Raw genomic sequence first — 288,358 nt, forward strand, 5'->3', positions numbered from 1 at the left:
GGACTTTCTTTGAAACTGTTGTACAAATCAAACCACATTGGCCCTTTTTGTGCCTGTTTTTGAGGACATTGAACAGTCCCACAACTGCTGCAACAATCCCATAAAAATTAATGGCCATAATTTTTTTGTCCTTTTTTTTCTTAAAAAACCAAAAGAGATCAACACCCCCCCTCAGAACACCCCCCCCCAATTCCCCTTTGGCCATTTTTGTAGACCTCCAAGAAACCAATGTCAGGCTAAATAGATGTGACATAACTCAGCAGATTTTCCGGAGCCCTAATTGAATTATAAGCCATTACTTTACAGCTGCATGTTCCAAAGCCTGCATATTCCCTGCCTGGCAGAGAGTGATTTACTGGTGTAGCCGGGCACGGTGGGCAGGGTCGGTGGGCAGGGTGGGCTGTGGACCTTCCAGCGATCGCTCCAGGTTACGGTGGACAAGCCACCTCCAAGATGTGCAGGTTGGTGCTGCTGAGCGTCTGAGGACAGATTGCAGAGCCGTAACCAAATGCCCTCACGCGTTGATTTAAGTGAAACAGAGGGGGGAACTAGTGACACACGAATGGCCATTTTAGTCTCCATCCTAAGATAAATCAGTTATCTGTTTTTTCTCAGTGTGCAGGCAATGGCAGTTTATGAAGCAGCTGTCTGAAAGGAAATTTACTGGACAATTAAAAGTGCTGACTTTCAAGCAGTGCTCTCGAGGTGGAGTCTAAAATTATTGGGTGTGAAATGCAAATAGATTTAACAGTGTTACTGCTATTTATATGACGTTCACCCATTCCCAGCTATTTTTCCCTCCCTTTTTTTTCCTCTGATTTTAAATGGTCCCAACTTTCACAGTTTTTAACAATCGTCTCAGACACATGCAGTAAAACCTGAAGCATGCTCCAAGGCTGAACAAACCCAGATCAGTGGTGTGTGCAGCAGGGCAGGGTGGGTGAAAGTAAATTCTATCCCAAACCCCTAACAAAATATTAATTTAGAAATAAGCCGGTAATTACATTCAGCTTTGGGTCTGCCCCACAATCCTCTGAGGCGGTTCTTATTCAATAAGATTTTGGCCAGTACCCAACAAACCTCCTACTTGAATAATCACAAATTGACCAACCTAGCTGCTCTTGGGCTTTTGGAAAACCTTCCCTGAGGAGGGATGTGGGAAAGCCGCAGCGTGGCGGTGGGTCAGGCTCCAGAGAAATCTTGTTCCCATGGGTGTTCCCATGGAACAACCATTTCCCCAGGCGCTCCCCTGAGGTTCAGCATGATCTATCAGAGCTAGGATGGAGTTTTTACGAGGTTTTATTCCCTGCCTGCTACATTACATTAATGACCAAAACAGTCCATGGCTTAATTAAAGATTAACTGTTAAGATCGGTAAACCAAGATTGTCTCAAGGTTGGCCAGGCAAGAAGTACGAAGGGATGAAAAACAGTAGGAGAAGCAAAAAGTGAAGCAAACCCTCTGGAGCCTCCAGCACTGTGCAGAATTAGGAGTTTCATGCCTTTTGGGTCATCTGACTTCTTAGTCCAACTGAGGGCAGGTATCTATTGTTCCTGCCTACGTCCTCCTGGATCTCACTTCGTAAAGGGTACCAATGAAATGCTTGCTACGGAGAGGGATTTTCTGTTACTCGTAATGGACCTCTTGTACCCGTAATATCTGGTGTTGCAAGATTCACCACTGCTGGGGAGAAATATTTGCTTCTCAGACATTTTAGGCTGTTGTGTGAGCTCCACTGTACCAAAACAACTCTAGTCTCAACTTAGTTTGGAGCCAACTCTACACATTCAGCGTTTAGTGCTTGTGACCTTCATTAACTTCTGTGAAGAGGATCAACAACCTCCCCTACCAGACTCTTCCATCCCTATCTTGTCTGTGAAATAATACTTGTTACTGTTTAAAAATTACCACAGATGAATTCATAAATCATGTTTGTGGGTGAAGTATCTGCTTGTTAGCATTTTCAGATAGGCACATACATCCATACATCCACCCCTCCATCTCTCATGCCACCACCGTGACCTCAGTTCTGCACAATTATCTGTAATAAATAGATGTGCCTGCACCAGAGTCCATAAAATACTCACCCTTTCACTCCCCTGTCCTATGGAGAACTCTACTCATTTTGTTGGATTTCTTTTCGATGTCTTTCTTCAAATGCAGCCCTAGTGAGAGAGTTTTAGCAAATAAGTGATTAAGCAAAACCATAAATTTGATTTGTCTTGATTTAGTCTCACCAATGGTCTCACCACCATCTCTCCTTTGCTAGAGATCCCCCAGCTATGGAGAGGACATGAAATACTCTTCCCAGTATCACAGATACAACATACCTGAACCAAAAGCAAGATGCAAGAAATACACCATATCTGTCTTTCTGCTCTTCTCTTCTGTCTCTCTCTATTATGTTACCATCAACCCTGTTGAGGTGCCTGTAGTCAGTTATGTCATGGCCCCACATATTGTCTCAAGATCAACACCTACTTGCCACGGTTAAGGTGGGTGTCAGTCACCCCCCCAAGGCTGGGACTGGGGTCCAGAGCTGAGGGACTGGTACAACCTTCAGTAGGTCTCTCTCCTACTCCTGCAATCCCCTCCAGAGTGAATCTGACCCACAACCCTCTGTTTGCAGCTGCAGTTGTAGAGACCCATTCAGCCTTTCCTCCATTTGTCCTTCTACAGAAATTAAACCTGATGTGGGGAAAGCGGAGCAGTGCCTTGAATGTGAATGCCTTTCCCTTCACCCTCCTGTTACAGAGCTCATGTTCCTGTAACTCACCCATCAAGACAAACCCTTCAAGATCCTTCCCTGCAATCCAATAAATAATAATAATAACCATTCTACCAACTCATATTTCTGCAAGCTGGCACTGATTTATTTTTTTGGCTCTTGCATCTGAAATAACTGAAAATATTCAATGGGATAATGAAAAATCTCACTTTTAATTCTGAAGTGAAGTTTGCCAACCTGGAAGGTCTTTAGTAATGGTTTTCTGATGAACATACATTCACTGGGTCTCCGCTCGGCAACTGCATTTTGATTAAACCCCTCTATATCTGTATATCATATAAGCAAATGTAATTATAATCAGCTGGGGGGGCTGAACAATACAAATTCGGGGTTTCACTCAAATAGCTTTGACTTAGAAGAAATTCTGCACCTAATACAAATAAATAGGACAGTTCAGTGAAAACTGTGCCCATGCCAAGGGCATTTTACTCCTGGTGCGGAGCAGAGCAGGAGTGCTCACAAGCATTTTTACTGTACTTTTGTCTGGGGTTTCCCAGCTGGAAATGTCTGTGCTTGCACTGTATAGCTTGCAGGCAATGAGTCTGGCTCCTCCAAGAAGCACCACAACCACTCCTCCTCCTTCTCTCTATGGGTTGGCTGTAACCGACGTGTGTTTGTGTTATGTGACTCTTCTGCACAGGAGCTATCACCAGCCTTAAAGACGCTGCACTGAAGGTCTGGTCTCCCTGGCCAGAGAGAAGAGGGCATGTCCAGGGAAATCTGGCTGGAGGCAGTGACCTCTCCAGCCAGAATTAGGGATTACATTAAAAGCTTCCTGCAGGCACTGCAATACCTAGACATACCGGTATCTCCTCCCATGTGTCAGGCACCGCTGGGTGCAATTCCCGAAACTCAGGCTCCCCCAGGCCAGTGCAAGCCGGGCAGGGGTGGCCACAGCTCTGTTTTACAGATGTGCAGCCACAGGAGCCACGTGCCTGAATCTCATGATCCATAGGTAAGTCTATACACCTTTCATCAAGTGCTGTACGTGATGAGAAGGACTCTTTAAGGGTGGGTCCAGCTGCATTGGGATGTGGTGAAAATTACATCAACAGGGACTAGGCAGAGCAGACAGCGTTAAGAGCCGTGCTCTTGTTTTCAAGTGCGCTCTTAGCCTCCATTGACCCTACGCAACTAACAGCTATTTGCCGTTACGCAGAAATGTGACAACCCCAAACCTTTTGTGGTATGTCCCAAACAGGGCTGCAGTTCCCAGGTCCCCAGATAAGTGGGGCGGAACCTGAAGAATGGTTGAAATTACAGAATGGTCAGCAGAAATAAATGCCAAGTCTGGAGTTCCTCCTGTACACCATGGTACCTCTGGCTTCATTCCCACCGGCTCCTGTGGCGGTACAAAGACAGTGCAAATGAAAAGAGAGCTGGGCTCCTGATAAATACACATATACATAAATGTACATATATAAATATATCTGTATTTTATTATTTTGCTATGAAACAGTGGCCTTCAATTCTTTGTCTGTCTTCCCTATCCTCCCATCCAGCAAGACTAGACCGTAACATATTCCATATTGGCTTGTTGGGGAAAGAAAAAAAAAAAAAAAGGTCTTTGCTTTATCTTTTTTTGTTTTTCATTTCCCAGGAAGAAACATTTGCAAAATGGTTTTGTCCAACATTGCATGTTTGGTCTCCATGTTTTTTTCTATTAACCAGAACAAATTAATACAAACCTCAGGTCATGGTCCAAATAGTGAAGAAAGCAAAAGAAAGGAAGAACAGCGCAGAGCTAAAGGGTTCCCTAGAGCCTGTGATTTCATATCTGCTGAAATGTCAAAAGTATGGGTCTGTACCATGGGGTGGAGACAGACACACTTTAGGATGGGCTTGTAGACTCAGAGGCGATGTCTAGGTGGGATTTCATGATGAACAGAAAAAATGGCAGGACCAAAGGACAGGAAATATTTCAAACAAGAAAATACAAACAACATTTTTAGGAAGAAATTAGGACTGAGGGGTCTGGAGAGAAAGGAAATAATGCATAAGGTTGTGTTTGATCTTTCTGGATCAGCATTTAATAGGAAGAAGCCCGGGCACTGTTCTCCAATCTAAGGTATGGGCCGTACTTCAACATTGAAAACACACAGGAAAGCAGACACCTCCTGATCTCTGACCTATTTGTTTAGTAAGTTGGGATCAAGTTCAAGCAAGAGCTACACATGCTTCTATAAGGAAAGTGATTTAAATGTCAGCACTGAGCTAGCTGACCTTCTTACCAAATGTGACCGTTGGACCAAATGAAGTCCAACTGCCACATCTGGAATGAAACAGCTGGCAACCAAGCGGGAGTGGAAGGGAGAGCAGGATGGCTAAAAACTCTTCCATAAGGCTATTTCATTTCAACAGTGTAAAAAGATTTTATTTCAAATGTCATGTTGATTCATTTCATTTTGATTTTTATATTAAAACACTAATTGTATTATATATAAATGTTGACATTCTATGAATATATTAATACATTAATATTGTGGTATAATATAACAATCAATACAAAATGAATGGAAATGACAGTGGACATACCAGATGTGTGAGCCCTCTCTAAAATGCAACTTCTCATGGGCCCGAACTTTTTCAGAATTTCTTTCCACCTCCTATTTCATCTGTTTCTTCCACATTGGATCAGCACAAACTGTCTCACAGAGATCTGCAAGGAAGAAGAAGCTTGTAGGTTGGCTTCTAGCGATTGCACAGCCCATACGGGTTCCCACTTGTCCTCACATACCCTGGGGTGGAAGACCTTTGGACAGAAGACCTGTGTGCTCAGTCTTGTTTTAAATGTGTGGCCCTTTTTCACATCCTCTTTCTCTCATTTTTGGCTCCAGGTTGATGGGGTCCCTTCCTCCATGTCCCCTCCAGCCCATCGTGCCCAGCGCAGCACTTTGAGCCCAAAGGTCCACATTCACTCTTCTGCTGATGACACTGAGAGGAGCAGGAGACGGTGCAACTGTGCAGGTATTGGTTATGAGAAGCAGAAAAGTTTTAACCCGAAGCAAAATTCAATAAATCTGCAAAAAGCTTTGATTTTTGACTGAACTCCTTCTGGCAACAGCTACTGCCTTTGCACATGATTTATGACAGAACGTTGCTGTAGTTAAGTACCCACTAACACTCATTTTCTGCGAGCATCTAGAGCTGTTTTGAAAGAGGGTCCCCTCCATCACATGGAAAATATAGTTTCATTTTTCCTTGATTTTTAAACAGAACTAAAAAGTAAAAAAAAATGTTTGGGCCTCTTGGTTTTTGGAAAACAAAAACTTTTTTTAAAAAGTTGAATCCTTAAAGTCTGTTGCCAAAACCCCAAAGCTTTTGGATTTTTGTCCAAAAAATAATACAATTGGTTTTTGAGGTATTCTTTTGGCAAGAAAGCAACATTTTGAGGCGAGCAGATGCTTTCTGTAGGAAAATGTCATCTTGTCAAAAGCACAGTCTTCCTTCTCAAAGGACGTTTATGCCAGAAAGCATTTGATCAGCTCTGTTAGCATCCCTTATCCTCTTCCAGGGATAAGCGACATGGTGACTGCTTTTTAAAAAGATGAGCCTTCCAAGTATAGTTACTGAGGAATCATGAATTTCTGATCGTATCAGGGCTTGGTACATAGGATTACAAAAGGAGCCAGTCTTATATTCCAGACCATAGGATCCACCTACAGTATGGCGTGCAATTGCTGTTAATAAAGTGACTCCATACTTAAAGGCAATTCCTCTGTTGTATAAATATATATTTCCTCGGCGGGACATTGTGGTTACTTTAAGAAGCTGGAAGACATCAGAGCATCACGTTCCAAGCTTGGCATTGAACGAGAAGCCACCAGAATTAAATCAAAGTGCTTCTTTCTGGCAGGCGAAGCAAGTGTAATGAAAATTCCAGCCTTGATCCTCTGCCAGTGGTAGGCAGCAAATTGAGTGCATGCCTACCACTCCCAAACTGAAGTCCCTCAGTCTTGCCTGGGATACCAACTACCAGAAGTACAAAAGATGAAAACAGTCTGCCAGACACAGCAAACCAAAGTGCTCTGTTCATTAAGAGGAGCTTATTACTTTCTTCCAGCTCCACCCATGAGCAAATCCGTCCTGCTCGATCTTGTTGGGACTAATGAAGGGAGGCTGACTGCTCATGGTGAACTTGGTATTCCAGGAAAGCTTCTGAGGTGTCTCCTTCACCCACCAGGACCTGCCCTGACTCCCTCGAGAACATGCACGTTCTTTCCAACTGCAAGGTACACGATCACTGCAGTGATAAAGGGAATATCCATTGAGGTTGGCTGGAGAACCAAGGAGAAATGTCATCAGGAGGAGAGGAGACCGGGTTTGGGGAGGAAGCAGGTTCACCAGACTGGGTTGCTTTCTCTCAGTCTCAAAGATCTGAGTAATATCAATTATTAAGAGGAAGTGAAGCTGCCTTTCTTCAGAGTGAAAATACCTTAACGGTGGTATGGGGCACACACACTGCAGCTGGTGCTGTGGGGCCGCGGCTGCGCTGGCTCAGGCAGCTCCCCCTCCACTGATGACACAGGGAGCCACGGTCCAACCACTCCAGACAGAAAAGGAGCCTGAAATGTCCGCCTGGCCCCCCAAACCAGATGGGAATTAAGTGAGGAATTTGTGTTTGCAAGCAATATTCAGATCACCTGCCTTTTGATGCTGGCACGCTGAGATTTCCCACCTCACCCACGAGTCCGCTCCTCTTACCCTCTGTCTGCGTGGAAAACATCTCCATGCACACCGACATTGCACGGTGCTTGTCCCACCACCTGCTCCCGTGTTGGCCACCTCGGCCCCGAGCCTGGCCCGAGCTGTCTGACGGGAGAGAGGCGAAGACAAAATCTTTACTTAGCTGGAGAGAATCATACTTTGCCTTCTTACACCTTGTGCCTCCAGAGCAGCTCCGCTGAGGCTACAGAATTGCTCCAAATCAATAGAAATGAGGCTAAAAAGCAAGCTTTTCCTGCTGGCCTGATGTAGTTGCAGTTAAAAGCTTGGGAATATTGCTACAGTACCGGATCCGGGGGGGCAAGACGAGGGTTTTTGAAAAGGCTAAGTCCTATTTTCTTAGGGGCTGCAGTGAGAATAAGGTTAGATCAACACTGAGTGCTTTTGAAGGTGCCATCCTGCGCTGAACAAGAAAGTGAGGCTTTGAAAATACTGAACAAAAAAGGGACCTTTGAGATTTTTATTTGAAAATTGTAAGAACTGCGTATCCCGTTTAGTGAACACCCCTTTAGAAAACACCAGCAGCTGTCTTTATCTATACATTTATTTCAAGAAACGTGGCCATTTAATAATTAATGTCTATAAGTGGCTAGCTATGAAAATGCAAAATGAAATATTAAATAGAGTCGGTACCAAGTGGGAGGACTTCCGAAAAGGAACGAATGAGAGCCATGCCATTCACTATTCCCAGGGAGCAGCCCCAAGGATCTAGAGCAGAATGAATCCAGGTGGATGAATATGAACTGCTTTGTAGCAGAAGAGAAGGTGGGTCACCGATATTATTGTTGGGAGCCCCGGCCCTTCACAAAGTGGGACATAGAGAAGCCAAATCACTCCCAGCAGCTGCTGCCTGGCTTCCTTTGCCAAATTTAGCCCAAATTTTGACCAGACACATGCAGAGCACCTTCTGGGCCTCAAATCGGTGCGGTCTGTGGCAGAATATGAATAGTGAAGGGCGCAGCTCGTGGAGATAACAGCACAGGCTGAGATGCATGTTTAACCTCCCTCCCCATCCTTTTGTAAGCTCCTGATCCACTTCTGATAGAGAGGATGCTCTGGAGTTTCCTGAGAGTAATCGGCCTTAAGTCAGAGCGAGCCATTTCTGTTATCACTGCTGGCCAGAGCCAAGCTTATTAATTGTCTCAAGACTAACAAAAACTGGGTAGGATGTTGACACAGATATCAGGAGTATTTAGTGTAATAAACAGCTTGGAAGTAAAATTAAACCTTACCCTCCAGAGCTCAAACAAATCACTGTTAGAAACCAAGCTGAAATTACTGCGGGTTACAGATAACCATGTTTCTGCTTTCGCTAGGAATTTTACAACTTTTTCTGGCAGAAGCAGCAGTTTTGGGAAGACTAATTTGTTCAGGTTTTCCTGGACATTTCTTCTCAGAGATTTGGGGGGGGTTACCTGCGTTTCTGGTTTTCCAGGATTCCTGATTGGAGCAGATGTGCAGCGTTTCCAGCCGGGCTGGTGACTAGCAAGGCATGTGCAAACCCAGCAAACAGTGTGTTTGTGGTAGATCCAACACTTCTGGTAAGCGCTGGCCTCACCACAAGTGTATCACAGCAGTGCCGGCTGCGCGTCAGCCTCCAGAAAGGCTGGACACGAGCCCCATGGCTCACATCTGTCTAGGAAACCCTCCGCAAACATACAGCAGTGCCGGGTACTGGCAGTCAGATGTAAGATGCTGGGCTTGATGGCTCTGCTCCCTTGCCTCCGAGGAGGATAGGCACTGCCAGCAGAGAACCCCAGCAGATGGGTGCTACAGTGCTGCATGCGAGGAGAAGCCTGCAAAACACGACTCTCAGGTAGGATGCAGCCATTTCCAGCAGGCAGCAGGAGCTGATCAAAACATAGGATTTTCAGGGAGAAGTAAAAGACATTGCATGGACCATGAGTAGAAGAAGGAATCAACTCTGGGCCTGGGGCAACTCTCCCTCAGTTGGGTTTTATAGTCCAATTCTGCACATCACAAAGTGGTTCTGTGGAAGTAAGAAGAGACCCTGGAATCCCGTTGCGTAACATGGGGCCAAATTTTCAGCTAGCTGAAATGTCCATAAGCCCAACCCAGCAAATTTACAATCAGCTCAGATATGTCCTGTTCAGCCTGAAAACGAGAACCTCCTCCATATGTTTGCCCTCCAACTCCTCACAACGAAGGAAAGCATGAAGACTCTGAATCATCCCCAGCCAACTGTATATTCGTTATTTTCTGTATTTATTTCCAACTCCAGGATTAAGAAAATGACTCCAGTATTATGACATGCATACAATTAAATGTATCATTTTCCCATCAACTGCCTGGCTGTGCCAAGCCGGGCAGCTCGGATCCCATCACCATATGGAATGCATCTCTGCCTGCACAAGAGTCGAACGTGACAATTAGAAACGGGCTGGGTTTTCCCCCCGCCCCCGTAAGCAACAAAGCACTCTGGAAGCATTTAGTGGGGCTGAGAGGACTTCACTGTATCAGCAGAGCAAAGGGTATTTATCAGCCCTTTCAACTGGGACTTGAACTGTGAGCTTTAACTGACAGCCCCCCCGGGAGGTGATGTGGACAGACCCATGTGGAGGCTGTTGCCCAAGTCTTCCTGTCCTAAGCAGGACCAATGGCCCTGTGAGCTCCTAGGATGCTGCTTAGGGATCTCCCTCACCCTCAGTATCTCCCCTTCAGCCACATCCTGGCGGAAAATGTTACACAAAACGATCCACAATTCGAGAAATTATGGAGTAGTCAGTCCCCACGGCCGTTTGGCTGAGACTTTCGTAGACACCTATCAAAGATGAGGTGAATCCTGATTCTTTCAAAGATACATGAGAGCTCCATTTCAAAGCAATGTAATCTACCTTTCCCCAAAAACCATTTGAAAGTACCAGTCTTTGCTCCCTATCCCCTCTGCTAAAACAGAAGGCGTTCTCCAGTAAAACAGCACCATGAAGGTCTAGCTGCAAAGCAAGTGCTTGGCACAGTGCAGAAGAGCACAAAAAGGCTGTTCCTTTCCCGGAGTTACTGCAGATCCTGCTCGTCTTAGGCCCATCTTCCAGCAGATGTTCTCTGGAGAAAAGCGGGCTCTGCTCTGCGGGGCAGACTGTGTTGCTAAGGCTGAGCAAATAACAGTTGCTTTCACAAACATGGACATGACAGAGGAATTAACCTGAGCTGCTCTGCACTTGCTGAACCAGATCTGACCTTCTCTTTTGCAACCTCCTGAGATGACCATGATCTTATTCATGTTCCCGCTGCTGCTGAGGTTAGGTTACACCCTTGGTTCTGGACTCTGTTTTAAGTCTCCCATGAATAACAGTGTCAGATCTTCACAGAGCTATCTCAGGAATGTGGCCAGGCTGATCTCCATGCTTACTCAAGGTGACGTTGATTCATTCTCCCTCTCACTGGCCAGATTACATTATGAGCGTGTACTTCATAACATCCTCACTCATCCACCACCACCACTCTGCTCCCATCCCTGACCTCCACCGTTGTCAGCCCCCCACTCTGGGATTTAGGGTTTTCTCATCAACAGAACATGCAACCAGAGGCACTTTGAGCTTGGGAGCAGGCTGAGAGATTACATTTAGAGAAGCATTAGAGGTCAGGTTTTCAACGGAGGTCCTGTCCCTATACTCCAATCATTTCATGCTCACACACCAATGCAGAAACCTCCAGGGAAGGCAAAAGAGTTGGGGATGGGAGGACCATCCCCAGATTCAGACCCCAAGGTCCAGCCAAAGGGGAGGAATTCCATCTTGAGTGATTTGCAAGAAACTGCTTTCATATCCAAACCCCTCATATGGGGCAGCAGCCTACTGCCTGTTCATGGCCTGGACCCACAGCACCTCGTGAGTATCTGTGCTCAAGGCAACGCTGAAAAAGAGACATTTCTTAACCGCAGAGGTGATCTATTTATAATATGTGGCTGAAAGGTGTTTAGGCGAAGGACTAGGGTTTGTGAAACGCATCCAGGTCTTTTTGTTTTTTCCAGGCTTCTGGGGCGAGCTTTAATAAAGGATTCAGATTTGGAAAAAGAAAAAAAGCAAGAAATAAAAAGACATCTGGAGAGCTGAACAAGGCCCTTTCCTCGGGCTGACCTAGTTACAGCGTTTGGGGAGAGCATTGCAATCCTGTTCAACAGGAGGAACAAGCAGCCGAGGGCTGAATTCAGCCTCGGCGTAAACAAACGCAGCTCTCACCACGTGAGCCCTGCACGTTTCCACCGGGTCTCCATCTGACCACGATCACCGGGAGCTGCAAACACCCTGTCCAGCACAGAAGCGGCAGCCCGGAGCGAGCGCCAGGGGAGCCCGGACACAGCGTCCCCATGGCTGAAGGAGGGCGGCTCGCCCCAGCGCAGCCCCGCGGCTCCGTGCGCGGTGCCTGTGCGCAAACAACAGGGAGGACAAAGAGGCAGCGCCTCTGCCAAGGGAAACGGCAGCCACGGCAGCCGTACCACCTCCCCGCGTGCTCCACATGTGGCCGCGGAGATGCAAGTCTTGCGGCAGTGACACGCCGCACCGCAGCCTGAGCTCAAGCCAAGCCATGTCCTGCTCCCTCCTGCATGCCCGGCTTTCGCTGTTGGTGTCCCTCACCACGGGGCAAAGGAGGTCTTGCATGAAGCTCACAGCAGCACGTGGGTGGAAGGGAGGGCAAGACTGGCCATATGAAGCTCCTGCCATTGCACCATCGCTTGCTGGGGGCAAGGGCTGCCAGGCTCTGCAAAAGACTCTGCAAACCCGAGGGAGTGTTGGTTTGACTCTTTGGTGCAGTAAAGGTTCATGCTTGGAGATATTTCTTGGGTTTTTTTGCCTAGGCACTGAATGGACAAAGCAGAGCAGTTAAGGCCCATATCTGCGGATGTGGGTGTATGAATGCGAGATCTGAGTTCATGCCAAAAGCCACCTTCTTACAGCTTGGGTTAGGGGAACCTAAGATAGAAGGACACAAACACCACCTTCATTATATAGCACTGGTCAAGGAAATCAACCATCTTCAACCTGGCTCAGAGAAGCAATTCTAGCTCTCAACAAAACTCCTTTTAGCGTGGAGCAGGAAAAACACCAAAAAAACTTGGAAATTAACTGAAACTCTAGTTCACTGCCTGTATTGTCCCAAATGCTGACAAAGGGGCCTACCTACCAGGGTGGGTACCCAAATAATTGCTGAAATATTGGCATGTTTCCCAAAAATCAAACCTATTTTTCAAGTTTAAAAAATAGGAAGTAAAAGTGGTGACCATGGGACTTTCTTTGCAGGTTGAAGTCCATCCACAGGCTGCCCTGGGAGAGCTGGGGCAAAGTGCAGGTTTGATTAGACATTGCCAAACAACACTGCTGGGATTTTCTGATAATTGACTTTATCTCTTTCAACTTGCTGCTAATAACCTTTTACCAAGACCAATTTCACTTTAAAAACTTGCTATTTACAGTAAAAGATGTCATCCTGAATGTTTTCTGAGATCTGGCTTTTGTTCACGTAAGATCACACCTTCCTTCTAAAAGGCAACCTTTTGTAAAGCAAGTTGCTCAAGGTATTTTGGCACGAAGCCTTCCAGTTGTGAACAGGAGGGTAACACAGGCAACACAGAGGCGAGATAAACAAAAAGGCTGTTGCTGTTTTGGAAACATGGGTTTAAATTAGTGTTTTGGCCATCGTGCTGGTTCAGAGATGAGCTGTGCAGCTCTTGCCCAATGCAGAACAAACGGGGAAAATTACCTCTGATAAAAAGGGGTCAGAGGCATGAATTTCTCAACTGAAAAAAAAAAGTTAAAGAGAAGAAGTCAGGGTGAAGCTGCTGGACTCTCAGGAAGGGGTCAAAGAGGAGGAAGCTAGTTAGTCACAGACAAAACAAGCCCCAACATCTCTATCAGTGAGGCCTTGGTGAGATACCATGTACTGTAAACACCACCTCCCAGGTCAGTGTCCTTCAATTCATGACCAGGAGAATTTGTACTGTTAATTTTTCTGCAAGAGATGTGCACTCTGGACTGACGAGAAACCCAGTGTTTGCTGTAACAGCTTCCCCTTCCCGATAAGAGCTGCCCTTGGGACAGTCCGGTTGGTCTCTTAACCAACCAGAACTCCCGGTAGTCCTCATTGGCATCCCAATAAGCAATTTATTTCCTATTAGGTCTTAAGACAGTTCACAATATGCCAGCAGACTGCAGCACACTGTGCTAGACCAAAGCCACGTATCTATTAGTATCTTCACCCCCTCTTCCCCTCACAAAACTTGTTCAATTTTTCTTCATTATAAGCACAGAAAAGCCTGTGTAAAGTAAAGTAAAGGCTGAGGAGCAAAGGCAAGACTTCTTTTCACATCTGAACACTGAAATATCTCATGCTCCTTCAGGGATCTTGGCATTCTCCAAACCTCGTCTAGGTCTGGTGCTGTTTGGGACTCGCTTTGCAGTGGGTCCCAAATACCTTGCAATTTCAAGCAAAGAAAGAAAAAAACACAAAAAGACCAGCTCCTCGTTGCTGCAAAACAGAACCAGATTCTTTCTTTTTTGACAAAACCTCATCAATGTGGATGAATAAAGTAAGTTTGGGAAGAAAATGTGTGGCCTGCTGATAAGAAGATTTGGGGGTTTTTTATTTAAACAAACCAACAAGGCTGGATTGAAACTTTCCAGCCTTCTCTTTTTTCCTTTGTTGCTCAACTTAAACTGCCTGCACACAGTTTGGACCCCTCCAGTCTGAAAAGCCACAGATGGCTTGCTAAATGTAGCTTAGAGCTGTGCCCAAGCCCCTCTTCCCCCATTACTGCTGTCCCATGTTTATCTGTTTATGCTGTGGGGAGCCAGCAGTACCCTATGGACCTTAAATATGCCTGCGGGGCTGCTGCTGGTGTCTTGAGCGAGGCCTCGTGCTGAGTGAACTCATACCTTTGTCACGACCGTCATGGCGCGGCAGCACCCTGCTGCAGGTTCCCTTCTCCCTGCTGCAACCCCAGGGATGGACCCAGATGACCGCTCACTCCGCCAGCCAGCCGGTGTCCCTGGCTGTGGGCTGGGCAGAACCCACTTGGCCTTCTGCTTCCAAGAGGACCATTGAAGACAAACCCCCCAGCTGCAGCATAGAGCTGTGGGGTCTTCATGGTGGAGCCTGGAGCTGGTGGCTGTGATTGACTTTAGTCTGCACCCACCATAGGTTCTGAGGAATGGGTGTCCGCACCCATCGCAAGCCCAAGCACGCGAAGACAAGAACAAGACAAGGGGGTGGCAGGTGTCTAACATGCCCAAGACTTTTTGCAGGCATCCAGTCCCTTTCTTCTACTGCCTGTGAGCGTGGTGTCCACTATCCAAACCCCCCTGGGAACCCATGGGAGCCCCCGGGTGCTGAGAGCCAGCGCCACCCACGAGGCAGCTGTACCAGGTGGTACGGCCACGGCTTTTTTGCGGGTGACTGAGGAAGGAAGGTCCTTTTTTGTTGGCGATGAACAGGCAGTTTGTCCTTGCTCAGTACAGAACGTGCCTCCCGCTGCCCCATGTCACGTGCGCCAGCAGGGGTGGCACAGTCCGCCCGAAGCCTGATAAAGGCGCGCTGTGCAGCCCAAACAAAGATAACTCTGGGGGCATCGGGTCAGAAAAGGCTGGTTTTTTCCCTTCAGGGTGAGCCCCTGGAGAAGAGGAGCCAGACTCATTTCAGGCCAAGTGGGAACTTGCAAAAAGAGCCTTTCTCCATGCCTGCTGGGATGCTAAAAGCTTATAGCAACTTCCCCCAAAACAAAAAGCAGCGATGAGTGAAAGCGCATAGAATTGAGTGTTCCAGGCGGCAGAGCACCCACTGGTAGGAAGTGAATCAGCGTTGATCAAAGGGAAAGGGTAAGCCTTGAACGATGCAAAAGCCAGTCCCGCTGTTCCTCCCCAGCAGCCAGAACAGGTCGCACCGGGAGTCAGCTGGGAACTTTCTACTGGAGTTGTTTTTTTCTGATAGAAAATAACATTTCTACAAAGATAAACTATGTCATGAGAAACGCTCTTTTTTTTTTCCCCAACCAAATTGAATTTTTCATCTGGCAAATCAAAATGAAACATTTCCTTTTGGACTAGTTTAAACCAAAAAGGAACGTTTCATTTTGTTGAAATTACCTGAAACATTCTATTTTAAAATGGGGCTCTAAAAAAATCCAGCTCCGTTTCCCTGTTAACATATTAACCACTGGAAAGTTCCTTCTCCCACCTGCTCCTCTTTGTCACCTAGGACTGATCCCCCTGAAAAACTACTTCTCCCATCAAATCCGCCTCCCACCAGCACCAGTACCATGCTCCTGGGGAGCCGTTTCACCCCACCAGACCCCCGGCGCAGCAGATTTCTGAACAAAGATCTCCACAGCTCAGCGCAGCGCAGCAGAAAATGTGACCCGCGCTTACAGTATCTTCCATCCCCCAAGCTATCTTTTCAGCTGTATCTAATGTTCCTTTAAAAAGTCTTTCGGCTCCATTAATAATCTAAACAGATACCGAGGGTCTAATTAGCAGGCTAATTGGAGAGCAGAGTTAGGCATGTATTGAGGCAAGAACTGCAGAGAATATTTCGCCAGTGGGAAGGAGTGAAGAGGAAACACTCGTTTGCACCGCAGGACTTGTTTTTGTCACTGATTTATAGGCAAGGTGTCAGCCACCCAAATGGTATACCCTTGGTATAAAGCCGTATCTGCCCACAACGAGAAATAGCCAGGCTGAGGAACACCTAACCCCTCGGCTTCACCAAGGAGGGTTTTATACCTGCATACATTAATTTCACATCCCACCCACTCTTTAAAACAACTTTCCAAACAGCTTTCCAATTTCTATGGCACTGGGAGGGGGGGGTTAATTTTATAAGAGTTTCCAGAAGTTTCAATTTTGTCATGTGTGTGTCACACAAATGTATAGCACAGGAAATAGCTGAATTTCAACACCTAAAATTAAAAATTTTCCAGGGCAGCGTTCCCCTTAGCAGCCTGAAGGAAAACATCCTCTTGTTTCACTCCTAGGGGTTAGCATTAGGTGAGAAATCCTACTGGAGACTGCGAGGTCCTCATAGCCTGCATCTCCTGTGGCGTTAAGGGCTCTCTTTGCCACTATAAACTCATGCCCGCACATGGACGTACCCCCATCTCTACAAGTAAATAATTTGAATTAAACACCGGTTTCTCGGCCTGGGAGTTTGAAATTATTACTGTTCTGCAAATGCATTTGGGGCTTTACTAATACCTAAGTCTGCTCAAAAATCAGAATTTACGTTTCACCGCCCGCTTTGGTCAGTTCAGCCTCAAGTCGCACCCGTACGGGTAACGACGCCTCCTGCTTCGTGTCCTCTTGGAGCCGGGCGCCCTGCTCAGGCCGTGCCGCTCTCCCACCAGCAAAGCCAAGGCACGTCCTCAGGGATGTATTCCAGGTCGGGGGGGCGGCTCTCGGGCAATAAACGTGAATTACTCTTGAACTGAAATTTTTCCATTCCGTTTGAGAAACGAAATGTTTCACTAAACCCCCAGTGAAAGATGCTGGTATGTTTCTCCTGATGGGAATTTGTTTTTTAATCAAAGTTCTGATTCTGTGGGAAGCACATTTTTTTTTTCCTGCTGAAAACCCTTCAGCAGCAAAATCCTTGGCAAGCTTTGCTGCTGGCTATTATATCAAGGCCACGTTTGACTGATTTTAAAAGATGCCACAGACTTGGGAACGCCACATGGCATTCACGGCACCACGCGTGCTCCAGCGCTGTGGCAAGGCTGACAAGCGCGTGTGAGCCTGCTGCGAAAATCCATCGCTTTATTTAATGAGTTCTCTGCCAGACCATGTTCGCTCCTGCTCAGAGACGTGTATGACTGGCGGTGGACGCGCTCAAGGGCTTAAAGGATAATAGACGTAAGTAGCACAACGCATCTTCATTGTGCAGTCGAGCATATGCCAGCAAAAAAAGATATATGTATTTTACAAACGAAAGGCATGGGTTTTGCACAAAAAGAGTCTCCGTGTTGCAGAGAGTCCAGGTGTTCATAGGTCCACAGCTCCCCTGGATCATTTTTGGCTTTGCTGGGCAGTGTCAGTCTTCACTGGGGTGCAGAAACACCTACGAGTTTTGCCGGCCCCTTCCGCCGCTCGTCTGAATTCCGTATCGTGGGCTTCAGGCGGTGCCGGTGCGCGCTCCCAGGTAGGATTTCTGCTGATTCCTCCCACTTACAAAGACGGCGAAGACGGCTGTGCGCAGAGCACTTTGACACGTCTGCCGCTAGTCCCTGGTCTCAGGGAGCTGAGAACTGCCCGGCTGTACATACTGTTGTGACATTTTCCAGCCCTTTCTAAATAAATCCCATCTTTTCTTGTTTTCAGAAGTCATTCCTTGCTGCCCTAGGAGACATTCCCCTTTCCCACATTAGGGGATGGGACAAGTTTTCTTCTGCAAAGCAGAAGCCCTTTCCAGCACTTCCCAGCTTTGCAAGGAAGCCCCGCACCCCTGCCCGAGCTCTCAGGGGGGTGGCCGTCCTTTGGTGGCTTCGGTCCCTCTTCTCACACAAGCCATTTGCTCCTTAGTGCCTGGTGGTCCTGCAGATTTTCAGTGTCTGTTCTGGATGGTATTAACTGGGCAGAACATCATGAAAAGAGACAGATGCTTTGGTTTAAAAGAAAAGAAAAAAGAAAAATAAAGAAAAGAAAAAAGAAAAATAAAGAAAAGAAAAAAGAAAAATCAGTGCCTAAAGAAGAGATTTGCCTTTGCCCTGTAACATTCCCAGGCCGTGCAGGGGGGAACACCCCGGGCTTCTGGGCCAAAGGATGAAAACAGACCAAGAAGGAATGTAACCTAGGAACCGACTACCCGCTAAATTCTCTATAAACGATAACACCCTGAAGCATTCCTCCTGGCTGTAAAGCTCAACTCCTTTATCTTTGAGTGCATCGACGCCTCTGCTCAGTCCTGCAGTCGCTGCACGTGCGGTTTAGCCACGCTTTTCCTGCCAGCACAAAGCCCCAAGAGCAATTAAGGACCAACCGGGGTTGGCAGTTGTCAGTAACGTGCAGCCCAGCCCTGGAAACAGCAACGTGGGCAGACGCAGAGGTGCAGAGGAGAGAGCTCTGCACCTGCGGACTTCAGAGAGCTGGGCTGCGCTTCACGGCTGCGCCCGCGCGCCGGTGGCAGCTCAGGCCTGCCGATCCTGGCCCGAAGAGAGCCAGCCCCTAACTTCCCAGGCAGGGAAACCCACCCCACGTGCGAGCAGGGGGGGCTCAGCCGAAAAAGTCACTTGGCTCTGTCCCGGCCACGAAGGGTTGGTGGCCGTTCCCGCGGGCAGCGCAGACAGAGCCGGTTCGTTAACCCACCCAGACGGTGGTCGCTCCGCCAAAGCAAAGTCAGCGAAGCCAAAGGCTTCGCCTCGTATCAGACAGTAGGTTTTAACTAAAAATGCCCGACCACTGTAGCTAATGAACCGTCTCCAGATTCCTTTTTGCATCCCTTTGCGATTAATCTGAGCGCATGGCTTACACAATGGCTTCTAGCGAGAGCAGGCTGGCTTGGTACAACCATTACTTTCCCTTTCCTACCCCTGAGACCTTCACATGCCAGAAGTCAGGTTTGGAGCAAATCCCCAGTGCAAAGGCAGCCCCACGTTTATCTGTAGCTCCTGCAACTGACTCTACGTTGGTCTCCATTTTTTTCTGATTTCCTGTATATATTAAACGCGCAGCAGCTCTTGGGATTGTGTAATAATGGCCCGAGAAGCAAAACTGTGCAATGGCAGTAACATTCGGCCCAAACACATTTGTCATCCGCTTCTCAGGCGTTCAATGGCCTTGCGATGCTGTTAACTACCACGTGGCCCTTCGCTTCCCCCCAAGACGTTCATCACCTGGAGCCGGAGGGACACGCGGTGAACCGGCAGGCAGCAGTTCTGCGCCGGCTGGAAGGGCGCAGAGCTGGCCGGGAGCTTTGCACGGCCGCCTGGGCAGCAAAACCTCCCAGGGAACAAGTCCTGCGAAGGGCTTGGAGAAACGCCCCGACGCTCACGAGCCAGCCCTCATGTGATTTCTGTTGTGGGTTTACACCAGGTCTAATATACGCAGGTTACACCGGGCCACCGAGTTGCCACCAAGTGGGGGTTGCCAGACCTCAGCAGAGACCAGGGATTCGGAGAGGTGCCGAGGGGCTTGCAGAGAGGTTTTTGAAAAGGCCGAAGCTGTTGAGGTCTCAGCTGCCTTCCTTGCGCGGGCACTTCTGGAAATCCCCCTTAGCGCTTAATTAGCGCAGGAACAACACGCCGGCGCTTGGCAGGAGGGAAACCTTCCTCTGGCGGCTCATGAGACCCCCAGGTAACACCTCCGCCAGCACAAAGTCGGCCCCCTCAGTCAGCACAACCACCCGCCGTCTGCGTTCGGGATGGTAGCCGTCAAGGCGTCGGCTCTGACCGCGTAAAGAGAGAGGGAGCCAGGAGCATCAGGGCAGCGGGGTGCCTCTGCACGCCCGCAGCGCCACAGCTCCCGGCTGGGTTCGTAAAGCAGACCCCACTTCGGCTCAGTTCAGACCCGAAGCTCCTCCGGTTGACAGGTCCCGTGTCCAGCAGGACACCCGACGTCCCAGCTGGACTGCGATGAGTCTCGAAGGCGCAGGCACGAAACGCTCGGATGAGCGTTGCAATTCCCAGCACCACATTTACAAACAGCTGATCTGCAAGGGAAAAGCGAGACGTGAAGCCACCAAAGCTTCATCCGCTCCTCTCCCAGCAGCAAATCTCCATTGCTGGTAGGCGACAGGGGCCAGCGGTTCCCTCCTGCACGGCGGCTGGGGCGATCCCCGTGCAGCCGAGGGTGGGATGCACACGCGCTGTTATTCTCAGTAATAAGATGCCTGTCAACATATAAACCAATTAGGTGCAGCTTTTGTGTTCATAATAAGGCTGGCCAAAATGCTTTCTATGAGCAAGTGCTTTCAAGTGAAAAATAGCTTCTGAAAGAATCTGACAGTTTGCACATGAGGTTTCAGTTTGCTCAGGGTTTGGTTTTTTTTGTTTTTTTTTTTTTTTGAGTTTTTCTTTTTTTTAATTCAAGTAATGAAAATTCTCACATTGTTTCAAACCAAGAAACTGTGCCTTGGTTTTCAACAATCCTTCCCTCACACACACACACTCAGTTGCTTTTAGCTTTTTTTTTCCCCTTTCCTTTTTTTTTTTTTTAAATCACAGGAGAAAGATGGGAAAAAAGGGAACAAAAGAAAAACATGTTTGAGAGGAACACGCTGGCAACAATCATTTTCTGCATTTTAATCAAATTCGCTTCTTTCAAACCAATGTTTGCGTGTGCTTCCAGGTACTACCAAGCAAGGTCCCCATTTTGGGGTGGGAAGCATTTATCATTCCAGTGTCAGTTTTCAAATCACCCGTTATCCACTGGCCTTTACCTTAAGGAAAAACCCTGAATTCTTGCTGAAAGCAGGGATGAGGAAATGTAGGCACCCTTGTACTCTGCCTGTGCCTACAGATGCCCCCACAACTCTTTTTCTCCCAGGTGGAAAAGCTGAAGAACAGCAAGTTAGTCCCGTACATCACACAACTTCTCAGAGGACGACACGAACAGCTCCCCTTTAGTCTAAATAGAGGCATCAACCAAGTTTTGCGTTCGGGGTTCAAGCATAGGATGCTGTACTCAGGCTGTGTGATTTATATTAATAAAAACCCAAAGATGCTCCCGGAAATAAGGACCCAGCGGTGCTGGCTCAGCTCCCCTCTACAGAAAGGTCCCGGAGAGCAGCTTTCGCCTCGCGACAGCCGCGCGGCTGCAAAGCCCAACCGCTCTTCGTTAGGGGCAAGATGAGGGTTACCAACACGAAGAGCCATTGTCGCCTCCCTCTAGCGGTTACTCCGCTCCCCGGACCCTCGGCACGGGGGCTGCGCCAGCGCAGCTTTCGGGGAAGGATCACCCGCGGAGCAGCCGCAGAGGAAGAGGAGCTTGCGACCAGGCGCCGGTGCAGGGCCCCGATTTGGAGACCAGACACTCGCGGCGTTTCCACCCGGCTGCCTGAGCGCCGGAGCTCCCCTCCTCCCCCAGGCGGCCCCAAGCCCTCCTGCAGCACCTCGGCAGAGCCGCGGGGCCCCGTTCGCTGGCAGCGGAGCACACCTGGGCGCGGCCCCGGCGCTTTCTGGGCCGGCCGGGTGCCTGCGGCTACTGCGCGATGCTCGGGGACGGGGTCAAAGATGACCTTGAGAAAAATCTGTGCTTTTTACCAGGTGGCCAGGGACCACAGGAGAGCTATTCCGTAACCGAAGGCAAAAGCCAAACTCGCCGGCACCTGCAACGGCCGCTCAGTAGATTCGTAAGTTGCAGGGCCGCGTTTGCCACGGAAAGCGGTTTTGGTTTAGAGAGGGGTCAGCTGAAGGCCTCACACGTGCCCCGCGGCCGTGCTCCGCTCGCCGGCCTGCTGGCATGGCCGGAGGGGTTTCATTCCCCCTTGCAGAAAGAAAAACTGGGGGGAGGGAGATATGAAACCTACCCAAACGTGTAAAGGAAAGGAAAACCCTCCTGCCACGAGAAACAGCCAGCCCGGCCGCCTGTGCAAAAGCCATTTCCAGAACAAGCGGAATCCAGCTCCGGCCCCGCGCAACGACAGCGAGGAGGTACCGGCACCGCGGCCCGGGAAGGCGAGAGGAGGGAGAGGACGGTGTTTGGAGCCAGCTAAACCTTCGGGTGGAAGGCACCCGTAGGCCTGCAGCTCGCATGGCAAAGCAGCCCAGTGCCTGCAGCCGTGGCCTCCCGAAGCAGAGGCAGCCTGACAAGCGTCATTCCGGCTGCGAATTCGGGGTATCCCTCTGCGCGGGACCAGCAAGGCGCAACGAGACACAGCGGTTCTTGCTCAGGCTCATCTCAGCAAGGTTTTTTGCTTCTGCGTGAAGGAAGAAGCAAGTGGAGGAGAGGGGCCAAGGGGCTGAGAGCGATATGTACCTGTGGATGTGAACACAGATTTCAATTAAATATATATATATAAAAAAAGGATCAGTAAAGGTCTGTACAGCATGAATGATCTGGGGAATTATTCCCAAGGGCTGCTTTGAAATCCAGAGTGTTGTATTTTGAAATGGACACAGACCTTGGTGGGAAGTGGGGGAGCAGACAGTAATGGTTTAATAGGCTGTGGAATGGCTATTAAAAAAAAAAAAAGAAAGGGGAAAAAAGAAAAAGCAGATGGCAACCCCTTCGCAGGAGCCGTAAAATTTCATGGTGTATTTTCTATCCATGGCTTCACTGTAATTCAAGCCTTGGGGGCCAACTTTCTCTGGCAGTGGTTACTGAGGGGCCTTGGAGGGCGGCAGTAACAAAGGGTGGACACTTCTTGGGCCCACTGACCAAACACTCCCTCTGGGGCTGGAACAGGAAATAAAAAAGCAAATCATTTCAGAGGAACACCTAGGAGACTTCCCAAATGCAGCCTGAAAGCAGCAGGTCGGAGCCCCGGAAATGAAATCGGGAAAACCCAAAAAGGTCCTAGGAAATAGAAATGGAAAAGGAGGCTCTTCGCATCTGCAGACAGAAAACAAAGCTCGAAGGAGATCTACTGTCCCTTCACACAGCCCTCATTTTGCACGAAAAACCATTTTAGTTTCCAAAGCCATGTCCTGCCTGGGCCATCGGGCTCTTGGGAAGGACACACGGTCAAGCCAGGACCGTATCTGTCTCACAGGCAAACCTCTTAAACCTCCACCTTTTGCTAGCAACCATGCTTAAACACCACCCCATGATCCAGGTACCTGACTCTAAATTTGACCTAAACCAGGTCTGACTCAAGACTGCACCTGGATTTGACTTTGGCTTATTATCATGTAAGATTTGAACCAAGACCCCAGATATGAATGCAAATAAAACAGACTATAAAGGTTAAGACGTATGTTTTTCAGTTCCATCTGCAGTTCTTAGCAGCATCCTTCAGTAATAGTTGAGGCCAATTCTGGTGGTGTTTCAAGTAAAGTCCACCCTCTGTGCCACCACTTTTGTGTTTGACACCATGTAACACAGCACTATGCAGAGGGAGCACCCAGTAAACACCAGTACAGTCAACCTGGCCCCCCATTCACTCATTCGTCATCTCTTGCAGGTACAGGAGAGCATCACCAAACCCAAAAATGCAACACACCTTATGCTATATCCTCCTCTCCGTCTACCCAGCGCATGGTCATTTGGGATGTGAAAACAACACAAGAGATTAAATGCTAATCTGTCCATGATATATAGATGTTAATCTGTCCATGATATATAAATAAAACAGAGCAATTACTATGCTGGAAGAAAAAAAGGGGAGGAATTATTTTAATTTGATCTATCTTGCAAATACATTTTGACACTGTAGTTCAAGGATTAAGCATCTCACACCCATTAGAGATAAAACGCAATAATTAGAAATTAATGCAATGAAAACTCAATTTTTCTCCCACCTGTTTCCCACTGGAACAATTGCTCTGTGGAACGTAAGGAGAGAAAGGAAAGGAAAAAAAAAAAGCCTTAAGAAGTTGTGTGCTTCAGTTCCATTTATTCTAATTATTCCAAGATTTGTCTGTAATAGGTTTGGAAAACTATGTGTTTCAAAATTATATCAAAACAAATTGGAAGATGAGAAATATTTTCTCAAGTGTTTTTTTTTTTGTTGTTGTTTTTTTTAAAAGCTTCACTTATAAACTCACCACTAGCGAACAGTACTCAGGCAGAAACATTTCCAGGATCTTCACACGGACACTTAGACCCTTTGGTGAAATGTGCATATGCGGGTTTTAAAATTTCTTTTTTTTTTTTTTGGCAAATAATGCAAAGCTTATAGTTAATGACAATCCGACTCAGCGGCTGCAAGCGGCCGGCGCTCCACAAAAAAGGAGGAGTTAAGACCCGAGAGCCGGAGAGCCCAGCGGCAGTGCCGGTGCCATGGCTGCCGGCCGCCCAGTCAATATAGCGCTGTCAGGCCTTCCGCCTGGGGGCCGAGTTTTGCTGTTGCTCCTCAAGCCTTTTGTTGGGGATGAAAATAACAGAAACCTGGGGATTTTGGCGATAACACAGCTGGGAGCGGGGAGCGAGGCGGTGAGCCCTGCGCCTGCGCGAGGCATTAGAGCAGCTGGAGGTGGAGTGAGCGAAGGAAGCTGGTGCTCTCCGTTAGGAGTCCAACTTTTCAAAGCACTCGGAGCCTAAAACGGGAAGCAGAAAAAAAAAAAAAAAGGCTTTTTCATATCATTTTGCTGGTGACACAGGATGAAATGACCCATTTTCTCATTGAGGCACAGAGCAGGAGGAAGGGGAGAAGCGAAGGGGGGTTTCCCCCTCCCTGTGCAGCACTGAGATCCCTTGAACTGAAACCCAGAGATGTCATTGCTCAGGAAATTACTTATTTCAGCTGTTTCATTAGGAAGATCGTGCAGGTGTGTATCATTTGCAGGGGACTGAAGGTCTTTTTTTGCCATTTCTGAGCTATCAAGGTCCGCAAGAAAGGGACAAGTGGGATTCCCACCGCCGGGAGCCAGCACCATCCTGCCTGACCATGGTTTTGGAGTGGATTCTGCCTGTGTGCACAAGCCAGTGTCACCGTTTCCCACTGATGAGTAATTCCTCAGGAAGGTTAAAGAAAAGTCAAGGTTTTCATTAGGGGCTCAGGCCACTTAATTGGTCTATTCTGAGAAATGCAATAATATTTACGGAAAGGCCAGGCAGATAAAGGAAAAAATAAACAAGGTCAGCAGCGTCCGTGTGAAACATGGCCATCAACATGTGGCTGGAAAACCGCTACTGCCGCTGCCAGAAAGGGGATGGCTGACCTCGACCCACTTGCTGTAGTTTGCAACTGGGGGAAAGTCGCTGCTTGCTGTGACTCCAGAATTTGGCTTAGGGATGAGACCACTTGTGTCGAGTCAACGTGAGCTCTCCAGCCACCCGGGGGCACAGCCTGGACCGCGCATCGCAGATGGTGCCCCGGCGCTCCTTGCCCTGGTTGGATGGGCAGGAGTGGAAGTAAGCCAAGAGAATATGTGTCTCCTCTAAACTTGGATTTGATAAAATAAAAACATAAAAAGCATTGAAAGTACGGCCAGGAAAAGAAAGCAAGCAAAGCCCCAAGTTTTTTTTTTTTCTAGCAGCTTTGTTCTCCCCTGCCTATTTAATTTGTTTCCCACTTCACCTTCTTTATGAAAGGAAATTTTCCACCAAAAGATGTAAAAAACTGTGGCTATTATTAGACATTTTCCATAACATACGAGGAAATACAAAATCTGGCAATAGACCAGACGGCAGCATCTTGTCTCCGTCTTCAATGATACTTGCCCTGTTGTCACCAACATTTTAGGGTTATCCCAGCTCTTTCCGGGAGAGCCTTCCCTGGTAGCAGCCCAGAAGAGCCCTGCAGTCCACGGGACATTCCTCTGACACAGGGCACCCGGGAGGATGAAATGTGAAATGCTCAAAAACAGACCAAAGGAAGCATTTCTAATGTGAGTAATTATCCTGTGGCGCTTCCTGCCATGCGATACAAGAGAAGCAAATAATGCAGAATAATTCCTCAAAGAGTCGGTTACCGAGTTGAATAACAGCATCAGCTGCAGTTTTGCTGCCTAGGTCTAGTATTATGAAGGCTCCTGGTCCTTGTGCTTCAAACTAATCCCCTGCTGGGATTAGAAAAGCAAACAATATCTCAGCATCAGTGGGATTCGCAGCTTCAGGTGACGAGGAGGGCTCAAGCATTGCTTCTGGAGGCTGGCTGGTGGAGGAGGTAAAGCATTAGTTTTGCTTCCTCCTTTTCCCGTGGAGCATTTTTTTTTTTGCTTTCCCCTTCAGTGTAGAAGAAGCCTTCCTCTACTGGGGATGCCTCTCCTTTGCTTAAAGCCAACCGCTTAAAAAATACCGAGCACCTCAAAAGCGTGAGGAGCTGGCACTTCGCTGGACAAGCCAACATGGGTGATGGGAGAGTCCCGATCGCGCCTGCTCTTTGGGTGCTGAACTCCTCTGCCCCGGCCCGCCGTGTAGGGCGCGTTTTCCCAGGGCCGGCCAGCCCCGCTCGCGGGTGCGATGCATGGTGACGCCCTGCCCGAGCCCGCGGGTGCCGCGGCTCCCGCGCTCGGCTTGGCTCGCATGCCTCCCCCCGGAGCGGGCACCGGCACCGCTGGCTTGCACCGTCGTTAAGAAGCAGCTATTTCGTGTCCTTACACCGTAACCTCGATGCTGCTACATGAGTAAACTATGAAGTTACACATTAGGTCGTAACATTTCAGGCCCTGTGATGAACAAAAGTGCCTTTGTGAACATGCAGGTTACTGAATAACCCCCTCCGTTCCCGTAAAAAGCAGCAAGCGGGATCGAGCTTTTGTCTTCTTTTTAAACCAGATCTGGTTTACACACAAGTCAGGATCTTCAGGCTCCTTTTTGCGCCTCCACTGCCTTCCTCTCAGCCATCCTCAGAGCAGAAGTTCAGTGGGACCGAGCCGTAAAACAGCTTTTGGGTCCCATGACAAAGGGGTCCGAGATCTTGCTGTGTAGCGCAGGAACTATAGTTATATAGTTATGAGTTATATAGATATATATATAGATACATATATAGCTATATGTAACTTATAAGTTATATATAGCTATATGTATTTAACTATGTAAGTTATATAGTTATAGCTATATACCCCTGAAATACCTAAGCCCACCCATCTTTAGGTGCATTACACCTTCTCCATGTTGCCCTGGGGGCTAATGGGAAAAACAAGTCAGGGTTTTGGTTTTTGTTTTTTTGCAAAAAACAGCAGAGCCATCATGGGTGGCGGGGCGGGGAGAGAGGGAGGGAGGGAGAAAATACAACCCATGTATACACGTAGTTATGCTGCAGCTCATCTACTGGCACGAGATACCCTAGTTAACAACCTCAAGGTCGAAACTTGACCTTCTTCCAGCCCACGGCGGTGGGACAGATTCAATGATACGGATGATATCGGGGCACCGCGTGGCTGTTGACTGAGCCAGCAGCGCGGTGGGAGGATATACGTAACACCTTAGCCCTTTCCTGTCCTTCACCAGCCACCGAGCACATCACTGTTTTGGGGCTTGACGTGACTATTTATCTCAAGAACGTTCCTCAACCACCTGAAAACCCGCTGGAGAGGAGCCAGAACTGCCGTAGGTACCAGCCTCTGGACCCTGCCCAGCAGGCCTTCACCGAGCACATCCGAACGCTCCTCGTTTTCCTGCTGCTTTCCCATCTGCCATCTCCTCTGGGCTACCTCCTACCCAGTTTTCTCCATCTCTGCAATAGTCGTATTTTTTTAGGGGTTAGCCATAACGGAGGGGCCGGTGGGCAGCCAGCACTGGAGCCCTCCGCCCCATTATCGGCTCTTGCTCCAGGTGCACATTTTCTGCAGCCCGTGCCTTAAAACCGAGCGTGGTGGGGAGCCCTGGAACTGGCAGGAGCTACCTGAGCTCCAGTTGTATCTCCCTGAAACGGGATTATCATCCCTGATTCAGGGATACTGAAATGACACGCAGCTCCCTGCTCATGTGCTGAACCGAACCGTTATCGCTCTCTAAGGAGCCCTTCTTCCGCACGGGGCCGGCCGGGTCCTCTCCCTTCTGCTGAGCTCTCCCACTTTCCTACTGGAAACGTCGCCTGCACCGAGCCCTGGGAACTCGAAAGCAAGAGCTCTGTGCTTTTTGACCCTCGTTTCCTCTTGTGAGCCGAAGAGAGCGATTCTCTCGCGACCAGACTTCCCAGCCCTCGCACTTGAAGGAGCATTAATGTTTCTGTAACTCTAATTACGTTACTCACATGTAAACCGACTGGCATTTCCCACCGTCTGCAACGGGGCCCGCGCTGGGTGATGCCGGGCTGCTCGGGCTGCAAGACCCAGAGGCGCTTCTGCCATCAAAGACTCACCCAAAATCACAGCGGAGGCAGGAGCGAAGTCAGCACAAGAGCTCACATGTCACGATTCCCAAACTAGCACCCCAACCACTGGATAATGCACTTAAAAGCACCTCTATAAATAAACCGAGGCCTTATATAAACCCAATTAGAATACACTGGCAAATTATTCAAGGAGGCTGGCAGACACATACTTTACTTCAGGTGTCAGCCACAGGAGAGTATTATGGGTTTCGCATTACAGGGAATGCATTGTGACTTTGAGTTATATTGCACTTAGCCTGTAAGTGAAACAATAACAGCTTGGTCTATGGAGATAACACCCCAGATCAGCTCCCTACAATAAATTAGTGAAACATTCCACTCCCCAGCACTGCAGTCTCACACCTCTAAATATCAACACAAACTCCAAGGGTTTGATGGAAAAAATGGTGTTAAGTCTCATGGTGTTTGAGGAATTTCCCAATATGCACTAAATTAACTTTCTGGCTGCATTAAACAAGAGTGGTAGAAAACAGTCCCATCTGAGACAGATGCAGGGCGAGAGATCCAAGCAGCTGTTTTGCACATGAAATCAGATTGAGATTAACACTTACCCTTGGAGTTTTTGCTCTGGGGCTAAAATACAGCTTCGTGGACCCCCCTGTTTAAAAATACCTTGAGTTTCTTCAGGGGATTAGGGTGAACTGGGAATTTGAGATATCCAGACCGTGAAAAGTCAAAGAATAAAAATCTATCTCTCCAAAAACAAAATCATTGACTTACATTCATCCCTTTTGTTTCCTCTAGCTTGACATTTTAAGGATTTGGCGCAAATCATGAAAGACTAGTTCATCAGATTCAACTGGAGAAAGCCACTCATTACTGCACTTCACTGTTGCAAGAGGACCGAGGCAGACACAAAACATGATTAAGGGTAGAAGTGAAGTTTTGTGCAAAGAAGTGATGTCTCTTGGTGTGGTAAACAGGTGGAAGGAAGCAGGAAGGCTTTCATGGGTACAACCCATGGAGGGCTTCCCCATGCTTTTTTTTCCCATTTGCTGGTACTTACATAAACTCAAAACCCTGGAGAAGAGAAGGAACAGTCCGGGTGCTGACCAGTCTGAATAAAATTGATCAGATCCCCTGGATACCGGCCTCTCTTTACCCCTTCCCTGGTTAAACGTGAGCCTGAGCACTGCAGCAGGCAGCCGGGGCAGCCCCCGCGGCCCAGCAGCACATCCCAGAGGATTCAGCTCATTTAGGCCACTCGGCAGATAACACGCGCTTGTTTTCGGAAAGGCAAAGCAATCTGTCCGTAAGGATTTCTCACGCTTCATATGCCAGCCCTGGCCAGGGAAATACAACATTAACTACATCAAAAGAAATTGTTGAATGAATAAATTATAAAAGCATTCAGGGTACCTATCTGGGGTATTATTTCACACGCTGGTGCCGAGCAGGTTAAAGGAGCATGTTTTTGCTGCTATTGCGTTCCCGGCTCTGTTTGCCAAGGACTCGGCATCACTGTGAAAGTGAGACTATGGACACGAGCTCCCTGCTGGCGCCACGGGACCGGACGCAGCTTTTGCTACTGTCACCTTGCCTCTGAGCGCGGCCCCTCGGAGGCAGGCAGCGCAACCGCTGATCTCACGCGGCACAAGCGGAAGGAGAGCCCTCCAGACAGAGCCAGACACAAGCCCCTTGAAACGAGTCCTCAAACTGCAATTGCACAGACCCGCCCTGCCCGCTGAGCCCCATCCTGCTCCGCTCTGCAGCCCCACGGCGCAACGTGAAGGTCTTGCTCGGGCAGCATCCATCGCCCGGAGGCACGCGGCTCTTCGCACAAAGCCGTTCGAGCGCTTACGGACCGCTTCATGTCGAAGGATTCCAAAGAGTTTTGCAAATATTGTACAATTAAGCCGTGCAACCCTCATGTGGATGGGCTGAGTGTTATTCATCATACTTTCTTGGCTGTGGAAAGAGAGGCAGAGAGTCATTAAGTGATTTATCTAATATCACACAGAAATCCTACAAGAGAATGAGGATTATCACCCAGATCTCTGCATTAGCAGCCTTTTTATATGCAATTTGTTCCTGATCAAAACCATACAGTCCACTTCAGGGCTTTGCTCACGGCAAGATTTCTAACCACGCAGAGTTTATACAGTTGCAATTTTTTCTAATGGGGAAGCAAGGAGAAAAAAAAAAAAAAAAGAAAGAAAGAAAGAAAGAAAGAAAGAAAGAAGGCGCTAACTACCATTTCAACCAGCAAGCGTAGTCAATGTTTGCGCCTTTGCGCTAAGAACAGTCATCGATGGACTTCCAAACCAAAGTTTCCTAAATAGCATAGGGAGGAGTACCCAAAAGTTCAGGAGCTAATCCCAGAGTTACCTCCTTCGCAGGCACCCGAGCTCCGTTCACAGAGCAGCAGGGTGAAAGCCCGACTCCATAAAAGTTATGGGATTGCTGCCATTCCCACTGGTGGGGCCAGGGTCTCACTCGAGGCGGTTAGTGGGTGAATGCTGTTGCCTTTGGCATGATAGACCTCCCTGGGTCACTGTAAATTATTACAAAATTGTATTAATTTTGGCCTTTTACCCAAAGAAATAAAAGCCTGTTCGGGACTAAAGCCTACCCACACGTAGACAGGCTACAAGCTTCAACCAGGAGAGAAAAAAAGGCAGCTCAGAGCCAGAGGCGAAAATGGGAATCTGCTGCTGCCTTGCATCAAATTCAGACTTCTCATCACAAAAGATTTTAATTTGGCCCCTGCTGTACAACCACAGTCCCTGTTAGGTCGATCTCCCCAGGCAAGGCAGTAAATTACGTGTCCCCGCATCTGGCCCCTCCAGTCTCCTGTCCATATGTTAACTCTCAGTGCTGGTTAACAGGGCTTGGTGAACCCCAGCTCTTGCCCTGAACATCCCCCAGCTCCCCCCAGCCGGCTTTGTGGGTGATTTCAAGGTATATCATCACAGCTACCTCCCAGAGGTGTTATTTGCCATCTGGAGCTGGGCAAGCATTTCAAATGAATGCATTATCCATCAAAAAGCACACTTTTCTGCAAATTCAAATTATTTAAATTTTAAATACACCTTGGTTGCAAAAAAAAAAAATCATCCATAAGATAAAATTATTGGTGTTTTCAAAGCAAGATACTTTAGTTTTACTTTGAAACGATGTCCTTATTTTTGAAATGAGAACAAGCTTCATCTCTAGAAAGAATTTGAAAGACTTAAAAACTTAAAGCCAACAGAATAGTTTCTGACTGACTCAGGACCAGATGGTCAAATGGAAAAACAAAAACCCCAAATCAACCCCATCGCCTTCATTTCCCTCTTTCCGTGCCCAAAAAGTTTCAAACTGTTCTGATCCAGCTTCAGCCAGTCCCACTAAAAACAAAACCCAGTGAGATCAGGGGGCACGGACAGTGGTGCAGTGCGTGCAAGGCTGCGCAAACATCCAGTTTCCATCAGAAACCCCCAGAAACCAGCTCCCCAGTCCCCCCTCGCTGTGGATCAGACCCGGCGTGTACGAGGGGACTCAACCAAGATCCCCTCAAATCCCGTTTCTTCCTTCGTGGAGCCCCACGGTTATTACATGAACAGCATGTAATTGCTCCCGTGTCCTTCTCTCTGTTTGGTCCAAAATACATTTGGCTCGGAGTTTTTTGGGGGACCCCAGGATTTTACTCTGAGCTAATTTACTTCTGCTGCAATGAACACAACCACTGTCCAAGGGGCTGATATTTATTCTAAAAGCCTTTCTGGCCCATTAGCCCTGATGCTGACCACCCTCCCTGCTTTTCCACCTCTAAACCCAAGCTTTGTAAGGGCCTGCAGATGTGCTAACATCTGGACTTCCCCAAAAGCCACTGTGGATCCTGCAAAAGCCAAGACCCTTGAACCAGCACCCCGGGCAAACCTTGCCTAGCACTCAGCAGATCACTGCAGGAGGCTGCTCAAGGACGAGGAGTGTAAGTGTATGGCAACTTCAGCTTGAGACTTTTTTTTTGTGTGTGTGTGCTTTGAAAATGTGTCTACAAAATGAAATCATTTTGACTCCAGGCTGTTTACAGCTGTCACATCTGAAACGGATTTTGCCACTTTGGTGTCAGAAGGCTGGGTCTGCAAAAAAAAAAAAAAAAGACATAACATCAAAATCCCTAATGATAAGAAGGCAGATCGTTTGTAAATTGAGCCGTAGTGTCTTTGGTTGTGTGACATTAATTTAATTCTCTTGCTGCCATGCTTAGACAGAAACACTCCCTACCTAGCTAGTGATCATAGAAAAAAACATAATAAGCATATAACAAGAATCCCCAGAAACAAATAATGCTGGGCTTTTGAAGGGATTGTGCTTTGGAGTATTTGCATTTCAATGGGGTGGAAAGCATCGTTCCTCAGCTGTGCATTGCCAAACTCTCTGGAACACCCTTTTCTTTCTGTTTGATTAATCATTTCATGCTCAGAGTCTTTTAAAATACTGCTACTTCTAACAAGGAGATAAATGTGCATCTCTTCAGATAAATGATGAACCTTAAGGCTCTCCTCCGTTTTGCTCTTTTCCTCTTCTAGCTACTTCAACTCCTAAACCTGCAAATACGCAGCACAGATTTTCTGGCTGTGTAAGAACAGGTAGTGGATTTAAAAGACTAAAGCAATGCTGCAGGTTCCCCTGCTGCAGCTAGGGCTGAGAAATTACAAAAGCCAATCTAATAAAAAGGTAAATTTTTCCAAGGGTGCAGCACGGTTAAAAATTGGCCAATTAAAGTTCTGATTCAATATAAAACCTGAATGTTTCCAAATGTATAAAACAGTTGACACCAGCATGACATCTGCCCTTTGCCTGCAGCTCTCCATATGGAAAAGAGATCTACCTGCCGTCTCTGTGCTGCTCTGGAGCAAAGGAGTTTGGGCTGAGCTAAACGAGATTTGCCAGCAAAGTCTTTGCCCCTCGCACAGGTCCTAAATTGCAGACCTGCATTTTGCTTCTCCAACACTCCTAAAGATGCTTTATAACATGTAAAAATACTCTATCAGCTCAAACTGTCTTGCCCTGGGTGGTCATCTGTCTCCAACAGTGGCAGCAGGAGAGGCTTATTTTAGAGAGGGCACGTGAGCCTGGCCACTTTCTGCAGTTCCTTCCCTTTGTACCTATGAAGCATCCACAGCCGCTGAATGTGGGATCCTAATGTCACATCCCTGCCCGGGCATTTTAGTGACCATTTAATAAGCTGCTGTGCATAACTTTTCAAAATTCCCCTTTGAACCCGCTGACTCGCCACCTTCATCATTTTGCAAACCTCTCCCATACTGCGTCTCTGCTTTCTCGTCTCCGCTTTCTCGTCTCCAAACTGAGGAGTCACTGCCACAGAAAGCAGCTTTTCCATCCCTGTGTTAGTGCAATACTTTCTCCAGCTATACCATGGTCTTCACAGGATAGATTTTTACTTCATTACGGGACCAGGTATAATAAATGAGACATGTCAATGCAATTTTGGCAAGTCTGCAGCAAAGGGGACCCAGCACCACAAGAGCTATGCTGGTACACCCTCAGTGCAGAGAGCAAGGAACTCAAGGAGACCGGCTCAGGTCCCAAATGCAGTAAAGTTTCCTTAACCCAACACAGCTCTTGCACGTGAAGGAGCCACTTTTCCCAGCACCATGAAGTCCTCCAGACACAGGACAATCCTCCTGCTATCATATTCTTTCCAATCCCAGAGGCAGTTTTGTCCCGCTCATTGATCCCAGCCCTGTGCTGCACTGCACAAGGTGGACATGCCCACCACGAATGCCGGAGCATCCAGTACTTCTCCCCTCAAAGAGAGGAAAGGCGCAGTGGCACACACAACAGGCAGCTTTAAAGCTGACTGACTTTTTTTTTTGAACCTCAAGAGAAGCTGGAACTTGGCTCAAATTTAATTTTAAGTGATCCCTCCTCATTCCTAGGTCTCACATACATCAACGTCACAGGCAGCAGGTAATACATTATATAGGTATTCCACGAGTTGACTACACACTCAAGAAGTATGAAATACTTTTTGTGATCCACTTATGTATATACACAGCTATTGATCAGCAAAAGGGTAGGCTTCACAGAAAAAAAAAATCCAAAGCTCTATTAAATGTCAAGTGTGAAAGTAGTCTTGAAAACAAAGAAAAGAAAAATATCAGCTTAAGAGGAGAAATGGCATAAATACACCAAACTGCAAACCAAAACTAATGCTTTGGCCTGGCAGAGGGGGAAGGAACCCAGCCTGTGTTTCTGGAGAGCTGAACCCTTCATCTCTGCTACGTGCTGTTTTAATGACCTCCACACTTTGTGAAAAAGGCTATTCTCGCTCTTCTATTAACCAGATTAACTCATGAGTCTGCACAAATATTCTTTTGTGAAGCCCACAGGAACTGCTGACGTTTCTCAAGAAGCCCTCGGGGATTTCAAATTCCCGTCCGTGTGGGGGGGAATTGCAGCAGCACGTGAGCAGTGCCACCCCGGCCTGCAAGTCACCAGGGAGCTGTGCAGAGGAAAAAAATCTGTAGGAAGAAGAGGTCTTTTAACAGAAACACCATGAAGCAAACCGCTACTCCCTCCCATTCCCTTCACCAGCAGTCTCCCTGCAGGTCTTCACCGTGCTGGGTAGGTGAGACAAGAGGAATACGTGCATCACCCTTGCATGTAATACCTTTACATTAAGAGGATCCTAGGTCTGTCCTGGCTGAGCAGAATCTCCTGGAGCCCGCCCTGGTACCTCCAAGCATAAGGTACATTTCTTTGAGTTTTCTTAGTCCAGTTGAAGACAGCAGTTGTTTCAAAGTCTCACACTTGGAAGGGAACAAGAGAAGACACATGGCAGAGGTTAGCCCTACGGCATAACAGCTGCACAGGAGGTGCTCGGGCACAGGTATGGTACGGCACCGAGAACTTCCCCGGGATGAGACCTTGCTGCCTGGAGGATGAGGAGAAAGAAAAAATGAATGTATTTCTCCACCCTGGCCCTCTTCTGTAGCTTGTCCCATGGGAACAGATTTATTTTTGTCCTCCTTGGAGAAGGGAACGTGAGAAACAGGTCCACCTTGATGCTCTTTGTCTTGGACAGACAAAGAGTTGGTACACCAAAGGCAGCATGCATCTCCTTTGTTTTTAATGAAACCATTGACTCAGCTCCCGAAAGATACGTAAGAATTTCAGTTTATTTTTAAAATGCATAACTCAAGCCAAAACCGTTTCTCCCTTCGCTGTTGTTGCTTTGATCTTGGCTGAAATGTATTCCAAGAATAACATCTAATGGAGGGCAATGGAGATCCATCTTGGGAGTAAAGCCCAACCCAAAGGAAAGCAGTATCTCTTTACAAGTGTGCATTGACCATCCCTTTTCAAAGATACCCGATTACTTGAGCAAGGATCAGTGCTAGAAGCCACGATCCTCACCTGCACACTAGCTGTGAGCTGCAAGGAAGTTAGATAACCAGAGCTGAAACTCTGAATAAAACAGACACAGCCTTGCAGAGCACGCAAGGCTTTTATGGCTGAAGAACTGCTACAGTATGTAATCACAACTGTATCGCAGCCCAGTATTATTTTCATAACAAGCCTGTTTTATAGCATTTTACATCCAGGTAAGCTCTAAAGGGCTATTTCTCACAGAGTAGCTATATCTCACTCTCAGGGAAACCTCTTCTGTTTAACATCCACGCTGCAGGTTAATAAATGCCATAGTGTCATTTCCTCTGCTTGCTGGTTTTAGCAAATGTTAAAGGGCAACCGCATCGTAGCAGAAACCAAGTGTAGAACAGGGAAACAGCAGGCACCAATAATCTCAGAAAAGTTTTACATCCTTCACCAAAATTCTTCTAGGTTTACTTCATATTCATGCTTATTTTGAAGAAACGCTCTGATTTATTATCACTGTCCAATCCCATGTTGTACTGAACACCAGCAAGTTGCTGATGGAAACAACTAGATGTAGATATCCCTCATTTTTGAGACCCCAGACCATCAGATAGCCTCCCCCTTTTCTGAAATTGTACAATAAATGGAGCAGAAAAGTGAGTTTAGTTCAAAGTTTGTGAGAGAGATTCACAGGTCCATCTGGCATTTCTTTTTAGAAAGAAAAACAAACAAAACCCCCTTAAACTACTACTACAGTAGTATTAAAAAAAGACAGACTGAAACGCTTTATTAACCATAATTCTCAGGTTACTGTGAGATTTATATCAGGAACACCTGGACCAGCCTTTCTCCCATGTCCTGCACTTCAGTCAAAATAGTAGTATTATCAGTAAAAAAAAAAAAAAACAACATAACAGGCTTTAAGAAGCCATTGTGTCCAAGCCAATGCGCTGTGTTTAACAGGAATAATAATTGTGTCAAATAAGTGTGCAGTGCAATCAGGTTTTTGGAGTGAAAAGGGCAGAGGGGTTATCGAAATTGTACTTTTGCCTGAAGTATTTTAGGATGAGTGTATTTGGGTGACAAATCACTGCCTAAAACCAGACCAGTCCTCCACTCTGCAGTAGACGGTAGGAGTGAGCAAACGTGGGATCAGCCCACACCTCTCACCATAGCTGAGCCCACACATCCATGCACGCACCACAAAGGCCTCCATCCTTTCGTGGGAGGACTCTGCATTTCTGGAAGTGTTGCTATACAAGACAGACTCTTTCATTCATGGTTTGGAAACAGAATCCAAACAGGCAATTCTAATCACTCAGCTGCACAACCTGCTCCCACGAAAAAAGCCCCAAACTAGAGCCATGCCTGTCAAGGATCAAAACCCGTGTCGCTACCAGCATCTGCTGAAAGTTTTTAACCAGGATTTCAGCTAGGAGATGGGCGGTGGTTGAACGGTAGCTCGCCAGTCAGCAGAAAAGGGAAAGAGATGAGGCTCCACGGTGGTAAATCGTCCCTGAAGAAAAAGGAAAAGCAAGGACATCCCATGAGATTGCTCCACCCCCGCACCTTCTTGATCTTTCACCGCGGCTACGGGAAAGCATCACCAAGACAAATGGGTGCAACATGATCTTCCACAAGGAACCGTTTTCTGCCGATTTTCCATCTCGTATCCGTTCTTGCGGGCTGCGCATGGGCTGCCGCGCTGAGGAGAGGCCAGTGATGGATGCTGCCCTGACCTAACAGCAGCATGGCCTCCAGGCCTTGACCCATGCAGGTTCCAATTAGCCAAAATTAGTCAGCTGTGGCCAGGGTTTGTCTGTCTTTAAACACCTAACTGTGTGAAAGCAACAGTCCCTTTCTCCAAGTTGCCCACTCAACCCTTTGTGGTCCTACATCCTTCCCCAGGGAGCCTCCTTCAGTTTTGTTTCTCCCCTTCATGAGCCATGCCAATCATTAAAGAGTCTTAGCAGCCCCATTATCATCCTGGGTGATTCTTAACTCATTAGGCTTTAAAGTTGTTGGACTGCAGAAGAAAAAAAAACCCACAACACACCAAACCAAGCAAATGCTTAAGCACGATAAAAGGATGTTAATGTTTTACCCCACCAACAATGACCGAATCTGTAGGACAATTATTATGGATATTTCCATGGGTTTAGTGTTACTTTTTCCTGACATGAGGTCCTCTGCGTGGCAACTAATTAAAAATGAAGGAGTTTAATCTGCAGCCAATCTCAGAAGTTGATTTGAATTATCCCACTGTGAACTTTCAAACATGGAAGCACGCTTGCTTGCACCGACGGGATCCGATATCCTGCCTTCGCAATGGACTTCTTACATTTTGGCAGGCTGCACGCCTATGGTTGTGCCAGACTGCAGCATTAATAATTCACTACCTGATCTGATCTTTTGGCATGAAACACAAGCTTAGAAGACACTAAGTGCTGCTTGGATTCCCCTCCTCTGCCATTCTCCTATTGTGCCTTTAGATTGTGCTTAATCTCATGGGAATTTAGTATTAAAGTAACACAAAACGTCAGGTCTTAGGAGGTCAAAACCACACCTACTGCTGAAGAGTGAGTTTACCTTTAAAATTAACATTTTTATTTTTGTTGGAATCTCTGCATCAGAAAGAGATGAAATGTGTTTATCTTAGGATGCAGGGGAGGACAGCAGAAATTTTAGATTCCTAACGAACGGCATATTAGCACTTTTCCCCTGCTTGCGTGAAAAGGCAGATTACCTGCAAAGATGAGAGGACATTTGCCTTCTCGAGGGGAAGGACACCATTTCCTAGTAAGATTTGCAAGTTTTTCCTCTGCATTGCAACAGAAGGAAAACCTCTTCTAAGAGACAAAACTACACCAAAACATTTTTATATGGTTGAAAATAATCCGGGACATTTCACCAGTGCCAGGTAACAGTCAGCCCCAGAGAGAGTTGCACTAGCTCAAACAAGGAGATGTGGACCAGGTACTCCTGGAAGCTTTCTGCTCTGGCAAAGCTGCTGTTACCCAAGTCCTCAACACCCCGAACGATTTAAAAGCTTTGGCAAGCGACAAACATTTGGTCCCAACCCCCTCTTCTCAGCGGTTGGTTTTTGGTTTAAGTAAAAAAAATGAAACAAAAACCACACACCCACCAAAAAAACCCAGAAAGCCTAGTAAGATAACCTCAATCTTCACAAAACTTTTTCTTTCAGAGGGTTTTGTAGAACATGCAGCTTTTCATGGAGTCCTCCGTGCTTTCTATTTAATTGTTGCATCCCACAAGCTATTACAAGGAAGGGAAAACACTTTGCTTTCTGTTCCAAAATAGACTGTGCTGCTATTTTGCACATATCCACAGTTCTGGTTCTGTTATCGCGCTGACACTTAGAGATCCCAAATAAAGTCAATGCCTTTGTCTGTCGGCCTTTGTACAGTCAAGAGACAGTCCTTGCCCCAAAGACCTTAAAATATAAATAGATAAGGCAGACAAAGGGAGAAAGAAAGGGAACATTTCTATCGTTGTCACAGATAGGAAACGAGAAGATAAAATGGTTTGCTGGAGGTCAGTGACACAGAGCTTGGGAAAGAACACTCTCAAGTCTCTGTCAAACATCTTTAACCACGAAGCTGTCCAAAAAACCTCTGTATTTCCTCCAGCATTTCATATGGGTCCCTGCAGAGATGCCTAGAAAAGGGAGCTGTGAGGAATCATTGCAGGCTTTCAGAGATGCTTAGTTTTCAAGAACAACTTCTGAAAGGGGATCTGGAGGAAACAAGAGAAGTTTGACCAAAACCAAGTCCAAAAGTCCCAAGTCTGGACTTGGCTGCTCAGAACACACAAATCTCAGAAGAAAGCAGGCAGGGCTGGCCCAGCCCCAGAGCTGCTCCTCAGTGTCCATGTCAGCAGAGAAAAATAGGGTGCTGTGGTCAAGAATTCACCCTGCAAGCAATAAGGGCAAGAAAAATCAGGTAGCAGCTGGAGGCGGGAAGGGGGTATGTTACAGCCTAAGTTGATCTGCCTTCAGTGTGTCAATGACAGCACAAGGTCACGCAGAAGATGCCTAGTTCCATTCCACATGCCCCAGAAAGACTGATTATACTAAAAAGACAGTGGGACCTGTCTTGGGCAGAATCAAAAGAACTGAAGGACTAAGTTCACCACGGCCCTTTTCACTTTTATAGATGGTTGGTGTGGGGAGGAAAGCAGAGGAATTTGCACTTCAGCCTCATTTAGCGGCTGGCGTATGCCCCGTCATCTGAGATTTCCCGCCCGTTATTCATTTTTCTCCTTCTGTCGTGACAGACGTCAGAGAAGGCGCTCTCCCTTACAAGCTTTACGTCGCGACATACCTGGCGCTGTGATGAACTGTGCGCTGCGTGGTGGCTCTTACCCCTGCCGACGGCACGCCAAGCCGGTAATGTCAGAAGTCTCATGTTGAAAGAGAGTTTAAGAGTCTGTTTGGTTAACCCAGGTTAAGTTCTGCAGTTTCTCTCCGCTTTCCCTGCCTTCCCTCAAGCATAACTGGTCACAGGAATTTACAGGGGTTTTGGGTGGGTTTTTTTCTTTTTTGAAGCCTTTTTCTTCACACAGGGCTGCTGGCGTTAGACGGATCACAGCAGGGACATTTACTGTAGCATACAAATAAACTAAAATAGTGCTGAAAAACTAAGTTGCATCTGAACCACCGGCAGCTTTCGGTACAGGATTTGTGCTCAGCATTGTTGCAGGACGACCTGCTCTGACCCGAGTAAAGCGGCTTCATTTTGGAGATAGAGTGCACGTGAGCGTCCTGGTCCCCACAGTCACAAGAAGAGCTGGTCCCAACTCAGCTCTGGGCTGCTCCCAGGCCCATAACAAGCGGCGCGGGGATTTCTCACAGCCTGGGCGAGCGTAAGAGCAAAACTCATGTTTGCATCAAGCTGTGTCTGCTAGGCCACCGCGTCCAGCTGAAGGACAGAGGTTGCCTTTGCAACGTCAGCCTGGGACAGAACTAATTCCCAGGTGCCATAACTGCTTCACCCCCCAGAGGGAAGAACAAAAGCAGTTATGCCCACCCTGTAAAGCAGGCATAAGCTCTCCAGCAGAAAACAAGTCCCACCTGCAATATGGGGGACAGGCACTAGGACAGCAATGCCCCGACTTGTAATGGGGTCTTTAATTGCTCCTATACCCCAAGCAACCAGAAAAGCCCATATTTTACCCAAACCACCCACTCAGTCCTATAATCTGTGACCCACCTTAGCCTTGCCATCTAAGTTCCACTTTGAAAACCAACAAAGATCCCTCTTCTGCCGCTTCCTAGCACACAGACCTTCCTCTTAAAGGCCGAGCACAGACTGCTGCTGTAGCCGCTGCGGCCGTCCAGAGCTTCTGCTGATGTTTAAAGAAAGCTTGAATTGCTCCTGGATGGGACGCTCTGGCTCACAGTTGTCTTTGCTGCCGGCTGCCCCATGGCTGTAGCTCTGCCAGTTTATGCAGCCCTGGTGGGTTTGGGCTCGGCTCTTCCAGAGCCACTGCAGAGCTACAGGGATCCTCCGCTTCCCAGAGGGAAGGACCCTTCCTGAAATGCATGGGGCCAGACCCAGCCAAGACTGAGAAATAAAAGAGTTAAGAGAAACAAGCACATAGCAGAGATCAGAAACACAGCACGCCTAAACAGGATTGATGACATGTTGCATACCATCCATTCGTCCATTCTTATCCCAACTCCTGGAATACTTTGTTGTCTTTTTTTCCCCTTCCTCACAGCTATTAATCTCTCCTCCACACTTCCCACAGACAAATAATGTCTTCCCATTCCCTCCTCACATTTTTCTCCCCAAACACCCGCAGCCTGCTGAGCAGGGCGGGGAGCAGACGCCCCCACTAATTGGAATGGTCATGGAGATAGTTCGTCTCACAAGAGCAGTGCCCGCAGGGCGGCGGGGATGCCCCGGCCTGCCTGCAGACCCACACCTGTCCGTTGTCACAGCTGGGCTGCCAGACCTGGAATCTAATCCCAGGAGGGCTGGGGAGGGAGGTTATTTTATCTTCAGAGAAAGGCAAACAGGATGGGCACTCATCGATCTTGAGAAAGAAACATTAGCCAAATCAAACACACGCCGGGGACTGAAGCAACAGGATGTCCATGATGTAATGCTTGGGTTCACCTTGGCATCTCCTTTTACAATACAGACAGACTTGGAGAGAAAATGGAGAAGCGTGAGCACAGGACAAAGAAAACTTGCAGAGAAGGTTGACCAAACCTCTTCTTAAATCAGTGCTGCCTCCCCACAAAGAGAAAGTGGGTTCAGACTTAACTCCTGGCAACCATCACTCACAGCACTGTTAGACCCGTGAACCTACCACCATCTATCCAGTATGTCCACCCAATGTGGGTCTCCACCTATCACGAGTATTGTCTTCTACTGCTTTGAGCAATTCGGCCAGCCACCAGAATGCCTTTGTAGGGCCCCCTGCTAAGAGGTTTTCCTCTTATTTATTCTGTGGCAGTGCCCCTCGTGAGGTGGGGATCTGACTGGGAGAAGAGCCCACATGTCTCCAGCTGCAGCCAGCCACGGCTCAGCATGAGCCGAGACAAAGGCGCCTTGGCAGGAGATAGGAACAGTGGGACACTGACTTCCCTCCACATAACACATGATTTTGTGCTCGAACGGATGCAAGGACTCCTGCAGAGAAGCTCCTGCTGGCAAACTTACCTTTATCCAAGATTATGATACCGTATTTTTAGTTATTGGCTCAGACCCTCTCAATTCTGGCCAAAGAGCACGTAGGAGGCAAACCAGAAAAGTGGTTGTAACCACCCTCACGCTGTCCCTTTCTGGAGCCAGCTGACACTCATCCCAGATCACCGAGTTCGGTCAGAGTAGCGCTAGAATGACACTGGGACAGTGAGAAACAAACAGCTCCAGGCTCAGCCAAAAGGCCATCTACCGGGGTCTAAGTTGCTTTGCCCTTAAAAATGTACTTTAGGTAGGCACAGCACAAAATAACCTTTCAACACTGGTCTTGGCCTCCAGAGCCCGAATCTCACAACACGAGGTAGCTGGCACGCTTGAGCCAAGGAAACTGCTGTGACTGCAAGCACCACCATGCAGAGGTCTGCTGTGTGGATCCTCACGCACAGCCCGGTGGTCTCCATTGGGATTACACTGATCTGGATCCATTTCTGTCACCGGTGAAGGTTTACACTCTCTCTACACCTTCACGAAACCAGTCCCCCGACAAAACAGAATCCAAAAGACCCATCGCTCCTCTGCAAAACCTCGCTGCCAAGGGGCAAACGCAGAAACCTCCTATGAGCACAGTCAAAAGCAAAGCTCTGAAGTCTAGGTCATGCCAGCCCTCTGGCAGGAGCTCCAGCATTTTGAAGTCTCCGGTGCTTCCCAGGTCTAACTGGCACAGGTGGTACCAGGAGGAACCGTGGTCCTTCCCCTGCAGCCAGTTTTTCTCGCCAGAGAAATGAGAAGAACAGAAACATAATTAAAAAGCATCGGGGAAAACTTAATGGAAAGTCTGCAAAATGGGTGGTGGCTCTGTTTGAGCTGAAAGTCAAAGTTCTGTTTGATCTATTCATTTACCAGAGCTAGTTCAGAGAACTAACTACTGGCATGGACCTCAAAAGTTTATTTCCTTGCCAGTATTCCCAGGCCTGCATTACCTCCCTTAACAATAACACTATAAAATTAGACCTTCGTTAATGCCGAGTTGCACTGTAATTCACAAAAGAGAGCAAACAGACCTAATCTGACCATCCGGGCATTGATTAAAACGAACACCCCTGAGAACACGGTAATAGAGATTCGACACTTCCAGTGCTTGCCGTTAGAGACCTGGCTTTCTGTAACGATTTGCCTCGTTAAGCCAGGCACCAGGGACCTGCCGTCCCCAGCCAGATGCTTCCCGACACTCGAAACGGTTGCGAGTGGGAGGCAGCACGCATCCCACGGAGGTTTCCCTTTAACCAGCCTACCTCCTGTTTCTGGCTAAGAACTTTCAACAACACACTTTTAATGCCAAAACACAACGTTTTTCAGCTGATAGGAGTTCTGCACATTTCCAATGGGAAATGAGACTTTGTTTTAGAGGGCTTTTGCTGGAAGAACGCATTCAGTAAGTGGGGGTGTGTGTGAGGAGGGGGTGTCTTCCCATTCCCCACCCTTCCTGAAGAAACAGTTCTTATTTCCTTTGGAAGCTTTCATTCTTTCAGTAGAATATAATTTGGTTTTAAGCTGGTAGTTTTAGTTGTTTTGGCTGAAGTGGCATATTGTTACCTCTGGGGCTTTAACAGTTTAATTCTACTCTTTTGAAAAAATATTAGAGAAACTTACTTAAATAGGAGCCTTTATCAGAAAAGACCATTAAAAGTTTTGGAGAAACTTTTGTCTAATTAAGAATTGCTCTTAAATAACACTGTAGTCCTGCTCAGATTTAACTTCTCCCTGTTTATTTTATTTACATGCTGCACCACAGTCTCTAGCAGGAAATTTGAGTAAATCCCAACCTCAGAGATATTAACAGCCCTTTCTTGCACATACTACCAGAGATTTGTGATCGTTGGGTTTGACTTAGCAAACCTTTTACATGGAAAAGTCTTCAAAAATCTCTGTTCAGGATCGGTGCCTTGTAAATTTGCATTATCACAATGATAACTGTTCAGGTTTGTACTGAAAGTGGAAAGTGTACCTAAGCAGTTATTGAGAAATATTATTTAAAAAGAAAGGAAAAAAAAAAAAAGGAAAAAGAGATTTATGGGAGTATCTCTGATTTTTAAAAAAAAAATATTTAAAGGAGGCCAAATTTTCTCTTTCAAGGTCTACAGAAGGTAAACAATTGACACAAAAGATTCCCACCACAGAGACACCTCATAATGAATTTCCATTTCTGACCAGCTCTAGAAGCCATTCAAGCCTTGCAGCATCAAGAGAAGCTGTTCCAAATAGGCAACCCTGCATCCCAGAGCGTCTGAAGACCACTGCTTCCCAGGCTCAGTGAGCAACCACGTGAGGCTGGCTTAGCTTAGCACAGGAAGGAGAGGGGGAAAAAGCTTTTCCTTTGGTACCTTTGTTTTCTCGTGGCCTGGCAGGGGCGGATCAAAAAACCAGAAATCAACCTACTGATCCGGCAGCAGCCGCCCTGGCACTTCATTCACGTACCACGGTGGAGCCAGCCCAAGTGCTGCGCCAGAGGGAAAAAGCCGGGAGTCATCCCGCCCGTGTCTTTCCCCTCGGCGCGCGAAGCCCGCTGCCAGCGGCACCGCTCGCCTCTGGGGCGCACCGTGGGGCTGTTGTAAGCTGGGCTCAGGGCTGAGGGGAGAAGGCTCCGAGGTTTGATGTCCAGGAGGTCTCAACTTTTCCCTAGTGTGGAAAAGCCCGGTTTAGATTCCCAGCTAAAAAACCAAACCAACCCATCACTATGCCTAGCAAAAGCAGTGCTTCTGACCCCTTTCCGACCTCCATGGCTCTGGAGGGAAGCAAGATATCAAATGCAACGGAGACTTCTTTCACAATGGCCTGTTTCCACCCAAAACCAGACCCTCCATTAGAAGCCCTGGCATATCATCAGGTCCTGTGGGGACTACAAAGACTCCTATTCAGATATAGGTCTGAAGAGCATCCAAATTTTGGAGGGCTGCAAAGGCTTTAGTGAGGCTCAGCATGCTGCCCTCTTCCCCCTTGACAGCTCCACAGAAGACACCCAAGGGGCCTGAGCAATGCAGAAGGTCCGTTGACTGCCACCCACCTCCCAGTAGTGCAAAACGGTCCTTCTGCACGGAGGAACACAGGCTGGCCAGACCACACAGCACTGGCCCGTGAGAACGGCGCACGTTCACACGAGACCCTGTGCCCCGTGGTCCTGCCCCAGGCTATCGCCCGCTGACTGCTCTGGGAGAGGGAAGGCAAAGAGCTCGCAACGGCCGATAATGTTTATTTATCCCTCACCAACTTCTGCTCGAAATGCTCAATCCCTCAGCCGTACAAAGAAATCAGTTTTGGTGCAAATCTGAGTCTTCCTCTGAGAAACACCCCCACCTTAACCTCCCCCTCCCTGGGGCCTTTAGACCCTCCTTTTGTAGGGCCAGGACCCCTCTTACCCCCGGCACTTCTGCAAGGTCCGGCTGCTCAGAGCTCCTTACGCCATTCTTACCTCCACCGATGCCATGAATTGCTGGTTCTCCCTCTTATAAGGGCCCAGAAGACACTTACCTGGAACTATTATTCAAGGTGGGCTGCTGAAGGGGCTTGGAGGCTCCCGAAGCCAGCCCCAGGACACAGCACTGCTTGTTTTGGAGAGAAGGCCCACTGCAAATCCCCTCCGGGCTGGGAAGTGCAGGAGGAGAGGTGGGTAAGGAGGAAAAGCCCTCGAGCTGGCTGGGCCATCTCAGCGGGGCATCAGCAAGCTGGTCTGTGCGAAGGCTGCAAAAATCAAACCCAGCCCCTCTGGCAGGTGGGTTTTAGGGAATGTAATCACTGGTGGAAATGGGAACACCTGCTGAGAAGGGCTAGGTGCTGCTCTTGGGATGGGCGACAAATCCCCAAGCCCCGTGAAGCCCGCTGGTTGCCGCATCCCAGCCTTTGCCGGTGCCGCAGCCGTGCCCGTACTGACGTGCCTCCGTGCCGCCCTGCATGCGGCGGTAGCTTTTTCCCTCGGACAGCAGAGGCATCAGGCAGAAGCCCTGCAGAAAGAGATGGTGTGCTAATTTCTTCACCTCGCCCTTTGTTTTCGCTCTTCCGCAGTTATTGCAGCGCTGAGAAGTGCTCTGGGGTTACGTGTTCCTAGCAATCCCCCCGATGGTAACCCGGATGGGCTACGGCTCCATGCTGAAGCAGGTGAAGGGGGCTGTGGCATGTCTCAACCAGCAGCAATTTTCCCAATATCAGGCTGATCCCCCTCCACTTGTGCCCTCTAACAGTGAAGTAGCTGTTTTATTAAAAAAATGTTGTAAGACTGACATTCAAAACCTCCAAAACTGAACGAAATGCCGCTGCCCGCCACGCCGACCTCTACCAGGGCTGGCAGCAACCCACCCTGCGACAGCAAGGGGGAAGTTTTGCTTGTACACATTTATTTACCCAACTAACATCCATGCTGCTGCCGTGATGAGCGGAATTTTCCCCTCTCCAGCAGCTGCCAATCCCCCCCGCCCCCGGCATTAGCACTTGCGGCTGCGCGGGAGCAAGGGAATACGTGTGGAAAACTAAACGCCTGCAGCAGGAGGGTTGGACTTTGGCGGGGTCTGCCGCAAGGTCCAGCTCGCGCCCGGGCTCCGCAGAGGGAGGCAGCGGGTGCGCGGGCCCCGGCAGCAGCAGGGGGTCGGGCAGCCGTGGACGGGGCTCGAAGCCGTACCCCTGCCCCGGCGGGCGCGAGGACGCGGCCAGCTGAGGTACCTACCTCAGCCCCGTCTTCCCCGGCCGGCTCCTCGGTGGCGTCGAGCAGGGGGGAAGAAATCTCCACACAGCATTTCTGTCTCTCTCGTGAGCGTTTTTCACCTGAGCCTCTTTTGCGATGTAGAACATCTCACTGTCCCAAGAAAGTGTCTCTTTTTCTCTCTCTGACAATGCTCCTCGAAAGCCCTCAAGGCTGCCACTTTTCTGGGCTTTGGTTTTGTTCCCTTTCTTTTCCCACTGGCCCTCTGTCCTGCCCTGCAGATGAGTGATCTGTTCTCCCCTCTACCTTCCCCATTTGCCTCTGAAAAGGGGAGATGGGAAGAGAAAAGCAAAAAAAAAAAAATTATTATTAAAATCGAATTTCAGGAAAAATTTCAGCCAGTTTCCTTTTCCTAGTGTTATTCCTGCTGAAAACATTAGGAGTTGTTTTTTATCATTATTTTTCCTATTGCAAGTTAATTTTCAGCCAGCTCTACTTAAGCTTGTTATAGATGTAAGGTGGAACTAAGGCCAGGGTTGGTAAAAAAAAAACACCTTTTTTATTTTTAAAAATCTCCATTGAATATCTATTTTCAAAACCAATCGTCGCGCTCATGAACAAGCAGTGCTTTGCAATCTCTTCACTCTGCTACACGTCTATGATTTTTTTATTAACTGCATTTACATTTCTGTTCACCTGTTTCAGGATTCTCTTTATTTGGGCTCCTGGCAGGGGCCGAGTTTCTCTCACACGCACAAGCCCCAGCCCACAGCCATCCCGCTGACCACAGCCAGGCTCTTGGTCTTCGAGAGAGCTGCAAATACTTCCCTAAGCAGCTCAACTCACCTGCTCCAAGCCAGAGGAAGCCTGTCAGATTTATTCTGGCCAGAAGAAATCCTGTAAGGAGGTGGGGCAGCGGGAGGATGCAGGGAAAGGCGTTTTCAGGCCAGCCCAGGGTGCCCAGGCTGCTCGGGAAGAGGCTCGTGAGCTTCTGGGCTGCCGGCGGAGCACCGGCCCTCGAGTGCTGCCGGTGCTCTAACCTGGAGCGCTGGGGGTATTTGAGATTTCAATTATTTATGTGTTCATGCTGTGGGTTAATGCTGACTGACACTAAAACACTGCCTAGATTTAGCTTCATAAAATTTTTATCCCCACTATGAAGTGCAAGTCTTTCTCCAATTTCATTTAAAGGAAAGAGAGTATTGAAAAGCCTACTGAGGAATTCATGAGCAACTAGCTACAACCTCACTTTTCCTGCTAGACAAATCCTGGGACTTCATTACCATGGTAACATATCATAATTTTAATTCCCTTCCTGATTGCTGCTGCACAGAGACCAATACATCTGCTTGCTTTCCTCGGAGCCTGCCATCCACTTTGAGGCGGGTGTAAGGCGCATGGCACTTGCTTCCTGGGACTCATGAGGGATCCAGGGACAGATGCTGTGTCCTTTTTTTTGGGTGAAACACCCAGAAAAGGTCAAGAAAATTCAGCAAACCTGATCCAGGCAGTGCTTCTGGTGCCATGAGCTTTCAGCATCTCAAATGTTCAGGCATAGCCCAGGGCAGCGGGAGCCCCGGAAAGAGCAAGTTTCGCGTCCTTCGAGAGGTTTTACGTATTATAGCAAGAATGAAAACAGATGAGGGTTGTCTGTGAAGACACGGTGTCTCCAGTGATCATGAGTCCCTGCTTCAAGGTTTGTCTTATTTTAGCAATTATCACACTCAGAGGCATTTACAGGATTATAATCACTCTTTGCCTTACGGTAGCAGACTGCGGGCATTGGAGACGCCTTTCTCACTTCGTCCACTGTACCTGCAGGAACGCAGCGTCGTCGCTGAGAAAGGCAAAGCTGTCTTTGCTAGACCTTCGCTGCAGCATGCGGTGCCCTTCTCACCCCCAGACTTGTCCGGGGCTGAGCTCCACAGGGGTCCCCGCTGGGTGCACCCCAGCGAGGATGGAGGGAGCGGGTGTCTCTGCGATAGGTGTTTCTGGGGAAATTAGACCTCCCGTTGGCAGAAAGTTCTGTATTTTTTTTTTCCTCCTCAAAACCCCCGCGTTCGACAAAGTCTGCTGGGAATTTCCAGCAGTGACAAGGCAGCTCTGTGCATCCCTAACTCACCCATGACAAAACAGCCAGCAGCAGAGGCACGCCCGCAGCTGAGCCTTCGGCCTCGGCAGCGCCCATCACTGAGAGGTGCCGACAGAAAGGGCCTTCTGGGCCTCGGACCTGCCCTCTAAACTCACTTAAACTGCATTGGACACACGTATATCTATTTATTATGTGCGTATATATATCAAAGATTTATTATATCTATGTATTTATAACGCACAATTTGGTTGCAGACATCTGGAGAGTCACAACTCATTTAAACACAGAGATTCACCTTTCTTTAAGGGCAGGAATGAACGCTCCATTGAAAAGAGCAGATTCAAATCTGAGTGGTCTGTACGTAGCTGCAAGCCAGCCTTTTCCGCCACCTCCAAAGATCCAGCCCTTCCTCTTGCTGAAGGGTTAAAAATTCTGAACAGAAACCACAGCGTTTTCCTTCTTTCCCAGCTTTTTTATTTAGTTACCCTTTCATTATTGTTTTCCTTCATCTAAAATAAAAGTAATCTAAGTAATTATAATCATAAAATGGATGTGAGGAAAACGGGTACTGCGGGGTTTATAAAATACAAATTTCCCTTTTCTGGGAAATATGGTCTCTCCTGCACTTAAACCTTTCAAGCTCTGCCCAGGCTCCGAAGGTGGCACGAACCCCACAAGGCTTGTAAGGCCCAGGGAGGCAATCGGTGCCGCACCGCTAAGCGCCTGCCTCAATTTACGCGCGCGCTGCTCCAGCGCTGCCTTGCGCGGGGCTGCCGTCCCGCGCGGGAGCGGGGAGGGATCGCTGCCGAGCTTCGGTTAATAAACGTCTAATAGGTGAGTTTGGTAACGCTGGGCACGCACAGAAACCTCTTTGGTGGGGGCGAATTGTGCAGCGCAGCTGGACTCGCCCAAGCCTCAGCGATGGCCACCGGGCTGTCCCCGACCCGTGTTAGGTAGCCCACACCCAAGCAGCGATCAGCTCCTCAGCCAGCAAAGGACCCTGCTCGGTTTGGGGGTTTTTTCTTTCTTTTCTTTTTTTAAACTCTTTTCTGAAAATGGCCCAAGAAAAACCTTCCTTGATGTTCACTAAGCAGTTATTGGCAAACTTTCACTGATGTGAAAACAAGGAATCTTTCTTAAAGGTTGAGCGTATCCAAATTGCTCCAGCCCATCAAGTTCTCTTTTCTTTTTTACTATTCCTTTATTTATTTTTTAACTGATAACTGCTCTCTGCATTTAAGTCAGGCAGAAAGGGGGAATTCCACTTTGATTTAGGAAAGGAAAACACCAGCTATTAGCCTGAGACATCATGTAACACCCATTAGAAATTAACTTTTATTTCCAAATTACTAGAAAATACTCGGAGAATGGCAGGTCTGAACACTGGGTCCCCCAACTCCAGAGAAGCTCCTCGCTCCCCTCTGTGGTGGCAGGTAAGCAGCTCACAGCCTGGCTGTATGTTAAAAAAATACATTTCTTCTTTCCCAGCCTGTTTTCCCCCTTAGCACTGGGGTTTGGGCTGCGTGGGAGACAGCAGCGCTTTCAGATGAGGTATCCCAGATCCTCCTCGGTGTCTGCAGTGGACCGCAGTACATTCCAAATAATTAATGGTTATTCAGGTGTACGGACCAAAACTTTCCCTGCAAACCCTTCCAGAGCGGTTATTTTGCCCAACAGAATCAATCAAGAATTTTTGAGAAGACTCTGCTCCACAGCTGCTCCTCAGACACTGGCATCCTCAGCGGCAGGAGGGAAATTCTCGTTGCTTTAAAGAAACCCGGCTCATTTTGAGAAGTCTCACAGCTTGCGGACCGAAGAACTCCTAACCACAAAAACCTTCAGCTCTGCTCTCTGGCGTAGCCTCACCGTGCAGCCGTCAGCATTTCCCCACGCCCGCGCCAAGGGACGTCACAGCGTGCGTGAGGGACGCCCGGTGCGCGCACGCACACACAGACACAGGCGCAAGCCTGCGGGAGGGCATCTGAATCTGGTGCCGGATTTTGGAGGCATCCCTGCAGCTGAAACGTCACCAAGGCTTGGGGAAGCTGCTTCCCCCCGTTGTCTTACATTCTCGGCAGCTTTGGTTTAGCGGCAGGAGGGCAGGCTGATGAGAAGGGCGAGGGCTCGGTGTCAGTCACGGGAAGGGACGTCTAACCCACAGGGCTCCTTGTCTTCAGCAAAGTGGGGATGGCTGTGCTGCTGCTTCGTAGCCTGGCTGTGTGGTCTGGGCACACTGCTGAGGAGAGGGATCTTCCTGAGGATCCTCACTGATGCTCAAGAGATGAAGGTGCAAGTCTGAGCTGTCACCACCGTCTCCGGCAGTCAGAGCAGAGAAACAGCCACTGCCAGAAGACGGTACAGTTCACACTAAAGTAGACGTCCAAGGCAGAAAAATTTTCCTCCTACTTTATGCACAGAAAGCTGTGATTTAGAGTCTACATGTACAGAAGACTTCCACTGAAGCAGCAGGTGAGACAAGTCCCACCTTGGCCTTACTCTACCTGAGCTCACCTGCTGGGAAAACCCTGCAGGCTCTTCGACATGAGTGGCTTCATCCCGGCTCTCTGGGTGAGCATCAATGTGGTCTCAGGCAGGACAAGTGGCCTCATTGCAGGTGACAGCAGGATCCTTTCAGGAAAGTATGCAACCCTCTGGCAGGGCGAGGAAGAAGATAAGACACAGAGATGTGTCCGAGTCAACCACAGCAATGTCTGACCTCCACGGGTTGATGGGCCTTTGCTAAAGGGATCAGTGATCTGATTTTCTCCTCGGGTTTTCTTCCCAGGTTGACCCAAATCCACAGCCGAGCGCAGGACTTACTCCTGCACACACTTGTTTAGACCCTGGTGAAACTCAGGGGAGGCAGATATACCAACAGCAGCCCCGTGCAACAATGTACATTTTTATGCTAAGCACATTTTTTTTTTTAGGTGCTGATTTTTTGGCAACATGACAGCAAAGTTAATCAGACCTCTCATTTCTCTAACCAGCTTTAAAGGATTTGTAATATTATACTCACTTATTGGAGAGCAAAAGGAAATTGTTTGTCTGATTATGGATCTGTTATTTATTGTACATTAAGAGCATGATCACCTAATGCAGTCAACAGCAGGATATTTTATCCCAGCTTTAGTGAGGTGGGGGTGGAAATCTGCTATCCCGTCCTACCAAGTGACATAAACCTACTCTGATCTCAGAAGCCACCTCCCGAATACTAAAGAGCTGGGACATAATGGCTTTTAAAGAATATAGTTTCCAATTAGATCATTGGTTTCAAACACAGGGTGTACTAAATTAGTAACATTTGGTGGTAAATTTCTTTGAAGTTCTCATTAATCTAGGTCTTGGATTTGAACTTCTCTTGGCCATGTTCCTTATAGAATTTGGATCCCAGTTATGTCAAAACAACTGATTAGCCCCTCAGTTTGAAGGCAGGGGGATTAGGTAGGGCGGGTGTTAGATTTCATGAAAGGCCTATTTACCTAGTCGTTTAGCATGACCAAATGGGAGGGCAGCCAACAGGGGCGACGTGTTGGAAAAATTCCAGCGTTCCTGGCTCATTAGGGATCTCCACAGCAAATGGTAGCGTTGCATTTATGATAACAGCCACTGTTCAGATTCAGCTGCCTACTGGGTCCAGACAAGGGCTGAGGACTTCCCTTGACCTGTAGTGGCTCTTCTGCACAATCAGGCTGCCTACCTCTTCAGCTCTTGTTAAATCAGTGGAAAGGAAGAAGGACTTTCAAGGAACACCTTCAGGTGGTGCCACTTCTTCTTCATGAATGACCTAAAGCAAACTTTCCCAAAATCAATTGAACTCTTTCCATCTGTTCCAACATACTCAAAACCCGGCTTCTAAAATAGCTCAGAATCACCAAGACCAAGAACTGTTAAGGAACTCAATGGGATGCTCTCATATAGCCTCTCTCTAAAGAAACAATAAGTTTAATTCATGAATTAATGAACCATAGCCCCAAGGAGAAAATACACGGTGAGTCATGGCAGCAGTGAAGCTTGAGAAGTTCTCAATAGGATACGCTACGGTGAATCAAACCTGCAGCACACTCATGTCCACGGTGCACATCTCCTTCCTGAGGCTCCAATTAGTCAAAGAACAAAGAAATACACCAGGAGGCCTTTCCTGGAGATCACAGCCCGGCATCAGAGACCTGACAGGCAGAAGACTCAAAACTTTCATGAAGGAAAGTGCTCCGTCTTACTGAAGCGTGAAACGACTGAGAGCAGATTGAGAGACAGGCTACTGTCAGTCCTCAGGGGACATCTCATTCTCAAGCCAAGACAGAGTGCCAGCCCCGGAGGGTGCAAGGCCAACGTTATTTTTACAGGTCAGGTGGGTGCACACAGGCTTGGCACAGCTTCAAGCCCCTTGTCATCTCTCACAGTTACCGCTTACTTCCATGGTACCAGAATGGGCAGAGACAGCATTTCTGGGTGGTAAAGCTGCGTGGGACATGAGCCAGCCTTCGCGCAGCTCGGCTGCTCTCAGCAGCACCCTGTGAGCAGCGCTGCTCCTCCTTGTGCTCGCAAAACCGTCCTGGTCATGGAAACGACTAGGCTGTTTGGCAGCTGAAATGCATTAGGAAACTGCAACTGGGGCAGCGGTGGCAACGCTGGGTAAGGAACTCAGAAGACACCAGTAGAGTGCTCAGCCACGATAACATGGTATAAAAATAAGTTAAACTCATCTTTTCCTTGAAAGGAAGAAAAAAGCAATCTTGGGGTTGTGCTTTCATTTGAGGAAATGATTGGGTCAGCTCTTATTTTACAAAAAACTCTTGCTTCCATCTCTAGACAACCTAAGCACTGCATCAGTGACCAGAAAGTCCTCTCGTACACCAGAAGTCAGTGAATGCATACAGACCTTGTTCTCCCCAGCCCTAACGAACTCATTCAACTTTCAGAATGGATTCAGCCTTATTGGTTTTAGTGGGAACTCTTTTAACATTAATAATGTTTGTACATATGCAGAGGTGTTTGTAGGATCATGGCCGCACAATTAATATAGAACTGACTTTAATAAACCTAATTAGGGTCATTCCCCAACGGTGTGAAAAGTATGCTGATACTTACTGGCTGGGGAGGGAGAAATCACAAGTCTGATCGTCCACGTGTTACTTTCCCACAAGTTGATGACCTCAGGGTAGGACTTCAGAAATCTCTCCTATAAAACCGGAGCTACAGAAAATCGAGTTGGCTGCATTTAGATGGAGCCATGGAAAATACTTTTTTTTTTTTTTAGTCAGTACGTTTTGGCTCAGAACCATTTCTTCCAGTTAGGAGCTTGGTAATGTCCCTCACATAATGATCTCAAAGCATGGAAAAAATAACCAAGAGGAGGAGAAAGACTGTGTAAAAGCCCTTTTGGAAGGACTCTATTCTAAAGAAGGGGAGCTTTTTATGGTGTTTAATAAAAGTTACACTGGCAAAAAGAGAAGTCTGTTGTGGTGCTGGTTGTCTTGCCTTCTTCAGAAAGGCAAGGATGTGAATGTAACCTGCAGCTGAAGGTTTTGTGGTGGCACAAAACCAGTTAATTTACCTGCTGGCTTTGTGGCCTTGTTTCACTGCTGTTTATGAAGTTCTTCTCAACAGAGTAGTGTCGTTTCCTCCACTTGTCCTCATCTCTGTAGTTCATAGGACCTGTCCCCAAAACCAACCAACTCAAGTCCACAAGAGGCTGTGGGCTTTCCAGCACTGTCTACCTTGACCCCAGCACCTGGGTCCTTCCCATGTGGCCAAATCTTCAGCAAGTCCAAAGACCTTGATCTGTCCCTGAGCTGTCAAAGGAGAGGCTAACAGTGATTTGAAGGCTGGATGGTATCTGTGCACCTCAGGGAAGGGTGAAGGCGGAGAGGTGTCCTTTCCACGGTGGACCGTGACCCTCCCTGACCCACGGACACTGCCGGTGCTTCCAGCAGGAGCACGGTTGGAGAGAGCAGGCAGCAAACGCGTGCTCTGCGGCAGGGAAGGCTGGCTTTTTCCAGGGAAAAACACTTCCTCTGCTTCATGTCCAGTTAAAAATCATTCGGTGGCCTACAACAGCTTCTCGTCTGGCATATCGCGGAACCACTATTTCAGCACAATTTACAGCCTTTCGGGGAAGGGAGAACTGGGTTATTTAGTAACTTCCCTGCTCGCCCTGAGGAAGGTCAGATCCTTTTGTTCCCTGCCAGAACGGTGAAAGCCGTAAACTACAGGAGGGAGAGTGTGTTGGGTGCTTGTACCTACAGCGCGGTGCACCTGGGTACCCTGCAAACAGCCGTGCGGAGGTCACGTACGGAGGAGCAGACTATTATGGGGTGGCTGCATCAGGGCACGGCACGCAGCAGCAGTGCTGGAGGGCAGCGCATGAGCCCAGTACTGCAACACAGAGTACACGGATTAGATGCGTTTTACCGAGATTTGGATGAAGTCTGCCGCTTAAAACCAAGCGTTCAGTGGACGCCAGGAGGGGCTGATCCCCATTAATTTCCCCTTACTGGCGTTTTTCCTGTTAGGAAGATGGAAAATAGCAAAGCAAGCTTCGTATTTTTCTGCCCCACAGCTGCTGGCACCTCTAAGGCGCGGTGTGGTACCCAGATCCGCTCCCAGGCTGGGTTGTCAGCACCTTCCTCCCCTCGCGGGGTATCGTAATGCTCGTATGGGCTTATATCCTGGTAAAAAAAAAAACACAACAAGGCTCAGGCAGGAGTAAGACTAACTTGCCAAGGAACTTCCCCCCCAAGAGAATATTTGTGAATACATTTTAAAATAATAAGTATTTGTAAGGGGAAAAAAGTTAGCAGCATTATTTCTATGCTGCCTTGTGTCCAAAGTTTGGTGGATATTTAGTTTTTGTTATTTTCAGACACCTCAGGCAGGCTCGCATGACACAGACACTGCAGCCTCCATCTAGGCGGAGAAGCCATCTGAACATGCAGATAATTGTTGCCCTAAATTTTCCCACGAACCTCACTGAATTTCCAACCAGGGGTTGGGGGATAAAGTTTAAAAAAATCCTCAGGGCTCAGAAAATTCACAAGCAAGAGAAGGAAACATCTTCCATTGTTGCTACACATTTTGTTAACATTTCATTTCACACAGAATCAATACAACCCAAACTGTTTCTGCCAAAACCACAAAGGAACAATGTCCAGGGGCTGCAGCCTACCCAGAGATGTTTTTTATCACCCCACCAAGGTATAAAACAAACACTTTTCTTCTGCCTCCCTATTTGTTCTGAACAGTATTTGCCCAAGAAGAGATGAAACTTATCTCCAGGAAGTTTGCAGAGGAAAGATAGTGGATGAAAAGAGACTCAAGAAAAGCATTTTGACTAGTCCAGGCAAAGATGGCAAAGCGGTAGCTCCCAACATCATCTTCATCTCATCTTGCTTGCTCAGCCTGACAATCAAAATCTGATTTTGCAGTCCTAACAGTTCTCTGCAGTTTAAACAAGGCATCAGTAATGGCGTGTGATCTTCAAGGTCACTTTCTGGAGAGCTGTCTTCAGCCCGGTGGTCACTAGCTATTTAGGAATAAAAATGACAATTTCACTAAAGCACATTACATCCTGGAAGTATAATACACTTCAGCAAGTGCAATGGAAAAGATCCGATGCGGGATCCGGCTTGGAATACATTAGCTTTTGTGTGTCTAAAGCAGGTTTCTGGGATCCGGAAACATTCCCGTGTAACCCTCAAAGGAGGAGTGGCCCCCCTTCATTTACCTCCAGGTACATAGATTTATAATTATAGTCTGTTTAAAAAAGCCATCTCTTGCTGTTGTATCTGGATACATCAGCCTATTTGGAGTGTTTTTCCTTGGAGGTTCTTTACCTTACAAAAAAGAATTCCTCTCTGCCACAGACAGGGAAATATTACGTTCTGCACATAAAAAACTCCTTTAACCTATCATGCAATTTCCATTACTTCTTTTCCCATGCTCTTATCTGAAGAGAATCTTTTTCTTCCTCCATTCAGCAACTAGCTCTGGTCTGCTTTAGCCAGTAGTTGCCTGGGGCGTCACAGTAATTCCTGTGATGATTAACCAATGTCACCAAGGCCAGGCTGTGACATCACAGAATGAGCAGGTTCATTTTGGGAACAGATGGATTTATTTATTCAGATTTAACCAATGCTGGCAAAAGCCACACGGTATGTATTTGCCAAACCCTCAGGAAGGATTTTCTCACCTCGTAGTGCAATAAAAGACAAACCGAGGTTGGGGAAAAGGGAGAACTTCTGGCAATGCACATTCAAGTCAACCTGAAGTGAATGCTTGGAGAAGATGGTGGTCTTACGTATGACGAAAAGAAGGCCCTATGGATGGGTGGTGGTGTAGATCCGTGGGTTCACTGGAACATGGCACCGAGGACTGTGTCACCGACTTGAATGGAGCGGGGCAGAACCAGCCCTGGAGCAGGGTGAGCAGCACCCAGGCTCCCAGGGAGGCTCACGCTGGCTGCAGAGAAACCCGTTCACAAGTGTCTGAGCGGCATTCAGATTCTCGGGGCTTGCATTTATTAACATGACAGTTTCTTGTTTAAGATGAAAGCAGCAGGAGAATCTTTCAAATGAGCTTGTAAATAGGATTATTTTTTTTTCCCTAGTAGAATGACAGCTTTTGTATGTTAAGTGTATTCCTTCTAGCTACAGTGCACATGCAAAGAATTCTTGAGCAGCATAATGCCACAAGCATGCGGGCTGCTAACTTGGAAAAGAAACCCCCCAAAACAAAGTCTAACATCAAGGACAGACCCCTAAACCTGAGATAGTTATCGTTAACAGTTCTCAGTCTTGCGAAGACCTGCATTTCACTCAGCGCTTCTTGGAGTTGAACAGAAGGGAACCACTGGTCCTCTTAGTGTCCATCAGAGGTGTGCACCTCCGTGGGAACACAGTGGCTAACTTTAAAGTTTCAAAAGGGTTTTAGCTGTTCATTTTTGGAGACAGTGGTCAGGACCACAATGTCGACTGGACTGGACTGTCCTGCAGGCATTTGTTCCCATAGTGAGGGCTGGAAGGACGTAACAGCCCCACCATAAGACCTCACTGCTTTTCAGCAGTAGGAAACCTCTGAGGTTTCCCAGTCATTTCCAAAAAAAGGATCTGTCATTTTTCAAAAAAAGATATCATCACAGCTGGAAACATCACAGCTACTCCCTCCAAAACCGTGCATTAGAACTTTAGCCAGCCTCACCAGAACTTTACCAGTTTACACCTGAAACAACCTCAGGAATGGCAAAAGTGGTGTGGAGGGAAGAGGCTAGGCCTTAAACGTGATCTCCTGGTCCACCGTCTCCCAGTGACATCCATCACTGCCCAGCTGCTGGCAGAGCTGCGCCGTTGGGAACTCCAGGATTAGCCGCCCACACACCACAGGGTGCCCCAGTCCTCTTTTGGGGCTGAGCCACGCTCTCTCATATCACGATATCACATATCACGAGTGCCACGTGCAGGGCCACGTCTCCCTCTGCTGACACCGTTATACACACTGGCCCATGAGCCTGTTCGTGTCACTGGGCTATTTTTTGTGTGTGTGTAGCAACAGATATCTGCCTTGTGAGGTGCTGGGATCTTGGCTTCATCCTCCAAGGAGTGAGAGTTCGAAGGTGACCCACAGGCTGCCCATGCTCGTGTTGCAGGTTGCAGCACCCTAGCTCATGCAAGGTCACCTTGCCAATAAAGCCCTGTGTTTTGCGTTTAATTGAGGCGGCAGCTCACAGAGCTGGCGTACATTACGTACCATGATGCATTTACTGGAAAAATCTTGAAACTTTCATGAAACTCCAAACACTGAAAAATAATTGCCAAGGCCATGTGCTTGCAACTTGATATCCCTGCCTTGCTTCTCAGAGTGGCTACAAAATTCAAATGAAGTCTTCAAGTCTGCCAACATTTTTTGATCAGGCACACTACATCAGAGCATAACCCTCTGGCAGGAAAAGCCTGAACAATGCCACCTTTACATTAATTTTGAAATTAAGTCACTTTATTTATCAGGATCTGACCTCTCCTTCACATGACCCCCAGGGAGAACGGTGGAGCCACTGCCTTGACATACCAACGTTGCTGGCGGTGGAAGAGATCAAGAAGAGGCATCCTTGTTCAGGCAGGTCTCAGGAGGAAGAGAGGAGAAATGCTCTGCCGCCTTAACGACAGCAGGAGGCCAGGGCTCTGCCTCCAAAGAAGAGCTTGCTGGTGCTGCAGTGTCCTGGCACAGCCCGCTGAATCCAGCCTTGGTCACTCCCAGATTCATGCCTGGTCCTCACACCCATCTGTACCGCACCTTTGCTCCCCATCCCCAGCCTTGGCCTCCCTTCTGAAGCAACTCCGGGCGGCGGGGTTATTTGCTCCAGCAAGCGGGAATGCAATGCTTCACATCAAAATATGTCGTTTTCCCCTAGGACTTCTCCAAAGCCATTAGCAGAGGTCTGAATAAGCCCAGCTCCCCATTAGCGGTGAGACCACCCATGTCCTCCTAGCTGGGCAGAGGAGCACCGAGGCACCTACGGGACATCGGGGAGAAGCGCAGCGAACACCAGTGGCAGTAACCACTGTGGCTGAGAGACCGAGGGACGTGTAGGATGTGCTATGGCGGTTACCTACGTCCAGCCATACTCTGCCAGCCTAAACGCCACTGAAATCTAACATCAAGTGTTTCCTATTGACTGGCCTTAAACCTTGAGAGACAGCTGACCAGCAGGAAACACATGGTTCAGGCATGTCACAATGATTTAGACTATCTTAAAATGTCCCTAAATCTTTGTGTATTGCCCAATTTTATGGTGTCAACTGCCCCGGCACTTCGAAAGATTCAAACATCCCAAGGCTGGGAACAGGACCAATTTGCTGAGAGCTCACAGACATGAGATTAAAACCTAAAACATTAAGAGCCTTCTGGGGTTTGGGTTTCCCCCCACTTCCTCTCTTGCTGGAATCAGGAAGTGCAAAGAAGCAACTGTGAAAATAAAACTTAGTTTCTTTTCAGAAAGTTACTTGAACTTTTTGAACCTTATGTTTCATTCCCATTTAGGGCAAAGATCCAAGATAGTTATTCCTGTACTTAAACCAGGTTCAGTCATCCTTAGTAATTAAGGGCACTAGATCAAAAATTAAATTTATTGTACCAGTAACACAACCACAATGGATCTTCATAAAATTTAACCACATATAGAAGTGGGTTGCCTGAGCTCTGCCATTCAAGCAGGTTTTATTGCATTTATTTATAGAATCATGAAAAATAAATTAAGAATGGGATGACCCTTTGTCTACCTAGAGGCCCAGAAAAGATGTTTGCCTCTGATACAGTTTGAAAATTAGCATTTTATAGGGCCCGGGATGCTGCCTGACACACAAAATACTTTAAAATTCTGTAAATAATGTAAGTAAATTAACAAGAGATAGTGACTGCAATGAATAAAACATAAGTTAAGTACCTTTCCGTTTCCTCTGAAGCCTAGAGGAAAAAAAGTGACTAGATTCTGCTCTTCGGGGGAAAAAAATTGCAAGTACTTGTAGTGTTGGTAGGAGAATACACAGATAATCTAGAGAAACACTGAAAAGTCAGTCTGAAGCATCTTCAATTCAGCTATGAGAAAAGCCAGGCTTCTGTGGCAAAGGCAAGTCCCTTGAGTTGAGTTTTAGCCTCATCTTGGGCAGTCCACCACACACCAAGTGCTCAGGAAGATCATCAGGGATGAGTCTTCACCCCTTCCTTGTTACCCCTGCTCCCCCTTCAGCACCCCACCAGGCTCCTTAGAGGAGGTTGCTCCTAGGGAGGCTGAGCACAGCTCAGGGGGCTTCCTCCTTCCAGCATGGGCTTCTGAGCCCCAGCACAATGTCTTCTGCTGTCTCCAAAGCAAGTCAGAGCTCAGAGAGCCAGGGAAGAGCAGGGAATTCCAAGTTCGGTGCTTCTTGATCTGCTGTAAGGCATGTGACTGTAGCTGACATGATTCAGGCTGATGAGCATGACCATCACCAGCCCCAAACCACTTCCCACATTAGCACAGGGCTTTCCCTGCTTCGTTAAGTCCACCTGAGAGCCTGGACATACCAGAGCAGTCCTAGCATGGCTCTGTCTGCAAGGTAACATGTGGCTACCACGTAGACTTATCTGGGGACAAAGGTGAGCTTGGACCTCTCTTAGCACTGACTGATGGGGTTGCCCGCTGGCTTGCACAGCCCCCCTACGTCCTTTTAAAGAGACAAACTTCCATGAGCATTTGGTATGACTTAGGACAAGAAAATTAGTTGCCCATCTGTGAAACAAAGCACACGTCCCAAAGGAGAGCTATGAGGTCAAGTGCATTACAGTTGGTGAGGCGTTTGGTTGACACAACCTGTATTTTTACATTAACACTTTGGATCTGGCCTTGAAGCCCTAACCTGACAGCCCTGGCTGAGGCAGAGCGGGGATCTTGCAGCAGCATGCCGGCTCAGAGGCGCGAGCCTTATCAGATGGGCTGGAAGTATGTCAGCAAGAGCCTCTCCCAGGATGTTTTGGCTTGTGATCCGAGATGAACACCTGGAAGCCAAGAGCAGCCTGGAATAGATTAAATGAATTGGCCAGACTTTCTCATCTTGTTAACAAGCTGCAGGCTTCGTTTGTGTTTTGGGCAGGGATTCAGAGTGGTTCTTTATTTGATTCAAACCAGATAGCCCATCACAAATCCAAAACTCCTGCTCGTATCAGCATCACCCAGATACTGTCCCTGCAGCAAAAGGACTTTGTGACAAAGGCATCTCTGACAAAATCAAACAGCACACACACACACACGCAGACTAGGGTTTTGCTGCAGATAAAAGCTAGCAGAATATTCCGCTTAGTCTCTTCTTTTCCACCTCTCATCCTCTTTTCTCAGTCCTCTACTTCTAGTTTCACTACCGCAGATCACAGAAGGATTCAAACCACAGCAGCTTCCAAACCCTGCATCAGAAAGTTCAGCAGCAACCTCGACAAGGACAAACACTAACAATATCTCCTTGGAGAACCTTAACCACCACCACACCATGTGCCATGGCCAGGATGCGGCTGGTGCATTGTGTCCCACCACCCCAGACAACAGCTTCTATTATTTTTCCTCCTGAACAGCAATGTTCTTATCTCATATTTATGGAAGTGACGCAGAGGTCCTGCAGAGATCAGGTTTCTGTAGCCATCTCATGCCTTCAGGAGGTGCATCAAAGACGAGTACACTCAGATGACACCAGCAATCACACGCACACCCTGCCAGAGCACTCCGCTGTCACCCACCATCCCTGTTTCACCCAGCACTCACAAAAACTTTCTCGCAGGGAACATGATTTCCCATAAGTCACAAATAGATTTAAATTTAGTTGGGTGGCAATATTCAACCAAGAAAAGCATAATGTGGGTGAGGAACCAAGACGGCAACACCACAGGCATGAGAAAAGGTCTCTCTCTATGCTGCTCCTAGACCAAGTGGTTTCATGACCAGGGAAGCCTCAACCTGACTGTTTGCATTTGCAGGTAGCAAATAAGAGCAAAACACTTCAAGAGAAAGGCAGCTTCTTCTCTTGCCCCTGCTCCTGCCAAGGACCCAACATCTCATCGATCATCTCCACGTGGTTCGTGCTGACAGTATGAAAACACTCTCCAAGCAGGCATTAAACTGCCAGCATGAATTACCAAATCAAGAAAATGGAAGGATTTTATCAAGTACCATTACTGCCAGATCTGCCTGTGCGTAAAGCCTTACAGCGAGCATATAAATCATTGAGTTAAACTGCATGGAGTGGGGCAAACGGCCCTGCTGCTAGAAAAGAGCTTGGCTCACAGATGAGTGAGGAAGCCCTCTCGAGTCTCCGCACAGCCAGCTTGAAGCAGGAAAAAATTGGTTTCTACCCCAGACTCTGTCATTTATTCATTTTATGATCTTGGGCAAGGTACAAGCCCCATTTTTGCCTTAGTTTCCCTAATTTAAAGTGGAAGTGAGCCCAGCCAGCTTCTGAAAACTGCTTTAATACTCATGGAGAAAAAAACAACCAACCAAAAAAAGAACAACTACCAAAACCAAGCAAAGGTCTTACAGACTCACCAGTATAAGGAGCCAATCACTATTTTTTTCCGTTGTAATAGCAGAAATCTACAATAAAGAGATTACATGAGTACAGGCACCCATAGCTGGTAATAGGAACCACACAAGAGGTGCAGATTTTCCGTTTCAATGACTTTTGGTCACCACTTAGGGGCTTTTCTTTCAGAGGATACCAGGATTTGAAGTTCATTCTTTTACAAGCAGACAGAATGGGTTTGTTGTTGTTAAAACCATTTTCCATTGAAAGCTGCCCAAATCATTTGCCTTCTCTACCCCACTTCCTATTCCCCTGCCCTTCTATATCAATGTTATCAATTTAGATCCAGCTTTGTTTAACTGTTTTTGAGAGCCAGGGAGAGAATTTTGTCTGTGCCAGAATTCCCCCATCTATCAACCTTTTTGGAAAGAAAAGTCCAATTTTCTTTCGGGTCAGGACAGCCCCCAGCTCACTGTGCCAGGAAACTTCCTGAGCTCTTGGGTTCGTTTTCGCATCTCAGTGCTCAGGAGGGTATCGGTACCCAGGGAAGCCCCTGCCTTGCTGACGGCGCATTTCTGGAAGACGGAGGGTCCCAGGGAACCTCGGACACTATAGCGTGTAGGGGTGGGTGGCTGGGGCAGTGCTTTAGGGGAAGTTGCACTTAAATCCAAATCCGACCTGGCTCTCCTGGGCTCAGGGCTCGCTTGGCTACTGGCTGGACAGCCCAGGGTTAGCTGCCTGCACACATGCCGCCGCTCTAAGGGAAGCAGAGCTGGAGGGGGCTGCTCAGCAAGGTGATCAGTAATTTGCTATTCTTGCGGCACGACCAGCCCGATTTACACCGGGAGTCGCTCCCGGAGGAGACCTCGGCTTCAGACGCATCTGTGGAGCACCCGGTGCTGCCAAAGGGACTGCAGGAACCGTGCTGCGAGGCACGACGTACAAGGCGGTGCATGGGAGAGAATTAATCAGTTGGCTCCGAAGAAGAAATTCTCCTTGCTAGGGAAGGAAACAGCTTTGCCTGCACGATGAAAAATTTAAGAAGCTCTGGCCTGGCAGTTTCCTCCTGGGGAGAGTTAAAGCAGCAGCCTGAAGAGAGAGACAGACCTTTCCCCTTACGTACAAACTGCAGATACGCTGTGCCACCTCAGCGAGCTTCCTAAACAAATTGCCCTCCTTGCTCTCCTCAAACCCAGGGAGGTGTTCATCCCTTCTTCTCCCCAGAAGAGAAGCAACTGAAAGAGGAAGAAACCTCGCCTCCTCAGTTAATACTCTGCCGAGACTGAGCTCTCAGAGCTGCACCGCCCCGGCCCGAGCCAGTCCCAGCATCTCCCTCATGCAGCATTAGCATCTCTTACTCCGATTTTGTAGGGAAGAGACTAAATTTGGGCTTTTACTAGGCTTGGCATCCTTCTCTGTAAGCCAGCCGGCTCCCTGACCGAGGGGACAGTGGCCGTATTCGCCCATCGCGCCTGTCCCTCCTCCACAGGAGACCCCGAGACTCCTCGGGACACGGACGAGGTTGGGGAGGGAACGCTGCCCGAGGGTCCCTGGGGAGCTCCGGCACCGGCCCTGCTCCGTTAACCACGGCTAAGACCCCGAGAAACTCAACGGGGGCTTCCGCACACAGAACGCGGAACAAGCGGGGCTTTACGCAAACATCTGCGCCCCGGACACCCGCCAGGCCAAAAAAACACAAAGCCACAAGCTTTCCATTTTGTTCTTTTATTATCCACCTTAAAAAAATAAAACGAAACACTGGTCAGCCGCAGGATTCCTCTTTTTATGGAGACCATCCCGCCACGCTACTGCTCCACAAGGACGTTATTAATGCCATTTACAGCTCGGCTAATAACCGAGCCGCGGCCGCTCTGGAGGCGAGAGCTCCGGAGGAGCCGTTCCAAAGGTGATCCCAGCAAAACCTAATTCTGCCTGGCCGCATGCTGGCAAGGCCGACGCGGCAATCGTCTGCGTCCTGGCTGTAAAATCAAATTAAATTAAAGATCCCACTTCACCGAGGGCCTAATACTAATTTGTGTAACATTTCCATTAAACAATGCTGCCTACAGAAAACGTACACTAAAGCACTTTGACAATTTAACAGGGAACATTCCAATAGGAAACATTATTAGATTTTCCTATTAAGCTGCTCAGGGCACACACTTGCTTAATAGACGTTAATTACATTAGCAAGGCTGCAAATTCAGTCCTGGTGGAACCTAAGTGGCTTTTGCAAAATTGACTCAGTCCTGGAATTTCTGTAGGGACAAAAAGTAAAAAAAAACCCCCAAACATACACACAAAAAACCAAAAAACAGAACACATAGAAAATTGGAACCAAGCCACCATGTCACCACTTTTTCAGCAGTGGCTGTAAAACGCTTTAATGTACCAGCACATTTTACTTCCACATTTCCAGAGTGGAATATTCACTAATTTCACAGCTTGGCAAAATAATTGGAGACAGCTTATGATATTTGATTAATGTTTTTTTTTTTTTTTGCCACTGGAAAGAATGGTTGAAAGAGCAAAAAGGCCGAGTATTTCAGTTCAGTGTTTTTGTGCAGCCACTAAAAGTATTTCATATTTCTTCAGCATGTGCTTGTCTCCTATTATGTTCAATGGGGATTTAAATACACACTTTGAGTTAACAAGGCATATAATGATTAGCTTAAATCAAGATCTAATTACAGAAGATTGTTGACAAATGATTTCAGACAACATGTAAATGCAAGCCAAACAGTATTTTGCTTGCACCCAACAGAATTACTCTTTTAGAGATAATTAGCTTTGGCCTAGATGTATCATAGCTAACATTTGGGCTACGCTTCCACAGACAGCTAACCTCAGCCGCTTTCTGGAGGTATCCCTGGTTTTCTGCTGACTGCTGAGGCAGCCTAAGCATGGGTTTGGGACTCCACAGCTATATAAAATTGCTTCTGGCCCAGTCCTTAAGATTTTGGAGCTACAATTCCTCTTTCTGTTGTACTGTCTGCCCTTACGTTCTAGCTCTTTTTCACTAGTAAAAGGCAAGAGCCTTCAAAAGCTCTGTGACAGCCTAAAAAACGATTCCCACTTGCAGGGATGGGAAGAGTAAGTCATCTGCCAAGGCCAGGGGCAGAACTGGGCTGAAAGGGTCTCCCCGGGACCCCCAGCCCTGCCACCGTGTGCACACGGACTTGCAGACCCCTCGGGATCCCGGCTCGGGGCGTTGTGCGGAATCCGCAGTGAAGGTTTTCTGATGTTGTGGCTCTTCATACGTGCGAGCACAGGAAGGGCACTTACGGATGCGATGCGATCTCCTAAATCTTAATTCGGCATACCGTACCTTAAATTGAATAATCAGCTGATGACTCAGGGCCCCGAAACCACCTTTCCATTCATTTAAATGTTCCAGTATTAAGAATACTAAATACAGTAGGCGCTTTAAACATATCCAAAACCTTATCCTAATCCCTTCCCTCACTCAGAGCTTATATTATTGCTGAGATGTGTTGCATTAGTAATTGAGGAAAAATGTATAGGAAGATTAGGCCTGAAGACAGGTTTCTGGAGAAGTGGGGGGTTACGGAGCTCATCACAGTAGCACAGGAAGGTGACGGACCCACCTGAGCCGTATTTGTTAGTGCCGTGCTGGAGGAACACCAGCTCTATTCCCCCCAGGCTTCAATGTTGTCGCTCGTGGCTGCTGGGTTATAACCTCAGTGGAGTTTTACCAGGCTCAAGAGGGGGAAATCAACCCTGAAGTTCCTATTCATTTCCATTTCTACAGTGCTTGGGAACCGAAGCATGCTTCTTGCAGAGGACTCTCTGGGTGCTGGGATGCAGTTTCCCATCAAGGTGACACAACGTGTGACAGCTTTCTTCCAAAAACAGGGACCACACTGTGGGTGAGCATCCTGAAAGAGCATTCACGTTCCCTCATAGACTGGTGAACTTCCATAGCTCATTACTTTGAATTAAATCTAGCACAGGTACACCTCTTGGCCTGACTCACCCCCACGCGTAGAGTAGATGGAGCTGCCCGGCCCCTCTTGCCTCTCCTCTCATCAGTTTGGCAAAACAAAGACCTGCATTTCCCCCAAATGCCCATCTCTAAGACTCATAACTTCCAGAGCTGCCTGTCTCAGCAGCAAAGAGAGACCAGCTCTCCCAAGGCTCTCACAGTCCCGCTCCGCTCATGGGCTGTAACCCAGGTCTTCCAAGGTATGAAGGTGTCTCATTTTGACCTCTGCCAAAGAGAAACCAGCAGGGATAAACACCTGAGGAGGAATTTGATGCCCAGTTACTGCTCTCTGTGCCGTGCCACTTTGCTGCAGAACGACCCCATGCCCGGCGAGGATGGACTCATGGTATCGATTCCCCAAGGGACTGCAGAGGTAGGACCAGCTGGGCTGCAAGGAGATGGGTGAAAGTGGAAAACCATGGAGGAGAAGGGGAAGGTATCTCATCGTGGCATTACTGGGTAGGCCCTAGGTTTGACGCAGCTTTAGGTAGTTCTCTGCTCAGCTCCGTGGAGCTTGCCCTGACCCTTCACCAAGAGCGGGCGAAGGGCTCCAGCTCCCTTTCCACCCCCTCGGGGCAGGTACACATCTACACCTTTTGGAGCACACCAGAGAGGAACAGCCATTTCCCCTCAACCCACCAAGGAGTGGTGGGTTGAGGGAAACAAGAAAACGCTTGTCTCGACATAAGGTTTCTGACAGCTTTTAAGCAGGAAGACACAAACTGAAAGCCACGCATTAGCAACCCACATTGCTCATGTTCTATCATTTTGGCTAAAGTGTCATTTAGAGTAATTGGCCTTCTTCAGAGACCAAATACTACTTATGTACCCTCTCTTAAAACTACGGGCAACCAATGACATCTCCAGTGTGAAGTCTTTCGGGCTCAAAACATCTAATTAAGTACATAATATCAGTACAACTTCTGCTCTGCTCCAGGAGCTGTCAACACACAGGACTACCCTTTTTTTCAATTTTTATCATGAAATTCATTATATTTGGCATTTCTCTTAAGTCCCTTACACAAGGACACACACTATTATATATGCAACTTTCAACTCTGTAATTTAACTCTATTTCTAACATTAATGATTCAAGTAAAAAAAAAAAAAAAAAGGACTCTAGAAATCATGACCCAAGTGTAACTGAGGCCTCAGAAGCAGAAGCTAATTCAAAGCAAAACAGACACCCCCCTCCGCTGCCATCATGCCCTCATTTCCAACGGCAAAGTGAGAGTCAGAATCACTCGAGGTATTAGTCAGCTCAAGCGACGTGTCAGGAACAAAGCTCCGGCTGCAGCTAATCCACTGAAAGCAGCACTAAACCCCCAAAAGCACAGAGGGAACCTCGTACCATCTCCTATGTCCCGCTGGAACAGCCCAAGAGACCTAGCTTGGCTGGACAAGACAACTTCGTTTCTTCGCAAAACCAAAGCTTTCCTCCAAAGAGGCTGCATGAGCGTCGTTGTGCCAGGTGTTTTACCCCTTGCCCCAAAAACAAGCATTACGCAGGAAACACGCAGCCCCGGGCAAGCTGCGGGACCAGCAAGTCGAAGGACGGGAAAGGAGAGTGAACCAGATGGGAGAAAAGGGGGTTTTTAGGCTGAGCCCTGTGAATGCTGCCTTTCTGGCAAGTTTTCCCAAGCAGCTTTCTGCCATGGGGAAGCACCCTTGGTTTCAAGCGGCCGATCGCAGCAGGGGCGGCGGGGGGCAGCTGCAGAAAGGACAAGCTCAACAGCAAAGTGCTCTGCTCAGCCCAGGGGAAGCCCCCGGCCCGTGCAGTCGGGAGGCAGCTGTGGGAGCCAGGGAAGGGAAATTCTAGCCCGAAGGGGATATTCGGTTTAGGACAGCAGATTTGTTTCCCGCCCCCAGCTGCAACCCGGACGCTGTTTTTCACATTGCAAGATGTATTCAGCTCTGCTCACGGCGTGCACAGAACAGGGACGTACGACTGACAGCTATGGGCCTCCTTCAGTAGGCAGTTCCACAATTCTGAAGGCACGGAAGGCACAGCTAAGTCTACTTCTAGGAATAAGAGGCTAAAACTGAAAAGAACTGCTGCTTCACCTCAAGAAAAGCCTTTGCGTCTACTCATACCTGGGGTCTAGGTAGGAGAATCTACTTCTCCAAAGCAAAAGCTCTCCTCCTGTAGATCATGCAGGTTCAGAGCCCACATCTGGTCATCTTAGGGGCTGCTCTCCCCCAAAGCCCCAGTAACATCAGCCAGCGCCATCTGAAACTGCGTTATCACTGTGAAAACACACCTCTGCTTTCTTTTTTATTACAAACCTTCTGAAATCTGCTACACCTTTGGTCTCTTCCTGGGAATAGCTCTGATCAGCATTTGTTTGGGTGTTTATGCTGTTCGCTTGCCAAGCAGAAATTCTGGTGCCTTTTCACTATTCAGCACCCCACAAAAACATGGGAGCATATCATAACTTTCAGGAACAATCTCTAGACAGAAGCTGTTTGCTAATCCGCGTGCACAACATACTCACCCACCAGTTTTTTCCAGCAGGTCTAGGATTTCAAGATGATGATCCTTGGGATGTTGATGACCTGCCTTGTCATTCCCTCTGCTTTCAGGCAGGGCAGTACCAGGGAACAGCAAGCCCACGCGCTCGCCGTCCCAGCGCACAACGACCATTAGCATCCGCGTGCTTACCTTCATCCGAGAGCTGAACTTGGCTGACCTCCTTGGCTGGTGAGATCACAGCCCAGCGAGGTATGGCTGCAGGCCAGCGAGAAAACAGACTTCTACTACAGACGCCACTCATCGATGCTTTATTCCCGTTTATTATTTATCTAATACACACTCTAGATCAATTAGGGTTCTGTTATCGTGAGCTCTGTACTAACATTTTTATAACCAAGGTCTGCCTAAGAATAACTGCTTAAGAAATTGAGAGGCTCCCTTGCCCAGGGATGGTCACATCCCCTCGGTAGGGATGACTCCCAGTAGTTTGGTGCAAGAGGAAGATGATAGTCTCAGTGACGTTTTTTCCACCCCCCTCCTCCCGTCTTGCTCTGCATTTAGGAAGTTTCTTATCCTGTGATAAGAAACACTTCAAAAGTCTTTTGGACCAGCAGCTCAGGGCCTTCTCCAGGCTGATGGCATCTTCCCCAAGGCAGAGCCCGCCGGGAGGTCAGCGCGAGTCCAGTCTTCAGGATCAAGAGAAGCTGATGAATAAATTAAGTGCCCGAGCACTAGCTTTGCTGGCACACCACATGGTAGCTCCAATCAGCCACAAGACACTTCAACTATTTTGCAGCAGAAAACAACTGTTTCTAACCCAGCCTTGCCACCTTTATGCTGAAGGTTTCACAAACAAGTTTTCTTCAATTGCAATTGAGGGAGATGGGAGGAAACAATCAAGAAAAGATGAAAAAAAAAGATTGTACACTTTTAACATCACAAAAGCACCTAACACGACAGTGCAAAGATTGATCATGTGAATATAAAAGCAATTGGGGGCAAAAAGGGGAAAAGAAAAAAAGTCACCCCATGGGGGCAGGGAAGCCATTGTTGGGAGCTCTATTCTTGGGGAAAAGGCAGGGCCAGAGACTAAATTATCCTAAAAAAAAAAAGAAAGAAGAAAAATATGTTGAATGGGCTGTGGTCTTCTGACCAAGAGAGAAATGATTGCAACCAGAACAGCTCTCAAGTTACTGCTGTTTTGCTGCAGGGAAGAACCCCCTTGTCCATTGTATCAGATCCACCCTGGGCCAAGAGATCAGCCATATGGTTATTTTGGTCCAGATTCACCCCAATCCCATCAGATCCCCAATTCAGGAATACAATTGACCTGGGTCCCCTCGACCCTCACTAGCCAGAGCAAGGCACTGGCACTCATCTACGCCGTTTCGGTTTGCTGGGGAGGTCTAGGCTGGGGGATATGATGGGCATTTTATTCTCCCCATGCTCCAGGGCAGTACAGGATCATATCCAGCCCCAACATAATGAGCAGCAGCTTCCTAACAATCCTCAGCAGAAACCAAAAGTCATTACAGGTGCACCCCAGACCCCTTTCCTGCATTGCATTGCGGGGGCGAGGGGAGCAGCCTGCGCAAACGCAGCCAGGGAGGTATTATCAAATGACATTTTCCTTTATCTAGTGATAATTGATGATCAGGTCATTAGAACAGAGATTAATGCCACAGGATCACAGAAGATGGTCTAGAAGAGACCTGGAGGTCATCTAAATCTATCCAACCACCCCACAAAAGGTTCATTTCTGACAGATATTTGACCCCTTTGAAATAAGGGGGAAGCTTCTGACCAATATTTTAAACAAAAACTTTCTTTGGCTGACTACAAAATACTTCATTCCTTTCTCTCATATATAAAAAGCCTCTAAAGGCACTTTTTTCAGGTATTTTCAAAACAGAATAAAACTTTTTAATGTGCTGATGAAAAGAGGGACTTCTGAACTTCTAAATTGTTTCTAGCAAAATAATTCATCTTGGGGCAACAAAAACTCCAGGGGGGCATTTTTTTTTTCTTTCTTGTTTTTAAGCTTTGTGATCTGCCAAAAAATTCAAGCTGTTTTCATTTAAGAAATTGTTTTGAATTGCCAGCAAAAAGAAATAATTCTTATTTGCACAGATCCGAGGACCATTCACCTAGGACCAAGGATACGAGTCGGTTAGGGGATGTACTGTGGCACCAGTGAAGCAGTAAGGACACTCGAGGGGTTTGCTCAGAAGAGTTTTGGTGCAATAACCTCTTTTTTGCACACTTTTCCTGCACCTTGTTTCCACTTCAGTTCCTCCCTGTGGCAAACCAGGAGGCAGGTATGCCTGTTGGGGGGGAGGGAAGAGGGGGCTAATGGACCTTCATGAAGTACTTCGCCGAACTTGACTGAAAGGTGCCATCTAAGCGTGCCGCTCGGGGATGATGGATGTGGAAGTGTAATGCAGTGTTTCCCTCCCATAATTACAATTTCATCATGTAATAATAATAGGTAGTGATTGATCGTGACCCTTCACCGCTGCAGGATGTTGGTCGTTAGGAAGAACTGATTGATCGCTGGAGCTGCCATTTGGCCATGTGGAGCCCTTCCACCGCCTTTTAGAAGGGGACTAAAAGTCTATTTAAATAAATAAAACTTTTAAAGATGCCTGATCACTCTCAGGAGATACTTAGCCCCTTCCCACCATCATCATGTCAGCCAGCAGAGCAGGAGGTTGCCAGAGAGCTGCCTCAGAAAGCGTCATTTGGGTGCTGTAAGCCTACAGAGATCCTTTCTCGCCATAGTCACCCACCAGCCAGCGATACACGGAGATGGAGGTCAGCAGGGACCCCCCCTCAGGCCCCAGAGGGACTGTTTCAGCTGATGGCTCTGGCACGGGGACAGACCTTCTGCTCTCTGATCCCTTGGGAGAGCAGAGGTCCAGTCCCCAGATGGGATTGGTGTCTGCTTTAATGCTGCAAACAAGAACTGGGGGCTGAGGGCCAGGAACTCACTTTTAAACCCAACCCTCTCCTGGGCTGCCCCCAAAGCCGCGTGGCCAGCAGGGCGAGGGAGGGGGTTCTGCGTTCTGCCCCTCTGCCCCGCTCTGGGGAGACCCCCCTGCAGTGCTGCGTCCAGCTCTGGAGCCCTCGGCACAGGAGAGATATGGACCTGCTGGAGCGGGGCCAGAGGAGGCCCCAGCAACGCTCCGAGGGCTGGAACAGCTCTGCTGGGAGGACAGGCTGGGAGAGCTGGGGGGGCTCAGCCTGGAGCAGAGAAGGCTCCGGGGAGACCTTCCTGCAGCTGCCAGGGCTGAGAGGGGCTGAGGAGAAAGATGGGGACAGACTTTTTAGCAGGGCCTGTAGCGACAGGACAAGGGGTAACGGTTTTAAACTAAAGAGGGGAGATTCAGACTAGATTTAAGGGAGACATTTTTGACCATGAGGGTGGTGAAGCCCTGGCCCAGGTTGCCCAGAGAGGTGGGAGATGCCCCATCCCTGGACACATCCCAGGTCAGGCTGGACGGGGCTCTGAGCAACCTGCTCTGGTTGCAGATGTCCCTGCTCATGGCAGGGGGGGGCTGGGATGGTGTTGGAGTAGGTGACATTTAAAGGTCCCTTCCAACCCAAACTATTCTATGATTGCAAGTTCTGCCACTGCCTTTCTGCACGTCCTTGGGTAAATCACTGCACCCCTTTCTACTTGTAGAGTAGGGATGAAACTTCTTGTGTCTGAGCAGCACAGCCGTCGGGGACAAGGACTGACCGTTACACAGGGATGCTGCCCTCCCAGCCTGATGGGGCTTGGTGTGGCCAAAGACCTCTTGGGACTTCCTGTAAGAGCCACAAGTACCTCATGCTCAAGGCTACATGCCTTTCCGTCCCCTTGAGAAACCCGGCAGCTTCCCAGGTGACTTTAAGCACTGCTCAATGACGGTGCATTAACACACAGAGAGATCTGCTGTCTGACAGCCACACAGTGCCTGCGCTCTGCGAGCATCTGCCAGAAGTGTTGTCAGGCAACTAACCGCCTGTAATTGAGCTCTCAGAAGTATCTGCCCTGAGGTGAGCTGCAGAGAAATTTTACAAATGAAGATAATAGATGTTTATGTCACACACACGCAACGAGCAGCAGTGAGCTAAGATCGCTCACTTGATAAATCCACCTTCAGCAGCGGCGGCAACAGCTTCGTCCGCAGCTGAATTCGGGTCTCCCTGGCAGCGTTCGATGCCTCAGCAAGAAGAGGGAGGCTGATTGTTGCCCTCATTGAGCCACGCCTGGAGCTGGTCATGGTAACCCATGTAACACCACCTTTATCCCACGGATATTCATAAACTTCTCCAGATTTCCAGACAGCATTCATTATCTGCGGGCTTTCACCAGCACATCCGGAGAAACAGGGCCAGCCACATTGCTAACATTAATCAATTTGGCTCCCTTGAAGTCAACACGGCTATGCCAACTTGCCCTTGACAAGAATTAGTCAATCTTTTCTAACACATAAGCTCTTCCTGAACTTACTGTTTGTTCCCAGGACACATCATTATTTACACTTTTAAATAGGAGAGTGGAGGTGGTGAACAGCAAGAGACACACATGCATCCAGCTGTAGTACCCAAGTGCTGCAGCAGAATTAACAAAGCCGTCAGGGTAAGCTAACGCAGAACCGGGGGCTCTGCTTTCAGGATGGAAAGAAAAGAGGCATGCAGGCAGGGTAAGGAGCTTGCCAAAAACCAAAACCAAACCCAAAACACCCCCACACAACAAACCCACCATCCAAACAATCCAGGAACATAAACCAAGCCTCTCAAAAGGCAGGAATTTTTTTTCATGCTTTTAGATGATCTCCTAACAGGGTTGTAGACCTGTTAAGAATCTCAGAAATTGCCCAAGTAGCTGGGGTCTAAATGTTTGAAGTAACATTTTCTGAAATAATTACTCCTGAAGCCCAGACGCCAACTAGGCATCTAACTAACTGCCAGCAGTGCCAGTGCAAGCAAATCACATTTATATTTTGAAGCTAGAGGCCATAGGAACTTAGTTCCCATCAGCTTTCCATAAGAAAATGAAAGCCAAGAACCCAAGTTGCCTTTGAAAATGGGACTGTACAGAATTGGAAAAGCACCTCATAAATCTTTTAGAGTGCCTGTGAGACACCAAGAAACATCCAGAAGACCGACTCTCCCACTATTACCCTTCCTTGAGAAGGACAGAAAGTGAAATCGAGTCCCTGAAATGGTCAGAACTTCTGAATGTGACCTTTTCCATCTGCAACAACCTCTTGGTTTGGTCATCTGTGTGGACCCAGACAGGGACCATTGGCTTCATCTTGAAGAGAGCCACACATGAGCACATGGATTAATCCTTTCACAGGCAGCTATTTGCAGGCTCTGACACAAATGGCAACACCAACACAGACGCTCAGGAAGTATTTCATATGCTCCCCTTCCACAGGTAGTCCAGTCCTCACGACCCAAGTCCCAGCACATCGACCCCCTTACTCCAAGAGGTCCTGTGCAAGACCCCTCACCCTGCACTCCCCATACCACTGTGCCGTTTGAACTGCATCCCTCTGACTGTCTGGAGACTGTTATTCACTGTTGATACATAAATACTGTATATTTTCCAGCACAACACTTGAACTGAGTTGCCAAGCACGCTCTCAAACAAAGCAATATAAAGCAAATATACACAGAGGAAGCGTAATGAGATCGCTGCACCGTTACCCCTCCAGGGATGAATAAAGCTAGCCCGACACATGGCATAGGAATCTCCCAAGGACTGACCGCGGGCTGTCACTGTACAGCCGTATCACTTCATGCAGCTCTGGCCAGGTCCAGGTAGATGGAAGAAGAGTCAAACTCCACCAGTACCACAGGGCTGCTCAGGATGGAGCGGGAGGAAAGTACCGGACTGCCCAGGTGTTTGCTGCTGTCTTTTGAAGACTTGTACTTAGCCTAGAAGCCCTGTAGATCCCACTGGATGCTGTAAGCCCTGCAGATCCACCAAAGTCCCTTGGGCAACCTCAGCTGCAGCCTGCTAAGTGAGGCTGACTTACACCAAATTGAGGATCTGGCCCTCCACATTGGAATTTAATGCAAAGACCTGAAAAAAATTAATATGGTTTTATTCTGTGATGATCACAAATTGTCCATGTCTCAGAGTCACCTGAGCAGCCCACACTGCAGATGGAGATGCAACACACCTACAGCCACACGTGGCTTTTGGGTAGGTATCTGCTAAATTCAACACTGTGCTTCAGCAGGGCTGCCCTCCCCAGGCTTTCTTGGTGCTGCTGGGCCCCAGGAGATCTGGAGTCCCCCCAGCAGAGCTGTGTTAGTATTTGGCTTGGAATTTAATCGCAAGAATGAGGGGGAAAAAATAAATAAAGCCAAGCGTAGTCTGACAGTTCCGCTGTCAATTCGGTTTTCGTCCATCACCGAACAGCAAGTACCATGGGTTCGGACACCAGTACAGCCCAGTGGCTCCAGCACATCGCCATACCTACCTGACAGACCTTCACCTGCAAGTCTGCTCAGGTATCAGGTGGGACATCGGGCTTTCACCTGCCTTCCTCCTGCAGAAGCGCATCCAGCTGCCTGGGCCCTTGCTCTGATCCCCGCTGCCCCGTCTGGCTGCCGTATGCTGGGTCACAATTAGCAAAAAAAGCGTTAGTACCATGCCATTTTCCAAAAAGTTGTTTTCTTAGTTTTTAACTGCATGGAAGTTGCTGCAAAGCAGTTTTCCACAGGTGAAGTGGATTTTCCATAGGAAATAATGAAAATTTCAGGGGCGGGGGGGAAGCAGGGGGAGTGAGTCAAAAAACTCCTTTGGGTTTTAGGGGAGTTTTGCTTGTCAGGAGTTTTGTTTTTCAAGGTTTAGGAGGATGGGAGAAGGAAGACATAGGAGAGAGCAGCTCTGCATCTCCTACAGCAGGTTGTAAACAGCATGGTTCTCCTTTTCCCACTGAGGTTTGGGACTCTGGATCTAGACCAGGATGGCCAGAGCCTTCCCCAGTTCTCAGCAGCGAGATGTCATGCTCTGACTATAGTCCACCAGCTTTATGGGCTGCAACCACATGAATGCGATTCACCTGCTCACTTTCCCCCTCTTCTTTCCTGAGCTCAGCTTCGGGAATTCAACACTGGAGCCTGGCGTGTCATCCAGGAGAGCACAGGTGGGAGAGGAAGACCCTGGTAAATCCAAGCCTGCTGTAACCACACTCCCCTTGAAAGCTGCTCATGAAGCACTAGGGAAACCGACCTGTAGGCGACTTCTCTTACCCCAAACCAGCCAGAAGCGCAATTTCACTCCTGATGAGAGTTTGAAGAGCTGTGACGAGTCAGCCATATCCAACTTAAATTATGCATTTATTGTCTCGGTGTGCACGACCCACTGGGTTTCAGAAATACTCTTGCATATAAAGTACTTCTAAGCAACTCCAACCCACGCAAAGGGCCCAGAAAGACAATACTTGTGACATCCCTATACAGCCCGACCATACTCGCTTCCCATATCGCCCTTGGGCGATCTGCTGGCCGCCCGCAGCTTCCTCCCTGGCTCACCCTTTGGAGGCAGGGAACCTCCGCCAGCTGCGGCTCTGCCCGCCTAGCTCTTCCCTGCCGGCTTTCCTGGCTGCGCGCTCCCTCCTGCTTTGCCCAAGGAGGTGTTGGAGCAGCTCTAGCTGTCTGCCCAGGTCATCTGCCAGCCAGGTTACCTTGCAGCAACCCGTGCTGGCTGGAAACCGCGGTTCCTCCCACGGGAGATGCAGTAGGATCGCTCTTGGTGACTGTGGGTAGCCGGCTCTGCTTCTGCAGCAGTTGGAAACAAAGGAATCTTCTGGAGGTTCAGGCCAGTATATGTGAAACGGCCAGTACTTGGATGCCTTTCCAAATTACCTGAGTTTCTTTGATCTGCAGCTGGGACTGGAAGTTTCATAAGAAGGGGTATTTGCTACTCTCTCACGGTTCAAGATCTGCCTCGTCTGGAGAAAGGACTCCAACGCGCTGCTAGAGCCAACCCAGGCAGAGCACGGAGCTCTGAATTACAGGATCACCCCTGTTCCCCTGCCAGCAGCAGAAAAGAAAGCTCCAGGAGCAGGGAACTGGAGGCGAATCTATCTGGGGTCAGAGATGAGATACTGGATGGAAACGACATGTCTGATCCAGTCCTGTATGGGAGCATCCGAAGAGCTTGCTCCAGGCACCTGGAAAAGAGCTAAACTTCAGATAACAAATCTTCAGTGAAAAAGGAGGTGTGACCCAAAATAGCAAAGCAGGAAAACTAACACTTCCGTTAAGCAGGACACACGTGCCTGGGACAGAGCCGCAGATGATAGGTGGAAGAATCAAATTTAAAACCTCTGCAACAGCCTGCATCTATGGTAAGACCCAGGGATGCTGCGAGGAACAGCAAAGCCGGTGCTGTTCTGTGAAAAGCACTTGACAAAATTCCTCGAGAACTGCAGGAAAAGCCTCTTTTTGTTAGAGTAAAAGACCACACCAGAACCTGTATACCCAACTTGGTACTAGGAGAAAGGACACGGGTGGCCTCAGGGAGCAAGGACAAGCTGAGGTCCTGAGGAAGACCTGGGGCAGAGCCTACCAGGGTCCCTGGGGAGGGAGGCTGGAGTTGTGCCATGAAACCCAAGCTAGGCTCCCTGCCTCCTTTCAAGGGTGATGCAGAATTATCTAGGGATGCTGCTCTTATTAAAAAGAAAAAAATTCTCTTTGCTGCAATGCCAAAGAGTTATATAAAAATAATTCATGGCCAGATTAATGAGAGAGAGAAAGTCATTAGAAATCAAAAATGAGATAATTCTGCTGTAGATGTGAGTGATGGTGAGAAATAAATTATATTTGGCTGACGTTACTTAATTAGTTGGAAACATGGTGCTTTCTTAAATTTTCTTTGGTGAAGCTTTTAAGCTTTTGATACATAAATTCCCAGCTAAATAACCTAGATGTCAAAGCAGCCAGTTGCATCCTCTCTGCCAAGCCATTTTTTGAGCGTATTATTTTAACACGTCATTCGTTCACTCGGGATTTTGGTTGCTACCAGGGCATGGCGTGTATCTTCTGGCAGGAGCCCAATGTCAGGATCAGACTTTGCTCCCGAGGACAGCTGGTACCATCTTCCTCCCTACCAGCTCCTGGTGGGATGGGAAAAGATCAAGCCAAGACAAATGGTGATGCCTTCATTGCTGCAAGCAACTTGAATAACCAGTAACACTTAGCACTGCTGCAGTGCTTCTCATCAAGCACCTGAGAAAACTTAATGAACATGAATTAAGCTTCCCAATTATAGCTGACTGTATAAATAGTTGCAAATAATATTCCTGGAGGATGCTCTTTGGATTTTAACTGAATTGTTACAATGGCTGATTCTTGCAATCCTGTTTGTAAGCTCCTTCTCAGAGGGAGGGGGAAAACTGTGGAGAAGCTAAAACCTAAAAATCCTGCAGGACTGAACCATGGTCTGCTGGAAAATAAGAATCGGCAGCAGTAAACAGAGCCAACAGCTTCGTGAGAAGAGTTTAGAAGCAACGAGGTCAACCAGCCTGCTGTGTCTGTGGTACCAGTTGCTCCTTCCCAGTGAATTAGGGTGTAGGACCCTGCAGTGATCTGGAATAGGTGTTTGAATTAAATTCATCTGCAAATGGGGAAATCCTGATTGACAGGAAGCTCTGAGGACTTGCAATGGCCATGAGGCTTTATCCCAGCTGAAGGTACCAACACTAACATTTGACACAGGAATTCCTCTCTCTAATAAAGAGGCCATTATACAAGGTGCTGAACACTTACCTTGCACAGAAATGTTTGAATGATTTATAACTAATTAGTCAGTATTATTACCTTTTTAAATATATGCATTAGGAAAAGAGTTAACACCGTGGTTCTTAACCACAGAGAGAAGTTGGAGGATAATAAAATTTAGCTTTAAATAAAGCTACTAACCGACAGCTCTAATGGCTAAGTAAGATTTTTGAAGGGGTGAAAAAATAACAAAAACTCTGACAGAAGAAACAAAGCAACTCCTATTACAGGATCGTGGTGGCTAGGGAACTGGGACCGCCAGCACCACAAACTCTCAGCCATCCCTAAACCAGTCCCAAGGAAGAAAGGCGCTCATATAATAGTGACTTCTTCCTTAAACCAGGCCCCGGTAAAAACTTTCTCGAGCCTCAAGGTTGTTTTAAATGCAATATTTTGGCCCAAAAGCCAATAAACATGGAGCTCCCTACAAAACCCACTGTCTTTTTCAATGGCTTTATTAGCATGGACTCAACTCCAAGATTTACCAGCACTTTTTTGCCTTCATAGATCCTGCCCAGATCTTTCCCTAGTGCTTACAGGCTGCCCCAGCTCTTTCCTCCATCCTTTTAACCTTCCCTCACCCTCCTCAAAGAGGTCTCCACATCCCCCTGGTGCCACATGGACACGCTCACAGCGGCAGCCCTTTCCCTTTCCGATGAATGCCTCCCTGCTCTGTGCTTTCTCATCCCTGACGTCTGCACCTTTGCAAGGTGACACCTTTCTGGGACGTTACCTCAGCACGAGGCCTCAAGCACCTTCACTAAAGTGCCGCATGTGTTTGCACAGCCTGGAGACCTGGTTGATTTTTAGATTAAAGCAATAGCTCATCACCTTCCTTCCACCAGCTTGGGGAAAAAGCAAATCCACCTTGGTTACCACCATCCTTGGGAGCAACTTTTCAATAGCTGCCTCAGCCTCACCTATCTCTTCATCAAACCATTCTCCTTCTTCAAGGGTTTCCTCCTTCAGCAGAGTTCCCCAGAGCTACCAGAGGACCCTTCAGCCCATCTCCTTCAGGGCAAATGCTTCTCTGCATTCAGAATGTGATCCCATAGACTGCACTGACACCCTTACTCTTACCTTCTAGAGGCTCTTGCCAAAACAGCATCTGAGAATGGGGCCCAGCCCAAACTGGGGAAACAGTCCCCAGTATCCACAAGCCCAGGTGCAACTGGGAATAGCCTACAGGGAGATGCAGAAACCAGGGCAGATGATACTGAACTCCATAAAGACTTACCTTCCCTTTACTCCTCTAGCACCAGTCCCCCTGTGAAGGAGAAGCACCACACTCTTTCCATCCCAGAACTGAGTGGCGCTTATGAGATACAAGAACGAGGGACAGCACTCTACGAGCTGCTGCAAAACCAGGTGGAGCTGTGGCCTGGGGTGCCTACAGGACTGGCATCTGCTGGGGCAGTAGTGGAGGAGCACCTGGTTTTGAATGCAACCAAGGTGAGGCGAGAATGAGGCAACGAGTTGCTCAACTCCATCAAGCTGAGGTTGGCTCTCAGCACATGCAGCTGTGCCACTCAACAAAAGGTACATGGGAATTTTGAAGTAAAATCGATGTATCTATGTTTTTAAAATGAGGCACCTATAGAGTTTAAGCATTGCCAGAGTTTGGGAGCAGTTAATTACAATCCTGACAAGCTGCAGGTTTCCAGGTTGAACTCCTCCTAAATCGCCATGTTAAATCTTGTGCTTACTTTTGACTCCTTTTTCTAGGTGGTCTCTGAAAAATGGGCAATCTGAAAGACTCCCATCAATTACTCTGCACCAGATGCACGACTTCCTAAGAAAAATTAAATTATTTTAATTCAGTTTAGTTAAGTGGCAATTGCTACATTACATAAATCTGTAACTCTCTTTAGGCGCTCCTTTGTATAGCACGGATCCGGGACTCTTCTGAATTTAATAAGAATGAATTTTTATATCTTAAAGTGCTGAGTGTGTAGGGAGCAACAGCAACTGCTGGCCCCAGAGGTTTGGCAATGCTTTTGAAAAGAAACTTGGCACCGGCAAGTTTCCCCACCACCGGCTATAAAGGGCTGGATTCGTCCTCCAGCATCCCTACGCAGGAGGATGGTTTCACCAACCACCAAGACCGTCCTCAGCTGGGCTGAGGGCGATCCCTCCGGTCTCCTTCCCTGAAATAGTGTTTGATGAAGGTACGTTCCTTGGGACAGATAAACCCCCGCACAACCCGACGGAGCGGGACACGCACGCATTGGCCACCCGGCCAGGCCACCGGCTCCCAAACACGGCCCCGTGCTGGACGGGGGCTCGTGTGCGTGGTTAAAAACCGGCGCTGCGGGGCTGTGCCCCGGGGCCAGCACAGCTGCACGGGCATTAGTGGGGTGGACATGCGAGCGCGGGGGGCAGCACCACCAAGCCCACCTGGGGACGGCCCCTCCGCCTCCACAGCACCGAACGGATACAGCCGTCTCCATCGCTTGGTAAAATATAGCTTTTATTTGTTCATACAAATAGTATGAATTATCAGAATTTCATTTTCCTAGAAACATCTTTCTCTGTGTAAAATTAATTTGTGTTGTACATACCACAAAATACTCGGTTTACAGCTTTTTTCAGATCTTTTTTGTGGGGTTTTTTTGTTTGTTTTTCTCTCCATTTTGTTCTTTTTCTTACAAATTGGCTACTCTATAGTACCATGTTACAGACAACACCTCACTAATACCTGTACTGCACTTCTGAATACAGGACTGAATGAAACTCAGCCATAAATTAATGTTACAATGTGGAAGAAAAAAAAAAAAAAAGAACTTCTAATCACACCTCCAAGCTTAACTTCAAAAAAAGGTGCTTTTTTAAAAAATGATGACAATAGCACTGATTCCAGTATTAGCAACCAGATGTACACCACGGGGAATTCACCTTCATTGTCGTATTTGTTAGGTAAGGTCTTTGTATTAAAAGTCTAGTGCAGACTCCTTTATGAAGGATATTGAGCCAAGGCTAACAATTTGCTTAAGGTTAGAAGAGTTATTATTCTACTCTCCAACAAGATTGCTTCATGAGAGCACTTTGCAGCAGGGGTTGATTATACAAATTAAGCCCACACTCTGCTGTATAGCTGAGGAAGGCATTGGGATATTAAAAACTCGTTTCCAAGAAAGCAAGAAGGAAGACATAGGGGATGCAAAATATTCCGGCATTCACAAGCAGGCACGCACACGTGCTCCGGAGGGAACCAGACGGAAGGAAGCCACGTCAACGCAGGATCCCGGAGGCTCTTGCCACGCAGCGGAAACCGCCCGGGGAAGGGGCACAGTCCCGGCTGAGAGCTTGCCCAAAGGCCAACTGGAGAGTCTAGCTTCTTTCCATACGTTGCATGAGCTGGCTAGTAGGAAGACTGAGGTTTTGAGAACCCAAAATCACTCTTTTCCACCAGGGAGTATTTTCTTCTCCCGCCCACCCCTCACCCCCCTGCAGCCCCTTCCCTCGGTCACCCGACAGCCACGGGGTTTGTGATAAAGCAGACACGCTCGTGCGTTCATCACCTGTCCTGGCAGTGGGGAACAGAGTCGGGGACCTGGCTGGAGCAGAAGCCAAAGACCCCAAACATCCATAGATCCAACCACCGCCTGAGGTTTGCAGCTGCATTTTGCAGGACGGGGGTCACGCGTGCGGTCTGTCAGCCTGCGCAGCCCACCCACGCTCAGCTGTGACCCCTGGAAGGGGGAACTGTGTCGGCTAGAAATGGCTCAGGGCAAAAAGGAGAGGATTTGCCCAATTTTCCCTTTCTGTAGGATGATGTGCTTGGAGGCACACCCCAGGGAGGGATTTGCATCCTGCTGAAGACAGGTTTGCTCGGCAGCTCAGTCCTGACGTTACGCTTAGCATCGCCTTTCCTTGAGGACCTCCCAGTGCGCTGCACCCACGTGCGAACCCACAGACGCCTCGTCGGCACTGACAGGGGTGCGAGTCCCAAATCCCTTCGGAGGTGCACCGCCGCTGAGCCAAGCCACGAGCCCTGAGGTTCAAAGCGCTGAAAGGCCGCGCTTTACCTGCAGATCCCTGCAGCGGATCCCGGAGCGGGTCTGCTCTTCGCCGTATGTACCTGAGCAGGACCAGATCAAGACCCAGGGCTCCAAGGAGCCTTTTCATCAGCAAACAGCCACAGCAGAGAGCCGTAAGGGGCAGCCAAGAGCAAGGAGGCTGTGGAATTAAAAGAAACATCTGGGAAACAGCACCGAATGCAGCCCAGCCCAGCTGGGCACGGCTCAGCAACGGGGTGCTCAAAGGTGGCTTGCTACGGGTGACGGGAGAGGTGCAGGGCACGCATTTATATATGAAACTAGAGCTTTAACTCGGCTCACATACACTCTGCCGTTGGTGCATTTGGCGTTTCGAGTTTCACTTACGCTGCTTTATGCAAGCGCTGCCACAGTAACATCACGAGATTATCCAGCAAGCTCCACGCTCGGTGCGGAACACCGTTTCAGCCGCTGCAGGCGAGGTGCGTGGGGTTTTGTTGCCCAAAGACAACATAGCCCTGCTTCTCTTAAAAATTCAAGGAGCAAATCACTTCTGCCACCGCCTTGCTCGAAAAATGTTCCAGTCGAGCTAGCAGAACCTCCGACAGTAACGATAAGGCATCGGACACTCACGGTGCTTATCGAGACCTCCTGAGCACCCAAAACATGGCTCGAGCTCTTGGGACACCCCTGCCAACCTATCCTAAAATCCCAAAGCAGTTGGTTCCAGGGAAGGGTCTCCAGGTTATTGTACCTGGGTTGAAGATTAAGTGCTCCTGTCCTGCCTGGCTGCCACCCCCGCGCTCGCCCGCGGCGTCAGGGACGCACCAGCCGCGCCTGGGCTGCCAGCAACCCCCCGACCCACGTACAGCCCGGACTGCCCCCGCTCTTCTACAGATTCATCCTCCTTGGCAAAGCAGCGCTTCTCCCCGGCTCTAGGCAAACGCTGCTCCTTGGGAGAGGCCATGGGTGGGGTGTTGGACCAACAAGTAATGGTCATCAAGAGGGCCAAGGCTGTCGTTCCCCTGTCTCACGTGCCGGGGGCTGCTCCGGCGGCCGCGGGGCTGGAGGCAGCGCCGCCGGCGCCGCGTGTGGGGATGCCCTCCATGCTGGGGATGGCACCAAGCACAGACCCGGGGTTTTCCTGTGGCTCTGCCAGCGTCTTTGGTGGGTGGACGCTGCTCCCCACGCTGCCGGCGCAGCCACCTCCCAGCCGTGCCCCGTGTGCGCGGGCGCTCCCGGAGCGACGCTTCTTGCGAGTCATTCAGAGCAGCACCGAGCGCGCCACGGACAGATACGCCTATTTTTATGTTTGTCCCGCAGTAAAGATTTAAAATGCATGGAGGGATCGTGGGAAAGAGCCTCCTTGACGAAAGGCAAGAGGGAAGAGTACACCGAGGAGAGCGCTCTGCCCACGCGACGGGCTCCACCGCTGCTCCGCCAGACACCGCGCGGATCACCCTCCCGCGGAGCCCTGGCCCGCGGAGCGGCAGCTCTGCGGCTCGGGGTTCCCTGCGCTCCGCAGCCGCCGGGGGAACACGCTGCTGCTCAGCCCAGGTACGCGGGGTGCAGGGAGATGCTCGGCCTCCCTCCCCACCTGCCCCGGAGAAACCCCCCTGGGGCCACGGGGCTAACCCGAAAGCTGTGGGATGAGGGAGCACAACACCCGAGCAGAGACTGGGACACCGCAATAGGGAAAGCAAGTGTTTATAAAGGCCAGATACCCGTAACAAAAATAAATTTGTGCTTTCCCTCCCTCCCCACCCCTCTCCCCGCCACCCTCGCCTTTTTTGATTTTTTTAAAAATACAAATTTTGTTTAGGAAAACTGGAAGCACCATCTGTTACAAACCAAACCAAAAAGAGGAGAAATCGGGAGGAGGGGAAAAAAAAAAAAAAAAAGAAAAGGAGAAACATATTAGAATTAAACACTGTGGAATGTTAAACAGGTTACGGGCTACCGTTCTAGCCAGTGCGGTTAGGCAGCTTAGTGAATTAATTGCTTAGGAATTAAAAATAAATTATTATAAAATAGATTTCTGTACATTTTACATACATATATATCTCTTTATATACGCAAACCGTGCTGGGCAAGTAATTACAGGGGCCTTTCCCACACTAGTCTCAGTCCCAGCCGAAGTCCTGCCCCGTCATCTGGTAGAACTTCATGTTGAAGGGCCGGTAGAAGTCCCGCAGTCTCTGCACCACCTCCTGGTCTATGTCGGGGTGGGTCCTGCCTTTCGTCTTCCCCAGGCAGTGGGGTTTGCTGCTGCCTTCCGCCTTCTTCAGGCACGGGAACCCCTTGGTTTTGTTGAAGTAGAAGTGTTTGTCGGTGATGATCCTCTTGAGGCCCAGAAAGTCCTGGACCCTGCCCAGCTCCCCCGCGGGGTCGCTGATCAGCCTCTCCCCGCTGACGAAGAGGATCTGCCCGATGGGGAAGTAGAGGAGCCAGTTCTCCAGGTGCTTGGCGTAGATGCCAATCTGGATGGCGCTCCACGAGGTGTCGATCAGGCCCGTAGTCCTGTTTTTGAAGGTCAGGCTCTCAAAGGTGGGGATATCAGGCTTCTTGGAGAGCGTCTGGGTGTAGTCCGAGATGGCTCTGGTCACGGGGTCCCGCACCACCACGATGAGCTTTGTGCCCTTGGACATGGAGGAGATGCGGGCTGGGGCCTCCTTGGTGACGAAGTAGCTGGGGGTCTTCTCCATGGTGATCTGCCCCTCCAGGGTCCTGGGCATGAGGTCCCTGCCGGCAGAACACGCACAGGTCAGATCAGCAGGTAGCAGGAATAAAAATACACATCTAGAATCATTTAGGTTGGAAAAGACATTTATGAACATCAAGTCCAACCGTAAACCTAACACCACCAAGTCTACCAATACCTATATGTATATATATACATATATATACATTCACACATAGATACACAAGAATTTTTCTCCCTAAAATGCCTACACAGGTCATCTAGCTCATACAGACAAATCCATTTGCCATTGATTTAGGGATTAAGAGGGGATTATTATTAAAGGCCACTGTATTAGAAATCCAGCTGAGTAATCTCCCAGTTATCCATGAGTGGATTATCTGGGCTGCACTCTGCACCTTGAATGTGGCTACACACACCACACTGGCTCCTGACCGGTCAGGATGGGTCCTGGCCAATGCCAGAGAGCCTGGAAAGGCCCTTTCCAGCCCAGGGCTCTTTTTTCTCCGGGGGAATGAAGAGGAACAGCGTAGCAGAACAGCAGGAGCTCACCGGAGCACATCAACCTTGCTTTCCCTTAGCATCCCACACACAACACTTTCCTCAATTCAGGTGAGAGAGTGCAACTTGTCCCGGCACGTGCCTGGCTTGTCAACAGCAGGACCTTACCCAACCGCAGGGGTCCTCTTGCGCCCAGCTTCACCCGTTGCTTTACTGTTCCCTATCGCTGTGCAGACTTGTTCCCTAATTCGCGCTAGAAGGAGCATCAAGACCTGCCAGTGGCATCTTCAGCACGTCCCAGGCCAGCACCCAGCGAGGACAACCTCCCGTCTCCACTGCCACACAGGCTACAGCAGGTGTAGCAACCTCAGCTCATGAGGTTTGAGCTCACAAAACACTCTTGAAACCTAAAGCCCTCAGCAATTCCACCTTATTCCTTGGCTATTTCTAATTAACCATGTGGGGAAAAACTAGAGAGCTTGCAGAAATGGTGGAAGCAGCATGAAGCAGGAAGAGTAATTTTTTCCTAACATTCACTAGGCAAGCCTAAATATGCTAGACCATTTGCCAATTCTTTCCTTTTATAACCCAATGGGATTTATTTGCTCTAGGTTGCGAGACAGTTAAAAAAAAAAGGCAAGAGGAGAGTCAGCCACCAAATTAAAGCTATAAAACTTGATTAAGTTTTCAAAGCATTCAACCAGCACAGAGAAATAACCAGCCAACGTGCGATCTGCAAGGCTCAGACAGCGTTTCCCTCAGACACATGACACTGCAGGCAGAGGCTATTTGTTCCCTGATGGCCATCTCCTCCCTCACTGCTTTTATGCTTCTACAGCAAAGATCACCATGGGCTCTTGCAATTAAAAAAGCCACTGGTAATTTGGTTGCCCAGATTAAGGGAAAAAAATGACCCATCTGTTCTGAGGCCAAATAATAGGAAAACCAGGAATGAGAGGTCTGATTGAATCAAAACTCATCACATGCCTATGCAAGTTGGTCAGTAGCTATTTATGCAACTACTGTTTAGCTCACACCATACCTGGTATTTTACTTCATCAGCTTCCAGCACTAACTTCATGCAATGTCTGTACTGGCAAGGGGCACCCAATGGATACACCCCTACACTTCAGGTGGGGTGTGCTCAGGGGCTGCCCAGAAAGCCCCTTCTCCATAGACCCATGGTGGGAAACGGTCCCCACACCAGATCTGGACGAGTGGTGATGGACAAGCTGGACTGTGGAGGAAGGGGATATCAGCTTGTGGAAACCCCCAGCCATGCCCAAGGGTGGTGGCAACTCCTAGGGCTGCAATTTCAAGGCCATGCAAGTAGTTTCACATGCAGACAAAAACATGCTGGTCTACCAGACACCTGGGATGCAAGAGCTTCTGGAAGTCAGGATCCAGCATGTGCCAACAAACAGTAACCAAAATAAAACTCTGACTAATCCTTCACCTTCTTGGCCAACTCCACAAACCTGTAACGCCGTCGCAGAACAGAGACAGTCAATAACGCTCAGAGAGCAACTCTTAAATCTATCGTGGGCTGATGTGGATTTCAACAGTCTACTCATTAAGTGGTGTCTCTTTTTATGACCATATTAAATCCGAGTTCTACATCCTGCTCTGGCCACCAACTGCTTTTCAGCTCGATTTAAGAGGTTGGTTTCAACCCATGAAGTCCTTAATGGCCTGGGATCTGCCTAAAGAGGAGACTGCTTCCCAAAACGTGCTCAGGACGGCCACGCTGCACTGAAGTCCTTTGGCTTCAGGCCAGGTCCATCAGATTGCTTGTTGTATAGGGCCCTGCACCTTGAGACCGACTTCTCCTCCAGGACTGCTACAGTCAGTATTTATCAGTCTCCTGGGAATGAAAAAAGGGTTATTTTTTCCTCCTTGCACAAGAGAGGCATTGGGTAGGGCCAGGCCATGAAACAGGAGGAAATTGCTGGGAGTGGAGGTGCTGAGTCAGTTGATCTGGTTGGGAAACACAGGCTCTTAATTCTTAATTAGTGTTTCAACACACACAGAGGAGTGCACCGCAGAAGTGGAAGACAGCAAGGATCAACTAATTGTCTAAGAGGCATCCACTGGCCCAGTGTCAGTCCCTTTTCAGACCAGTCAGCACCTGAACCCACACTCTTGATTTGTGGCTGAGGACATCCAACATGTCTTGTTTCTGACAGAGCTGAGAGCACTCAGGTCTAGACCCCCAAAAATAGTTTTGGGTTTTTTTGAGAGGCCCTGAATCTTTAGCATTTGCAGAGCATCTTGCTGGTGACCTGTCGCAGCAAGAGAAGCAAGACAAGGCATATCATTGACACTGCTACTGCAGTCTGCCTTGGTCAGCACAGGCTAAGATGAGCAGAGATAAAAATGGAGCCTTCAACCCAAGAACGAGAGCTGAATCCACCAAAACCAGCTTTCAGGCCTAGCTCCAGCTCTCTCTTCCTTCGTTTTACCCAGACAGGTGCCAGGCATAGCCCAAAACTAAGATCCTTGAGATTGATTGTCTCAGACACTGCCTTGTTTGAAAAGTAGCAGCATGAAAGCTAGACAGCAGGAAGTGAAGCCAAATATTGTGGCCCATGGATGTGGTTTGAACTTCTGACAGCACCACATCCAGGAAAGCAAAGTTTTATTGCATGGATCTGTCCATTGTGAGGAGCTTTCCCATGGTTTTCATAATCTCCCATAGAGGCATTGATTGTCATGCTGGCAGCCAGAGACAACCGAGCCTCAGGGACAGGAGGAACTGGTAAGTTGGCTGGTTTGAACCCACAAAGGTGGAGAAGTCACCAAGAAGCGTTTATTCCCATTCAAACCAATATTGGAGAAGGGCAACTTGGCCTGCAGCTGAGCACTGCAGCTCCAACACCACATGCTGGACGTATGTGTTGGTGGAAGTAGGACCCGACTCCAGCTCTGAACACATCTTCTCCCGGGGCTCCAAGACAGCAAGGGCTGCACTGAATAACAGCCATTGCAGGAGGAGGGAAAGAGGAGCTGTAATGGTCAGAAAAGCTGTAGCCACCCTGTGCTGGGCAGGATGGAACCCCTTTGGGCAAAAGTAACAGCAGAAACCCATGTTCAGCTCAGTGGTGGGTCCACAGTTCAGCCCTGGGGCAGCTCGTGACAGCTGTGGGTTCCTCCATTTCCATGGAAGCTTCACAGGCACATTAGAGACCTGGGCAGCTTCCGCCAGCGCTGTTTGGTGCAAGACAAGATCAGCAGAGGTGCAGCTACCACCGTTGTACCGATGGGAGAGGAAAGGGAGATGACAAAGGGAGTCAGGCTGTGGGAAATGGGGAGCTCAGCTGAGCCCTCGGACAAAAGCTGCTGGACCAGTTGGGACAGGGCTGGATGAAGACACCACTGAGGGCTCTAGCGGGTACTGCAGTGGATAATAAAGGTAGCAAGGAACACTTGGCAAGCGGTCCCTCCTGCCTTGTGAGCCTCCTGCCTTCTGGCAACCTGGAGTTCAAAGACCTCTGGAGCCAGCATCTGCACCCAAATCATCCCGTTTCCTAGTGACTATGAACTGTCTGATCCTTTCAAACCCGTGACCACTTTTGGCCTTGAGAACACCCCACAGCAGAGAGTCCCAGCACTGAAGCACTGCCTTCACCTGCCACTCGAACCCTGCTCGGGAAGGGATGAGGCACCTAGTTTCTGAGCCTGGAAGAGGAAAGCGAGGATGAGGAGCAGCGTCCGAGAGCCAGCAGACTCCCGGTATCCCTCACTCCCCACCGAGCCCCGCCGGCAAAGGGGCTCAGCGCCGCTCTGCTGACCTCGGCAGAGCTGCCGGCAGCGCCGGGTGTCCCAGCGAGGAGGGAGTTGCTGCGTGAGCACAGCTATGAATTTTCCGCAGGCAGAGAGCAGAGCCCCTAACCCTGAGCTATTAACATGTCAAGAGGGACAGAGGAAAAGCTTTTCCTTTAATGAATATTTCCTCAGTGAAGCCTGCACCCTTCGTAGGCGACGTGATAGGCTTAGTCTAAAGATGGATTGGCCTACTTTACCTATTAACCACTTAGACTAATGTGATAAAGGTTCTCTTTATTCAAACAGCCCTAATCCCCAGCCCCACGCAGCTCTGAAGCCTGGAATAAGAAGGGATGCTAAAACAAACTCTGCCAGGCTGCTGCTCGGAGAGGCACTCGGGCGGGAATTATATGTATTTTTTTTTTTTAAGTGCAAACTTCTCCAATGCGAAAACCGGACCCAGAGCGAGATAGATTTACAAAGTGGGGATGACAGGTGGCCACACGGTAATCCAATCCTGAAGCCTAATGCCCTTTGTGGCAGCTTTTGTCTGCGCAGAGGGGCTCCGGGCTAATCTGCTGCCAGTTCTCAAGGAGGAACGGCGAGGGGCCGGGGGGGGGTCGAGGGGACCTCCGCAACCTGTTGCTGCCTTATTCGCCGCAGGTAGGACGGACCGTCGCGCAGGACAGCGCACGGCCGTCGTTACTGATTTTATCCCCGGGGATGTGTGTCGGTCCCCCCCACGCACCTCCTGCCGTTCGCAAACACCCGCTGGGATAAACCCCTCCGGGGTCTGCTGGAGCCCGAAGGCCCATGGCAAGGCTCGGCTCGGGGGGCTGGAGACAACTGTCCCCGGCCGTCTGCCCGCACGGAGGTCACCGTCAGGCTGCCCAGCCGAGACCTGGCATGCTCAGGCGCTCCTGCTGCTGAACAGGAGTCCTGGAGCCGAGCGGATGAAGAGTTTTCCCTCCTGGGGAGGGTTTCATGACGGCTATATTCCTACCCAGCACCCAGAGCCACCCAGCAGCGCTGCCGGAGACGTCCCCCTCGCCCCAGCGTGCTCAAGAGTTGAAGTCCCACCGGTAAGTGTTAAAATCGGGGTGCCCCATGCTGCAGCGACGGCACCCTTCAGTCTCAAACCCCTGCGCTCCAGACCACCCCCTCGCTCAATCCTCTGAGCTGCCTCAGTTTCCCTCTGCAAGGGCAACAAAACTCTCCTAGAGGAGATGGGCAGCTGGGTACAGGGTGTTGTAAAAACAAGAGGTGCGTTGTTACGGTCAGGATAAAACAGCGCCGTATTGCGATGCAGCTACAAGACGCAGACCGGGGAGCGCTCGCAGCAGTCCCCGCGGCAGCTCTGCCAGCAGATACAGCAAGAATCACCTTTGGTGCAGAATTTCTAGGCTTCCCCCCCACCCCCCCGGCCAGCTGTTTCCTAGAAGCAAGAAAAATGGGGTAAAGGGGAGAAAAAGCAAGTCAAACTATTTTGGACGCCAGCCACATTCATGCCGAGTTCAGACCTGTAATCCAGAACCATTTGCTTTGCTGCCCAGCAGTGCACAACCAGAACCACCAACTATTTCTGGCCAGTTTCTACCCAAATTCCTGACTGGTGTTTCAAGAAGTTAAAAAGTGATTTCTTCCCAGAAAACCAAATTTTGGCAACCTGTTATCTAGGGAAAGCACTCCCAAATGCTCCCAAAAGGCTAAGAAACCACACAGATTAGGTTGAAACCTTATGGTGAGAAGGTAAATAGAAACGCAAAAGGTAGACACGAAAGTTCTCCCATCCTGGGAAGAGACAGATTTTTAGCCTCCAGAGTCGTGACATGGGGTTTGAAAACCCGAGGTGACAACATGCCCAGGCAGCGCGACCCAGAACGTGGTACAATTTGGTGCATGTGATGAATTTGTTATGACTTCTGCTGTGTTTCCAATTTGCAGGCTAGAAAGCAAACAAGCCTGCTGGTACCAGCTCGGAAGAGCCTTAAAGGAAGTACATGCAGAAGATGAGGCAGGCTGAAGCCTCGTCCCCTCCCACGCTGATGCTCTCCAGCCTGCTGCTCCCACTCCTGTCTCGTCCCGGTCCCCAACCCAGCACGGTCCCACTCGGCTCTCCTCCGGTCAGGATCCCACCAAAGCCAAAGGACTTCTTTCAAACCGCAGTCTGTCTGCCCGCTGTCTTAAATCAAACACGTGTCTGAGGAGGGCTTTACTGCCCTTCCCACCCTGCACAGCCAATTCCCATTAAAATCACCCTGCTTCTCTGCCTCATCCTCTCTTCCCCTGCCCCAATAAATAAATTTAGGCCAAGTGAGCTAAACCTAGTATCTTGAAAAAGAGCTGTAGACACCCAGGAATGGATGGGGGTGGCCTCTCCATTGCTGGCAGCTTTGCCTTCCAGCCCACCCGCTCCGCCAAGGTGATACCCAGTTGTTCCCAGTCTCCGAGGCAGCATATTGCTGTCAGAAAGCAGAAAAATTTACAATGGTGATCAAAGCAGCCAAGGGCTGGATTAAAACCACACGCTTGTAGCCCTGCACCGCTATGTGACAGTGAGCAAGAGCTCTGCAATGCTCTGGGAAGCAAAAACCTAGAGCATCACCAGCATCACCGGCTCGGCTCCCAAGGCCACCACACTGGACCCGTCCTGGCCCCACCTGGCCGCCCTCTCCATGGGACCGATCACAAAATCATCAAATCCCAGAAATACTCCTTAAGAGCAAGAACACGACAAGCTCAGAGAAAGACTGTTAAAATAATAAAGAGTTTTCACTACGTCACGGAGCTTGCCACCAGCGTCAAGGTCAACTGGCTGCAAAATCACCCACTTGGCCTTGACTTTCGGGTGGCAGCAGCTCCGATGGAGGAAGGAGGCAGGTGGAGGAAGAGGAAGAATCACATAGAGAAGAGGCAATAGCAGATTCCTCTTTGAGGGTGGGAGCGCTTGCTGGTTTATTATTTAATAGTCACTTTTTTTCTGACCAAAGCCTTGCCCGGCGCAGGCTGTGCAGTAGCGCGCAACCTCTCCTCTTTTTACGACCAGTGGTAAGGGCAACACGTGCGCCTTTGTCTCGGGCGGGAGCCCGCTGTTTGGGTTGGCAAATTATATAACAATAAAAAGGGAATGGCTGGGAACCAGCCTCGGCCTTTTTGAGGCGGGTGTAACCCTATCCAGCTTCGTCAAACACTTGCCACGACATTTACACAAACCAGATGATGGGAATTAATGAACTTTGGGGGTGAGGAAGGGGTAGGTAAAGGAGCAAGAAGAGGGGGGAAAAAATATGGGGGCCTGAAAGTAATGTTTTTCTCACTCTCCTTGCTCCCTGCCCCCAAATCTGCAGGTGCCTTTCACCGGTTGGGGAGTTTGGGGATTAAAGGAGGCAGGGGAGGGTAACAGCATGCCAAGGCTCCCCATCATGAAGCTGCTCCAGGGCTTCCATGGGGCTAAAGAGCCGGTGGCCGCGGGTGGCATCACCACATACCCCACAGGAGCAGGCTCTGGCCTGGCCATGGAGTCTGATCTAAGTTCCTTTGATGCGGATAAAAAAAAAAAAAATCCCATCAAAGGCGGGGGGGAGCGGGGAGACGTGGGGCATCAGCAGATGGTCCTTTGGTCCCCACTCCATGCAGGCAGAGCCGGATCGAACCAAGCGGCCCCGGCAAATCAAAGCAAGCAGTTCCTCGAGGAGAGGACAACACACTGCTGCAGTCACGAGGGGTTGGGGTTTTTGGAGAGTTTTTGGGTTTTGTTTTTTTTTTTTCTTCATAGAAGACTTTATCTGCCTCCCCCAAAGTCACCACATTCGGGTCAGATCTCGGAGCCACCACGGAGGCTCGACCCTCCCCGCGCTGCAGGCGAGGGACACGGGGCGCAGAGCTGAGCGGAGAGCTTGCAGCAGCGTCTGAGCGCCCAACCTGGGCAAAGTGGGGCCTGATCCATGTGCCAAACCCGGAGGGTTTGTGCCTCCGGGAACAGCAATCGGTGTGATGAGCAGAACCAGCCTCTGCTGCAAAGGCCGCCTCCCGCTCCGCGCCAGCCAAAACCCACCTCCCTCCCAAACGCCTCCCCCGCCTCACGGGTTTAAGCGGCTTAATTAGAAGCGCAGACTCATAACCAAGATAATGACATGTTATCCCTCGCGGGGCTGCTGCCCTGTATAACGAAGTGCCATATATGGTGCACCGTATAGCTGCAGCCTATAGGGGAGGAATAACTTATAGCAGCAGGAACACCTGAATGGAGTCTTGTCTGCGTGGGGACTGGGTTTGTGCTTTCACCCGAGAGCGTAAGAGGCCAAAGAGCCACGAAGACCCCTTTGAGACCGGTGGGCCGCGCAGCTGTCACCCCCGGGACGTGCCCATCCTTGGCGATGGATCGCAAAGGCACGGAGCTGGTCTTGGAGGCGGCTGGCCGGAGCAATCCCCCTTCCCACCCCAGAGCCGGTGGTCCACACTGGCAGCTTTGGGGAGGAGGGGCGCAAGGGGATGGCGCCGGCCTGAAAGCTTGGGAGAAACGTATCCTGCTTGCGGATGCTCGCATTGATAAGCCCGCAGGGTGCAGCCCTCTCCGTCAGGCCAAAGCCCCTGCGGCCCAGGGACCTCCAACCCTTGCCAGAAGAGGACTAGGGCAGAGCAAGAACAGGGCAAGCGGCACCCCCGTCCCCCACCGCCCTCCCAGCCTCCACCCAAATTCAGCTCAGGGGCTTTCCTGGGCCTGATGCAATTTGTCTACCTAATAACCCACAACTGAACTCTCTTCCAAGTCCTTGTCCAGGCTCCTCCTGAACCCATGCAGACCCTCCACGTGCACAGTCTGCCCTGGGTCCTGGCTTTGCCCGTGGTGCACCGGCTCCTGGCCTCATGCCATAGCCCCCGTCCCTGCACCATGACACCAATCCATCCCTCCCTCGACCTCCAGCCCAGCTCTGGCTTCGTAGAGTACCGTGTCTTCCCCCGGGACATCTCTTTGCCAGGCTGAGGTCTGCCGGCCTACTTCTTCATCCCACAAACAGAAATTCCTCCAGCCCTAAAGAACAAACCCAAAACGTTGCCGCTGTCACCACCGGGCCGGACTCATACACCGACTGAACGTGAGGCGTGGGGCTTTCTTTGGACTAGGAAGGGCCAAGTTTCCAATTATTTCCTTCCCTCTCCCCCCAACAACAGCCTGAGACATTACAACGGCTCAGCAAGAACTTCCCCTCCTCCTTTGCTGGAGCCGGGCAAGATATCCACCAACTCCCCCAGTTCATTATGTAGGCCCTCCTCTTTACGTAAACCCCGAAGCCCCTCTCTGTCCCCCATCATACTTAAAAGCTCTGAACTTCCACTAAACAATTACCTTCACCGGGGAGAGAGGGGCAGCACTTTACATATCAAAGGGCTGCTTTGGAGGGATTTACAATAATTTAAGATGAAGTGGTAAATATTCTATTCACTCCAGTTTATCTCCAGTAATAATTACAATCCTATTAGCAAGGTCCCAAGAAAGTGATTGCGTTATCGTCTGGAGAGCGTCTATGTGGATTTCTTGGAGGGGTGGGATGGAGGCGGCCACAGGCAAGTAAAGAAGTAAAAGCAACAAAAGACACAGTTGCCAGCACCTCCCCTCCCCCAGAAGGATTTGGTCTCCATTGTCCCGATGCTTCAATAGCGCTTTGCTCCGAAAATACGAGCTTTCGAGCGCAGTAAGGAGGCGGGGCTGAAATGAGCATCTTATTCCTCTTGGTCACCCCCGGTTCCCTTTCACCGCCGCGGGTCCCCCCGCTGCCGCTCCGGCCGACAAAGAGCACACGTTGCTGCTCCCGCGGGCGCGGGGGCCGCGCCGCGATTAAAAGCTAATTGCTGTTTATGGGTGAGTTCTTTAGAATATTGCCCAGCATCACCGGACTTCACTACCCACTGGTCAAGTCATGTGAGATTACTCTAATCTGTCTCCATTTCCCCCTCCCCAAAAAAGGGGAAAAAAGACTGTTTTTGTTTAAAAGAAGAACAGGGAAGGGCAGTTCTGTGAAATTAATGATTTAAGGACGGGGAAAAAAAACGCTAAGCCCAGCAGGAAACACGACTGAATTAACAGGCAAACAGGGACTAAAGAATTTTTTCCAGCAGATTGCAGGGCCAACTGTCTCAGCCAAGCCGTGTATTTTACTCCTGCGCCATGTCTCCTCTCAGTACACGCCGCTGGTGTTTAACTGGAACTTATCCCTGCAGTTGCACCAGTGTAACCTCCTTCCCTCTCTCCTGGCACCTGAAGGCCACCAGTGGAAGTCCTCACCACCTCCACCAGAAGCCGGTCGCTCGGCTCTGCTCACCCTGGCATGGATGTGAGTCAGCAGCTACTCCAGAGCTGCACCAGAGCAGGTCTGGAACAAGCTAAGATTACTTTCGCCGTGTCCAAGAGTTTGTCGCAAAGTGGGAGAAACATTTTTCTCTATAAATTAAACAGACAACAGCCTGAAAGGGACGAAAGAGGAAGAATTTTAGGCATCTGCAGAGATTTCAGCGCTCAGAACTCACTCCCGGGGAAAAAGAAATTCTCCAGATTGCCTCTGCCTCTTACTCTATTGCAACCAAAAGGACCAGCCATTTCTTTTCCCTCAGAAATTTATGGCCGTGAGTTAACATTACATGTACTAAGCTCCTCCTATGCAAAGATTTGGTAGAGCCATTTATTGCCCCTCACTACAGGAAGGACGTTGAGTTGCTGGAGCGTGTCCAGAGAAGGGCAATGGAGCTGGGGAGGGGTCTGGAGCACAAGTCTGATGAGGAGCGGCTGAGGGAACTGGGGGTGTTCAGTCTGGAGAAGAGGAAGCTGAGGGGAGCCCTCATCGCTCTCTACAACGACCTGAAAGGGGGTTGTGGTGAGGTGGATGTTGGTCTCTTCTCCCAAGTAACCAGCGATAGGACAAGAGGAAATGGCCTCAAGTTGTGCCAGGGGAGGTTTAGATTGGATATTAGGAAAAATTTCGTCACTGAGAGAGTGGTCAAGCATTGGAACAGGCTGCCCAGGGAGGTGGTGGAGTCGCCATCTCTGGAAGTGTTCAAAAAACATGTGGATGTGGCACTTCAGGACATGGTTTAGGGGACATGGTGGCGCTGGATTAATGGTTGGACTTGATGATCTTGAAGGTCCTTTCCAACCTAGTGATTCTGTGATAGATTCATTGCAAGACAAAGATCTGCTCTTCGAGCCTCTTACAGCGACTGCTGCTTTAACACATCCATGTACCAGAGATGTTACGTCTTGAACTCAGCTTTACTTGGGAAGCACTCATCCTGCCCTTCGTGGGAAGCTGGAACTAGTATCTGCTGAGCTTATCTAAGCTAAGGATGGGCTTAGCAGCTGCAAGCACAGAAGTAATGTCCCCATCCAAAGAAAAGGCAAAGCAAGAGAGTCAAGGTCTGGAGTTATCAGCTAAACTGTGGAAAGAAATTGAAAAGGCAAAACCCAAAACACAGCCGTTGCAAGGCTTTTGCTAGCTCTGAGTAAAGGAAGGAGCAAAGGAAGCCTGGCTTGGAAGAGGATTAAAAGCAGATAAAGAAATCATAGCTAGTGGGACATCCAAGACACAGCTGCGGTACAGGCAGGTGACAGAAGTGTCCCCTGGGGCAGAGGACATGGGGCCAACACGGCTGTCATTTGGCTTCAGCCAACGCCCGAGACCCCAATCTCAAGCGTTTGGCGTCAGCTCCAGCAGGAGAACTGGGCTGTTCCCGTAACTCGCACCACAAAGCCCACCACTTGCCATCAGCCCCTTCGCCATGCAGCTACAGCTCGGCCACGTCCAAGCGGCACCAGTGCCCGCTGCTCACGCTGCAGCCTCTTCCCGAGGTTCTTCCCTCTCGCCCCTTCCCTGCCATGGAGGCTCAGCCACAACCAACGCAGCAGGAGCATCAGCCAGCGCCGTCAGCGTTCAGCCATCAGCAACGCACCCACCAGCCCAGCACAGACTCCGTAGCACCAAACTGCTCCCACACCCACCGATTTGCTCTCTTAATTTGTGCAATGGCACTAGTCCTCTCAAAGATGTTGAAACCCCATAGGCACTGCTACTCACCGGTCTTTTGGACATTCCTCCTCCTCATAGGTCTTGGGAAAATGCTTCCTTGCAGCAAAAATAGGAACCTCCATTGGGTTAAACCCCATGGACATGCGGATCTGGGATGTGGGGGAGGCAGAAGCGGGCTCGGAGGCGTGCAGAGCCGGCACTGCAGACCACGTTCCGCTTGCCACCTTTCAGCTGGTGCCCCAGAAGCACCAGGTGTTTCAAGAATTAGATGCCCAAAGCATAGCATCACAACTTCTCCAAGAGCAGAACCACCCACCACTGCACATGGAGGCAGAGCATCCTGGCTCCCCCGAAGGGATGTGCCGTGGGGTTGGACCCTGCATGGGACACCCTGTTACCCATGACCTGCAACACCGGAGCACCCTGGGGGTCCTGCCCCTGGCTAGGAGACCAGGGGGTATTCCTAACCCAAGTAGCCTGTGGGAGGTTATCGCATCAGCATCATCCCTACAGTTCCGGCTCTCCAGGGTCCCGATATGCCATACGCTGGTGGTGGGGAGCTCCGTGAGCAGAGTACATCTCGGTTACGACCCAAAGGGCACGTCTTGTGCATCTAATGCAGGGGGAGATGGTCGCTTCATGTACCCCCCAGCCATGTGTGGGGCAGACTGCTGCAGTGTTTCTGCTGCAATTGGGCAGAAGTTTCCTAGAAAAGAGCTTGATTCAACAGAAGCAACCCCTGCTGGAGTCCTGTTTAGGACAGCAGTCCATATGGTTTATATGGACATGGATTTTTATGGCACATACTTATAAATCAACTTGCTGGTTAAGCAAGCACGCACCAGTGAGCACTGCAGCAGCCTCTCTCTAACGACCAAAAGCAGCTGGACGTGGGTGGTCAATCCCAGTAGACCAAGGCTGAAGGTTCAGAAGCACCTAACAAGTTTCCACCCAGGATAGGACTACAAGGACATGAACTTCAGCACCCCTTCCCACATCATCCCTCCCCTCGGGGCACTGCTGAGCCACCACGTTTTACGTGCTCTGATTTTGCTAGAAGAGGGGAAAAAACAACAACCCAACCCACAAACCAAAGAGCCAACCCCAAACTAAACGTTGCACAAGTCAACAGCCACTGAACAAAACTGACCCAGTGAGACACGGGTAGGACCACGTTCCCCTATTGCCACGTTCATAAATCATGGCCCTGCCGAGCGATCTTTTGTGTTTTCCCCACACAGAAATTAATGCCCTAATCCGTGTGCCTGCACAGGCAGGTAACCAGTCACGCTGATAATGCCGCCTTTTGTTGAACACCCGCGCGAGCGGCCCAGCGTTTGCACAGGGAGGGCTTCGCTTGCCACCTTGGCACACATTTCTCCTAATCAAGCCCAGCCTTTCTGCGCTGGGGCTTTACAACCGCGACTAGAGGAAAAAGCTTCTCTATAAAGCCCTTTCTGCTCGCACCCCTCGGTCCGTGACCAATGCAGGGGGAACATCCCCAGCGATTCACCTGCCCTCAGGGTAAGACATGCCAAAGCGGGGCTTAAACCACTGTGCTGGGGTAAGAGCCCCAAAAGAGACTAGTGCCAGCGGCAGCCACGTGACAGCTCTGCTCCTCTTCCTCGCTGTGAAGATAGCAAAGCAGGGAAGGGAGCAGGGAAACAGCTTTATTGACACAGCGGTGCTTTCCTCCAGGCATTGAGAGCCCTTGGAGCATCTTCCATGTGACGGCTGAACTGGAGCCTGCTAGCTCCTCCACAGCACATGGAAATGGAGCTCTAAGGGTGGCAGGGCCAGGGCAAGCTTGAAACAAGCCTTGAAGCAGATATACGTCTACAGGTCTTCAAAAAAGCAATATAGGATCTCCAGAAATCCACCTTCTGCACCTAAATGGGCATCCAGCATCACCTGGACAGCAGAGACCTTCAAAACAATGGCTTAGAATGTGGCCAGCTTTCCATTTTCACTATGGAAAAAAGAAAGTTATAATATTTTTTCCTACCCTTTTTGACAATGCATGCAAGTTCCTAACACAGGCCAAATGAGGCCAGCAAGCAGCTGCCAAACCCCAGCTGCGTAACTCCACCTGCCTCCAGCAACATCCAAACCAGCCGCAGAACCATGTGGCACTGAGGTTCCTCCTCGACTCTCCTAAAGATAAGGGGATGCTGCCTCTGACCATCAGGGGACAGGTCACCTTCCCGGTGGCCAGTAACGCAGCAAAGAACAAACTCATCGGAGGAGAACCAGCTACATGGGAAGGTGCCCAACCAAGCAAGCACATCCCATACTCGCCAGATAGCTGCTCATTACCCTGAGCATCCCATTGAGAGGGTCAAGACTTTAAAATTGGTTTAGACTTTATTCCAAGCTGAGACACCCAATTAATTTCCAAAGATCTCCTTCTCCTTCCTTCCTCGTTCAGCAAAGGAGGGGCAGCACCGACCACGACCCAAACCAGTGGCAATCTGGATACTGGCCCGGTCAACGTGTTCCCCATTGAGATGAGCTATGTTTGCCACCCGCTGGAACAAAAGGCCTGGCAAATTAATGCACTGGTGATCCTCTCAGTACTGATCCCTAAACACATTTTAACACAAATGGGATTGTCACCTCAACTCATTTGTTAATGGATTTGTGATTTACAGTCATAAAGGAGTAGCACTGGAAGTTAATATCACTCCATGGTGAACAGACCAGGGCAGTGAGTGAGACACATTTGTCCAGAATGGGATTTTTTCCCCAACACCTCCAGTCAGGCCAGTATGAACCTCCTGAGTGTCTCCCCATCCTTTTTACCCCCCCCCCCACAAAACATCAAAGACAGAAAATAAAATTAGGTTCCAGGACAAAAAAGTAGCATGCCCATTGAGGCAATTGAGCTACAGGTTCATGGTGCCACCACATCCCAAGGTGGGGTTCCCATAAGACGCTGCAGGACTCATGGTAGAGCAGAAGGAACACCACCAGCCTTGGGAAGGAGTGAAATTCCCATCAACGGAGGGAGACAGGCACCAATTAAGGAAACATGAAGGAGCAGGTCTGTCTGCAGACTGTCCCAGTCATTACATGGGATCATGACGCGGTCATAAATAGCCAACAAAATACAGTCAAGAGCTCTTTAAAGAGCAGGCTCAGCTGGTGGAGATGCTCTGCTAGAAGTACAACAGATGCAAAGCACTGCTTCTAATTAAAAAGATATTCACGTAATTAGAGACTTCACATTGCCATACCGATGATTTGATCTAGTCCAGCACACTCGCTCAGGCTGTGTTTAAGAGAGCTCTCCATGCTTGCTTTCCATTTCTCACTACTTGGGTCGTCTTTCTTCATAACTCTGCCCACCTCTTCACACCACACAGCCTGCGATGGCAGGTCCACAGCTATGGTGGCAACCAGAAAGGACCTCATGGAGCAAAACCACGCATGTCAAAACCCAGCATCCCACCTTGTTTCCATCGAGAGCCTATTTCCTTCCAGAGCCATTGGCAGGGCTGAATTACCCCATAGTCCTTCAAGCCATTCTCCATAGAGAGCACAGTGGGCTGGTCTGCTAAGGCCTTGGAGCACAACCCAAGTGAAATGACTTTTCCCTGAACACTGAGGAGTCTGAATGAGAGCTATTGTTATTCAGATGAAACCAAGTGTCAGATTAACAAATCAATGGGCATAAGAGATATAAAATGGGTTACCATTGAAGCCTTTCAAATACCCAAACATATGGATGAACCAAATGTGAATTGTAATTGACTCACCCGCACCTTTGATCTCTACACCCTTGGGTTCCCAAAGAGACAGCCTGGCCCCCTCCGACTGGGACTGAACTGATTCAGGACTTCATTGTGAGCCCTCACAAAGCCTTTTCTCTCTGCCTCCATCTCCTAGATGTAGATACAGCCTGGCACTTGGAAACTGAGACAAGCTCTGCCTCGGAGAGCCAGGGAGTTGGAGCTGGACAACCTGAGTTACCCAAACGCAACCTCTCATGTGGAGTCCATCAACCCTGGGCACGACTTCCCACCAGCCCCCATGCCCAGTGGTGGCCCTCAGTCAACTGGACATGCATGAGGAGATGCCCCAGGAAGCAGCAGAAAGGGCCCCGAAGCAAGCCCAGGCAGTGCTGATGCTCGCTCCCCCACTCCTCCCAGAGCCAGCCGTGAGGTCTGTTCGGTTTTCCAAGGATTTTGCTGTGCAAAGCCAAGGATCAGACTTTGCTGATGGGTTTGTGGCATGCACGTGCCCTGACTGCAAGGCCCAGACTGATCTGGAAGCTGCTCTGCTCCTCTCCAACCCCCTCAACATCCAACAGCACACATCAGCTCTGCTTGATTAAGAGACATGGTTCTTAATTTTCCTAGGGTATTTCTGTGCCTACATTAAAAGTAACCTGGAGTTTAAACTAAACTTATCCCTCTTTATACCTTTTTTTTTTTTTTTTTTAAACTTTTGGGGTTTGCAGCAAGTGAGTTTTGACCAGTTTCGGCTAGAGAGTAAAAAAAATAAGCATCGGTTTTCATACCATACAAATCTCAACCCCACAGGAGCTGCGAGACAAACATTTGTTTGGGTTTAGTTTCAAGTTGCTGTAGCTCTTCCAGGAAACCCAGCCCAGCTTATTCTTCCACCTCCACGCTGCAAACCCCACATAAACATGCTTTCTGCAGAGGTTTTATCCCCACACCAAACTGGGGTTAAAAAAATTATGCAGCTCAGCTATTGCTATACTGAACCTTGAAGCAACAGGAGTCTTGAAACGCCTGTTGCTGAAGGCAAACCCCAGTAGCTATTCCCAGTACTAGGCCATTCCCAGCATCAGGCACCGATACAGGGTGAAGCAATCCTCACCGGGAGGGCAGAGATGCTGCACATGTCCTTTCCTCCAGCACCAAGAAGAAGAGGACTGGGTTTGACTGGGAGGACTGGGTGAGTCAGGGAGTCCCCTGGAGCAGGCTCTGTTCTACCGTTTTTGGGCTCAGACCCAGCCGTGCAGCTGCTTAACCCGACCGGTAAGCCTTGCCGGGACGGCTGAGCGTGCGACAACCGCAGGGCTCGCCCACAGAGCAACCGAGGAAGGAGAAGACCGTGGGGAGGAAGGCAGGCGCGAGGAAACTCCCGGGCTCTTAATCTGCTTTAAGGACCATATGAGCTTGCTGTTTATATATAGCTTAATTAATTATTACACTGCATTTAGCAACGTGACCTCGAAAACGTCTCTGGGGGGAGCCGCGGTGCAGCCAGGGCAGCCGGCCGAGGCGCCGGTGCGTACCGGGACGCTCCCCGCGCGCGAGGCAGGCAGCTCCTCCGCGCGTCCGGCTGTCCGGGCAGCGCCAGCCTGTAATTAAGAGGCTTCGGCGCAGACAGCAGCTCCCGGCCCCTCTCGGCTTGCAGCAAACCCCATCTGAAACCCCAACCGGCTATTCCACTTCTGCTTTGGCAAGGCTGATCTCTTCTCCCAAGGCTTCGTTCAACACCCCCCATTAGCTATTCCCTCTGCTTTTCAAAATGCCATGCAGACAGCCCAAGGCTCATTCGCTACCACACCAGCTCGGGAGGGAAATTAAAAAGCAAAAAAAAAAAAAAGCTACAAGCTTTGTGTTAAGTTGCAACAAGTTCAGTGCTGGGGAACGGGGAAGGAGATGGACTTTGGTAAGCCCTTCCTCGAGAAGGGGCGATGCTCAGGCTATTTGGCTCTTGGGCAGCTCGGTTTGCTCGGCGCAGCCACGGTGAAGCCAGGGCAGGTGCTCAGGGATGGTTACAGACACCCACGAAGCCCACCGCCCCACCACTCCCCAGCGAGACCTCCGGGCGCTGCCCCCACCCCAGCCCACCTGCAGAAGATGGGCACAGCCGCAGCGCTCGCGGGGACCGGCTCCGACCCGGCACAACTCGCTAAACGTGGCACCAGAGGCGGGTGCAGGGGGGTTGGAGCAGAGAAGCAGGGCATCTCGGCATCGCCTTCGCCCCGACACGCAGAGACACGGGGCGCAGCAAAGCCACGGGGTCCCTCTGCAATTCACATTTAGCAGCCACACTCCCAGCCCCACGGATAAACCAGCCGAGGACCCTGCACAGCCACCGCTGGGACCGAAGGGCTGTTTACTCCAGCACCTCCTGCTCCCACTCCAGGTCTAATACACCTTTAACAAAAACAAAACAAAACAAACCCAAACCACGCAAAACAAACCGAAGGCATGCCAAAGCTGCAGGCGTTGCCAGTTTTTAAACAAATATTTAATAGCTCTGTTAAGCAGTAAAGCACTTTATTAATAAAATCCCGGGGTTTCGTCCTCCCCCTAGTGACGGGAGGATCTCTGCAGCCGGCTGCAGCATCGCCCGGCCGCAGCATCGCCCGGCCGACCCTGCTCCAAATCAAAAACACTAATGCAACTTAACCTCAGTGTAATGCCAGCGTATTCTGCTTTTCCCACATTTAATCACTCTTTCACCAAATCAGCAGTTTTCTAAAGATGTGCTACACCTCCACACGCCGCTTGCCTGTACTCCATAGACTTTCAAGTTTTAAGACAAGTTCGCATTCGATACCTGAGCCAGGCTGCAAGATCGGGGCTTTAATATAAAGCTTGTCTAGCTGCTTTATCGAAGTTAATCATTGTAATGGATTTTGGCTTCTGGGGAAATATCTTCAGCGCTCACAGTCACACAGACTGTGGGCCTGATCCTGGAGCCCCCACCTCCCGCCCCCAGGCAGGACTTCAGACTGCATTAAACACGGTGACGTTTGGGGACCTGGTCCAGTCCTGGCCACCAGCACACTTTTCGAAGAGAATCAGTGCTTTCACTCCAGCCGCCCTCGGTACTGCCGGACCACGGTTGTGGCAACAGAAGATTTGGCCTTGCATTCATATTCAGCAAGGGATGTGTAAAATATATACATCCACCTATAATATTATACACGGGCATATAAAATAAAAGCCCATGCCCAATTCTCACTTTCCTCTGGAAGGGCTGCCTGCTGCGCTTGCCAGGAACGCGCACCGGAGGGGAGAGGCCATGCCAATTCAAGGGAGAGGCTACAACAGCTCGTTTTTATTGTAAACTAGCCACTTCGGTGAATTTGCCCAAGTCCCCAGCAGTACCAACCAAGTGGACTGGCCAGATTACAGCTCTGATCTTACGGATTTTAGCAGCACAAGACAGCCAAGAAGGCAAGGGGCTGTCCTTATGGGAGAGGACCTCTCCCTCCAGCGAGGGTTAGCAGAGCCAAGCCCCTCGGAGGCTGCTGTACAAAGCCACGTCAAGAGCAGGGTTACCCACGCGTGGCCCGGCATCCAAGACCGCAAATTAAATTCTGGGTCAGATCCTCTGCTGCCATGAAGCGCCATGACTCCCCTGAAGCCAGCACTAAGTCACAGCATCCCTCAGTAGAGACATTCTTTCTCCATCCCTTTTCTGGAGGAAGAAGAGGAAAGAAAAGATTTCTCTACCAGGATAGTTCCTGGGTGCTTCCCAGGAGGTTAAAGCAGATGCAAAGCATTTAGCAGAACATGGCATTATTTTTCTTAAAATAAAGTTCTCTTCTTCCCTGCTACACACCACAGGACAGGGCTCTGCCCTCCTCCCTTATTTCAACAGCAGAAATTTAAAAAGTGAATTATTCATTTACTTGAAATCAGTGTCAGGTCTTCTGCCAGCAGCACTTCTACACCTATTTTCCTCTAACACTCCCAGCAGCAGCATCTGAACCCCCAGGCCCCCGGGTTTCTGAGTCTCTCCGAATAACTCCCGAGACAGGCGCACACGTGTTCACAGAGCCGGGGTGCAAGGTCTTGCAGGTCGGGAGCAGCTCACAGCTTCCCACGCACCCCTCACCCTCGGCGGTCCGTGCCCCCTCCCAGTACGAGGATGCTGCATGCCAAATCACCGTCACCGAGCCCGTTTTCCTCCTCAGTCTTCAGAGCCATTAGAAAGAAGAAAACCACCACGGGGAATGCTTGAAGCCAACATGGCACCAGAAGAGGTTATCTCCTTCCTGTCACTTTTACGACTAAACTAAGGTCTCTCGCATGTCATGCCTGAGCGGTGCCCGCCGGCCCCAGGCGGAAAGATGCTCAAGACAGAAGGACTGTGCTCCTGACCTCGGATTCCTCCCCTCGCCCGAGCCGCGGCACGATGCCATGCCCTTCCAGACTTGTTTGTGGGCACCTTGTGGCCACCTCCAGTCCAGGAGCAACTCCCTGCTGGCAACGCTACACCACCAGTAACCCCCTGCCCTGAGCAACCCCACCTGCCCGCTGAGCCTGCTTGATAATCAATATGTTTCGTCGTGGGAGCCCTCATTTCCATTAAGAGAGTCAAGATAAGGTCCCTTTACTCCGTTGCCTTCCGGCTGCTGCTGCTGACGGCTGCTGGGCTGAGCTCCTTTAAAAAGCACGCAGCGTTTCTCGCGAGCTAATTAAGCAGCACACAGCGAGCTGCTGAAAGACCTGAAATTGCAACGGCGTGGGCAAGCCCCGGTACAGTCATCAGCAGCAAGTCAGGACCCAGCACGGCACTTAGTCATTTCACAAACCCAAGGAGCAGCCTCTCCTCCAGCGCCTCCTCACACACCACATGGTGACAACAGGTAGCAGCCGATAGCCCCTGACCCCTTAATTACACCGCTGAAATAACGTGCCCTGCTATTTGTTCTTCTTTGAGCCCATATGTTAACCGTCCCGCGTGGCCCTGGCCAATTCGTTATCCCCTGAACCCATTGATCAATGTGACCCATGGCCACACCAGAAGATATGAACGCTCACACTGAATGATCACTAAACTAGACTTCTTCCTACTTGGGATGGGTTAATAGCACCAAATCCAGGCTCAAGCAGACAGAGAAGTTCAGCAAGTGAGGCCTGATGGTAAGACGAGTCCAGGATCAGGCCAGGTTGGAAATACAACTCAAAAGAACAGTGGTTTGGGTAGAGTTTTTATAGCCACCGCATCCGGGGCTTGCTGGATGCTTTTAAAACCCAAGCCTTCACTGGAAGCGCCTTGAGGTATCCAAAGCTCGGTGTGTGTTACAGACATTTGCCATGGCCCGCTTGAAAAGAAAAAAATAAAAAAAAAAACCCAAACCCAGAGTCGAGCCCGTGGGTTTTCGTTCCCATCATTTTCTTGCCAAGAAGGAGCACAGCCTTCCCCGGCACGCCGCGCGGTGCTGCGCTAACGCGATTAGCCAGGCAGATCCACCATCCACATAAGTCACCCCCAATGCATGGTCAACTTTGAAAAGTTCAGCAGCTCAACAGGTGAGGCCATGAAACCCGATCATGGCAGACAATGTCGTCCCCCCCCAGCGTCGTGCTGGGAAGAACTTGTCACGTGCGTCATATCGGGCAACATGCTTGAAACGGAGCAGCGCACTGAAACCCCAGCAACACGAATAATCTTTGCCATCTGTTTGAACAACTCAACCCTCCTCAGATCTAAAGGAATGATCCCATGCAAACACAAGGGCCTTGCTGACTGATTATAGCAGCCCAGACCTTCTTTTTTGGGGCCATTTTCTTCCGAACTTTGCACAGCGGCTAAGGCAACGCCATGGGGAACTGCTGGAAGGGCCAAGGGGGCACCGAACCCTGTGCCCGCGTCGAGGGGACCATTAACAGTCCCCTTTCACTTAAGCTCAATACAATGCAAGGTCAATAGTCAATTTTTAATTTTGTTTTTTTTAAAAAAAAAAACAAACAAAAATCTCAATGAGAAAGCTGCTTAGCAAGGCCACCCCAGAGAACACAACTGTCCTTTAGGATACGCTCATTCCAACCAAATGCAGCTCATGGGAACGTGCTGGAGGAATTGCTCTTTGCTCAGATATGGTCATTTGCACCCGAAGTTCAGTTGGGAGAATCAAGACCGTTCCCAAATGTCCCGAGGCAACGAACCTCGCGACACCCGGTTGAGGTTTGCAAGCATCCGGTTGTGCCCGTGCCGACACCTCTCCACTGCCGGATCCGTGCCCTGCCAGGGAGGCACGGTGGCAATTAAGCGGCAGGTATTAAGCCCTTGCTACCACTGTAAAGTTGGGATTTAGAGGGAACAAACAAACTCAGAGGCAAAATCCTGCCTCGCTCAAGATCTGCAGGGCTTTCGCCCCTGAGTTTTTAACCATTATCACCTTACCCTTCCCCTGCTCCCAGCCTGGCCCATCGCAAGCATCAATAGCGAGCGCACTGCTCGCACCCCCACTCACTCTTTGGGGCAAAAAAGAGGTTTCTGGGGAAAAATAAATAAACTTTAAAAGTAGTAAGGAAGTTTCTCCCAATTCAGGAATTGCTGTGAAGCAGCACTTTGCACATTAAGGTCCCCAATGCTTATTTAGGTGATTGGGGAGTCTAAGAAACGCACGTTTGAAGCTGTTTATCGCACACCACCAGACAACTGGGCCTGATCCTGCTGACCCAAACCACCCACAGCCTCAGCACGGAGAATGAATTAAGGCAGCTTGGCAATAGCGGGAAGATGAAGCCCCAGTGTTTTAAGAATTTGTGTGTGTGTCTCCCAAAAAAAAAAAAAAAAAAAAAAAAAAAAAGAGGAAAAGGAAAAAGAAAGAGGTCTCCCCTCTGCGCTGCTAGAGGTGGAAAAGCTCGGGCCAGCACTGCTACCGAGATTACAGCCGGCGTAGCCACGGCACGAGGGCTACAGACTCATAATATAAATCAGTGATGGTGAGTGGGGCTGGGAACGCTCAGCCCACGGCACAAGGGACTGCGTACTGAAGTCCACTGGGCCTAAAATGATTAAAAAAAAAAGAAAAAACCCAAAACCACATAACAATAGTGACATGATCTTTTTAGCTCAGCTTACGTTAATTACAGGACAAAAGGCTTTCAAGTCCCTAGTATATTTAAAAATGCATCATTGTTGCATGAAATAATAATAACATCTCAACAACTGATTTTCTAGAAAAAGAAACAGTTTCCCCCCCCAACCCATATAGTAAACCCATAAGGAAACAACAACTTCCCGACGGGCTGCCAGGCGGGCCGTTCGTCCGGGCAGACGGACGCAGGCGTGCACAGGCTGCGGAGCTGAACTCCTTACTGCTGCGAAGAGGAAACTTCTTTATTATCCAAAAATTCCAGGCGCTACTTAAAATTAGTTTGCAATAGTGGCTGGATCCCGTTTCTCCTCTGTCATGGTACATATTTTCAGTTGAAGCAGTTAACATGCTGTATTCATTACCGGGAGGAAAACCCCGCTATGTGCGTACAGAAGTTATTTCCATTAGGTTTCTAGCTATCTCACTATCGAAAAAATCAATTTCTTCCCCCCCCCCGCCCCCTTTTCCCTCTGCTTTTTAGGAACAGTGATCAGCATCATTTGATGCTGTTTTGCCTTCCACACAAAGGGGAAAAAAACACCAAAACACATTTAATTTCACTTGACAGAAAATGGGGCAAGAGAAAAGTTTGTATTCCCTCCTTCAAAAGTTACTTTCTATAGATGAAAGCTTTAGACAGAGATCAGTAGTTAACATAAATATGACTAATCGCAAATGTCCCAAAACGTAAGCCTTCATCAAGCTAAATAAGCAAATTTGTGATGCCTTCTGCCTCTCGGAAATGTGAAAAAACTTTACGTTGGAACACACATATAATGGCAGGAACAACTTAAACAAAAACTCCTAACAGCTACTATCAAATTTAGCCAGAATTCAGTCAAATAAAATATACTTTCAAGGAGACATAGATCAAAAATTGCATCTTCATCTTATTTTCAAAGCTATACAATTAGATTTAAACTGCAAAGACCGGGTGCTGCGGACGCAAGTAACTCTCCCAGTTCCAAAGTTCAGTCAATTTTTGCAAAAGCATCTGAAAAACAGAGACAAGGCTCGCCCAGCTCACTGCGCGACGGCTGGCACAGCCGATATCTTATAGCATTTTTAATCTGATTTTATTGGGCCTTTAACAAGAAAACACAAACACATCTCCTTATTGACGTGAAGATAACAAATGAAAGCCTCATTGGGGCTTGGAGAAATAAGCATTCTTGAGGAGTCCTGAGAAGCCAAGATTCACCGAAGTCAGTGGGAGTTTTGAGTTATATACTATCTGATTTCTAACGCCAAAATTTATAGGAACAAACTTCTGCATCTAATTGGAATTTAAGTTACAAATAATGCACAATTAGCAAAGAGCCTGCCCGTCGAGTTGAGCAAATACATCCTCTACCCATAAATTTTGCATTATTTAGTCTTCCCCCCCCAATTCAATCCAGGTCCCAGTCCCACCGACAGACACACATGCTCCGATCCTCTGGGTGAATCTTACCCGAGCGATTTCAAGACCCTCAGCATCACTTACGCTCGCTGCTTGGGAGCATCACCCTTCAGACCTCGGGATTTGCTGTATCTCAGTTAAAACACTCCTTTTTGCAAAGATACGATTTACTAACGTCGCAGATGTGTTTGCAGGGGTAGGGCCCGTGCTGCTTAAAATGAAGCAGCCGATAAGGTGGAACGTTAAGTTATATGCAACTTTGATGCCAGCTTCTCCAAATTTTAAAATACTGTGTATCCTTTAAATATTGACTTTCGCCCACTGCATCTGGGATAACAGATTAATGTAATCATAAGCATTATTCTCCTCCCCTTCCACCTCTTACTTGTAAAAGATTAATCAACCATTTTATGGTCTAATTTAGGTGCCTAATTAAAAACAGAGTTCAACACGTACAACACCATTTTGCTAATAAATCCTGACAGGTCTTCTGGTCTGTTATATACACGTTCTCCCTTCAAAATGCGAGATTAATATATTTTTTAAAAACCAACTGAATTTATAAAGGTTTCATCATGGTTGCTATGGGACGACACACCGCATCCTCCACCAAAACCCTAGAATTTCATAAAACGAAAGCGCTTTCAAAAACGACTTCCTCCGTGCCAGATCTCATCCTGCATTCACTTCACTGACTGCTGAGGGATGGCAACGTTAAAAAAAAAAAAATGAGAGAAACATAAACCCAAATCGGACTTGCAGGGTGGGAGTTTCAAGGCTACGAAGAGGTTAAAATTCAGAACTTCACCGCTCCCATCCAGCTTCAAAATTTCAATCTCTGCTCCTTTAGCAGTCCCGTAAACACTCAGCAGAAGGACATATTCTTGATAAAGGAACTTCAGTCCCAAAAATGGATGAAAAGGAACTTTACCGTCCCACCGGGGCTGCGGAGCACCGGACTCTTCCTCCGCACCCCTCGCCTCCTGCTCCTTCAAGCCCACCCGCGCAGGGACGTCGCCCGCAGGGCTGCTCCGCGCAAAACTAATTCCACATCCACCCCTACAGGATACAATCCCGTAATTTATCATTTCCATTCAGCCAAAAAGTCCCATCCCGACCCCAAAACACACGCTCCCGCCGCCCGCCGCGCCGCGCGCAGCCGGGCGCTGCCAGCCTGCGCGATGTGCGGGCTCCAAAGCCGATTACAGCGGCGGGAGAAAGTTAACGGAGAAAAAGCCTCTGAAGCGATCGAGGAAAGTTTTCTCTCGAACGCGGAGCTGTCGCCTGCCAGTCCCGGGCCGCCGCTGCGCCCCCAAAACGGGTCAACATCCCCCCCCGCCCAAACCTGCCTTTGCTGCGAGCGCTACACCGCCCAGCCTTCCCCCCGGCCCGAAGGGTGTTTCGGACGTGCCAGCAAACCCCCCCAAGCTGAAGGAAAATCATCGGCTCCGGCAAAAGCCCTTGGAAGCACAACGAACAAGAGTGTTAAAAAAGAAAAAATTAATATTTAACCTTTATTTAGAGATTAAATACCGTCTGGCTAGCATAAAGCCTGCAAACACCCGGCCGCCGCTTGGGCTAACGGAGAAAGCAAGTTCCGCACGGGGTTTTTTGGGGGGTTTTTGTTTGTTTGTTTTAGGGGTTGCTTTTCGAGGGGTGTATTTAGCGGAACGCTCCCCCGACCTGCTCCGGAGCCCGGGCCGGGCGCTCCCCGCGCAGCCCCGCTCGGGGCGGGGGGCAGAACCCCCCAGCCCACGGCGCGGGTGGGGAGGCGGTTACCTGTACCAGGCGAGTCCCCGCTCGTAGTTGCGGTCGAAGAAGTGGGGCTCGGCGCCGACGGCGCGGACGTCGGGGTGCACCCGCAGGAACTCCAGCAACGCCCGCGTCCCCCCCTTCTTCACGCCGATGATGATGGCTTGCGGCAGCCGCTTGGTGCCGGAGCCGTTGAAGAAGCTGGAAATGGGGCTGGAGGCGTCGGGCGCTGCCCGCTGCTCCTCCCGGCTACTCTCCTCGCCCGCCTCCCCCGGGGCCGGCGGCAGCAGCTTGGGGAGCGGTGGGGCGACGCGGGGCGGTGCGGGGGAACCGCGGGTCGCTAACCCGGGGCAGGAGCCGGCGCAGGAGTAAAACATATAGAGCCAGAGGAAGAGCATGATGAAGAGAAGCAGGAGCCTCCGCCTCAGCGGCGGCAACGCGACGGGGACATCGAGGCAGCGGTTCAAGCGCTGCCCCATGTGCCCGCGGGCGGGCCGGGATGCATGGCTGGAGCTCGCCCAGCTCGCCTCGGCTCTGCCCGGCGTGGCATGGGCACCCCGGGAGCCTCAGCACGGCCCCATAACGCGGGCGCTGCCCGCCCCAGCGCCGCTCTCCCGCCGCCGGCAGCGCAGGCAAAGGCAGCAAACGGGCAGCGGCGGAGGGCGGGGGGGAAAGGCGGGCAAGAGGGGCCGGCCGACGGGCAGCGCCTTTAACCTATCACAGCCCCTCTCTGCCGTATAATGAGCCGGGAGGGCTAGCCAATGAGAAGAGCGGTTGGCGCTCGGGGGGTGGGGCGGAGGAGGGGAGGGGAGGCGCTCATTGGCTCAGTGAGGCCAAGCTGATCCACGCCGGCCCCCGGGGCTCGTGCAGTCGGGGGCAATGGCTCCCTCGGGCTCCCTCGCCCTCCCACGCCCTCGCTCGCCCCGAGGGTACGGGCCCGCGGGCAACCCTCGGGGCGAGGGAGGGCGCTAAGGATGCTGCCATCGTGATCCCCCTGATTCACACGGGGAGCACCCCGGCTCCTGTGGCCTCTGGCTGAGGCACCCTGCGCCATGTCCTTCCCCCGGGGGCCTCCCCTCAAGAACATTAATCGCGCTTTATCCCCAAACAAGATTTAACGGCGAAATACTCAGTTTAATTGCTAGGCTAAAGACAAGGGTTCCAAGGCTGTACGGGCACAAAAACAAGAGAAGATAACGCAATTCTGGATTATACCTGTTCAAGCCACGTTTCCCCCCGGTTCCTTTAGCGTCTCGCCTAGATGAGGACGATGGCTGCCCAACCTTCCCACCCGGCGGGCATGTCCCCGCAGGGTTCACAGCTGCGCAGCCCACTACGATGGCGGCGTCCCTCCTCTGGAGGCTTGTAGGACAGAAAGAGAAGTGAGAAAGTCCATGTGCTCGGCCAGGCTGGGATTTCCCACTCCCCCTTCTCCCCCCCCGGCTGCAGGGACACCGCAGTGTTGGGGACATCTCAGTCATTTCTTTGGATTTATCCGTTCTTTAGACACTTGTTGGGTTTTTCATGAGCCACACCTTTCACAGCACTCTATTCTCTGAAACCCCGGCCTGTACAAATACCGGGTGAGATCTGTCACAGCCCACGCGTCGGGATTAACCTGTAGAGACCAACCACAACAGCTCGAGAAAGCCGAATTAAGAGCGTTTGGCCGAGGAGACCCTTCCCACCACACCATCAGCTCTGGGACCCTCCTTTCCAGCACCAGACCGTGCCAGCGCTTTTCCAAGGAGCCGGTGGGGATTTTGCGCGCTCCATGGAAGCGCCTTGGTGAGCATTCATCCAGCAGGAATACATTTTAGCGGCTTCGAAGCACGTGTGCAGCTTTTCTATCATGTTGTTATTAAAAGATGCAGATAATTTTGTGCTGAATTAGCCTGCTTTCAGAGCACTGTTGCTTTAAGGGCAGAGCCAAGTTTTGCTGGAACCTCTACCTTTTATTTTTAACTTTTGCTACCAAAAAAAAGGCAAATCTTTTCCTCACCAAGGGCCTTGATTTTCTTGTGCGTCAGAGGCAATAGCGTGATGCTGACTCCTTCATATACGTCAGCTTTACTGCAATTCGTGAAAAGCGCTGTGCAAGACTGAATTGTTCTGATCACACTGGATGTGGTGTGAACACCTTGTAAAATAATCCCTGCTACAAACTAGAGTTCACAAACTAATTAAACTAGGCTTATTGAAGAGGGGAAATAAGACCCCGAGGGGCGTATGACTTCTCCAAAAGCTGCGCAGTGGGTTTAACGCAGAGCAGAGAATAGTGCTTGGGCCACCCAAAGCCTCATCAGCGCCACTGCCACCGGTGCCCATCCTTCCTGGGACCAGATATTTGCAAAGCAGATTTTGGGATGACGCAAGGAGATCTTTTGTGCTTCAGCTACGGAGTCAAACAGAGAACAATTCCACAGCACCCCTCTGCTGTGAGACACGATGGCACTGCGGGGTGCTCCGTGGTATGAAGGGTATGATACGCACCAAGCAGAGATGAAATGCAGTCGCGGGAGGAATCGCTTTCCAGTTTTCCTCTGCGTGTTGGTAAAGCTCTGCCAGCTGGCCCAGCCTGGTAATTGTGAAGAGAATTACAGAGGACACTTCTAGGCAACGCATGAATCACATTTGCGGGCAGCAATGGCTCCATGGGTGACACAGTCTGGCTCTCCTGGACGCAGATTTACTCACCTCTTTACTTGGTTTTGTACAGTACAAAACAGAAAAGCTGCTGCTTCCGCGTGCAGGTTGCTCTGTTGCACGTTCCTACACCCATGAGGTAAGAGGAAAACCCTTCTGATGGAAAAATTCTCCTTATTCCTTATGTCCACCAGCACCAGCCAGGATAACATCAACAAAATGTCACAGAAAGTTTGGTTTAAGCCCTTAATATATGTCAGCTGTAGCCTGTAAAAGTGGGATTGGCTTTTTAAGAAAAATAGCCCCCAGATAGGTTTTACTGTAATTGTATCTTCAACAGTTGAACGTCAAGAGTTTTTTCCCTCAGGAATGGCAAACGGGTAAGCGATCAGAAACAGCATCCGCACGAAGGTAGGTCAGGAGGAAGGCTGAGCCTGCTTAGCCTGAGCTCTCCCTGGAGCGGGGGAGGCAGGTTTTGACAGGCGGGTTGGGAACCAGTTGTGGCTCCATCCTCCAGACCGACCCGCCTGCCCTCGGCTGGCGCCCGCAGCTCTGCTCGGCAGGGCACTGGCCTGCTCCCAACCTGCCGCCACCTCCAGAGCCGGGCTCCGGCAGGGCTCGCACGCTTGCTCTTGGCTCTTGCAAGTTGTTTAACGTCCTGCACGCAGCAGCTGCGGCAGGAGCATGTGTGTCGTGCCCCACTGATGAGAGCAACAGAGCAACGGGGGCTACATCGTGAAGAAACTGGGGTCGGAAAGAAACGAGCACGAAGAGAAATGCAAGACTGGGTTTGCTCCGTGCTGTTGCTGCAGAGCCCTTGGATCATAATAGTAGCTGTCTTGCTAGCTGGTTAACCAATAAACTAATTGAGCTGCATCAGTACGCTCTCTGGACTCCATTTCTTGATGATTGATTTATTGCGCAGATGGCACTGGGAAGGTGCAGCTCCTGACAAGGGGTCATGGTGGCACTTGCTGGAGCACTGCTGAGGTGGGCCTGGAGGGTGCCCCGCTCTGCAAAACACACTTGTCAAAACAGGGCAGAAAGCGGAGGACCTTCAAGCCGAGATGATCAAAGTGCCCAGCGAGAACAGAGGAAGGGTCAGGTCAGCAGGCTCACCTCGCCGGCATCCGCCCTGGGCGACTCTTCCCAGGCCACGTGCCCTGCAGCTGCAGTCATGTGCTTTCCAGCATCTTCTCTGAGTCTTACACAAGGCAGCATCTCCCGGCGCTGATCCTATCCTGTTGGCCTGATGCTGAGTTTCACCTTGTCGCTTTCTCTCTTCCCATCTAGAAAATCCGTATGTCCTTTTAGCAAACGTTATTTTCCTGCCACTGAACAGGCCAGTTCTGGAATGCTCAGCATCTTCCTTCTTTTTTCCGAAGCATGAAGACTTGTGTTATCAGTGACAGGGCACACACAGCTCTTTAAAGATCTGCAGGAGCCAGTCCTGCCGAGGCAATAAATAGGAACAGGTACCCAAAATCAAGCCAGGATCCCAATCCAGACAGGATGCCATTTTCCCAACATGGTCACCGCTCTGTTTGGAGAGAAGTAATTTACCGTTTCATGATGTTAATCAAGTGCATGCTCATGGAAAAATACAGCATTCTGGAGCACATAACCCTGGAGGGCTGTGGCATGCTGTGACCTGTCCAGAGAGGAGGTGACCAGGCAACACCACCTCCTTTTTGGGTACGTACAGCACCTAGCACACTGAGATGGAGGGCTTCGGTATGGGGCTTCTGCATGCTATCATGTGTCATCCTCCATACGTATATATCTATAATGTGGGTTTTTGTCCTTATTGGTCTTTGGCAGTGCTCTGAGATGTTCCTCAGTCACAGGTCCATGTCCCCAGCCCTTGCCCCCTTTCAGGGTCCCAGGAAGAGAGACCCCGCATATTTTTATTCTACTTCTTCCACCCTCGGTGCTGTCCCCTCTCTTCCTCTCTGCCACGCGTGTCCATTGCCGTGCACCCCGTGGGCTGGTGGAACTGCAGCTCTTTCGGAGCAGAGGGGAGCTGAGGATTGCCGATGTATAAACCTTGCAGCAGCCTCCTCTCCTTTTGTACCACAGCAGCTCCATCACTGCACACCTCTGCTGGGCTCATTAACGTCACACTAGTGAGGCAAGAACCGGGGGAAAGGGCCCAGGGCATTTGGGATTTTGTTGTGAAAAACACACGCGTTGGTATTAACCCGCAGGGGCACAGCTTGTGGCGAGTGTTATGTGGGTCAGGATTGCTGGACCAGCAGGCAGTGACCATCCCAGCTGCAAACAGCCAAATGGTGGGGCTGGACCACCCTGGGGTGAAAGGGAGTGCGGTGACCGCGGGACTCAAAAACAGGTCAGCCACTGGCAAGGACAGTGCCCGGGGCTTTACGCAATCCCTCTGCGCCCAAGTGCCACATACTGCCCTCAAGCCCTCAGATGTGGATTCATAACCACATCAGTGCTCAGGGACACCCCAGGGACATCGTTGCCTCTTGCAGCATTTTGCTGCCGAGTCCCGGGTGTGCTCCCGCTGGGGCAGCGGGCAGCACCGCTGTACAGATGTAAGAGGAGATCTTGTTTCTCTCAACCTGAAACCATTTCCTTTCCCCCACTGCCCTCCCTCCCCTCGCCCCCTAATTTGTCCCTGGGGTTTTAATATCTATTTCTCCAAGTGCCACGGGCCAAATTTACTGCTCACATAACTCCACCGACTTCAATGGAGAAGAGCGTTTAGGGTGCTCCAAGGAGGCGTAAGTAGGAGTGATGTGATGGAATTGAGTAAAGGAAAATATAGTCTGACTGTCAAGAAGAGTTTCCTACCAGCGAAATCTATAGACTGTGGAAGTTTCCCATGGGAACAAGCAGAAACCAAGTTGCTGAAGTCATTTTAAAACAGCGCAAGAGAATAGGAAATCAGCCCAGCGACTGGCCAAAAGGAAAGGCGAGATGACATAATGCTACTTCTCCTTCTCTAGTTTCTGTGGCTGCATTGCTTAGTTGATGGAATTATTTTCACGCAACTGGATTTCTCCTTGTTTTTTGAGTGATGCGACAGCCTTTGCTGCTTCTGAAGAGGTTTCAGGTCCTCCACTAAATTCTGTCCTGGATTACAGCAATACCCACTGCAGCCCCCATTAGTCCTCCTGCTATTCCTGCTGCTTGCAAAGCTCTTCTGGGGTCTTTTCAAGCTTCTTCCCTCACTTACTTGAGTCTTCAGCTCCAATTCTGTACTTAGGTAGCTGTACAGAATGAGTCAGCCTAATCTGGGAATAATGGCAGGGCTCATCCAGGCCAAGGCAGAGGTGTGCCAGGCTACAGAAGCTGTCAGACATGGATCTGTAACTTACTGGCAAGCAGGAGAGAGGCCAGGGATGGAAATCTTCCCATCTTCAGGGATCTTTCAGGCAGATTGCTTGGTAGATCATCTGCTGGAAGATCATAAAGGCAATTAGCACACGGTGAAACATTGCTTTTCCTGGTGACTTTTGGATTTGATAACTACTGCCTGCCTATTTTGGGCTCGGTATATAAATCCAGGTCTGCACATGCAGTGGGCATGCCCAGCTACCACCCGGTGGCTTTTGCAATCTCTTGCCCACGGAACTTCCTAATGTATTTATGAATGACTTAACATTCGCTCACCGTCTCAACATTCGCAACTTAAAGCTCTATGGCTAGCAACCTCCTACCTCGCACAGTTCCCAGATAATTACAGATTAGAACCAGCTAATTTTTATTTTTGTAAAGCTGTCAGAGGTCTATGTTTGTTATTATTGTCTCCTAGGTTGCCAGTTGCATAAATACATATGTAAAAACCCCTTTGATCTCCAAGTATAATGACACAGATTTATCAAATGTTTGCCTTTTTCTGTCTCTTTGAAAAGGCTGATTTATGGAGTGCAGTCCCTACCTCCCTTCCTCTCTTGAAATATGAAGTGTTTGTGAGCAGCCAAGGTAATATTTAATATCCTGCCAAGAATCCTTTGCACTTCCTAACAAATGAACTACAACCTAACCAAATGGTTCACATCTGTTTAGCCTCTTCTCCTTTTTAACTAAACAAATTAGCATTAGAATACCTGGGAGGCACACAAAGTCCCTTTCTAGATGACAGAACACAGACAATTATTAGCAAGGGGAGTAACTGTACTGAAAGGAGCAGGCATGGACCCAGCAGATGTTTTCACATCTCCTGTAGTGTCCATGAATGACCTGCACTGCCGCGGACATGCTGCCACGGCCTTTTGAAGTGGGCGAGGGGTCCATTCACAGTCCCCTTCTGAATGAAATTAAAGGCAGTGGCCTCAGCTAGTTAAACGTTTCATTTAAACCGCTTCCAGATAAGTTTTGCTGGGGTTTTTTCCACCCCCCATAAATGGCTAAAATAGAGAGCATTGCCCCACACCTCCCCACGCGTGCCAGCTTGGAGATAGCATCCTGCTCAGGAGGCCAAGGGCAGCCCTGGGTTTATTTCTGTTTTCAGCAGACAGTTCTCATCCCAAGAGCATCAAATCCCTCAGCCTTATTGCCCTTTCTCTCTGTGAAATAAGGTATAGCGGGTTATTTGGGTTTTAGGAGAATCACGAGGCACAAGTGAACATCTGCAAAGTATATTTTGGATTATTACAGACTTCTACAGTCTACACATAGGCAATTACAAACTCACACCCCTCCAACCATGCGAGGCCTTTCAGGCACCCCTGCTCCCGCCGGAGTCTCAAAACACCTTTGAATCAGAGGTTCAGGAGCCGGTGTCGGGGCTGAGGCAGGACGGGATGGGGTGAGACGGGCTCGCCGCTGAGTGCTCATTTAATTGGATTCATCGCTGGAGGAGGGAGCCAAACGGAACACACGTTTTATTAGGGCTAACAGCTATTAGCTGTTGTTGTAAATGTTTTGAAAAAGAAAACACTCTAAAGCCTCACAGAGATACAGCTATTAATATATCATCTGAATAACTAGTGATTAAAACCAACAACAGCCACAAAATGTGGCTTTGTAGCACTGGACCGCATGGGACGCAGCAGGGAAAATCATTATGAACACAGCAGCGGGGTGCAATTATAAATAAAAACAGCTCTGTAAAGGCTACAAAAGCAGCAATAATCAGTCCAGTCTGCGGTTTAGTAAGGGCTAAAGACATTTATGGAAGGTGCTATTTATTACCAGAGACAGGGACACCACTGGATTAAGGGGTGCAACTTCAGGATAAGTCAACAGAGGGAGTTCACTGCCATCATGCCAAGCGAGACAGCCTGCGCATCCCTGCAAGCGGCCTGGATCGCTGCCTGTCCATCTGCCTGTCCGTCCAGCATGGCCTTCCTGCAGTCCCCACTATAAGCAAAGCACATGAAGGGCCGGTGGCACTGGAGCAAGGCTCCTAGGCTCCAAGCTGCGGAGTCAGACGGTGTCTTGGGCACGGGGCACAGCTCTAAGGACAGACCCCAGCAAGGCTGAGCCCTGCAGGTAGTTCATAGCGTTGTGCTCCTTCCAGCGTGACGGCTCCTCATCTCACCCACGGGCAGCTTCTGAACACCCTCGCGGAACAGTCCTTGCAGAAAGCCCCGCGAGGCTGCTCCTGAGCGGGAGCACGGGATGCAGCGCCGACGCTGTTGCAGATGCCGGATGACTCCTGACGACCAGACCTGCCGGGCAGCAGAGCGGCAGTGCAGAGGACAAACCTCTTCCCACCCCGCAAACAGAAGCACTTGTCATCTCTTGGCAAGTCCTGGAGGCAATGCCCGGGCCGGCCGAGGTCCCCGCGGCTCCCTGGGGTGGGGACAGACCCGGCCCCCCGCGGCGCTGTGAGCGAGGAGCAAAGGGGAGAGCCGCTGCGGGAAATCTGCCTGCAGATGCTTCCACTGCGCTCTTCCCACTGCTCATTTTTGAAGCGAGGAGGGTTAATCCGCCTCGCTCCCGACGTATCGCCAGCTCCCGCCAGTCCTTGTTCCCGTTGAAAGCCACGTGCAGGTAACAAAAAGACAGTGGCTTTCAGCAGCAGGCCAGGGGCATCTGCAGGGAGAAGAGATCTAAACAATAATTCTTCTCACCGCCGCTGCATGGCTAGATGGCCCTGGGCGTCCTGCTCCCCTTGGCATGCCTCGGTTTCCCTTCCGCGCTGGCTGGGAGCAGTTCGGAGCAGGGATGGCCGCGGCGCAGCGCGTCGGTCACCCAGCCCTTCGGCTGCTCTGCAGTGCGAGTATCAGTACGAACCTCCGAGCTCAGCTGATAAACTCAGGCTGTTCCCTGCCCCAGTTTGGATGCCGTCCAGCAGCTCCCCTGGAAGCACGGCGGAAATGCCTTAATCACCTCGTTTGCATCTCTGTTTCAAGTTTAATTTGATACAGTGCCTCTTCTCCCCAGCCAAAAAAAAAAATCCCAAACATCTCCCAGCCTTTCTCAGCAGCACAGATCTCGATCTTTCTCGTTACTCAGAAAACAAAAGACAAGTCCCCTTGCCAGCCACATCTTTGTGAATGAGCATCGACTGCCGTGCGCCCGTGCGCATCTGGGCAGCCAGTTCCCGTTCACTGGGACGCGAGGGTCGGTGGTGGAACCTGTCCTGCCCTGTGGAGCTGGAAGCTCTGTCCACCCTGTGGCACCACGGTCTGGTCTCTACCCCACCCGCAGGGATACCCCTTTCCCCCTGCCCCTTCTTGCTTTTTGGAGGAGGAAGATGGGTGAGATGTCCCTACTGGTCCCAGTTAGGGACAGGTTGGTCAGTCCGGGAGATTGGAGCCCTTCTCTTTCCAATCGCTCAGGGCAATTCCCCAAAGTCTGTGCTTCTGTTTACGGAAAAGACAGTCTGGCTACAGCTGCAGTTTAGATGTGTACAAGCAATGTATTTTATAGCAGATATTTCATGAAAAGAACATATCAAAGGAAAGCTGTAGTTACAATAGGAAGTGTTAAAAGGGGAGCAGGGGACAGAAAAGACCTTGCTAAGCATCTTGGACAGCAAAACCAGGGGAAAAAACCCTCAAGCACCAAACTGCCCTGGTCTCTGCGTCTGCACACACTTCTGAGCCATGTGAAATACCCTTTGGGTATCGCGATACCCTTCGGGTATCGCACTCTGCCTCGCTCGACAGGCAGGGCTGAAGCAGGGCTCCTAGACAAATGGTAATACAGGCATGAATTTAGGGCAACTTTTCCAGCTCTAGGGGGGAGAGCGAGGCAGCCTTCTTTCCAGGCACCTCTTTTTAGTCCTTGTGCTCCCCTAAAGCACAAGGACCATGGCAGCAGCTCCCTGTCAGCTCCCTGGTGCAGTCTCTGCCTCCCATGCTCAGGGGTGTCAGCAGCAACACTCAAACAAGCATTCGGGAGCGGTAACCCTTCAGGGACTCAGGGAAACACACGGTGCCTTCCCAGAACGGATAAATGCACCAACCTGAACCCGCATGAGCCCGCTGCCAAATCGTCAGTTCTCGCTCCAAGGCCTGGAGGTGCCAGAACTGGTTAGGAGCGGTAGGAAAAACGTCTCCACATTGTGGGAAAACAGCTCGTTTTGCCAACCTTGTTCTGTGAAACAGTTGAACTGTGCCTTTTTGAAACACTGGAAACTAAAGCCCAGCCCGAGGCACTGACCCAGGCTGGAAAATCTTCAGTGCAAACAGTTAAAAGTCTGGAAGCAGAAAAGCAGAGGTGACGGAAAGCGTACAAGGCAGAGCTGATGAGAGATGTTCCTGCCAGCTCTTTTAAACACATGTATTTCTGATGGCGGTCTCAATGGCTTTGGGACACTGGACACATGCTGTGCTCAAAAGACCTCCTTTTCTTTGGGTCAGGGAGCATCTGGCTGCTCTGGGCCTGACAGCAGCCTTTCGGAGGCACGGGCATCCTTGCGACACGGCAATCCAGACTAACGCAAGCTCTGACAGAGCACAGCAACTCTCTTGCGTTCAAGAAGTAACCCCAGCTCAGTCAACAGAAGGGTTTGGAAGGCAGCTCCAAAGCTTGCTAAACTTTGTGTCAAAACCCTAAAAGTCTGTAGTACATTTATTTCAGAGGGGACTAAAAACCATTGATGGGAACCACCTGGCAAGTCACTGTCTGAGGGACTCTCATGGAGGAGGGTCCTTGCCAATGACACTTCTGACTGCACAAGCTGGGAGATGATGAACTTTAGTGGTCAAACACTGGCACAGGCTGCCTAGGGAGGCAGTGGAGTCACCGTCACTGGAAGTGTTCAAAAAATGTGTGAATGTGGCACTTCGGGACATGGTTTAGTGGGCTTGGTGGTGTTGGGTTGACGATTGGACTTGATGATCTTAAAGGTCTTTTCCAACCTTAATGATTCTGTGATTCTGTGAACGTTGGAACCAGACTCTGGCTTGTCTTTGGCGGGGCCAAGTGCTGGACACGCACCTACTGGGGACAAGCCCTGCCCTGCGGGACTGTCCTTCTCCATGACTGGGAGAAGAAGTAGCAGCACCAAGAGGAGAACAACCGACCCAAGGCCACGCTGCCAGCACGGGTCGCATCCTGCATCCCACAAGCCCTTGCCAGGGCCGGCTCTTCGCCTGGTTAAGAAATACCATGACTAGAAAGGCCATCAAGGACAGCCTGCAACAGAGCTTCCACTGTTACCACCTCCAGCAGAGCTGCTCGATAGGAAATCAGTGCTGATATTTCTGTTTTAAAAGCAAAGTGTTCTGTAGACAGCCTGTATTTCCAAGGGAAAAGGGAGCATCTAATCACCTCTGGAGAGCACCCAGGACAACACGCTTTCTATCAGTAATGATAATGATTTTTAATAGTATCACTCTGTTTCCACTCCTACTCTCACGGGATCATCAGAACTGAAAAGGACGTGTGTGTTTTGTGTAAGCGTTGAAACGTTGTGGCCTGGCTGAGTGGGAAACGCTGCGGGAGCCAGGAGAGTGTGAATGTGTTACTCTGCTGGGGCAGGTTATATTGGAGATGGATACAGGTAGAGAGAAAAAAAACACCCCGTGGGGGAAACCAGACGGGAAAGAGCTGTGTGTGCAGGGACTGGGTTTCCTCATTCATGCTGGAACAAAGCGCAGAGCCCCACCATCGGCCTGGCTTGCTGGGACGCCCGTCACGCCGAGGTACCGCTGGCAGGTTCACGCAGGTGCCGGGGGCTCCTCGCCAATGCAGGAGCTCGGGGCAGGTCGGCGTGGCATGGCTGCACTCCCCGCGCTGTCCTGCGAGGCAAGGCTCGTGCCGAGGTGAAGCAATTTGCTGAAGGTCAGAGCACAGAGGGGACGCGGCGGCAATCGAACCAGTAGCCATCGCTCTCTTTACAGGGTCGCACAGAATAAGGGTAAGGGGCTGACAAAACCACCAGCTGTTTACTCGTCCAACAAGGCGAAACATCATCATCCCTATTTTACAGATGGAGTGCATTTCTTCAACAGAGATCTGGAAAGAATGAAGACCTCCTGAGCCTTAGGACTACTGTTTTTATCCGCAAAACCTCACAAAAGGTTTAAAGTCCAAAGAGACTGAAACCAGGCACTGGCTCATGCCCCTCTGAGCTTCGGTACAGGATTCTGGCAGTGCAGAGTGGCCCGCTGTAACAGCAACACCTAGATGGGACCCCTCCTCTACCAGCAGAGCCAGGGGTTGGAGGGACATGGCACATTGCTGCTGTTTTTTTCACTACCACATAAATAACAGCTGTTCTCCAGGAGGGCCAATTCATGGGGAGATCCTGAGGAACCAGGATAGCGGGATGACAAACAACCTATATTCAAATTTTCCAAGTGGGACAAGGAAAAAGGCATTGCAATTCTACGTAGAAGCCGCCGCTTCAGATTCAAGGAGCCGTGCAAAGCCTGATGCTTGCACGGCCCAGGACTGAGATGCAGGAAGCCCAAGTTTAACTCCCGGTGCTGCCCTGGCTGTGCAAAGCGATCACAGCAAGAGACTCTCGTGCACCTTGCCTGCCTCCGTCCTTGCAGAATTTAAGCAGCAACATCAGCAGTGCTGGCGTGGGGATGGCTGACATTAATCCTCCATGTAGGGTCACGGGGACCACAAACGCTCTTGGATGAGGGCAGACAGGTCAGTGCTTTTTTCATTGCCATAGTGGCACCAGAAATATTGAAGAGGACACCTGAGGGCACCTACTGTACTCTCCGTCTGTAACCAGGATTTTAATTTGGCAATGTTTTTATTTTCAAAGTACATGAAACAGCAAAAATTCTTAAAGGCAGTAAAATGACAGCAGATGGCTTTATCCGTATTTGATACATGGCCATTATGGAGCACAGCAGAGAACACCTTCTAAGCGAAAAAAGCCTTTCTTTTTTTTTAAAAAAGCGTATTTCTTACCTTTAAATCCTAGTTCCACTCACTCTGGAAACATGCTCTCTCTCCAGGCCAGACTGACTGGGTGTGGAGAAGTTGGTGCAACTCTGTGACCTGCATTTTGCAGACACTCAGTGATTATAAAGCTCCTCTCTGGCCCTAAAACCTGTGAATGTTACACATTTTGGCCCAAGAAACGAAGATGACTGCTCTTCAAAACCGAACCACAGGCATCTCCTTGGGACCTTTAATCAAAACTGAGTTTGTCAGGACAGCACCCCGTACTTGCAGGCCATCCTGAAGCCCGGCTCTATAATGACTTAGGAGAAAACCACAACCCTCCTGCTTCAGCACCACCTTCTGCCTCTGGGAGCAAAACCTGTGGTTTTTGTGAGCCATCTGCTCCTTTCAGGTTCCTCTCCCAGTTCAAGGTTGACCAAATTCTTTGGGTTTGCACAAACCCTTTCCACTCACATGCAACTTACTTGCAGTGTGCTTTTTGCACAATAAACCTGTCTTTCACAAGCTGTCCTTGCTCTTGCAGTGATCAAGAATATTGTTGCTGCAAGAAATGCCACAAAACTATCAAATACCTTTGCAATTAACTGAACAGTACCAGAGTTTCAATCAGAAATAAGTGTATTGTTTAAAACAGATTTTGAGCATTCATCTCTGTTTTTGTACAGTATGCACTTTATTGCAGAGAAGACTGGAGGCATTTTGAAAACAAATTCAGGAGTTGCACAGTTTCCAGACATTTCTATGAAGTGTTGCTCACAGTAACTCGAGTACGACGGAGTCCGTCAGACAAACAGTAAGAGGGAACTCAACCCTGTCATCTGCAATCACTTGAGAGAGTCAAAAAATCTTGCAACCGATTATTTAAGAGCCGTGTAAAACAGGTGGCTCTGCTCCCGCGAGCGCCTCCACCAGCAGAACAGAGGCTAACCGTGTCACTCCTGATTTACACCGGTGTAACCAAGACCAGAAGTTGGGCTTTTATCATGAAAGCAGCCAGTGAAGATTTTATGTCAGCGTGATATGCACGTGGTGGCAGATTTGTGACGTTCCCTGAAGGGCTTTATTCGGGATCAGATTAGAGACAGCGTCTCCCATTTCAGGTATTCCTGTATCTTTGGATTGGTGCACAACCCTGCTGCCCAGTCCCTCTCCACATGGGAAAGAAACCTTGGCGTGAAAACATATCAAGTCATAACAGGCACTAACTACCACAATAAACTGTAACACAGTCTCTGTCTGCCCTGGAAGCTGCTGTGTTTGGAAGCATCCCAGCGGGTCGCAGCCAGCCCCAGGTAGGCTGAGGGTTAGCCACAGCCCCGCACTGGGATCACAAGCACATTAGACTGTGGCTAGAAATGTTCTTCAGCCTATCAATTAACAAAGATAATGCATCTTCCTAGTGGTACCATCCACAATAATTGCTTTTGAAGACACTAGCTGCATCAGCAATTTGAACATTATAGAATTAGATAGAAATCCCCAACTTTTTTTTCTGTAAAAGGCGTTTCCTTATCGATTACATACCCCAAAACTGAGGCCTTCTCTCTAAGCCACCATGGTGTGATATTAAATATAGTTCAAATTCTTGATGCAAGTCCAGAGCTCGTCGGAGGACACTGAGACTGAATGGGCTTGGCACAAGACACATTAGCATAGAAAAGCCTTAAAACTACCAGACTCGAGATCTGGTTCTCACCTCCTACTCCTTTTCAAAGCTTCGCTGACATAAACGGTAATAGCATTTTTTACCAGCTGAAGATCTGACACACAGGGCTCAAACTCTAATGTTGTAAAACCACATGGCAGTCAGCAATTCCCCGTGATGGATGTACAGCAGAATGGCTCAGAGTGTGTTCAAGATGTATGCTACAGAAGAGCTGTTCATCTGGAGGTTTGTCTTACGTTTAAATGCTGATGTGTAGTGTGCCGAAAGACAGTTTTCTTTACTCCTTTAGCATTGTGCCAGCTGTATGAAAGCTAAAAATCTACTGGGGCGAATGGGAACCTTGGGAAAAGCAACTGATTGAAAAAAGCCTCAGAAACTGAGGGCTTCTGTGTAATACCAGCGCGGGGATGGCACGGATCGAGACAAGAAGAGTTCACCCAACCCACCATGTGCCTCAGAGCTTAATTTGGAAAGGATGCTGGGGGAGCAGGGGTGATAAATCATTCATTTGTCGCTTCCTGACGGCTTCGCCAAGGCTGCCAGCGCTGGCGGTTAGTAAGTGTGCGCGTGTGACCGGCTAACTGGCTAACTGAAAACCTATCCACGAGATGAGAGACCACGACTCACGGAGACTTTGGAAGGCCATCCCAAAGCGACGTGCTTCTGACACAGGCTAAACTGTAATCCGTGATGAGTGCACGGGCCTGAGGCCCACTAATGGTTTAAGGTCTCGTGTCTATTCCCTTTCAGAAGAAAATAGAAAATTATCGCATGAAGTGGTCGCTAGGCACAAATGATTCTTCTTCAAACAGACCCCCACAGGCTTCCCCCTTGCAATTACTAAAACATACTACCTGATGTGTCATGAGGGCAACAAGTAACTGACGTTTAAGGCAATCTAATTTCCATAGCCCTCCCATGATTTCCACTGAGCAGCTCGCCTTTGTCTTCCTTCTCTAGGAACGATTTCTTGCACGTGAACATGACAAGCAGCAGCATTGGCAAATGCCACAGGCTGCAGAAGAAGAGCTTCCTGGAGCTGCTGCGGTCTGCATCCCTGTAGAACCGAAAACCGAGGTAGGAGATGTAGAGGTTGATAGGGAGCGAAATGACGGGGAAAGTCCATGTGGTGATGTCGAGAACAGGAGCCACCGCTGACAGTCCAATTAAGGCCAAGCAGTGACGCAGAGCCACCCGCCTGCACAGCCCCGGGTGGGTGACGGACATCATACAGTACCCTCCTCGGGAGTAATCTTCCCGCAGACCCCAGCTCAGGGCGTTGAAGTGAGGGAACTGCCAGGAATAGAGGATTCCTCCCAACAGCAATGCACCTGCAGTGGGAGAGAGAGAAGGAAACACGTGTTAGAGGGGCCACTGCACGAAGTGCTGCATAAAGACCTCAGCAGATATGGGCTGTATTTGCAGAAGGGCAGCGCTAGGAACCTGCTACACCGCTCTGTGCAGAAGACAAGGCATGCTCTGTAAGATAAGGCACGCTCCGTTTTTAATGGCATTTACATCGGTTTGCACACGGTGGTTCTTCTGTTTTTGGAGCACTTAATTCAAAAAGCATTTCAACAAGTCACTTCCTCCTAAGGAACCGTTGCTTATTGGTTTCTGCACCAATTCAGTCTCTGCCTGAGGGAAGATTGATGGAAATGTAGCAAAGTTGGGCAAGAGACTGTTTTCCATCGAGCCTCCAGCTTCCACTCCTGGATTCCCGAGTTGGTGTGTCCAGAGGAGAAAAAAAGCCGGTGGGCAGAGCAGAGTGTCATGTTGACCAGGAACAGGGAGCCCTGCTTAACGACAGCAGAAGAGGAGGATAAGCTGTGCTCGCCAGAGGACTGGGAAAATACCAGCACCCTGGCAGCCTGGAGCACGGCTGAGCTTTGTGTGTGCCCATTGCGTGAAGGGAGGGAATTGCTCACGGCACACGAGCGCCGCGATCACGGACCTCGGGCAGGCAGCAGAACTGGCAGAAGCTGCTAATGAGGTGACAAAAGATGGAGAACTTTTTACTGCTTCAAAGCAACTGTAGGAACTTCTAAGTAGTTTGATCAAGCAACTCTATTCACACCAATTAGCTACTTTTACATTTAAAATGGAGCTATGGAAGCAGCACATTTTCCACAGCTATCCTTGGGACACGGTACAGAGCTTATCGAGGCAGAAGCAGCTTATATGCTGATTTCAGCGAGCTTCAAGGAGGCCCTCAGACTAAACTACCTTCACTAATTTTGACTGAAGACACAAAAAATCCCCCAAGGCTGTTGCACATTATGAGCATTCCTGGATTTTCCTTTTGTTTCCCCAGTTCCCAAACACTCCGCTCCGGCATTAACACTTTCTTTGCATCTCCCTGCCTCCATCAGCTCATTCTCTATGGAAACTATTTCTCAGTTGGAGCCATGAGTCTATCATTTTCTTAACGACTTGATAGAAACAGAGACAGCAGCACTTATCTGCACGTAGGTTAATGTATTTAAATTCTTTCCCAAACACTCACTTCTTGCCCAGCAACTGCTCGGGCTCTAACAAAGACCAAGTCACTCTCTCCTTTGAACTGCTTCGTGGTTCACGTCTTCTGCCTGTCCTGGCTGCATGTTCCTTAGGGCTCTGCACATCTAGTTCTTGTCTTAAACACCATACACTGGTGTTGTCATGCAAATAATAACCTAAGTTTGCAAAAGAGCCTTTTTTTTTTTTCCCCTACCTTATCAACCAGTGCAGGAATGGCCCATTAGACTTAAGGCAGGTTTCCAGTTGCTTGTAAGATCCAGTAGTGTTATAAAGGACCTGTCGCATTGCTTTTTAAAATGAGTAACAAATACTCCAGGAGGCGAGTACCTGCCTCTGAAAGTTGATTACATGAAGGATGGAGACAGACGCTCAGATGTTGGGCATGCAGCTTTCAGAACAACATTGCCTGCTACGAATTACAAGTGATTTCCTGGACTATGGCCCCAAACTTCTGCAAATCCTGCCATTCGATCCTACTAAAATTGACTTTCAGGGTGCAGATGCTTAGCACCTTCTCTAAACTGGAACTTTTTAAGATGCTTGAAAATGGTGCACCCCAAAATTGCCAATAATTTCAGAAAACTGTGGCAACAAAAGTAATCTTGGCCCTAACAAAATAGGATTTGATTTAGTTCTGCTGAAACCTAAGGGAATAGCTCTAGTGAAATAAACCTTAATCAAGGAGCAGTACTCCCTACACCAAGAGAAACGATGGGGAAAATATTCTTGTAATAAGTCATTCTTTAGCTTTTTCTATTCTTGTAAAACATATTACCGGAGGCAAGATCCTGAATGCGATAAACCTGAGAGAGGAATATTTTTCAAGTTTCACATCTGAAGGGCTTTCGAGACACTAGCTTGTCATTTTTTCAGAGCTTAGGGAAAGGTAAGCTGCAATTATCCATCAGCTGAGGAAACTCAAGTGGATGGAGCCAGGGCCAGGACTTGGAGGCAGAGGCTGTCCCTGCTTCCCACGGCTACGGACCAGCCGGCTTTTCATCTGGCATGTGCTGCGTCCCTGTGTTTCGGCTGTAACACGGGCTTTGCTTAGTCAATTGTTCAAACGTTGTGTGCAGCCAAGCTCAAAACACACCCTAAACCTCAAACACACAAAAACCTTTAACAGTTCTCTAACTATAACACCATTAAAAAAAAAAAAAGTAATCTGGAGAACTTTTAAACACAAACAGACCAACTAAACTACTTGAGGCTGGATTCCCATTTACAAAGCCCTGGTTTTTACATGCAAGTCTTTGGAATTTAATTACTTTGATTACATTACAACCATTGGGATAATTGATATTTTACAGAGAAGCTGAACAGTAAAACAATTTAATAGCCCATTATGAGGATTTTAACTGACCCGATCTTTTTGTTATTTTCCCATGTGCCTTGGACATCCTGTAATTTCCTCTGCCCAGGCTGAGACTGTCAGGTTGTCAGAGATTTTTAAGTGTCACGTAAGAGTGATGACTTGCCAGGCACAGCACATAGTACAGTACAATTCAGCATCAAATGAGCCCACAGTAGGAATCCTGTCAAGCCCAGAGCAGACACTGTAATACTCATTAATTACTAGACGAATGTTAACTATGTCATAATTAGGACAGCAGTGTTTTTAAGCAATGTTACAGCAAGACTAACTCTGGAGAATTACCTGGTTCAAAATAGTGCAGAGTCTACTCTGCTGCTTATGCGCAGTTCCCAACAGTTTGGGAACTCACTTTAATCACTGCAAATCTCCTTTTTCTCTACAGAGTTTATAATTAAGTGAAGACCAGACAAGGTCGTTCACAACCGTAACACGCGGAGCTGGCACGGAGTTTGTAAAAGCAAAGCCGGCCGTCGGAGCAGAGCCGTCGCGCTCGCTTGGGCAGCGGGAGACAGCCCGCGCCTGCGGACACTGCAGCCCTCGGGCTCCTCGGCGGCACGCGGAAAACCCGAGCGCAGGCAGGCTGATACAAATTTCGCATTAGATCTCTCAGTTTTTCCACCAGTGTTTATAAATTGCAAGACCACAAGTACCCGGCTCGTGGATATCCCAAACTCTTTGGCCTTTTTGGCCAAATTTTTAATAGCTGCAAGTTTAGTGCATTTATGACCACTTCCAAACTCTTCACTTTGCCAAGTGTGAGAGCCTGAGACAGCTGTGAGCAGACACTTATAAATCCTGATAACTTGGCAGATGAGTCCTGTTTGATTTTGGGAAAAAAAAAATAAAATTAAGTCTATTTAGGCAAACAGAATCCAGGTCTCCAGTATACTTTTACTCTTGTGTGAAAAATAGGTATAAAAAGTTTTCTTGTTGAGTTCCTATTGTTTAATCATTGTGTACTAGCTTAAACCACCTCAAAAGTTACAGGATTGCAGAGAACCAGGTAGGTCCTATAGCACCCACAGAGTTTATGATAAATAACAGGTTTTACTCTTCATCACAAATTTTAAGGTTAAGCTTTTATTTCTTTTCTTAAATTCTTTTATAAGTATTTAAATAGTAATATAACTTCTTTTTAATAAACAAGAACAAGCTGAGATTTTTATTTTATTTTAATATCTGAGATAAAGCCAAAATGTCAACTAGCATTGAAGAAGGTAGAAAATGGTTCTTTCTTTCTGTAAATATATTTTTATCTAGTGAAATACTGAAGCTTTATAAATTGCACTTTTCCTAAAACAAACAAGACACTAAATTCCACAGTCATTCCAAAACTGCTTGGCAAGACGCTTTAAGGTTTAACAAATTTGGGTAAGACTTGGAAATAATTGTGAGGTGAGACTTCCAAATGCAACTAGTGATTCTGGGCTTGCAAACCACAGTAGCTGACAGTCTAATTTTCAGAATTACAAGAGCAAGAAGCACATCCCCCTGAATTTATGCTCTTCATGGTGTCAAGAAGGCCATGTGGTACCTCTAAACTTTGATTAAAATTTCACGTTTTATTCCTTTTGAAGCAATTTATGGACCTCATTTGCTGGATGGTCCAAATCTCAGGTGCAGAAGCAATGTCAGTGCCTGAGCCTGCTGAACCCTTGGCCTCTCTGCTAAGAAGAGCACCTAAGAGCAGGAAACTGGAAGATGATTTTTAGGGTATAAGCCTTTGCAGGGTCTGAACTCTGACCACTGGTTAACACGTGGAGAGGAGAGCAGAGCAATCGGGTAGCAACAGCTTCTTGTCCTGTCTATCCTGGGCTTGAGCCAGGATCAGTGACCCAGGGATGAAAAGCTCCAGACCCGAGTGTGAGTCCCCCAAATCTCTTATGTCCTGTAAAGGGTACAGAGTCTGTTCAAGTCTCTACATCGTCTACTCAAGAAAGAGTGGGCACATTCAGCTGCCAAGCTATCAGTGCCAGCAGAAATCACACCGGTAGCATCATTCTGAGAAAACCATTTCATTCACATAAAGCAACCTGAGGACTGCAAACCTATTTTCTCATCCACTAAAAGGCAGAAGTAGCGTTTGGATCCTACCTGACTGTCTCATTCTGAGGACGTCACTCTCTTAAGCAGCTATTTGAAATATGCTTCTTTCATGCTGGCAATATCTTTCATCATCAAAGAGTACGTTGTACAGTTGGCACATGGAACAGTAGTGATGATTTCACCTGTAGCTGAATTATTTCAGCTGTCTGCTTTAAACAAGACACAATAGTTTGTGATGATCCAACTGAAACTCTCAAAAAAATTTCTGAAGGCAAGTTCTTCCAGAGCAGAAAAGGACTTGAGCTACAAGAGGGCATGGGCTAGAGCACAGCATGTGTTGGTGGGAGCAGGGCCAGCTGAAGTCCAACCAGCCCGGGCAGGCAGATGAACGTGGGCCTGTCTGCCCAAGCCAAGGCAAACATCTCCAAGGTTATGTACAGAGACTGCTGTATTGACGCTGTGTTCCTGAAAACACACCAGAGATTAACAACTTATTATTGCTTCTTGGACTAGATGACCTTTGAAGGTCTCTCCCAACCCAAACCATTCTATGATTCTTATCCTTCTCATTGTTCTTTAGACAACACACAGTGCTTTCCCTCTAGTGTTCTGCAAACCTCTGGTATCACTTTCAAGCTCTAGACAGCACAAACACCTATTTGCTTAATCAATGAAACAAAAAAAGGAAGGGGAAGCTGATCTGTAGCATCAATTCAAGAATGGACTCGCTCCTTCTGTCTTTGCTTTGGTGCTGCATATGTGTGACTGGGAAGTGGCCAACCAGGCATTAAAATAAACATGGAATGGTTAAAATATCAGCTCCAAAACAGATGTTGAAATCTTACTGCATTTCCCAAAGCTGGTGTTTACTGCCTTGGCAACCTAAGAATGCTGTTTTGCTTAAAGCACAATTTTAGTAATTCTTCTGCCTTGAATAATGTGAAGGAATTTTAAAATTATTTCCAGACCTTGGTAGCTCCCTGACTTATTAGAGGAAAGCACCAACCTTTGGTCTCTAGGAAACTGGTATGAGTTTGGCTGCTGTCAGGAGGGGAAGGCTTTGGTAGTCTAAGCTCAGCCTTTTAATGGATCGTAGTCAGGAAACAACCACACACCGTTTTACTTGATAGCACGCAACTGGCTCTCCTCCCTTAAAAGACGTTGAACAAATTACTCCTCTTTAATCCATACAAGTTAGATTAGAGCTCAGAGACTTGACTTGGTCCAGCTGTATCCACCTGCTTGTGAGCAACCGCACTGCCTCAGACCACATTTTTCACCTTTTCTACAGGAAATTTAACATAACCAGTCCAAAACTCTTCACTGTACTCCTGCATGATTTTTATAGGATGTTACGCTGGCAGGAAACATACTGGATACATCTCCAAAGCTTCTATTGTCTCTCTTTTCTTTTGTGCTCATTCACAACAAGTTTAACGTGGTAGTCTTCCCCGGAGATTTCTAACTAGGAAGCAATTACAGCAGTAAAGAAAGACTTTGAAGTCTTGTCAAAGCCTTGTTGCCCATTGCAGATTCAATGTAATATTAAACAACTAAAGATTATTTGGAAGAGTTAGTACAAATATTCAGAGGGGTTTGGAGAGTCACGTCCATAACGCAGCTGTAGTGTCCTGATATGTAAAGACTGGATTATTAAGCTGGTGGTGGCATTTTCTGTTTGTGAAGGAGAGCTGGAGGGTGCAATAATTACTGCCTTCAGCTTGTTTCTGAGATGGAAAATTACTACCAGGGTAACTCAACTGGCCACCAACCACAAGTGTTTAAGATACTGCTCTGACACAATCACTCCTGAGGAAAAATGTTACCTACTATTTAATTTTTCCCATTGTCTTTGGGTGTAGAAAAGGGATTAGCTCTACAAAATTTACATCTCAATTTGTGATTATGAAGCCTTCTCAAACACAAAGACATTTGGGAATTATCTAGTCATGAACCTTAACCAAACTGATGCAATTCCCCGCTATTTTACCACTGTGGCATTTCCTATATTAGCACCACAGTAAGACAACAACCGGCGCTTCTGCTTCCACTGGAAAACAAAAGCAGATGCTACTGCTTGTGTCTGATGCCGCGTGAGCAGCTAAGCAGCCTTGAGAAGGCAAAAAGGAAAAGTATCTCTTCTAAAGCTTTGCACAAGGTCTCTGGGCTGCAAACAATGGTCCTGGCTGTCAGCACGGGCACGCACAGCCCCGCGCGCGGCCCTAATTGTGCGCCTTCAAGGTTACACGGTCATGTAAACGAAGGGCGAGGAGGAAAACACTGGAAAACTCAAAAGCTTCATGGTCATGGGTTTCAATAGCTGTTTCTTTTCAAGGATGGCACAAAAGGCTCGTGGAACAGGAGCGTCTCGGGGCTGCGATAGACTTCTCTGCTGCAGCACATAAAGGGAAGGGGACATTGGCTGTGTGTACAGGCTGTCGGCAGAACAAAAGGACGATCCTCGGTGTCCACCGCGAATGGGAGTTGAAGTTGGCAGTGGGGTTTTTCACCTCGAGGGAATGCTCCTGGCCACTGCCTTTAGCAGGAGGAAACCAGATGTCCTCAGGTCCACTTGCCATGCAGAGAAAAGCGGTGTGGCTATGGATACACGCAGGCACGCACACTTTTTGTATGACACACAACAGGTTATTACAGCCGAAAGCCTCACAGGGAAACACCTTTCATTATACAGGCAAGGTTGAAAAAAAACAACGCCATACATAATCCGTCTAAGCTAAGCCCAGCAACAGATGGCATAAAAAAAACGAGCCTGTTGGGTAAGATGAAAACACGGTCTTTGCACAGGCCATTCGTTATGTGCAAATATGTTTAGGAAGTTATTTGCCAAAGGACCAGACTCAGCAGGGGACTGCAAACCTGCAGAGCCACGCAGGGGCTCCTCACCAACCAGCTCTTCCAGGCTCCCTGCGGGGCTGCCCATAGCCCGAGGGCGGGAGTCCCTCCTGCAGACCCCCGTCCTGCGTCTCCTGCGGGTGTTGTGTCACACGCCTGGGGCACCGGGGCTGCTGCACAGCCCCACCTGCTCCAGGTGCCCCAACAGCCAGGCATGGGGCAGAGAACCGGGTAAGGGCACATTGCCTGTGAATTCGTGGGATTGGTCCCCCAGGTGCCCCAGCAGTGGAACTGCCATTTCTTTTGCCTCTTGTGAAGATGGAAAGGGGGGAAAAAAATAGCCCACTGTCTTTTATCCTAAATTCAGAGCAGCTGCTTACTAGTATTGCCCCTCCACCTCGGTTTTTACAGTTTTTACCCCCACAAAGTACACTCCTGGGCCCCCAGCTTCCAATTCTCATATGTCAGTGACATGAGTATCTCCGTTTCCTCTAGAACAGACCACAAATTCTGTCATCTTTCATCTGAGAAGTGAAACCCTGAAAAGCCGATTTTACTACAGGTAGTTTATAGCCGGAGCCTCCCCTGCTCCCGCGGCAGGACAGGGAGCTGCCCTGCCGCGGCATACGGCTGGCTCCCAGACCTGCTCGCACATCAAGGGGCTTTGAAAGCTCGAAGTGCTTAACTGGAAGGGACACGAAGATCTCCAAGCTTGTTGTGCATGCAATTAAGCTGTTGCTTTGCTCTCCCTCCTCCCGGCAGACAAGTGCTACATCAGGGAAGGTATGAGAGACTCCAGCCATTGACAGGTTGGGCGCAGCCCCCCCCTCCCCTATTCTCTTTTTTTTTGTTACTGAAACCATCCATCTGCCAAATGTCACTAGCTGATAAGAACGGCCCGTTTTTAAATCCCCATTTGTAAATAGATGTTGGCTGACATAATTAATGTCTACTATACAACACAATTTGAATTACAAAGTAAAGGCAATTTAAAAATCAGCCTCCACATGATTACAATTGATACTCAGTCTATAAATTCCATAGCCCCAGGAATTATTTAAATTTCTGAAAATGAATGAAAATCAGTACAAGATGTCTTTCAGGAAAGCGAGACCAGAAGTGGAGCATCTGAGATAAACTAAATAGTCTCTTGAGATAAACATTCTTTGGTGCAGTAATACCTATGGCTCCAGGCCACCATGGGTCTGTAATGTCTGCTATACTGTCAGGGCTGTTATCTGCTATGCCACTGCCACCTACTCAGAATAAATCCCCTTAACTGATAAGCACATTATGTTGAGGACCCCTGCTTGTCACTTCCATCTAACTGGGTGGTTTATACGAACACCGTGGCACTGAATTGCTCCGCTCTAAGACACCGACACTGCTCGCTGGCTGGGATCGAGCCTTCAGTGGACGAAAGACAAAACGTGTAAGGCTGTGAGCTATGGGCTCATATATACGGGCTACAGCACTTGGAAACATTTACTCCAGATACAGTTTTTCTGCTAACTAGAAATAACAAGTTTAAATGGGCAGCAAACATTTCTAACAAGCAAGCTGCAGCATTAGTCTGGGGAGAAAGACCAGTGACACAAGGGTAATTTTAAAGCACGTATACGTTGTGGCTCTCGCGTGCCAAAATAAATAGCTCTGTTACTTCCTCAAGACATCTGTCCAGAGGCTCAACAGCAGCATGGCATAGCCACGAGCTCTCCTGCGTGTGGATCCCGCACGGCAGGAGGATCCAGCACAGAACAGGCGCTCTCCGAGCTTTGCCTCTTTTTCTCGTCTTTATGCTATCACTTAAGGTTTTAAGTGGATTTCGCTATTTTTCCTGCTAGCCTCTCCTTTGTAAAAGCAGGAGAAACAATTTGAGGGTGTGTAGATTTACTAGAAAAACAAATCTCTTTGGAAATACATAGTACCACAAAGGAGCAATGTAATCTGCTTTCAAGGAAGCAAACGTGTTACTGCAAATCACAGGCTGGCAGTTGAGTTCTGCATAAATACACCAGATATGTGGTAGTGATATCCACGTGATAAATTACATTTATCACGCACCTTTGACCATCTCACCTGCACTTGGCTCCCCCAGCGAGGAAATGTTAACATTCCCGATCTTTCATCAGTTTCAAACAGCTGCCATTAAAAAAAAAACACCACAGAAACCCCCAAACCCACAACAAAGAATTCCACATCTTCCCAGAGATAACCTTATCTTTCGCTTTTGAAATGTGAGGTTTTCCCTAAATTATGTTGGCACAAAATCTAGGGTTAGGGGCAGGATGTTCAATCAGGCTTAAGAGCATATAATTAAAGTTACCTATCAGGGGCAGAAATGGGAGCAAGCATCACTGGGAATCACTGTAAGATCTGCAAAAGATGTGTAGCATAAGAAATAAAAGCAAGTATTTGCATCACTGGAAATAGAAGGGTCCCAGATTTTTATCTGCAAACATGCAGTATTTGTTTCTTGTGCAAGAAATTGTCAAGATATTAACCTATTAATTTAAGTTATAAATAAAATGAAGCTATAAATAAAAAAAAGACAAATTGAAACAAGGCTGCTCCAATCTAAGATGCTTTATTATAATCTCTGGAATCGGAAACTCAGAATCATCTCCAACTCTCTCAGACGACCAAGAGCGTTACAGGAGAGCGCAGACACGGCTGTCCTAGGGTACCACACGGTGCGGTGTAACACTTGGTTACCCCCTTGAATGGTAATTAAAGGTCTATACTTCAATCTTGTTTTCCCTACAACCAGCAACACGCACAACAATGCGGCTGCTGTGAGAAGATTACAAGGAGAGAAAATTCACAGCAAAATGTAAACTCAAAAAAACACCAGTTAAGTGGTGAGAACCTTCCTTCTCATTAGTGTTCCAACTCCCTTCCTTCACATTCCTCTTTGTTATTGAGTGGAATGATTTTTTTTTTTTTTTTAAAACGAGGTGCAAATGCATTTTCACACCTCTACCTAGGTTAAGTCTCCAAGCTAATTACACATTATTAATGAGCTCAACAACTGTGGGTAACCTGGTTAGAGAAGGGACGCAGGTCTGCACGTTGTGTACGTACGCAGGCGGATGCCCCGCTTGTCCTCTGCGCAGGCCTGGTGCTGCCAGATGCTGAACTCTCTTCTCCTTTGCAATAGTAGAACGCTTAACACTCAAAATCATAGTTGTAATGCAGTCTTTTTCTTCTACTTATCTCTTTGCTTTTTAAAGGTTTGTTTTTTTTTTTTTTTAAATACTGAAATGCACTAAAATATTACATTCAGGTCACCGTTTTCAGGACTTCCCCCAGGTGTGCTTCATTACAAAGACCAGTATCAGCTCAATAACATTTCTTTCTCTATTAAACAAGCTGCCTGGCCTCACTGACACAGGCTGGGAGGTGACTGTAGAAGGTTTTAGCTACCCAGAACAAACAATAAAACACCAGGTTACGCACCAGTGCAGATCATCATGTTCTGGCAAAGTCTGCTCAGGTGGTTTTAAGTTATCATCTTCCACTGATGGCATCGTTGCAAGAGATTATCTCCTCCTGCAGATCTGGCAGAGGGACTTGTTGAGAGGGTCATCTCAGTCGCAAATTAGAAAGGAAGAGCTTACTTGGGACAAAGATGGTGCTCTCTGCTGCCTGCTCTGCCTGCCTGCCCTGCCTGCCCTACAGGGACAGCTTAGGTCTTTGTCAAATAGGTCTCAAAGAGCAAGTTGTAACTTGACAAATTAAAGATAATGAAAATCAGTGCCAGTTTACTTTAATGTGCTGGGCTTTAACTGCAGCAGTTCAGCTGCCATTTTAAAACCAGGGGTGAAAATTTGAACTGTGACAGCCTCTACAACAAGGGCTTTTGGTGAGCCAGAGCTCTTCACTCCAGCTCCTCCAGGCTGGACTTTGCAGGTGAAGCCTGGCCACATGAGAGTCATCTTCTAGCATCAACTCTGCAAAGATATGCCAAAACCAACGCAGAAATCTCTAAACAACGTTAAGATCCAAGGTCTAAGCAACTGCAGCCAGAATGATACAGTCCTTAAAAATACACATTTTGTGTTTTTAATTCATTCTCTTCTCTTTAGAAATACAGAGCTTTTAATGATGTCTGTTATGTACTCCTTAACTTGAGACGCTATACATATACACACATATAATTTATAGGTCTAAATATAAAAAAGATTTTCAGAGAAGTAAATGTTTGTATAGAAGTGTCACACACAATTGAAAAAAAAACAAAACACAAAACCCTTCATCCCAGCTCTGGATTAGATCTGTGTCAGAACATGTGTACACAAAGTCAATTCAGACTGATTTTTATAGGAAGCATGTAACATAAATGAAGAATGGTGTGCTATGGATTTTGCACAGATTCTGATAATTTCCAGTTAAAAGCCTTGTTGTTGAAAGCATTATTCAAGCCTTAAATATGCCACACTGTGGGATGAGTGTGCGCTAAAAAAATTCTTAGCAGACCTGTTAATTGAACTTCATGAGTTTCTTCAGAATATAACTATGTGGAGCCACTTTGATTCTTAAGTTTCTAGCTGGCAGGAAAAAAAAGCCCTAATTGTGTCAGAGCTTAGCTGCTGAAGAGATCAGTGTTTTATGAGGGATGTAAAAATGGTTCACAGTTACTAAAATAGAAATCTTCGTTTGCTTTTCAAGGAGGGGGGGAAGGAACGTTTATAACTTGGAGTTTAGAAGTGGGCAATTAGGAAACACACCAATAAATTAATCTTCCTAGGATATTTTCTGACTTGTGGAAAGACAGTAATAAACACAACTGGGAATTTTCCAGCTGAAAGCTCCTGACTTGTAAGCTGGATCTTATTGGTTATGGTTTTAATCCTGAAATTACACAATGCTTTCTTCCATGTGAACCCCAAAGACACTATTTTCCTTCTAGATTTTTTTTTTTTTTTAAGATGGCCTGAATATATATTCAATAGAACACAGTCTTTTATCAGTTGATGTTTGCCCCTGAAATGCCCCCATAAGGATAATTATACAATCATGTCTACTCATTCACTCCTTATGGTACCGTGCTGTAACAGACCTGGGCACCGCGAACGCCAGAATATATCTGCTTTTGAAGCAGCATGAGGTCAACAAGCATAAAGAACGAGGTTTACTGCCTTTTGAGTAGGTCTTTTTAGCTCTCCCAAAGGCAACATTGACAGCCCCTTGCCCAGATGCAAGGGTTTTATACTCACCAGCATCGAGACTACCAGTGGCCGCAGTCCAGCCCATGACGGGGGGAATGGCACCCACGACAGCTCCCACCCACGTGTTGGCAATGCTCATTCTCTTCATGGGCGTGTAACAACACGTGTACAAGAAAATGTTGAAGGCTCCCAGGGCCCCGGTGAGAGGGTTTACTCCCAGCGTCAGCAGGGCGATTCCCGGGACTCCGCAGGAGGCAGCAAAACAGACGGCGAGCAGGGGGCTGTGGGAGAGAGCAGGAGACACACGCTGAGCAAAGGGGTCTGCCTTAAAGAATGACTGCTGCCCCTCTCCTTCGCCTCCTCCCAAAGATTAAGATTGGATTTTTGTAATTTTTTTTTTTACTCGCCCAGCCCAAATTTTCCCATTTGACCCCCCATCCTAAGGCAAGCCTTTCTAAAAAGTTAAGACAATCTTGCTGCAGATTTGCAACAATAGGTGTTTCTTATTCTCGTGATCACTGTGTTCACCAAATAAATTCACTCTATACAGGTAAAGAGCCCTTATGGAGAACTGGTACTTCCAGCAGGCCCTTCTGTTTCATTTTATCTTAGTAAATTTTGACCTCTGGAAAAAGCACTCAGGGTTTAGAGTGAATGAGAGTGGTTGTAGCTTGTCAGATTTTTAATTGATTGCAATTATCCAAGGGATCCTCTGACTGAAATGCAACAGGGTTAGACATAAAATTAGGAAGCATTTACAAGAAAAAGAGTACATTCAATCATTTTGAAATTATGTCAACAGGAATAAAGTATTTTTTGGCTTTACTGAAAAAAGGCTGAATTTTCTACATTCCCATTTAGCTAAGCAGGGGTAGTACACCAAAGCAATTTTGGCAACAGAACCAAAATTAAAACTTATCACCCTCTAAGTGTGACTGGAATTAATGGAGGATATTTTACGTTTGGCCGAAAGCAGCAAACACCAAAAATGCAAATTATTCCTGTTGATTTCTACTGCACATCAGCTAAAGAGCTCAGGGAAGGCTGGAAATTCCTGCTAAAACCTGTAAGAAAGGGGCTGAAGCTAAACTTCTGCTAGTAAGTTCCACAATAAGCATCCAAGTACGATCAACAAGGATTTTTTTGTTTGGCTACCAAAGCCACACTTCACAGGCAGCACCGTGATGCAACCCTAAGGAAGCTTTATTTGTGATCCCTTGCACCAGATCAATGATTGCTGCTGGTGGAGATCTCTTCACACGCGCTTGTTCGAGGGCGTTTGGTATGATGGAAAGAGAGAACTAAATGCCACTAAGCAATAATGTGGTGTGGGAGACCTCTGGAAGGGAGGAAAATGCCATTAACTAAGTTGCATTTAATAACCCATGTGGCTAAATACACAATTCTAGTCACCCATGTAAGAGCAGAAAATATGTGTGCTTGCAACGAATGTCTCTGCATGAAGTTTAGCTTTATACGTTTTGTGTAATTGAAAACTATGCAGCCTTTGTACTCTACGATCAGTCTACCCTCTGGCCAAATCCTTAACCCTCAAATACGTGTTGCAAGCACTGCTCCAACCCTCATAAGAAAAATTTGCTGTTGGGGAAGAATTTTTATGAGAGGTTTATCAGCAAAAAATCCTACCATTCCAATTTTGATTTTTAAGACCTTTGTTGGACCAATATGATATGGAGATCCTAAATAACTGGAAGAACTAAAATGAGTAAATCTCGCACAAAAGATCTACCTTCAGTTTAAATTAAATTGACTAGGTAGTTTTATCTAGCTTTTCAAAACCATCAACAGATTTTAGGTGACGGAGCGTGCAGAGAGCACATTTACGCTCCGCCATTACCAGTCTTGGTGTTACTAATATATCAGGAATAGAGGCAGGGTACGTCGCTGCCATCCGTTGACAATGAGATGAATAAAACTTGAGACTGTTTTCAGGAGCCGTACTGTGAAAGGAGCCATACGGTGCTGTACCCTCTGGTTTTGCAGCTAGCAGTGCTCTTTTGCAGAAAGGCAGCAAAACACAATCTGTACCGTAAACTGTCTCAACGCCGACTACAAATGCCGTACTCTGTAGACGTGGCCCCTCTATAGTGAAAGCCTGACTGGGTTTGGTTAAACAAATCTATCTTGACTGATTCCTGAATAAAATACAGTCAGACGGTAAACACCAGATTTACACAATACACGCTCTCGAGGCGACAAAAGACCAGCTTGACCCTACAAGGCTGGGCTACCCACGTTCGCTCCCGCGGGGCTCGCAGACATAAATGAGGACACAGTTTGACCTAATGCAAGGAGCACTTTTCTCACTAATCAAGAGTGAAGACTCATCTCCACGTCTCCAATTCAAATGAATGCTACGTACCAGGAGCTGGTCACAGAGCAGCAGACACCAGCCCTTCATGACTCTTAGGGGAAGGGAAGGTGAGGGCTGGGGGTGCAAAGCACTCCCTCCATGGCTGAAACCAGCATTGTGTCTCTCCCACGCCGTTCCTTGCAGCTGCGATAGCCCTGCGGTGCCAGCCCCGATACCAGCTATGTGCTGCCTTCGTGTCCAACTGATGGATCGGGAAACTATCCTTAAAAAATTAGGCTTTATCAAAAGGGAAGGGTGAAGTTATGTCACTCAGACCTTCACAGAAGTTGTTCTGTTCCTGGAAGATAAAAAGGCATTTTTGTTTCACAGTTTCTTCCTTTTTGCCTCTTTAAAAGGAAGTTCCTGGAGGCAGTTTGATTAGTGCCTGTAATAGTCCTAACGATCTCAGGGGAGGGCATCAACTCTATGATGGCTGTTCTTCATACGCAGTTGAACTATATTACTTTTAGACATCCTGAAAGTATCCCATTTTCTACTTCCCTCCAGTGTTTCCCTAACAGTCAAGGAACTGCAAAATTCTTATTCCCTCCAGTGTTTCCCTAACAGTCAAGGAACCGCAAAATTCTTCTAGAATAGTAATTGTCTAACTTGCAAGTGCCTGCCCCTAAAACTCCAACTGAGATCAGACACTCAAATCATGATCTGATGATTCAGCTTTGTTATTTCTGCCCCTTAAAATCCTATTTGGCCTTACAAAAACACTGCAATAGGAAATTAGGACCTTGCTTTCTTGGCGAGACATGAGGTAGGGAGAATTCAACTCATTCTCATGTAAATACGTCATGTTTATAATGTCTAGGAGAAGCATAAGCAACTCCTTATTGGGAAAGAGAGGATGTTTAAGGAAAAGGTAGCGAGATTTAAGTCACTGGTGCAGGTTTTTGCACTTCAGTGAGTCCCAGGACTGACTCTAGGTTTAAATCACAGCAGTTAAGGGATATTCTGACTTCTACTAGTTTATGGTCTTCTAGGGACCTTTATGCATCTCCATGCTCACATTAGGTCCGTCAAAACTCAGGCATGTGGTGTGAGGCTCATTGATTTGATGCACACTCCTTTGTCAGGCTGCCTGTATCTCACTGAGGCAGCACAGGAGATGAGGATCCCATTCTGGAGCAGAAGAAAGGCATGTTCTACCCCATCACGTAATGTCCATGCAGTTCCTCCCACTACAGCCTCGTGCCATCACGCAGTCCAGCATGCATCACGAGCATCAGTCTTGGGTAACCCAACGCCGGGGAATTCTCACGTGGTGGCCAAAAGTGGCTGCAGGGTCTCTGCTGGTTTCCTTCATCCATAAACCATCCCAGGCAGTAAGCGCAGGCTGATGACAGATGCTGGTACACAAGTCTCATTTCACTTGGGCGTTCACTTATGCTAAGGGAATCGCTCCCATGGGAAAAAAAGGCAATCTTCCATTGGAAAATTGGCCAAGGAGCTAGCTCAGAAAGCAAACACATTGAGTAAGAAACTAGGTTTTATGATGGATTCTTGGGAGGAGTTGGTTTCAGTTATTTGGCTGATTAAAATCAGACTTTGGAAAAATACTACAAGTGCCAAACGAGTTCTCTTCAAATTTCAACTCTAAAATACCCAGTATGTCACCACATAGGACACCTCCTAAAAGAAAACCAAAAACTGGTAGTTCTGCTTCGTCCCTCTCTTCTCCATCATCGAGAATGCATATACCAAAGTTTGCCTAATAATACCGCTAAAAGATATCCACATTCAACTAAAAGCTTTTGAGAGAACTTCAGCTTGAACAGTGAATAAGCAAACCTTTCCTGATCCAAAGAAAATGTGCTAACATTTCTCTCCCATAGAGTTCATCCAAGACGGACTCTCCCAGTCACACTCCACCGAGAGCATCCAAGGGGTGGAAGAGGAGCAGGTGGAAGAAAAATGACCCAGGTTTCTCCTCACTCAACTCAAACCTGCTGTTGACACAGAGGTGTCTGGAAAGATGCTGCCAGTCAGGCTGGGGCGGACTGCTCAAGGACAGCCCAGAGCTGCTGGAGGGGAGCGGGGAGCAGGCAGGAGGAACCCCATGTGGGTGATATTCAGGCATCCCTTGCACACACGACCGCGAGGCTTCCATGTGGACCCTCACTCATCATCATATCATTGATGGCAAGTTCGGACAACGCTGCAGCCTATTTTAATTCATGTGCAATAGCATAATCTCTGAATCTAGTTGCCATTTACAGATGATCTGGTTATACGTATATAATGATCTTACACATGTGCATGAAATATATTTATTTAATAGGCTCCTGAGTCATGGATAATAGTACTTATTGACTCACAGTGTTACTTGGAAAAATTGAGAGGGGAAAACAAATTAAAGCATTTGCCCATCTATAAAATTAATGTACTATTTTACCTATTTCACAGCAGCATCAGCAAGCTTAATGTCTATAAAGATCAATAGCATCACTACTACATATGCTCTTCTATGCTGTCTTTGGCAAAACATTTTGTGAAGATGACTGTCAAAGTACAGTTAGAACTACATTTTAAAAAACAGTATTAGAAAAGGGCAAAAAAGTTTCAAGAAAATTCTGTTTGGAAAAAACAATCAAGAAACTAGACAAAATACCCTCTTAAAACCTATCAATATTTAGAAATATGGAGAATTCCTGTATCGGCATCTAATGCTTCGACCTGTCTCTGTGAATATATTGACACTCATATACAAATACAGACACAAAGCCCATATCAATCCTGAATAGGCGCATTCATGCAATCAGCAGTTGTATGCAATTCATGTTCAGATGTTATGTAAATACGTAAGAAACTTAATTTGTGACCTTGTGTTAATGAGAAATTGGGCACGCAAAACATATTTACATAAAAGCGTACGCCTGAATATAAGTGTCCATTTAAGACTGCCTGCATATTTTTCAGGTGAAGCATAAGTGCTTATATTTCAAAATTAGATTCAAAGCCTAATACAAAAGGTTATAAAACAAATGCTGTCTTCTCCCTGTCTGTCAAAAAACCTTTTATAGAAACATCACCCACTTCTAAAAGGGCAAGCTAAAAAACCCAACCCAAAACAACAATGCTCTTTTGTTTTGCTGCAGCATGCACAGAATACCCTAATGGATTGAAACATTTAAATTCCTGGTTGATTATTTTGTATTAGATCTTATTGACAACTGTCTCTCAAGCCACAAGGCCAGGGATCTGTTCTGCCAAATGCAGGGTGATGACCTAAAATGAGGACAGGGACGGTGAAGAATAAAGCACGGAGAGCAATCGCTGTGCAAAGGTTTCACAGAATCGCTAAGGTTGGAAAGGACTTTCAAGATCATCAATTCCAACCATTAACCCAACACCACCATGCCACCTAAACCATGTCCCGAAGTGCCGCATCCACACGTTTTTTGAACACTTCCAGAGATGGCGACTCCACCACCGCCCTGGGCAGCCTGTGCCTGGCAGGGCACAGCCCACCGCTCTGCTCCCGAGCACCTCCGGCCAGGCTGCACCTCCCTCAAACACGTCCTCCACACCCAGGCACGGGCTGGCGCGGAGAAGGAAGATGGGATGAGAAGGAACTTTACGGAGTCATTTCTGCATCCAAATGAAGCCAAGATACGCATCCTCGCTTTCCTCTGCGTCGGATTTCAATAACGGCAAATATTCTGCATGAACTATACCCTTCAACTGCAATTTTACTTATCTTTTGGTGAGGCAAAAAACAGTTTTGGTTCTATCTGGCAAGTTTTCTGTTTTGTTCAAGACACAGGTTCATCAAGACCACCATGCTTCCTCCCCTTGTTCGTTTGCTGCTGCTGCCCACAGAAACAGTCCTAAATTATCTCTGACTTCAGCATCTTCCATGGTGGCAGGTAAACGGTGCCAAGACAATAAAGGTGAGATTGACAGCTCCGATTAATCTCAATATTGCTACTCTGGGTGCAAATTCTATCTGCATATAGTGTCAAAACAATTTGTTGTAATAAGAAGAGGAACAGCCTGAACCAGCCTCACACACAGACAGGCTGAAAATAGCGGGAGCTGGGAAGAAGGTACTTGGCAGACCAAGAATACAAGCGTGATTCTCATCTCTGCAATTTCATTTTGCCATCACGGGCCAAGATATGAGTCCAGTTCATGAACGCTGTTCCAAAGCCATAATTAAAATCAGATTTCGGGAGTAAGCATCATAAGTTGCTTATTATTTCTGGAATCTGTAGGTACTAAAAATGTCCCCAGACTACTCGCCAGTACAAGGCTGCCAGAGAAAGCCCCCTCCTCTTCCTAATTTTTTCCAGGTCAGCAGTAAGTTATTAAGGCTTCTGAAGCCAGTTACAAACTCAGACAAAAGCATCAGCCTGAAGTTTTTACATTTTTCCGACAGCGACGAGAGGTTACACAAACTGAAGTGCAAGACACATCCCTTTGAAGGTTTCTATGGCCGTGAAAGCCCGTGGTCCTTTCAAGAGGGGAGGATGTCCATGGAGATCTCCAGCACAAATGCACCTAACCCCATGCAGAAGACCATCATTCTCCCCAGCTGCTGATTTACAGGTTTGCTCATCTCCTGGCATCTTCCCAATTCTTGTGGCCAGGCAACATTAACAGTTGCTGAAAGTCAGTCCCAGGGTAGAAGCTGAGCTATGACTTGGTTACCTCCCTCAGCTGAAGTATCAGCCAAGGGATTTTATAAAGTTTTTTTTGTTTCGTCGTTGGGTTTTTTTGTTGTTTTTTTTTTTTTTAAAAAATCATCACCCCAAGAACTGCTGAACCCTCCTCGGTAGCTTTTAGAGACCCACCAAGAAAATAAAGGAAGGCCATCAGCCCCAGGAGTTGCTCCAGACAATCCCATCCCACTTGGAAGAGACACAAGGAGCTGAGGACGTTACGCACCGCAACGACAGATGACTATGTAGAAGCCTTCCTGCTCCTGCGACTTAGGTAATGGGGAAGAAGGCCCATCTCCTTCAGGCTCACATCTGGATTGCATTTGCGTGATTTCCAGCTCTGCTCCCCAGATGGACAGATGCCTAAAACCAGCAGTGGGGTCGTCTGCTGGCGCAAGTGCCGTAGAGTCAGCTGACTGTGAAAAATGAGCCAGAAGGCTGTAAAAGGCACATTTTGCCCCGAACACTAACGGTAGCTTCCCTGAAATTATTTTTGATGGGAGGTTAAAAAAAACATTCATACAGCCTCTAAGCTCAAAGTAAGGCACAGAACATTCAAAATCAATCAGTAATCACGGCAGACAACTGAATGATGGCAATCTACCAACAGTGAAATTAAATTTTAACTTTCCACAGAAATCCTTTCAGGCTGCATATTTATATATTTAGTAATAAAAACCATATTCATGACCATTGTCAGCTGTAAAACTTCTATAGTAATAACACCACCACTAATGGAAACTGGAACAACATTGCCTGGATCAGTAGCTTCATTGCTGATGACTTTTCTAAAACGATGCTAATTTTTTTGCAAAAGACATTAAACTCCAGAAGAGTCCTACAGACAGACTGGGGAGGTACCCAATAGAAAAAACATCCACACTCAGATCTGAGATTTTAAATCAAAGTGGTTACGTGACGATAACATTATGACTCTAATTAGTATATTTTTTTAAGGAATTAAAGCATGACTGACAAAATATTTTTTATATTCAACTACAAATTTCAATTACTGATTGGATTAGTCTCAAGAAGAGATATTTCTTTACAAATTAAAAAGGAAAAAATAGCTTTAACATTGGCAGAATGGACACGTTGCTAGACTCCTTTATTTCCTTCACGTAGATCAGATTCAGCATCAGTCAGAAGCTTTAGTAAACACAAGCAATCTGCGCTCTCACTTTTGATATCATCTTCCACAGGTACCTTGTGACTGAACATTATGAAAAGCCCAAGAAGCTGCTGATTGAGGCTTAATCTTGCAAAGTATCAGAATTACATTAAACTGAACAATATCTATCAATGAGCTAAAATGGTGCTATTTTAAGGGAAAAAATGTAAAGATCTTAATAGATATTAATTTATTCTCTCTCAGTCATGCAAGAAAGTTCATGACTCATGACAAGGGATGAAGGATGATGTATTTTAAAACTAAAAGGTGAAACTAAATTACACTTTTAATTGGGAATGCAATTTTTCCCCATCAACTCCAAATATCAGAATACATGCTTGCCTATCATTTACCACCGGAGACTGATGATGTCCTTTAGGAGGTGCAAACAAATGGTGAGCTTTGTTAAGGTTTGGGGTTTTTTTTTTCCCTTAAATTTAACTTTGTCTTCACCAGTTAAGAAGTAGTATTTACATTCCATCAGTGTCTGGTATCTCATCCTCAAAAATGTGTTGCTGTGGCAGATCAGGCTCTACATGCACTACAAGTATTGAATTTTATACCAAATCCCCTTTAACTCGGTATAACACTACCACAGTTTTTAAGATTGCCAGAACACACTTGCTGCAATTCTGCCTGCTTATGTTTTTGTGACTGGCTTTTTGTGATTTGGTTTCTGGTAATAACCATGACAAAGATGTTGATGACCTCAGATTGGAAAATACTTATCCCCAAATGTAAAAAAAATACAGTGTGGAAAAGAGCGGAAAAGTTCTAAACCCAACTTGTAACACAAAATCTGAGCTGACAGGGAACTCTATTAAAAGGAGGTATGAAACTTGCAGGTGGTCCCAAAAAGCCTAATAAGCTGGGTTAATGGGTAGTGTTTAAGCACACTTACATCAGGAGTTCAACACCACAGCATTGTGTCTCCAGATGAAGAGTTTACAGACCTGAACCTCAAATAAACCTCTTTAAAATGCAAATCTCTGCAAAAGGAATCGCCCCTAATACCTTTCCTTTGTCCACAGGGCTCAGCCAGGCCCATCAGCACCAACCTGGATGCGGTTTTGAATGACACCTCGACCATCAGCTGGGAAATGGGGCAGGACTCAGTGAGTGATGTCTAAATCTCCCCAGGAATGTCACAGAGTGAGAACTTGGCATATATGGAACTCAGAGACGGATAAACACGTGTAGCTGGCTGGGTCTCACCATGGAGTTGCCTTCTTGAGTTTTGGCACTAAATTGCCAACCCAGCTCTGGCTTTGCTATCTAATACACTTGTTCAGAAGTGTTTTTAGCGTAAATAAATACAGACTAGGATAAAATATCCCATGTCTGTGTCAATTCATTCCTCTCCCAATGAGGAAACAATCCATGCATGGAGCCCAAGCTGCCCTGTCATGGCTGTGTATTGCTATTGTACAAAAAGCGTAATCGACACTATTTTAACCAAATTGGAGGCAATTAGTTCCCCTCGGTCCTCAAGAATCTGAGCTGCAGATGTTCTGTCTTCCCTGCCAGAGCGAGGGGCTTTAAAACTATCATAAACAAACACAGCTAATTTAAAAGAATCATTTCATCTTGAAAAGGACACATCTCTCTTTTTTATGCTTGTGTAAATCAAAATTGGCTCAATCAATTTTGCTGAAAGTTTCCACAAAGACGCGATGTGTATGCTAAGACAAGACAAGAGGGATTTCAACTCAGCCGAAAAAAAGAGACCTTGGGACTCCCACCCTCAGCATGGAGCTTTCTCCTAAACATACCCTGCTCTCATTTTTACCAGTCTGACTCCACACAAATGATACCAGGATCTAGTCTTTCATCGTTCACAGGTTCAGGAGTTTGCCTGGAGGACTGAGGCCAAAGCAACCACAGGTTTGGGATGAGATAGCTCAGCAAACCACGGGGAGATGTGCAGTTTACAAACACCACATTCAGACAGAAATAAGACTTTTAATGCTGCCTTTTGTTATTAAGCAGAAGCTCCAACGGGGCCTTGTCACTTCACTTGAACTAAAAAATTAAAAATGAAAAGGACCCATACTTATAAAATGTTTATGCTCTTATTACATTCGCTATACACACCAGAATGCTAATCATAACAACTCTAAGCAACCCTGCAGAGTGTTAGCACGCTCCTTGTTATATGGCTTTGTTAGGTAGGAGTGAAAGGGTGAATAATAATATTCACAGCTTCCCTGCAGTCATGAAAATGTAAATATTTTTTTAAAGTGCTTACAAGACAAACCTACAGTAAATTTGAAAAATGTCCCCCATAATATTTAAACTAAATCCTCCTTTTTAACCTAACAAACCTAACCTTACAACATGGCAGTTAAGCGATCCATTCATTTTATGTCAAAATCTCAGTTCTCGCTTCATTTAAGAACCAGAGACCAGCTGATAAACAGGACGGATAATATGATCTCCCCAGAAACATTTTTCTGTGATTTAGTGACTAAATCTAACACAGGCTTCTGCTGAGCCCTCAGGCAACATTTGGAAAGCAGTGGGTAAAGAAATCTCAGGCCAATTGTCAATCTCATTAAGATGGAGAAAACTGAAGTTCTAGAGTATTTATCAACCTGTTCTTCAAAAAAAAGAGAAAAGATAGTCCAGCCATTCTCGGTACAGGATGACTGACTCTAAACACATTCCCAGGAGCAATGAAAATGAAGAAAAGAAGTTATTCACTACAGCCACAGACAGCAAGCAACGGTCTGCAGTGGAAGGAGGATCAGGCTCTAGGCACCAGTAAGGGGAAGAGCAACTGAGGAGATGAGCCTGTCAAATTGCAGTTTAAGTCAGGTCCTTCCCACCTATCTGCAGATTTGCCTGCAACGCTGCAAGCCTGCATTTGGTATTCATATCATTTTAACACTCCATAGCATGCTCTTAAGTACTTGCTGTGTTTCACCCGAGAGGTGAAGAGGATGAGGATGGTTGTATTTTGGGATTTCTGCATTATTATTTTGGTAGTTTATCTACAGTTAGCATCTGGAGTTGTATTTTACAAATGTTTGGTGGAAAAACACCCAAAAAAACCCTTCACATACCAAAGTGCATGAATACAACACAATTATTGTCACATACAGGCAGCAATATGAGTCACTGTGACTCATACTCCTTTGCAGCACGATTTATAATATAATATCCTTTGCGATTCTATGTCCCTAGCAAAAAAAAACCTAAATAAAACATATCAAAGACATCTCCACATACGTCAATCTCAGGAATGCAGCTTTTCTAGTCATAAAGACTGGAGAGCAAGCATCTGTGTTAGCGCAGCTAATTAAAGTGTAAGAAAAACCTCTTTTATATCTGACTTGCAAAGTTGATAACATGTAAGTTATAACCTGTACAAGACATGATAAACTCTGTCCTTCACAGAAAGAAATGCACTTCTAACATGACTTACTGTAAACAGATCTCAGGGTATAGCAGCTTCTAATCAGAGGCAGTTCCGTAATGGACCTGTTGAGCGGTGACATTTCCTACAACACTTGGCACATGCTGAATAATGATGCTGTTGTGGTTAAACCAGATAAGGTTCAATACTAAAACAGGGAACAAAGCTTGGGGATTTTGACTGCACTAAGCCAAAATTTACAAACATGAACCTGAAATGTTTGACAGACACAGGAAGAAAAGCCACCAGGAGAACATTGTGCTAAGATGGGGAACGGAAACTAGGGCTTTGAGATTTATTTTTGCTTGTTTGTGTAGTGTAAGAGGGGAAAACTCACTTTAACATCACCTTTGAAGAAAATGACTCATCACTAGTCAGTTAAAAAGTCAATGGTTACAACTCACGTCCAAGAGGCTTGTTCCTATCGGACACAAAGATGGAAGGATTAGTGTACAGAGGCTTGGCTCCCTCCAGCTCACAGGGCTCTACCCCCTGGCGAGGAGCTGACATGAGAGGATAAGACAACTCCATTAGGAGCCCGTATCACTTCTCTGCAGCGGTCCCCACAAGCAGATGGAGCAGCTATTTAGTCAAATGCACCGTGACTCCTGGTTTATACATGAGCATCTGGGATGTTTCCTACCGTGGGGCGATGGACAATGTACTCCGATTTATCAACTGTCCCACGTGCAATTAAAGATTCGGATAAATAATTTGGCAGTAAAAGCCACTCGGCTGAACTGAAAGGCAGCAAGGCGTGAGGGGTCAAGTGTTTCCGCAGGATTTATATTTACCAAACAGAGCTGCCTGCAAAGGAATGTCTCCGTTGAGCTGCGGCAGAATTAGGTCCAGGCAGGAGGACTGAGCTGAAGGCACTAGCTGGATAGCTAGCAATTTCTTCGTTTCAACTGAAACGAATTTGAATGTAATGTTAGAGTTATTAAAACAAGCTTCTTTATTGCCCTAAGAAACAAAATATATATGTAGTTAGAGCTATATAATTTCCTGCTAATACACATTTTGATCTGAGGATAATGTGCAGTATCACCATTTTGCTGTGCATTCTACAAAAGGATTCTAATACCTTAGAACCATTTAATCAACATCCTATGCAGGCAGTGAATAGATAATTGAAATATAAGTACCGTCATCCATATCCCCTTTGGGAAAGTGACACAGTAAGCATTATATCATTCCATTAGTCCACCCTTTGATGTGGGTTTTATTCTCATTAAACTATGTTTTAGCCTCAAGGTTTCTTCCCCCACCCCCCTCTCCATGACGTGGCCAAGCCAGAAAAAAAAAAAAAATACCCCGCTGTTGAAAAGGCAAGGACTGCATTTTTACAAGCAATTGTACATGTCAAAAATATAAAGCTGCCTTTTTAATTTCTTGTTTACCAAATACAGTCAATGACAGCTTCTGGAAAACACAGGGTGGAAAAAAAAGGGAAGCCAGGAGGGTGGTGGTGGGGAAGGAATGCATTTACTTGTTTTCAAATAATAAAGCCTGAATACACGCAGGATAAAAAGCGCTTGAAAAGGCTGCCGTGGTGGTGTCTGCTTTGAATTGTGCCCTGTTTAAACAAGAGGAAAGCCTCCCACTGAAAAAAGAAACATTTTTATCATTCAAAAAGATCTCAGGGCAGTCCCTTTAAAATGAGGTATTTTCTAAACAAAATATTGGAATGTTTCCCTGCAGGGAATGAGCATCTGATCTCTTAAAAATGATTATTCTTGAAGAACTGTAGATTTATGGAGTTTTTGTTTTATTTGTTTTAACTTAAGTAGAATGAAACCTGTCTGAAATGACCACCCAAGGGAGCAGGCCAGCCAGCTAAGGAGAGGCTGATCTTTAAATGGGAACCGAAGTTGTACTGAAACCCTTGGGGAGGTTTTAAACCGCTGGTTTAAAACAGGGCTGGCTAAACTCTTAATGCAGGTTTCAGCATAAGCTGAGGACATGGATTTCCTCTCAGTTACATCAGTGTAGCTCCACTAACATCAGTAGAAACATTCCTGATTTACATTTGTGTTAGCAAGCAAAGAATCAAGCCAATTAAAGCGTTATCAACAGTGATCAGAGGAGGATTTTTTCTTTTTTAAATGCACACACGGTTTTTCAGCATGGACTGGTTTTTCTACACTTTGTAGTAGTAGGTCTGCTACACGCAACCTAGTGGAAAACTCAGCTTTATATAGAACTAGTCTTGAGTCTCAATGTGGTTTTGAATAAATAGGGGAAGTCTGATGTCTCGCAATTTTCTATCAGTTTATGAATGTCCAAATTATATATTTGCCATTATAACTAAAATTCATAAATCAAGTCATCAGTGAGAAATACTACTAGCTTAGGAGTTCTTTTTGGTCTGTTCTTCAAGAGTTTGGCTTATAGTTTAAACCGACCAAAGTCAACACTCCACTCAGAAATGTCAACAAGTAGGAAAAGCATTACTGTCCCCATTAATTGCAATAATCATCAACTGTGGCCATAAGAAGTGGGAAGCTCATATACAGAACACAGCTCCTCGTGCATTCCTAAGTGAGGAGGTTAATGGAATTCTAGGAAAAAATATTTAATCAAACAACATGAAGATTTATTTCTTTCAAAGCATCCAAGGCATTACCTGTGTTGTGCCACCTTGTGCCAAGTTAATAGATGTAAACTTCTTAAATGCCCAAGGAAAAGCAAGTTTGAGAGTGCAAATATTCTGCTTAAGAAGAATATAATTAAATTCCATAGCATATTATTCCTATATTGAAGGTTTTTGAGACAAGACTAGGTAAAGCCTGGAGCAACCTGGTCTGCCCTCAGAGCTGACCCTGTTGTGAGCAGGAGATTGGACTACAGCTCTCCTGCAGTCCCTTCCAGCCTGAACCACCCTCTGCTGCTGCCTGTGCAATGCTTCACAGCCCGGGTGACACGAAACCTGGAGGTAAAGCAAGCGAGAAATCCCAGCCCCGCTCGCAGGCAGCCCCTGCTAAGACCAAAGCCAAAGGACTTGGTACAGAAAACAGTTGCAAGTTGCAAAATACTGTGGGAGCAGAACTGAAAGGTGTCTACATGGCCGTGAACGAGTTGTTTTGAACATGCTGTTTGATGACTTCTTTTTTTTTTTTAAGATGAAAAACTATTCCTGTACAACTGTTAAGTTTTTTATGAGTGCTTAGCACAGCAGATCCATCATGAACTGTAAGTTCATAAAAACAGGCGCTTTTTAACAGGAGTATGTGCAGTTCTGTGTAGAAGGGCAATCAAAACTGTCACTTTGTCCTATATAATGGAGCAGGACACTTGTCATCCTTGAGGCTAAGCTCACTCAGCTACTGCGGCTAATACTAGAGATTTATTTAAATTAATCTGCAGGAAAATTAAATCCATTAACTTAAAAAGCAAGAGAATAAATCATACCCAACAGGAAACCAGGAAAAGCTGCTGCCATTTCAGTTGAATCGAAGGTAGTGTGAGCTCATGAAATTTTTCCTCGTCAACGACTTAAAAACAACTCATAGTGCGAAAAATAATATCAGCTGTTGTTATAAAGCAAAACGCAAATATGCTCAATGAGTTTAACACTGCAGCCAAAGTATGAAGAACATCTCAAGCTGTTTGTATTTCCAAACAAGACTTGAGGGGTCAGAGGAGGGAGAAGGACATGTGGGCAGGCGGGAGTGATGGATGGTGTTTAGTGGCATGCTGTGTTTGGGTCTACTCTTGTTATTTTTGCAACAGGATGTCTCTGATTACTCTCTGAATAGAGAATAAGGATGGTTACGTCTCATTGCTCAAAGGGAACATTTTTTTCAGAGCCTTACAAATTAAATAGGACATTGTAAAGCAAGCAGTCAATGAACTATCAGGTACTGTTTGTCACAAATCTAGCAATAGTGGCAGAGGCTTCCCTGGGGGCATCAGCGGTGGGTTTGGGGCTGGTAAGTAAGGTATATGTAGCCTTGTCCTTATGCACAGCAGACCCCAGCTCTGCAGAATCCTTCTGTGTCACCACCTGTACGGTTTGGTCCAGGACAAATGATATGAAATACATTTACATAGCAGGGGCACACTGAGCCTCTAAATAACTATTTCAGCCATAAAGTTGATGCAATCTGGAGATGATGCTTTTCCAAATCCCATCCTTCCAGAGATCTTTGCAGAACTGGCTCCTGGCTCCCAGGGTGCTGCCTGGAGCGATGGTCGGGACAAAGCTGCCTAACTTAAACACTTCTTGAGTGACACCAGTAAGATAATGACACTCTGGCCCCAGCCAGACCTCAGAGGCCACGACAACGTTCACGCTCCACAGTGCAGCCCTGGCCACAGAGCATTTCTTTGAACGCTACTGAGGTTCCTCACCGATGCCAAAGGAAACTGCAAGTCCTTGGCAACTTGTAGAAAAGGCTGAGATGTGGGGACTGGGGAACAACATGAACCTGTGCGCAGGGAAACGAACACGCACAAGTGTTGCCAAGATAGGGCGGTTTGTGTTGTGTTCTCCGAGTGAAGGCTTCGGGCAGAAAGAAAGAGGATAAATGTCGGAAGCAAGGTCAGTTGGAACTGACAGCTGATTGATCTTAAACCTAAGTAAACTGGGGGGCTGAAGCTGCAAATGGGAGCCACAAAGCGAAACACACGGTAATAATTTCTCTGCAACAGTGTGACATTTCCTAACGAGCCTGCTCCATGAATTAGCTTATCTAAAATAGAGACGCCAGCTCATCCAGGGACTGGATGACTCAGTAACACCAAGGACCTCTCACTGGGGGTTACCAGTTTGATTCTGGCCCAAGCTCAAAGCATCTAAGAATTGTCTTCATGATGCCACAACCTCTGTAAAAAATGTTACTGGTCTCAGTGGGCAGAATTTCACATAAAAGCCACCACCGAAAGCCCTTCCAAGGAGGTGCAGTGAGCCGACGCGATGGAGAGTTAACAACCTTCTCACTCTTCTAAAAGGATCTCAAGCTCAGGACTGGATCATACCAAAACTGCTACCCATACAGACCAGTTCTGTAACAAGGACTATGCAAAATAAATTAAAAGGAAAGAAGAAATAGAAGGGAAATCACACAAACAGTGCAAATGAAGATGGATCACAAAATGATGCCTCGTTTGCACTGGATATCACAGATGTTGTAACACAGCAGAATTAAAAAAGCAGCAAACATTTCTTGATATGAAGCAGCTAAAGCGAAGAAAATGTCAAAACTCAAATGTCAGACAAATTTTGAGCAAGAACTCTGTACATACCCCAACCTCTCTGGATTCCTTCCCAGAACCAAGACACCAGTCTCTTACATACAATTTATCCATCTCTGTCTCATCTGTTTTTGACTGGTTTTAACATAACCATTTAAGGGTTTTATATAGTCAGCCAGGAAGGAAAGAGTTCAAGGAACACCAGGGAATATGTGGCAAAATATAATAAGGCTAGATCACTTGCACTGGATTATTCTCCTCTGGCACACCGCAGAAGAAATAACCCCAGACAAGGTCTGCACGTTCAACGGTCTATAGGGAACGAGACCAGCATTATTCAAGGTAAGTGACACTTTAAAGAACTTTAAATTAGCTGTTGACAGTCAGGTAGATAGATTGATGAGTGATTATACGAAGTCCCCAACATTACCATTTTGTGGTGAAAGCAAATATGGCGGGGGGGGGGGCAAGAAAATCCACTAAATATGGTCTTGCCAATCTGTGCTGCATTCAGATGACAGTGACATTTAAGGACACTGGAAACTTATACAACAAATTGCTTTCTCTTGAATCAAAAGTTGACAGAAAGTTTCCTAGCCAAATTCTTGACTCCAGAAATGCTGCAAACCACACTAGTACTCTATGATTAAAAAATAAATTCAAAAATCCCCCCATCATCTTTCTTTGTAACAAGTGTTCCTTCTTCCAGCGCTAAAAGGACACATGCAAGTGGAGCAGAAGGGCAGCTCCCCAGAACTGCACAATTAAGGCTGACTTACTGTATGTACAACAGATGCCCTCACTGCAGTGGTCCCTAAAATGTGTTTTTAAATAAAATTAACTCAAGATCTGTAATTAGCACGTCTTCAAAAACAAATCGGAACAAGTTTATTGAAGCGCTCTAACTATTTACAATGGGAGTGAATTTAGCCCCAAGGTTCACTTTACTATTTTGTCTCAATTTTCTTGTAATTTCATCCATCACAATTTTTTCAGTCCTCCAAAGGTGATGAATAAAACACAGAAATAAATAGGACCAACTGTTCGCAGGAGCCTAAGGGAAAACATAATTTTGTTATAAATAATCCTTGGCACAAATCATAGAAATGCAATACTAAAAGTGTTTGTTGAATCATTTATGAATCGGGCCTTCAGTTTTAGTTTGCAAATAAGTTAGAGTTTTTTGTTGATGTTCTTTTTCACTTTGCCTTTTTAGCTGGAAAACAGCCTTTGAGAAACTGAACTGATATATAATCCAGGAAACAGAGTGAATGAAGGATGATTTTTTTTTTTTTTAGGGAATCCCTATGCTAATACAGGGCTTTTTTTGGCGGGGGGTGGGGGGATTTACTTATGGATGATGATAAACCAAATGATGACAAATTTTTACTTTGTTTTCATAAGATGCCACCATTGTGATTTTTCACCCCAGCTTTATGCTAAACACGTAGAAAAGGCAAAGACAATGTGGTGCCTTACAAAACCACTAAAAAAAAATGAGTTGCAGATACCTCTGTGCTGAGATTCAAATGCAAGTTTGTGATCTAACAGACGAATGTGACCACTAAAAACAATATACGCTTTTGTGTTTGTTCTTAGATGTGAAATGTTGAAGATTGGTTGTTACAAACTAGTGCAAAAGTTCAGTGGCACATAACCACGAGCTACCACACTGCACTGGTAGTCAGCACACATGCAGAAATACTTGACACAAGTACAAATTCTGTAGTCTTGAGAAATGCAGTGTTTTAGACGACAGCTGATTAACCCAAACTCCTCATGAGAAAGTTATAAACATGAAGAAATATTAAAGAACAGCGAGGTGCATTTGTTTCTTAAGTCTTTTGTCTGAAATTGCTATTTTTCCTCATCTGAAGTGAGAGAGAAAAGCTTGGAGATAGATAAAAGCAATGTGAAGACTCATTTCTCATTAGGCAGAGCAGGTGTGCATAGCCTTACCTGATCTGTCCTCGCACCAGTGGTCTGTTTTTTGTCCTGTTCATATTTGAGTCAAATGGAACCTCAAAGAACTGTAACAAAAAAAAAAAAAAAAAAAGAATCAAAGTGAAAGGATGCCGGAAAGCATGCCATGTGTGGAATGTACTGTCTGCATCTGCAGGTGCTTTAATCACAGAATCACTAAGGTTGGAAAGGACCTTCAGGATGATCAAGTCCAACCATTAATCCAGCACCACCATGCCCCCTAAACCATGTCCCCTAAACGATGTCCCGAAGCGCCACATCCACATGTTTTTTGAACACTTCCAGAGATGGTGCCTCCACCACCTCCCTAGGCAGCCTGTGCCAATGCTTGACCACTCTCTCGGTGAAGAAATTTTTCCTAATATCCAGCCTAAACCTCCCCTGGTGCAACTTGAGGCCATTTCCTCTCGTCCTATCGCTGGTTACTTGGGAGAAAAGACCAACACCCACCTCACCACAACCCCCTTTCAGGTAGTTGTAGAGAGCGATGAGGGCTCCCCTCAGCCTCCTCTTCTCCAGACTGAACACCCCCAGTTCCCTCAGCCGCTCCCCATAAGACTTGTGCTCCAGACCCCTCCCCAGCTCCATTGCCCTTCTGTGGACACGCTCCAGCACCTCAACGTCCTTCTTGTAGTGAGGGGCCCAACACTGAACACAGGATTCGAGGTGCGGCCTCACCAGTGCCGAGTACAGGGGCACAATCCCTGCCCTGCTCCTGCTGGTCACACTAGTGCTGATACAGGCCAGGACACTGTTGGCCTTCTTGGCAACCTGGGCACACTGCTGGCTCATGTTCAGCTGGCTGTCAACCAGCACCCCCAGGTCCCTTTCTGCCGGGCTGCTCTCCAGCCACTCCTGCCCAAGCCTGTAGCGTTGCGTGGGGTTGTTGTGGCTGAAGTGCAGGACCTGGCACTTGGTCTCGTTAAACCTCATACAGTTGATCTCAGCCCATCAATCCAGCCTGTCCAGATCCCTCTGCAGAGCCCTCCTACCCTCCAGCAGATCAACATTCCCACCCAACTTGGTGTCACCTGCAAACTTACTGAGGGAGCACTCGATCCCCTCATCCAGATCATCAATAAAGATATTGAACAAGATCGGCCGCAGAACCGAGCCCTGGGGAACACCGCTTGTGACTGGCCGCCAGCCGGATTTAACACCGTTCACCACAACTCTCTGAGCTTGGCCATCCGGACAGTTCTTTACCCAGCAGAGACTACACCTGTCTAAGCCACGAGCCGCCAGTTTCTCCAGGAGAATGCTGTGGGAGACACTGTCAAAGGCTTTACTAAAGTCCAGGTAGACAACATCCACAGCCTTTCCCTCATCCCCTATGCGGGTCACCTGGTCATAGAAGGAGATCAGGTTGGTCAAGCAGGCCTTTCATGAACCCATGCTGGCTGGGCCTGATCCCTTGGTTGTCCTGCACATGCCCTGTGAGCACTCTCAAGACGAACCGCTCCATGATCTTCCCCAGTACGGAGGTCAGGCTGACAGGCCTAAATCTCTATTTCTGAAGGTTCAGAAATACAACGAAAATGGCAAACTCCTTTTACTGAGCTTTGATAGTCTGCATTAATGCTTTCAGCATCCCTTTAGAAAGAAAATCACCTGGAGGACAAAAATAGTTCATGCAAGTCCCCAAAAGTCAATCATTCGAAGTACAGTTTGATTCCAAGTTCTGTTCCCCACAGGTTTGACACAGCTTTTAGATGTACACAACTATATATACACATACACGCAGCCCTGCCCCCAGTTTTATTTTAACACAAACAGCTCTTGCAAATGTTGTACTTCTGGTGTTTAAAAGACAAACACCAAATTTTTTTCAAGATCATCTAACTTCAGAGAACCTATAACCCACCCCAAAATCAATCAACTCTTGTAAAATGCTACTGAAACTGCACTGAGCGTCTAGTTCTAGCAGGGGGGAATGAACACAGCATATGGTGTTATTTAATGTCACAACCCAATTTGACTTTAAACACCGCCTATGGGAAAATTCAGGCGGCAGTATCTTCACGCTAGGAATTCCTTGCAGGCTTTTGTTTGATCCGTTTTATAAAGAATGTTACTGGAAAAGCTGAATGCACTTTGCCATACAGCAAATTGTAAAGCCATTTAGTTTTACATGTGCAAAATAATAATAAAAATCACAAGTATATATTTATTTATAAAAAGAGTAGTACGTATTTATAGAAGGAATATTTTATACTGACGTTATGTCTGAGGTTTTGGGGTAGGATCCCAATTATGGTGGATATGTAGGAAAAGTACCATAACAAATCATAATTTCAAACAATCAGACCAACAGTAAGCTCAGTATAGTCAAACTGCAGACAGATTTAATATGATTCTATAATAAACGACTACGTGATAAAATCTATGTTATTCCAGCAAGTTGATGTAACCTTTTACACAAAAAAAAGACAAAATTAACAAATATCTTTGTTTTGACTGTGCCACGTTACTGGTCTGGCTACTTAATGGGGCTGCATTCCCAGGGGAATGCCAGCGGAGAGGGACATCGGGAGCAGCAGGGACCCCATCAGAGCCCCACATCAGGGGAAAGACGCTTCATTTACAGGCACACAGAGATTACAGGAACCATCTTCCCCATCCAGAACTTTGAAGTAACGACTATATAACAATTTGGGAACCTTTGCTGTTGCTCCTACACATCGCAAGCATGGCAGGGATCGGATACCCGTGGATCATCCTGCCTAACACAGCCCACGACGTTCTCCATTCATGGTGACATTTTTAACCTCAGGTTGAATCATCTTCCTGATGGATTTAACCATTCCCAGGAGTAAGGTTATAAGAAAGCCCTGCACACGTATGAGCGAGCGCGTGCACGTGCTCAAGCCCACATGCTGAACTTACCCTGCTTAAACGAAACTTGCTAACAGTATGCTCTAATGCCAAGAAATTTGACAACGGGCATCATCTTCACGTTTCGTCAGGCGTGTGAAACTGTCCAAACCCGGGAAAGAATGAGACTCAGGCAGGTGGCAGGGAAGAGAGGGTAGAATGTCAAGGAAGCAACAGCAGAGCAACCAAGGGGGCTCTGGCTGGGGGGCCCCAGACCTGCACTCACCCCCCACCAACCAGCAGCTGTGAAACCCTTCAAAAGCAGCTGCCTCGTCCCCCTCCAGTGGCTGACCAACACAAATTAAAGGAATTACTGTTGTTAACTTGGCCGAAGCCTGTGCTGCATATTAAAGTCCTCAGTTTGTCCACTATGGATCAAAAAACTACCACGGTTCCGCAGGGGAGGAATGTTGCATTTGTCAGTTGGCATTAAAGGCTGCAGATTAAATAATCAAAACTTAAGAAATATAAAAACCTGGTAATTGAAATCATCAACGCAGCTGTTAATTGCTAGTTCACATCCAATTCACTGAAATTTCTCGCCTCCATCTGTGTGGTAGAGCTGGCTGGGGCTACGCAGCCCGGAGATGGTTTGCTTGCGGTATGCGTCCATCCAGAGCACCTGGATGGAGCATCCGACCGCTTCCAATTCCCACCAACGCTCCAAGTCTTCCAATTTTATTATCGATATTCCTGAAGCAAACTCAGGCTGCTCAGCCAAGAGTTACTCACGCGAAAGAGGGAGGAACTCCAGGAAGAAAAAGGATTCGTTTATACTCCCTTCACTTTGCCAGGGCATCCTGGTACAGTACCAGGCAACTCACTCAGTTTCAGACAGACAGTAAATAGGTTGTTGCTTGTCCTGTTTGTTATGCCTGATCTGCAGCGGCAACGGCCATTCCCAGCTACAACCGAAGCCGGTGGAGACCCTGGTTTAGAGGAAAAGCACAGAGGAGTCCGTGGGGCAGCCACAAGCTCCACCGCCCAGAGCCGCGGCGGCTCGCGTCACAGGGACGGTTCGGATCTGCGCGGCTACAGCTCTGCCCCCGAAACGTCGGGCGCTTCACGAAGAACCTCCGTAGGAAACTGCAACGAGCACCGACGGAGAAGGGAAAGCACCCCGTTCGGACCCGAAACCAGTGATTGCTTCTGACAGCTCAGCATTTTGCTAATGGTTTGTTTCACTGTTACATTTCAGAGACAATTATGTTAAATGAAGAAAAAATGTCATTTGACATCAGACTAGTAGAGCAATCCAGGGGAATAATTCTATGTAGCTAAAGTCTTTTCTCCTGAAAATATTTTGGGGTAAGCTCAGTTTTGATTTGGTTTTAAAAGACACAATTTCCCCTTTATTTCTATTTGTAAAGTCTGACTGCCGTGAGCTTACTTTCAGTGTAAACTTCTGCACGTGAGGAGATTTGGCTCATTTGAGAATATTTATGCTTACAGACAAAGGTATTCCGTATGTGATGGATAAAATCAAAATAACACACAGGTTTTAAACTCAGTGTGTCTCAAACATTCAAATGACTGAAATGAAGAACGGTTGGACTCTAAACACCGTTGAAAGAATTCACTTATGCAGTTGAGTTATCAGTATAACCTGACAGTACCATAATCAGTGTATGCAATATTTCAATATACTTAATATTGTAGCTAACCCTTGAATAGAATATAAATTTTGAAGAAGAAACTTCTCTGCTAAGTAGTTAAAACATGTCTGTGTCTGCTGTATAGACACGGCTGCTCCCGAAATTAAGATTACTGCATTACTTAAATCTGAATTTTTTCGCTTTTTTAAATCTGACAATCTGAATAATCTGTTATTGTCAGCTGTACGCACGAAACTACATATCCGATTGAACCACAGTTAAGAAAAATCCTTTTATTTGCAATGCCCCAGATTCTTTCACCGAGCAAGTTGCTATTACATGTCAGCAAGATGCCATTTATCAAACTTTTCCCATTTTGCTCCCAGATGTTCAGCAAAATTCTCTCTCCACTTGAAATTATTTTCCCCTGATATTCTAGAAAAAATGAAAAAAACATGCATCTCAAATATCATTCCATAGGAATGAAGGAGTGAACACAAACATATTATCTCATGCCAGGCCAGCACAGTACAGCCTGTTTTAGCAAACAGTAAATTCAGTAAGATGAATCCTGGATAAATAAATATTTTAGAAGTACTCAAGAGGCTTTTTCCTCAGGAAGTCTGAATGCATTGGTTCAGCTGGACAAGGCAGAATATTATCTGCCCTAGGTATTTGGGAAGCTAGCCATCAAAAGGACAGACAGAGGGTTAAATATACAGCATCTAAAAATCCCTGAGTGACAAAAGTTTGCAACAGCTTTCAAGATCCTAACCTAAATTTTAATCAGTATGCATGATCATTTAAAACATGATGATGGAAAAAAATAAATCAGGCCAGGTAGTACTTTGTGGTTTATTTCTCTGGCAGGCTCATCAGACTCTTTGTGTAGATCTCATCTAGTTAATATACAGTAATTATATCTCAAACATCTAACAATTCTCAGATTAGCTGTCACATTACTGCTTATAGCTATTTACACTCATATTTTGGGGTTGGTTTTTTTTCCTTCAGCTTCTTCATATTGGTTTCTACCTTGTTTCTAAGTGAAACATTAAAGAATGTTTAATTTCTTCAAGCTACCTCCTGGAAACAAGCAGCCCAGCGGTGTGCAGAACGAACACAGAGGGTAGCTAGTCATTCAGATGTCCCGGGGGACACACAGATTAATGATTTTATTTGGACTAAGCCAAGATCCCCAAAGCATCACCTTGCAGATGCACATGGCATTACGCTATGCTGGCACTCCGAGGACTAGACGGTACGGAAGGAGCGAGAGGGAGGCCTACAAAGGCACGGGACGCCCTCTCGCTCTTCCCATATCATCCGTCACATGCTGACACCGTCCAGTAAGTTCTCAGAGACAGGGACCTGACTGTTTGCAGTTACTTAAGCCAGCGGAGCAAGTGGAAAGCCCTGAGCACGTGCTGCCTTTGCCTTGCACGGTCATTCCTGCGGGAGGGATTCTAACTCAGCATTACGACAGTTCAGTACCTTTACTCCTGTTCACACGAAAACACAAATAGAGAGCATTAAGACGAACAACATGTCATGCAGTTTATCAAACGCATCACCCACACTTAGGCTAGCACACAGCGCTCATATACTGCTTTGGATTTAAGAGCGTAGCAAGCACCAGCCTGGTCCCCGTCCAGGGCCAGCTCTAATCTGTGACACATGGTGGAAACAGCAGCGGCTGAAAGAGGCAACTGGTCTTCCATGTATTGACATAACATTTTACTCTAATGCTAAACACATATTTACATCAGAACCGATAATCCCATCGGTCTAAAGATGAAGCCGACAGTTTAATTCAAGGCAACTCAGAGGTCTTCCTGTTGCAAAACAAATCCGAGCAGGCTTCCATCTGCTCTTTGGCAGCAGAATTGCCCTCTGGATGTATGTAATTCTCTCTGAAGACTTGCTGAAGGTGAATCTACAGCATTAATGCATGAATGAGAAGATGAGGCTATCGCCAACAGGCAGTCACCTCTTCCTGCACTGAAGTGCTGCTCATCTCCGAAGTCCTCTGTGGCTTGCCACCGCACTGGGGAGATGGAGACGAGCTACAGGGATGGGTGCGAGTGGTGCCCAAAGCCTCTCCTCAGTTAAAATCTCTTGCTACAGACCCAAGCAAACATTTTTAATACAATGCAAATAATGCCTAGTACAACTGGACTCCCCTAGCATTTCACTGAACGTCTACAGCTGGGGTGAAACTGGGCTGTATAGGGCAAGTCTTGCAAATATTGGTCTTCTTGAATTAGACGCTTCTGGGGTTCTCCGATTTCCCCTGTGCTACAGTAAGATCTGATCCTCTTTGGTTTTCTTTAGTATTGCCAAAGAGCAAGCAGTTAACCAGAAACATCATTGAAACACATGCTGGAAACCGAAAAGGCGCACGAGCCAGGGAGGAGCGGGTGGACCAAAGCCAGGTGGCGAGCACGGGGGCAGAATGGAGTCGGATACCTGGGCAATAACCTGATGTTTCCTGGGAAGGCGACATCCAGAAAGCCATTCCTCACAGCTGTCCATGCAGCCTCTAAATTCATCAGGTTTTAGCACTAGCCTTTCATGCAAAGTATCCTGATTTTCTCATGAGCTCAAAGGAAAGTTGCTATAATCACCAGACCACGAAGAGTCGAGTTCCTTCCTTAGTAAGTGCTCTTCCCTTCCATATTACCTAATTATTTCTACTCATGTTTTCAGTGATTTATCTTACATTGTGATAAAGTAATATATAATTACATAAAAGGAGAGGAAAAACATAACACATAATTTATGGTAAATAAGATCAAAGTCAAGATTATTATTATAGGTTTTCTTCTGGTTTCCTTTCAATCACTTTTAGATGAAAACAACAAAGAATAATTAAAGTATATTACAAAGGTCTTTTTATTCAATTGTACACAGATGTGACTAAAAAAAAAGCAAAGGGAAGGATTTTCAAAAGCACTCACGTACTGATCTAACACTATTCTCACTGAAGTCAACGGCAGTTTGACTTCAATGAGAGCAGAGACAGACCAACACTGAGTGATTCTGAAAATCCCACCCTAATTGTACAAACAAGGGAAGGCTTTAGAGATTGCTGGCTTGGAGATTGTATATTTGAGAATCATAAAGGGCATACAGCACCTGTTTGTCTTCAAGATATGAAAATAAAGCAAGGCAAATATTTTAAGGATTAGAAATGGCTTTTTTTCTTTTTTTTTTTTAAAGGCAGTATCTGAAAACCCTCTGGCTCTGCAGTTCCCAGTCTAGCTATAGATCCGCTTTAATATTTTCCATTTCAAAGAGGATTCTAATTAAAAATGAGATTGATGCAAGCCCGAACAATGTTACTTACAGATGGAGGAGGGCAGCTAAGCCCCAAACTGTTGTGTCCCAGCGAACCCAAGAGAGGTCTGCTAGGTAGAGCATCTGCCATAGTTTGTTCTTTTTTTTAAAAAGCTTCCACTAAAGACACATTCTTCTTATTAGCCAATGTTTAGAAGCCCATTGTTGTGTACAGGGAAGAGAACAGGAGGTAACTGCAAAGAAAACTTTGACACCCGTCATTTCAGAAACATACTTTCAGGGTGGAGAATGCAAAGACTCAGAGACCTCAATTAGCACCGATTTGTCCCCTCAGACTAATGACAAGGCTCCGCTTTCAGGTGCTCAAGAGATGACACGTTGCTATTTCCTTGACCACTTACAAGCGTGTGACTTTTCTAAGGATCCTCAGAGACATCCACACCCCCAAAATGGAGATTTATTTCTTTTTAAGGTGTTTCAGCACACTTAGCTGGCAGCAGCACCCAGAGCCCCTGGCACACTGCTCTCTATTTGTTTTCAGCTCATCCAAATCCTTTGTGGGTTTAACCACAAAACGAGCGGTCATTAAACTCCTGCCGCTTAGCGACCTCTTCATCAACACTTTGGCCAAACAACAACCTCTGGTGCTTTCAGAAGTACCATTACAAGGAGCTTGAAAAGCTCATGACCGTGTTAACACTCCGGACTGTCAAAGCAACATGGACTCTGGTATTTACCAGAGTGCCTCATTACTGCTGCTCCGTCCGTGGGTCCCGTCACAACGACGAGGGGTTGGGATGGAAGCGAGGATGATGGAAACATGATGCCCATAACTGCCGAAGCCCAGCTGGATGAACCGCTGCCACTGCAGCTGTGGATGCACTTGTGGCACTCACCTGGGTAAAAGCAGCGAGGCTGGAGGATCCTGGGTATGCACGCGTGTGTCTGAGCATGCTGCAGTAAGCAAGGAATTAATGAAGTAGGAAAAAGATAATTAAGGACTACATGTGGTCTTCAGTTCTACGAGTAATTTTGAATGAAATAATAGTACAAACCAAATTATGTTGTTATCTACTTTACCTTTGCATACAACATTTTTTTGGTCTTCATCTTTGAATCAAATTTGTTATCAGCAATGCATGATAAAAAAGCTAGATTAGATTTCATTTAATTTTTTTCAATGCACCTGATGTCCAAGATTTGAAATAGGAGAAAAGACATGAATCTCCTATTTTCATAAACAGGAAACAGGTTGACCACCGATGAGCCTAGACTTTCCCACTTAAATCATATTTTGCTAAGAAGATATTGTAACAAAAATGAAATAATAATAAAAATAAAACCAGGACTTTATAAACTGTTTAATCTTGAAAACTGATGACATTGTGAGCCACCTAAATAGCGTATTCCCAGGACCTCATGGAGGTCAGCCACAGCTTCAGGGGAAATGCAAGCTGAATACCGCAGACAGGCTTTCACCTTATGTGATCCACCTGAAAGAAATTGATTTCACAGGAAGAAATACTGGTTTCTGGCCAGCTGCCAAAGACTTCTAATAATATTAAATATTTACCACCAACAAGTCCTTTTTATTTAGCACACAATTAATGCATCCACAAACAAAGCGCCTTCCTCCAGCCCCGCTTCCAGGAGGGCACTTGCCCATCAACATGTTTGGACTCCTTGAAGCACACAGGGAGCAGTTTCCAAAGCACAGGACATACTGCACTGAATGCCTGAATGCCTTCCCACCCTTTCTTTTGGGCATGGGCTTTGTCACCATTTGGCTCTTCCTTTTCATCTTAAAATGAAAATTGCTAAAAAACCTGTTTCAGGTCTGAGCCTCCAGTGAGATAAACACCTTATGTCCTTCCCTTGTGCTAACCCAAACCCAACCAACCACATCCACAGAATGACCTCATCTGGCCACAAAAAAAAAAAAAAAAAAATCGCTAATTTTCCTCTGGATCTTTTCATTTTTTGATCTGTGTCACTGGATCAGGTCACTCGGACATGAAAACAGGAGAGGGAAAGGATGAAGCTGTGACTCAGCTCCCACCACTGAGCTGGTGCATCACGTCCCCCAAGACAGAAGCAGCAACACAACAGTGCACCTCCCGTTTAGAGGTTGAACTGTTCTCTCTATCCAGGCTCAAGGAGGTAAGGCAATGAAGCAACATTCAACTCTACGCATTGTGTTGCCCTGGTGTAACAAGGGAAAACTTAACCTACCCACGCACGCTTCAACAGTGGATCATCCAAATCTGTCACCTACCCGTGCAGGATGTTTGCAAGTTTTTAACAATGAATTATAAGTAGAAAGTACATACTTTTTGTTTTTCAGGAACTATTTTATTTCTATATATTTTAGGAACAATTATTAGAGTTGAAGAAAAATACCACCTTTATGTCTACCAAAATACACTCTGAATCACTCTGCAAAGCCATTTTCTTGAAGAGATTCCTTTGGGTTAAATCATATTTGTCACGATGCCAGCATGCCATGAGCGCAACGTATAATTTAAAAAACAAACAAAACTTCAAATAACAATCTCTTCGCTGAAGATAGGAATTGCACAAGGTCAGTATCTGGTTTAAGTTACTGTATGTCCTAAAATACACAAGGCCAGGTCCTCTGCACACAGTGCAGCTGCTTTGAGCAATACTGTAGATAAAATCCGATACTGAAGATGGCTTAGACAAATTCCTGTGGTGGAATAAAGTTGTTACTCAGGAACTCTTGGGGAAGCATTTCTGCTGCCCCATGCAAGTGCTTCAGTCAGGCAGGAGATCCAGAGACGCGTCTCCTCCAGATGACAAGGGACAGCAAACAGAGGCAGGAGCTGGTCTAACTGAGACGTGAAGCCTTTATTCCTCTCTAGGAGCTACCGAGGGGTCCTGAGCTCCCAGCTTTAGGCAGGGCAGTTGTGAAAGGGCAGGTAACTAGACAGCCCTCCAGACTACCAGTATCAGCTGCTTTTCAGTCCCCTGTGACTACTAGAGAGCGCCATAAAATACAGCAGCCTCGCCGCTGCTCTGTTCCTGCCCAGGAGATTAGAGCAAGGAAGTGGAAAGGTGAGATTTAAATCACTTCCACACGATTCCTTGCTCCAACCCATGCATCCAGGATCCAGGTCATCTTAATCAGCTTTTTATAATTTGTCACTCAAATGATAAGAATACTAATCCATCGCAATGTGCTTCCTGTCAGGCACCCAAATATTAATCCATAAACTGTTCTCTTGTATCACACGTAGATGTGTTCGCTTTAACTGCTTGTAGCTGACACATCCTGTTAGCAATGCTTTTTTTCTTATAGGACAGACAAAAGTAGCACTGTACATAAAGCAGCAAGCTTGCCTGCTTTTGGCTATGGAAAGGTTATTTCTGTAGTTGCATACACATAAATTACTTATTCAAAACTTCCTTTAGTATTGGTAATAAAATAACTTTTATACCTGATTGGCACCTTTGAAAAATAATTTGTTTTGGTCCATCTGTATTTGGCAAAAGGCAAATCTACAGCTCCTTCTGGCCAAAATATTTTAAAAACACAAAGACACTACCCCTTCCAAACACAATGAATGAAATCTGGGAACAGTGTCATATAGCCAAGAAAAAAGCCTAACTGTGAACAAAGGTGTAAAGTGGCGTCAGTGTTTACTGACATGCCCCAGAAACACAGGACTGTAACATTGCCCACTGCCACAGAACTGATCTGCTGGGCTCACCCGCAGCTCAAACCTCTTCGCATTAATAAAATCATTCCTCAACAGTTATTCCTTTAAAGTATTTAAAAAGTTGATATCGGGAAGAGTTTCAAGTCACATTTTTACATATGGCACATTTAGGGAGCCTACTCCTATAGGAGAGAGTTCACCAGTGTCCCCTTTACAATAAAATTTAAAAACAACTTCTTCCTGATGTCTGAGAAGAGAGCAAGGAATCTCTGCGGGGGATTTCATGATTTACACTTCACTGGCAAGAGAACAGCCTCGTTGCTTCACTCCACCATGTGCTCTCAGTGCCAAAAGGAGTCTAGTTTCTAATATTCTGAGGAGCTTTAGATGTCAAGAGATAGTATCAAAGGCACCTTGGTGAGTGCAATATTGTAACTTCATTTGTATGACAATGGTTTTGTGGGGGTTTTTTTAATACCTTGGCAATAAAGAAAATTAAGAGAAATCACTCTCTTCTCTCCCATCTGTACATAACTGAACAGAAAGCTATTAATATACTAATAACACTTCCATTTTCTTCTTAATTTCACAGACCACAAAGGAAAGCCACATCTCTGCTGAGGAATGCGATAGTTACAAAAGTCTACAGCTAAAGACGAAGCTGCAGTTCTGTGAACAGTGGGGTTCAACCAAGAGTCCTCAGACTGCACAGAAAAGGCTTATTAAAGATGATCAAGAAAAGCAAGTTGTATATGTGTCAGGCCACATATGTGATCGTTTCAAGACATTCTCTCCTCCTAAAGCTGTCGCAGCTCTGCTGATCAAAAGACACGGAAGAGATGCTCACAAAACTTTATGAAGTTTCCGGTCAAGCCTAAGGATTTTACCAGTGGTGAGTGAGTTTTGGGAAGGTCTCTCTCTTCACAAAAACACGTCTTTATGCAGAATGTATAGATCTGCCAAATAAAGTAATGAGGTACAATATAATAACAGATATCCAAGGTATATTTAATCATTTAGCACCAGCTTTGCAGGTAAAATCCAGTAACCATCAACTTTTTTCTTTTTTAAAAGCATAATGCACAAATGGGACCATTAACTGAGGACAGCCATCATTATACTCTTCTGCTGCGGGCTGGGTGACAAACCTATACACTGAGAAGTCAAGTCACAAAGACATCTCAAGCCAATAATTAGGTCTCACCTTTCCTTCCCTTTCGTTAAGAATGAAAGTGAAGCAAGAGTCTCACGATGACCCATTAGAAAGCACAAATACCCAAACCTGTTGCAGGGGCATCACATCATCCATCTTTCTAAAGCTGTCAAGAAATGTTTGTCATTCCAATACTGCCTGCATCTCCCAAATGCTAAGATAACACGCCCATCAATCTCAGCTAGAGTTAAAAGAGGAGTTGAAAAATAAATAGTTCTGAGTCATGTTACTAAGAGGGATTCCACACACTATTAATTTTAGCTTGGAAACCAATTAAGACACCAAATGAGCATTACCTCTCCCCCCTTTTAAGGTATAATGACCTATCCGCTTGCTTAAATTTATTTATTTTGTGACAGTGATCCTTTCAAATGCTTTAGAAATTTAAACAACAGTAGTTTTAGTCCTGGCTTCTGGCAACAAGAAAATTTTTGCCAAAAGGAAGTCAAAGATATGGACAAGACAGCATGATTCTCTCTATTTTAGAAGGCCATTCTTAAATTAAAAGAACAATAATAGGAAAGATGATGACATATAAGCAAAACTTGTCCTAAGCACTGCATGAGCATCAATAGGCTGGAATAAATTGGTGCTTTCAACTCAAAACCTGGGGCAGCCTTCGTTCACTTCAACCCAACTGCAGCTTCTTGCCCACGAATGCCACCAGCTCCGGCAGCACTTTGAGTGATGCCAGCATGCAAAGCTGCACAATCCTTCTACAAAAAAGTTATTAAAGCACAAGCTCACTTGCCCACCCGAAGGGCTCAACGCTCCTGCCCGACTCTTGGAGCTCGTGCAATGGATATTACTTCCACAGTGAACTTGCAGGAGCTTTTTAATATTGACATGGAAATGCCACTCTTGTCAGATTTGTCTTCCAGGTGCCTCAAATGTCACCTTTGTTTGCTAAGTGCTAGTCCAATATGAAGTTTTCTGAGTATCTATGGGGAAAAAAAAAAAATAATAACCCTGCACCTCAGTGCCCTAATTTCCCCTGGGTGCCAGTATCCATCTGAGAGCTTTTGGGGAGACTATTTCAAACTCCTTTCTGTCTGTGCCAGCAGAGGGATCTAGAAACTTTAACTAAATAGGCCTGACTAAAGCTGGAGAGTTGGGAATAGTGCTTTATTGTACCACAAGGAAAAAAGAAAAAATCATCTGGATTCGACAGGAGAGTTGACAGAGGGACTTCGTACAAAGGGTTAAAGTCAGACTCTGTGTCATGGGAGTTTTTGGCATTGTCTTCATTTTCCACAGAACTAAACCCAGGGAGATGAAAAGTCTTCCTGTGATAACAGAAGTGCATTACACTATCTAGTATTGGATCAAAAACTGAACATCTTTATTTAGGAAAGTAGGAATTTATCATGAGAAGACAGAGGACTGGAAGTCCAGTGTCAAGGTCCCACCAATTAGAGCAGGCTAGCATTGCTGGCAAGTACAAGATAAAACAAAGAATTTAATTTGCTTGTCCTAGAGCCCAGATATGATTCCACCTTGCCCCAGCTTATGTATGGAAAAGCATTAAAAAAAATAATAAAAAAAAAAAAGCTACCCTCTCAAGAAAGGATTGTAAAATCAAATCAGTCACTCTCATGAGAAATCTTGAAATAATAATAATTAAAAAAATCATTATGAACTGCAACTAAAATGAACGTTGTAATATTTCTATGACAAAAAAAAAAATCTGCTGAAACATCTACATTTGGGCCAGATTTCAAATTCTTTAGTGAGGAAAGTGTGTGTATATACCTGAGAAACATTAACTATGCAATTCCAAAAACAAACTTGCAACAAAAAGTTCTTATTCCAAAACAAATGTACCCATAAAAGACATTCCTGAGGAAAAAATTTCTGCTTTAAAATTCATATCCTACTAAAATTCATCTGAATTTCCCTAGGTAGGCAAGTCCTTAAACGTATACCTCCATTTAATTACGCTGCAGTTCCTGTGTAGACAAGTCCCAAGATGCTCTTACACGATAATCATTAAATATGAAGTGGTGAAATGAATTGCAACATTTAGTAATGCTTCTTATGAACTAAGATTTATAGGGGAAGCATGAAATAAAACCAAAAAAGCACATGGTTACCGTGTCTGCATGTTGTACTGAAAAAAGAAAAGAAAAAGAGACAGATATGAAAATAGCCATTGAAAATTATGAATAGCTGAGCACGGGCATCTTACCAAAACTGCTGCAGAAGGTAGTGCTCAGCCCACCTACTTATTTAATCCACATAATACGAGTATTAAAATGAGAAAGAAATCTAATTACATTTTACAAGTCATTTAAACACTGAACACATCGTGAAAATAATTGGCAGAACTGGGCGATTTAGTAAATACAATCTTCTGCTTAGCTTTATATTTTAGCACTTGTTTAAACTGAGTGGTGAAAAGTTCAGGTATAACTCCCAGTTTCACTACTACATAAGAAACAGAAAAAAAGAAATCCTGTTTAGTAGAACAATCATCTGTTCATGGCCGCAGAAATGACACAAGTGCAAAGTATCTCAAACTGTGCTCGCAGAAAGACAAAAAAAAAAAAGGAAAAGAGAAAAAGAATAAAATAACTGCAACCAGGCAAAAGAAACTTTGAACGCAAGTGCCTCATTCCAGCGAAACGCAGCTGGGTATCCAACTCCTTTACGCACCTTGATTTTCTCTCTAAACACACGCACATGCAAATAAAGGTTTAAAATATAATTTCTACGAGAAAATGTACACAAAACAGGTTTGGAAGACTGCTCACAGGGTTTATAAGCACTTCATTTATACACAAGCATATGCATTTACTATATAAATATTTAGAGTTTGGCAGTTCACTCTCCCAATCTGCATGGGTTTTCTCGGTTGGGTTTCACCGGTGATATTTCCTCTGAATTTCCACGTTTCCAGATGCTTTGCTCATACAGCCTTGATGGAGAACAGTTGTGCCTATTAGCAGACAAGCTGCTGACAACTAAGCCGAGCTTCTAAAAGCTGGCAGAGAGATAATCTGGCACTGAGATCTGATAAGTTAAGAGAGAAGAGGCATGGTGGCCTGCAAACTCTGAAAAGGCAGAGGAAGACCTAGTCAGGCCCTGAGCCTTTCCTTAGAATGCTTATCATCTCATTCCAGAGTACTTCAGTCAAATCAAGGAAAAAATCTCGTCTGTTGTCCGGCACCACTCAGTTCTTGACAGACATAGCCTTTTATTACAAAAAGGAAAGAAAATGTTGCTCTGTGAAGTTATAGTACCCTAAATAAATTATATTTGCAAATATATTTAACACAGATACATTTTAAAAGGGTTGTTTCTCCTTCTTACTTGTTTAAAATACAATGAAGACAAAAAAAAACCAACCCTGTTTCATTTTGCTGTAACCTCTTGCCTTTCCTTCCCACAATAAGTAGCTATGATAACCTTATTTTAGAAAAGGTATTATTTTAGGGGAGGAAAAAAAGGCAAATGAATCTGGAAGTGCAGGAGATGTTTATTCATACCTTCTCTGAAAACTCTGAACATTGAGTGTATTCCCGCTGCCACCAAGCAGTGGTACTAACGGCCACCAGCAGAACAAGCCAAGCCTAGTACGACCCAGCAAGGCTTAGCAAGGCGGCTCCATTTCAACCCCTGGGTTTTCCATCTCCTTTCCTGCACGGTTCTGCACGCTGTGCATAGCACACGGCAAGCGATGGCCAGAAATGCCCCCGCCAGGGCTTGCCTTCACACCCAGGGAAAACAAGTAATCCCACTGTGCACCCCCAAATTATGTTCTCTTAATCTCACGGTCATCTATTCCCAAAGTAACGCCAGCGATTACAGGGGCTTGTTTTATCTCAATATAAACTTGCTGGGGCAGGTCAGTCCCACTGGCGCAGGCACACCGGGAGCTCGTCCTGGTCTGGCCCCAGCAAGAACAAGTTCAGGCAACATCGTGCTTCATCTATCCCAGCAGTAATGTCATCGCGACTTCCCGAAGGATGAGCCGTACCACTGCTTCCCAGTGCTGTGCCAGACCAGACAGTGGTTTTATTCAGACAGTGATTTTTCTTTAGAGAGCACTGGAAAGCTTCCAGGGTAGATAAAATCTGAATTTTTCCATGCAAAGGACTAAAATACTCATCAAATATATAAGACCTCATTTATATTCTTATACTCCTCCTCAGGCATTCAGTTTTGGCCACTGTTGAGAGACAGGATTTCTTTGTTTTGACCCCGAATGACTTTCCCAATGCATCTTATGGATGAAGGGGATTCCTTCCCTCTCCTGCTGCTGCCCTCCCACCCACTCCTTAATTAAAGATGCTAAGGTCTAACAGAAACCATGTTACAGATTAAAACTGGACTGTGATGCGTGAAAAATAAGTATGTGGATACATTTGGGAAAACACACCGTTGGCAATTATTTTAGTGTTTATTCAGAATCTTTAAATTGTTTTAAAATAGATAGCAAGGAGGATTATTGCAATTTAACAATAAAGAAGGAAAAAAGCACAAGGAAACATATTCTTTGCTTCTGAACAAATGCCAGGGACCGGGGATCACTTTAGGAACGCAACTAATTAAAAAAATCTTTTATAAAGTAACAGGGCAAATGGAAATGCTGTTTAACCAGAATTATCCCAGTTTAAAGGGCCGACAAAGCCAGGACCAGCACCCTTGTTTTGACTGCGAGCACCCAGGGGCTGCCGCTCTCCCAGACATCAAGGCAGTAACAAACAGCCAGGCTGCCTCCATGGTCAGGTTCATCCAAATACCTTCTCCATGAACTAATCAAATAGGCATTTATCAGTTGAAAGAGGAATACGCAAACCTAAGGGGTTTTATGTAGGAGTTTTTCCCTTCATAAAGAGTCCTGAAACTTTTAGTCCAGAAGGTCTTAGATTATCACGCTACCGCCAGACTAGCACAAAGCATCCTTGATGTCTAGACCAAATGAAAAGATTAGCAGGTCTGCTCCAGTGCTGATTACACCAGGCTCATACTATTTTTCCAGCGGATGCTTTCATAATTAAATATCAAGTAACAAGAGGCACTTTAACATTTATGTCACCCTCACCTATGAAAATAATAAAAAGTTTATTTGCGTTGAGAACTATAAAGTATTAAAAATCGTTCTATGGCTGTAACAGCAACCTGTCAAGCTGTAAAGAGAAATCTGGATTTTAGTGAAGAGGGTCCCTTGGGAATGCCATATATCGGCAAAGCAGAACAGCAATCACACTATGCCTGTAACTAATATGGACAAAGTGGAATGAGTAATAAAAGCCAACAAAAAACAACTTTCACTCTGATTAGCGATCACACACTAATAGGCTTCAATTGCAATTTAAAATTAGGTGGCATCATCAATCACTCGGGTGTCTCCAAGCAGCAGCCGCTGTGCCTGCTAAGGAGGCATCAGGGCTACCCTCAGAGATGGATTTCTACTCTGAGCTTTGCCAGTGTCCAAGGTTCCTTGGATGCAGCAGTCACGTTTATCTAGAAGAAGCGCAAACCCCATAACATGACGCTGAGCACAACGAGAAAGGGCCTCAAGGACAGGTTGTCCAATCTCTCAATCTTTTTTATAAAGTAAACAGACTTGGTCCAGCCAGGTCTATCAAGTCTTTGGGGTGAAGAAAGGTGGCAGATTTTAGCTGGTTTGAACAGCTATTGTTCTGCATAATGCAAATATATCACATTTTAAATTCAGACAGGGCCATTTTTAGGAAAAAACCCAAACCACAAGAATTCCAGAAGGAATGAGTATTTAGTAGAAAAATAAACAGACAAATAATGGCTCTATTAAACAACATTCATATTTTCTTGGTAATTTCACCACAATACAAGACAATAGGCCAGGCTTTTATGGGGATTTTTTGTTTTAAACAGCTGGGTGTAATCCTTGAGCAAGTTACTCAACCCTCCTGCTGAACAAAGTCCCCCCTCGCTAAATAAAGCTGGTGCTGCTGCACTGCCTCCGATACACAGGCAACCATGTCATATGAAAGGGATTACCGTTTCATAAATTGCTAAAAAGTTTATGATAGCTGGAAACCTTCATCTAATTTCCAGCTTAAATCCACGCATAGCTAATTTATGCCCAGTTGTTCTTTTGCCAACACTGCTCTACAGCCTAAGCAGGTCCTTTTCCTCCTGGGTACTTACCCCTTGATATATTTATAGAGCAATGGTATCCACATCAGCTCTTGTCCTGCCACTACGCAAGACAAGCTCTTTCAGCCACCTCTTGTTCCCTCCCACATCCCAGCAAGTCCTTTTCAGCACCTGTTCCCGCTTGAACTAATTCTTCTCGCACATGGGAGACCAGAGCAGTGCACAGTTTTCCAGATGACTATCTGCTAATGGCATTAATAGATCCCCACCTCCATGGAAATGCCTTGCCTGAGAGCGCCAAGACTGTATTTGCCTTTTGCACACTACTGCACCGTCATGAGCTAAGAGAAGTAGATTTTTTTTTTTTTTTTTTCTCCTGTTCTTTCTGCCGGAGAAGCTTTCAGGCTTGATCCAACAGTAGATACTGTGAACTAGAACACAAAAAACTTGGCTCTTTACCTAGGTCAGGTACGAATTGCCCACAGTGTGATCCTAAAGAAGTCACTTCATGTTCCTTTCTTTCATTCCCACGCTTGCCCGCTTAAATCCAGAGCTCACTGAGGACAAGAATCACCTCTTCATCTAAATTAACCCAGTGCCTCACACGGATCCTGCCCGTGGCTGGAAAAACCTTCATGCCTCCTAGGTTGGAAGGTTCCATGGAATAGTCTAACCCTCAATTATTTTACTGGTTTGCCATCGTTTGGAAAGACGTGTATATAAATGCACACACACAAATATATGTAAGATGGGGTGGTATTAGTAAATAAAAGGACAGCTGCTAATGGAGTACTGAATCATGGCAAAGTCTGAAGGCATTTCCAGGAACTTGCAAGTTTTCTATTATTTTTGTGAATGTTCCCATAAACATCCATTACTGAGCAATCTTTGGGGAGACTGCAGCGGGTGTGAAATTTACTGAAAATGAGAAGAAAAGTTGGATTCGGGGAGACATAAATTCACTGGGCAATTTGCAACATCTGCTGTAAAAGCTGCACGAATGGGGACAGCGCTGGTTAGAATTACTCTGGGTTCCCAGCATGCCGCCCCTGTCATAAAAATGAAATTGTGAACAGAAGATGAATCTTCTCAAATGTTTTTCAGAAGTTTTTATAAATTATACAAATTGACAGTCACGGCTAGGAATCTTCACAAAGAAATACGTTAAATCTGAAAAAACCCTCAGCACTAGGAAAAAACCCTCTTATCTAAGAGTACACTCAGCAGAGGAAACCAATCCTTCCAGGCTTGTCACAGGGCACATGAGATCTAAGCATCATTTTTAATGTACCACCAAGCTTATCGGGGATAAACTGTATACCACCAACCAATATCCAGACAGGAATGTAATGGCTCCTAGGAGAGTGCATTGCTACCACCACTTGTACAGGTCTGAATAGAGACAACTGCAACCCAAAATAGGTCTCCACCAAATGCAGTCACTGATATTTCTAGTTAAAAATATAGTAGTATAAGATGTATGATTATATTAAATAGAAACACTTCTGAATTTATAAAGTTGAGTGCTATTTTTTAAATTTTATTTCAAGTCATTTAAAAAAATACATTGGGTGGCAATAGCCAAGAAGGAGCTGTGGTGCTACCCAAATTTTTGCTGTCTCTTGCACCAGGACCTGAGGACAAGTCCTCCCGAGGATCCGAGCTAGGAAAACCCTCCGCATTCCCAAGGCTAGGCAGGAAGACTTCCAAATGGCACATTAAACACAGCACACGTGTTAAGATATCGGAGCAAAAATATATGCTGTGCGATACTCACGCAATGCTAAACTGCTTCAACTGTAACAGCAGGTTCAATCAAATACTCAGCTCGGATGCACTGGAGGAGCCGCCAAATTAATACGTGGGACTAGTGAAAGGCATCGGCAGCTCCGCGCCAGCTCCAGCAGCACAATGCCAGGCGCTTTCTGTACTCAGCGCGACCCAAACACATACAAGGTGCCTTTCTAGTGGCAAAGTAAAACTGCTCAGGCTAGCAGTAATGCTGAGAAAGAAGCTTAAGAAGAAATTTCAATGCGTAAAGTTTTGCTCGAGCTTAGGAAATGGCTGATCCTGATTCTTCTCACTTATCACTACCACAAACCCCACATTTCACAGTCACGCTGTTACACTGCCCCAGTACGGTGCCTTTGTGAAAGGCCTGTTTTATTTTAAGAGACTTTGGATTCAAGTTCTCTGCCTTAAGAACACATTTGCCTGAATTATTGCTAAAAAAAAAAAGTTATCCAGCTATCCACCACTTGTCTTTATGGCTCATCTCATCCCCAGTATTTGTTAGCAAAGCAGCCGCACTCATTCACAGCTATTAATTTAAACGCCTGTAGGAAACAAAAGCCTGGCAAGAAAACGCTGAGCGTCTGCTGGGGAAATAACTGCAGTAAAGTCAGCAGACTGACCGACAGGTAGCACCGATAGGATAAGCCAGTATGGCAACCAAAATTTAGCCGACCTATTTATGGTGAAAGGTTAAGAATTAATTATGCTGGGGATGATAGTTCAGTGGTTTGAGCATCAACTCAGAAATAACTGGACTTGTTGGGAAGTCAATGGTTGAATTCCAGCGAGGCCAGTTTAAGCCGTTCATCCCAGTGAGGTAGACAAGCTGGGCTCCAGAAGGGTCTTCTGGGCTACTATTTAAAAACTGAAATCTTACATATGAGTGTTATGGGACCATGCAACGATTTCCCCTAAATACACACTACATTGCGCGGCACATAAGCCCTGTCCCTCGGGGGTGAAGTGACCGTATTAGTGCGTGAGGACGCATGACGTCTTGCACCACACTAATTCACACGACCTGAACATGCAGCTCCCCTCCCTACAGGTAAAATGCATGAATATTATTAGTGTTACGGATACTATCTATTTTAATGGCAAAGCACAGTGGGCAACTTCTTCTGCCTGCTCTTTATACCAATTGAAAACAAAAGGATTTTTTATAACTGGGTCTTCCTCTCTGATACCTGACTGTCTTTAATGTCAGCCGCTACACAAAATTTCATCCTTTTTCTCAGGGCATATAACAACATGACAACCATTCCATTGTGAATATTAGCAATGCTTTAAGGAAATTATTTTTATTCCTCATTATATAGAAGATTACCTGAGAGGTGGTGGTTGTTATTATTAATGGCAATTAGCATCAGACAGCAATTTATAATTTCCAAACCCAGATACAAACATTAGCAAAATATTTGCCAATGGAAAGTCATGTTATTCCCATTGCGTGGGAAACAAATTATAGAATTCAAGTGATTTGTGTCTTTACAACTGAGTTGGGAAGCTTATACGAGACTTATCATGCGAATAGTACATCGGGGATAGTTTCGGTAGACTACAAATTATTCTGAGACTCTGACTCACTCTCAAACAAAATATTCTTAGTCTGAACTCTCTTACGGGCAGACTTTACTATAAAGCAAGAAAAGCTTAAGAAACCACTCAGAAGAAAACACTAATAAAATTTTATAAAGAAAAATCACTTGTAAAACCATCATTATTAAGAATTATATTTGGACTCTGGGCTGAGAACTCAGCTGATGTAAGTCTATCCTAATGCCATTTAATTGAGTTATATAGATGTAAACCGCAAAAGAATCCACTCCTGAGCCTACCAGGAAAACAATCTCTGCTCACATTCTCTGCAAATGTTGGTCACTATAAATACATAATAAACATGTAAGGATGAGCCACACACGCAGGGTTTTGGATAGAATATTACATACTCATAAACAACTTTAAAATGCATATATAATGCTCAGACCAAAGGATGTATCTTTATATTATGGGAAACCAAAGTTGCCCATACAAGTTGCATTTCTAACCTCCCTGTATGTCCAAGATCAGAGGACAGGAGAGTTCAGGCTTTGGGAACGTTTTAGAGGTGAAAGAAAACAGGGATCCCCACACCTCTGCAAGAAGCTAGGCTGGGGCTGAAAGTGCACCCCAAAACACCACCAGCATCGGCCCCGCAGGCCCATGTGGGCTCATCCTCTTTGCTGGGAAGCTTGGGCTCTCCAGCATCGCCGCAGTGGAGCCACAGAGGAGCCACTGGTGAGCTACGGATGCGCCCCGTGCTCCTGGACTGATGCAGTACGGCAGCACCCGCTTCATCTAGCGCCTTCTCCTGTGCTGCTTCTCCTGCGCTAGAAAGCAAGAGGCTTCTGGGGAGGTGGGGGAAGGGGTTATTTTAACATTAATCTACCATAATACTTCAATAAGTGACAGCTTAAACAATACTTTTCAGACAGAAGCAAAACATCTGACATTTTGTCTCCTTGAATCACTAGCAAAAAGCTGAATTTCGGAGTACAGAAGAGTTACAAACCTAACAATTGAAGAATAACACGAAAAAAGCATGTACCAAGGGATTTCTCAGCAGAAGAATGATATACTAGACAAAAATAAAAGGATATACCATATGTTGAGTAATAAAATTGGCAAACCTAGTAAGGTTCAAAAACTGCTATTATACACATCTGGGCAAAAAAATCATTAAGCAATCTGAGAACCCCCAAACAAAGAAACTGTAAAATTCTGAACTGTAAAGCAAAGGAAACACACTTAATCCCTCAGGAGTTTAAGTATGTATTTCAACTGGGTTATACCATCCCTCATAAGGACATGGAAGCACACAAAAACCTAGAGACACAATATAGCCACTGTGAGCCTGCCGGCAGAAAGCCAACTGGCTTCAGTACCCAACAGCCCTGGCACCTGTTGGGTTTATCATCGGCAATGCATTACCTCCTTGGGGCACCCAGGGAAGAAAACTACTCGACAAAGTGCCCGTTTTCCAGCAAAAGCGCACGACTGTGTCCCGCAAGTATTTCACGTTGGGGTTTCCAGCTGCAAAACAAGCCTCCCTCAATGCCGAGGTAGCCGGGCCTTCTGTGCCTTGCAAAGCAACGTGCAGAAATACATAACCAAGCAGCAAATAATATAATCCTGCCCTCAGGAAACTGTTTCATCCATAACCACAGATGTAACCTCTTCCGTGGCCTCCCCTGAGGCTATTTTATTTATGAATGTTCCTATTAAAAATAGGACTTCTCGCATAGTAGCTTACTTTCCAGGGTGAATAGGAGAGGCAGGATAAATGCAGTTTAATGAATAAATGTCTTGTGCCAAGACATCTCTGTTTATGGGGACACGTAGGCTGGGTTCACCCCGGCAGACTGCGAACACCGTGCTCTCCTCCCGGCTCCTGGGCTGCCCCGGGAACGCACCCTTGCACGCGGGCGCAGCACGCCACGTAGGTTGGGTATTTTGAGGTGGCTAATTTTTTGTTTTTCTTTTTCTTTCAAATGCAATTAAAAGTCCTGTGGCTATATCAGAAGTTTAGAAGGAAACTGCATACAGGTAGCCAGCTACTATTGCCTTGGATTACAACATAAGAAATACTGATATATCCCTAATACTACATTAACACAAATTCCCTTTTTTAAAATTTTTATTTTCTGACAGAGTGGTTTATAAGCAGATCTCATGACTCTTGGCAACATGGAAAGGTTTGTTATTGCCATCACTCTACTTGCTCTTAAAAGGGAAGAGGAGTCGGCTTTGCCCTACCAGGGTAGCAAACGGCACGTAAATGGGACCCGGATGTCGGAGAAACGGTGGGGGAAACATCACAGCTCACTTTGAGAAAAGGGGGTTTTGGGGGCCCAGGGGGAGATGAGGGCAAAGAGAGGGAGAGTGGCTGGTGATGGGACTGGGGAAACTTTCCAGAACACCAGAGACAGCATGCAATAAACAAATAATAAAAAAGCAAAACGTGAGAGCACGACGTAAAGGGACACATGAAGGAGGCTTTGAACAATAGCAGGGCGCGAGGGGAGGAGCCGAAACAGAGATGCCTTTGAATGCCGAAGGCACGGAAGGGAAAATCTCTGCCATGCTTTTCATCCCTACGAACAGTGACTTCTGTTCAGGGCTTCTGGAAAAGCACGTGGCGGATTTGGAAAAAAGTCTCCAGCCATGGAGAAAGACCATGATGGAAGATCTTCATTTAGGGGATGACCTGGCAAGATCCTGACAGCTTTCAGCAGCTGTACTCCGAGTCCCAACCGCCCGCCTGCCGCTCCGCCGACGGCTGCGGTCGCCCTCGCTCCCCTGCCTGTCATTCTCAGCCCATATCAAATGAAAGAGAGATGGGGCAACCTTGGCAGCCTGTGTGATAGACGGGCAGGAGTGGGACCACAGGAGGAGCTGCTGAAAGGTCTGAAATTGCTGATGTGTCCCACAGCATGAAGGACACTTGCCATGCATAATGGATAGGATGCTGAGTATTTTCCCAGTATCCCAGTTGGCATGTGTACCACTTGCTGCCTGCTTCTCAAAAAAGGAAAAAAAAAGGAAAAAAAGAAAAAGAAAAAAAAAATCCCTGTGAAATTCTGTGACACGGTATCAGAACAGCTTCTGTTTTGAAAGAGTCATTTGTATGTTGCCACCTTCCAGAATGATGCAAAAGTAACAGGGCAGGGGAAGGCTGCGGGGTTTGCAGCGGTACCTGCCCAAAGCAGGGGATGCAGCCGGTCCTGCTGCCACGCGGATGGGTCAGCTCCTGGGGCCAAAGGCTGAGCTTCTCCATGCTTGAAAATAAGAGATATGTACTTTTTATTTAATACCATGTACAAAAAATAAAATACAAAGACAGCCTAAGACAACCAACAGAATTACCAGCAGCAGAAAACATTTTACTGCTGGAAAAACAATATCCAAAACAACTTTGAAAATCTATGAGGTTTCATAAACACTGGGCATTACCTGAGCGACGGAGTTCACTGCTCATTCAGGATCTTACCAATGTCAGTACGGCAATATAAAGCTTTTCCAGTACTCATAGTGAATTGGAAAAGAATTAAAAAAACAAAAAAAACCAAAAACCAAAAACTGAATTCAGCTTTTCAAGGGGGGAGTTTGCATTTACATCTCACTACCCAACAGCCTGAAGTGAGCCGTAGCAGCCCTTGGCTCGCCGTTCCCAAATTAAAGCGAATCAAGATCTGAAAAATTCGGGCACCAATTTTCACAGCCAAGATTCCAGATATTTGCTTCACACAATATTTCAAATTGGGCTCATAATTGGCCAAGCTACTTTCACACACACGTATCTCATAGCCCAGGTAAACACAGTTGTATATCTGGTTAAATACTCTTGTATGATGGAGACAGTAAAAAGCAACAGCGTCAAGGTTCAGTAGGATTTTAGAAAGTCTGGTTGTACACCACGGTAGTTTGGACAAGGAGTAGAAACTGCGAAAAATTGATTTTCTTCAGTTTCCACAAGTGTGGAAACCAGGATTTTTCAAACCAAATTAAGCCCCAAAATGTAATTAAATCCATAAAAGCTATGAGGAAATTGAGTCCATACCACATACTAACTCTTAAATTTATAAGCGGTAGAAAAAAATCCACAGGAAAACACACATTAAATTCTATATATTACTGTAACAAAATAAGGAAGGGAATTCTTTAATAAGTTATGCTTTTTATGTCATCCAATTACCAAAACCAATATTTAGGACTCCAGTTTTTCAAATCCATATCAATTAAAAAAGACTGCGAGAGAGAGGTTTTGGCTGGATCAGTGTCACAACGTGGAGGGACGAAGAGCTGCTCGTGGAGCAGCAGGAGAATGGAACAGATTTTTAGCGTGTTAAAATAATAAAAATAAATCAGGATTATGTGCAGTACACCACTCACAAGTTTGAAAATTTAACTAAAAAGGCTAGTAAAACAGTACCAGACAAATATATGAGATGCTGGATTCTAATAACAATGCTTCTTAATGATGCAGAAGGGAAAAACTGACTGAATTCACAACTACTTCTTGTAAAAGCTCATTCCTTCAAGAAAACATGCAATATGCTGTGTAATTTTTTTTCTTATTAGGGACAAAAGGTACCCTATATTCTGAAACGAAGTACTACACACTTCGTGTGCATGCAGAGTGATCTCAGTTTAAGGATAACGTATTTTGTGTTCAACCATTTAAATTATATTTAAAGATATTTTAAGGAAAGTCTCATCAACTTCAGCGGAAACAAAGATTTCTTTTGCACTTATTTTCCTAATATGCTTCATCTGAGATGTTCAAGTCCGCATAATTTTATTGATCTCAAGAGGTTTTTCAAGAGATGACACTTCATTCCCAGAGGTAATCTCAAAGTTGAACATCAAAGTTTATATTATTTTTCTCCATATTTTTTCCATTTTTTTTTTTTTCTTCCTCATTTTGAAAGACTTTATAAAATGCAAAGAACACATGAACTTAAGCAACATAAATCTTTAGAGGATTGCTCAAATATTTGATGATTGTGTCCAGGAGCTAAGTAATGTAAGGGATTCCAGTACTGTAAATATTTCTAGCATATTATCTGCAGAAACTAGATATAGAGAAAAGCACTATTATTTGATTCAAGTGCTGAAGATTACTTGATGCAAAGCTCCATAAGTATATCATTAAAGACAATAATAAAATACAGCTATTATTGTGCTCATCAGATTCCCAATTTTCAACTGCAGTGAAGAAAGCCTCATAAGTTTCCAATATCGCATGTGATATACTAAAAAAATCTCATATACAAGGACTATTTCCTAGTGATTCTTTTTGTTTCGTTAAGTTTTTTAGGGATACTGCAGCCAGCTTTCTCTCCTACATGCCTTTTGCAAAAGAGCAAGGCACAGGAAACAAAGATTTTAAGATAAAGAAGGAGCACGATCTCCAAACCAACTCCCCCCCGGCATTCCCCCAAACAAGAAGCATGTGAAAACTGAAAGAGAATCTGGTCAGTTGAGAAACCGCAGTTGCAGAGCGCGTTGCAAGAGCACATAAGAACAAACAAACGGTTATCTGATGGCTTCAGGAAAAGGAAAGTGTAGGAGAAGGAAATAATATTAGTTACCCTGCAAGTACCATTTGCAACTGGAGTAGGAGCGACTGTGAAAGGAAATATTGCAGCTCCACTGGCCCCCAAAGGATTATAAATCTTTTGGCCCTTGGGAGGCGGTAAAAAAAAAAAAAAAAAAAAAAAAAGGCATTTCAATCATTAAATAATAAAGAACAGTGCTGAAACCTTCCTGGTGATAGCATGTGCAATCAGGTGTTGGCCAGACGGACGGAAAGTGATTTACAGCAATGGCTTTGGTGGGTAAGGAGATTTCTCTTTGTAAATACAAAAAGATGGATCTAATTTAGTAGTATTAAAAATCAACATGTAGATTTGGATAAATTCTCTAATCTTGCAATGAATTTTATCATTTGGGAGTTCCTGGCCAACTCCTTGTGGTTTCTTAAATAGTTTTATGAGGCGAGGGAAAAGGATGAATGAAATTTTTCATTTGTAGGAACTGTAGTAATTTTAAACCTCAGTTTCAAACTAAAAAGCAGTTAGGTTAAATGTGGAACACCCCAAAGAAAAAACTGATCATTGCAATAAATAACATCTGAAAACCACAGCAGCCTCAACATTAAGAAGCTCTTTCTTTTAGTCGACTGGGGAACAGCTACAGACTGCCAATGGAATGAAGTGGGACAAAAAGATACTAATAATATGCGGTCTTCTAGAAAAGAATTCAAAGCTAACAGGAGTCAATTAAAAGATCATGATGGACTCCTTTTGGATTGGGATTTATGCCATACGACACTATGACAAAACCTAGAAAACAACCCCCCCTCCAGTTCTGCTCCACATAGCACCTTCCCAGTATAATCCCCTGCATATAATCGTTACAGTGAAGTAAAAACATACAGATACAATAAATTATTTATAACATAGCAGAACATGTGAAACGTTAAGTGGCAGATGTTAACAGGAACAGTAGGTTTTCACATATTTTTGAGAAATGCTGCAAGTTGCTGACAGAGAAGATACAGAACAAAATTACCCTGCTAGCTAATTGAATTCCCAGAGCTCTTTCTGAACAGAAAGGGTTTGGTTTAAAGAATCTGTAGTTAAAGTTTTTTTTTCTTTCATACATGCATATACTTTAATGCACTGATAATGAATTATAATTTAGACCAAATTATTTACAATTCTAGTTAAATTACACTGCAATATAGGATCCTGGATATTGATTTAACTCCTCTAAAGCTACATGACGGACGATTCAACTGTAGGCAACAAAAATCCTAGCCTTGATCTCAAGAGGCTTTGTACATTATAAGGACCCAAATTAAACTTTGCTCCCAGTTTTTAATCACTGTTTAGAAGAGATAGCTGTGGTAATTTTCCCCCAGTAAAATAAATTTGCTTGTGATCTGATAATTTTTCTGTGTGGAATTGCATCGATTTCCCAAGATTTCTTAACACAAGTCCAAATTAGAATTTTTAAAAATATCCATGATGTAGGCAAACACCCTCACATCCATGCTTTCTTCCTCGAGTTTCTTAAGACATACCTCGATAGAAAAGGGAGAAGTACAAAAACAGATGAAGGGAAAAGCGCTGCTGAAATAATGCCACTGGCTGCTTTGCTCTAAGACATGTAATTTATAATTTTAAAGTTTCCTTTAGAGAAATACTAGCCAGACTGGGAAGTTAGCTTAAGTCTTTTTTTTTTTTATTCTTATTATCTAGTTTCTTATACAAGTTTTGGATAACAAACCTGAGAAAATAACTTTGGGCTTTTTACGTGTTCATAAAATGTCAGAATAAACTATGGGTAGTAAAACCTCACTTGGAAAAAAAAAAAAGGTCACTGCGTTAAGAAGATGTAAAACCCACGATGCCTCATTAGCTACACATCATCGGTACAACTGTTCCGCAGTTCTGCAGTCGTGCTCTGCACCCATCGGCGTTTATCACTGGGCTCATCTGTGGCCATCAAATTAAAGCAGACAACGATGTAAACGACAGACCGCTGTCGGCATCCCAACGTATACCTTCTTTGGTAAGGAAATCTCATATATAAGAGCACGTGTGTGCGAGTGTTACACATGTATTTAACTTCTAGATGTAAAAAAATCACCAAAAATGGATGGAATCTAACAGCGGCTTAAAGACATTAAATAGGTGAGGGCTCGATCCTGCAAGCACTCACGTATGAGCTCACTCACAGCAAAGTTGTTTTCTTTAGGCAGCAGGATTAACCTGCGCAGTTAGCTGGCTAACAAGGACTCAGCATTTAAAAGACACAGTCTTACAACACTATGTATCGTACAATAAAAAAAAATAAATTAGTATTACGAAATTGCTGCATTTCCATAAAATGTCCTGTTAGATTTACTTCAATTTAAAGAAAGCTTACTTGCAAAACGTTAATGCAGCCTCTCTCTGTATCAATTAGCACTATTACAGAGAGGGTGACCTCTCACCTTTGCAGGCAATGATTAAGGCCCAGAAATTTTATTGATTTTTCTGTTAGTTTGATTTCCTTCAGCCATCTCACCACCCAGAAAACACTTTCTGCTCCTCACCCTACTTACCGCCAAAGGAACTTCACCTTGTCCAGGAATACTGACTGTTTCTACAACGCAAAGTTGCACTGCCATCGAATATTCAGAGAAATTCGGAAATTAATTTATCCCATTCATCTATGAAACACTTTATTCATAAAAATAGGCACCACTGCTGCCAGCAGCACCCAGATGCGCGGGTCTGGGTTCTGCCGCTACAATCTTGCCACCGAAGGCAGGACCTTCACTGCCATCTCCCAAAAAATTACAGCCACATTTTGGAAAGGATTTTTGAAGCTAAGTAGTAAGTGTAAAAGCTTATTATTAAAACAAACGTAAAAAAGCAGGATTAAGTCATCCTAATGCAGTGCTCAAAACACAGTAGGCATTTAATAAACAATAGCTTATGCCCGATCTCCAAATACCTAGAGTCCAAACACCGGATAACATTAAGGACTGATTTTTTTTTCTAATATCTTCCATCCCAATTGAGATCAATTCTTCTACTAGTCACACAGCGGATTTAACTGAAAATATTGTGGTTTCACCCCTCCATAGGCGATTGCAGCTACAGCTGAAAGAGAAAAGGAGCTTACACGTCCGTTGCCTGGTTCCCAAAAATCTGACATCAAATCAGCAAAAATGGACAAAGAAACCTCAAGAATAACCAGTGTATTTTGTCTAACAAGGTCACCCGAGGGGAAAGAGTACTAGCAACCAAAGTTATTGAACTAGCTAGATTAACGCCAACAATTACAGCTACTTTTTTTTTTTTTACCAATCCCATTTTATCTTCTCCAAAGAAAAGCAAGAGAAAGCAAAGAAAGAAAAGCAAAGAAAGCAAGAGAGAGAAAAATATGAAAAGTTGGGTCAGACAGATTAATAAAAAGTTTTAAGCAAAATGGAGAAAACTGACAACAGAGGGAAAGCTTTGCCTTAAACTAGTTCACATTTACTTCAAAAATATTTAAAACATCGTGCATTACAAAATGCACTTACTGAACATCCACTCACAGGGACATATTTCTCCTCTTCTGTCAAACTTCATTCTTCCTACCGAACCTAGATCCTGACTAAGCCAAATATTTTTTTTAAAGTTATCTCTAGCTTGCCTACATAAATACATTACTATCTGAAAAGACCCCTAATGTTCTTATGAGGGCAAAGATGCTGAATAAACACCGGCTTGGTTTTTATTTATATTAATGTTTTAAGTAGCTTTTAAAACATTCTAAGAGAGATGATTTTTATTTATAGCTTAGATTTTTGTGTGTCACATTTTTAAACAAAGGGGAGAGGGGAGAGAAGCTCTGCCGTGCACATTAGACGTCAGGCGGGCATCAGAAAGGTGTATAATTTCAGAAACATAGAGACCAAATTATAAAAATAACACCGTATCTGCTTATGTTACCGACTTCTCCTCTCCCTACTATTAAAGCTAAAATTCTGTGTTGCGGCGCAGGTTTTTCAGAGCAACACGCAACACTGCTGAGAAATCTTCCCGAAACCTTCGCAGCATCGCGGCAGCTCTGAGAATAAGGAATTAGAAAATGTGACATTTGACAGGCAGTGGATAACAAGGTGCAAAAACTGCAAAGTTCCCGTAGGTAGAAAGAAAGCAAAGCAATGTAGTGGAAGAAAAAATTCCTGACAGCTCTGACACACGGGACCTATTTTTCTCCTCAATGCACATGTAGTTGTCCTATGAGTATAATGAGAGTTGTGCACATATGGTGAGGAGGAAAGGTTACTCCGTACAGCAAACTGCCCAGCCGTCCCCTTTTAAAAATACTACGTCAAAGAATGTATAAAGATGTTTTTGATAACTTTTTGAGGCAACTAACCTGTTCGGCAAAGGCTTTAGGTCACTTCAAAGTAGAAGGAGAAAAAGGCAAATGTTTATAACATCTCGGTGAATGTCTAATGCCTAAAATCAATCACTTGTCTACTCAAAAGATAATTCCTCCAATTCCAGTCCCCAAAGTAACAGCTACATCAATCCAACAGAAAGCAAGGGTAAGCGGACTGATGCAAAACCTGAGATTTCAGTGATTAAAAAACATTGTTGAATAGCTGAATTACTCAAATGCCTCTATTTAATGTCATCAATGTATTACTCTGGGAATGGAGATGATAAAAAAAATCCTTGTTACTCCAGACCAATAACAGGAGCTTCCAAGGAGAGTAATTGAAGCACAATAGCAGATTAGCTGTGATTAAAATACTCGTACGTAAAATTGCAGAGAGGTTCAAGCACGGACGTGCATTACTCTAGCCGTGAAGAACGCGTTTTGGCTGACAAAGCAGGGGCTGCCACCGTAGCTCTGGGATTCAAATTCTTCTCTTTGATCCACATAGCAGTTAGAGGGTTCAACTTGCAAATTATCAGATGCTAGTTGCTGGTGAACATCCTCCTCCGGATTTTAAACACCCTGTTTCCTCTTGAATGATAAAAAAAGCCCCTCTTCTCTCCCCTTTCACAGGTCGGAGCAGTTCCCTCAGCACTACACAGTTCACACCCTGGGAATGCGAAACAACTCCAGCCACCAAACTGTCACCGAGAACATACTTTCCACTGCTTAAGTTTCAGGCTATTATTTTCAGTGCTGCTTTTCAGACTGCTAAATTTGTATTTTTTTTTAAACCCATCCCTATGTACAGCACTAATGTGTTCCTCAAAACCAGGCCCAATCTCCTCCTAGATGCAGCAGCGTCCCCTTTCTGGAGGCGAAAACATCCATGGAGCACCCAAAGCACCACCTCCCCGCAGAGCCCTGCTGCGCTCTGAAACTGTGCCCAAGAGAGGAATTGGCTTTTCATCTCCATTGCTGGAGAGCCATGAAACACTTCTTCGACACCACTCCCCTCTCAGAAGACTTCAGCTCACGCTTCTCCTGCACACACACAATGCCTCTGGGATGGGGCAGGACAAAGGAGATGCTCTCCAAGCCACCTGAAGCCCAGCAGGATTTTCATCCCCCATTTTCAATGGACCACAAACCAAGTATTAAAAAGGTTCCTGGCTAGTAGAGAGATCAAAGATGGACTCCCAGCGTTAAGCCAGCAAGTTAAAAACTCAGCTCAGAAGCAGTTCCGCTTAACTGATCTCGACATGTCTGTTTGATGAAGGGGCAAAACAAGACCTGCGGTTGTTTGCCGTGGGAGGATTGTTCGAAGCAGAAGAACACCTTAGGTTAAAACCTTAATTCTTATAAACCTCTAGCATGAGACGGCAGAGAAGGCTACACCTCCCAGCCAATGGCTACAGAAGAACAAAGTCTGTTCTCCAAATACATGTTTATATGGAATATAGCTGAGGTTGACTGATGTGACTTCTGTTTATTTTAAAGATGTCAAAACCTGAAGTCTTCACACACCATTCTAAGTTACAGGATGCATCTTTAACATTAATTAAAAATTTGACAATGACATCCTCTTTAGAGAGGTAAACAATACTCACACATTTTTAAAAGTTAATTCTCAGGAATGTTTGTCAGCTCAAATGAAATTTCATCCTTAATAAAGATCCTTCCCAAATGAGGGGAAAAAAAAAATAAATCACCAAGTCAAAAAAACACCCTATGATGAGCAACATAATCTAGATAATTGCCATCTTGCCAAGGACATGCTAGCTTAGTATATAAAGTTCTTTAAAATTTGAAGCAAATTCATTCTTAAAGTAATTATTAAAATGCGAACTAAATAAATATTAACTTCACCATTCCCTACACACCCTTTCTGCAGAGTTTTCCCATAAACAGCTTGATTTTCTCACTAGAAATTACACCAAAGTAGACAAAGAGGTTTCACTGTCCGCAGCCCAGAGACAGCAAGCCAAGGTGTGAGAGCAAGTGAAAAGAACAGGAAGAAGCAAAAACATAGTAAAAGCTACTTAAAATGGCAAAGTATTCTAAAGGATTTGTTTCAAAATCATCCTTGGCCATTCTGGATTTGAGTGCTGAGCCACGCTCGTGAAACTTCAAGGTTGTTTTGAAAAGTCTGAAATAAAAATAAAGCTATTTAATATTCTCAAGTAGTAAAATAGGTGGGTAGAGTTCATGTTGTCACAACAGGTCAGAAGTCAGGACGGGCTCCAATCTCAGCCCAGCAGAGCAGGGGCCAAGCAGCAGGCTGAGGATGGGTCCATGTGCTGATGGACCTCAACTCTTGCCCACCGCTGCCCTTCCAAACATGACTTACTCCGTCCGCAGAGCCAGAAAGTCCTATCAGCTGAAATATTTTCCAAATGGGATTTACGTCCCCAGTCGGGAGCACCACTTCGAAGAGCTGATACGAAGGAAAGAGGATGAACTGCCTACAGCATTTTGGTCCTGCAGTGGGGAGGGTGAATGAACATGTGTTCACTCAAAGCCCTCAACGGGAAACCCGGTCTCATATAGCACACGTATGGACTTCTAGCAATACATAAACAAGTATTTACACATGCACACCCCACCCCAAACTTAAAATCCCCTTTAAACCATTTTCAGAGTTTTGTCCTCAACTGTGATTAAATGAGTGAATTCCTAACTATCTGTAAATTAAAACTCGTAAGGATTTAATAAACTGAACTGATGTGAGAAAAGAGCTTAACAAGGATATAAACAAGGTGGTCTTTCTTTAATCTTACACCATGGGTGTTTTAAAGAAATGTGAATGAGTACCTAGCTCTCATCTAAAATTCAGTACTGTTCCTGTGAGCATCCAGCAGAAGTGAAACCATAGCAGACTACACGATAAATATTTAGGTGCATCTTTTATGCATCACAATACTATCTCTCACATAAAAAAAAATGAACTTTATAAATGAGTCAGAGCACAGATGAAGGAACTTTCTCTTCTGAAGTTGATAATTAATGTTGTTAATTTGAAGCCATGCACCTCATTCTGTATGTAGCTACCTATTATTTAAGATTTTGTTGTTAATCTGTCCCTCCCAGCAGACTCAAAAACACATGCTAAAATTGTTCAAATTAACCATTCAAAAAATAGTCAGACTCAGTGCAGAAATCCTGTCTAATAGCTGGCTCTTATGAAAAGTACAGACTAATATGCAACACATAATATCCTGTATAATATAACAGTAGAAACTGTTATATTACTGGAAAATGACAAAATGTTACCATATGTGAAGATGAGCACTTTATAAATTAAAAATAGAAAAATAAAGTCCTGCGAGCAATACATGCCAGTGTGGTCTAAATAGAATTTTGCAAGTGTCATGCAGCAACACTGTTAACTTGAATTAAAAGTTGACACCAACCACCATCACAGACAATTACCCGCAGAATCGTGCCTTGCTCACGTTTCCCCCCGTGCCGCAGCCGGCCGCCCACGCTCGGCACTCCCCAGGTACGGCGGAGCTGGGCTGCAGTCCCGCGCTCCGGCTGCGCCGACCCAGCCGCCGTGCTGGGAGGTGTGGGACGCAGGCATCAGCCCCTGCAAGTCAGCAGGCTTTGGGATTATAGCCCAGCCAGCTCGTGGTTTTCATCCTCTGGTGCGGAGATTTAAATCAAGAAGGCGATTTCAAAAGCGCACACCAGAACTGCTGGCTTGCACAAACGCCGAGTTTTGCACCCTGCGTCTCCTTCCAGCGTGGGCACCGCCGGGCTCGCAGCTGCGCCGGCAGCAGGTACAACGGCAGGAGAAAAAGAAAGAAAGTTCATCTAAGTGCAGCTCTGCAGCATCTTTCACAACAGCAGTCTTAACAAGACTCTGTGTACATGACAAAAGCACTTTTAAAATTAATTTACTAAGGAAAAGAAATGTAACACTAAGAAAAAAAAAATCTTCAGATGAGTTTTCTGAATACGTGTGATGTCCTGTGTGCAAAGGTCTTCTGCCAGGTAACAACTCCTACTTCTCTTCACTGGAACAATAAAGTCATGCTACTTGTCCCAGCATCCCGATGGTTTCCAGCAGCACAGCATGAAGTTTAAGCAGAAAAGCAGGCTTTCCCTGAAACAGCAACTGCTAATTTCAAAAAAGCAATCTTGAAATGTACCTTTATTTTTAAAAAAAAAATTGAAATACTCAGCAGACGGTTTCTGGCGGCATGTGTAGGGGGTGTTTGGGGTTTTTTTTAATGCAAACATGGATCCCATTGCCATACACTGACTTTCCTCAGTTTGGAATTTTGGATCCAGGGCAGTTCTCTGGGTTCAAAACAAAGGCCAGCCCGGATCCAGGTTTTGCAAGTGCAACACACACCCCCCCTCAGCTCCAAAGGTGCAAAAGCCCATTGCACGGACAAAACTGCTCACGGGCGGGCTCAAGCCCCCCACCACAGGCTGCGTATGCACTTCTGCAATGTTTGCTAGACCTACGTTATAGGGAATACAAGAAAAAAAACGCAGCATCTTACAACATTTATTTAACCAAGATTTCCAAACTATTCAAGAAATCATTTCTCACTCCACAACCGCGATTGTGATCCTAAGTTATTTTGACAGAATCCTTTTAAAGTTCTCCATAGCAGAAAAGGGGGGAAGCCAGTCAGCTTTACATCCAGGAACTGCAAAATCTGGGCTATGGGCTTTTTGTCTTTGTGGTTTGCTGCTGTAATTTAAAAACCACACACAGCGCTGGAGTCTTAGACCACTATTAGAAACGCGACTTTGGAATAAATTAAGAACACTCGTGGGAAGGAGAACCAAACTTTCATGTGGCTTCCTGGAGGCTGTTTTGGCACTAGAGAAAAATCAGACACTACACAGTAGTGGATTGGTAATAAACTAACCTATAGCGGGACTTACAGCCACTGTCAGGCACGCAGTGACGTGGACAGAAAACATATGTAGAATGAAATCATGGTCCCATGTCATTCTGGAGCCCGGTATGAATTTTTCAGTGTGGGCATAAATACACACACAAACATACAGATGTAATGTCCGCACTTCTGGGAATGAAAAATCTAAGAGCTTTAAAGCGAGTCTTTCATTTGCATCTTTCTTATTATTATTATTTATTGCATTAAAGAAAACTGTTTATTTTACAGGATGCTGTATTCGCTAAAATAAATGTATCGTTATTCAGATAGCAAACGTAGAGTATATGCATAAAGTAAATAGTAAATCTGTGAGATAAAACAGAACTGTTTAGGTTTCCAAAATGAGAAAGCACTTGGTGTTTACTAGGCATAAAAATACATGCACCCCAAAATACCTTTTTGTAATTAAAAGGTCTATTTCTGGCAATTACCACGCAGTTTTCTCAAGTTTTCCATCTTCTTGGACAGACAATGATTTAATTCATGTTTTAATTATGTTACAGCGAGATTATTATTCCGTAACAGATAAATGGCATTAAGTCAGTTAGAAGTTATTTCAGGCATTACACAGTTACTGAGACTCCCTGCTAATACGGTCCCTTTCTTTTCTAACATTTCTCTGTCCTCTACTAATGTAAGAAAGACCTACACAATCAAATGGAAAACGCAGCTACATGCCTCTCAATGGGAAACCAAAATTGGCTACGCACCAGGCACATCAGCATTCAGAGATTAAAAAAAAAAGCAGAAAAAAAAAATCAAATTAAGTTGACTGTCTCCTAGCACTTTTGATTACTCCAATTATAAAATCAAAGACATTCCCACGTTAGCAGTGATGCCAATGGACAGATGAATTAAATACGCTTTCACTATGAGATATCTTCTTTTGAGGGTCACTGCCCTCCTGTTTTCTAGTAGTGCATAACAATATTCATATTTAGCTCTGTAGCTAATCCTACTCCTGTTAAAGGCAGCGGAAAATCTATCATTGATTTCTGTCCGAGCAGACTTCGGCCAAAGAAAATGCAGCTACAGTGAATTAACACACTACCCCCTGCAAGAGAATGGAGCACAGTACTGCACAATGCATAAACAAACCTCAAACATCAAGGAATGGATCCTTTTCTAAGATCTTTTACATGATATAATTAAATATATAGTTTAACTTTTTTATTAAAATCCTATTTTGCTAATCAAAGTAGTTTCTCCCTCCTCCCCAATCACTCCAAAGACTGCTGTGCTATTCAAAATATCCAAAAGTCAACACTAGAATTTACCTTTTCAGGCAAATTCACATCGTTCCTAAAATATTATCATATTTGTTAGCAGAATGCTGTTCAAGGCGTAGAGGCAGTTAGTTCAGATAGCACGAAGAATCCCCCGAGATTACTAGGAAAAAACGCGAATGCTAAGGGCATGTTGTTCCATGTGATACACCCCCCAACAACCAAACACAGATGTACGATTAAAAGGCCAATTAAGGGAACATTAACCTTTAACCAAAAATATAACAGTAGTTTAAATTAGTCAAGAAAGAGCAGAATGTTATTTCAAACTCCTTTTCCTATGCAGACTTCTTTAAAGTGTTATCCATTCATTTTTGTTTTATGAGGGCAACACTACCCATAAAACTAACATTTTTGAGGTTAACACATGGCTAACTTGGAGAAACAATGTTTTCACAAGAATGGAAAAAAAACCCAAAAAACCTAACTGCACCACATATCTGCGATAGACATTTTACACGTTTTGAAAGTTAAGGTGGCAATACAAGTTTAAACCAGGACTCACTTTTGCTTGGAGTCGATTTATCAGTAAAGTATGCATGTGTTTATGTAGCACAGTTTGCCACACATTTCTAACGCTCAGTCCTGTAATATTAAATTCCAATTTCAAAAAAACCCCACAAATGCTCAAATATGGGGTTATACGGAAGTTTAACGATTAAACTGAAGGCATTCAAAAATTTACGGCATTAGGTGATCAAAAGGCATATTGGCATAAAGTAAATTTTGGAGTAACATCTACAATGGAGATGAAATTGTAAAATGCACTCAAGTTAAGTTGTATTTGCTTAAAATAAAAAACAAAGCGGTGAAAGATGCACAAAATACAAGGAGCAGGGAAAAAAAAAAAACAAACCAGCAATGAATCAACAGAAGCGCCTCTTATTAACCGCAGCGCCCCGGTCCAGGCATTTTTCTAATTGACACTGAATTAGCATTTCCTGTCCCAGTGAGAGCCCGACGTGGCAAACACTTGAATGGAGGCCGCTTGACGGCTCGGCTCCCGCTCGAGGTGTAACGAACAAGATTTAGCGAGCGGAGGGCGCGGCGGTGTCCCGGGCCACCGAGCACCAGGCTCCCAGCCCGTGCACTCGCGGCGAGCTATGCACGCAGCCCCTGCCCTCCGCCCCGTCCCCGCACCCCTAAAACAATGTATTAATTATGCATTCGCCGGGAGTTTGGAGACTGTGCTTAATATGATTAGTGCTGCTGTCTACCCAACTTAAGTGCTGACGTGTATTTTAAAAGCTGAAAGTAGAACGGATGTCTTCTGCTACCCAGAACATTAGATTTGAAGTCTTCTCAGAGGGCAGAGAATAAAGATGAAATCTCTTCACAAGTGGCATAAAAGAAATGCCAATACTTTTGCACATACTCCCTACTAGTAGAGCTCTGCCTTGTTTTCTGGTGGTTTGGGTTTGGTTTTTTTTTTTTTTTGCTTTACTATTACCAGCAACAACAAAAACTTTTTTCCTGTAAATTTTTTTATCAAAAATATTTTATGCTTATGGGTCTCTTAGACTCTGCCTAGTTCCTCAGTGTGCCATCTAGTATATTTTCTCTAGCCTCCCAAGTTAGTTCTCTTAAAAATAGTTTAGTAACAGCAGTTAACCTTTGGGTTTTATACCGTATTAGCAGAAGAAAGAATAAGCCATTAAATCAATGACTTGAAGATACTTAAAGTAAAAGGTTAAAAAATGTACAAAATCTGCCCTGAAAATTATTTTGACAGTATTTTTCTATTTAGTGGTATACTGACTACCATGGCTATTTTAAATACCTGTCAAGGGAACTTTTTATTTGTGTGCATTGGCTTGCAATCAGTTGCCAAAAAGACTCTGAAGATGAAGCTAGATGTTAATTAAGGTTAACTTTCAAGAAAACAAATGTTATGAATGTCTCAAGAGTAAATTTATCATCTGAGTTTTGAAGCTGTGATCTGCAGAAATGTAGGCCGCTAGCACAGCCGATGAACTTGAAATTAAACTTCAAAGGGAAAACTTGACATTCCAAATTGTCTGAATACAATAAAAAAAAAAAACCCTAACTTTTGAAGCTGTCTTTTTGTTAATTGTAGATAGGATCCTTGAACAGGTCCTTAGCCGGCACGCTCTGGCCGGTGCTATCTTACAAGATAAATCTGTGGCGCTGAGCCCCGCGCTGACAAGATGCGCCGTGTGTACGTTGATTACGGCTTCGGGAGGACCACCCAGAAAGACAATCCCATGAAATAACTCTCCTCCAGCAGCATCAGCTAACAGGGCACATATATGCCAAATACAGCGTCTGAAAAATGAAATACTTGCCAACAATTTGAAGTAAAAATCCATACACTACAAGAAAACAAACCCAAACCACTTACTGCTCAGTAGATGGTATCCCTGGTGTTCGATGCCCATGCTACTCCAGTCCACCAGCAAATCTGTTTCTGTCCTAGTTCGAGTGGTCTTTAGTAAACTAATATTCCAGAACAAGAAAGGAACTTGCCATTTATATGCATGAAAACATTTTCATGCCTTGGATGGCAGTGAAGTTGCTTTCTAGTTGCTACGCATTTCCAAGTATTTTTTGCATCAGCCGCTGCAGGAAAACCCTGTACGGTGAGCATTTCCATCTCTCCATGATATTTATGCTTTGTTTTCACTGCATCTGTTTTAAAATATCACAGAAGACTCAAGTGTTGAAAGCTATCGACCAGACGAGCACCCTATTCTCTCCGCATTCATGCCTTGGTTACGTTTCTAATGCAGGCTGATGCCGAAATTTCTTTAACGGCTCTTCAATCCCCATAAACATGCTGTTCTATGTCTGTGCTCTTCAGGGCATCACACACAACCCTGCAATCTCCCAAACCGACCCATATAGAAGAGCAGAAAAGTTGAAACGGGCCATCGTGCAGTTACACTACCTGCAGCTGTTCCTTTGGAGCAGAAAGATTAAAGTTTCAGCGACCGGGTCTTTTCTACATCCCACTGCTGGGTCCTGCAGACTCTGATCCACAAAAGCACCGACCACGGCCGATTGGATGGCACAAGAAAATAGCTGTGGACCCATATGGTTTGACTTAACATTAACTGATTAAAGGTATTTTGACTAGTTCTACAGTTAAATTACATGCACCTGTTACACACATTAGTAGCACCTACATCCTATCACAAACACAAGGATGCTGGCCTGTGGATGTAGAACTCAAGAAGATTGTGTTTCACATGTTTAGCACTGGAACAGAGTAGATTTATTTACCAATTTCACAGTTTCCTTGAAATAAACCATTTACATTAAAATAATTCCACCTAATATGCCATAAAAATAACATTTAAATACTCTAATTTATACCTTTTTATATAAATTGTACTGTTAATTTTATGATCTGTGCAAAAATAGTTTATCAGCATCCAGTTTGTATTATGTATTTTCAGGTTTTCCAGGGCCAAACCATATGAATCATGAGAGAAAATGTTCCTGCCTTTCTAATAGCTTTAAGTAATTAACCATAACAAATAAAGTCAGTCTAACACGTATAAATTTTTTTGACACATTAATTATTTTTGCTCTGACAGCTGGTCACCAACATATATGCTTTTTTTTCTGCCTAGAAAAAGGCTGGTCCTTTGGTTCACACACTAGCCTGACACTGACTCAGCTTCAGTTTCAGGCCTATTTTGGGAAAATGGAGATAAAATCGTATCGTGAACACAAACATGGTAAACAATGTACTGGGGGCACATCAGTACAGAAGGTAGCTCTGATGCATTTCTAAAATTCTCTTTGCCTTTAGGTAACTACAAAATAGCAGTCACGATTTGCTGGGAGACCGAAAACGTTTTATTGATGCAAGTGATATAGTTTGGGAAGAGGAATAAAAACAGGGACAAGTTTCTGAGCACACCAGTGATCATCCAGATCTGAAACAGATGCAACTGCTCAGCTGAGTTGGGGCAGGGGAGGAGGTACTTTCTCTTTTGAGCCTAATGAGAAAAGTCAGCTCACTGTCAAGAAAGACAGGGCAAGCGCAGCAGTACTCTGGAAGGCAGATAAAGCATATATGCATTTCCTCCACCCAAATAATAAACATCCTGGAACAGGCACTAATGACAAAGAAAAAGACTGCAGTGACTTGGGAGAAAGTCTGATTTCAGAAGCCATCCTGCTAGCCAGACACACGAAGGAAATTTTGGATCCCTTAGATGATGGTTAACCTTGAAATGACCATGCTGAAGTCTTCAGAGCCTCCCTCTGGTCCACATCGCAGTTGAACGTCTTCTGACTTCATGACAGCGGTTTAAAAATCAACATTCCCATGTGTCAAAACCAACACTGCAGTCATTTGAGCAGCAAAAGCATGGAGCACTCTTGTTGGGGTAAGGCTGCTCAAAGTCATCTGCGTCTTCTGCAGCAGACTTCAGCTCACACCTCCCTGTTGGCTCTGCTTAAGCTCAGCACAAATGGTACATGCCTAACCTACGTAAACTGGACCTCTTCTTGACATTCCTACATCGAGAATGTAGGGTATCTAGGTGTGTAACTCACATCTAACTTTACAATATACGGCTCCTAATGCAAAAATTACAGGTTTGCACAACCTTCCTAAACGCCTTTGGAATACGTAAGAAATTCAGGGCCCTCTAAATGGGATTCCCAATCTGTTTAGCTGGGACTCACATGAGCAAACCAACAGGAAGGGCTGAAAACAGGGGTCTTACTGTGATCATCTTTCCATTACGGACTGAGGGGTCTCACTGGATTACAAATGCCACCTGCATCAGGATGATGGGCACTGTCAGCAGCCCTATCCTGGATGACATGCCTACAGCACCCCTTTCAAAAGATGCTACTTCTTTTTCTTAGCACAAACAGCAGGCAGTGGTGGTTTGCAGTGACTCTCCCTTTATAACAACAGCTCAACACTTCAAAACAGGGTAATTCCACCTCGGAAAGATGGTTAATGTACTTCACAATAATAAGATCTCAAGATCTTATTTCACCCAGGAACAGGACATGATCAGAGGAACAGACCACTTGGATTTCCTATCAAGCTGTTCAGACCTTCAAGGGTGAAAGCTGATAGTGAAGAATTGCCAAAATACCTTAAAATACCAGGTCAGTAGATAACAAATGAGAGGCAGACGCCAGTATTTATGGATAAATGTAAATGTTATGCTACCCATAGAAAAGAAACCAATCATCTCTGAGCTACTTTCCCTTAGAAAGGACAGCACAGGGTACAAATAGATAGGTCTATGAAAGAGTCAGTCACTGTTCAGAAATTATTTTAAAAAGAAAAGAAAAACAAAAGCTAGAGGCACTGTACCAGAGATAGTTGATTGCTGTGATTGATTATTGTCCCAAGAGGTCTCGTTTAATTTTAATTATCTTAAGGACTTGATTAATCAAATTTGCTGTTCTCAGTTCTACTCACTAACGGAGCATGTGTGTGTGCACATGGACGTGCCTGTTGAAGGAGGGATGCTGCCCTGTACATACATTGCTACTGTATAAAACCCTTCTATATTGCTGTCTATACTCTCAGGGGATGCAGTTTGGGACCCCCTTTCTCAAAGAGAAGCTCGCACACCTAGCGAAGAAAAGACAAAGGCAATCACAGGTACAGAACAGCTTTCATACAGGAGAACCAAGACAGAACAGCTTTCTTCAGCCTGGAAAAGGGCAAGTGAGGGAAAATATGAGAGATGGCTACAAAATCATAAATGGCATGGAAAAATCAATGGGAAGATGAGTGGTCATTGCCTCTCCCAGTGCTAAAAAGGGAAACTGGACAAATTCCTGGAGGATAGTTTTCACAAATACAAAGACACCATCATTGTTTCAAGTTGTCCCTGACACAAAACTTGCTGGAGAGTCTTCCAGAGATTTATCCCTTCATGCCTGTGCTCATCTCAACTTTACGTATCTACTACCATATACTTTTGTTACTGATTTTTACCTAAACTAAGAAAACAAAATTTGCTTATGATTTAAAACAAGTGGAGAAGGCTTTTTCAGTTGCTTATAGAAGTGCTGTTTATGCTCAGTGCTGAAGAAGCACTGAAAAGTTGTGCTTTCCCACGTTTTTCTTCTGGCAAACCAGCCTCGCTGCTCCCCAGGTCCCACCTGCGAAGATGACAGATCCTCAGCTCCAGGGATGCTCTGCAGACCCTGCAGTTAATGCTAGTGACATCAAGCCATATAAATATACTTACGGACATCTACCGGAGCACTCCACACCCCACCTTAACAACCCCTTTTGAACAACTCAGCAGCCTGGGATCTGTGTGCCTGCCCTCAAATGTAAAAACGTATTCATAAATAAGTCAAAACCCATCACAATTAAGCTACTTTCAGTATTCAAGATCATAATCAAAATCAAAGAGATGATTTACTCTGAAGATTTCAAGTGACATCTGCTGAAATAAAAATACAGTTTGGAAAAAGATTGTAAAAAGATGACTACGTTATTACCAATAACTTTTACATCTGTCATTAATTTTCACTTGGTTTTATCTGCTCTCCTAGTCTGCATCCAATTTCACATTGACTTGTGTTTTATTACAATCCCAATGCGGATCCCATCAACGAAAAAGACTAATAATTGCCTATGAAATGCCTATGAAATGCAGCAAATAGCAAAGATATTGTTTCCCTTTAGTTAGCAAACCATAGGGTCTTTAAGCAACTGGCAAAAAGGAGTATCGATAGTCTTTAAACTGTCTCTTTCCAGAATCTAAAGGGCAACAAAGACCTATGTAGAAAGCAGAACTTTCCCCTAAAAGCTGGAAAGGGTTAATTAAGTTACACCTCTTGAACCGGTTAGTGAATGACATTGAAATGGCACAGAAACATTTTCTGGCACAGCGTACCCGAGACAAACTTCCCCCAGTGACCATAATTTAAGGCTACTTTTTTAAAGAGCCTTTTAAAGCTCAGCGCTACAGAGAACTGCTGAGGCCTGTAATAGTATCTCTCTTGCCTTCCTCCCCTGAAAATACACCGAACTCAAAAGTATACATTTAACACCCAAGGGTCCTACCTGTCTTTAAGGAATTTTTATAAAGTAGATGGCTACCTCAGGCTATTTAAGTACTTTGTAGTAAGACATCAATGGCATGTATAGAGATATTCCTTTGATCATTACACCATTGGAAAAAAATAAGAAAACAACCCCTAAATCTTCACCATATAAATTTACGCTTGGAACTCAGCAACGTAAGAATCATCATACTACAAAACCACAAATAGCATTCAAATTAGTCTCTGTGTTCTCGCTCATGTGATAGCCTTTGATATTCCCGAGGATGAAAAACTAATACATTTTACTCCAAAGACGATATGTGAACAAAGCCCTTTTTAATTTTGGTTTCCTATTGAAGAACAAAAAAATCAAAACTTGAAGGGGGAAATCAATAGCTAGGCCAATTATTAACTAAAACCGAGGATAAATGAATGAAACAGATTTTCTCTTTTGTAATTTCTAGCAACATGTTTCAAAATGTTTTTTTACTTTTCTGTTTTTCAGTTCAGAATTCAAATTATGATTAATATGATGCGTAATTTAAACCATTTTCATTTACATTGCCTGCACTGAAGATACAGTACCGTCTTCCTTTAGCTGTATGATGAAAAGCCTCAACACAAGTTACAGAAGTTTTATTTTAAGGGCTGCTCTTGAAGAGCGAGAGGATGTGAACATCTGTGAAAAACAAGTGCAGAAAGACGACTAAGATATGTAGATAAATCATTAGTTATATTAAGATATGAAACAGGCACCCAAAGAATGGCATAAAATGTAAATGAACTTTGGGATCTGGTCTCTTAATTTGACAGCTGTTTGACAACTGCAAAATGGAAAACTGACCTCAGACAACTGTGTATAAATGAGACTATTAAGCAGAAGAATTTCACATGGAATGATACAATATACACTGCAGTAACTCCTCACAGGGGAATAGATAAATGCAGACTGGAATTTTTATTGTCTTTGAAGGTGGTGATGTTAAAAAGACTTGAATTTCACAAAGAGGAGCTGTATGCTACATTATCACAATTAATGCCACTTTCTGAAATACAACGACTGTCGTCTACAGAAGTACACTCACACATAACTTGCAGGCATTTAAAAAAAAACATACCCGATGAAGCAGCTCTGGAGATACAGAACAAAACGTCTTCTGTATTGGGGCTGCAAATCTGAAGCCAGCAAAAGTATACAGGGACTAGGTCATGGGATAACTTATTTGAGGGCTTTCTTTGGACGTTACAGGTAGTCACAGTTACGTGTGGAAATACGTATCACCAAGGCAGTACCAGAACAGACACTGATCCGTGGAGAAAGTGGCTTAAGGAAATACTCTGCAGTTTTGGCCCCTATGGAGAGACCTTCTTGGAAAGAGTGGCAAGGCAGCAAGGGGGAAGCTTCCACCGTGACTGCCTGAAGCACAGTTTGAATCGGATACTCTCATCAGTAACAGAGAATTAAATAGAAAACAGGGATAAAGCCTACTTTTAGATGTAATCAACCATTTCTACTCCTAGTTCTGCTCCAGATACCACTGAAAAGGGCAGATCTTCCAAGAGCATCCCCAAGCACTACTTCTTTATGTTCTCTAGCAATGCAAAGAGCCATTTGTGATAAATGTTTCATTCCAAAGCAGTTAGGCACTTGGCTGTTTCTTTTATTTCTCTCTTTGGGACAAATACTTAAAATCAGCCTTCCCTACCTTCGTTTTTAAACACAAAAAACCACAGAGGTTGCACAATCTGCAACAGAAGAGACAAATAACCACCCAACCGCTTGCAGTGAAATCCAGACTTGAAAAGAAAGGTTACAGCTCTCCAAGCACAAAAGGTTAGCAGTAACAGCAGCAGAAGCAAAGCTGATTTTCGGGCGTCAAGTGAATCCAAAGCGTAGATTTTTGGATAGAATAGCAATTTGCTGTGCAGCTCCTTTAATTTTCAGTAGTAGTTTGTTGGGGGGGGAGGGGGTTGGTTTTGTTTTAAATCTCCTGTTCAGTTGTATGTCTCAATGTCGTTCAATTTGTTAGTAACTAAAATGAAACTGAAAAGTAAGCAAAGCAAATCCCAAAGATGTAAAAGAAGACATGAGCACCATCACCAAAACTTTTATCATCCAAACCTCTTGCAGCAAGGAGTCCCACTGTACCTGCACACTGCATGAAGAACAGGCTCCTTTTGTTCATTTTTAACTTGCTTTTTGCTCTCATTCTTGTTTTCAAGAGACAGTAAATAACCATTTCCTAAACATCCTCTCCCTGCCAGTTGTGCTTTTACAGACCTTCACCACACTCTGCCTCGCAGTCACCTACTTAATGCTATTCGGAATCTAATTATGGCATTGTATTAATACCACTGATTTATTCTTACACAATCCTGGCATAAAAACAGCTCTTAAGAGTCCAAGATGACTAGTCTCTAGAAATGACCAGAGCTATGGAACCATGTCTGCATGATGACTTGAAGAAAGTTTGTGTTTTATAGGTTATCCATTTTCTCTAACTCTAGCAGTACTTCTAATAAAATACTTCAGCTCTCCCTACAAAACCTGCCCTGCTCATAAGCCTCTGCATCACCTCTTGGCCCCACTTCAAAAGAAACTTTAGAAACATCCAGATCAGGAGGGAGTTAAAGTCAACCGTCATCTTACAGAGGAGGCACGAATGATTTCCACCAGGAGTGGTCCTCGCTCCAAAGACTTTAATCAAGGATGAAGAATGTGAACCCAACACACAGATCGTAGTTCAACGCTTCCTCATTACAGCTGAAACTCTGCCAGGTGATATTCTGTATTTGTCCCTTCCAGACACTGCTCTGCTACTTATCCACAAACCAACGGGAACTTCCCTCCGAGAAAAACTTCACTCTGCAGAGTCCTCCGCTTCACTGCAACTTTGGTTTCTATTTCTAACTCAGTTCCCTCGCAGTCTAAGGCCATTTCGGATAAACATTTTTATAAAGGATGCCCTTCAAAGATAATATTTTGCTTTTATTGCCCTTTAATAAACACAAGGCATTCTAAGGCTTAATGCATCTTGTAAAAGATCATTATTTTTAAAAGTATCTAATTTCAGAACATAAAAATGAGTTTGAAGCTGAACTGTACAGCCTGCTTTCAAATGCCATCACCTTTATGATACTCTCTGAAGTTAAAAAGGATTGTCATGTCTCTGTTAAGAGCATCAACATAAATCTCGACTATAATAAGAAAAAAGTCTTAAAAGGAGGATTATAGGGACAGATTTTCATCTTCTAGAAGTCTGTTTTACTTCAAAAATTTACATAATCTATACAGATCCAGACAGAGTTAGCCTTTCGTGACCTGAGAATACCAAACCTCAGGGATTTGCAAACATGTTTGGTTTGAAGTCAAAGCTTGTATGACTAAGCTGCTACAACTCTTACATTTCCATCCACGTGTCCCATTTTATTTCTTGTCCTAGTTTAATGATACTTCCAACATGCCTTGTGCTTTTTAATCTGGATGATGCACCTAATGATTTTGGTATTGAAAACTAACCTCCTCCTTCAGTTTCCATACAGATCTCATAAAAAACAGAAGAAATGGATTACTGCCCAGAGCTGTGGTTTACTTGTTCATTAAACAGCTTATGCTTAGAATCCTCTTAAAAAGTCACTTAGTGGTAAATGGCTATTCGACACTACAAATAAAAAGTTTTTAGAAGAATTTACTACAGCTTTCTATTCATACCAGTGTTATAATCCCACTGGGGATACTGCTGAATTTTTGGTGCGATTTGGACAGCCATTTCCCACCAGAATCCAAGGAATTGGGGGGTGGTGGGGTGGGTGGGGGGAGAGAGAGAGATTCTACAGATTCCCAAGGCATGTGTCAGATGCCCATCTACTTAAAGCATGACAAAGTTTAAAACAAAAAATCCAACCACCAGCAACTGTGTGTAGAAGAGGTCTTTTTAGAACAATTAACAAATGCCGCAACATCGATATTGTATGCCATTGTGTGCTCATCCTACCATAAATTAGGCAGATGACGTATTGGAAGCCTCTTCCATAGCATAGGCATGCTTCCAAGAATCAAGCAACATACCTTCCTAGTGCCTAGAGCAACACCTAACCCAGTCCGTGAGCAGATATATAAGGGAAAATTCAAAAGCATTTTATGAGTAAGAATTTTAATCAGCATAAATCAACTCTCAATGACTTTCTTGTTTCTTCTAGGATTTGACATGTTGATTTTTAGTAAACTCTAGGCTGATGCTAGTAAGTTGCCTTACCAACAAACACAAGCTTTGACAAGTCTTAATACTTCCTCCAGCACTTCCAAGGTTCAGCTGAGTCACATCCAGAAAGACGATGGACAGTCCTTGCGTTTTTACATGCTTAATGCAGCTCATTTCCATTCAAGACTACAACTCTCATAACAATAACTACCTTCTTTGATTTCTACAGACTAATCAACTCACTTTTCAATCTTCTCTCTATGCTCCCCCGAAAAAACTAAAGTATGTGCCTTGGAGAAGTGTGTTGTTTTTTAACAAACACCATACACTTTTATACTCAGTAACTTCCCAGATTGCAAACTCTCCAGGACACGCATCATTACCTTCTTATGCTGGAAAAATCACTGGACTCTCAAGACACTATTGCAATACAGATACCAAATAATAAAATTCTGTGCTACCACCATAGATATGAAGGGAAGGATCCTCTACAACTTGTATCTGCTGTGATCTGCAGACTCTACTTCAAAGACCTGTTACGGTGTCTTCAAAAATTTAATGTTTAAATGCCATAGTATTGACACAGGAGCAGATGACTGCTGTTACATATGACGGGGAGTTTTCAAAACTGGAACCAAACCCACTTATTGGTGACCTGCTACTCTGCCATTCCTAGAAGTGCTTTTCCAAACAAACTACTTATGGGGTTTGAAGGAAAAAGAATCACCAGAATTATGTCACTGTGATATCCGTACCGAACTATCAGGACAGTTAAATCCTATATAAAGATAACAAAAAAGGGTCAATTGACCAAGGAAAGAAGAGTCGAAATAATTAAGCACTTCATACTACACTGTCGTCAGACTTTCTATTATTAGTTATTGCGTGGGCTACAGCGACATTGACCCAAATGTGCACTACATATGCACCAGTTTACATCAGACCCCTGTTGAAACCTGACATACAGTTACCCTGAGTTTCCCAACATGAGAAGTCCCTAGAAAACAAGGGTTTCACTGTTGATAAAATAGAGTGTATCTTCAACCTCACAGTCGCAGCAGTCCTAGCCACTGCACAAGAAAGATCCTTTCTACTTTCAGTGAGGAACATCCATAGCAATTGCTCCTGCCTTCGCTCTCTTTCCTAGGAAAAGGCCCTCCTCATCCCTTTCCTTATAACCTAGAGGTATCTCTTCTTCCTTCTCCCTACTCAGCTACAACAGAGAAAAGAGATGGTTCCCTTGGGACACCTGCCTGCCCAAAACCCACTACTGAGCTCTGCCAGATGGGTCAGCAGAATCAACTTTGCTCTAGGCTTTACTGTAAAATCTTGCAGCTTTGGAAAAAATAAGACAAAAGCCACACAAGGTAAATTAATGTCTTGCTGCCCATACAAACAAGAACATGACAAGTGCTTGCTCCAGCCCTACTTGCCTTTGCCCATGCCAGTCACAAAGCACGATCAGCGCTCTGCTAGCTAGGTCCACTCTTCATGGCCACAGTGTTGATAACCAGAGCGTGCAACAAAGACAAAGCGAGTGAAACTTTCTATTAACAGCAACCAGAGTCATGCAAAATCAAAGAAAGAGAACTTTTACTCCATTTTACTGCACAGAAATCCTACCCAACATCTTGAAGACAAAGCAGAACCTGAACTCATGGCATTTATGTAGTAATTTTTAACAATGGATATTTGAAGAGAAAACCCTAAAATAATTCAAAAGTAAAGGGATTGTTAGAATGCTCTGGGTTTGTGTTTCAATGAGCTATTCCCTAAAGAAATTATATTGGTAGGCTGTTTCAGGGAACCAGGAAATAATTTTCCTTAACCCTTGTGAGTCATACTTCGCCGCATAGTCCTTCTTTTTCGTACAGCACAGTACACAAGGTACTGGATTGCTGTTTTTGAAACTGTCAGAGGAATCTAACTCAAAGCAAGGAACACGATGACTATAACACATTTAAATTGCAAAAAGAAAATGACACTTCACTAATTATCTAAGAAGGTTAGAATTTAATACTTGCATTGCTGAAAAAAAAATCTCATTTATTTGGAAAACGTCAAAACATGTATTTAAAGACTGACACACACACAAAAAATTGACTAGTTATTTTCACTTTTCTTTTTCTAAGCTTAGAAAGGCAATACCCCTATGGATCAAAAGGCCAGATAAATCTTATTAAGTACTAGGTTTTCCCTTTTGTCTAGTGCTCTCTCCACATTCCATCATTTCAGTCCTTTGAAATTCCTTTGTTCTGCCTCTGATCAGGGTTTCCAGGGGAAATCTGGCATTGGATCTAAAGGGAACCCCACACCACTGAAGTATTCCTGACAATTAATCATTTGGTAAATTATTTCTTTCTTTTCCCTCTACCTCACTTGCCCCCAGTACTTCCAGAGGACCTTTTAGTGCGGTGCTAATGAGACAAAACTTCCCGTAGCATCAAAACGCATCATCTTGAGGATTCATGTATGCACTGAAGTTAAGCGGTTTCTGCAGTTACCACCCAAAAGTTCCTGTCCGTCAGACTGGTATTTCAGAATAACAACAGGAGTTTTCTCTGTATTCACTCTCAGACCGTATCTGTCACCAAAGCCTATGCGGATGAAAGGACAGTTTCAGCTGGGGAGAAAGAAAACACAGGACCGCGGGGCTGCTTCCCTCGCGCTGTCCCGACAGCTTCTCCATAAAATCCCGTTTACTGTCCTCCCCACTTTCTGGTGTTCGTTTAGGACATAAGCTGCTCTTCAACAAATGCAACCGGGGAGAGAAAGTGTGCACCCAATACTCATACTGATTGCTCTGTTAACTAAATAACAAACAATGGGACATACTTATTTTGTGCATCTACAGAAAAAAATTCTGTATCAAATCAGGAAGCATGATAATCCATAAAGAGGAGGCACAACAATAAATATAACTTTGTATGCACTCTTCATGGTTTTTTGTTGGATTTTAATAGATATGATATGTAACATAAGAGAAAGAATCAAATCAAAATATTTTGATTTAAATTCCTCTAAAATCTGAAGCTTTATGCTAATAATGAAGGCCACAGAGGGAGGCAAAGTAGTAAAAGAGGGTGCTGTTGTATTTATTTTCATTGTCTTTGTTGAACATCACACTTTGGCGACTGGGGTCTAAGTCCCCGTCCCTCTAGGGCTATGGGAAGCATTCCACTTTCTTTCGAAGTCTCTTCATGTACCATACTCACACAATATGCATATGAGGAAAGAGGATTCCTTCCAACGATGGTATGCATTAATTTATAAGATTTTTCCAAGATCCTTTATCAAGTTTCAGTTGTAGGTCAAATAATTTATGCTTTGCAAAGATAATCTCTGCATTTAAAATTTATCGGTCCTTCAGAGGTTGGTTCTCATTAGCGCTCATCATTTTCACTGCTCATGAAATACATCTTCACAAGCCGAGCCATTCCTACTCAATATCAAGGACTACTACACGCTAACTTGATCTAACTGTTGCAATTATGAATCATCTGATGGAGCCGTAAGTTATGATCTTCAGTGACCACTAATGAAGGCTGCCTAGCAGTTAAAATATCAAAGCAGCATATATCAGCACACTTTAGAGCACAAGATAGACTTACAGTGTTGCACTTCTCTTGTATTTATTATATACTGTAAATTACATCACAGGCTGCCTCCAACGCTGACAGTCCTGTACTCCAGAGTTAAACACCAGGTTTTAATAACCACTCCTGACAATCTTTTGATCGCTGGGGGGGGCAGATGAAAGGCAAGGCCGCCTGCTGCAGGCAATCTGCTCAGTCAAAACAAAGGGGACTTCAGAGAGAGACAGAGATGCATCAGGTGTTAATCTCAAATGAGCAACCAGGAGTGCAGGCTGATTGACTCGCCCTTTTTCGGCTGGAAATGGAGAGCCTGCCAGTGGGCTCACTCAAGATACACGTAGGAAGGGAAAGGTGCTTTTAGCTAGGCATGTAATATTTTGATTTGGAAACCCAAAACCTTAGAAAGTCATTTTAGGCTCTTTCTAAATCACTTTAATCATTCAACTATCTGATTTTTCAAATATGCTGCATGGAGCAAATCTTGTTGGCATTTAAAACGAGTTCTCTTATTCAAACATGGCAGTGTAGTAATCTCCTAGGGGAAGTAGCAAAAAAAAAAATCAGAGCTTTCAAAATGTGGACAAGACAGGACTTGGAGGAGATTATTTGGGAAAAACCTCCTGCATCGAGTGGAGGTGGGCTGGAATGATCTGACAGAGGTCATCTCCTCCAACTTGGGTCTGAATGACAGCGTATTAATAATGTTAGGGTCAGAATAAAAAGTTCACACTACATGCATTCAGACATTCAACAAAACACGTATTTGGTAGGAAAAGTTTAGACATGATGAGATAACACCAAAAAAACCACTTGGTTTGGGGGAATATAAAAAAACCCATCAAACTATTGCTGTTCTCTCTTTTGTATTGAATTTCTTCACTGGGAAATAAAGAGAAAGGGGTCTGAGGGACTGCAAGACTTTTTTTTTTCTACTTCTTCAATAATCCAACAATCTATCACTAACCACCACTTTCTGTGCATTAGTTTAACCCTTGTTTTATTTTTTTTCTATGGCTTCAATCCTTATAACAGATTTCTCTATAGATTTGCTCAGAAACCACAGCAGCACGCTCTGAAAGGAACACAACTACTAATGTCATATCACTTTACATTATTTTTAACAGCCACAGAAAGCTAACAGTTTACTTGGGGTCTAACAGCCTAGTGTGAACCATTTTTACTTCTATGATCAAAAACCCTGCGTTAAACATCTCTCAGAGAAACTGAGAAACAAGTAGCATTGCAAGGCCCCCGATCAAGCTTAAACTAGAATATTTATAAAACTTACAGAAACAAAAGATGATACAAGTGAAGTTACTCCGTGCTCGCAAGATCGGTGGAACCCAACCGCAAAAAAACCTCCCAGGTTCCTTCTCACTCACAAAAGCTGTTTGATGGAGCAGAGGGCAACAGGGGAAAGAAGGGCTGAGTTAATACTTAAAAACTATTTCAGACGCTGCATCTCATTCACATAAAATCATGACCGTTACTCTTTGCCAACCCTAAAACAAAATGTGGACTTGATAAGGAGAAGACTCCGCTCCACCATGGAAGCTGGTGGCACATCTCCCAACGGCCCTCCTCCTCCCCGCAATGCAGGTGTTCGCAATAACTAATTCCTCATGGTCCTCATGGTTTTTCTTCCCCTCCTTGAAAAATGAATTACAATTTTTACTGGCTCAGCAAGCTAAAACAGTTACAGCCAGTATATCTTGAGAGAAGAACAAGGTGTTGGACTTCTGACAATCAGTGCCATGCATTCTTTCATAACATTTACTTCAAAATTCAAAAAGCCCTCAAACTTACTTTTTTCCTACTCCTTTCATCCCATTACTTGACCTTAAATATCAGGTAGTTCAGAAAACTACAAATACACAACAAACATCAACTCACGATGACTGAGCGCAGGAATACAAGAACATTAGCATGGCTCCAACTGATGACATCATTGCTGGCCATGATGGTATGAACTGTTTATCTGAATTGGATCGATTTGTCCATTTTATTCCCTGGAGTCCATGTATTGCTGGTTAACTCATATTTGCAAAAACAACTGTAAAAACACTGACTTCATACCATCAGCACAGCGAATCACAGCTTCATCTACAGGCAACAGAGGTGCGATGAAGATTGCAGAATGTTACAGTATTTGTAAGATCTAGTTGATCCTTCTCTGGAAGATGGGGCAATATTTGCTTATCTAAGTAGGCTTATTACTTTTTTAGCATTTTTAAAGTTGTTTTGTGAGTATTGGTCAATCAAGTCATTACAGAACAGCAAAATATCATAAAAGGTGAAGACTACAGCTATCCTCCTGGCAGTGTAGAAATAGTAAGTGGATTAAAAACCGGAGGAGAGGCTGCTCTATCTTTACTTTATTTAGCCTGGTGCCCATCACTCTGCTATCCAAATGACCATCACAGCTTGTCTTAATAGAAAAGATCACACACAGGGTCCACGGGCTGGCAAATGAACTCAGATCCTGAATTTCACTCCATTATTTTAACACCAAACCCATCCTTCGCACCCATTACAGCTACACTTCTAAGGGATCATCGCTGTCAAGAGAGAATGACATCAAGAGCAAAAGGCGGCCGTCAGATCAGACCAGACCCTGAAGGGATGGGGCTGTTAACTGGTCCTGCATTTGTTCTCTCATTGTGGTTAACTTATTTACTATATTTCTTATTTTCAGCTCTCTAACCAGCTAAGATATTCAGTCCAGTCTGCTTCCTTTTCAAGGTACCATCAGTCAAATCCAACCACATCATTTTATCTCTCGGCTACTAAATTCAAATCATTTTAAACATCCTGCTTTCATCTTTGTAGCTCTCTCCTACTTTTTAACTGTGCTGCAGTTCCAGAAGAATGTACTTGACATATAAAATGTGCATGCGATTCTTTTAACATTTTAACGCCGTGTATTGTGTTGTAAACATCTCTTCATGTTTTATCTCTTTCTCCATAAATCAGAGGCTAGTATCTTAGAAGTCTCAAAAATGACATGTTTTTCTCCATAATATAAATGTAAGACTCTACCCCTTGAAAGTTGAGTCACCTTTCAAAAATCGTCAAAAAGGAGAGCTACGAAAAAGCAAAATCTGATCAACTAACTTAATACCATTTTCTCCCACTCCATTTCTACAACAGCATGAGTACAGTGTGAGAGAAAATGTTACAAAATTGGTCTTCACCGATCAGAAAAACAATGTTTTGATTATTCTTTTTTGTCACTTGCAAGGAACAAGTGAAATACCTTCTTGTGTATCCATACCGATATACAACACTGACAGAGTCAGGAAAGTGAGCAGTATAAAAAAGTGATATGCAAGGAATAATTATTTGTTTTATTCAAGATTAACTTGCAGTATTTACAAGATGAAACCCCAGAACATATTTCCATTTCCTTACCATAACTGCAATTAATAAGACTAATCTCTTATAATGATATTTTCTGGTGGTTTTGGCTAGCTTAGTAAGGTTACAGTAAAAATGTGTCTTGGTAAACACATTAAGAGATTTTTTTTTTTTTGCTAATTAAAAAACACTGTAAAATATTGATTATTTTGAAAAGATAGAACAGCGATCAAGAACGCCTGTCCAAAATAATTTTAAGTTACTTCAATGATGGAAAAAAGAAAGAGCACCCTTAGAAAAAGAGGAAAAAAAAAAAAGAGGAAAGCAGTTTTAGCAGGTGGGACTGAAAAGTGGTGACACATTGTAGTACAATACCGAAGGGTTGAAGGATATAACGCAGTGTTGCGTGATGTGGAAGAGAACCAGGGACCACTGGATTAGCGTGCCACTAAAATGCTAGATTAGGTGTGACGTACAACTCTGAAGTATTGTGATACAAAGGAGTGAGGCAGAGGCAGAACTGCTGGTAGAGGACAAGAGAAATAAAACACTTTCTTTTCTTTGGCACCTTCCAGCAGGAGTTTACTCCCTTATAGCCCACAGACCCAACACACTCTATGGGAAAACCAAAGGACCCTCCAATATTTATCCAGATCTGCAGAATTCATAACATTTTCTACCAGCCTGAGAGATTCTGTTTCTCTCAAACTACTGTCTAACATAAATTATTCCAAGATACTTCTCTTGACATTTATACACAAACGTTTCTAGAAAGACCTTGCTGTAGAAAAGGCACCACGTTTCCCCCCCGATGCAAGCCCACGCTCAAGTACTTTTTGTCTGTATTTTCCAGGTTATTTTCAAACACAACCTTTTCATTGCCATTTCGCCAAAAAAGTCATCAGCTTCTTAAAAATAACTATCCAATTTCACAGAATTGTCATAAAAATACGTTATTTCTACGTGCATCAGAAACTACAGCTAGAATTTAGAATTTATGGGTTGTGAAACTTGTTTGTAAATACACGTCTTTGGTTGATAAATATCCAGATTTTACTTCTATAAACAATGGAAAAATACAACGTTGCCAACTCACATCAGTTTTTTATTATCGCTTTCTTCTTAAGGACAGCGAAAATGGGGCGAGAACCTCCACTCCAGCAAATTTTTGTAACTTCCTAGCTCTTGTGGTTAGGAAGGAAAAAAAAGTTTGAAATAATGACATACAGCCATCTGAAATCAAGAGAGGAAGTGGTAAGGAAAAGATTATTTTAGACCAACATTGTAAAGAAACAAAACATGACTTCTTGGCCTCTGTGCATTACTTAGCATAACTACTAGGGAGGGAACCAGGACTAATTCAACTTAAATAGTTAATTCAGCTTAATTCAATGAGGGTAAACTGGGCTCAGCTTCCTACCAGATTGCTAAAATGAAATGGTCGAGAGAAGCAAAAAAAACCCCTAACTACAGAATTTGAACAGTTAAAAGTTTGTATCAATACTTCCACGAATATTATGGAATCTGTATTACATTTTCACAGGACCAGGCTCCTCACATCCTGTCCTAAATCACGGGGAAGAATCTTACACAATCGACACTTTACCTTCCCACGACATATCTGAGGACTGTAAATCGTGAACACAGATTTATCAGGGAAATGAGGAGTGGGAAAGACAAGTTGCCCTTAAAGATGTACAGATTTATAGCAATATGGGAAGCGGAAAGACGGTTATCATATAAAAAGGTCCTTAAGGGATAGCAAGGAGCAACAAGGGAAACATGAGTCATGAGCTGCCAGAGAAGAGGATGCGTACGGGGAGCAATGGACAGAGCAAAGTAGCAATAAAGGAAGTTCCAAGTCAAATGTGTTCCTTCCCAAAGGTCAAGACGGATAGCCAAGCTTGCAGTATTTATCGAAAATTAAATTCCCAGCCAATTCAGACTGTAGCAACAGCAACACTGGGAAAGGGACACTCGCCGACTGAAAGGATCTATTGATAACCAAGGTCATATACCACAGCTCTCTTCTTTGGCTTCGTTACCAACTCTGCGTCTTTATTTTCCTTACTAAGAGTCTTTGCCTTGAAGGTCCGTCTGCATAGGCAAGTGGCTCAACACGAGCAAGTGTGCAAACTTGAAGCATTCAGCTGAGATTGTGAAAGATGGTTTCACACTTTGTGAGGCTGGAATAAGCTTCTCTATTTAAAGGCATATTAACAGCTGTTCCTGTGGTGAGATAGCCATGAGTAAATAGTGAATTATGAGCCCAAGCACAAAGTTATTACACTCCTGACTTTCCTTTCCCATCCCAGCAAGCCTCAAAAGTGTCAAACTCCAAATTATGGCACAGGATTCCTCACACCCCCAAGTATCTCAAGATTTTAAAAAGCAAGATTTTTAAAGCAAGAGTTTAAAAACTGGCTATTTTGAGACAAAATACAATACATGGAAGCTGAAGAAAAACAGTTTTTTGTGCGTGAATATAACCTCTACGAAGATCTATCAAAATCTCAAGACAAGTTGCACAGGAGTTTCTAAACAAGAAGTAACTAATTCTCCCCTTAGTCCAGTAGTATCCACATCAAAGGTGAAAGTAAATATGCCAGTAAATACTTCAAAGGCTTGATAAGTCATATTTTTAACATAAAAAAACTGTAGTAAAGAAAAAAAGGGAGGAAAAAAGCATACCTCAAATTGTATCAAAACCAAGAAAGCTTCACCTTAGTTATGACAGCTTTTCTACCCAGATTTTATGTGAAAAATATGTACATAACAACCAAACGTATACTTCAGAAAATAGTCTGACTTACTTAAAATTATTTTTCAAGGCAACTTAAGTATTTTCAAGTCAGGTAGGCTACCAAAGTATATCCAAGCAACTAAAAATCATGCAGCATCCTTCCTATTTTGCAGAGAAAACAGACATGAAGTTCGCTGCCTATCCCAGTTTTAAGTTCAGTGAAAACAAACAGTAACACACCTGTACTTACTTCAGTCTGAGCAAGATGCGTCCTTATCGGTACAATCTCAAAAAGGACATTAGGTGCCTACAACTGAGGTGTTAGAAGGTGTAAACATCAAAGAGCCTAACTCAGTCAAGGTGACCCCAGGATGCAGATCTCAGGAAACCTCCATGCCCTGTTCCATTAGCGGGGTCCCAGGACTCAGCCTCCCCCATCCCCCAAGCGATTGCTGAAACCATAAAGTGCTATCAAAGGTGGCACTGCCACTTCTTTTTCCAGCCCATATTTACAACTGAAAATGACCATAGCTACTACACTTTGTAACTCTGTTCAACACCACAAGCGTTGTTACCTGTTCACTAGTTAGGCTCTCCTTTGGGACTTAGGAAGAGCCAAACAGCAACTTTGCTTCACAGCTGGATTGCAGGGGAGCTGAGAGATCAGCATCAAGCTCCACAGGCATATTCACACATGCAAGGAAGCTCAAGTTCAGGCACCTGGAACATCTCCGGCATGAAACATCTACAACATGATGGGGATTTTCAGTACGTTTTTTAGATGTGCAGGAGATATCCTGATTCCAGCCTGAAGAGAAGCACACAAACCCCACCGAAGTCGCACTACAGACATTTAGAAGGGTGCTCCAAGCCATTCTTTAGCCAGATCCAACAAGGTCATACAATAATGCAAGCGAAGAGCCAGGCCCGTAAGGCTGGAGCCCCAGTGGCTATTCTTACACTCCGATTACACATTTCTTGCTATGCCATCTTCAGTGACCCAGGCTTGGTATTATCAAGATAAACATTATAATTGGGAGGCTTAAAACCTCATCAACTCCGTTCTGAATAAACACACTGTGCCTGGCAACTATACTTTAATTCTCAGGCATATATTCCTTTAGCGTCAGTTTTAGTGGCTCAGAGCTCACGCAGCAGCTGAAGGCACAGCACTCCCAGCCATCCATTTACACTCCTTGGCAGCATTTCAGAAGCCAGGACGACACTAGTTTGCGGTACAGATGAACAGATGGACTGACCTGATTGATGGAGTTGGCAGCACAGGACGCCAGTCCAGTTCCGAGGGAGGCAAGCAGGAAACAGGTCAGGTCAAAAGGGACCGGGGCCATGGCAAAGCCAGCAGACGTGGTGCTTACAACCAGAGCTGCAACACAAGCGAGAGCACAGTTCAAAGCATCAACAAGAAACCGTCTCTTTTGTACATGCCACTAGAGTTAAGGTTTTTAAACCCTGTAAGAACCCTTGTGCAGATTAACTTTTTGCTACTTTTATGGATCAAAGCAGCTCCAGGAACTGAGTACAATTAATACTAATACTCTACACAAAGAAGGCAAAGATGAGAAGAACTGTCAGGGATGAAATGAGAAACCCACAAGCCTCAGCACATTAGTAGAAGAGGTGAGAATTAAACTTATGCCTCTGTTTTCCCTATTTTATGGATTTGCTACAGGATCTACTGCCTCACGCAACACATACATGAGATACATTTGTTCCAGTAACTCAAATGCCATTGCAAAGTCTAAAGTGGAAGAAAAACAATAAAAAAACCCTGAACTAAGAGATATGCATTATATCAAAATATAGCAGCAACTTAAGCAGTGCAGAGTGTCGAAAAGACTGAGGGCATGTAGGTTATAGCTGGTGAAGTCAGTAACTTCACTGCACAAATATTTGCCCACCCTGTTCCCATTTGACATGCCCACTTCAGGGAGAAGGTACAATCATGTCACCACATGGACCTAGCAACTTTTAAAGGCCTCAAAATTTGAGTGGATTAATAAAAATCCATTTCAGATTTGTCATCCAAAATTATAACTTTAGTACAGTACTGCAAATGACATCCTTAAAATGAAAGTTACCCAAGTCTCAATCATAATATTATAATTACCCAAATAACAGGTCTTACGAACCTCACTTTTGGCAAGAAATAATATTCTTATACTATAAAAGTCAGCACATTTACTGAGTATCTTGCTCATGACCTTGAATCTTACAATCTAAAATTAACAGTTATTAAATGGAAAGTATTTAAGTAATATTTTGCATGTAATTACATGTTCCAGACCTCAGCTGGCTCAAATCAAAGAATCTAAATATTCTTATCTTCCTGATGCCTACACTCTCCTGTTTGTCTGAAGTTAAATGACAAATAAATGATCTTTGCTGGCTGAAAATACCTGGATCATCTCCTAAGCAGCATTACTTGAGATAAAAAACTAAATGTCATGGCAGAACCCTGCCAGGAAGGATGCACATGCAAAGTGCTAATTTTAAGAACTGTGCCTGCATAAGAACCTTAGGATTTAATCCTAAAAAGACAGTGAAGAAAACTTGCTGCTCATCAAAATTTCCCTCGAAGTATTAAAATCCATTGGCAACTGAATATTATTATAATAATATACATAATATTATTATAAACACAAATTATTTAGCCCTGTTATGGATTCACAGGATGTTGTGCAGGTGGCTTGTTGCGCAGGCTGGCTGCGAGTGCGCTGCGTCAGGGTCTCTGCCGGATACCAAGGCAAGTCCCCGGCTTTGATTCCCCAAGACAGCATCTGGCTCTCACTGCGGCCCCTTCAGCTACTTCTAAAATACAACAAATCTACAATGAGCCTTATCCCTCTGAGAAGCTGTGAAATAACAACAGGTTCTGTAACCTCACTGGAAAGGCTAACGAACATGCAGGTACTGATCACTTCTGAAAGACTGGACCCCATTTATGATATAAATACAATAGCATCTTGGTTTCAAAGCTCTTGGATCCTTCTTAGTAAAGCGCACAAAGAAAATATGAAACGCATTGGTTTACAACTGATAGAGTTAAAAAACATGCTGAAAAGATGACGGCGAAGCAGTGGCTTTCACATTTCTAAGAGTGATTACATTCATTCTTTTGCATAATAAATCACACGTTCACTTCTAGACAAGAATTTAATTAAAGCTTATCTTAGAGAGCACTTTACACCAATTTATTATGGGAAAACACCAACTCATTTACTGAAGAAGAAAGGTGGAGCAGATTGGCAAACAGTCAGTGTAACATTACCATTACACTGACCTCAAAGAAATTCTAATACTGTACAGCTACAGCACTAATTAAAGTCCCCATTGATTTCTCCAGATTAATTTCAGCCAGTCATCTCAGTGTGACTTATCAGAATCTCATTAAAAAAGGTTGTAGTACATCCTCTCACTTATCCCTTCGAAACAGGTATTTTTAGGTGTTTGGGCAGTGCTCTGAACACAAGGCATTCCCTGCTTGTCTCATCGCCTAGCAATTCAAATGCAACACATTAAGAGTAAATAAGAAAATGTTCCCTTTGGATTGGGAAGTTTATTTTCTTTTACTGTGGAAGCAATAATTTACTCTTCTACTTTCCTCATGGAGGAAAAGTATATTTAATTGAGATCACATCAAGGGAATGAGGTCATTGACTCTGTTTGTTTTTCAATCCCTGTTAGTTTAGTGCTTTAGGGGACAAATTAACTTTACCTTATTGCATAATAGATGGAATTGATCCTTTCAAGATTTGTTGATGAGAGTTGGCATTATATATGCTCTCCAAAAGAAGCCAGGATTAAAACTTATGATCTCAGCCTAAACCTAATTTTCAGTCTTTTAAACAACTTTAGCTTTAACAAAAATTAACAGGAGACATGTGTCTCCTGTTTCAATGTAAATGAAAAAGAAAATGCTAATGGATTGGTGACAACAGGAGTGAATTATAATGTTCCTAGCATAAAAACACATTCAAAAAGTCTGCAGTGTATTCTTTACATTCCTCTTCAGCTTCATTGTAACATGATCTGCCTTTATAAATCCCTGTATTTGTATTTATAGCATGCAAATCATAGAATAGTTTGGGTTGGAAGGGACCTTTCAAGGCCATCTAGTCCAACTCCCCTTCCATGAGCAGGGACATCTTCAACTAGATCAGGTTTCTCAGAGCCCTGTCCAACCTGACCTGGGATGTGTCCAGGGATGGGGCATCTCCCACCTCTCTGGGCCAGGGCTTCACCACCCTCATGGTCAATAATTCCTTCCTTCTATCTAGTCTGAATCTGCCCTCATTTAGCTTAAAACCATTACCCCTTGTCCTATCGCTACAGGCCCTGCCAAAAAGTCTGTCCCCATCTTTCTCCTCAGCCCCTCTCAGTCCTGGCAGCTGCAGGAAGGTCTCCCCGGAGCCTTCTCTGCTCCAGGCTGAGCCCCCCCAGCTCTCCCAGCCTGTCCTCCCAGCAGAGCTGTTCCAGCCCTCGGAGCGTTGCTGGGGCCTCCTCTGGCCCCGCTCCAGCAGGTCCATGTCTCTCCTGTGCCGAGGGCTCCAGAGCTGGACGCAGCACTGCAGGGGGGGTCTCCCCAGAGCAGGGCAGAGAATGAAATGCTATGCCATATTTTGTTTACCTCCTATTAAAAAGTAGCCAAGCCAAAATAAAAGTGTAGAAAGCAAAAGCAAACCAATTCAGCTTTAGATTTCCTTTCTACTCCTGTACTGATGATGTATCACTACATATGGAAGGACAAAGGCAAATGCATTTCTATATTAATTTAAGAAACAATTTCACTGTTTTACTACAAGTGTTTATATACTCCTTAAAGGAAACCAGCTTTCCAAAAGCTGATGGAACTTTCCTTCCAGTTTTTTCACACTTTGGTTTCTGGAAAACTAAATGTAGCATCAATACTAGCACTATACAACTGATCAATGTTTTCTTTATAAACTTAGATTTGTTTGGGTATAGGCATATCTAAGTTTTGTTGCAGATTATAACCTGCACGCTAAAGAAGGCCAAACTCCTGAAGCAAACTTAAATTTGGGACAATAATTTGAAAGAAGTCTTTGCCTCATATCACATGAGTGCATATTATTCCAGTGCAATATTATTAACAGAGCAAATAATCTCTTTTTATCATTGAACAATTTTTAAATGCTTTGCAAGAAATAAACAGTAATAATAGTTTATTTTTATTTCATTAGTTTTCCTTGTAGCACTGAAAACAAATTGCCAGAAGGCTACCACTATTAAGGTTTGTTTGTTTGATAGCATAATAGTTACTGTTTTAATAATCACAAAATGAGAAGTACTTTGTCAGGCGTATGAAAAATACTTAGAACTGAGAATAAATGTAACTAGTAATAATCTAAATAATATATACCAATAAACCTTTGTCAAAGTTTCTGGCTATATTAAAGCTACCATCTAAAGAATAAACGCCATAAGAAATGCCATTATTCCAGAATAAAGTGGAAACGTACTGGAACTCCACTAAGGCAAATGCATTTTTTCCCTAGAGCAGCTGTTATCAGGTTTTTAGCCTACGAACACAACACAGGCACCTGAATCATTGTTGCTCCATTACTAGGGGTTTGGTAACACTCAAGAGTCACTATGCAAATCTCAATACCCATCATCTTTGTATTACAAATACACAACAGACACAGGGATGAAGGAGGATCACACTAAGTCAGTAGCAAATGGCTCAGGCTTCTGATTTCCAGTTCAATATTTTTGTGCTAGAGAATCGCTAACACGCAGACACAAATTCATATGTAGGCAATACATCCAACAAATTCCAGCTGTTTTCTAGTAAACAAGACAAGATTATTTTCTTAAAAGGGGAAATATGAAAAAAGTCCTAGTTTAGTCTCTGAAACTGAAAATGCTCACAAATTATCCTATTTGTCCACTTTGCAAATCTTAAACATAGCTCAGTAAGTCCATGACAGAAACTATGCACAATTTTGTAGCTGGTAGTCTTTACTCCTATGTTTTTGTCTGACATTGTCTAGCAACAACACAGAGTAATACAGATTGGAAGGGAACTCAGGCGATCACCAAATTCAACGTCCTGCTCAAAGCAGGGTCAATGCTGAAGTCGGGCCAGGTCCCTTAGGGCTTTGTCATCTCCAAGGACATCATCTCTGGGCAACCTGCTCCAAAGTTTGACTGCCCTCATGGCAAATTTTTTTTTCCCCCCTTATGTGAAGCCAGAACCTCCCATCTCAATTCATGAAACATGTTTTTTGTGTGCAAGATTCATGTATTTTTTAAAAGATTTGAAAACTAAAGCATAGATGCTTCGAAATATGTCTTTAAAAGAATTCTGGCACCTGCTTGGAGAATGTCCGCATCCTCCTTCCTGTGGAGGGAGCTACTAATGATCAGATGGCATCAAAACGATATGTAAATCTTTACCTTAAAAACAAACTTCAAACAAATTCATGGGCCTCCTCAAAAAATTGATTATATCAGTCTTGTGATCCTGTCTATAACATGCACATTACACTTTGATGAGGAAAAAGCAAAATAGGTTTGATTCTGATCTGACCATGGTAAACCCTGGAATGACTCCATTAAACATGGCTTATTACTGCAGATGTACAGGTGTAAATACCTCAGGCTGGCCTATTTTAGCTCTAAGATATAGACCACAACAAAACCAGAGATAATGTACTCTTAACTCTTCTTACATAGTATTAACAGGATACGAGAGCTAGATACAACCAAACACCACCTCACATCCTCAATAAGAGGAGCACAGCAAAACCTAAGCTTATTTTGAGAAAGTTTCCATATTTCTTAGTGTTTGGAGAAATAGTAACATACTTAAAGTGAAGCAAAGGAAGGTCTCCATTAGAGACACAGAGATGCTTTTCAGCAGTAAGGGCAGTAGCAAGCTGCCCAGGGAAGCTGTATATTCCCTGGTTGGTTTTAAGAATGGATAAAGCAGCATCCAGTCAGGAATGATATACCCTAAAGGTGATCCTGCTTTGGGGCAAAATAGATTAGATGACTTCCTGAAGCGTCCCTTTAGGTCCCAGCGATTCTGCATGGATACTGCACACTCCGAACCAAAGCAAGACACCAAGTACAGAAGCTGTTCTACTGAGATCTGAAACACATCTTCAGTAATCAGCCCAGAAAAGCAATGTTCAACATGCTTTAATGGATTGACTATTAAAATGTACTTTGAAAAACATACTACTAGAACTCTAAAACACCTTTGAAGAGTTGGAAGGTAAAAGTGCTTTACAACGAGATGCCATAAACGAATACATAGACTTCAGGGGAGAGACTGTGACTTTGCACATGATCTCTGGATAAGCAACCTCCAGTTAATACACAGCTGTGAATGTAAAAGAATCTTTGGACACAAATTAACATGTTTGTGAAGACAAATAAAAATGGTAACTGTAGTATATTAAAATACAGGATAAAAGAAAGGTAGATAACTGTTTGAAACATATGGGCTCTAGTATGACCTTCTGAAGGAGATCCGCGTTACGGTAGCCTGAGTCAGGACTCAACTCTTCCAGGCAGAGTAGAAAGAAAGATATACGCTAAAGACACAGCCCCTTCCTCAATAGGCTTGCAAGTTAGATGAAAAATTCTACAGCTCTTCAGAAGTTAGCAGTTAAGTTTACATCTGACCCATGTTGATACATCCACTTCTCGGACAGGCGCTACATAAGGTGCTATACATCTAACTGCTTGTCCTCACCAAAAGACCAATGTGCAAGACATCCTTTGCTACAGGAGCAACAATAGGAAAATGTTCACAAACCATAGCGAAACATCTAATGAAATTACTCAGCATTTTTCATACCGTGTCTTCATCACGCTTCCCCCAAATTAAAAACTGAAGTTTAATTTTCCTGTGTTTTTGTATATAGCTCATCTTAGCTTTCATCTGTGATCACTGGGGAAAACATTACTTAAATGTAAACTTGAAGTTAAATTTAAGGAGATGAGACAACCTGAAACTCTTAATGTGTTTGCATTATAAAATATTAGAATTTCCTCCTACCACCATACCTTCACATGTGTCTCTCCTACTTTCAGTTACACATAAACTTTATCCTAAAGTTGAAAATAATTACATTTATAATTTTGAAAACTTATCAAACAGATGTATTAGCTTCCCAAGCGCCTTGATGGTAAGATACAGCTGTTCAGGCAGCAACCAACACAGAGCACCACAGAGAAGGGAAAGCATGGAAATTGAATCCAAAAAGGTAGATTATGCGACAAGTAATTAAAAGTTCCCTAATTGTTTTCTATGGCAAAAGAATATAAACAAAAATCTTTTCCTGTTGGTATGGCAAAGCTTCTAATGGCAGAGTCACAAGAGCTGCAGTTTACATGAAGCAGGAGGGTATGGTAATAGCTAAACTCATTTCCTTTCAAAGGTGAATTACAGTTCAGAACACAAACAAACATTCTCTTTACTTCAGCAGCGGGAAAAGAAGAGGGCATAAGGAAGTCCCATTTTAGCATAATGCAGAGTTTGTTATTTTGTTATTTCATACTCTAAAAAGTATAAATAAAGAGTCTGCCAAAAAACCCACACAGGATATGAGATCTATCAGAACTTCATGGGTGAAAGGAATTGAGTTGTGTGTCATTTGTAACTTAAAAACTGACCCCGGAATTTATTTGTCTTAAAAAAAAAAAAAAATATCATCAAAGAACTACACCACCATATTCTTTACAGAATATATAATTTGTCTAAATGATTACACAGGTTGGAAAAAAAGCTAGTTCTATTTCCTTACTCCACACACTACACCAAGTATTTTTCCTGCTCCGGTCTCCTACACTATCCTATCACCAATAAAGACCAACGACAGAACTCCCCTGCTACAAATGCCTCTTCATCCAACTCATTCTTTCGCACTTTCTACTTCCAGTAAAATCTCCCCACCCCAGATCATCTTCCCCATCCAAATACATAAAGATCACAACGAGAAGAGAGATTAAGGGTTTTTTCTGTATCTCTATACCTTCTCAACAGGTACAAAAGTTTACCATGCTTCCCTTGGAACAAAACCAGCACCTCTGAAAATGCAGACTCATACAAAACAACAGACAATCAAAACAAAGCAAATGAAATTCTGTAACCATTGCCTTCTGCAGGTTTCAAGAACACCCTATTTCAAAACCAGAGTGGTACTTTCTCTCCTGTCAAATCCTGCCTTTTGCAGTTAAACAGGAGCCTACTAGAAGCTGTTGAAATGTACTGTGAGGCCTCAGTCTTGCTGCCAAACAAGTATCACATAAAATGATTTTCTCCAGAAAAAGACACTCTTCCATCATGATGTAATTCTTGAAACTCCCATTTTGAGGAGCACAAGTAATACTCTGATGTGGTACTAACACTGAGATTATCCATAAGGAGCGTCAATAATAGTTCATTCTCTTCCTCTCCTTTTTAAGGTGGTCACTTAATCATTGCATTGTAGCTTTTAATTTCTGGATCTATTGAGAATTTAAAAATTTCATTCTACTTCAATAACTAGCCAGCTTTCAAGTTCACATAAAAGACCACTTAAATAAAATCACCTCATTGAAAACACACTAGAAGAGTTAATTGTACATATAAGTTGTCTGTAATGAGCCCAACAGAAACAAAATATTACTAAAACTGAACAGCATCGGGGAGAAAAAGGCAGGACCTGTATTATGCAGAAAGAAAGAAGAAGCAATAGTTGAGGTTGTATGTGCCACAAAGCTGTTGCATATTTGAAGTACGATAATCCTGGTAACTGCTGAATGTGCCAGTAAGAGTTTTACATACCTAAATTTTAAATTACCAAGGCTAATGTGTACAAGTGACATGGTAAAGTATCGAAGGACATGCTTTTCATCGCTCGAGTCTACTAACCCAGCTCTTTGCCAGCACAAAATAAACACCTGGAGTTTTTTTAAAAAAATAATGAAGAGCCGTGTTTGGACATACAGACAAGATCAGTTTTGCCAAGTCCAAAACAGGAGATGCCTCATCAACACTGAGAACTACTAGGCTTTTTATTATAGAAAAATTTAAACGGCCATTGTACACTGTACGTTTTCAGTGTTTGTTTCTCCATGGAAAAATTGTACTGACAACGTATATACTGTGAGACAAAAAGTTTCAAAAAGTAAGCTGAATTCAGGATTTTTATTATAACAAATTATTATGTCAAATACCAACAGTTTTGTTATCAAGAATTTGTTTTACCCACTAGAGAGAGCACCACAGTAGGGATTTAGGAAATTATATTTCTGTTCTTGGCCCTGGTACAGACAAGATGTAAGGCTTTGGTCAGATCATTAGAGTTTTCCTAGACATAAAACTACATATAGCACTAACTATTGGCAAAGAAGTAATTTATAGCTGTATTATTATTATTAGAATAAGGGAAAATGTAGTTAGGCTGCACGGCAATTGCTTAACAAACTGCTGGTTTGAAAATACAACACTGTCATTGACTAGAAAAGTAAATTATACCTTATTTTAGAAAATTTAATTGGTCACACAAACATTTTCCTTTAAAAGATATGAAATTATTCAGATTATTTTCTATTGGTACTTTTAATACCAATTCTACAGTTAGCAGTACTAAAGTGAAAGGTAGGTAAATAATACAGAACATTGGTAAACTTGAGCAAGACGACTTTAAATACTTAATACAATGCTTGCAAATTCACTTCCTAACCCAGCTTCACCATATTTTTTTGTTCTAACGCTTGTTTACTATTCCCAAAAGCTAGCTGATGATATGATGCAAGCTCTTCCTCACTGTTTTTTAAATGATTTTACTGGTAAAACTATTAAATGCTTCCATAAAACAATATGATGGAATTGACCTAGGTACTTTGCACCAGTAAAGTGGGAATTATCAAACAAAAATCTACACAGTACCAGCAACATGCTGATATCAAACAGGATGCACAGAAGTGAAAAAAAATAATCAGTAGTACCTGTAAGCTTAATTTTGGACAAGCGTGCCAAAATTCCTGGCAAATCATCCAGCTGCAGCTTCATTTCTTTCCATTGTCTATCTTCTTTAGATTCTGCTCTTACTGGTGTGACTGAGTCTTCAATTTCTGCAGCTGACTTAGTTTCTCTCAACTCATTTCTGCTTGATGTCTCAGACAAAGGTTGATGAACAGGTGAAATGGGTCTAATCTTGTGTATCACCTTTTTTTCTTGATTCAATTGCTGAAGCTCACGGAAAGGAGATGCAACTGAATCTGACTTAGGTTTTGCTTGTTGGCTGAGGTCTTTGTTGTGTTGCGTTACATACTAAATAGAATGAGAAATGTTAAGATGAACAGTCAAGAAGATATTTCTGTCCATTTCAGGTTATTAACAACATCAGTTGTATTGCTATATTATTCTTATCCTTAAGAGAATGTTTTCCTATGATGACATGACTGAGTTAACCTGAATTTCAAATGCTTATTTCAATGCAAAAAGGTTTCTTAAGTTGGACAAGATATTACAAAGGCAGCTTTTCATTTCACAACTGCATCAATAATGTTTGTTTAAGCTCAAGGAATTGCTTCTGCATAAAACTATTTCCTCCCTTGTAGTTTCAACAGCAAACTCTACTTATGTTCAAAACTACCAGATGATATAGTTTGATTTACAACCAATCAATTCACCTTTAAACAAAGGGATACACACATGCCCATAACAACCACAATCTCCAAATATAAGCACTAAACTTTCTGTATCTTTAAGATATAAAAAAAAGATCAGAAAAATTCCAGAAAATACAATCTACCTCCTATGATATAAAATCATCTCCCATATTAGGCTATTACTGTTTATTACAAGCTTTATGCTAATTTATTAGACTTAACAATTTTCAACAGGAGTTCATATGAACACATATTGAAAGGAAAGCTAGGAGACAGTCATTTCCTCTCTTTTAGAACTCTTACAGAATAAGAAAAAGAGCATTTAGCTTCTCCTATTTTTCTATTTTATTTTCTAAAATATTCTATATATTTCAAGCACAAGAGACAGGCATAAAAAGACTGAGCTTTTAACTAATCATTTGCACAATAATTATAATGAGGAAGAGGGATCTGAAACTTTTCAACTCTAAATAAGTGTTGTGAATACAGCTCACATCAATAGGGGGAAAAAAAAACAAACAACAACAAAACCAATTTGCGAAGTGCTGGTGATCTCCGGAAGCGTGGAAGAGACCACCATCTCTTGCTTCACACAGGACTGAAGCTCAAAAATACCAACAGATGGACACGCTTCTTGCAATCAAAGCAGTCATTCGCTATAAGGCTTAGTCTTATCCCTATTTTGTAGCCATAACTCCAAAGTACAATGAACAGGACACAACTCAGGGAAGAGCAAAATAAGTCTTTTACTACCATCCTCTTACATGCGATAAAACTGTTCAAAGAAGAAGATACAATTTCAAGGGTTTGAATGATAATTACAATTTTTAATACCTAAAACTAACAGCACACAATAGACTGTAACCTATTAAGTTAACAACCTTGGGAGTTTTGATCAAATTAGCTGATTAACTCTTCAGTCAGAACACACTATCTCCACAGGTGAGTTCTGCCTGTCACTTGTACAACTGCTAGCCAAGGTTTGATTTCCCTATTGGCATTTTAACAAATAATAACATTGAAAATAATTTCATTTCACATTTCTCAATGTGAGACAAGCGCTCCACTTCAAAGGCACAGAAAGCCCTCCATCAGGCAGAGGACTTGCTGTGGCAAAGGCATTGTCCTCCCCACAGTGGGTTTCCTCCAACCTCAGGTATTTCAGATATCAAGTGCTTAACTCCGATGCAATGAAGAGAAGGAGACACTTGGGATTGCCTGAGCTTGGCAGATTTATCAACTAATCTCCATTTGGACTCATCACATGGGACAAAATGAATTAAAGAGTGAGAAACCTGGAATGAACACACTCCTTGACTTACCATTCGTTTGAGAAAGTTAAAGTACTGAAACGTAATCAATCTGTCATTGGCTACGCGGCACAGATGCACAAACTGGCATGGTATCTGCCGTATTCCCGTGTTCTTCAGATGCCAGGCAAACAATCCTGTTTAAAGAAAAAAATAGAACATAGGATTCCAGTTCCTTCTTTTCAAGCTTAAGAGACAGGCATAAAAAGAAATTTGAGTTTGCTTCTAATTCAGACTACAATGTCTACTGCCAGCTGTGACAGAAGACATGCCACCACATGGGAACCAGGGCTGCTCAGGTGGGCAGAAACATGTTTGCAGGCTCCAAATGAGACAACTGAAAGTCTAAGCTTGCCCTGACGGTTTGGGGGTTTTCTTCTGAATCTCCTAGCTCCCCAGAAATGCATTTTTAGTTTCTCCTTCCATGATTATCCCTACTTATCTTGGCAAAATGGCACAAGCAGCACTGAAAGGACGCAGCTGACATAGGGCAGTACCAAAGTCAAATACATCAAGAGGACACCCCTGTGCGACACGACACCTATCTCCCTACATAGAGGAATATATACAAAGATATACAAGGCCTGTACATCACTTTATAGAGCAGACCCAGGGACTACTCACAGCCCCGGGATTGGGGGTCGCGCCGCCCCGGCCCCGGCCCTGCCCGCCCTACCGGCCCCGCACAGCGCCGAGCGCGTCCCCCCTCCGCCACCAGACCCCGCCGGGGCTTCGCTACCCCGCGGGCGGTCGTACCTGCCAGCGCCCGGGGCGGGCTGCAGCGGCGGGCAGCGCTCATGGCCGCAGCGGTCCTCCCGCCGCCCTCTCCCCTCACCGCATGGGCGCCGCCATCTTGCCCGGCACGACCTCTAAACGTCTTCCGGGTCGGGGCTTCCGGTGGGGGGGGGTGCGGGTCACTGTGTGAGACCGGAGCGGCCGGGCGGGACGGGAGGGGAGGCTGGGCCTGGGCTTGGAGGCCGGGCTCGGGCTCGGGCTCGGGCTCGGGCTCGGGCTCGGGCTCGGGCTCGGGCTCGGGCTCGGGGTCAAGGTCAAGGTCAAGGTCAAGGTCAGGCATGCACAGGCCGCAGCCCGGGGGATCGGGCCCCGTCAGGCTGCGGTGAGATGCCGTTGGCTCCGCCGTTCCCGGGCGGGCAGAGGACGGAGGAGCGGGTGCCCTGCAGGGGCCGAGCCCACCGCCTCCTGCTCCCCGTGGTTTTGCAACAGGGGGGAGAAGCCCTTCACGGCCCCGGGCGGCTGGGCTGTGCGTGGAGAGGCAGCCCGGTGGGGGACGTGGTTGGGCATTCGTTCTGCGGTGTAAGTGCCAGAGCAGCTTCCCGCCGAGCGTCACCTGCAGAGCGATAGCTCCCGACGGGGAGAAGTGCTGGGTGGATTTCAGGTTTTGGGGTATAATAGCAGATCAAGGCATTCAGGTGGGTGTTGGGGACTTCAGACACCATTGTCACGAAGAAGCGGCCCAGAGCCTTGTCAGGGGAGTCCTCACAGCTGCTGGTTCCTGGTGCTGGTTGCAATTCCCTCCTCTGCATCCCTGGGCTCATTTTCAGTTAACAGTTGCAGATGTGTCGTGGCGTCTGTGACAGAGAGCAGGAGGGGGCCGTGGAGTTCGCGAGGAGATGGCAAAATCACAGAGTCATAGAATAGTTTGGGTTGGAAGGGACCTTTCAAGGCCATCTAGTCCCACCCTCCCTGCAGTGAGCAGGGACATCTTCAACTAAAGCAGGTTGCTCAGAGCCCCATCCAACCTGACCTGGGATGTTCCCAGGGATGGGGCATCTCCCACCTCTCTGGGCAACCTGGGACAGGGTTTCACCACCCTTGTGGTGAAAAATTTATTCCTTATAGTACTTGTAAAGCAACCGAGAGGCATCTAATAAAAAATAAATTCATTCTCGAGGCCATGGAGTCTCATTCCCAAAAGGACCTGAGCTTTAAAGAGCCAAAGGCTGGGTAAAACAATAAAAGAAAATCTGTATTTAGTTCCTAAAGTGATTTTTGAAAATGAAAGTTTGATTTCTGTACCCCCTGGGTGAAGTTATGCATTGCAGGAGATTGGATTGAAGAGCTGCCCAGCTGTCATGTCATCCTCATCTCTTAGAAGTTCTTGGGGTGGCTGGATCCTTTGCTAAGCTGACTCAACTCGCTAACCTGAAGAGAAAAAAATGTTTATTTTGCTGGTTTAACTGTTTGAACTCATCCTGCGCTGGGTCTGATAGATTGAAAGCTGGTGCAAGGCACGGGGGAAGAGGCCTCGACTGGAGTCTGAAGAAAAAGGGAAGGGAATGGTTAGGGCTGCTCAAGCTGTAAAGCGTAATTGCACCCCCAGGCACCTTTAAAATGTTTTCTCTTAAGAGTTTAAGTTCAGGAGATGTAGGCTATAAGTCACTTAAATGCATTTGAAAATCATTCTCAATATTTTAACATGGAAATCTTCCTCAGAACCATCTCCCTCCCAGGCTTTCATTTCTTTATAGTGCTTAAATTCATGCAAAAGTCATCTTAAATCATTATTAGGAAGATAAAATGAAAACACTCACTCTAATTCACCAAGAATATCCTACTTCGAAGCATTTATTTCCACTCTCTTTCTATTTGGGGAGCTGGGGAGAAATTAGGACTTCACATTTCTTACAATTAATATCCTGTTTCTCTCTGAGTTCTCATCACTCAGCATATATCACTTTGCAGTTCCTGTTTGCATCTGTAGTTTCTCTAACTTCCACAGATTTGGCCTCAACTTAAATTTACACCTGCAAAAATAAAACAAACATCACGTAGCAAACACACAGAATGGTTATGCAGAGGGCTGGAGCGGTTGGTTGGGTTTAGGGCAGTTTGGGTTGGAAAGGAGAAGGCTGAGGTAGCCGAGTGTTCAGTGTCAGGGCTGAGATTTAAGGTTTAATGATTTTCATTGGCTTTCACTTGGGCAATAAATTGCACCCCTGGAGAGAGGGAGTAAAACACTACTTTTCTAATTAAGGAGAATGTTATCCACAGGTCTCAAGACAGAGCAATACCTCCTTGTGAAACAATAACGATGATTTAGGACACACAAAATGTCACGTACCTGTTTGGGTTTAACCACCAAAGCTACTCCTGGTGACAAAAAAAAAAAAACCTTAGGATTTTTAGTGGACACAAATGTCCAAATGTCAGAGTTGTATTTCAACCTAAAATGGCTCCACAGGCTTTGGATCTCGTTACCAGAGGTTTGGGTCTGCAAAGTGCTGATTCTGCAGAAGCTGGCTCCACAAAATACTGAAGGCTCCGGAGAGCACCTGGGTGCTGTAGGCGTTACGGAAAAGGGAGTACAACCCTGCCGGGGAGCTCTTGGCACCTTCCCTGCCCAGCTCCCGCAATCTAGTTCAGAAGAAACCCCAACCGACCCCACAGGACCACGTGGCGGGTTGCGGGAGAAGACTGGTCTCCTGTCACAGGGCTCCAAGGTCAAGCACCATTGCGGGGCAGAGTGATTCCTGAAGCATCTCTAACTTTTTTGCTAATTGCTAAGATGGGCAATTGCTCGCTATCTATTGCTACTTCCCTGCAGTTACAAAAGTAAACACTGCACCTACAGGTCCGTTTTCAGGGTGATGCAAGGGGCATTTAACCACGCGACTCCCATTAATGTTAATTATAGAGCATACATTAACAGCATTATACGATCCTTTTTCCTATTAGCACTATCATAAATCTGATTGGTGGGGCTTGATTATATCTCAGCAGCAGAATGCAATAGTTTGATACACGAAAGGGCAAATTTGTGGAGACAGAAAGCTATTATTATACTTTAATCTCAAAATCTCTCCTTCTCTTACTCATAACACCAACAAGGATTCTTGTACGATTGATTTGTTGTCAGAAAATGATTTAAAGACCGACTGTAAAAATATTATATTTTCCTTGCTTCATAGAATGTGGCATTGATGTTAGAGCTCCACAGAGACTTGATGTACTTTCAGATAGGGAACTCTAAAAGCCAAGTGCAAAATAAATAAGGTGGCATCCTGCTGTTATTGTGGTAACCTTTACAGATCATTTCAGAACTGTGGCTGTTGTGTAGTTTAGTAATACACCATGGGGGAAGCTGGAGCTTAGTGCAATTCTACCCCGGGCAGCTGAAGCCCAACTTGTTATTTGCTTTTTGGGGGCCCAGTTACAGTATGTAACAGAAGAAATGGTGTCCAACGTGAAGGGCACTAGGACATACCAGAAATACAGAAATAACAGATAAGAAGAACTAACAACTAACGGTTGGACTTGACGATCTTAAAGGTCTTTTCCAACCTAAACCATTCTATGATTCTAAGATAGTATTAAAGGCCAAGCCAGGCTGTAGTAGTAGAAAGCTGATTGAGTGCTTAAGGCATCTAGACTGAGCAAAAGATACCTGGGCACCACCACAGCTACAACCCTGCTGAGATCTCCCACAGTCAGGGCTTGTCCCGGCTTCAGTCTTTGAGAAACTCCCAGTGATCCTGATGACCTGTTAAGCAGTACCTTGAGTCACTTGTAATGGCATGGGTTTGGGGGTGTCTTTGATTTCCTACAAGTCAGCATTTGTGATGCACAAGCTTTATATTAATGCAAGATTGAAGCATACATACATTTTGGCCTTAAAGAAACCCCACAGCCAGCAGCAAAATCTACTGGTACCAACTGAGAGCCTGAAGCATGCCAATTCCATGGTATTAAAGACTTGCCCTCAGCAAAAACCACACCAAAAGCCTCAAACCCTTCCCACCATCCCAATTCCAGTGTTTCAGAGTAGTTAAAGCTTCCAAGAACAAGTGAAATAGTAGTTCTGGTGGATCAGGTCTCAGTAGCCTTTCTGAAGTAGTGTGTCATACTGATTTCTTTCCCAAAGTAAGAGTTCAAATATACCATAGGAAATCAGCAGAAGCTAGAAACTGCTGCCTCTTCCCAGCTGTCAAAGGTGGCCTTGTGCTGACCCTGTGGTATGCCATTTTTTGGCAAGCCCTGTGCCTCTTGCTCACCACCTGCAATGGACTACGAGCTATAATAGCTTACTTCAAGTAAAAAACTTCCAGCCTTTCCTTAGGTAGAGCTTTGCCAAGTTTCTGGTATAAATTCAGCTGTGATCAGATTTGGAGTTGACGTCAAATCTGGTGCAAACATGTAGGCAATGGGAAGTAAACACCGAGATGATACTGGGGATGAACTGTACCGAGGGTGGCGTGAGGGGAAGCACCCCTAATAAATGGCAAGACCTGCCTTAAGGCAGCAGCGACCAGCCACGCAGATTCACAAAGGAGCTACATAACCTGCTGCAATCCCCCATCACATCAGCCATCCCTTTTTAACTCACTCTGACATTGCTGTTTCTGACAAGCAGTGATACCTCTTATCCCTTTAAGTTCCCAGCCAGAATCAACAAAAGCTATTTCCAGCAGCCCTTTGCCCTGAACACGACATTCTGAAGAAAAGGACCTGTGTCCTCTGTTCTTTCAGCTGAGAATTGCTGCCTGAATATCTCCAGAGCCCCTTTCTATTTTTTTTTTTTTTATTCGTACCTCCTTTCAGAGGTCTGTCTTTGCCTGGAAAATCTATGTGAAATTCCCAAGCTGCCTAGGACTCAAAAGATCTAATAAAAATAAGATTTATTAAGAGCAGAGGGAGGAAATCAGATTAAAACTGAAGAAACAGCTTGCATAACTGATCGCCTATACTCAGCAACTGCTCAGGAAGTGCTCGGTACACACACATTAACTGTTTTGTGGCAGTGCTTTTCAGCCCGTGCGCCAGAAAAGGCAGGCAGCAGTCTGCAGAGTGTGTCTTCTCCGCAGATATGGCCATTAGTTGCACAAAGCCCACCAGTGCTCATGCTCACAGCTTCTCAGCACCAGATGCAAAGCTGGGCTTTGCTAACCTGCTATGAATTCGGTTTTGCCTACAGCTCGGGAGGGACAGACCTGCCCCGGCAGCGGCAGAGGGACCCCGGCAATGCTTTGCCCAAAGAGGCTGAAGACACCAAGACTCTCCAAGCTCCGCAGCCCAGTATGCCCCACCACAGCCAGTATCTCTCTGCTTCTGCCCACCACCAGCTCTGGGTGGGAGCAATATGTGCACACTCTGAGACCTATAGGATGGCTCTGTCTGCCTCTCCTCCCTCTGCCCCACCACTCTTTTCTGTGCATCCTAAGGCCATGATTTGCTGTCCCTATCAGCCCATCACCCTGTCTACCTCCCTGCTTTGGTCTGGCTGAAACCCCACCCTGCAGCACCCATGTTGGCAGGATTCCTGACTCACTTTTCTCCCTCATTAGCTTTTTTGCCCAGGTAGGCAGCGCTCAGCCCCAACAGTACTCACGTTGAGAGACTCATCTGCTCCAACCCTGTCTCCCATCCCTCCATGGGGGTGACTGAGCGTGATGAAGCCCCCTGTGCCAAGCTCCAGGAAACAGCTTCAGCTTCCTCCTCTTTTCATACGATGCCCAAACAGTCCTAATTCAGTCACTGTGGGCTCCAAATCCTGGAAACAATTCCCACTCTTCACTGTCCTCATTTGGATGCCTTTGCCTTGAATATAGATTCTGGACTAAGTAGCTCCACCAGCCCCCATTAACCTTCACCAGCCATCTCCCTGCTTACCCCTTGCTGAGTCCAAGCACGGCACTGCTTTTCCACTTGCGCTTCCACTGATGTATCTTCTCCACTTTAATTACGGTTTCTTATGGTTTCTTTCATAGAAGACCTCTCACAAATCTTCATAGCTTCTTCTGGGTTTTTTTCCTACTCTTTCTCCAAAATGAAATGAAGAGGCAGCAAATGGATTTTGTCCCCTGTCTTTCCATGCAGACCCTGTTCCCTACTTGCTTCTTGCAGGCAGTTTTTCTCCTTGTTTCTTGCTACTCCAACCAGGTGTGCAGGGATGTTGTGGGCTTGGAGGGTTGGGAATGGAGATGTCCACCACAAGAGGAGCATGGTTTGGAAGAAATGATCCGCAACATGACAGTGGCTGTGAACCTCGTCCCTACGCCCACCAGAGCTTGCGTGGCCTGCTCCTCCTCCTTACCCAGAGGTGGAAGACCACGGTTGTCCTAAGGCACCTTTGCCAGTGCTCTAAGCCTTCCCACCAGTGTAGGTCCTGCAGGCATCTGCCCCAAGTCAGGGAAGGACAATTTGCACTGTCTGAATTACTGCCCAACCCAGTGTGAGAGAAAGCAGCACAACCATGCCCAGATATTTACAAATTATCCTTTAGAATTACATGTCATTTGCAGATTCTGGACTTAGAGGTAGTTCAGCTGAACTTCAGAGAACCTGTCATATTTCTGCTCAGCTGTACACTTCAATCTTGAAACTTAAACCCCACACCAGCTCTTACAGAAATCAATCAATAAATGCTCCCATTGACTTAAATGGAAGTTTTATCAGATCCATGGCTAATGCTCACACATCCCTAATTAACTGTGCACTGCATCGTTGAGGTGAGGCGAGATAGCTCCTCAACCATCTCAGTGAAAGCTGTGGCTGAGGCCCCATTTGCAACCTTGTGCTCACACCTGGGTTTGTGCAAGACGTGTCCTCTCCTGTGGTAGCCGCAGCTCCAGTGCCTGTAACATCGGCACAGCTTGCTCAGCACCGCGTGCTATTTGCCTCACAGACTTAACAGCTTTCCAGCAAATTTCCCGTTCCGTGTTACTTCCTCCTGCCCCGTACTATTTCAAGCCTTTATGTAAGAAGCAGCACAAGCTCCTTAACACCAGGTTGTTTGGACAGTGGTTCTGCAGCAGAATTTCTTGGATTCAGCAAAAATGCCTTCTGCTGTCATAGCAGCACCAAACACATACGTGCAAATGACTGACTTGCAAGGGTAACAACACTCCTGAGCTTTGCAGTTAGGCACAGTGATGCTTTTATAGAATTGATCTAGGGATTTCATAAATTACTCTTTTTATAGTTCTGAGCAGTTCCGAGAACACCCAAAGTCAGATTAGGGAGAACCTTAATGCCCACTTTCCATGCTGAAAGGACGCTGTTTGATTTTGTGACCTGGTGGGTGTGGGAGCAGCCTCGCTCGTACGGAAAGCCCAGCTGCCTGATGGCCGTGCCGTCTGACGGGCAGGATTTCTATCTGCTCCTCCAGCTACCTCATCCTCACCTCAAAAAAGTATGAGTGCAGAGATAGCTGATCCTGGTATAAATAGCGTAGCCCTTGGCAGCGTGAGACGGAACGGAGAGGAGGAGAGGACGGTGGCACTGCTGAGACAGGGCGTGTTGTGGGCAAGGCTTGCTCAGGCTTTATCCCCACCGCTTCACCCATGCACTTACTGCCTCGGCCCGCAGTACACGGCAGTGGCCAAGCTAGAACTCCCGCCTGGACCTGCCATCTTCTCACATTGCACCAGTTAAGTGACATTTGGTCGTGTTATTACTTGGATTGATACCTAACGAAAACCCATAGCGCTGCGGGAGGTGATGCTGGTGACTCAGACGCTGGCACTTTTCCTTCTGAGTCAGTGCTGAGCCTGTGCCCAAGCATGGGACGGGGACGCGGCGTGGCAGGAGGCTTTGCCTTTCAGGTGTGGAACATAATTGAGGTCGTAGCCACTCATCATCTTATTCCCCTTACGTGTTCCCATCCGTGCTGGTTAGTTGCTGCCCGGTTGAGCTCTGGATCCCCCGGGAAGCAGCACTTCCTCGCAATAATTTCTTTACACCTACCTCACCGGTGAGCGGAGCCCTCCCTGGCTGGGAGATGGGAGGGCTGTCTGGTTTCCCTCCTTCTCCTGGGTGTTAAGCCAGACGAGTCCCTCACGGGAGAAAAGTGAGAAACTCCAGTGTTCCCCCTCACTGTGAAGGAGGAAAGTATTGCATTTTTCTAATTTGTGTGTGAATTAGTTTCTGAGGAAAAAATGTCACATAAGAGAAAGACACCAGAGTTGGCAACAGGAGGTGCAAGAGAGACCCCTCTACCCTACCGCTCTTAGCAGTAATCTATGTCCTTTCCCAGCATATTGCAGCCTGGGATGCTAAATGGCCAAAATAAACGAATGCCTTGCTTGTGTTTCCAGTCAATCTTTATGTCACAAAATACATCCAAGATGCAGCAAGTCTCTTTTTTAGAGAAATACCATATGTGCCCTGTTGACTGCAAATTCCACAAGCTGTTTGTGGCCCGCAGGCTGCAGATCCACGGCCCTACACAAGCTGATACCAGGAGAAGGCTGTCGTGGTCAGGACAATTCATCTGCCTGCAGACTGTTCCCACCAGGCCCTCAGGAAGGGGAGAGCCCGTGTTCGGAATGACACGTGGGGGAAGGCTGCCGGGGTGCAGGTTGAGCAGCCCTGCTCCAGGGAGCAGAGTGATGCTGGACACCTTCACCATTGGCTTTCAGCCTCCGTGGAAGAATGTCTGGTGGAGACGTTGGCAGGCTGCGCAGAAACCCCTCAGCAGGGGCGGGGGCCTCTGTGCCAGACGAGCTACGTTGTTCAAAGGCTGCCTGTTTGGGTTCCTGGCTGCTGCAGTGGGTCCTCGTCGCTCCAAAGAGAGTGTTGCGGTGCTATTGATTTCAGCTGGAGCAATGTTTAGCCCATGGTGTACACCATCCTGAAAGACAAACCAGGCCCAGTGCAACCTCCTCAACTCAAAGGAGACTGCGGATGGCTTGATTATAGAAAAACAGAATACACATTCCTCTTATTTATGGATGTTTAGAGCAGTCAGAGTTATTACAAACCAGGCGGCCAAGCAGCCGTTTTTCGAAGCTCTCGCATCCCAGACCAACCGTGTTCACATTAGCCTCAGCAGTTGACAACCATAGTAAAGAACTTGCAGAAAGGATAACATTTATGAACATATCAAAATGACTCATAATGCGCTATTAAAAATAGCAAGAGATGAAAGAGGCAGCCCACAGATAAGCCATTTTGAGATCCTCAGTCATTCAGAACACTGTTCTTAAAAGTCAAGTTTTAGCTATCACAGATCGGTCCCTGCTGCTCTGCAGATAACAAGCTAGGCTGTTCTGATCAGGGTGAGGGCTCTCGTCCACCTAGGGCTCTTTATTTCACTCTGGCAGCTATCACACAGATACTGAAAAAAGCTCTATGTAACTCACACCCACCTTCCATCTCCCGGACACCGCCGAAGCAACAAGCCAGAGCGCACATCAAATTCAGCCTAATTTTCCGTGGGCTGGCTCTGCTCAGTGCTGCCATATTCGAAGGGTTAATTTTGGCAAACAAGGGTAGCTGGTCAAGTAAAGCGTGTGCACCCCCCGGGCAGTTTTCATAGTCTGTCAGGCACTTGTTAACACACTAACCCATTCATTTTTTGATGAATTTGTGGCATGTTGGACAGAAGCCAGAGACTGAGCTGTGAACAATATTTATTTATATCTGCACACAATAATTCATGTCTGCCCAAATCATGGACTTTTCCCTAATCCGCAGTATTTCAAAACATTTGCAGTTCTCTCAGCCGATTAACTTTGGCTTTGCTTGGCCCAACCTAGTGGAAAGAAACGTAAGACAGTGAACGCAGCTGAATGCTTTGATTCACTGATAGAGGCTGACATTTCTCCCTTGGCTGTTCTATCAGTCCATAATTTAAAGATTCTTCTGAGGTGTAAAGAGCAGTGATTAGTGCTGTGACAAGCAATATTTGGCATCCAGTGCTTGTTCTATGAAAGGGGTCTTGCCAAATACCCATCCGACCAAGGGGGTGATAGTTTTGTGTGCCACTGAAACAAAGTCAGAGGCTGCAAAAGTTGCTTCGTCACAGCTGTTTTCTCAAAGTGAATCACTATTCACAACCTGGAAGGAGGGAGCTGAGGCAGCCTACATCATCGGCTTGATGGATCACAAAGTTTTCATAGCATCGATCTCCAGCCACCGTGCTAAGCTACCTGAAACATAAAACACAACATTTGGGTTGAGGAGAACTGCACAGCAGTATAGGAGGCTACTGAAGATAGCTCAGAAACATCCTCCATACCTTCGAAGTGTCAGAGGAAAAAAGAAGAAAGAAAAGGAGGCGGAAAAAAAAGATTCAGAGGTTTATTGGACAGGTTTGCAAAGTATTTGGAGAAAAATGCAGCTTTGGTGCAAACAGGTTTAGTGTCCATTAAAGCTAGGATGAGACAAACCTGCCGAAACCAGAACTGAATTTGGGTATGACCACAATATGATGTTATAACTGGATGGTGAGGAGAGAGTGGTGATTGTGTAATAAGAAAAACAGCCCCTGGAATAGCACATGTCTCTGAGAGCTCTCAGAAGATCAGTGTCATCAACCCTGTCATACAGAGAGGGAAATGAAGCTCAGATTCACCTGAAATATCATCATTTCGGGACATGGGTTAGTGGGCATGGTGGTGTTGGGTTGATGGTTGGACTTGGTGATCTTAAAGGTCTTTTCCAACCTTAATGATTCTGTGATTCTGTGAAAAAAACCTCAGTGCTCTGTTCATCAGACCATTTCCCCATATGTATAACTACCCTGGATTTAAGAACTAATAATCACAGCGTTGCCCTATCTGGACCTCTGAGAGACAGGGAGGGGACAGCCACGCTTCCAGAGTGCCGTCACCCAGGTGAGGGCTGGAACAGCAGAGAGGAAGGTTTTTATAAAAGAAAAACTATTTTCCGCTTGTCTGTAGCAAATACGGAGACTGAGTAAAATCAGCCTGGTATCACTTATTAACCAGTCCTACATTCATTTATCAAGGGGCTGTTTGTTTTCCAAACTTATTTATATGTGGCAGTAGCCCAGGTCTTTTTGGTCATATATTCACCTCCAGGAGACCTTTTTAACTTTCCGTGCAGTCCAAGCAGTTTGTCTTTGGTATTTTCAAACCAATTCTTTCTTGCTTCTGCAAAAATGAGTGAAGTTTAAGCCTGATTTTGTTACGTGAGGAAACTTGCAGGAGTTGCATCATTAACAGCAACTTTATCTGACCTGAATTTGGCTACTGCATAGTTTCAGTCCCTTAGGGGACCTTCATTACTACGGCATTAAGGAAGCTTTCTGAGTTTTTAAAATCCTCGTAAATGTTCTTTTCAGAACTAAACTATAAATTCAGCTTTTTATCATAAAATTTCCCTTCCTAAATTAAAAAAAAAAAAACCCACTCTCAACTTATTTCACTCTATTCCATGACAGTGTTTTAAAATACAATTTAATACTCGTGAAATGCACTGCAAATCCAGGTTTGGTGGCTATGGGCTGTATCTGGGAGGGAATGTTCCGATTTTGGCCAGGGCTTTTTATTCTCACTACATATTACTTGAATTAAGCTTACTATGTGTGCCAGCCAAGATCAAGATCTCGTGGCACTAGGTGCTATATAAATACAGCATAAGATGCAGCCCAGACCATAGGTAAGTAAAATCAAGCAGAGAAAGCCGAGAGAAGAGGCAAGTGCTGTTATCACCACTTAACAGATGGGGAGCAAGGACACGAAGAAAGAAGTATTCACACTAATTAACTTCAGGCCGCAAACGTAGGAGCCTGAGCCCAGAGGAGGGATTTCCTCCGTCGTTAGTGGGGTTGTCTCCAGGGGCTGTTTGCATCGGTCAGAAGGGGAACGCGTGCCGCAGGTGTGGGGAGCCTGAAGGAGGGGACGCGAGAGAGGAGACCCCAGCGAGGGTCTAACCCTGCGCCCGGCACGAAGCAGGCGGGCAGCCGGTGGCAGTGGTGGCAGGAGGAAGCCCACCGCGCCGGCTGTGGCACTACCCCTCACCCCCGCAAGCCTCCTGAGACCTCCAAATGGTTAATCATCATCATGTTGGGCTCCATCAAGAGCCGGTAATGAACCAGCAATAAATAATAATTTATCTCGTTAAAGACACTCGTGTCAGCTCTGTGTGTTACTGTAGAGACCGATGCAGAGTACAAGGGCTGGTGTAAGACATGCTTCGCACACAGACTTGCCCATGAGCCCTGGAGAGATGGGGTTTGTCGAGACGAGTTTTGTTCGTTAGCCGGGCCAGCTCAGGAGATGACATTAGTCTGAGACATCTGCGTCTCCAAGAAAGTGAGACAATCCTTACGCCAATGAAAGGCAGGCTGGCCCGTTGCCTCCGTAAGGAGGGAACAGTAGCCATTTCAGGAGAAAGAGGAGACTGAGGTGGCCCCCAAAGGGCTTCAAGGAGAAACGAAGTGTGAGAGCAAACACACCCCACCATGAGGGAGGGTCTTGGGGGGGAACCCTCTGCAGGGTGCATCTCTGCTGAAGGGTGCAAAGACAGCTTCACTGTCCTGCACAAACATGGGTGCAAAGCACGTTCAGGAAAAGGGCATCAGGAAATGACAACAAATCAGCCGGGGAGGGAGGAGAAACCTTTCTGATTTGTAACGTGAGGAGTTTAAACAGAGCTTTCTCCTCATTTCTTCACCCCTGTCCTTTGCATACATTTGTAATTGTTTCTCCGGTCTAGGTATCACGAAAAAAGGCTAGTCAGCCAGGCATGCAGAGTTTTGTACAATATTCAGCATGCGCCATGGTAACTTCTTGTTTACCCGTGCGATATCTCGAAGGACACCTCTGTTTATACTTTTCTCCTCTGCAAAGTCCACGGGTGTAAGTTCGTTCCCTTACAACCTCTCCTTGTGCCGCTGAGCTGGGCGCCCATCCCCGCCGAGGCGGGGCTCCGTGGCCCGCGGTCCGTCCTCCCCTCCGGCAGCGCAGCCGCCTGCGAGCAGCCGCGGGGCACGGAGCCGTAAGTCTTCTTGACTTCACTGTCTGGGGCTCCGCTGCGGAGACTGGCTCCCCGGCGGCCGCTCGGCTCTCGTGGCTTGCCGGTGGCTCGGAAGCTTCTTCTCCGGTAGAGGGGTGACCTGAGCCCTCCGCCGACAGCAGCGCCGGGCCGGGCCGGGCCGGGGCCGCTCTCAGGGCTGGGGCTGGAGGGAGGGTCGCGAGGTGCCACAGCTCGCCGGGCTCCTGCAAGGGGATCTCCTAATTAATTGTCCGTACAGTACCTCTTTCCTATATTTTTCTTGTTAACGACTGATTTTTAAAAAGAGAGTTCAGCAGCTCAGCCATTTTGGTGTCACCATTAATTTAATCTTCCTCCTTATTTATTGATGGAGCTACTTTCTCTCTTGCCTGTTGTGTTCCCGTGATGTATTTCCAAAAGCCTTCCCGATGCCTCTGGGAGCAGTCACTCATTCGGCTGCCCTTGCCGTATCCCTGAAAGCCTCTCCTCCTCAGCAAGATGTGCGCTTGCTTCTGCATCCGCTCGTCCTTCCTGCCAGAAAACTTTGTGCTGCTTCCAACTTTCCCACCACCTCCATTTTCTGCCTTGTTTGCTGCTCCTCGGTCATTGCATTTTCCTCTTTCCATGTAAAAGCCCCCCTAAGGACGGGAGGCGACTGGCACCGAGCCCCCTCCCCTTGCAGGGGTTTGGGCTACCTGGCAGCAGCTGAGCGCCTGCCCGACTTCCTCCTGGACCATCGCTTACCCTTGCGTTTGAAAAGATAGTCCTTCCTAGCACACAGTGTTCACCAGAGTCCCCAAACTACCTTGTCTGAAATCTAATACCTTCTCCTACGCCTGTATTACAGTATTGTAACTGTTGCAGTCATTTAGTATTAATTAGCATGACTGTAATTTAGTTCAGTCCTTATGGACCTAGTGGTGGCCCAGTTCTGGTACGGATGGCACAAGCACAGCGAGAGATGGTCCCCATCCCAAAGCACTTATGCTATGCAGATGAGCCGGGAGGGAAATACCTTTTCCCATTATACCAAGGGAAGTGAAGCAAGAAGAGATGTGCGGGGGAGTTCAGAATCACCTCTAATGGCTGAGCTCCCGTGCAGAGCCCAGTTCACGGCGTTGCTTTTGTTAATCCCTCTTAAGTGAGTTGTCCTGGGTCGTGGAGGGGCTGGCAGAGCCCTCCTGCCTCCGCGCTGGTATGGCACGACGAGAGCTGCCTCCTCTCCACCTCTGCCAGCCCTGCTCTCGCGGCAGATCCAGCCCTTCTTTTCTGCTTCATGAATTTCAGAAACGTCAGGAAGGTTTCGGTTTGCTTACGTTTTAGATCTCTGTTTTGGTTCCACTCCCCATCCTGCTGAATTATTTTGTCCCTTCCTAATAAGATTGCCTTCCAGCATGATGACCTTCAATTAGGCCAAGGTGTCCTGCAGCTTGCTCAGAAATCCCAGTAGCAAGCTGATAGTCATTGAATTCCTCTTTGCTGCATGAAGATAAGCTGTGAGCCAGAGCTGGAGAATATTAATACCTGCTCCAGAAGAAACAGAAGGCTGTTTTTTGGCTGAGTAAAAATGGGTTCAAACATGTGGGTGTGGGACCAGATGGGCTGGGTGTGTTAGGAGCACACACTTGCTATAGAAACTTAAATATTTTCTTTAAGGAGCAGCAACTATTCACTTAAAAAAATAATGCCATCAGACTTTTGAATGTAAACTGGAACAAAGAACGGTAAATAATGGTTCGGTACCTCCCAGCTGCAGGGAAGTGCCTGGGCAGCGCTCATGGCATGTCCCCCGGTGAATGCCTTCGGCCCAGAGCCAGGACTGGGAGACAGAACGTTGTTGGTGACATTTGATTTCTTCCGTGTGTTTGTGAAAAAGGTTTTTTTATGGTGGTGTTCCTATGGGGAGATAGGTAAGAGGTCCAGCCTGCTGGCTGGGAGACTCCCCTGCTCTGCGGTCCCTGCTCTCCCCACGCGAGAGCGGGCTGGGATGAGGACAGCTTCCACTTCCACACAAGGCCTTAGGAAAGCTTCCATTTTATCCCAATATGAAAGAAATGTAAATTCAGAAGCTTCAGGAAGTGCTGGGAAAGACAACTGTCGCTCACTGGCACCTCCAGGCACTCGCAGCCCCTCGACGTGGCAAGGGGAGTGTGTGGTTCTCTCACCTCCTCGTGTACAAGGGGGATTCATTTCCCCTCGGATGAATGTGAGCAACTAATAGGCGTATAAAATGCTAGTGAATTTGGGCTGGGTCTGATCTCCATAGTGTAAGTCAGAAGACCCTTTTGTTGAGGTCAGAAGAGCTTCAGTGGGGAACAGACACTAGCGTAAAGCCTGTGATAGTCGTTTGCACAGGGATGAGAAGGTATAGGAAAGAATGCCCTGCAAACACATCCTGTAGTGCCTTATGGTTGGTGCCTTCATTTGTATCTGTGTAAGGAGGATAAAGTAAACCAGCACCACCTCTGAGAGGTAACCTAATACGCTCTCCCTGCAGTAGAGTCAGTGTCACGAAGAAAATTCAGGAAATCTAGGTGGAGCCATTTATTGATGGCTTCTTGCATCATCGAGGCTGGGCTGGAGCTATAAAAATGGGGGACTTCAGAGTTCATGGCAATGCACCGTGGGAAGCGTGTGATATTTGGACTAGCTGAGCTCCTTTGATGTCCTCTTGTTGCTCAACTTGCAAATCAGGCTGTGGGTTTGGAAGCCTGACTTTAGATACTCATTTTTAAAAAGACTGGCCTGAATTTCCACCAGAGGCAGAGGAAAAAGAAATTGTCTGCCCTGGAAAACAGCCATTCAGAAACAATTTCCCCTAAAATTCTCACTACGGGTGATGAAAATCCACAGCAAAGGGGGAAAAAAGAAGCAAGATGAATTAATACTCTTTTGAAAAACTTTTTACAACTGATTTCTAATGAGGCATGGCCAATGTTGTTGACACGCAATTGGATCAGCTTCAACTCCTGGGACTGTTTGATGAATGGACAAATTCCAAGGCTGGAGACAAACGCTGCCTTCCTCTCCCACAACTCAGCACTTCTCCCACAGACTACTTAAACCTCCACCAGAAATGACTCGACTCTATATTAGTAGTTTAATTAAAAGTTTCCATACGCGGGTCGCCTTTGCTCTCACCGGCCTCTGAATGGAGAAATTAAACGCACAGCAACAGTGAAAGGCTTTGAGCTGGTTTTATGGGGAGAGCTGTTAACCCACTCCACTGGTGTTTACAACACACTGACTGTGCCATAACTGCCCTGGAAGACTGAGGCCAACGAAGAGGCTGTGCCTACATAAAGCAACTCTCTATATGCCCAGCTGCAAATACATATATATTTATTTTTATCCTAAGATGTAGCAACAAATGTAGAAACAAGAGTGGCATTACTGGCAGGAGCTGCTCCTTTGATTAAGGTCATCTGTGGTTGCAGCTCAGATGTCACGTGCTTTTTGGGGAAAATTCTGAAGGTTTGACCCATTCGCATGCCCGTATACAAAGGGGACATCAGCTTCTTCCTAGCATCGGAGCCTGGTGCTCCACATGCCCGTACGGCTACAGGCAGGCACAACTCTAGCTCTTAGGACTCAAAACCCAGCTGGAGGTGACCAAAGCCCAAGTTCAGAGCTTGCTCTTCTGAGCCGATCCACCAAAAATGTGTGGCTGTGCAATGCTCTGTTCAGCTCCCTGTAAGAAAAAAAAAAGGAAAAAAGGCTAGTTTTAGGCACTGTAACAAAAGCAAATGAAATGCAAATCTAGCTTCAAAGGAGTGTGGGAAACAGAGAGTCGGTTTACCAACATCTCAAGGGTTTAGACCGCTCACGAGGGATGCGGGCAGCCCCAGCTCAGGTCTCCTGTGTGCCGGAGGGGTCTGCGCCGCATACATCCCCTCCTAGGGCAGTCCCTACCTAGCAGGCTGCGGGGCAGTCGCACCCTTTTGGCCCTTGTCTCAGCAACTAGATAAATCCTTTGCAATAAGCGGAACTGGTCCCACTGATGGATGGAGCTTGCCTGAGCATGCATTAATGGCCTTCTGGTTGGAGCCTTGTCATGGGAGAAGAGGGTTCAAAGTGTAATCAGGCAGTCGCGGGAACTGAACTTGATCTCCCACGTTCCTGATCTGCTGCAGGGAAATGGGAGATTCCCTGTCTTTCACGTAGGTTTTAGGGCACATGATATTCCTTTTCTCAGCAGAAATGGTTGTGTTCTGGGAATGCCTGCCTCCTCGCGGGAGGGCTGGAGCCATCTCCTGGGTGAGGAGGTCACTCGTACTCTCCTCTCCTTACCCCTGCTAGGCAAACGCCTTCCCCTTCCCTTCCCTCCCCTGCCCTAACGCACGGGCCTTTCCGCTTCTGCGGTTGAAAACCATACCAGGACCTTGTCACAGGCAGCAACGAGGAAAGCCCTTGGATTAGAAATCTGTTGCCTCTCTGCAGCAAGCTCAGCGAGCTCAGGTGAGCCCCGTGCTTGCAGGAGCTCGCTCGGCTCTCCCACCGCAGCCCGGGGACGACGGGTGACCCGTGGAGGGAGGGGTGGCCAAGCCGGGGCCGGTGGTGCCTGCAGCAAGGAGGGCTCCCCGGCTGCCCTCGGCGGTTTCTCTGCTCCAGGCCTGTCTTTGCACGTTGGGACTCTTTAGAGTCATCATTTTCTACATGAGCAGGTGGAATTTTTGTATTTTGTTCAAGAACAGATTGCCCAAGGGCAGGGATCCACCTGCCTGGGTCTTACGCTGTAGCAGAAACGGTAGAAATACAGTTCCATCAAAAGCGTGATGCGGCCGTCCTGACTCCACGGCGAGCCGGGGAGATGCTGGAAGGAGACTTGGGGTTTGCCTTCCCTTGCCTTGCCTTCCCCCTGTGAGCACTGGGAAGAGACAGACAGAGCGCTCAGAGTTTTGAGTAACAGCAGCTTTGTCCTCATCCCAAGTCAAGTGAAGCCAATACAAAGGCAGATGTTCAGGTAAGACCCCCAGGCTCTCCTAGGTACCATTTTGGGGACTGACTCAGGCTGAGTGCGGCCACCAAGTGCTGCCCGGTGGTGGCCAGTCTCTCCTGAAAGAGGTCTGTGCCAGCAGTGGCCGTGTCCTGGTACAAGGTGCTACCCTGGCAGAGACGGGGCTCGGTGGGATCGCTGGTGCCGAGCGTCAAGGAAAAACAGGCTGCTTGTTTCAGCCCATAAGTGGAGATTTAAGATTCTCATAGGCAGCCCTTTTTTAAACGCTTGGCTATAGTCTATAGTGCTATCAACCATGCACCTTTTATGAGCATTTTATTAATTTCAAAAAGTCAACTGGGTGGAAAAAAATTATATATATATAAACATGATAAAAGGAGTGAGCACATTACAAATGGAAGTTGGGTCGAAATAAAACCTACTGCAGCGCTTGAAGACTATTCTAAATAGATTCACACAAAGCTTTGCTATTTCATAAAACATTAAAGGGTTTAAATGACTTTAAATACATCTGTAGAAATACAGGCCATATTTTATTAAAGGTGTCAGGTCTGTCTAATCTCTCCTGTGTAAGATGTTCATTTTGCAGTAGCAAAGGCACAGAGATCATTAAGTCCATCTCCAGTGCTAGTGAAGACAGCTTTTGCCAGCGACCAAACTCTCTCCTCATTAATATTTTAACATTTGAGGTAATGCTGAGAAACTGTCCTTTGTCACAGACACCGGAGAGATTAGTAGTAAATCTTTTCAAAGAGAACTACTGCATCCTTAGTATCCTAGGATTAGAATTTAAAATTGAACTAGTTCCAGTGCGAACTGCAGAGCAAAAAGAGCCGTGCAGCAGGACGCAGCCATCAAATGTGTTCTCGTCGCCAGTGAGCCTTGGGAAGAGGGGGGGTTGCTAGCCTATAAATGTAGATTTGGGGTTTCTTGCGACTCTGAAGCCTTCGGTGCCAGACAGGATGCTGGGCTAGACAGACCCGGGTCTGGCCCAACATAGTAACGTTTACACTTCTGGAAAACAGCAAGGTAAAGCCCTGAAGACAAGCACGGTACAAAGGAGCCCTGAGGACAGATCGGGAACAGTTGCCTTCTGTTAGGGCTAAATCTGACCCGGTGCCCGCAAAAAATAAACAGCAAAACTTTCAGCTCTAAAGGTAGATGCAGAAGCAGAAGGGAGTTGTAGAGTAGAGTGAGAACATCAAAACATGGGGGTTCTTTCAGAGGAAAAATGATAATATCAGCACAGCAGGCCCCGGGAGCTGCAGAGGAACAGGCGCTCTCGGCATCAGTGGGATGCGCCGGGGCATCAGCAACAGCACAAGGGCCTGGGATGGGAGAGGGAGGGAGGGCAGACAAGGTCCTTGTTCAGGTGCCGCTCCCAGAAGGCTCGGGAGAGATTTGCACCCATCCATCCCCATGCCTGGCTTGCAGGGACTGACGACGATGTGCCACGGAGCTGTGGCTGTGGGAGCGTCAGGGCACTGCATGGTGCTGCCAGTGCTTGCCTGTGGGCACCAGCTCCTCTGAACGGCCGGGCTGGGTCCTGTTACCCCTTAACGCACCCTCCGTTTTATATTCTGAAGCAGCTTAAGGCATTTTATGGGAATTAACTACTCGATTAAGGCAACAGCAAACCTCAAAGAAAGCAGCTCAGAGGGAAAACTAAAATCACTTGAAGACCTCCATGAGGGACCAAACCAACACCCTGCTGCCAGGATAACACAACGCTGGGGCTCATGTCTGGCACTGCCACAAAAGCAGGAAGGATGATTTGGGGGTGAGGAGATGAGGAATGGAGAGTAGAGTAGAATAGAGTAGAGTAGAGCAGAGTAGAATAGAATAGCATAGAATGTTTTCAGCTGGAAGGGACCTACAACAATCATCTAGTCCAACTGTGTGACCACTTTGAGGCTGACCAAAAGTTAAAGCATGTTATTAAGGGCATTGTCCAAATGCCTCTTAAATACTGACAGGCTTGGGGCACCGATCACCTCTCTAGGAAGCCTGTTCCAGTGTTTGACCACTCTCTTGGTAAAGCAATCTTTCCTGGTCCTGTAAATGATTCTGGTCCTATTTCTGATGGCCACAGGCACCTCATGGCCGATACGGGGCAAATCACTTCCCAGCACCTCAAATTTCCTGATCTCTAACACAGGAATATGAATTCTTCTCCCAAGGTCATGCCTCACACACGTATAAGGTCTCTGCGCAGAAGGCAATACCTAAGAAACTGGCATCGTTCATGTTGAAGTTGCCTCAATAGCCCTACGTGGCACCCTTGGGCAAGGTGCTGTACCAATGCATGAAGAGTCCATCCCTGCTTGTGTTAAATGGACAACCTGGACAAAGGAAATCATGCAAATATCTTACACCTGGGGATTGGAAAGGAAGGGCTGACTAGCAGAGGGGCTGCCAATGGTCATCTGGGAACAAGCTCAGCTTCTCTTCTGTGACCCGGGAACACGTCCATGTGTTCATCTTCACCTGCTCACAGATTTATGGGAAGGGGAAGATTAAACGATTTGCCCAGGGTCCTGCAGCCATGTGTGTGCTAGAGCCAGTGCACAAACGTAGGTGGGTATCCCAATTGCAATGTCACTGTTTTTGTCAGAAGACTATGCATCATCTCTAAGATATCACCATTATTGCACTGATGATGAGTGGGTCAAACAAAGCGGTAGGGTGTAGAGATGTCGAAATGGGACAGAAAGAGGTAACCCAGTGATTGGCATCAAACCCACAGAACACTGAAAGATCAGAGAGGATACCAGAGACTGCTACATCAGTAAGGTGCAGGATCCTCTTGAGAGACGCCAAAGCCTTGGGACAGTTAGTGATAAGACGATAGGTGTTCTACCACAAGGATGACAGAGGGGGGAAAAAAGGAATTACACACAAAGATGGCACTCCAGTGCTTGCATGTGGCTTTAAAAAAGAAAATCTGGATCTGAAATGTTTTGTCATGCAATCTTGTAATAAATTTCCTCCCCACGCACGTTTTATGTTTGTGAGCTGCAGCTAATGGGCATGCTGTTGCTGTGGGGCTAGGCAAGGTGTGCTACTGCACACACAGGAAGAGAAGAAAACAAAAAACCCACGCCAAAGCAGACCAAAAAGCTTTTGAATGAAGCAAAATATGTAAATGGCAAAGGCAAGCAAGGAAGCTCACAGCCTGCAAATGACTAAGCCCTCCCTAAGGAGGTACGCAGAAAAGACGTATGGAAATACAACCTGCCAACCACATTGAATAGTATCAACAGTTTGGTAGAATGGCTGAAGTCCTGCGCCGGCTCTGCACGAGTGACCGGCCCATGGAGGGAGATGGATGCCCTTCAGCAAGGCATAGGACTGCTACTGCGGGACTTAGAGGAGAAAGTTATATGGCCTTATTTTCCTAGCCTAGTGGGTCAGCTTCTCAGATCAATCATTTTACACTGCCCTGAAGTGAATGGTATTGGCATGTGGCCACCAATTCAGTAGCAGCCTTGAACTCTGCTTTCTTTTCCACTTCAGGTGAAGCAGATTTATTCTCAACTTGCCACAGATTTGCAATTCAGTATTTATTTGTAGGATGCCTGGTTCCTTGGGCAGCGGTGCTGGGAGCACCAAAGGTTTGTTTTGGATCCCACATTGATTGCAAAGGAAGGGTTGGTTGCGTCAGATTCTTTCTGGTCACATTTGCTATGTGGTATACACAAGAAGTGTCTGTTAGGAGTCAATGAAAATACCACTGAGGTTGCATTAACATAGCTAATAGCTGTATTAATAAATGCCATATAATAAAATAAGAAGGAACATTTTCAGCCAGGTCCAAAGCTATGTGAAAAATGCATTTGATTAATGAAATCCATTTCTGACTGAATGGGACTTTTATAATCAACTGCCAATCCATCTGTGTCCTATTCTTGCTGGGCAAGTATTTGCAGCTCAGCGTTTTAGGATGTATTTCACAAGATCTGCTATCTGGCTGTCCTCTTTCATAGATTGCTTGGCAGGAGGTGCTGGAGTCTTTTGTCCCCTTTGGCGATTGTAACAACAAAGTGAAGTCACCCAGCAGCCGATGAGAGGTGTGCACGTAAAGGTTCACTCCACCCAAGTTACTAAATCATTCGTAGTCCTCCCCGACAAAAGAGCCTAAAACCATCATCCACACATCCGTTTTTGTCTGTTTCTACATCAGAATGTCAGATGCGTAGGTGTGTCCCAAAGCTGACTTCCACCCACACGGACTGACTCTCCTTCCTCACCCGTGCCTCTTGAACCATCAGGCTAGTTATCACGTTGTAGCCTATTTCCAATCTGACAGCTACGATTTCATCCACCAACCTAAAGGAGTGCTCATTTCTTTATCGTTTCTTTGTACTTACTGGAATTGCCAAGGTGGGATAGGGTGCAACTAACAGCAAATCCAACGCCAAGAAGGTCTTGGATTTAGAAAAAACCTCGACTTGCTAATCAATTCCAACAGGGGTAATCCATTGAAAGTAAGTTTATGTGCCTCTTAACAGGTTCAAGTTGAATGAAATCGATACATGTTTGGGATTCTGCAGTGATCTCTTTTCAAAAGGTTACGTTGAATTGCATAACCTGTCCAGCGATATAAGAATTACCCAAACTGTATTGTCCTCAGGCAGCGGACGGTGCGTCAAGGCGCTTATTTGGTGCTTGTGTTAAATTTCCATGTGTTGGCCAGATGCTTTTATTGGAGCACCAGTGAATCGGTGCTGCTGTGATCTGCTAATTGTTTTGACACCCTGGGAGTTGAAAAGCGCTGGTGAACACTTGGCTCGACTGAAATGTGTGTTTTAGTTAAATGACCCCAGGGATGATCAGAGTCAATTTTCCTGCTTATGTCTGCTGCCCTGGCGCTTGAGGCGGTTCTGGTCAGTGCTATAGAAAACAAGCGAGTATTTAGTTAGTCCTTTCTGCATAGCACACAAAGAACAGGAGTGCCTGTTCAAAGCCGGAGGCTCCAGCTCAAGGAGCCACTTAAACACATGCCCTAATCAGGACAGCACTTGAGTGTATACATGCTTATCTGTAAGCACGTGCTTGAGTTTCACTAGTCTGCATGGGGTTCACACCCAGGTTTAAGCGTCAGCACATACTGAAGTGCTTTTCCAAGATGTTTTCCAGAACCACGACCTAAGTGAGAAAAATGAGTGTGTCACATTGGAACACATTTGAATATATTGCTGCTGCTTTTGCAACTGCGAGGAAATCCTGACAAACTTCGTTTCCCTTTGGGTCTGATAAATTATTTTCCACTTATCCCCCTTCTCCTTCCTCAGATACCCAAAGAAGCAGAGGACTTTTGCTGTAGAAGATGACCTCCGTTCTCTGCTCATTCAGGTGTGGGTTGTAGGACAGAAGAATGTTGACTCTTGGAAGGAATTTGTTGCAGACTCATCCATTAAAATCAATGTGTTGATTCTTCCACAGTTGACTTGTAATGACTCCCAGGAGCTTCTCTCCCAGAAGTGAGGTCAAACATATTGACTTTTCTTTCTTTCCTCGCAGCTTTTCAACACTGGACAAATGATTGCTTTGATAATTAAACTTTCACAAATCCAAGGCACAGTGATTGTAAGGAAGGACTCTTGTCTGTAGGAGCAAGTATCCTCTCTTGATGAACTTGCAGCCTGTTGGGAAGCAAACATCTTTCACGAGCAGAAAAGTTGTTAATTAGGGTTATTTTCAGTTTAAAGACAAAAACAGTGAGTTTGTGAAATTACCCTACGTAACGTGCTACCCTGGTTTGACTCTTGCTGGGTTACTTGTTGCAGTAGTCAGAGTCATGCTATTTCTTACACTGGCTAAGGATGGCACGGTGGAATCAGCACATGGAGGAGTCTTCCACAAGATCAAGGCAATAAACTGCCCAGGATTCAAACGAAGGGTGGGGTCAATTAACATCAGACAGAGATACTACAGTAAAGGCTAGGGAAAACAAGGATTTGGAAGGGATATTGCTTCTTACAGTGGCAACATATATGTCAACAAATTTCAGAAGTGATTAGGAAGGTCTTCCCTTCAGTTGCAGCTGTGAAACACCTGGATGCAGCCATCTCAGGCAGAATCCATGCTTGCATTTGCATAGGACGCAAGGCTGTTTTGCACTAAAGATGAAGTGCAGTTCTCTTTCTGCTCTTGCCTTTGTTGCTCCACCTTGGCAGAGCAAGGTGGGGGTCAGCCCAGCATGGGCAGGTGCTCAGGTACCATGGGTTTGGTTTGCACTGAGAGTCTGCAGAAACCATGTGCGCTGGGAGGCCAGTCCTCCCACCCTGCCGTGTAAGGTCAGCATAGCTCTTTGCAGTCTTACTTCCAGTCTACAAGCCTTGGGAGTTTCCCACATCCGTGTGACAAATTCGAAAGACTTGACCACAGCCTGACCCTCCCTGTGTCCTTGCATCCCTCTTTGGTGCTGCCTGAAGCCCTCGGTGTCCCTGGGAGGGCTCAGCTGGGACAGGGAGCAGAGCAGGTCCTTCAGCCGCTCTTGGCCGAAGGTACCTCGCTTTCAAGTGCCAAGATACAAACACCTTCCTGCCCCAGCCAGGCAGCTCAGCAGCTGCAGGCAGGACTCACCACGTATTAAGAGCATGCCCACCCTGGGAAGGGCCGTCTCATTTGCTGAATCCCAGCCTTGTCTCTTCCGCTTCTCTCTCTTGTAACACGCAGCTCGTTAGCACAAGACCTCGCTTCGTCCCCTCACCGAGGCAGCTAATTCTTGCCCTTTCTTTCCTGGTAGCCACACTTCAACCGCCCTCCAGTCAAGCTGTGTGTCAGTCCCGCAAGCCAGGAAATCTCTGCTTCCCTCTTCAGGAGAGCTACCTCCTCCTGCAGAGACTTAACCTTTTATAACCTCATCTATCATGTTAATTAGGCCACTCAAGTGAGGGTTACCTGACCAATATGATTCATTCAACCTCTCCATCCTGGTAGCAGTGGGAAGTCTATACTGCCACAGTTAACCTAAGGCATTTATAGATGCTCTCCTCAGATGGCCTGAAAGCTGAAGCTAAACAAATGTAGACTAAAAAAAAAAAGGTGCAATTTATTTTTTGCTTCTAGTAGTGACCATCATTAATCATTGGAAGAATTTGCAAAAGTTATGGTAGATTTTTCCATCACTGGAAGTTTTGAGGTCAAGATGGGATGCTTTTCCATGCTGTGGTTCAAAGAGGAATGAGTCCAGAGAAGTCCTATAGGTTAGAAGTACGAGACCGGAAGATCATAATGATCCCTTAACGTTTATGAGACCACATCAGTACCTTGAGGAGGATGTACCAAAGTCATCCCAAGTTTGAGTCTAGAAGAAGGGCTCTGGAGCTGTGAGGTGCAGCCGTAAGAGGCTCCCAGAGACGTGGACATAGCAGAAGAACATGTCCTCTTCAGCACTTGGACTCTCATAAGTCAATGATGATATCTCCAGACCCTTGGGACCGGCTGGCAGCAGTGATGCTAATTAGAGTTTTTAAATATGCTAACAAGCCTATCGTTCTTAGGCCTATCTGTCATTAGGATTTACTGATTTACTTACGCTTTTTCTTTTCAGAAGGTTAAAGAGGCAAAGCTTTTTCTTCCCAACCCCAAGCAGACCTCCATCTTGCTCTCCCTCACACATACACACAGTATTTGGGCTTTTAGTCCCTAATTTCATCAGAAACTAGTGAAAGCCTGATGTTATCACCTGAGACAAGGAAGAATTCAAACATACAGCTGCAGGAGGTAATGACTCAGTGGCTGGTTTACCAGTAGTTTCAGTAAACATGTGTTTACAGACACCCCTTTCAACCCTACCGGCTGCTGTGGGTTTTCTTGGCACGATGGAAGGTGACACTAAATGAAAGAGTCTCAGTTGCATAGGAGGAGATCCAAAATCTCTTCTGATGCAGGGACAGATTCAAAGAAAGTACCTACATTGTCTGCATAGGATATCCTTTATGGGGAGAGCAAACTGCTATAAATGAATGAGGACACCTTGTTCTGAATGAATCACACCTCTGGTTTCACTTTACTCTCTCTCTGCTCCAGCCCCATGGAAACATTTCTCCTTAAAGACCTCTTGACATTGTCAGTAGCTCTGCAGATTGCTCGTGTTTTGTGCACAGGAAAAGTCACTTTTGGAAGAGCAGTTAGGTAAAAGAAGACAGACTTTTCTACACCAAGGAATAACTTGTCATAAATCTGCTGGAGCACATTCATTTGTCTTGCAAGCTTGCCTTGAGCCCCCAATATCTCTGCTCATCAAGGTCACATCTGTTTAAACGTGCACAGGGAGGCTGAGCCAGACATGGGAGAGACATTGATTTGCGATCCTGTATTGCAACAGCCTGAGCGATTAATATGATCAGAACATCCCATTCCATATCATTATTATAGACCTCATAATACTTATTTTCGCTACTTAGGACTTAAAAGATGAAAGGGGCAGCTGTGGCTCTAGGGTGCAGTGACAGGTGGGAGAACCCTCTCTTGTCTCAACCTCCTACGTGCCCAAAAAAGAAGAACAGTTTTGATAGCCTGTGGCAGGGGCTGATGGATATTTTGGTAAAGTCTTGAGGCCTCTGTTAGTTTCCACTGAAACGTAGATGATACAGGTCAGGGCTACAGAACAGCTGCTCTTGTACGGACCAAGGAGATAGAAACACGACTCCATGAAACCTGGTTGGGATCCTGATCACCTTCTCTCTGACTTTCTTTTCCCAATATTGTCAAACTGGAAGAAGTGTTACCACGGCAAAAGATCTGGCTTTGAGATGATAAACTGTCCTCTCAGCCCCTTTACTCTCCTGCAGGACTGTGAGGAAAACCATCCTCTTGGATACCTGCACAGGTCAACGTCTATCTTTTCCAGTTGTGCCCAGCGAAAAATGCTCTTGGCAAAATAACTGTAATATTTGTAACCCTTCAGTATTCCTGTTCCAAGCATCACCCTGATCCTGTGAATGGTCCAGCACCTCCTTTCATCCTCAAGGCTCGTCTGGCCCGCTTTTTCTCTGAGCTAAGTAGTATGAGTGAAATATGGAAGCAGACGGAGAGGAAGCGTAGTTAGCATTCATTCATTGCTTATGTTGTACAGGCTGTCAGAACTAATGAAATTTTATGACAGACGGGCAGCAATCAGCTTCTTGGTGTTATTTATCTTTCTTGCTCCTGGCTTTACATCCCAGGTAATTCTTAATTCATCTTTAAAAATGCCAAGATGACTAAGCACAGGACCCACCTACCCAGAGAACTAGCAAATCATGTCAATGCATAGAGATAATTAATAATCACCTGGCTGAAGTGATGAGTGACTGTCAGGCAAAATATTCTCCTTCCTTCTCATTGATTTCCCCCACCCCGCTTCCTCTCTCCCACTGAGCTTCCAAAAACTTCAAGAACATCCGTTATTGGGGATTTTCCTCTCCCCCTTCCACCATCTCTCCTCAAACTACAGCAGATGTTGGCAAAGACGTTCCTCAGGCTGAAGGCGCTCATGGATGGCGACGTGGGCACAGGCTGCCTTGCACGGCCCCTGATTTGCGTCGTTTGTCCTGAAAGGTGCCAACCAGGCTTGACAGATTCATTTGTAAGAGCTTTGTAGTAGACGATGCAAAACATATGAGCAAAGCTCATTTGCCACCTGCTGATGGCAGGAGCCAGGGGGGAGGAAAGGCAATTCTATGCCTTCACAGAAACTGCCTGATCTGGTGAAATGGCGACGGTTGCTCATGCTTGCGGGGCTCAGTGGGAAATTACCAGAAGGAGAAGCGGAGGCACCCAAAAATAAACGCTTTTGCATCCAAGTGGAAGGATGTACCTTTGCGTTACGGCGATACTCTGTGCCTGCAGAATTAGCTTTGCTCCAGGGTTGACGTCTAAAGGTGGGATCTTCCAGTGCCTTCAGCATTTCCCTACATCAGTCAACAAATACTTACTTCTAGTTGGCAACGTATCAAACCAGTGCTGATTATCTGCAAAATTCTTCCTTAAAATACCATCTTTAGGCTTCAGAGTTGAAATGAATGAGGCATTCAACTTTCCAGTGAGCTGTGGGTCCAGGCTGTCTGCAGGCTCGGGTGAGCAGTTCCGCATTCGTTATATCTGGCTCATCTCTAGCTAGAAACACCAGGACTAGAGAGCCAGACTCTTTATTTGACTCCAAATGGGGATTTCAGCCGCTGATTTTGGATCACATACTCAAAATCAGTCTTATTTAGGCACAAACAGTGAAGAAAGAGAAAGTTGTGACAAGAAAGCAGAAAAGTACTTCTATTTGTAGCTTCTGTATGTGTTTGGATTTCTCTGCTTTTTATGTAAAAGGGATTATGATGCTGTGAACATTCACACGGGTGAAAGAAAATAACCCAAACAGCTGCCTCCACTGAACCACCAGACTTTTCAGAGGATTTTGGGAAGGGGAGGAATCTGGGACTTTAGCAACCAAGCCAGCCTGCTTTGAGGTAGCTATGAAAGAAAAAAACCCCAAACTGAAACACCCAGCTAAGGACAGGTGCTAACTCTACCTCTATAGATCATACAAAGACAGAAAAAGCTGTGAGGAGATATGCTAACTACAACGAGATACTGAAAAAACAAATCTGCCTCTGCCTTTCATGGGATGATTCCTGAAAAGCAGTCTCTATGCTCCTAATAGACCAGTTAAATGAGAGAGATTAGAATACAATTTTAAGTGAGAGGGATAAATCTAGATCTTCACGTCTTGTCTCCTCTGAATTGAGGTTGTCTGTGAATCAGCCAAAGGTGTGCTGTAGGAACACCTCCTTACAGGACAGGACTATAGGTTCCCCCTCCACATGCTTTTCTCTCCTTTTTCAAAATCGCCGCTGTCCGCTGGCTTTTTCCATTTTTTCCTGTGGTTTTCGGATCAGGGCAATAACCTGCTGACAGGATGCAAATAAAGAATCTTGCTCAAGTGAGCCTTATCTTTAAGTGGAATTTTCAATTAACTTTAACTCAGAAACAGAGTAGCAGACTTAATTGCAGATCTCAGCGCTGTTTGAGCTCTCCACCGATGACATGCAGTTGATGGAGGTGCACTGCGCTCTCCAGGAATAATCGAATGGCCTAAACCCCAAAGTGAAACGCTAACCGGGCTATGAAGTCACGACAGCACCTCTGTAATAGTTTAACTGAGATTTCTTCTAGGCTTCTACCTCTTTAGAGACCGTTGCACTTCTTTGCTCTTTCTCACAGTTTGTGCTGCCAAAGAGGGGGGACTCTGGGCACCCCGGGTTGCCTCCCCACGGTGCAGTGACCAGGGAACGTCGTTACCGGTTCCCCCGTCCCATTATGCCCTCCCAAGCACTGGGTAGTGGTTAGGGTACCCAAGCATCACCTTGGTTTGAAATTTTGCCTCTTGGGAATTGCGGTGGGAAAGTTGGGCGACTGACAGGCTGACCTGCAGGGAAGGAGGGCTGGAGAAGTGAAAATCCCCCCCAAAAAATCCACTTTTTATCCCTTCCTCTCTTTAGATCTGCAGATGATGGATCTCAGGGCTGCTGTCCCACAATTATTATTTTCTCTTAGGAACAAGCTGCTTTCCCAAAGCAGGCCCTGTTGCAGGGTGAGCTGTGCCGTGAACTCAAGCCGGGAGCAAGGAGAGGCACATGCCCCCACCGATTCGGGGGATCCTCGGTCAGCTGGGCAGTCTGTGATGCAGCTGCATCGGGGTGACAATAATTTCTTCTTGAAAGCCAAACACCGTTGCTGGTTTGCTCAGTTGTCAGGGTGCTCGTTGGGTTTGTGCCTCTTCTTCGCTAGCTCATCCCAGACCCGACTTCACTGCTTGGTCGCCTGCGGGATTCGTAGCTGGCCAAAAGGCTGCAGTCTGCTTCCTCCTTGGCTACACAGGCTTGCTCTGACACCTCCTGAGCTAAAGCAGCACCTTGGGTGGGGAAAATTTCAAAACGCTTTTAGCAGGTTAAAAGAAGCAGGAGTTCCCTTTGGGGCTGTCCTGCCTTGAGACCTCTGCTCAGTAAAAGAAAATGGAAAATGTGGGAAACCTTTTGAGAATTGGACATTTCTGCCTTTTCCTCCAGTCAACAGAATGACACAACCAGAGCTCAGACTTCTTCCCTCCGCTGGGGCTGAGCGGCCACCCGCCATCCCAGTTTGCAGGGAAAAACATGGTAGTGCTCCGATGTTTCCCAGATCCCAGGGACACTGCAGAGGAGAAACCGCACTAAGAGTAACAGGAATCAGGCTCGTACTGCTCCATCACCCGAGTGCGCTGCAGGGCAGCGTGGGGAATGCATGGGACCGGCACAGTCCCTGGGGCTGGGACGGAGGATCCCCAGGCTCGGGGCATCCCCCAGCTGTTATCCTTTGGGAATGGGGATGATGAAATCTCTGAGGAAACTGGTGCTGGCTCCAACTTGAGGGTCTAATTTAATGAGCAGCCTCCAACTGACTGTAATGGGTGTGGACTTTATCGCAAGCAAGAAATCTAGGTCTGGATCTAACACGAATGTCTTCAGCGCGTTGTATTTTGAAGTCTGTTTCAGGGAGAGACAAGTGGATGCAGAAATCGTTTGCCCTATACTTAAAAGTGAGTTGAACTGCTCTTTCAAGCATGAAGTCCAACCAAGCCCCTTCATCCCTGTGCAGCCCCAGCCCCATCGCACCCTGCCGCCTCTGCTTATCCCTAAAATCATGCGTCCCAGTAAGGAAACCAGCCAAGAGACCAGTTGCCCGTCCTGCCGCCAGGCCCCGCAGCGCCGCACCCCGCCGCCAGCCCCCTCTCACACCACCATCACAGAGGGAGTTAATCCCAGGAGGGTGCGAGGACGGCCGAGACACCTGGCCCGAAGGGTGGCTTCGGGGTGGAAGGACTTTTGTGACTCACCCTAATTTGCCACGTGGACTAAACAGCAGATCCTGGCTGCCTGCGCTTACAAGGTTTAATTTTCTAATTGAGATTTCATGGAAAAGCTGCACCTTTCTGATTAGTCGCCCCAGCATGAACACTCTCTCATAACACAGACATCTGCCCTCCGGACTAACCTTTCTAGAAGCTGCATCAACAAAGTAATGCTAATAAAAATATCCATCTGTGCTTAAAGATAAACAAAGCATTAATACACCAAACTGCGGCTTAGATTATATTAGAGTCAGCTTTAATGATATTACACATCTGCTAGGACGTATTTCCCACCCGGGCCATCTCTCTCTTGGTTTTTAACATATCTTTGTACGAAAAAATGTGAGAGCGTTTCCCTGGGAGCCCTTTGCGTGCGTCACACTTGCAACTGGCCCCGCTCCGAAAGCGCCTTTCCCCGAGACACCCTGCTGGGCCAGGGCTTGGGGATTAGGGTCTGTAACATAAACATTATTGTGCTTTAAAGTAAATGTTCCCCAGCTCGCTCTACTTGGGTTTCAGAGCCTCTGCCAAGGGCTGCTTTCTTCCCTGCCTTGCCAGCGGGGGGAAAAAATATTTCAAACCCCAGAAACCAACCGCTTCACCGAGCCCCTGCGACGGGCGCAGCATCCTGATCCCCCCGGCACTGCCAGGGCCGGGAGCCGCTGCGAGGCTCTTCAGGCTGGAGACGCTAACCCTGGGGATGTGTTCCTGTGAGCCCCCCGTGCATGGTAACTGGGAGGCAGGGGAGGGGGACATGCTTCAGATTTGCCCCCATTTTTTGTAATAGCACCCCCCCCCCAAAAAAAAAAAAGGAGGAAAACTGATTTAACATGTTGGCAATCTTATCTTGAGAGAACCAATAAATCTGTTTCTCCCAGCAGTTCTTCTAAAAGGGTGGTCTTACCCTGTTATCCGTGCACAGCAAAGCTGTCTGGAAATTGAAGCCTGGAATTCACGGGATCAGGATGTAATTCTTCCTTTCCCCTCTGCTGTGCCTCCTGCCCACACATCTGTAAAATGGGAATAGCCATCATTGCCTGTCCTCCAACCCAAAGGGGAGCTTAGCTGCCGAACGATGAATATTTTCACCCTGCCGAGGTTTTAGAACTGGGGCTGGAAAAACAAACCAGAAGCATCTCTGTCCTCACTGCTGGCACTTTGGAGGAGCAGCTGCTTATTCATCGCCAGAAACCCGAGTGCTAAGCACAGACGAATACCAGGTAGAGCCAAATAAGGGGTGAGGACACCCTGAGCTGCGGCACCTGGGGAGCGGGGTCATGCGTGAGCTGAGCTGGCTCGGCAGCCCATCCTCAGCGCCTCAGTCCTCCTTCCACACGGCACAGCCTCACCACTGCGGCAGCGGGGGTGCGGGACATAGTCTGGCTGAGACACAGCTGCTTCTCCTTCCTCTCCCCCCACTCTCATTCACCAGCCACACAACAAAACCAGCAGCCACACCTTAAAATGACCAACAGTGCTCCCCTCGATGGCTTTTTTTTTCTTTTTCTTCCACCAAGGAATTACTGAATTGCAAAGATTTGCCTCCTACAGGTGAAATATTAGTAAAAAGGAGCATTCTCAGGGCTCCTTTGCTTCCACTGGATGCATTCCTGTGTATTACAGGAGCGCCTCGAGATGCCTGCCACGCTCGGGTCCCGCCGTACTACAGGTTGTACAAACACATAGAAGCAGCATGCACTTCCACGAAACGCCAGAAGCTTGAATGCTGTGGCTCAGCACTAGCAAATATTTAGGTTTTCGATACGGATCAGCACAGTTGGTGCTCACCTCGAAAATCTTAAAACCCATCTAAATGAACGGTAGAGCAGGGAAAATTGGCACAGAAAAGGGAAATAACCTGAAACAACCAGGAATTGCAGTAAATCTGATACACTTTGGAGATACCCCGGTATCTCAAACCTGTTTGCTTGGCTTGCCTGCTAGCAAGGGAGTGGTTGCATGAGCTCAACTTCGGGTGCTGGGATTTTAGCATCGTCTGTTATTGTTCTGTATTAGACAAAGTGCAAGATGTTGAGATATCTGAGTTCAGTAGGTGCGTAGGAAGATGCCGCAAGTATCTGTGTGCTCTCCAGGAGGCAAGAGAAAGTAGGCAGCAAAATCTCCTGTTTCTGCATCGTTGCTGTTAACACAATATGTGATGTTCCTTCCCCATCTGGAGAGACGCCATTCATGTATTTCATTTTTAGTGTGAAATGGGGTGCAATGCCACTGCGGCTGAAAGGCTGCCTTTCAGAGGAGTGCTCCGGAGGGGAGACGGCATCTCACAGGAAGCAGCAAATTGGAAAACCAGAGCATCCTAGCTAAAAAACCTGAAAACCAGAACACCGGTTTCCATGACAGAAAATTATATTCCTCTCACGGAGCATTATTACTAGAGGAAATAGAGATCATTTTGCAACACGTGGCGCTCTGAAGTTTTTGCAAGAATATTTACAAAGTCACCGACGGTGATTTGTGACCAGCTGCTGATGGGAGAGGGCAGCAGAGCCATGAGAAGCCTGGTGGGACCACGACGGCATGATGCTGGGGGTGGCAGGGCCGGAGGGGCAAAGCCACCAAAATCCCTCATGCCACCTTGGTAAGACTCTGCTCCATGAGCCCTGAGAGTGCCGTGGTGAGTGAAGAGTTAAGATAGAGCTGGAAGGGAAAACATAGCCTAAAAGTAGCTCCCGCATCACGGTTTTGTAAGGCTCAGCCAGCTAACCCTGCGCAGGAGGGCGGCCGTACCTGGACCCATGTAGGTCCTTCCGCGGCACAGGGACCAGCTCCCAGCTCTGCTGCTCAGCCTGTCTCCTGATAAATTGTTTAATGGGAGAGATGTTTAAAAGCTAGGTTTCTTCAAAGGATTAATTTGTCTTTTGATACAGTGAACACTGACGAATGCTGCTTTCCCTATCACATTCAAACACACATCATTTTAGAAGTTAATAAACCCATTTGCTGCCAAATAAACATGGAGGGGTTTTTTTTCCAATTTCACTCCGTCAGGATGATAAGAGGTTTAATGTCTTCATGGCTTCTCCTTCTTCTTTCGGGAGCTAAATCAGGTGTAACTATCACTGCAGAGAGCAGCGCTTTTCCCCTGTTACACAGCCATTATTCCCGTTTCCTTGATGCTGTCTTCTCCCCAGCTCACGCTGATGACCGCAGAGCCCTTGCGGTTAACGTGCATGATCTGAAGGACGGCATTTCCACCTGCCGTGGCCTCCAGTGAGCCGAGAGGACAGTCCAAGCCATGAGAGCTTATTTATCCTCTTGTAGGATGCGGTGTCCTCACGAGGAGAGGACCGTGCAGTGTGGGCAGCGCTCTCCTGCTCCCTGACACGTGGTAGAGCCTTGGAGCAACACTTTGGTACGAGGAACCTGCTGTTGTCTTCTAGCACTGTAAATAAGAGCAAGCCAGGATTTATACCCTGTGGGACATTTCACCCTGTCACATACAGCAGGAGAGGTTCTGCTGACGTCTTGGACACTTCTGCACCACTGGCTGCGGTAGAGGAGCAGCACCAAGGGGTGCCACTTCCATGCGGGATTTCAGCTTCCAGGAAAGAAAACCACAGGGCTGGGAGAAAACAGCTATGGAAATAACTATGGCTGTGGTGGGTGCTTGTATTACACCACACTGCCATGAACTCTGTTGCATGAGAAGACTTGGGTCTGCAAAGCATGATATAAGCTATCTGTTATGGAGTAAGAGGGCTTTTTTTCTTTTTCTTTTTCTTTTTTTTTTTTTTTTTCTTTTCAGGCTTCAAAGGAAGGAGACAAATCTCAGAACAATTTTAAAATTCATACATCAGTTTAAGGGAGCAGCTTCTTTCACATTTATGCTAGCAAAATATGCAAGCATCATCTAACTCAAAGACTAAAAACTTTTTGGTGCCTAAACCACAGATCAGCTAAGTCAACAGAAAACTTTCCATTGATTTCACTGGGCTTTGCATCAGGCTCTAAGAGTAAAAAAATGTGATTAATAAGATGAGTCCAAGGAAAAAAGATATGGTTGGAGGCAGGAAAAGGACTATGACCAAGAGCTGTAAAACTTGAGAGCCTTCTCACCACAAATGCTTAGTAACCTTAAACCATAACCTGGCATCTGGATACAGCATCTTCCCCTGCTAGAAAATCTCAGCTTCCCAAGTCTACGATTCCTGGTTTCCCCCTGCCAATTTTGTTCCAGCATGCACAGCCTTCTCGTTTTTCATCTGAAACACGTGATGAATTCAGAAGCAGTAAGCTCTTTCTGCATGGTCTGTTTTTTTCCAAATTCAGAGCTCTGAAACCATTTCATTTGTCTGCAGAAAGATCACAGCCAGGCACTTGGAGCAGCAAGGTGGAGTTTCATCATAATCAAGATCTGTTCTCTTCATTTGAATGCATCGATGCTTACACCAGGAGATTTTGACTGTAAAACCGCTGGTTTTTATCCTTTAACTAATTTTAATCTTTCTTTTTCACTTGTCACTCCACTGTTCACAAAGCGCACTTTTTTTGCGGAGGATTTCAGCAGGATGCATTAAAGTGAAGGGAGATAACAAGACCTAATAACCCTCTTTATCTCAAAATAAATAAGTAGAAGAACAAGCCTTCCATTTAGGTGTTGCAGACATAATTGAATGTTCCTTTGAAAACTCTTTGATCAATGTAACTTGTTAAACTTTTGCTTTTGTCTCAAATGTAGCTTCTGGTCTTTTCATGTCGGATGAAAAGCTCAGTTACTCAACTCGGCTTTATCTCAAAATTATTAGTAGGGCATTCCTGGGAGTGGTTTCTCCATGCCTCTTAGGGCTTCATAACGTTAGCTAAACCCTTACCCACCTGAGAGGGGAAGGCTGGCACTGAAAATGGGTGAGAAGTGGCATTCTGGCTGCCTTGCTGGTGCTATCATTTCCACTTTAACCGCAGTAGTAGAATATAACTCACGTTTATAATCCAAACATACTTCACTGCATATTGCACACGCGCAAAAACATAAAAGCACACATGCCTCCAGGCCTTGGCAGGTTTACCAGGAAAGAAATATTTATCCTGGCAAAATCAAACTCTGACAATAAAAAGAATTGCTATAATACAAGATGAATACATGCTTTGTTATCTGGAGGTAGAGGCATTACCAGGCAAGAACAAATCATGGGTTCATCTAGTCCTGCACCCTGCCTTTGACAATAGCAATATACTCCAGAGGAAGGGGTAAGAAACTTCGAGTAGATGACTTACTCAATGATCTATGTAAGCTGGTTGGTAAATAAAAAACCCATCAAGACAGCTTAAGATATTTCAAGATTGATTTTTAATTACTAAATTAAAGAGCTCTCCTATCTGTCCTAGATAAACTCAAAACCAAAGAAACAACAGAAGTAAGGACTGAAGGGAGCAAAGCCCCTGGTGCTCAGGGTTTCAACCCAGTCCTGCCTGTCCACTGGAGACAACTGGCCTCTTCCAGCTGTGTCACTGAAGCCTTTGGGTGCTACTAGGAGCATTTTGGAAATAGCCTGCTCATGGCTGAAGTTAATGCCGTGATGCTTTCTGGCTTCATGTTTTCTTTTATTGTAATAGGTGAATAGCTTAATTTTCCTGCTGAATCCTTTTCTTTTGGCCTTTCTTTATCACTTTTCCTTGTGTTCCTTGACATTCTAAATTAAAAATACGTGCCCTCTTATTTTAAACCTCTCAATAAAAACCTAAGAAGTTATACTCAATAAAAATTTCCAAAGTTAGACTCTTTGGAGACTGGAATAAATGGGTCTTGCATATATATAGCTAATTTTAGGATCCTTCAACAGTCCCATGCATCCTGCACAAATACAAGCATGGAGAGAGAAAGCAACTTGCTTAAGTTTACATGCAAGGTCTGATTTGGGCGAGGACCCAGCATTCTTATACCTTTCACACTGAAATCCTAACCCAAGATCACAAACCTCTCTTAGAAAAGCTATGATCTCTACTTGAGTTGTATTTTTAGAAAGTCACTAAATGTTTGGGAAGGATCCTTCTTATCCCGGGAGATGAGGACGTGATGCTTTCATAGCTCAGTGCAGGCTTGCCCATATTAATCTCCCTTTTGGTGAGTAGCTCTGCCCAGAGGGTGACAACTCCTTGAAGAATAGAAATTAGTTTTTGTTCCTTTCTGGAGTAAAACCAAACCTTTCTGATACGCCTGCAACAGCAGGTGGGTGGTGAAATAGCTGCGTTCAGATCAAACTTGAGGTTTGCAGTTTGCAGAGGATGCGACAGCAGCACTCACACCACCTCTCGGGTGGTGGTGCAGACTCAGGACCCACATCCTACATGAGTTATAGCCCAGCATTTCTGCCCAAGAAGCACTGAGCTGGACAAAGTAATTATGCAGATCCAAGCTGCTCATGGCCGTCTTTCCAACAAACTTCTAGGCAAGGATTTTGTTGAAACATATGCGTTTCACTTTCATAAAACACCTGAGCTGTAGCAAATAGGTATGCCTAAGAAAATTTAATGTTCTGATTTGCTACTTGAGTGGACTATTCTCTCAGATCGCTTAATAAAAAAACAGTTTCCTTAGATGTCCTGCTATCTCAGGACTTGGTATTCTGGCTTGAAGCCTTAAGAACCTTTTTGCTTCTCTCTTCGTGACTCTGGGTGTTTGGATGCAAAGAAGGAGGCCTAATGGGTTATGGGGTTTTCAGACAATGTGTAATAAAAACTGAGACTGAATTCAGTTATGGGGTTTCTTTTTTCATGTGTGCTCTCAAGAGGGGCAAATCAACAGGAATGATGAACAAAAGTAATTGAGTAACTAGTAGAATTACAGCATACAGTCAGTGACAAATTGTAATGTTTGGAATAAATTTCTCTGGAGCCAGGTTTTGATTCATTTGTGTGTCAAGCCAAATTTGAGGGTCCTTACTCCAGTTTTTCTCCGGGTTTATGCAGGCAGAGAGGGTTTGAGTAGAAACTTGGCAAGGTCCAGAGAACGTGGCTGAGTCCCACTGCGCTTCTGTGCTTGCTCAAAGCATCACAGAACTATTTTCAAAACGGAGGGTTTGGAAAGCTGGCTGCCAATATTCAAATTTACAAATAGGACTTTTGTTCAGTGGTTCAAGATTTACAGGGGATGGATCATGTTTTCTAACACGGCCCCAGTCACATGTGGTACATCTGAAAACACAACCAGTTATTTGACAGTTTCCTTTCTGCATTTGTAATGATGCCAATGCTGGCACTAAGTCTTCAATAGCTTTTCTTTCCAGAAATAATCACACACTTTCGCATAGCGAACGGCATTCCCGAGGCTAGTACAAAATGAGGACAGGGCATTTCTGTACCAGGAACTGGCTAACGTGGGCTTCAGTTCACTTTTACGGCTTCAATTTAGAAGAGGGGTAGTGGTCTTTGCCTCTTGAATTTTCTAACATTGTTAGTTAACACCTGCAGAGTGAGACCTGAGCACGCCGTAGAAGCGCAAGCTCTTACGGAGAGGGCATTTCTGACCGGTCCATCCCAGAGGCCCACGCTCCCACCTCCCTTCTGCACATCAGTAGTGAGGGGTGATCACACAGGCGATTCCCAGCACAGCTTTATTCAGGTGAATGCCGTGGTCAACATCAAATCTGCCTGTTCTGAGGATGTTGCCCAGCAATAGTTTTTGCACCGTATCTACCAGTTGTAGAAATGAAACACTCGTTTTCTTAACCACCATCATACCAGCTTAGCATGACAGTGGTTCAGCCTCCGTGGATTTCGTGCATTTAGGCAGCAGATGGAACGGACGGCAAAGCAATCCTACAGGAGCAGCTGCTCTTCTAAGGAAGGAAAGGCAAGTTGGGGTGATGGAGAGGAGCACCCAAGATTATTAAATTGCATTATTCCTAGCTTGCCTTCTGATTTCTAGGCTGCACTTGTCTTCACAGTGACATTCACTCACCAGGTCTGTAAGGACCATACTGCTGAAGCCAAGAGCTTGTCGTGGTTTCTACAGCGTGGCTGACACAAACACAGAGACAGACTTTGGAAAGCAGAAACGTGGCTGGTTTGTGCCACACTCAATCATTTTTTCTTAAAAGGAGAGCCATTAAACATGGCCTGCCAGAAAAGCAGAGGCCTTCAGGCAGCTGCCGGACAAGTCCTCAGGTGTAAAGTCTCATTAGAACAATCTCCAAAATCTCCCTCAGCCCCAACTCACGTTCTTTGAAGACAAACAACCACCGGATGAGTTGAGGCCTCTTCCTACAGAGGATGTTTGGCCTTTAGGAATTCATCTTGGCATGCTCGGCTTTTAAAGCAACCACAAAAATACTCTTGTCATTACAGAAGCACGGAGAATAACTAAGGTGGTATTACAGAGGAGAGATGGGACTGTGGCTGAGGTCTGGCCCAAATGTGGCTAGCTCACACAGCAAACAAGCAATTTTTTGCTGAAGGGGATGAATTAGCAGAATTTTGCCCCAAAATATCCCTTTGCACCCTCTTCCTGGGTCAGTCTTGCAGAACATGGAGGAGCGACTTGATGGGCATAGCACAGCGCTTTGGGGAGAAATCAAAAAAAAGTTCTTCTCAGGGCAACCCCCAGTATCAGCACAGGCTGGGGGTGAAGGGATGGAGAGCAGCCCCATGGAGAACGACTTGGGGGTCCTGGTGGGTGAAAAACTGGACATGAGCCGGCAATGTGCGCTCGCAGCCCAGAAGCCAACCGTGTCCTGGGCTGCACCCAAAGCCACATGGCCAGCAGGGCAAGGGAGGGGGTTCTGCCCCTCTGCCCCTGCAGTGCTGCGTCCAGCTCTGGAGCCCTCGGCACAGGAGAGACATGGACCTGCTGGAGCGGGGCCAGAGGAGGCCCCAGCAATGCTCCGAGGGCTGGAACAGCTCTGCTGGGAGGACAGGCTGGGAGAGCTGGGGGGGCTCAGCCTGGAGCAGAGAAGGCTCCGGGGAGACCTTCCTGCAGCTGCCAGGGCTTGGAGGGGCTGAGGAGAAAGACTGTTTAGCAGGGCCTGTAGCGATAGAACAAGGGGTAAGGTTTTAAACTAAAAGAGGGGAGATTCAGACTAGATTTAAAGGAGACATTTTTGACCATGAAGGTGGTGAAACCCTGGCCCAGGTTGCCCAGAGAGGTGGTTGATGCCTCATCCCTGGACACATCCCAGGTCAGGCTGGACGGGGCTCTGAGCGACCTGATCGAGTTGCAGATGTCCCTGCTCACGGCAGGGGGGTTGGACTAGATGGCCTTGAAAGTTCCCTTCCCACCCAAACCATTCTGTGATTCTATGAAACCCAGGAGGTTTCTGCCTTCAGAGACAAATTTGCAGAGCAACTTTTCTGCAGCAAGATGGTACATCTCGGGAAATTCGACTCAGTTATTCCCTCATAACTGCACAAACATCACATGAATTCAGAGAAAGGGGTTTAAAAAACAAAAATCATTCCAAACCCTGTTTCAGTGGTTGCTTCTTTGAATAAACAACTGCCACATATATTAGCTGTCCTAACGGCTCTGAAATCTCAGCTTTACACACCTGCCACGACCGTGATTTAGTACGTAACAAAACTCCAGATGTGACTTCCCAAGCTGCCGTCTCATTCCACGGAGCGACAGGGGTTTTCTGCCTGGGTGGGTCAGCCCCTCTGCTGCCACTGTAGGCTGGGATCAGACTTGGATAACCAGCGCTCCCCACCTCCCGCTCCATGCCAGCAAGTCTTTCATAAGAATGTAGATATATAATCCTCTGACACCTGTGCAAAGTTCAAGTTAGTGATCAGCCAAGCTCCTTGGGTTCCTTGTTAGCGGGTGCCTCCAGTACTATTTATATCAATGGGAAAAACTGGTTTAGACTGAATCCCAAAGCCAAGTGAGGGCAGGAGTGTGTCTGGAGGAGCATCATGGCTGTGTTGACCCCTGGTCCTGGCTAACCAAGGAGCAAGCGTCCCTGCCTTCATTTTGCTGACAGAGGCAGAAGTTAAACGACCTGGCAAAGGCCACTGGGCAGACGAGGGACTCTGGTCCATGGGACCCAGTCTTTCTGATGAGTGCAAGAGAAAAGCCCCAGCTGCAGCCCCTGTAAAGACTCTTCTCAATCGCTGTGTCGAAAGTCCTCATGGAACACATGCTCAGCTGCATGGCCACCAGAGCTGCGGGTTCCTGGGGACCTGCGTGATGCCGTTCGGGATCCATCAGTTGGACAGCGGTGAGTGGTTTTGGGAGGGAGGCAAATTTATTTTGCCCTGATTATATTTTTCTCCTTCCCTCTCCAGGACTGGACCTCAATGACATGGAGATAGGACCCCTCATGAATCTAAGGTCTGAAGTGCCCTGCTGTGCATCACCACGGCTCCAGGAGAGCGTCCTGAGTAAGTGCATCCCGCCTCAACCTATGCCTTGAGAGCTGTCAGGTAAAGGCACGAGCTGTCCCAGCACAATACTGAGCAAGGAGTCTGGATTGCTTAAAATGTCATGGCTGTTTGCTCTTCCCAACAGCAGCCAGGTGCCCCTGCCAGGAGATGCTGCCAGACACCAGCAGGCCTGCGAGCCAGCGTATCACTGCACCCAGAGATCCGGGAAGCAGCGGCCGTAAAGCTGCAAAGGACAAATAAAATGCAACAGCTTTTTGAGTTAATTGATCACTAGGAAAGATTATCAAAACCCGCAGGTAAACGTTCCAGCACAGGCAGTGTTGTGACCAAGACGATGCCAAGAAAACCCAAACTGGAGTTCAACGGTGAGCTGTTCCGCACAGTGGCAGCACCTCGGGTGAAAGACTGGGGCATTGTATTCACAATGTCAGAAGAGATTATTCAAATGGTCTGTCCAGTCTTACAGCCTGCTATACACGTCCCTCTCCTTTTTGTGAATGCAGCGCTCACTTCAGTGCTAGGGCGAAGGCTTTCCCGAGCTCTGCTTAGCCACCGAACTGCCGCAGCCTCGACACAGACGGGGCTCGCTGCCGCGTCCCACCGGAATGCCTCTGCCTGTCCCCGGGGGAGATGTCCTGGGATCTCAGAGCTTTGCACCCTGGTCTTTCTGCCTAGACCATCGTCTTCCTACTAACAACTGAAAAGGATCAATAGTGTAGTTTTGAGGGTAGTATCTTCTCTACAGACAGGAAAAATTACTGAGCAATGGAAGGGATAGTCAGAGATGGCGAGAACTTCCTGGCTTTGTTAACACTGATGTGAATTACAGATGTTAACCTGGAAGATGGGTTATTATGGCCCATCTTGTGACACAAAAGAGTGCTGTGAGAATAGGAGATCTGTTTCGGGGTATTAAACAAATCCGTTCTCAGATAATTATATTTGAGCTGCTCTGAAATGAAAAACCAGAAAGAAAAATAATTTGGGGTCATTTTGCCCAATCTGAAATGTTTTTGATTAAAAAAACACCACTGTAAACAGAAATAAATTCAATGATTAAAAATCTTTGTGAAATGGATTTAGAATATTTCACTTCCAAATGGAACATTTAGGCTTTTCTAAAATCTTTTGTTTCAGCCAGAGGTATTTGTTGCCAAATCTGGCACAAGTTCTTAGATAAAGGTTTTTGGCTTAAATCTGCCTTAACCAGCAAACCTCAGTTTTAGAATATGACTTGGCTGCAGAGCAGCAAGGTAACGCTTCTCGGATGTGAGCCGCTCAGTACCCTGCAAGAACCATTGCTGCTCTGGGGCTGGGCCCCTCGGGTACATTCATCACTTTCCATGAGAAATCTGCACCACAGGAATGTTTTTGTCCAGGCAAGAACCAGTTCAACTACATCTCTGTCAAAACTCTTTCCAAATCAAACTTTGCTCTTTAAGGCTTGCACACTTCCAGCAGCATTGGTTTTACAGGCTTCTGGGTTTAAGCACGTGCACGTTTCTTGAACTGCCCAGTTCCATCAAAAACTGACATGTACAAGTAACAGGAAGGCCATTCAAATACTTTTCTAGTTAATCCTAAGCACAGACTAATGGTGCAGGAAAAAGGAAGAGATTTTTGCAAGAGGTGCAGATCAATGAGGTTTTATACAACATATAAGCTATGGGACGTGTCACCTGCATGGAACTATTGAGGTCTCAACTTTCAATCAGCCACCTTGCTGAGATGGCAACTCATCCAGAAACAACCAGAGCATCAAGAACTCAAAACCTAACACAAGATAAGCTTTGAATGAGACAAACGACCTTCACATCATCCCCTTGCTGGCGAGGCTGCCAAGGCAGCCTTTCTCACGAACTCTCCAATACAGTGAAAAACATTTAAGAACATGAAAACGGAAAGCTCCGAGGAAAAAGCCCTTTCTGACTACTGAAGTAATGATTTGACACTAACCAAATACAAATGTACAGATAGATTAGTATCAGCTAATGGTCTGTTCCAAAGGCTGTTGAAATCAAAGTCAGCCTTCCCTTTGATCTCCGTATTTTCACTAGGTCAGGTTCCAAGTTTACCAATCATATACTATAACAAAAGATGTTTCACAACATACATCCACCCATATGAAAGAAACCTATGTTCGGTAAGACTTTCATTTTTTTCCCTGTACTGATGTTTTAAAGTTCTTCTGGAGTCATTTTTGTGCAGGTCTGGGTTAAGGGGAAGGTTAGGTTCTTCCCTATGGAGAAAGAACACCACTGGTCCTTCAAGCTGCTCCCCTTCCCCAGCTGAGCAACCATACGTATTATGGCAGGACAGCAATATGTGCTCCTTGGAGCTGACTATTATATCCACTGCTTTTATAGCTCTTACCGATAGTTACAGATAACCCAGTTCTGCAAAGCAAATCCCTCTTGGCCAGCGTTTTCTATTGCAGACGCTTGCCAGGTTGCTGAAGGTGTCAGATTAGAACCATCTACATTTGCCATTTTTTGCCAAGCTATCTGCTTTTCTACTGTTGATCTGGTTTGTTCTTAGTAACAGAATTCACACGTTTAGCAGTGGTGTGAGGAATACAACTCAAGCAGGGAGTTTGCTAAACATGGGAGGCGTTCGCATACGAAACCATACGGCCAGCCTTGGATCTCTTGACTTCAGAGCTCTTCTTATCTCTGCATTTAATTGACTGTTTTTTTGTAGTCTTTGAGAGTACACGCTCAGAAACAGTGTCTGCTGCAGACATGCCTGACTGCCGGTGTAAAACATCCGGGTTTATACGCTACAAAAGATTTGAAAGACCTTGAGCTGAGAGCTAATATAACCCCATGGCTCCTACACCTGCGAATCTCTCTGCTGTCATCATGGCAGAACAATTCTTCTGGGTGAAGCCTTTGATTTTCCTTTGCCTTTTCCTTGCCAGAGCCTGGGAGAAACAGATCCTGTGCCGACACCCCATCTGCAGCCCTAACTGCTGCCCGTCAACCAAGGAAACCGTCAGAGCAGAACATTTGCTAGCTGAGATGTGGTTTCTGACCCAACTGGTTTCTGGTAAAATAAAACAGATTAGCTTAAACTAACATTAAGGGCAGTTTTCAGAAGATAGGTAGTAATTTTAATGACTTTTTTGCCTGATGTCCAGGGAGCTCTTAAGCCATTTTTCAAAGAGGGATTTAGGATCATAAGGCAGTTCCTTTTTCTTGAAATGATTACCCAAAATCTTGATGTAGGTCCAGTAATTGAGAAAAGGCTCTTGCTGACCCTTCTTCCTCCTTCAGACAGGAGGTTCTGGAGTAGCAGCTAATCCACTCCTGAAAACATGGCCTTTACTTCAAAACCAGCATGTCCTGTCGTAGTTTGCACAGATTTTCAACGCAGTTTATTCATGCTATGCCAATGCAAACCTACCGTGCAACACTGACTTAAGAAGATGAGATGGAGTGGTGGAGAAAGGACCAGATCCACAAAATCACATAAAGTTAGCAAGAGTCCCAAAAGCCTTGTTCAGCTGTTGCCCTGGAGGTACCACACCTCCTTAGATTGAATTTTCAAGCCTGCCATTCCCTGAACACCTATTGTTCAGCTTTGTGCATGACCAGGTGTATCTTGCTCTTGGCAATCAATGATCGTTCAGCACCAAGTATCTGAACTGGGATGGGGCCCTACATCTGCCCATCTCTGGGCATTTGCAAAGGACCACAGCACCGCGCAGCTAACACCAGCTTTATTCTGCCCCTCTTATTCTTAGGCAGTCCTTTCAGCAAACAGAGTCCTGCCAGGCATCATAGCAAAAGCAAAGTTTTGAGAAGTGCAGTGAAGTGTCATGTGAATATTTTGCAACTCGATAAATGGTTGAACAGCTGAACATCTGAGCGATGGAGAGTGGTATCACAGTCCCTCCATCTGCCATGGCAGCAGGATATAGGAAACAGGGAAGAAACCAGAAATTACCTCAAATCTCTTCTTCTTCTTTCACCAACGTTTGAGGCACGCTGGGCACCTACATCTTGTCTCTGGTTAGGAGGAGAGCCACCCAACTCTGCTGATTAATAAAGGCAGCCTAACTCAGCAGAGACCACAGAAAAATGGTCTCCCAATGCAGTATTTCTGTTGAAAGGCAGATGGACAACATGGTCCAAACTTGCCTTTAAGCTGGTGGCTGTGATATACATCTTTAAAAACCTTTAATTATACTCCCAGCCTAACTAGTTATCACATTCCTGGTTGGCTTCAAAGTCTGCAGTTTGAGTCTAGCTGTAGGTAAAAGGGTTAAGAGGGTGGTATATATGCACCGCTGAGGAGCTAACGCGGCCAGGATTTTGGTGTCGCAGCTCAGAGAGGAGGAAGGGTCATTGCTTATGACCCATGGGCTGCAACGGTAGAAAATGTCCAGGTTTTGAATGCATGTGTCTTCTCCTGCCTATTTGGAAGAGGATGCTGCAGGACCTTTACTAAGACTGTTGGAAATCGAGACTTAACTTTCATGAAAACCACAAAGTATTGTTATTCTGAATTTTCCCCTGAACTCTGAACACTTTTCTGAAAGAAATGCCTGCTATCAAAGGGACAGAAAAGAAAAATTGTGAGTCAAACTGAAGTGGGTACAATTCTGATGTGATTTCTTGGGGTTTTGGACAAAAAGGTGAAAAGCAAAATGTCTTTTCATGAAACTGGAAGGTGCCAATTGTTAAGGGTTTCTTTACACAACCGGTTAAAGTTATGCTTTTCTAGTCTGCAACATCTAAAACCAACAAAAACTACAAACACAGGAGACGAAGGTGAGTCCAGCTGAAATTATTCAAATGGTGGAGACCCATCAGTACAGTTCTTAGGTTTCCAATAAGAACCTGAAAGTATACTGTGAAAAATTTTCATTAACGAGAGAACTTTTTTGCTGTTTCCTATTCCTTCAAATATCTTCACAAAAACATTCCCCATTTCCTGACAAGATCTATTTCTCAGGCACCGTTTGCAACGGGCATAGAATAGTTCATACCCACACAAATTCATTACTTGTGAAATCCCAGCTTTATGTTTTGTATTAAAATTCACCACTTATGCCCCAGGAATCCTCAATCACAGGTAACAGGTATTTAAGCAGTTTCCAGTATGAATGCAGGCTAAAACGTGAGAAACATTTTCAATCTGTCAACATTTTCACAATCTACTGCTTTTCTTAATATCGCGGACAATAAAAACAGCTGGAGCTGATCAGAAAGCTACATTTCCATTTTGCGAAACAATTTGAGGTTTTGCAATTTGTTTTCACTTGAATGCAAAAATGAAACCGAAAAGTTTTGGCTAACGCTCCCCGTCACAGCCCTTTTTTAGAGAACAACCCCCCTCAGGTCCCGGTCCCCCCTTTGCCTGCTTTGTCATGCAGGCAGCGTCCTGACCCAGGGGTTCAGTCTCTATTACACCGCAACAACAGTTCCATTTTCCTTCAGAAGCAAAGCAATTTCAAAGCCTTGAAATGTTTCTAATTACGTCTGTTGTTTATGAGTGTTACATGATCAGTAGAATATATATAAAGAATATTTGCAGTTTCCAGAAGTTTCTGAACCTCAGCCAGAATTAGATCCATGAACTCACACTACAACCTCCTTTCCTTATCCAGCTACACAGTTTTTCTAAACGTCACCTGGACCTGAGTTTCATCCTTTTGAAGCTCTGAAAGGAAGAATTTTTGCATAATACTTTGGTTGTGATTGGGGGGTGGGGGGGGGGAAAGTCTGGTCAAAATGTTTCAGCCCAATCTAATTTATTATCCGCTGTAAATGCCCGTGGAGTGAACTCATCCTTCTTATTTGCCAAACTACTGACCCAATCACTTTTTGTACTGCTGGATCAATTTTAGTTTAAATTGCTTTTGTCTGCATAAATTACATCCCTTTGTGAACACGGGGGCTTCTGCCTCCATCTACACAGAGCTTGCAGCTTTTGAAAAGTTGATCCTTTAGTTTCAGAAATCTCTGGGGAAATAAGGTATTTTAGACATGCAATTTAAGGTCCCGATCCTTTAAACGCTATCGCATCTACCACATTGTGTTATTAGTCTCACTGAAATCGGTAGAAATATTCACGTGAGCAAAGTTGTAGAGATATGATTAATGTCTGCAGCATCGGGGCACGAATGCATCATGTCTTTTTCTCTGGGTGCGACAGAAATGAAACGCTGCCTTTGTGGTCAGCAAAACTCAAAACATGGCTGCAAATGGAAAACAGGGAGGTTCATACAAGGGATCAAGGTGTGTCCCTTTTGGCAGGTCGTCAGGGAAGAAGCAGCTCTGAGCTTTGAATCAGTCCAAAATTTCAAAGTGAAAATCAGCTGCAATTAACTGTTTCCGCAGCTGCTTTCCGAAGTCCGCAGTAACGTTAAAATGCATCTGTGCCCGATTTAAATCTCGGGGGATAAATGACACATAGCAAGGTTGACACGCAAGACAGACATAGTGTCACCTATCATAAGCTCATTAACAAATTAATCAAAGCCCAGCTAGATCACTGTGCGCCTGCAGCTAATCACCTTGCCACGCACAGCCCCGCGCGACGAAGGACCGAATTTCACTCACAGACCCAAATTCACACTCGCTTCCCCCAGATCTGCTCTGATCTTGGATTTCCCCTGTAAAGCGTTTGACATCAGAAGTAATGAGACACCCTTTCAAGAGCAGTTCCTTTCCATACTCCGAATGTTAATTTGAGCCCCGTCACTCATTAAAAAGGACAGCGTCGTATCTTCCATCCTTGCTAGCTTGGGAGTCGTTATCCTGATCCTTAGATCAAAACCCTGAAGAACATAAAGCTTGGGACTCTCTCGCAGGACTAAGAGACGGACATGGCCTAAAAACCCTGGTCCCAGCCACCCTGGAACTCAGGAGCATTTTGAAGCTGGCTCCACAGCTGTAATTTGCAGCTGCTGTTTCGATACTTTGCAGAAATGAGCTGGCAATCTCATAAGCAACAGCCTTATTGCAGCATATCTGGCTACATGTTTTCTTGCTCCAGTGGGAAACGCTGCAGAGAGCGAGAATCTCATCGTCACTCCTGCTCCTGGTTTCGAATCAAACAACAACGTGCAGAGAAACCGGGAAATACTGAAGCTGTTCAGTCTTTCTCCAGTCGAACCCCACGGTTTGCCTGTGTCGGATCGCAGGTTGGGTGGAAGAGGAGAGGTTTGTTCAACCAGCTGACCCAATAAACTACCCTTGCACACTAATTAGATTTTCATTATCAGGATGTCAAGAAATGGAGCACATTGCACAATTTATTCACTGGCCTGTGGGACAGATTTCGCTGGATAAATGACGGCCAGCCAGCTGTGAAGGAGGTCATCCTGCCTTCTGCTGGAGAAGTTACTGCTCCTCCTGAGCTATTCCTGGTTGTCTTGGAAAACTGAGAGTGGTTTCACTTCTCCGGGTTTTCAAAATACAGTCTGTGTTTATGAAATATGCAGGGACAATGCTTCCCTGCAAGTGACAACTGAAAATTAAGGCTGACATTAATCCTGATGCTTTAGGGCTGGTCATTCTCCTTTAAATGGGAGATGATTTGTGGGTTTGCTCTGAAACCAAAACAACAGGAAGGCAAAGGCTCAGGAATTTTCCTGAGTAAACACATTTACTGCTTCATCTTCTTGTTTGCAGCCCCTATAACTTGGGTAATCCCCAGGCTCCCGATCTCTGCGCTGGCTGAAATAATGCCCCTTTTAATCTTGTGTTGGGCCAGATTCACTCTGTGTGGACTTGGATGAAACGTCTTTGGAGTTAATGCTGCTTTTTTCTGATGAATTTGCCCTTGCTTAGTGGCAAGCACTGAAGAGAAAAGGATGCTGTAAGAGCCATCCAAATGGCAGAAAGCATATCCTCTCCCGGCAGCCGTGGGCTATACGCACGCGATGCTAGAGCCATGCTGGAAGGATACTGGTTAGCCCAAAGCTGTGAGCAGCTTTGAGATCAGGCCAGAGCCCCAGAGAGTCTTGCTGTGGCTGCCTCTTCCATCCACCATGGCCTCACTCCTCTCTGGGCCAAGTTCTGCATCCTCACGACTCAAACAGGGGCTGTGGGGAACGGGTCTCGGGAAGACTTAGCTGCCAAGATTATGCTGCACCTAAAAAGAGTTATTTTGATCTGCATCACTTCCAGTTACGTCCAGTGAAAGAGCTACTTGTTTTAACTGTCTTTCATTCCAAAACTGCAAGGTAACAGCTGAAGTTTCCTACCAGTACAACCTGCATGCCAGCCCCTGCCAGTGCTACTTCAGGCATGGGTTTCCAGCCTGTAGGAAGTATTTCTAACCAAGTCCGTCCAGCTCAGAGCTGGGTCTAAATGCAATTAAGCTGCAAGCCTGGGAGCACTAGAAAGGATGAGCCTTTGCGTCCTGACCACATTAAACACTAAACTGAACATGGAAAGGAAGAAAAGGCATTTGTGCACCACGCACAGCCTCAGCGAGGAGGTACTCAGCTAACAGACTATTGCCAGTGGTGTAGCAGCATTGCTTTAATTATCGTTCGTCTGGGCAGACAGCTATTGCTGGTGACGCTCGGGCTGGTGCCGCGTTCCCTCTCCTAATAGTTCCCTTTTCTCCGCACACAAACTCTGCCTTTCCTAGGGAGGAAGCACTGCCAGTTGAGAGTGCAGAGGGGAGGTATTTTGAAATTCTAGGTCAGGCTCAAGCCAAAGTATTTGTTAGTTTTAAGGAGGGCCCCAAGTTCTTCAAACATGACTCTTGCTGCTGCTGACACTACCTATCCCCAAAGGGTTACACTACACTTAGCTTATTTTTAACTTAGATAGAGAAGGAAAACGTTCCTCGGCAGCAATTTGCCCAGATTCACCCTTTGTGCTGTGTGCCCAGAGCTATTGCCGGTCCCAATTTAGGTCTCCACAGGTCCTGGGCCAGCCAACCCCCCTCGTCCGAGCGCAGTACGTAACCCCAGAGCGCGCTGGAAGCCCAAGCGCGGGGTGCTCAGATCGTCCCCTGGCAGGACATCAAAGGTAACCTGTCTTGCAATTAGGGGAAGGCGGCTTGTAATGAACTCCAATTGAGGGCAGCGCTGCCCGCACGGACGCCTGCCTGCACGGGAACGGCCCCAACCGAGCAGGCAGAACCCACGCCGGGGCAACGGGACAAAACGCTGCAGTGCTATTTTTATGAGATCATAAAATAGTTGCATTCGGTATGTTACGGTATTTTGTAACTACATTTTTATGAACCTAAAATAGCAGCTTGCAGTTACTGTTTGGGATAAATTGCTACCATACTTGCCAATCACTTTAATACCCACCGTCAAAACAGCTGCTGCTAAACACAAGTAAATTATATTTTACCCTCCTTGAAGGTTAGTTAGGAGGCCTAAGTCCATCATTTCATCCCGTCTTTGCAAAGCATGCCCACTGAGTTGGAAAATGGGAACTTATTTGATGCAAGGGTAGGGAGGGAAGTGATGTTCTGCAATTGATTTCAGCATTTAAAATGGTTTTACTAAAGCAACATAGTTAACGCTAATCCCCAGTGCTCCAGAATGAAAACTGCCTCAAAAGATGAAGTCCGCCGTAAAAATCATGACATTTTTACCAAAAATAAGTTTGAGATTTCTTACTCAAATCCGCCCCCCAAAATCCAAGCTTTTTTTCTACCCAGGATTTCACGTATCGATAACTATTGCTGCAGTAATAACAACATGGCCTGAAAGCTTCACGTGTGCCTCTGACTCCAGTAGATGGGATTTGACTAAATAGCTGAAAAAAATGTAGGTACTGAATGTATACATACACTTTGATGGTCTTTCATTTCTTTTCTAGCAAAACACCGCTGCTTTAGAAAACAACAATTATGACTTAACTAGAATGACATTGAGTCAAGCCTCTTAATCAGACATTTCCAACCCCTTTTGCATTTCCATAGCATCTTCCAGCTCAGCGTCACCGCAGTGCTGCTCGTCCCTTGTTGGCCTGGGCCGTTTCTCATGTTTTCCTTCACGCTTGCCGTTATTTCCACGCTCCCGCACTAGTGCTGGCAGCGACGTCACTTTGCACCGACGCCGGCGCTGGGGGTGCCCCCAGAGGAACTTGCTGTTTATTTTGGGAGCGGTGCGTGTCGCCCTGGCCCGCGTCCGCCGGAGCCAAGCTGTGCAGGCTGCTTGTCCGCCTCCGGGCTCTCTGCCTGCTGGAGGGATTTTTTGCCAGGAAAAGGGTGTTATTACCCAGTGGCAGCAAATGCCAAGCGGCAGCTCTCAGCCCACCCTGAGCCCCCAGGTTCATTTGCTCCAAGCCAAATGGGGACCAAGAGGGGACCTACACGAATGCCTGCTTCTCTGGCCTTTTTTTTTTTTTTTTTTAATTTTATGCCAAGCGTCAGTATTTCGAGCCCACTGACTGCTGTCATCGGCGCCTGCCAACATCTGACAGCTCTGCCGTGCCCTGATTTCTCGTCTCTCTCACCTTGCCTAGGCCCACACACACCTCAGCCTCGGTCTGCATGGCCAGGGACACCTTGGTCCCCTTGGCACTCCCAAAAGCATTGCCCTGCACCCCCTGCCCTGCGCAGGAGCATCCGGGAGCTCCCCTCCCCAGCCAGCAGCACGTTCAGAAGCCAGAGTAGGAAACCTGACCACCAAAATCACAGTGCCGAGCAAGCACAAATCTTCACCGCGCTCTAAGACAAGCTTGTACGTCTGCAAGGAGCACCCAGAGCTCCAAGCATTAACCACCACAAACGTGCCTGTTGGAAGGGACACAGGTCTGGACTAAGCAGTTCTCTACCAGGGAAGATCAAGGGATCCTTTCTCAGAGTTCAGGTGATCTGTAATTCCTTCTTTGGAGTTTCTTTTCCTAGGCCAGTTGTCAGCAGACAAAGCCAAGGCTGTTTGGTGGAGTTTTTAAATTAACATGGGCCATTTGTCAGGAAAAAAAAGCATTTAAACAAAAAAAAACCCAAACAAACCACCAGCTCCTCCAACAGTCCGAGTGCTGGCCTCAAGCTTTGATGATCAATTTAAGCAATGATCACCTTAAGTGAGGTGCATCTTCCCCTCCTCCAGCTGCTCGTCCCAGGCTCCCAGGAGGTGCCATGGTCCCGTCCTTCCCTGCGTGGCGAGATGGGGATCTGCCTCAGCTGGGGACGACCCTGGGAAAGGAAAGTTAATTCTCAGCCAGACCAGGTCAACTGACAGGTGGGCTGAACGGCTCTCCAGACCTCACCCATAGGTCCATTTTAAACCTAGGTAATTCTACCACATCCACTGCTATCCTTCTGGATTGCCACCAGCGTGACCAAGGTCAGAGTCATCCATCCATCGCTGGCAGGATTTGGAGAAGGTGGCACCCCGTGTCTCCAATTTTTACAAAAATCACATACATTGACACTGCTTCATGAGGAGTTGGTGTGGAGCTAAGCCCAGGAGGGCTCTGCCCCTCAGCTTCATCATCCCTGATGAAGAAACCAGGGACGCCAGGACCATGAAATGGCCAGTTCCCCCCGGGTCATGATTTGCTCTCCATCTGAACCTATAGGTAATGGGTTTTGGTGGAGAAGGACAGTATTAGATTATTACTCTTATTAAACGTTGGCAGAAGCTTGCAAAAATCCGACCTCATTCCAGTCACTTTGTAAAGGGCAAAAAAACCCCATTACTGGTGAAGAACTTAAAAAAAAAAAAATCCCACACTAAAAAATGTTTAAGTTCTCAAATCTCTCATAAGTTACAGGCCATTCCTGATCTCAGTCACACTGGTATAAATCCAATTCAATTCCACTGATGCAAATTGACTTATGGCTTATTTAATCCAAATAACTAAGATGTCTATTTGACCTACATATGAAATGTTTAAAATAAGGAATGACATCTCAACGCAAAACATTTTGGTAGGCCACAACCACCTTTCCTCAGTAGCTTGTACTTGCAGAGCAGTATTGGGCCTAGAGAGGGGAAGACGGAGTCGCAGATGGGATGGGGTCACAGGAGATCCAGGTTCCGCTCCAGTTTCGGTCATCTCTCTGCTCGCCTAAGCTGTATTGCACTGTGGCAAAACATCTCCCACTTCACCTGCCCCGCTTCATCCTCCTACTCACACCACGAGCTCCTTGGGGCCCTGGTGTATGATGGCGGCCCTGGTACCCCTCTTGGAGTGACGCTGCCGGCCTCCAGCAGAGCCAGGGCCGCAGGAGCTAGGGCACGGGCAGATGCGTGCAGCCCACGCTCTGAAACCGTTACCACAGCCCCCCCGGACGGTTTTGGCTCGGGCCAAAAATCCCACAGACGTAGAGCACAAGAGGACCCGTCGTCGCGGTCGGGACCCCAAGGCGTTCCCCCCGCACGAACGACTGCCCCAGCGCCCCGAGGATGAAAGCGTCAGCCGGGCGGCACCTTCAGCTGGAGATAAGGTTGAAACCTATAAACCACTATATAAACCACTTACAAACCACTTAACTCCTAGATGCTGCGCACCCCTTCTGCGCTGCGCCGTGTTTGCCCACGGGCGGCTCTCCGGAAGCACGTGGGGAGAAAAGAGAGATGGCTTCAGATCAGCGCTGCCTCTTCGCGGAGGTCTCTCTTCAGAGGTACTGCCTACAGGGCACCCAGTGGAGCTTCTCCATCTGGGTTTGGGCTTTTTTTTTTTTTTTTAATAAAGGATTCGCAGATCTGGCGAGCCTTGTGCATCGCACCCCCCTTGCTCTCACGCCGCAGCACGCGCGTGCGTCGCACCCCGCTCGCGCCAGGACCAAGCACAAGAGGTGCCGCTCTACGGACCTGCTGCTGCGTCAAACCCATGCCCTGTTCTTGCACTGCAGTGTCTCGTGTCCCCCCACTCCCGAATTTCACCCCTTGGAATAAAACTTTGACCCGCCTGAGGCAAAGCTCCTGCCAGGGCACCAGAACGGAACAGGAGTTCACCTGGAGCGATGCAGCCCGTGGGAATCGCACCCCCCTCCATCATCACTGAAGGAAAAAGCAGCCGCCGGTGGGGACCCAGGCTGCCTTTTTAAGGACTTAAAATACATTTATTTCCCAGAAAAGCCAATAGCTCCAGTTCTCCACTGGCTTAGCGCTGATTTCAGCAGAGGCTTGCTCTACCTTCTCGGGGGAAACCAGGCACCGAGGACCAACCCACCGGCCCCACAACTGGTTAGTGTAGATACTCTCCCCAGGAGCTATTTCCATGCTGGCACAGGGCTACTTCGCCTGCCCCGAGCAAAGTGCAAAGGTGACCCTACAAAAAATGCTGAGGAGCAGCCGGGGTGCTCCTCCCTGGGAGCGTCGGGGACTCCTGCCTTCCCATCCTCCACAACAAGGGGTGTTTGGAGCCATCCCCGGGGATGAACGCCCGGGAGTTGGGCGTCTTTGAAGGGGGGTGACAAGCGAGTCCCCGCGCAGGACGCAGCAGTGATTGGCATTTCCAAAGGTGGAGGCACGTGCTGTGACTGCTCCCAGCAGAGTCGGGCACGGCTGGTGACAAGCTGCTTGTCCTGTCACTCGGAGATGAGAGGCTGCAACGTCAAGCGGGACCCTCTGAACACCAACGCCGCGACACAAAAGCAACAGTTCAAAGCCTCCGGCTTCCCTCCTAGGGAGACAGCGTGGCTGGATATGACACTAATTTATTGTCAGATATACTTTTTTTTTTTTTTTTTGAAATTGCAGTCAAAGGGGGATGTGTTTGAATCCCTTTGGCTGGATTGATAATGGCATTACATCTTACCTGGGTAGTAATGAAGGATACCAAAAAAAAAAAAAAAAGCTTCTAATATAAAGTTTGGGTCTTATGACTTATTTACTCTCCTGGCAACAGGCCAGATTAATTCAGGGTGTAATTTCATGGACTTCTGAATTTCATCAAGCTGAGAGGTTGACTGTATAAAACAGTTGACAGGTATCAGTGGAGGGGTGATCCTAGGTCAGCCCTAACCATCAATAGAGACACCCCCTGAGGCCCTTCACAGCGCATTCCTCTACCCCAGCCCTGTTTGCAGAGGTGTTTTTTGTTGTCTGTGATGTTTTGCTCTGAAATCACGGCGCTGCAGGATCTTTACTTTGCTGTGCACGCATTCACCGACAGGAACTGGATGAGCTGAAAGACAGTAAAGAACTACAGTGGTGGTCTTGAGATGTCCCTCTGAAACCCAGTAGCGTGGTGGCTTGTCAAGACAGGTTGGTGGTCTCAATCTGCTTTTCTACAGAAACACGATCTACATAGCACTTTCAGGCAGCACCACCGGGGATCTTAGAGGAAAGTCAAATAGCACCTAAACTGCTGGTCTCAAATGCATTTCCAAAGGTTAGACGTGCAATAGTCGTGCAGAAGGTGCATTACTGGGGGGAAGCACTAGTGCTGCGTTTGAGAAGCAGCTGGCCCACCCCAAGGCTTTGGTGACTCCTTTACTGCCGGTGTTTGGCTAGACTGCATCTGCCTGCGGTTTCTAAAGAGTTAACGGAGCTTCTTCTTGGCTGAAATATCAGTGTGATGTTACTGTTTATCCATATTATGGGCTTGCGTTTAAACATCGTAATGATGCTGGTAATATGTTCCCAGCTGCTCACCACCCTGGAAAGCCAGTTATTAA

General features: G+C 46.0%; 2 protein-coding genes across 2 annotated transcripts; both read right to left on the reverse strand.

Annotated features, from left to right (window-relative positions):
• Window positions 1–84,469: 84,469 nt before the first annotated feature.
• On the reverse strand, window positions 84,470–112,926 carry LOC309411555 (heparan sulfate glucosamine 3-O-sulfotransferase 3B1-like; the record flags this gene model as incomplete). Its single annotated transcript, XM_082008222.1, has 2 exons — window positions 84,470–86,222; window positions 112,475–112,926. The coding sequence occupies 2 exons, from the start codon at window positions 112,924–112,926 to the stop codon at window positions 85,604–85,606; spliced, it is 1,071 nt and encodes a 356-aa protein (XP_081864348.1). The 3' UTR covers window positions 84,470–85,603.
• Window positions 112,927–127,943: 15,017 nt separating this feature from the next.
• Window positions 127,944–232,728, reverse strand: COX10 (cytochrome c oxidase assembly factor heme A:farnesyltransferase COX10; the record flags this gene model as incomplete). Its single annotated transcript, XM_082008221.1, has 7 exons — window positions 127,944–128,386; window positions 141,069–141,301; window positions 159,812–159,882; window positions 220,224–220,348; window positions 229,954–230,278; window positions 231,942–232,066; window positions 232,686–232,728. 7 exons carry the CDS (start codon window positions 232,726–232,728, stop codon window positions 127,944–127,946), a joined length of 1,365 nt encoding a protein of 454 aa, XP_081864347.1.
• Window positions 232,729–288,358: the final 55,630 nt, after the last annotated feature.

This window comes from Phaethon aethereus (assembly GCF_964289735.1).
Source record: "Phaethon aethereus genome assembly, chromosome: 18".
NCBI classification, from domain to species: Eukaryota; Metazoa; Chordata; class Aves; order Phaethontiformes; family Phaethontidae; genus Phaethon; species Phaethon aethereus.